This window comes from Nothobranchius furzeri, chromosome 2, assembly GCF_043380555.1.
Source record: "Nothobranchius furzeri strain GRZ-AD chromosome 2, NfurGRZ-RIMD1, whole genome shotgun sequence".
Taxonomy (NCBI): Eukaryota; Metazoa; Chordata; class Actinopteri; order Cyprinodontiformes; family Nothobranchiidae; genus Nothobranchius; species Nothobranchius furzeri.
Window position 1 is genome coordinate 55,075,842 of NC_091742.1, and position 288,358 is coordinate 55,364,199.

At 42.1% G+C, this 288,358-nt stretch overlaps 3 protein-coding genes across 5 annotated transcripts; 1 reads left to right on the forward strand and 2 right to left on the reverse strand.

Moving 5' to 3' along the window:
- Window positions 1–3,816: 3,816 nt before the first annotated feature.
- Window positions 3,817–50,886, forward strand: rell1 (RELT like 1). Its single transcript, XM_070546640.1, has 8 exons — window positions 3,817–3,959; window positions 16,937–17,122; window positions 27,149–27,220; window positions 30,931–30,985; window positions 35,653–35,901; window positions 40,066–40,189; window positions 50,306–50,349; window positions 50,437–50,886. The coding sequence occupies exons 1-7, from the start codon at window positions 3,935–3,937 to the stop codon at window positions 50,339–50,341; spliced, it is 747 nt and encodes a 248-aa protein (XP_070402741.1). The 5' UTR covers window positions 3,817–3,934; the 3' UTR covers window positions 50,342–50,349; window positions 50,437–50,886.
- A 26,551-nt stretch (window positions 50,887–77,437) lies between these two features.
- Window positions 77,438–120,701, reverse strand: zgc:194930 (uncharacterized). 2 transcript variants are annotated; one of them, XM_054747762.2, is made up of 5 exons: window positions 120,383–120,701; window positions 97,186–97,260; window positions 97,029–97,076; window positions 86,009–86,061; window positions 77,438–79,249 (listed from the first exon to the last, which is right to left on the reverse strand). In XM_054747762.2, the coding sequence occupies exons 3-5, from the start codon at window positions 97,029–97,031 to the stop codon at window positions 78,499–78,501; spliced, it is 807 nt and encodes a 268-aa protein (XP_054603737.2). In that variant the 5' UTR covers window positions 97,032–97,076; window positions 97,186–97,260; window positions 120,383–120,701; the 3' UTR covers window positions 77,438–78,498. The 2 variants fall into 2 exon arrangements, with proteins under 2 accessions (XP_054603737.2, XP_015802348.3); XM_015946862.3 differs by lacking the exons at window positions 97,029–97,076; window positions 97,186–97,260 and having other exon boundaries at window positions 77,439–79,249; window positions 120,383–120,700.
- Window positions 120,702–130,508: 9,807 nt separating this feature from the next.
- On the reverse strand, window positions 130,509–217,485 carry LOC107377333 (NACHT and WD repeat domain-containing protein 2). Of its 2 annotated transcripts, none has more exons than XM_015946860.3 (8): window positions 217,326–217,485; window positions 216,270–216,441; window positions 186,420–186,508; window positions 171,742–171,858; window positions 152,710–152,913; window positions 147,630–147,780; window positions 146,829–147,418; window positions 130,509–138,491 (listed from the first exon to the last, which is right to left on the reverse strand). In XM_015946860.3, exons 1-8 carry the CDS (start codon window positions 217,338–217,340, stop codon window positions 134,595–134,597), a joined length of 5,235 nt encoding a protein of 1,744 aa, XP_015802346.3. In that variant the 5' UTR covers window positions 217,341–217,485; the 3' UTR covers window positions 130,509–134,594. The 2 variants fall into 2 exon arrangements, with proteins under 2 accessions (XP_015802346.3, XP_015802347.3); XM_015946861.3 differs by lacking the exon at window positions 217,326–217,485 and adding an exon at window positions 217,030–217,249.
- Between the last annotated feature and the right edge of the window lie 70,873 nt (window positions 217,486–288,358).

Below are 288,358 nucleotides of genomic sequence, written 5' to 3' on the forward strand. Positions count from 1 at the left end.
TTGCCGCTGGCCACTGCTGCGGGTCGCCTCCCGTGTGTCGAGCCCTTACCCATGATTGCGGTTTTGAGTAATGAACCAGGGTGGGAGTTTGTAAAAGCCTCAGGAATCTTTTGCAGGTGTTTAGAGTTAATTAGTTGATTCAGATGTTTCAGTTAATAGCTCGTTTAGAAAACCTTTTCATGATATGCTATTTTTTTTAGATAGAAATTTTGGGTTTTCATGAGCTGTATGGCAAAATCATCAATATTAGAAACAATAAAAGGCTTGAACTACTTCAGTTGTGTGTAATGAATCTAATATATATATGAAAGTCTAATGTTTATCAGTACATTACAGACAATAATGAACTTTATTATCAGAAGGACCTGTATGTGCTGTAATCTAAAGGAGGTCCAGCGGAATATAAGAGTGTGTAACTTTTTTTGGGTAGTGTGTGCTCTGACTGACACGGCTGTAGGTTAAACGTACACATACTGTTGGAAGAGGAAGAATAACGGGAATCTTATAACTATGAAAAATTTTGAAGGGTTTTTGGGCCAATTTGAAGCGTTTATTGAGAAAAGTTATAAGTGATTAATATTACTGGTTTTAATGGTTTCAATTTGCAGAAGCAGTTTTACATCCTTTAAGACTGTTGGTTTTCAGTTTAATTTTTCACACTTATTTTTTGTGGCCATTTTAAAACAGTTTCAATCTCGAAAATGATTTGAAGTTGTAGACAAGTATTTAACCCTTTGATGCATAATGGCCACTATAGTGGACAGGTACTCAAAATTATTTATTTGTTTTTGCTATTAAGCACAGCTGTTGAAGACTTTATTGCATTTGAGCCTCTCCATTTGGACTTTGGTAAGCCAAGCCAACATTTTTCATGTTCAGATTGCACGCTGTCCACTGAGGTGGACATATAATTAATTATTTGTAAATTATGAAATTTTACAAAAAATCTTTGTTGAAATTTGTTTCATTCACACCTAAAGACGAATGAAAAAATTGTTTAAAAAACCATGGTTGAAGATTTCATAATTCATGCATCAAAGGGATAAGAAATAGCCTGGCAAGCCAGACTAAATAAATGTTTAAATAAATGTATTATTTAGTCTGGCCACGCTCCATTGACGGCTCTCGGTTGTGGGGCGGGTTCTACCGTTGTCTTTCAAATGATCTCCGCATTCTACTGGACAATGAATGTGACATACTCTTGTTTCACTCTGTTGCATCATCCCACCCACCAGGCATATAGAGTGCCCTGATTGGCCCACAAAGCGGATAAAGCTCTGTGATTTGTTCACTAAGCAGATAGGGCACTATGATTGGCCTACCATTATGGACCAATCACAGCTCTTTATGTGTTTGAAACCTCTCTAGAGAGCTGTGATTGGCTAGCCAGAGTCCTGGTAGGAGCTGCTGAGGTTCCAATGGAGCATGCCTAGACATTCTTTGCAAAGCAAGAATTTGGTCTAGTTCACTAGGCTAGATAAGAAATGTTTACACATCCAATAAAAATGTAGCGTGGTTGTTTCAGCAGCATAATGACAATTCTATTGGTCTTGACCCTGGATGTCCCAGAAGTGCTATATTTTGTTGCTGGTGGTGGTATTTATATTTGTGTAACTGATGACTGGGTGAAGATAAATGAAATAATCACAAGAAATGTTTACAAAACTTGAAGATTGTTGCTCTCCTAAGACAGCAGCAAAACACTTTGGTTTGGCTGTGTTCAGCCTAGCTGTTAGCCTGTCAGTCTTGTACTTCATCTCTATCTTCTCAAACAGAAGCTGTTAAGGAAAACAGAGAGTAGAAATTTGTTTACTTTTCACAAGGAGCAAGAACTGTGGATGTACCACAAACTGTCCAGTAGAGGGCGGTGTTACAAAGATTTAGAAAAACAGAAATTTCTTTCAATTATTATTTTTTTTTAAATCTGCAATCTCAAAGCAAATCATTTGTTGTGCTCTTAAAATTCAGCTGTTAGCTGGACAGACGAGAAGAAAAGTTTATGCAATGGTCATTTTCTCTTCAACATATCCCCAAATCTGTCCCAACAAGAATCTGCTGCCACCCCAGCAGCAGTTACTGTCGTCCCCTCTGTCTGAGAGACTCATGCTGCTTCATCGGCTCGCTGTTTGCTCCTCTGACTGAAATCAAACACCCACATGACTCAAGTTGTCATTTCCACATATATGTATTATATATTCTGCAGGAATGTGTGTGTTATGTGCACAGCAGCACAATTCAGGTGGAGTCCACCCTGCTGTTAGCATATAAAGGTCAAAGGTCATATTGATTAACCCCCTCAGGTGGAGAATCAATAATTGTGTAAGACAACGAGGAGGAACCAATGGAGAGGAGGCATAAGGAGGCACAGAAATCAAAGAATCTGCAGCACTGAGCTTCTGTAGGGCATTTGTAATGAAATGGGAGGTTAAAAAAGGTCAGCCAATCTTCTCATAGCCCTGCTTCAAAATAGAAATCTTGATATTTGTTTTAGCAAACCAAATGGGCATTTTGGGTCTGGAAAAATGCTGGTTGCAGGAGTAAACAAACCTCTGGAAAGGCGTAAACACAGCTTGGTGAAATTAAAATAAAAACAGGCAACAAAAAAAAGAAAAAAACTGGGGAGGGAGTCGGCAACTGAAGAACCTGATTTAACAGGAACTAGAAGGGAGCCAGACCAGAGTTGAGCTTCAGACAACAGGATTTGGAGCCTTATTTCCTGATATTTGGATGTCTCTGCTCTGACTGGCTAACAGCAACACGTCTATGCCGCTAACTCCGTTTGCTTTGCAACATTGATGCTTTATCTTCACAAAGCAAATAAGTCACGCCCATCTACTTCCTGACCATGGGTGCCAAGGAGAACTAAAAAATGAATGCAAGTCAATGGGGCTAAAAACACTATTTTCTTATTCCGTTTGTTATGTGCCACATAAGCAAAACTCATTAGTAAAAACTGGTCTGAGTCCAGATGGACCCTGTTCCAGAGTGATGGTGCATCAGGGTAAGAAGAGAGGTGGATGAAATGATGCACCCATCATGCCTAGTGCCTACTGTACAAGCCTGTGGGGGCAGTGCTATGATCTGGGCTTGCTGCAGATGGTCAGGTCTAGGTTCAGCAACAGGTTGTGCTCCTAGAATGAGGTTAGCTGACTACCTGAATATACTGAATGACCAGATTATTACATCTTCCCTGATGATACAGGCATATTCCAAGATGAAAACTCAGAATCCTGTCGTTTTCCACTCCCCACTGCTCCAGCTAACTTCCTGAACACCAGCTGTTTTCCCCTTTGTAAAAACTCATAAGGTGTTCTTTCATACTTGAGACCTCTGAAACTTTTTTCAAGATGAGTGAATGAGAACTTTTAAATTCAATTCCATTGTTTTGAAAGAGGGGGAAATTGCAGTAAGGAAACCAAATACTAACTGTGATAAATTGAAATATAAAAACAGCTGTGGAAAAAACCCATAGATCCTTGTCCAAAAGGGACCTGAACAATAATTTACTTGACTAGATGACAACATTTGCAGCATGCCAACGACTAGCACAGCTTCAAGCTAGTTTCTTAATCTATGTTGAAATTCCTCTAAAACAAATAAAACCATTCTTTAGTCGATTTGTATTTTTATTTTAACGATAACTCGCACAGTTCAACACTTTTCACCAAATAAAAAGCGAGCATTGAATACAAAGGAAGTCACGCGACGTTGAGCTCAGGGTTTCGGACAAAAACGGAAGTGGCTGTGCGGGACTTCTCTTGCTCCTCTTCGTGTGTGTGGTGGTCTTTGCTGGAGGCGGGACTGGTTTAAAAAGGGCGTTTACGCTGTTGTGCGTGAAGCAGGAAAGACGTGTCCGCCTTCGCATCTGGTACGTTTTTTGACCAGCACTGGCCGTTAGTCGGACTGACGTCGCCAGCAGCCTTCTTGTCCATCAATGGCCAATTCAACCTTAAATGCGCGTAAGTTTTGAAGCCTCTTTTTTATGCGTGGGCTGCTAATATTCTGCTTTTCTTGGTTTATATTTGGATTAACCGACCAGTTAGCATGTTAAACTGGCGTGTGTGCAGTTTAGCTAGGGAGGAGACGGACCGTAGCCTTTAACAGGAGATGCTACAGAAAGAGCGTCCAACTTTGACATTAAAGTTAACAGTGTTCACATACGTCAGCCTTAAGCACGTGCTTCCCTTATGAATAATGGCTAATTTCTAACCCACTGACTTTGTTCTATTTAATTATTAATATATTTAGAAACAAATTTGCCACTCGGAAACTTCCAATTAACTCTTAATTTGAAAATCATCTTACTGGGATTCACTTCCTGCTCGTAGGAAACACTTTTCTTATTAAACTTCCGGCCATAAATATCTTCCCCTGACAAAATTGTCCTGGTTTAGCTGCAGTTTTTAAAAAGTCACACCAAATGTGTTTAATTAACCTTTCTCTGTCTCGAATGGAGTTAGACAAGGCGGGATTATGTCGCCTGTCCTTTTTAACCTGTACCTTGACGAGCTGTCTGTTACTTTGAATGATAGTAAGACTGGATGCTTGGTGGGTGACCGCCTTGTAAATCATTTAATATATGCAGATTACCTAGTCCACATGTCTCCCTATAGCGCAGGCCTGCAGCAGTGAGCAGTTTGACATCCTGTTTAACCCTAAAAAGAGTGTGGTTATGATTGCTGCTACTAAAGGGGACCTGAAGCTTAATTTTCCATCTTTTAACTTAACAAATCAGGTCCTCGAAGTGGTAAGCAAAGTAAAATACTTGGGGCACATTTTAAGAAGTGACCTCTGTGATGACGAGGATATTAAGAGGCCCTCTTTCGTTCCTTTTGTACTCCTCTCTATACAGCCCACTTGTGGTGCAACTATAGTAAGGTAGTAATGAAGAAGCTTCAAGTGGCTTATCAGGATGCTTTTAGAATCCTCATGAAGCTCCCTAGATGGACCTCTGCAAGTCATATGTTTGTTGTGAGTAACATCCCTACTTTTCATGCGCTTCTGAGGCTCTTCATGTATAAATTCATCTGCCGACTGAGTTTGTCAGCTAACGCTGTTGTTAGAGCACTGTCTTCTTTATCTTACAGTGACACGAGGTACTCCTCAGTCCTTTTTAAACATTGGAACAACTGCCTATATGGTTTGTAATTAGAATGTGTTTTTACTTTTATTTTATTCTTGTTATGGACATATCCCATGTCTGAAATAACGTTTGAATGAATGAATGAATGAATAGTCCAAGGAAATAGGCTGATAAATAAAAGTAACATGACTGATAATAAGAGGGAAAAAAACAAAAATAATGACTCTGGTAATGAGAGATCAGTGATTTCCCTTCAACTCCGTCTTTAAAAGCTTAAAGCAGAGCTTTATTTGTTTAGAGCTGGTGTGTTTGTTCTCTTAGACCATGCTCCTACCCTGAATCTGTTTCAGCCCTCAGAAGTCTGTGGCTTTGTGAAAAGCCATGTCTGAATCACTGTCCAGTTAACCCAGTGATCCAGGGTGTGTACTTAGAAACAAAAAAAACCCTCTAATTCAATGTGAAGGTGCATTATGTCATCAGCAGTTCAAGTTAGAGGTTCAGTTGCAGCCTGAAGAATGAAAGAATAAAATAACTCATTTTATTTATCTGAAACTTTTGGATTCCTTCATTTTCTGGGATCAAGGAACACTTCTGCTCTAAGCCTACCAATCCAATTAGAGGAATCCTACATTTGATTAAACCCACAGATTATTTAACACATCTAATGTCACACAAATCCAGCCTTTTACCACTTAAGAAATGACGTTTTAATTAGTGGGTATTTTTAGTTTTCTACTTGCCGTTTGATATTGTCAAGACTGCATAAACATGAAACACACAACAATTAGCACATGAATTTAAATGAATTATAATTTTTTTAAAAACATTTAAGAGTAAGACTACAACAGGATTATAGAAGTGGAAAATGTGTTCTGTAGTTTCTATGTTTCGATATCAAAACTGAAGTAATGAGAAGAGATTGCAAAAGTTTTCGGAAGTTTAGACAACTCTGTCAGTTTGAGATTTGTAATCGGCAGCAGCTGGTTGCTTACTTTAAAGAAATGCAAATGATAAAAGCTGCTTTATCATATTACTCTTGATTTGTTTAAAGATTAAATGACGTTTATGTTAAACTGAGTCCAAGTGGTACACTATCAAACAGCATAAAGTTTTAAAGATCTCATCCACTGAGAAACCATGTTTTGTATATATATATATTTTAAATACGATTGGTCAAACTGAGTTGTTTAAAGCAGAAATCTGGAGTTTTATCTCTGTGGGCACCATCTAGCAGCAAAAACGCGTATTGCACCTTAAGCCCCTCTCCTTACTTCATTGACGGCTGGAAGCAACGCCTAATCCGCTTTGCCTTAGACCCTGGATCGCACATATGTTGTACTGCAATTTAAATGAAATCTAATAATGTGTGTTTTGACCACGCCAGCCACGTACTTTGAGATTTATCAGCTTGTAAAAGTTCGTAATTAGCATGACTACATTTTAGACCTCGGCACATCACCACAGAACCTCCTCTCCGGTATTGTAGCACATACTTACCACATGGCCAGATTCATGGTGGTACTTTCCTCCTGAAGGAAGGATTTGAAGTTTACTGAACTTGCAACCATTTTCCCTCTGTTTTTCACCGTGTCTGGTTTGATGACGTCACTTTTGTGATGAGCATTTGTAGTCCTGGAATTATTTTAACACAAAACTTAAAATAATGCCCCCCCCCCACATTTGAACGTAAGATGCAAAATGCATCTTTAAAATTCACGGACATCATATGTGAAATCCATAGAACATAACAAGCAGAGTTAGATAATAGCGTTTTTTGCCCCATTGACTTGCATTCTTTTTTTTTTATCTTCCGAGGACCCATGGTCCAGAAGTAGATGTAGACAACCCTGATTCATGCTTCTCCGTCAGCTCCAACAGGGAGAGACATGCACGCACGGACGGACATGTTTTGTCCTCCTACTTCTCCGTCTCCTGGGGAGTGCTGTAAAGCAATTCCCTGCCAGGACAGCAGATGGCGTAGTGCTGTTTTGTGGTATCCTGTCATGTATCCGGTCCAAGATAGTGTGTTGTGTTTTTTTGTATATAAGAGACTTATTACCACAGACACATTTGCCTCTCATTCTCCACCTCTTCATGCACTCGCCACCTCTAAACCCACGTTTCCTGTCATTTCCGTCCACAAATAAAACGCTTGCTGCACATCTTTTCACTCCTCCAGTCACGGGGGAATGAAATGTTCATATTTTTAGAGTTTTTTTTTTGCGAGATGTTCTTCAAGCTTCTCCGTGTCTGCCGCTAGTTATCCTTGGCTCTCTTTATGTTTTTGAGGGTGCAATGGCGGCGGTGTAGCCGACAGCGGTGCCTTCACCAATCACACGCTTGCGTTCTCCGTCTTGACGGACGGATGTTTAGAAAAGAGAGCTTGAATCTGTCCGTCCTTGCGAGGCTCTCTAGCAGGCCCGCAAGGACGGATAATGGCATTGCGTGTCTCCGCACTGACGCAGACACAGAAGATTTATGGAATTAGAATTTATGACATTGCATTTTTATTCTGCGAAGTTATGCATTTGATTTTTTAAACTTAAAATACACCAGCAAAAATCCCATCTGTAAAAATTCAACTGCAGAATTTCAGCTGCAGAAATTCAACTGAGGTGATCTCAAGCTAAAGTAAACATCGGTTGATGTCAGGTGGCTTTTAGCCAATCAAATTACGTCTCACTGATCACATGACACCAGAGAGATGTCGACCAGATTGAGTGACAATTACTTTAGTTTGTGGAGGGGGTGTTGTTTGTTCCGTCACCGTCCGTCGTCCTTAAAAGTATGTGTGTGCTGTGTGACTAGTCTACCGACTCCATTTGCTCCGCAACAATGCTTTCTCTCTACAAGTATCATATTATCGTTCCGCTACAATCCGTGACAGCGGAGGAGGGGCATGCGGTTCGTTTGGCTACCGTGCATTGTCCGTAACAGCAGGATGAGGGGTGGACACTTGTCCTGGGGGGGAAGGGGGCATCAGGCTTTATACAGTGCTGGGGGAACCCTGCTTGTGATATATGTAGAGATAAAAAATCATTGTCGCAGAGCAAACTGAGTCAGACGAGTCACATTGATGTTAACCAATTGGGTGCAAGATATTTTCATATCATGAAAATGAATGAGCAAGACTCCAAATCCTGTCATTTTCAGCTCCCTACTACTCAGACTAAAGCCTAATTAATACTTCTCCGTCAGCTTCGCAAAGGATAGATGCACACACATTGACAGATGTTTTGCTCTTGGACTTCTCCATCAGCTGGCGATTGTTGCAGAACAATTCCCTGCCAAGACAGCGGAGGGGGCGTAGCGCTATAAGGTATCGAGCCACCATTACAGTCACATATCCGGTATTCATAGTGTGTTTACCATTGTGTTTACATTGTTTTAAACTTGCGGTCTCCGTCACTTTCAACGAATAGTTACAAATGGGGGCAAGTCTCCATCACCCTCTGCGAGCCTGTCGGAGAGCCTGTGCGTTGACGGATAATGACGTTGCGTGTCTCTGTCCCGACACAGACGGGGAAGTATACATTGGGCTTAAATTCGACTTTATTAAACGTGAACGCCAAAGTAGATTTTCCTCAGATAACAACTCATAAGGCATCCCTTCATACCAGACCACAGAAACCTAATCGAAAGATGAGTGAATGAAACCGTTTAAATAGAGATTCAAAGAATCCCCTGTTGTACTCAGTGCAAGGTTTTAGTGGAGTTGGTCTGCAAATTACGTGGTCATGGTAACTCGATATACCAATGAAGTAATATACTTCTCGTGATCATCAATTTTGATTCAGTGAGGTTTGTGCACATCCATTTGGGTCACTATGAAATTGATGAAAGAATAAGATGGAATGAGATCTAGGTGGGGAGTATTTTTTTAATGCAATTTTTAAGGTGTGCATAAAATTCTATGGGTTCAGTTGGGTTCAGGGGCACACGGGGATCATGTCCTTCTGGCTTTAAATGCAATTTCCTGAGTTGCATCACAGAAAACCAAAGATGCAACACTTTTCAATTCCATTAACAATCACTTCTCAGCTGAATTGCCCTATTTCCTCAATAAGTACAAAGATGGTCACATTGTGCTCTTGTATTGTTTTGAACCAATGTGTTCTTCCTGTTATGTAATCGGTATCCTCGTTGAGTAAATGGTCAGATTGGACACGAGGAGATTGCTAGAAAAAGTGTTGTAGTTAAAAATTTATGAGAAAATGGTGGACAGTCACTCTGTTCAGAGCGAATGGACTCAAGAGTCAGACTTCTAAGAGTTTGTCATCTGTTATTTGGGAGGAGGATATTTTTAGCTTGTTTGTCATTGTGATTCTCAGCAGTGACATCTTGTAGATAATTTCCCATCTGTGCTGCATTCTCACACGAGATGTTCAAATAAAAGGAAAATATGTGGTGAGTGTTGTCAGCTATTCTCAAACACAAAACTGAAGCTATTAAAGGGACATAACTCTGGTATTCAAAAAGGAAAGCTGACTTGTCATTCCCTGTCAACTAAAAAAAAAGAAGCTAGTTTAACATGTCATAAACTTAGACACACACCCTAAATTTGCACGTCCCAACCCATTTCAATGTTGGCAATATAAAAATGATGGTATGGAAATGCTAACTGTAGAACAATGCTAGCCCAAGCTACTGCAAACATCCTTGTTGGACGAGTGGAAAAGAATGTTGGAGCATTCATATTTCAGGATGCACTGGAAATATTCAGATTTTGAATGAATAGATCCACAGCTTGTGGTCTAATTGGGTGTAACCCCACCTGCACCACACACACACACCCAGTTGTACGCAGGCCATGGTGAGACCTAACAAAGTGTCACAAGCTGTATAGAGACTGTTTTTACAGTTGTAAAAATAGTTTTAGATCATCTTACAAAAAAGGCCTGAAATATACGTGTTTAACAATGCGTACACGTGTTTAAAATGACTGCCACGTGTAACTTGCGTTCATTTGAAGCGTCATTTGTGTGCATCCCTCTAAATTAACGTAACACGTCCAAATGCTGCAATATACAGTGGGCAGAGTTGGCAAAACAATTGAGACATGTAAACCATGGTGACTTCATCTCTGGTTTAGTGGTCTTTCATACAGTCTAAGATACCGCTGCTGTCTTATTTAAAATTTTATTTTTTTAGCTGTTTAGTTGGATCTCTTCTATTTATTTGACGCAATGTTGTGTTTGGTTGTACCCCACAAACCCGGCTCTCTATCCAGTCTGAGTACTCTACTGTGCCCCCTAGTGGAACACTCCTATATTATGTGCAATGCCGTGCAGCAGCAAGAATGCGCAGCCTGCGCCAACACAAGGTTAGAAAACCGATATATTCTGGCCCTAAGAATGCAAAGGGATGATTCTATGACAATTGCCAAGATTTCTTGTAGCTGCAAGTCTTGTTTAAAAATTACTAAACAATTTCATTGAATTAGAGTTGGAATCAACAAACAATAGAGCTCTGGGAGTTGATGTCACTTCTCCCAGCATGCAACAGTTCAAATCGAAACGGCGCCATATTGGCTGGCAGAAGCCCGCAGCTGGACTATTTGTTATTGTCAGAAAAATCAAACGGGAAATATGGTAGATTCCTGTTGTGCCCCAGGATGCAGAACAGACACGGACGACATAAGGGATGAGCCATCTACAGGACTCCCCAAGATCCGGAGCGCCGCAAACGTTGGATCATTGTAATAAAACGCACTAGTGACCGGGCTAAAATGAAACTGTGGGATCCCGAGAGTAAAGGTTTTCGCTTATGCAGCGACCGCTTCATATCAGGTACTTAAACCAATGTTTCCTCAACTGTGTATGGTATTTATTTTAAATGCTTTTATTACGATACTTAGTGGGCTTCCTAAACTTATTTTGGCGTGACTTTTTCTTATTACTCATAGCAACAAGTAAACGTCACGTCAAATGTTGCCTCGTGAGTTCTGCGTGCTGCTGTTTACGTGTTTTATGATCACAGCAATTAACCTGCTAAGCTGTATTTAATTTTTAATCAATTGTCAGATCACACATAAAAAGCACTTTGGATTGCTATTATCTGTCTCACCAAGACAGATCTCAGACAGATCCTGAGACGATCCTGCCTGATATATTTATTTTATTCACGGAAAAAAATCAAACTGGTGATTTCTCTTGGCGTTCAGTTTATACATTCAAGCAGCACAGCCAGAGTCCGCAATAAAATTTTTTACTCACCGGCCAAGTTGGCTGGTAGATGATGAAAATCTACCGGCCAAGCATATTTTTTACCGGCCAAAATTCTAAATGATTTAGATCTACCTAAAGCATGTTATTCTATATTATGTTGATTCCAAACAGAGTGACAAAATAATTAAAACATCAATTAATGAGAAAAAAAAAACTCTTGTCATTTTTACTATTTATTTATTTTTTTATTTATTTATAGAGATGTTTTTATGAACTCTTTCATTGAAATCTAGTCAGACTCCTTGTTTTCTCTGTCCATGAAGTCTGGCCTCCTGCTTCTGACACCGTCTTTGTGCCAAAGCATTACAGCCTCATTTGGGTCATAGTCCTTGATCTCTGGAGAACACAGCTGGACCATGAGAATATGAAAGTGTGTCAGGGCTGGGGTTGTCACGGTAAACGGTGTAGCGGTAAACCCCAGTAAAAAAGTTGACAATAATAATAACCGTCTTGTTTTAAAAAAAAATTATCTCGGTAGATTACCGTGGCTGCGGTGTAGGCGCGGTGACCCTTACCAGCCACCATATCATTTGCTGAAGTTGCCGGCGGCACATTTGCACTTTGTTGTTTACGACCAAAACTTTCTTTAAGCTAAAGCTGAAATAATGGCAGGAGGAGGAGACTGCAGCGCTCGGGACATTTATTATCCCTCAAAGAAGACAAAGTGGGAAGTACGGGCAATTTTTTTGATATTTGAAGAATGCCGAGGGACATTTGATAGAAGACGGCTATCCTGTTTGCAGCACTTGCAGGAAAGTGTCTGTGATAGGCAGCAATGCTTCAAATCTCATGACACATCTACGTGGCCATCATAATGTAGCCATTGTCTTGCGACTCCTTCATCTCCAGTTCGCCACTTTTCACAAAATCTTCTGGTTGCCACTGGTCCTGGTGGTTTTTCTTCCAGTTCGACAAGTTTTTTCTTTTGGAAGGCTGGCTGACTCCAGTTAAAAACCGCCACATTTGACAGCTAATTTCAACACGAAGCTAACTGCTAACTTGATAAACGGATTGAATGGGATAGGCGGAAATGACGTTGGATGCGGTGCTCACGTTTCGCGTATGTTGCATGCAGGCGGGAGGAGTATCACAGAAATCCATGGAAGATGACTAATTGGTGCAAACATTTACTCGCTATGTGGCAGATAGAGCTCAAAAATTTACTCGCCAAATGGAGCAATTTGCTCGCATTTGGCGGGTGGCAAGTGTTAATTTCAGACCCTGAGCACAGCACTATTTAATAAACTACTTACATGTAAATCTGTTATTTGTCCATCCATTCATCTGTTTATCCGGAGTCGGGATGCGGGGGCAGTAGCGTCGAGAGGCCCAGACTTCCCTCTTCCCAACCACTTGGGCCAGCTCCTCCAGGGGAATCCCAAGGCGTTCCCCGGCCAGGTCCAGTAAGAAGTCCGCTCCGACAGCTTCTGGCATTTTTTAAAAAGTATCCCAGGGGCACAGTAAGGGTCGGAGATGTTTAGTCTATTTAATTTCAGACTATATAAAAGGATTTCTTCGGTTTTAAAGTGTGAAGTAAACTCCGAAGTAAAATCAAAGCCAATCCCGTTCATTTTGTTAACCTTTGTTGCCTGCCAACATGGCGTCCACTCTAATAGTCGCGTGACGTCCGGAGCTCTATACACAAAAAATTAAATGTAGTGAGAAGGTTACGAACAGAAGAGAAGCTACTGAGATGCAACACACTTTCTATTTTATACATTTTACCAGCACTTTCACTTCTCATTTTAACACCACCAACCAGCAGGAATGGCAGCAGCAAAAGAGTCCTACAGGAGACCATCCACAAATGTAATAGAGATGTGCGTGTTCTGGTTCTTTTGTCGCTCTGACCTGACTATAACAAATTGGCTGATTTCACTCTATCTCAAAGAAATGCAGTCAGCAGAATGCTGTTTTTTATTCAGGTAAATCTGAGTTATGATTCTGGGAATGTAAACATCCACATTGAAGATGTGTTGGTGTAAAAGAATTATCGCTAAACAATAATAGAATGGCAATGGTGCATTTAAAGATGCAACAAAAACAAGATCTGATTTGAGTTTGAGATTGGCTGATCAGCCATCAAGCTAATCTTGCTGAATATTGGTCGACTGTGATCATCAACCAACTTTTTAAAGATTGTTTGGGGTGCATCTCTAAACATAGCATCACTTTTTAACCCTTTCAGTTTAAAAAGTTTGTAGCCATGGTGCTGGTGTTTCCCCTCAAGTAGGGGAAACGGTTTCAAAGCAAAGCAGTCTCAGCATAGATAAAGTTGGTAATAATAGTGTCTGCGTCTAGACTATTTAAAGTTTATCACGTTTGCTGAAATCAAAAGCTTATCAACAGATGAGTGAAATGACCCTCAACTGTATTCTGATGTTATATAACCAAAGCAGGGAGTTGGGACACACCCTGTTTAAAGTCACACAGCTCCACACGTTGACTCAGCACATTCACAGTGGGAATCCACTCAACCACCTGGCTCCGTTTCAGGACTTCCACCTGCTGTGGCTTTCAACAGATCTCAGTCTTGGCTTTAAATCCCATTTTAAAACCTATCCTCAGCTTTTTCTCTCATGGTTATGAATGCTTTAAATAGTTTTCTAATTGGTCAGTTTCTACCGTGAATCAGTTTTAGTGCCAGGACTGTCTGCTAATCTTGTCCTCACTATTGTCATTTCTGCATATAATCACGTGAACACATTTGGTCACAAGACGGTCAGCGAGCAGACAATGTCCAGTGTGTTCAGTCAGATGCAGCAATTGAGTGGGACAATGGGGGATGACCGTATGGTCACATGGTGAAGGATTCAGATGGACTACGGGTCTTTCAGTGAGCTTGTTTTAGCATGAGTCATAAGTAATTTGAAGATTTAGATTTAGAGATGTAAGTATTCCATCTTAACTGTCCGTCTCTGTCCATCTTGGACCCCCCCCCCCCCATGTCATACACGCTGATGTAAACAGGGATACAGACAAAAGGCTTTTTGTGTTTTCTGCTGAATTAACTCGTGATGCATCAGCTGAAGAATCCATACGAGCTTTAACTAATCGCACACCTGCTTTTTTCATCCATGAGCAGATCGAAACTTGTCTAGATTTGTTTAGATGCCTAGAGATATTGTGCTCCTGCTATGATTTAACGCCTTCTAACCAATCAGATGTCTAACACTAGAACTCCGTGGGTTTTCTGACCCCTTCAGCACTACCAGAGCTAAGCCAATTGGAAGGTTGGTTTGAAAATAATAACTCTGTAAGTTTAGAGAATCAGGTTTAGTATTTAAGCAATTCAGAAAACCTGTAATGGCCACATTTACGAGAGACTACCATCCATAAGTGATTAGGATACTGAATAAAAGCAACCTAGTCAAGTGGCTGCCCTCTGATAGAGATAAGGGTACCGCCAAATGGCTCATGTCTGGAAGTTCTAGTGTGAATGAGCATATTTTTTGGGCATTTCTCTTAACATAGGGGCTGTTTTAGTTTAACCTTATTTCAGTTTTAATTGTATTGTGCCAGATCACCACAAAGGTCCAATAGCTTCAATTTAAAATTCAGTTTAAATGGAGCCAATTCACTACGAAGGTCGGTTTGAAGTATTTTATAAAAAACAAAGCTGTATTGTTATCAAAACGGGTCCAGATTAAAATTCATCCTTTTGTTTTCCTCTGCTATCTGGGTTGGGCCATGGGGGCAGCAGCTCTGTAGGAAAGTCGCAAACCATACTTTCTCCATCAACCTTTACCAGTTTGACCATTCTGACAAAATTCTCAAGCCACCTCAGCTGGCTTCTCTTGCCGTAGAGAAGCAGCGGCTCTATTCTGAGTCTCTCGCAAATGACTGAGGTCTTTAGTCCATCTCTAAGGCTGAGACAGTCAGCCCATGGAGGAATCTCATTTTGGCAACTTGTTATTACAATCTTGTTCATTCAGTGATTACCCAAAGTTTGTGACCTTAGGTGAGGATTGTGACAAAGATTGACCTGTAATATTGAGAGCTGGCTTTGCTTGTTTTTTACTACAACCAGCTAGTTCAACATTTGCATCGCTGCAGATGCTTTCCTGATCCACCTGTTGGCCCTACACTTGCGTGAGCAAGATCCCAAGGTGCCTAAACTTCACCACTTGAAGTAGGACCCCCCTCTCGATCGAGTTGGCAATGGAGAACCATGACCTAGGATTTGGAAGTAATGATTCTCTTGTTTAACAGGAAGAAACCTCCAGGAAAAAACCATGATCAGAATGGATAGCTTACTGCTTTGACTTGCTGGGGTTCAAAGAATTTAGAGTTCAATTCAAATCATTTCCATATTTGCTCATTCAGTCCTAATGACTTCAATTCAATGAAAATGAAATACTCAAACAGAGCAAACAATAAATACAAGACAGTCAGAAAACTGCATCAAGCTTTGACTTTGGTTCAGCCTTGAGCTGCTATAGGGTCAAAACTAAAACTTCACTTTTCAACAGAAACTGTCCTCGGGTAGAGTCAGAGTGACTTATTTTTGGTGAGAGTGAGGACAGAAAGACAAACAATACAAGGACCCCCAGCTCCAACTATAGACATTGGGATTTTCCTCCTTTAGGATCCCGGACAACCCCCCACTTAGGTTTTGACGGAACCTCTCTGCGACCCAACTCTTCTAGTGGTCAGACTGTCTAACAGTTACCTCTGAGAATAACAGAAGGTTTTACTCAATCAAAACTAAGCTGAGTCCCATTCTGTCCCACTCTGAACTTGACTGTTTTCCACACCTTCATGTCCTCACGCTTGGACTACTGCAACTCTCTTTTCACGTGTCTGAGTAAAACCTCCCTGAACCGTCTACAGGTGGTTCAGAATGCCTGTGCTCAGCTTCTGAACAAGTCATCCAAACACACCCACATCACCCCGCTTCTCCTCCAGCTTCACTGTCTGTCCGGTAAACTTCAGGGTTCATTTCAAGATCCTGGTTCTGGTCTATAGGGCCTTACATGGACAAGCACCATCTTACATTGGTGATCTTCTTAGTCCCTACACTCCCAGCAGGTCCCTGAGGTCCAGTGACCAAAGCCTACTGGTTGTGCAGCACCAGGCTAAAGACCAAAGGTGCTGCTGTGGCCCCCAGACTCTGGACCTCTCTCCCCCTCTTATTCATTTTATCTTTCCCTTTTTTTATATTCTTATGATCTTTCCTTCTCCTAAGGAGCCATCATTGTTGCTGCTTTGGTTCATTCTGTTACTTTTTAGCAGAAATGGAAAATCTGTGCAAATATTACCTTTTAAATAATTCTTGTAAATGAGGGAAAATGGAAGAATTTCAGATCTTATCTTAACGGTACTTAACTTCCTTGAATGTATGTGAATCATATCAGAGTTTTCCAGGACTTTTCTTCTGGAGCATTCTTGGGAAGCTGGACTTTAGTCCTCTTAGGTGTACAGGTACAAACAAAAGGGCTACAGCTAAAGTTTATGACCCTTTTTTGATTGTTTGTGATTAGATTATTAAGAACACACACGTGACCAGTATTTAGCGTGGGTCTGAGTGCTTTCTAAGACTCTAAAATGTTTAGATATGGATAGTTTTGAATGTTTGTTTTTCTGATGGGTTTATGTACCCGTTTTCTCCTCTCCTCTCCACCAGTGGACAACTCTGATACTGGGAAAACTCCAAGCTATATAGCCTATATACTTGTGCCGGCTTTCTTCTTGCTGGGCATCACCGGGGTGCTGATCTGCCAGGTGCTGAAGAAGAAGGGCTACAGGTGCACCACTGCCCAGGAGGATGAGCAGGTGTTTGAGGAACACATTGATCCTGAGCTGGGTGGAGGTAAGGTGATCCGTCCTCTCAAAAGATGGGAGACCTTTTAGTGTGTGCTGTGCTGTTCTTAGGGGTTTGTTTAGATACTTTGCAAGGTGCCTTGAAATATTTCCGAGGAGGGATTGTAGGGATCGTAAAGTCATCTGTAGGAATTATGGCAGAGAGATCGAAAAGGATGTTTAAAATTGGCTGAGAAAGGTTATTAAGACTAAAGGTTCTGACGGTTTTCTTTCAGGGTTGTTTTTTTTACTTGGGGGAAATGGCAGTTTTGTTGTTTTGTAACTTAAATTTAATGTAAAATTGGGATGATTGTGATTTTGCTCTAAAAGAAAAATATTTTTTTCACTTTAAAATTATTATTATTATTATTATTATTATTATTATTATTACCACCTTACATTAAATACCATTATTTACTCCTAAAATAAAAATATCTGAAAGGAATGTTTTAATTACGGGTTAAATTAACATTAAAATATCACTGTCTGCCTTGGCTTTAATTTAATGATGTATTATTCTGTTTATGTTTTGTTTTAATAAGAATAAAATAATGTTTATTTATAAACCTCCAAACAAAGCACTGCACAGATGAGCACTAAAACATCAATTAATACATAAAATGACAATGCAAGGCATAGAATGAGAATAAGCATGAGCGTCTTAAGAACAATTTAAAATCAACGACAGATACGATGAATAAATATATTAAGACACAGTAAAAAATAAAAAGCAAATCACTAGTGATGGTTAATCAGGGTAAGTAGCATGCCTAATGTCCAAAGGGAGTGCGTTCCAGAGCAGTGGAGCACGATATGCAAATGCACGACCTCCACTCGTCATGCGCTTTATTAGAACATTCCTTTTTGCTTTTTGTTTTTTTAGATATGTCAGACCAGTATTATCTTCCCAGTTCTTCCAGTAACTCCATGACAGATCTACTGATCAGTAGTTCTAGCAGCAGCAGGAAATCGGTGAATTCCCAGGAGCTACAACTTTGATATGATGTTGGGATTTTTAATAACATCTCCCACCAAAATATTACATCTTTCAGAGCCATTTTCTGTAAATGGCAGGCTTAATAAGGCCGCTTCAGTCCACTATCTGCTCTGCAGACACAATAACATGGTTCATAAAACGTAGTCTCTACATTTGTTTATTAATTTCCAAATGAGTCACGCATCTATGTAACGTTTTGTACTCTGCAGCCTTGCGGTGGTGAGAATCGGGGTCAGAAATGAGGCATCATGGTTTCTGACTGCTTTCACTCTGCTGCTCACAAACGCCAGCCACATTCCTGAGTCTGCTGAGATGAGTCCGCATGTGATGATGAAGTAGTTACACTAGTGAAGTCTTACTGAAATGTTTGGGTTATATTTGGCTGTTTTGCCCCTTTGTTGAGAGAAGGCGCCTGTCTCTTTAAGACGTGGATGCCTGCTTAAACCAGGAAGACATGTGGCGATCACACCACTCTTCCTCTGTGTTCTGACTTAACCAGGGGTGTGTTCAGCTCAGTTCAGCGAGGTTAAACAGAAAAAACAAATGTCCCAGGATGAAAGCTAGACTATAAACCTGCAACAATACAGCTGTGTTTCTTTAGAAAACCAAAAAATTCCTTTTTCCTTCTGCAACAATTTCTTTATCTAATAATCTTTCTTTCTCACCTTTTCTGAATACGCTCAGGCTTTTGTTTCCTTTTTTCCTTCCCATGAAGGAACTAAATGTCCCATAGCTGCCTGGCTCTGGTGCGTGTCAGACAGCAGAGTAGTGGCAAGGGTACACTTCTGACGCCATGCTGCTAAGATGAGCCGTTTCTCTCCAGTCTCATAGTGAACCTTTTAAAGGGATTGAGTTTTTCGGTGTGGAAAGGTCATGAGCAATCCTCCCACTGCAGTACACAACTCTTTTAATGACCTCAGCTTGCAGTAATAGTTTAATTCTAATAGAACTGGTAAGCTAACAGCTAGTCACAGTGGGTTCAAGACAGAAGTGGATCACTACTAGTGGTGGGTGATGCATCAAATTCTCCACGTATTATTTCTATTTATTAGTTGTGATCAAATATACATTTTAATGACTAAATTTCAGCCATTTGCATCGACTAGCACATTAATTTTAATCGTAGGGGCAGCATTAGCTCAGGAGGTAGAGCAGGTTGCCTACTGATCTGTAGGTTGTAGGCTCAATCCAGGCTCTTAGCACAGAATACTGCTGTTGTGTCCTTGGGCAAGACACCTAACCCACCTTGCCTGCTAGTGGTAGTTGGAGAGACCAGTGGGGCCTGTGCTCAATAGCCTTGCATCTCGGTGCGCCCCAGAGCAGCCGTGGCTACATTGTAGCTCATCCCCACCAGTGTGTGAATGTGTGTGTATGAATCATGCACTGTAGTGTAATGCGCTTTAGAGTCCTCTGACTCTGAAAGCCATTATACAAGTGTGGGCCATTTATCATTTAAAGGTGCAATATGTAAGAATGTTTCATCCTGTGGTCCAATTTTGTTATTGCAATCACTATCTCAATACCGTTCCGTGATTTTTCAGGGAGCACTTGCTACATTTATTACGGAAATGCTTATCTGACATTGGAGGAAGCACTTGTTTGGTGTCTTGCTGTTAGCTTGCTATTGTAGTTTTGAACGACTCATAAAAGTAAGTAAAACTCCACGATTGACTCATTATGCAGTGCACCTCACACTCACTTCTGTAATATTGAGTTGTTGGTAACTAGGGCTGGGGGTAAACGATTATTTTTAAAACGATTATTCTGACGATTATTTTATCGAATAGTCGACTATTCTAATGACTATTTAGACAATTAATCAAATGATTATTTTTCTATTGCACAGTTAATAAAAACCTAAAAATTTCTAATAAATTCCTCAAAAAATTGATAAATTGTTACTGTAATAGAGTAAACACAGGCCTTCCATTTTGTATAACACTGCTTTAATTGTGTTGGTTGGTTATGTTCTGGTGACGTGTAGAACTTGGGAGTGCAGGCTGCTGCCTGAGAAGTGGTTGAAGACGGAGTGTCTCCATGCTGCTTTGTTTTGGTCACTTATGTGCGTGAGGCGAGTGGTGTTACGACTCTTTCTGGGGAGTTTGGCTCGTGTGCAAAAAGGAAGGGACAATAACGTGTGATTTAAAAGTTAAAATGATGATCAGGTTTATTTACAACAAAAAATCAAATCTTTCCATCCACAGGTTGGAAATTAATAACACTAATTTTGCCTGTGGGGAATAAAAACAAAAGTACAAATGACTAGGGATGTCCCACTGGGCAAAGATTACAGGGTTCTGGACCAAAATAAGGATCTCCAAAGGTCCAAACTCTAAACTGGGTGGTTAAACCAAACTCAAGGTGATATTTTAAACTAAACCGAAAACCCACAACACTCTAAATGTAATAAAAGGGAGATCTACACCACAAAAAGATGAACTCTAAACCAAAACAAAACAGCTTATCCAAACGCAAGAAGCTGTTAGCAAAAACGCTAACAGTAGTTTTACCAACGTTAAGTTCAAGTTACCAAGTTTAAATAAACTAAAAACACCCAGCAAACAGACCAGCACGGAGGAGAGACTGCTACCACCAAAACAGCTCTCCTAATGTCTGAAAGTAGCTCCTTTATGAAGGGAGAAACGCTCCCGGTGATGTTCTACATCCGCGGTAGAGACGGAGCAGCGCATCTGACCCCGGAAGTTGTTGTCCGTTGCCGGGAGACGAAGGCGGGCAAAACAGAAAAGGAATCTAGTAGCGGACGGACGTTGTTTCGGGTCTTCGGTATTTGGTGGAGATGTTGGTGAAGGCGGAGAAGAGTGCGAACTAGAGGAAAAACGGGCAGATTCCTCCTCTATTTACAAACTCCTGGGGATGCAACAAGTGCGCGTGGTGCGTCGACTACCGGATCCGACGTCGACAAATTTTTAGAATCGAGCCGTCGACGTCATCGAGGCTTCGCTACAGCCCTATTGATAACTGAAGAAGTAGATTGAGATATTTTTCGGTTTGACTATTTGCTTCTAATTCAGTCAGCAATGCTAGCTCAACGTTAGCCTCTATTCTTCTTTATCTGATATTAGGGCTGGGTGATATGGCCTAAAATCAATATCACGATATATTGAGGATTTCACCTCTAACGATAAATGGACGATAACTACAGGTGTGCGCAGAAACAAAAGTTGTCCACTAGATGGGGCTGTCATGTGTATTACGTTGAGTCACATTTTTACGTGACTCAATGTGGTACAGCTTCTTAAAGGGACATGAACGTTGCCAACCTACACACATTTTCATTTTTTTATTATCAAATTTATTGACCTGGGGAAATTTCTCTTAAGAGTCGGAAATTTCAATAACGATAAATTTTCGATTTATTGCCCAGCCCTACCTGATATCAGAGTAAAACAAAAGGATGCCGTGGCTTCTTAGGGGTACAAGAAACAACTTCTGGGTCGTTCCTGTTCACTGGTTTCGGTTCTTTAAACAACTCTGGAGCTTTTTTGTCTGCCGGCGCCAAATTGCAGATGCCGGTGCACCAGTGTTAGCTTGCCGGAGACACCGCAACCTCACATACTCACTGATTGAACAGTAACTACACCCCTCTTTTGTTATTTTTAAGGAGAAAAAGTGACAATCCTCCATACAGCTGAGAATGAAATATGTTTCAGTATAGCCTTCCTTCCAACATGACTGAGACATCAGACTGTAGAATTCTTACAAATTGCTCCTTTAACTTTAATGTTTGGAGCGAGTTCTCCATCTTGCTTGCTAAACCAGAAGTTGTGTGGGTTTCCTCCCACAGACCAAAAACATGCATGTCAGGTTGATTGGAGACTAAATGGTTTCTAGGTGTGAGTGAATGAATGAGTGAGTGAGTGATTAATGTTTTTTGTTTCTGTCTCTGTGATGGCCTGAAGACCTAGCCATGGTGTCTCCCACTTCTCACTGTAGTGTCTGCTGGTGATAGACCCCATCTACTCTGCAACCCTCCCCCTACTGAGTATGAAGTGGTTTAGAGAACGGGTGGATGGATTACCTCCACAGAAGTTGGCAAGCATTCAGAGACTGAGATCAAATGACAAACAACTTGTGTCTGAGGAAGAACAGCATTGGATCTTGTTTCTTGGCGTGATTTTGTAAAGAACACTTTGAACAAACCTGTTTTTACTGAGTTTAGTTGATATTTTTTCTTACCGAGATGGCCAGAAACTCACTGGCAAGTAGTTTGGTTACTGTGCTAACTTATTTATTCTGGTATATGAACCATTGTCTGCAAACAGTGGTCATTGTACTATAAAATCAAGAATTTCATCATATTTCTGGTTAAAATGTCATTCACTTATCTTGACTTGCAATGAAAAATACTGCTGTTCCAACAACTTCTCAGAGTTCTGATGAATTGGGTCTTGGTACAGTGTCATATCTGAAAGCCAGTCTATTTGTGTTTCTGTCGTTTGGGTAGGGGTGTTATCTGAGTGTCACGGTGTGATCGTGAGTCAGAAGACGGGTTTTCCTCCAACACATGAACTGAAAGGCTCTTTAAACATTAGCCTTCCGTTTTTATTTTGTGCTTCTAGATAAGTTGTAGTGTTGGATTAAATGTTAAATGGTGGATTATATTTGGTTCTATATTGTTTATTGCAATAAAACCCCAGATTTTGGTATATTAACTAGGGCTGCACGATATTAGGAAAATCTGTGATGTTCGATAACAATGATTAATATTGCAATTACGATATTACTTGCGATAACTCGGGAGCAAAAATAATCAAAAACAAAGAAATTAACAAAATCATAAAAATGAGAAAAGCTAAATGTGAGGAAAGGGAAAAAGAAAATGGACAAAAGGAAATCAGTGGATCTGGGAAAAGCAGAATCAGCAGAAAGAGCTAAACAAAGCTAACTCAGGTGTTTGCTAACCATCAAAATTAAGTGCCGTCTGCCTCAGGGGCGGGCATCTAACCTATGAGAAGCCACCCAATTGGCCAGATGGGTGAAGAGCTCTATTTGATTTGTTAAAAAATCATAATGCTATTGTTTGATTGATAGAATGCATTTTGTGTAGCAAACATTTCCATTCATTGCAATATTTATCTGTTCTTTGCGATATGCATATTGTGCATGCTGATATCGCGATAACGATATATTAACGATATATTGTGCAGCCCTAATACTAACACTTCATAATCACTACTGAAATGACAAAATTAACATCATGGCTCATTTAGGCACAGCTGCGTCGATCTCTATACCAACATCAGTTTTACATCGCAGGAATTTTCTGAGCAGAAAAATATGAAATCACTGCATGTAGTGCCTCAGGCAGCACATGTCCTCGGGCAAGTTATAGCAATTTATGGCTAAAAATACCATTTTCATAACTACGTTAAAGTTTCTGTTCATTGAGAAACTTTAATACTTCACTCTGAGTTGTGTGTGCATGCTGAACGTGAAATTCTCAATCAACTCTCTTTTTCCGCATTGGCCGCAGAAAGGAAATAGATGGGAAATCAATCGGGTCAGAAAAGCTTTCTTTTCTAAGAGTGTAACAATGTTCATTTATCATATGGTCACCAATCCAAAATGCAAAAATTGATATAGTAACTATTTATCAAATGCACAATTATCTTGAAAATGGCTTTATTTTGAAGTCTTGCTGACATGCCGCGTTCCACCTGTTAATGCACATTATCAAACACGTTGAATGTAGGAGCTAGCTGCATCATGGCGAGCCGTGGGAAAACGGGCAGTGAAGAAATGGCGACTCCCCTGGGAAATTATTGGGTTCAATCACTTGTAATATTTCATATTGATCTGTGGACCCAAAATAGAACCAAATTGAAATGGTAATCTGAAGTAGTTAGAGATTTTGGCAAATATCAAAGTCTAATCAGCTGCATTAATTTGTAGTATTGTGACCAAACTAGGGATTTCTACCCCCCAGTCTCTTCTACATTACATGGGAAATTCGTGTTCATGCCCACCTTCACTTGCAGCCACAAAAGGTTTTTGATTTAACGTCCAGGAGAGAGCAGCGTACGTCTCAGCTTTTAGAAGCTAACCGTTAACGTTAGCAACCCCACAACATAGAAAAACACTTTTGGGCTTGTGTTTTTTGTGGAGATAAAACCTAAATCTTGTATTTTTACCTGAGAAACAAGGGTGAACAAAGGCAGCGAAAGAGTCATGCTGCTGCTAGCCAATCAGAAGTGAGATTTTAGAATTTTATGAATATTTAGGAAGACTCAAAATCCTGCTGTTTTTTGCTCAGTCCTCTGACAACCTTCTACTCCCAGAAACAGGAGTGTTCTTTTATTTTCAGACAGAAAACGAATCACTGGACATTCATTCATACTAGAGGCACCAGCAGAATTACTTAGAAGTTTTAAAACATTACAGCTGTTTATGGGTCTTATCTTCTATTCAGAATAAAACCCTCTATCCTTTTATTGTTCAATGTTAAGAATCATTTTGGAGTTTTGGGAAAAAGTTAAGCATAAAGAGTTGATCTCGAGTCATTGTGCCAGCAGGAAAATGGTGGTAAACCTGATTTTCTCTTATGTTGCTGTATTTAACGCACATGTGCGCACGGAGCAGGCATGGCTTTTGCCTCCTGATCTGACTCGTTTGGTTGCTCCTGTCCCACGGCCGTCGGCTTTAGTTTCCTCACCTTCCTCTCTACTGACGTGTCACAAACAATCCAGACTTGTGTCAGTGATCGTTCGCAGCATTCCAGAGAACTCCTCGGAACACTATCTCGTTTATCAGGAGTCAGGAAACTGAGGAGGAAGCATTCACAGAGGGAATCCAGGAAGTAATGACCCTGTAAAGGGTGAGCTGGGACGTTACGGTTCAGTGTTGAAATATTTTCACTTTTTATTTATTTTTTTGGCCGATAGTAGCCGTTGCAGACGATTGATTGCATCATAATGTTACTATTTACAACATTTGCACTTAGTTTGGGTGTCTGTGTGGGATTATCACAGGTCTCTCTGCTTTATTACTCTCTCCATAAACTGATAAAAATATGTTGCACCTTTCAGGAAGCAATGCATTTGAGTAAAAATGATTTAGATTTCAAATCAATTTTAGTTTGAATTTGTCTTTACAGTATTTACTTTTATTATACAATGAATGTGTAGTGAAAAAGATAAAAGAAGGAACAATTTGAGACGAAAACCAGAGGTACAGAGCTTTTAATGCTCATTCTGTTTCTATTTAAGAATTAACAACAACAAAAAGCTTCTCCTGTGGATAAATTGTCCATATTTGTATATATATTTATAAAATTCGTGTCGATGCTCCTGCCCCTACTTTGGCAAATGTGCTGTCACTAAGAAACCACGACAACCCTGAGCAAAAGCAAAGGAGCTGGAAAATTTTCAGAGCTTTTTCATTATTAATTTTTTTTTTCCTTAAGTAGTTATAGTAGCTGTACCTAAAACAAGAGCACTGTTATTACTTTTAAATTAAAAATGGTTTAAAATGCCTTAAAACGTTTTACATGACTGACTACAAACCTAAATCCAACAATTGTAAGCTAATGCTTAGAATTATTTCTGTAAGTTCAGTCCAACGTTGTTAATAGAAAAAAACTCTTTCAGCCCGCAGTGCATCTTCGATTGTGGTGAGCTGTGAAGGATACACGGGATTTGGGGAAAATGGCCAGATTCATGAGCCGCATTTGAAGGAGTCTTCCAACTTGACGCCGTGACATATCGGCCTTGAAATCCGGCCAAGAAGGAATTTGTACACCCTATACTCAAAGTTTCAAACACCATTGATAAGACATTAAATTACGCTTGGTGCATGCGCAAAATGACTGAAGATCTGAAAAACTAGCAAAGAATTCAATTAATGGATGGAATATTTACTAGAGTACTCGATTACTGAAGGACTTTTAAGTACAGCTGTAGACGTGCTTTGCATCCTGTGTGCTCAGTATTTATATGAAAAATCACCACATGTGATGATTATGCACAAAAACACTTCAAACGGCCTGTTGTGATTCATAATTTAATTCCTCTACGGTTGTTTTTCCCAGCAGTTAGACTGAGAAACATACCAGCTGTTGACCTTTTATATGATGGCAGCTGAGAACTCTGCTGACATTTTTCTTATTCCGTTAGCATCACATTAACATTCTAGCCTTCCCCCGTCTGCTGAAAGCATGTCCGTTTCATTTGATACCAGTCCTTCAGTAGCAACCTTTGAGTCTCTGTCATGTAAAATGTCCAAAAACCTGTTTAAAACCGAGCAGGAGGCTGTGGGTGATCACTTGTGTGTTGCTTTGTTCAGCCTTGGCTGTAAAAGAAAGGACTCTTCTGGTAAGAGGAATTTCTGGAATAATTCTGATCCTGTTTCTCCTCTGTACTTTTGTGATATTTAATGTCTTGAAGGTTTTGTGTGAGAGAGGTTAATTTCCTCCCTCCTCTGTGTGTTTACTAGCTTTCAGTTTGCCTATCATGCTTGTCTGGTTTCTGGATATTCCTCTGCTAGTTTGACTGCGTGTGTTCTTCTGGGGCCCCATGTCCAGAAGTAGATGGGTGTAATGTAGGCTCCCTATACATGTACTTGATTTTTGCTTCTTTGTCCCACGTAACTGTTTCAGGATGAGAAGAAAATTTCAAATAGCTCAAAACACAAAATCCAATTTTCAAATGATGGTTTCGTTGAGTAAGAGGAAAAAGGCTACCTAAACCAACTTGGTCCTCTATGGAAAAAGTCACTCCTCTTCATGGTTATATCATGAAATGATTGTGATGAACCACAATATTTGTGAAGCTGTGGTCAGTTTCATGAGCCACTACCAGACCAATAGAATTAATCATTTGAGTAGAACTTGTCTTGACAACACGAAGTCGGCTTAACGGTCTCAAAAAGCACACTTTGTCCCTTTCTGAAGACATTCAAAGACAAAGAACCCACATCATCCAAAGCACTGCAGGTCCCACTTGGTTTAAGGTCAGCGATTGTGATTCAGCAATTAAAATTATGATCCTAACACAACTTTGGGTACGTTTCATGTTCTTCCAGAGCTGAATGACACACTCAGTGAGAACAATGACACCGTCGGACACATCGTCCACTGCATCATGAAGAATGAAGGTAACTGCTCGTCCTTCCATTGTCTCATTTGATGCAACTTTCTTTGTGCAGATTGTTAAAAATGTTTAATGTGATAAGGTGGGATTGATTATTATTGCCACCTTTCCACCACCCCTTGTTGGATTTCCTGTTTCATTTTGTTTGGGAGGGTACATTTTCACACAACAGTCAGGAAGGAAGCCAGCATTGGACTTTCGGCTCTGTGTGAGTGTGACCCCTCTCAGGAAAACAGGAGGGGTTGTTGATGAAAGTTCACATTCAGGACAATTGTAGTGGAATTTATGGATGGAATTGGTTTTGACAGCATTTTATACAACACATTTTGCTATAACCCTGTATCTCATTGATGTTTCCTGAGTATCCTGATGGATACGAATGATTTCCTAGGGCTGGGACTAAATAAGGAATGACTTCAAAGGAGACCATGAGGAGTAATGCTTGCCTGAGTTGAGTTTATAAAACTATTCATGCAATGTTTCTGACGGTGTATAAGAGGCTGAAAGTTTAGTCAAAGTTTTTACTTGAATTATCTAAAACCTTGCTAGCAAGCTTCACTTAAACTAATCATAGTGGAATTCTAGACCGTATGATTTTTTTCGATAGCAGAACCACGTCACAAACACACCCCAAGATGTCAATCCAATTGCAATGAAAAGCCTTAGCTTTTAATTGTAAGAGAGGGAGTGGTGATGGCAGCAGCCCAAAAACTGTTAGTGAGGAGCCAATCAGGTTCTAGTCACCTGTGACACCTGTTTGACTCTTTTTGGGAGGGCGGTACCCACACGCTTAGCTGTGTTGCTCTCTCAGATGCACAATCCTTACACCTCATAGTAAAGATAACTAATCCCAGAATATCTAAAAAATAGGGTGGGAGGCAGATCTTTTGGCTATCAGGCTCCTCTTCTGTGGAACCAACCTGTGTGTAGGTGGGTGAGCTGGAGTTGGTGTTGGTGTGTGTGTTCCTGCTCTGTCTTCTCCATCCCCAGTGAGTTGTGAAGGATGGCTGCTGATACTGAGCCAGGATCCTCTGGAGGTTTCTTCCTGTTAAAAGGGAGTTTTCCTCTCCACTGTCGCTAAATGCTTGCTTAGTATGAGGATTGCTGTAAAGTGACTTGATAAAATTTGCTGGGTTCCTTATATTGGAAACATTTTTCTGATTGACTAACGGGCCATTCCCATCTGTACCGGGTCGGCCCGGGCCGGGCTAGCGTAGGTTGTTTACATATCTGGGTGGCCTGGTATTTTTCCGGGCCAACCAAGGCTCATTCTCAGCCCTCTTCTCGAGGAGGTCTGCTTCAGGCCGACCAGGGCCAACACACCCACTGCTGACATCAGATTCACACCTTCCATTAGAGCAAGCCTCTGATTGGTGGGTAGAATCAGCCCACATGGGCTTAAGGCAAGGATGTGTGGAATCAACCGGGCCAGGCTGGGGCCGACTGGGGCTACCCGGCCCGGGCCGACCCGGTACAGATGGGAATGGCCCATTAATGACCTGACCTGTATTGGAATGTTTACTATGTGAGGTGCCTTGAGACGACTCTTGTTGTGATTTGGCGCTTTATAAATAAACTTGAATTGATTCAGTAAACCTGGATGTGTAAAATAGTTGACCCAACAGATGATGGGACCAGGAGCGGTGATCACATGAGGACGTAGTTTTAAATCATAACTTCCATCAGAAAACAAAAGATGGTCCGGCCCTCCCCTAGATGATCACGGACGATTTAAAGCTGTTGTCTCAAATGTAGTCTTATTGGTGGCAACCCTAACAGTTTCCCCGAGGGGATGGGGGCAAACTCCTCTAGCAGAGGTTAGTTCCTACTGCTATATAATTAACTTTCCTAACTAGCCGTCTCTTCCAGATTTTCTGTAGGGTTCCGTTAGAACCGTCCCTATCAGACGGGCCTTATTTTTCACAGGCAGGTTGTCGTACCAATCAATACAACTAAACGTTAAAACCAAATCAATAAAAGATCTATAAATTTAACTTAAGGTTGTCAACACCTAAAAGATTGAACCTCCGTGAACAAACGGTTTCTGCACACCCCCACCCCCTACCCCAACGACCCGTTGTTTCACCCTTTGAGAAACTCTGGTTAGAAATAATCATAAAATAGTTGAACATTGTTATTCTTCCTCTTTGTTTTTGATGATTACCGGCATCTCCTTTAGTCTGAAGTGACATCTAGCACTGCTCAGATTTTCATTGAAACCCAGGCGCTTCAGTAGTTCCTGCCGTTGGCTAATCTGCTCCGACTGATCTCTGCGCATGAGAGCAGCTTGGCACGGGATACCTTCCTGGTGACAACCGCGCAGCACGACACACATGAAGGCAGTACCGTCTTATGACTCACTGTCATTGTCCCAAGTTTTATATAGTTCTATTTGTGTGTCAGGGTGTTTGCCATGAGCTTCCTCATTATGTTCATCATACTTGAACTGAGATTCAGTCTCACTTCTGCTTGCAGGAAATTATTAATTCAGCCCATGCCAATCTGAGTAGATGTGAGACAGATTCACCGTAAATAATAGATTACAGTAAAAGTACATTTGAAGATTGACATAATTGATATTCGCTATTAGTTATTATGTTAATTGCAGCAAAAAGTAAAAATAGAAGGAAAACTAACATTCTGTTGCCTCCTAGACAAGAGGAAGCTATGCCCTCTACTGGCGGTTCAGTGGTATCACTGCATTGTGTTAACCAATTCTTTATGTTCAATCAGAAAATAACATCCATCCATCTGTTGTCTATACGGGGGGCTGGTGCCTGTTGCTAGCTGTGTCCTGGCTAACAGGCATGATGCACTCTGGACAGATTGCCAGCCCATCACAGGGCAACACACACCACACACACCACACACACCACACACACACACACACACACACACACACACACACACACACACACACACACACACACACACACACACACACACACACACACACACACACACACACACCTCTCTAAGAACAATTTAGACAGACCAATCTATCAGACAGTCATGTTTTTGGACTGAGGGAGGAATCTGGAGTGCCTGGAGGAAACATGCGTGCATAGGGAGAACATGCAAAAAGACCCCAGGCTGGGATTTGAGCTCACTTTCTTGCTGCAAGGCAACAGCGCTAACCACTGCTCCACTGTGCAGCCCCCCAAAAATAACAGTAATCAAAATTTTTATTGTCTTTCAGTGGTCATAAATTTAGCAAATGTCTGACTGTTTTTGGTCCTTCTTGGTTATGTTAAACATTTCTAAATTTGTCAAATCAAAAGTAATTGTTTCACTTGTAAAAGTATGGCCAAAGGTCCCTTTAAAGTTCTGAAGATAACCATGAAATCAGAGACAAATAAAATGACTAAACCTTATCAAACATTCCAGATTTTTATTTATTTATTATCATTTTTTTCACTCGAAGCTATTTCCCGATGATGACAAAGGCAGAGCTTTGGGTCAGATGTCAGGAATTGCACCACACAACTCTTACATAAGTGGTCTAATTGCTCACAGGCCCTCCTAACAATGACTGCACTGATGGCGAAGTCGGTGAACACATCACAGCTGGGCGTGAGGGGAAAAGATGTAAATGTGCTGTGGTCATGTTGCTTTTCCTATCGGCAGAAACACTTTGTGTTGGAGACTATTGATCTGAAGAAGGTTCACCTGAAACATAAAGCCCACCCTTGACTGTTTTCTTTTTCCCCCCAGCAAACTCCGATGCCCTTAAAGCCATGATTCATGAGAACAGCATCGATTCAGAAGGGTGAGCGTCCTCTTCTTTTACTCTGCTAACCTGCTGTAATTGCTTCCCTCCACCAGAGGGCACTACAGGCTTCTTTGAGAACCAGCAGCACCAGAACGCTCAAAGCAACGAGGCCACATTTCTCCTCTGATTCACTTCCAGATTGGCAGGGATTGATTGAGGGCAGGCAGCTGGAGAGCGTTCCCCAAACGCTGCCGCAGCGCCTCACGTCAGTCCATTGTGGGATTATTAAATCACCCTGGCATATTTTCTTAGTGGGTTCTTAGCCAGATAGTGTACTGGAACTGTGAGTGTAAATAAATTAGAGGAAAAGTAAAACGTCTCTTCCAACTTCTGCAGCTTCCATCAGATCTGAAATATTTAGTTTAACTAGATTATTTATCATTTGATTTTCTTAAAACTTGGTGACGTGTACCTGAAATAGTGCCTAGTGATTATCATTAATTAATTAGACTCTAGAAGTTTAATGTTATGTTTAATTATGGGCTGGTTTGAGTTTGACTTTTGTATAATCAATAATTGCAGAAGACCGTTAACTCGGCATGATGCAAACGATGGCCATCTAAATGCTTTGTGGCATTTCCAAGTTTTTAATTAATTTGGGTCTTTAAAATAAGTCCATGTCTAATCAGTCAACACTTACCAATGTGGAGGATTTACAGCAAAAAAACAACTACCTCTGTTGAGTTCAGTAAAATCCTGAAGCTCTACACTAAATATTTAGTGTTTCTGAGCTACATTAATATTATTTCCCCTGGAAAATCGGTAGCTGGTTCAACTGAAATCCTAAAAGTAAACAAACAGCTGGTAACAAACGCCTCACTGAGGTCAAACTAATAAAAAGAACTGTCATTATGGATGTTTGGGACACATCCCAACCCAATCCAGGGAAAACCCACAAACCTACAACGAAAAACAAAAGTATTTGAACACCTGTGATTTTACCAGTTTTGGAAATCATGGAGGGCTCTAAAATTCACGTTGTATGATTTGTAAAGAATGTATTTGTACAGTATTGCACTGCTGCACACATTCGTATAATGTCTAAAGAACATAAGTTCAAATACTTAAGTTCCTCACTATAAATTAGATCCACAGTGGCCTCTTAAACGAGAGGAAACAGTCTTTAGTTTTTGTTTGTTAACTTATAACTCAGTTAATATTGCTATTTATTAATTTTCAGATTAGTCAGACATTCATATTTGTTAATTATGCTAAGGCCCATCTTTTTTGCTCTGGTGATGGACAGGCTGACAGATGATGTTAGACAGGAGTCTCCTTGGATTATGATGTTTGCAGATGACATTGGCATTTGCAGTGAGAGCAGGACACTGGTAGAAGAAGAGCTAGAAAGGTGGAGATGTGTCCTGGAAAAAAGAGAGGAATGAAGAATAGTCGCAGCAAGAGAGGAATGTGTAAACAAGAAGGACACAAGTGATGTCACAGGAAGTTGGGGGGGTATTAGCAAGAATCTGGCAATACGATATATGTATATCGCAATACAGTAGAGACGATACGACATATTGCAACACTAAAAGACTGATATTTGGAATTTTCAAGACTGAATTTAATTGGAAATCGTAAGGCCAGGTGCTTCCGAGATCTCGCAGTCCCTCAGAAGGAAGGTGGTACGAACCGCTGCCACCTAGCTGTCGGAGGTTGAGTTGCACCAAACAAAAATACAGTAAATGTTTGTGTTAATTCTGAATACAAAATCGATACACTGCTTTTAAACATCAATTCCATATTGAAACATGAAATGTCACAATATTCTACTGTTTTGATATTTTCTTGCATCCAAACAAGGAGCAGAAGTAAAGAAGGTAGAGGACTTTAAATACTTCGGTTCTGTAATCCTATGAGCAACGTTCTTAGTTACTTTTCTATCTGAATGTTAGCAGGTGTTGTTTTTTTCTCCCCTTCCTACCTAACCGCGTCGGGTAAAGTAACAAATAACTGGACGAGTGAATGGTTAAGCTAACTAGTGTTATATTTTGTTATATTTTAAAGCCCTTTTTACAAACGCACCGTGCCGAAAAATCTGCATATATAATGGTGTGTCTTATAAACGCACCATACCAGCATGACGATGCACAAACGTTTGCGGCATTCGTTCCACTTTGCTTGGTAGTAATTTTGCGGCAATTGTCTGTCTGACCACTTATAAACGACCCGAGGCTCCCTGATGCTGCTTCAGCGTTACGGCAATTCAACGGCGTTTTATAAAAACGGCTTAAGAAAGCATACTGACTTGAAGTCCGAACAAAACACTGACTTGTTATGAAAATGACCAACATTTTTAATTGTAAATCTACTAATTGGCGTAGTAAGCGTAACCAAGGCAACAAAGACCGCTCATTTGCATCATATCCTTTAATAGCTTTGATTCAGACCTGATTGGACCATTTTGATGCAAATAATGGCTAAATGAAAGCCATCTCTCCTCTTTGATAAGATAGGCCATGCCGGAAAATCGTTGTAATATTACTGCAGTGGTATGTCTATAAACGCGCCATGGCGTAGTGTGAATTTTGCGGCATTCGTTCCGCCTCGCTTGGTAGTAATATTGCGGTAATGGTCGTCGTATGCACCCTGGCGCAACAGAGGCAGATGTCATGATGACGTGGGGAGTTATTGCTGAGCTCTGGATGGTAAATTTACTGAAAATGAAAGTAAACACGGGCAATAAGGTTTGGTTTTTGAACAAAATCAGCTGAGATGGCAAACTGGAGCGCCGCAGCGCTCCACGAGCCTCTCTGTTAGAGCTGAAGCTCAGACCACCAGAGACTGCACAGGGACTGATGGGGACAGACACCTTTAGGAGCTGCTTGTTAAAAAAAACGTAACGATCACGGCTTCAATCGCAATAAAAAGCAAGTTATGTCCAAGATAAACGGAAGTCTGCGGCAGCGCAGAGACCGCCCCCATACCCCCTTTACGCCGCCATCACCTAATCTTTTATAAAATTGCCACGATTGCGCCCCATTACCGCCACGGTCTGATCTTCTAAACGACCTTTATCCTCCCCAGGGGGCCTCGGCAAATCCCGTTTGCAAACGCTCTGGTCCTGTAAAAACAGCTCTAGTTGGAATTAAGACCGCTCCTCTTACCAACTGATGGTGCGAGCTGACTCAGACTTTTCGTCTTCATGCTGCTGTTTTGTCTGAACATCTTAACAAGCTAAGAAAACAAGAAGCACACGGGAGGGGGAGCTCAGCAAACGGGCTCTTTGGAGGAGGAGACGCGAGTGACAGAGGAGTCCTAGTAAATCGAGTTAGCGAAGTGAGCTCCCTCCATCTTTCCCCCGCTGGTATCTTCATTTCCTCTCTACAGATTGTTGTGGAAGGAAACCAGTTAAAGAGACGGGCTGCTCTGGTTTATTGGATTACCACGAGTGAGCTGTGGGAGCCATACCTGTGCACAGGATGAAGCCCTAGTAGAAACATATCGACACAATCACCGCTACATTCATGTGTTTGTGTTTCTCCAGATGTCTTCCTCCACCGTTTTTTCACCCCCTCAGCTCAAACCACTCTACGGCGCTCCGTTTTCTCCAGCTGTAACAGTCCACATCTTTCTGTTTCTCTCAGCCAGCTTGGGCAGCCTGCCAGCTGATCACTTAGAGATGGTGGATAGGGGAGAAGAGGAGTATCGGTCGGCGTGATTTATGGGATCCATTGGGGTAGGGTGACAGACGGGCTTGGAGGAGGAGGAACGCCACAACCAGGAAAACAACTGTAGCTGTGGCTAGGCTTTTGTCCTCCACCATCGCTCTGATTCTCTACAGGAGGCGTTTATCTTTGCTACGTCTTAATTTTTATACCATCTCATGAACAGAACTCACATTTTAAATCTCATAATCACAAAAAGTTTTCAGCGGGGGGTAAACCAGGTTCTACTTTACCTGATTTTGAGCTCAGAAAGGCTTTATTTTCCACATGAAATGTATTTGAGCACCTTTAATCATCCAGAAAAGTATGCATAGATCTAAATCTAACCCTAATGGAGAAACTAGGAGTGACCATTTCTTCCATGACATAAAAAACGACTTGTTTTCATTTTGTAGAATATTTTTGACCCAGATGTGTTTCTGACCGTGTTTAGTTGCACCGTCCCCTTCTGTCTCTTTGCATGTATTCATGTTTCTGTGATGCCTGCTGAAGACGAGTCAACTCCGAATAATTCTGCCGTTTCCCCGGCACATGCACACACGTTTAAATTCAGCTGTGCATGTTTACATCAGCGTGTGGTAATGCGGTTTACTCTACCTTTGTGTGTAAACAAGGAGCTGCTCTCCAGGGCTGGAGAAGACAAACTGACACGGTCTCTAGCAAGTTGGCTCTAATTAGTTCCTTTTGACGCTCTTTAGAGAAAAATCTTGTCTCCCAGAGGAGAGAAATGATGTTTTGATATTTGCAATCGTTTTTTCTTTTAACTTCAAACAGACATAGTCATTTTCTTTGGTCCTCTGGCATCTTGTCAGTAAGTATGAATTATTACCATGTCGCTCTGCGATGATGGCCTGTAGTAAAAGATGAGCAGCAGAACTAAGTCGAGAGATTTTCTCATTCAAGTAAATCAAACTGAAGTTATTTGTTTACAAACTTTGCTTTTCCTAAACGTTTCCTATCTGATAACAGGGATAATGGTTTTGTTTTTGTCTCAAGGGCTCCGGTCACTCCCACCTCCGTAGGACCGTCCACCCCTCCCATGACCCCCGTGTCACCTGGAGCACCCGCTGGAGCTCCCAAACACACCTGCAGCCACTTGCACACCATTGGCGGCCTGTCGGGACACAAGAACATCTGCACCCGTTGCAGCCAGAAAAAATGGCCGCTGATGAGGAAACCGTCAGCCCGCAAACCCGAGCAGCGCCGCAGTCACCTGGGAGAGGTCACGGTCCTGTCTGTGGGCAGGTGGGTGTGACATGGTCAATAAAAACAAACAAAAGGAACAATTTATTGCGACTTTTCAGAGATTTTACAACCTCTGGTATTTCTGAGAAGGTTTTGACTTCTACAGTTTGTTGGATTTGAAGTCCACTCGGCTGTAACGATCAAACATTAACTCAGCAGTAAAAATTCCTCCTTTAAATATACTCTCAGGGGTTTAGTGACTCCAGACTGGTGACCTGGAAACTACACAGGTGGGCAGAGAGGAGGTGAAGACTGTTAAAGTTCCACCGAGCAGAAAGGATGGATAAAATGATAGTCGGTGTTTGAACTGTCCCTTCTAGGCTACTGTAGTGCTAGATTGGCTCTACATAACGAGTCTAGATTGGTAAACACAATAGTAAATGACTATCTTGGACCAGAGACATGACAGGATACCTCAGAAAAGCACTTCGCCCTCTGTTGTCCTGGTGAAGAATTGCTTTGCAACGCTCCCCAGCTGACGAAGAAGTCCAAAGGCAAAATGTCTACGTCGATGCGTGTGTGTGTGTCTCGTAGGGCTGCGACAAACGATTATTTGGATAATCGAATCGGATGGGGTCTCGACACGATTAATCGATTAATCGGATTACATGGGGAAATTTTTAAAAACTGCTAGGGAAATGTTTTTTCTCCTTCCTTCACTTTATTAAACACAACATCATTAGAAAATACTTAAATAGCAGAAGAACAACATGCCATCACCTAAAATGTCTTACAGCTGCTATTTGTGACGACTGCTGCTTGTTGAGGTGTGCATGATTTGCTTGACAATAATAAGCTGCTCAGTGTTTGTTGTTTTGCCCTGGAGATCAGAAAGAATAAAGTCAGCCTATTATGACACAACATGAACTTTTAGCATAGCAAGTAAGAAAGTGTTGACTCCACCCAGCCCCTTCCATGTGTACCATGCGGTTCGCCAGACAACACCTCTTTCTGCCTAATTTTTCAAAAAATGAAAAAACCAGAAATGAAGCCTTCAGAATACTTTGGAAGGGGATGAGCAAGGGAGGGGGGCTTTGGAAGAGTTGTGCAACACAACGAATCGATGACTCAATTCATTGCCAACGCTTTTAGTAATCGATTTTCAGCGATTTTATCGATTCGTTGTTGCAGCCTTAGTGTCTCGTGCTCATGGAGCTGACGGAGAGCATAAATCAAGTGTTGTTTAACTTTCATGAAATGTAGTGTGCAGCTTTTACCCGCCGTTGTAATGGATGGGTGCATTTCCACCGATGTGAACTGGATTCATCCTAAAACAGCAGGGATGTGTCACTTATGCTTCGAGTGTATTTTTTTTGCATCACACCTCCAGAATGGGTCGACCTTAGCAGTTCAGATCGGGCCAGACAGGAAGTCGTAAACGAAAGCAGTGTATAACATCTGGAAACTTTCAAAATAAATGTGCAGATTTCCAGTTGCTTAAAGATGCTTGAGCGAAGCTACAGAACAAGCTAGCTTTGGGACGCAAACGCAGTCACAGAACACTCACCCCTCCCCTCGGGTATCTTCTCTTTCGGAACTGGAAACCTGCGTTGTCAGAGGACACAAGATGGTGCTGAACACCTATAGTCATTTTCTATATCCAAACATCTTTTATTGTCCGTGACTTCAAATGGTGATTTTCTTTTTGGGACTCTGGTAGTTTGTCCTAAAGTTGAAGTGGTAGCAGCCGGCCGTTTCTCCTTCTCTTGTGTTATTAGAGAACATCTCATTCCAGTGGTGTTGCTAAATGCGTGAGTGTTTAATGAGTGGAGGATCCAGGGAAGTGCAAAAATAGGACAGTCAAGCGAGACCGACAATGGTATGGTTCAATAGTTGTTTTATTTTAAGTCTCCACAATATATGGGGGGCAGCAGTAGCTCAACAGGTTGAGCGGGTTGTCCAGTAATCGGAAGGTTGCAGGTTTGATCCCGGCTCCGGACAGAGAATTCTGCTGCTGTGTCCTTGGGCAAGACACCTAACCCACCTTGCCTGCTGGTGGTGGTAGGAGGGACTGGTGGCACCTGTGCTCGGCAGCCTCGCCTCTGTCAGTGTGCCCCAGGGCAGCTGTAGCTACATTGTAGCTCATCACCATCAGTGTGTGAATGGATGAATGATACACTGTAGTGTAAAGCGTTTTGGAGTCCTTACTCTGAGAGGCGTTATACAAGTGTGGGTCATTCATCATCATTTATCATATTTATAGTTCTACTAAGTTAGAATATTATTAAGAGGCATGAAAACAAACGTTTGAACCTAATTAATTTTCCAAACTTGCTAATGTAGCTTTATTATAAAAGTACGTTCTTTCCTGTGAAACTTTCTTCTGCCTGTCTGTGGTCCAGCTGCGTGAAACCCTTCCACTTAAAGTCTGAAACGCTCTTGGTGGGCAGAGAGTTCTCGGATAAAACGCAACTATTACGTTATGCGCTGCTTATGCGTCCAGTGGAAAGCTGGGGTTCGGCTGTTCTGTCCAGATCTGCTTTTTTCCTGCTTCCTCAAACGAGAAGCAATGCTTTAAAGAAAGAAGATGCTAAAAACGTCAGCTTGTCCTTTTCTGAGCCCACTAGGACAATTCCTTAATGTTTACGTGGATAAAGGTGAACCATCAACCTAGAACTAGACGAGATGTGAGTAGAGCTGAAAACAAACTGCCCCCTAGTGGCTGGTTCTAGTATACAATTCCCCACTTCCTAATAAATAAATCGGGAAACCTTTCATTCAAAGAAACATTATTTTATGTATTTTTGAGTCATGTTGATTCAGATTCAATGCAATTGCACCTTAATTGTGTGTAGGTCAAGGACCATGTGACAGACAAATGCACAAAAAGAAGATGGCTGCTTTTTTCAGCTGGATATTATGAATTCACTTTCCGATAATGGAAGTTAAACATCGTCCATTTCCCAACATTTAGCACAAACGTCATCAAAATGAGAAGAAACCATAACTGTTCTGTAAATGAGTGAATTACAAGCCTAAAACCATTAAGTTCCCCCATATGTTCATCAGCTCTTTGGGTTTTATGCCGACATCAAAAGTGTTTTAGTCTTGAGAATTGAGGCCCCTCTGTTTGTTCATAGATTAAATCACAAACAGGAGTCCTCCTCTAATCTGAGCTGAAATTACCCATCCGGCAGCTTGTGCGTTTCTGTAAACGAGCCAGATCAAACGGTCTCAGAGCAGCAGACCGGTTCGTTCAGCTGATTGAGGAAAACTGTTGGGGGGGTGGGGGGGGGGAAGGAATAAAACAAGAGTTGTAATAAAACTGGGAAAAAAATGGCGTCTGTCCCTTGGGAAATCGTTTTCATGGAGCCTCGTCCTCGGGTGTCCTGAAGAGAGCTGATAGAGAAGCAGAAGAGCTGCTTTTCATTTACTCACAGATTAGGATGACGGTGTGGTCGGAGATGCCCACACTCATCTGGAGTTTTGATTAAAGCTTTGTGGTGTGTGATTGGCTTTAGGGGAGAGAGAGCGAGAGAGAGAGAGCGAGAGAGAGAGAGCGAGAGAGAGAGAGCGAGAGAGAGAGAGCGAGACAGAGAGAGCGAGAGAGAGAGAGCGAGAGAGAGAGAGCGAGAGAGAGAGAGCGAGAGAGAGAGAGCGAGAGAGAGAGAGCGAGAGAGAGAGAGCGAGAGAGAGAGAGCGAGAGAGAGAGAGCGAGAGAGAGAGAGCGAGAGAGAGAGAGCGAGAGAGAGAGAGCGAGAGAGCGAGAGAGCGAGAGAGCGAGAGAGCGAGAGAGCGAGAGAGAGAGAGCGAGAGAGCGAGAGCGAGAGCGAGAGAGCGAGAGCGAGAGAGAGAGAGAGAGCGAGAGAGCGAGAGAGAGAGCGAGAGAGAGAGCGAGAGAGAGAGCGCGAGAGAGAGCGCGAGAGAGAGCGCGAGAGAGAGCGCGAGAGAGAGCGCGAGAGAGAGCGCGAGAGAGAGCGCGAGAGAGAGAGCGAGAGAGAGAGAGCGAGAGAGAGAGAGCGCGAGAGAGAGAGCGCGAGAGAGAGAGCGCGAGAGAGAGAGCGCGAGAGAGAGAGCGCGAGAGAGAGAGCGAGAGAGAGAGAGAGAGAGCGCGCGAGAGAGAGAGAGAGAGAGAGAGAGAGAATTTATGCAGTTATAAAAACATCTTCAGACTAAAGGATTTAGTCAGATCTCTGCTGTATGAAGGACTTTTTTCCTTTTCAGGTTCCGCGTGACAAAGACAGAAAAACCAGCCCGAGATCGGCGAGTAATGGACTCAAACGGGAGCATCCCTTCATCCTCCATAGAGATGGTACTCAACAGCCAAACTACATCAGAGTCCCAACAGGTTGGTCCACTCAACCAGGCTCGCGATCGTCTCTTATACTGAGGCTGTGTCCACATTCAGATTCTGCACACCTGGACTCGGTCTACCCGGGTTAGGGTCAGTGTTGGGAGTAACGACGTTTAAGTATGACCGCGTTCTTTTTTAGGTAACGGAATAATATAATTAATTACTTTTCCCACTGTTGCAACGCCGTTACCGTTACTGGGGACAGAAGGTTGTGCGTTACTATGTGCTTGTTAAACGTTGAGCAACAGTGTGAGGCTTCCTGACCGCCACACTTCAGCTGCAGCCAGGGAGAGAGAGGTGTCGGTAACACACTAACAAACACGATGATGATTGGCCGGGTGGGTGGAGACCCTCAGTGTTCTCACTGTCTCACACAACAGTGCAGTGATGAGAATAATGGCGTCTAAAATAACTGCGTCACTAAAAAAAATATTTTTTTTATTAATGAGCAAACAAATTAATTGTAGTCGTCTTTTATCAAAACGTCATTTCTGTTACTGATAAGAAAATGCTTAGGCTGACTCCTAAGCGTTTAGATCAGGAGTGGGGAACCCTGGTCCATCGAGGGCCGCTATCCAGCATATTTTAGTTTCAACCCTGCATCATCACACCTGATTTCATTCAGCCGGTGATTAACAAGCATCTGCAGAGCCTGATGAGCTGCAGAACAGGTGAACCAACCACTGAATCAGAAGTGTTGGAGCAAAGACATGCAGGATACCGGTCCTCGAGGACCAGGGTTCCCCACTCCTAATTTAAAGGCTCGGGAACCTTTACAGGGGTTTCTATTTGCAATTGTAAAATTTAGCTGATTGGGGTCTTGTTAAATATCACACAATGACCTTTTAATAGTCTAGATAAGTGTAATGTTCCTGTTAGTAGTTCCTCCTGTTAAGTGCTTTTTTTTTCAGGTTTATAAAAAACATTTTGACATACATTTTATTATGTTCCAGTCATTAGTCATTTATATTTCACCATTGTAGTCATTTATAGTAAATTAAATAAGTTTAATTAAGAGGGGAACCCATTTTTCTTGCATTCATTAATGAAAAAGTAACTAACTTGAAAAAAGTAACTAAGTAGTTATTTTTCATGGTAAATAGTTACTTTTATAATCTCGTAACTCTAAGTAACTAATTACTTTTTAAAAGTAACATTCCCAACACTGGTACGTCAGGTCCTTCGCTGACCGTGAAGACAAGAAGCTGTGAATTTAGGTCATGCTTATTCCTGCAGTTACTATGGTGTACAGGTCCTACTCAAAAAAATTAGCATATTGTGATAAAGTTCATTATTTTCTATAATGTACTGATAAGCATCAGATTTTCATATATATTAGATTCATTACACACAACTGAAGTAGTTCAAGCCTTTTATTGTTTCTAATATTGATGATTTTGGCATACAGCTCATGGAAACCCAAAATTCCTATCTCAAAAAAATTAGCATATAATGAAAAGGTTCTCTAAACGAGCTATTAACCTGATCATCTGAATCAGCTAATTAACTCACCTGCAAAAGATTCCTGAGGCTTTTAAAATCTCCCAGCCTGGTTCATTACTCAGAATCGCAATCATGGGTAAGACTGCCGACCTGACTGCTGTCCAGAAGGCCATCATTGACACCCTCAAGCAAGAGGGTAAGCCATAGAAAGAAATTTCTGAAGGAATAGGCTGTTCCCAGAGTGCTGTATCAAGGCACCTCAGTGGGAAGTCTGTGGGAAGGAAAACGTGTGGCAGAAAACGCTGCACATCGAGAAGAGGTGACCGGACCCTGAGGAAGATTGTGGAAAAGGACCGATTCCAGACCTTGGGGGACCTGCGGAAGCAGTGGACTGAGTCTGGAGCAGAAACATCCAGAGCCACCGTGTACAGGCGCGTGCAGGAAATGGGCTACAGGTGCCGCGTTCCCCAGGTAAAGCCACTTTTGAACCAGAAACAGCAGCAGAAGCGCCTGACCTGGAACTGCTACAGAGAAGCAGCACTGGACTGTTGCTCAGTGGTCCAAAGTACTTTTTTCGGATGAAAGCAAATTTTGCATGTCATTCGGAAATCAAGGTGCCAGAGTCTGGAGGAAGACTGGGCAGAGGGAAATGCCAAAATGCCTGAAGTCCAGTGTCAAGTACCCACAGTCAGTGATGGTCTGGGGTGCCATGTCAGCTGCTGGTGCTGGTCCACTGTGTTTTATCAAGGGCAGGGTCAATGCAGCTAGCTATCAGGAGATGTTGGAGCACTTCATGCTTCCATCTGCTGAAAAGCTTAATGGAGATGATTTCATTTTTCAGCATGACCTGGCACCTGCTCACAGTGCCAAAACCACTGGTAAATGGTTTACTGACCATGGTATTACTGTGCTCAATTGGCCTGCCAACTCTCCTGACCTGAACCCCGTAGAGAATCTGTGGGATATTGTGAAGAGAAAGTTGAGAGACGCAAGACCCAACACTCTGGGTGAGCTTAAGGCCGCTATCGAAGCATCCTGGGTCTCCATAACACCTCAGCAGTGCCACAGGCTGATTGCCTCCATGCCACGCCGCACTGAAGCAGTGATTCCTTCAAAATGATTCCCGACCAAGTATTGAGTGCATAATTGAACATAATTATTTTTAATACAAAAGAAGTCAGCCTTCAAATAATTTTCTTTTATTGGTCGGATGAAAAATGCTAATTTTTTTTAAGAGGAATTTTGGGTTTTCATGAGCTCTATGCCAAAATCATCAATATTAGAAACAATAAAAGGCTTGAACTACTTCAGTTGTGTGTAATGAATCTAATGTATATGAAAGTCTGATGTTTATCAGTACATTACAGACAATAATGAACTTTATCACAATATGCTAATTTTTTTTAGAAGGACCTGTATGTTCTGTTGCCAAACAACAATGATGGTGTTGATCAGAAGTTAAAATGGAACTTTGGCAACTACAGGACCTCCACAGGAGCTTTTTTGAGGATTCTTCTTTTGATTTTTTTAACAAGAAAATAAGGAAACTGCAAACACCTTGAGCTTTTAGTTGTTTAACTCCTGGTTTTAGTTTACTTGCATGTAATCCTGTCCCACTCAGTCTGCCATGGTTAGAAGTAGGGCTGCAACAACGAATCGATAAATTAGATGAAAATCGATTACTAAAAGCGTTGGCAACGAATTGCGTCATCGATTCGTTGTGTCGCACAACTCTTCCAAAAGCTTGGGAGCATTTTCAGTTAAATCAGGCGAAGACATGCGTTACCTGCAACGTTTAGGTCAGACTTAGCATGGCACGGGATGATGCAGCGTCTTAAACGCAAGCATGTCGGGATCATCAGCGAGGAAGGAGAGAACTCTGTGTCCGGGTAAATTAAAAAATTTTCAAAAGTGATTCATCCAAGTCCCGGATTATTACACAGGCTAGACATGCCCTAAGCTCGTAAAAAAAGAGTCTAAAGTCGTGAGCGCGACGCTTATTAGATGAGCGGGGGGACTCGCGCTGCTGCGAACCGGTTCCGCCCAAGGCCGGATTAACTGGGCAATTGCCCAGGGCCCACGAACTCTACAGGGCGCAGGGCACGAGCAAAATACTGTATCTATAATTTCCCGCTTTATGAGGACTATGGTGACTGTACGTTCCGTTTTCCCCGGCCGTGTCCACTTTTCACTCTCTGTCCGGCGCGTCCGGACTGCGGGTTCTTGTATTGATGAAAATGTCCGGCTGTATATCCTACACATCCAGGGGAACCGGAAAAAAGTTTTCTATATTATATCATTTTTGGAGTCTTTTGAGCAGAGAGCGGCACAGCGCATTGTTGCGCAGCGATCCAGGCAGCTGCTTCCAGCGCATGGTCCATTCTCAAAGTGGCGCAACCAAAAAACTATAATTAGCACACGATCGCTCATGTCTGCACATGTTCTCTATTTTCTGCCTTATTTGTGCCTGCAGCGCTCTGCTACTGCGGAGCTCATCACCTGTGCTGCGGTGATTTCACCTCACGCAGCATCGAAAACGCGCTCTGCGCTTTGCGGTCAGGAGATCTTTGATCTGCTCAGAAGTAACTGATGAGGTGAAAAAGTAAGAATCCAGGGAGCAGTTTTTCTGGAGAATTAAGAGGAGATGCAGGAAGATGAGAGACAGACAGGACAGGAAAATAGTTCAATAAAAACAACAAAACAAAACAAAGTGTTGAAAAGTAAAATGTAGATAGATTTATCTCCACTACACGTTTTTACCTGTATAAAACAATAAGTTACACACATGTAATATTTATAAATTTGATTCAGGTCACCTTCAACACTCAGTCACATACCCAGGGCTGTTTCAAGACATTTTGGGGGCCAAGGCAAAATGCCCCCCCCCCCCCCCCCCCATAACTGGGCTCCCCAGAAGCCTCTGTGTAATTCTTACCCTCTCCAGTAGTGTTAGTTATACGGTGTTTATAAAAGCCCCTCAGACATTACTGACATGTTCTAATATTATCAGATGAAAAACTAAATTATCAGACATGCTGTCTCATCTGCTTTTCTAAACTTGCAGAAAGTAATAAAACCATTTGAAAGCCACTATTTGTGGATTCTCTGAAAGTTTCCATGGAGTGTGTGACAACTTATTTTTTCAGTCATTTTTTGAAATAGTGATCAATTTTGATTAATTCACAGCCTATGTTTAATTACATTTAAAAATTAGTTGTTTGACATCCCCAGTTATAATAAATGTCAACAGATGAGATCAAACAAAACAGATGAGAATTGCCCTTAAGCTGTTTAATTGGACCAAGCATTTTAGGTCACAGATAGATGTAGCGTAGGGTCTCTGTCTATACACCTTATAAGACAATTTAGGTGATGGCATGTTGTTTTTCTGCTATTGAACTGTTTTCTAATAATGTTGTGTTAAATAAAGTGAAGGAAGGAGAGAAATAACGTTTCCCTAGCAGTTTTTAAAAAATTTCCCCATGTAATCCGATTAATCGATTAATCGTGTCGAGACCCCATCCGATTCATCGATTATCCAAATAATCGTTTGTTGCAGCCCTAGTTAGAAGAACTAATGTCGCTTGTTGAGCCTGCAACGATTCCTGGGATGGGGTGCGCCAACAAGGACACACAGACCCATTTGTGGGCTGCATTTAATGATAAATCCTAATAAAATGGATTGGATTTATAAAGCACTTTCCATTATTCACGTACTCACCTTCACACACCGCTGGTGATGAACTACCATGTAGCCACAGCTCCCCCTGGGGCAGTCTGACAGAGGCGAGGCTGCCATTTTGCATCCTCTGACCACCATCAACGCCAGCTCAGTGGCCTGGTGGTATAAGTGTCCACCCTGGCACTGGGATAACAGGGTTCAAATCCACAGCCGTGTCATACCAGACTTTAAGAATGGGACCCAATGCCTCCCTGCTTGACGCTCCGCATTAACGGGCTGGATTGGGGGGTTAAACCACCAAATAGTACCTGAGTGCACATGAGTCTGCAGCTCATCGCTCCCCACGGGGATGGGTCAAATGTGGAGAACTAATATCGCACACACATCAGTGTGTATGACGATTAATGAGACTTTACCTTTAACAAAGGAAAGTTGGGTCTTGCTCAAGGACACAACAGCAGAATCCCGCTGGTGGGAGCTGGGATCTCTCTCACAATCCTCTGATCATGAGGCAACCTGCTCTACCTCCTGAAAATCTGCCCCGATTTAGAGGAACCTTCAAGTTTGGACCGCCTTCATCGTGTCGTTGCGACGTAATCAAACTTTAAATTAGCCTTTGAAAGATGGAGCCCCTGAAATTGGACCCAGCAACCCGTGTCATAAAGTTGGTGCGTCTTAGATAAATGTATGAGAAGGATTTAACCAAGTAGAAAACTCTTGATTTCGATAAACCAAAGTGTTACAATCCCAGCTATAAAAGAGTCCGTGATGTCAAACAACTCGTTGACATTTTGCTGTAAAAACTTTCAGCTCTCAGAAGCTGTTTTGTGTATGAAATTATTAAATGTGAAATCTGGACAAATAAAAAAGGGAAGAGCGACTCTTCGTCTATGCTTAATACATCTAAAAGACAAAGCGGCGCCTGCGTCAACACGATTAGCTTCCTACCTCCTCAGCGCTTCGCTCTAATGGAATAAGTGAATGTAATTGTTGTAAAATGAATGAAACGATCATCTGAAGATTCTTGATTTTAAAAAAAAAAGCAGCTTGTTGCCTCCAGCTCAACCGTCGTGTGTTTCCATCACAGGAGGGCTGTTAAATACAGCGTGGCGCTGCAGGTGATCATCATCAGCAGCAGCAAACACGTCCGTCGTCTTCTAATTTATGGCTGAGAACAAACTGGATCGGCCTTTTATTCTCTCTGATGTGAAGCTGGAAAAACGCTGCGGTTCATTTCTTATCGTGATCTTTATGAAAGCCCAAACATATCACATCCAACGGAAAAGATCAATCATGCGCTCGCTTATCAGTCTTGGTCTGCTTTTGTTTCTTTTCCCTCATTTTTTATGTAGAAGAAATTATGTCATTCGTGCACATTTATTTGTAAAAGAAGCTTTGAAGTCTTATCATCAAGCCAAATTAAGGGTGTGCAGTTATTCAAAGTAGTATTTTATTTTTTAATTTTGGCTCAATAGACATGAATACGTAGATGTGCCATTGGGCGCTGGAGAGCGTAGTAACATTACCACCATATTAGATGGGCTCCTCAATCTCGAAACCTAGCTGGAGTCGGCGCACAATGAGCAACCATGCTTGTTTTATGTGCAGCCTACGGTTGCAACAACCGGCATGCCATAAAACGGGTCACGTGGGATTACTGTCGACTTTTCTAGACTACCTGTTGGGATTTTTAATTTAATTTTATTATATACTAGGGCTGCTCAATGAATCGAATTTTAATCCCAATTACGATTATAAAAACAAAACAAGCCGATTATTTGCTCCTCCCACTTGCGCTGCCCTGAGTTGCAAATGAAGCGCTCCTCCCACAGTGTTGCCAACTTGGCGATTTTGACGTTATTTCTGAAAGCTTCTCAGACCCCCTTCTTGACTTTTTAAATCTTAAAAGTACCTAGCGAACACCTCAGAAACATCTCTGGTAACCTGTAGCTCCTTTCTGGATAACTGTCGACATTTCCTGCAGGTTAGCTAAACACTCCGCCTGCGCTCCGGACCGTTCTTCAGGACATTAGGAAAGGGAATGATGTAGTGATGTGTCAGTCGCTATGAAATGGCTCTCAGAGCCGGCTCCTTGTTGGATTAACCAGAGTGAGTGAAACACATTGTACCTGCGGGCTCCTGAGCTGCTGGTTTATGCTTGACGCATTTACTTTCCGCTTGGTGATGCTGCTCGCGGATGGAACGTGCTTCACAACTTGCAGCGTTATCCCAAAATTCCACTATCTCCGCTCCGGCATGAACTCCACAGCAAAAACGGGCCCGTTGTAGTCAATCAGAGCTGTTCCACTACTGCGGCTGTGCGGCACAGTGCGACGCCCGCCGTTCCGCCATCTGGCAAAAATAGGATCGACTCTATTTTTGCTGGACGCCGGAGCACCTCCGCAGTCAATGGACAGACATCACAACCGCCCAACAGGAAAGGGAGCAAGCACAACTTCCGTTATTTCACAATAAATCGATAAACAAAAAGCGTTTTTTGTTTCATATGCACAGGTTTAACAACTTTTAACAATGGCGGTTGAACGTGAAATGCACAAAAATAAGCCATAAATACAGTTTCCACTATCAAAGTAGTCACACTTTGTTGATCCAAACACTGCTGATCCCTCAACACAAATGATGGTCAGATTAAACAGTTCATTTCGATGCTTCTCCCACACAACGGGTGTTTGGATCGAACTTCTGCGTTTATTCCTCGGACTGTATCGCAAGATCTAGAAAATCCAACGCATGCCTGTTTGCGCACCTCAGGTCTCCGCACCGGAGCGGAGCCGTTGTAGAGCGGGTATAGTGTAATTTGAGTTCGGAAGCGAGCGGTAGCAGAGGGCGGGGGCGGAGCGGAGATGGTGGAATTCTGGGGTCAATGGTTCATGCGGCTTGTCTCTGCGGTGAGCCAATATTCTCCCAAACTGTAGGGGGCAGCATGGAGCTCTACGGCATGCATCCAACACTACACATAGTAGAAGTAAAAATTACTGTTGTTTATAACAGCTGTTAATGAAAGTTGAGAGCCAACTCAGCTCTTTTAGAATTGGTGGAGCGTTCTTGTTTCCACCAGGATCACCGCTTTTCCGTTTGTTCCCCTTCCTTGCCTTCACATATCGGTCCCTCGTGTTTTTCCAGCATTTTTTAACAGCATCCTCGTCTTTTCTGACAGTACGAGCTATTTCTCTCCAAGAATTATTAACAACATGTTGATCACGGTGATCTCTGAGAGCTGAATCATACAAACGTCTGTATTTACGAACCTCTGCCATACTAGTTCTTGCCAGTCCGCCATGTTTTTCCACGTCCGACCGTCCTCGTGGTTAGAAAATTTCCTAGGTGCGTGGTGCCGTAAGTTTGGGCCGTGCGGAGGTGCGGTGGAGGGGCGTGGTTGTTAGAATGACGCAATTTTGCCACAAGGAGCCGTGCGAACCTCGCAGACGCGTCAAGCATAAACCAACCTAAATGTGCGTGTGCGGCGCGCTAAACACTCGTGCAGCTTGCCCTGATTGCTGTGAGACCAAGTTGGGGGTGGGATGCAGCTGTGGTTGGGACAATTATTACATTAACTGACAAATAGTTTATAAATAAGGTAGAATAAGTTCCTCACGCTGATAAATAATAACTAATCTCTTTGAGGACACGGTGCTAGTGCACTCTCCTACAGCACCTTGACACGACTAAATAAATGTTATGCAACATTTTGTGAACATCAGTTTTTTTGCGTTTATTTGTTATAAATGCTGCTGTATAATTCTTGCTGCCAGTATTTGCAAGATATTGGTATTTGGGTCTGTACTGTTTAGACTTAAATGAGTTAAACCAAGGTCTATAGCCCTTGGGTCAAAAACTATGAGCTATAAGTCTATTGGTCTTTTTATACTGGGAATCAGGAGTTATTTTAGTGATCATCTTGTTTCTTATTTATTTTTGTCCTGATTGTGCCCTGAGCAATTTTATGACTGAATTAAAAACAAATAAAATCAACATTAATTGAAAAATCTTCTTAAATAATCGAGATTTCAATTTCAGTCACAATAATCGTGATTATTATTTTTGCCATAATCGAGCAGCCCTAGTTTATACGTTAACTGTCATGTCATACCACATGTGGTTTTTAGCGCAGTGAACACCTTCCTCAGTAGAAATAAATGCACTGGGGGCAAATGGAGACCCATCCAAGGTGGCTTCCGGCTGCTACCCCAGCTCTCAATGGGCAGCGCCAATCCACCGGGCATCTACGTATGTGGTGTTTGTAGCACGCCCCACTACATGAGAAATACTGTCCTAAGCCAAAGAAATTGTTAGCCAAAATAATTTCAATAAACTTGTAAAAAGATAAATGTTGGTCTTTTTGCTGATTCATAGCAAAAACCGTGAGAAACACAAACACGTTTAGAACAGATACTTTAAGGTCACAGGAGTTTTGCACGTGTAAAAATGCCAAAATGTTTTATTTTATCTAAAGTGTTCCTGTTGGATTTAGGCCACACCTCCTGGGAACAGTTTTTATAGTTCTTTTAAGTTGGCGCCATGACTCCTGAATTCCATAGCTGTGGGTAGAACCATTAAGATGTGGGTGCTGTAGGGGGCGCTATACAGCCATTTGATAAATGTTCAGACCTGTTTGTGCGAAAAGAGCCATTTTACTCATCGTGTTTTTATTACAGTTCATTTAAATGGGATGTAAAACGGATCCGATCCCGATATTAAGTGTCTGTAATCCGAGAAACGACGGTCTTTGTCTAGGCTTTAGTACGAGTCCTTTAGGATTCACCAGGCTTGACTGAATCAACATCCAAACCAAGTTTGTTTTAGGGTGGAGGAGCATCGTCGACATCCGTGTTTGCTTCACGTCTTCCTGGTGCGTTTAGCTTCGTCATCCTGACTGTATGAAGAGGGAAAGCCATGATGGACAGGCTGCAGTGGGACAAACTTCATTTACTACATTAAAAACTGATTTGCATTTTCCTCATCAGGAACAAACAGAGAACCTGGATAAAGGGAAGCTATAGAAAGCCAGGTAACTCCTCTTCTCCTTGTGTGTGTGTGTGTGTGTGCATTTGTAAAAAGTGTTTGTGTTCAAACTTATCCTCCTGAATGGTTTCAGATTTCCAAACAGGATCTGGACGTCTTAAACCCAAACAAGAACATTTAAATATGGACGCTGGAGGGATCCAGGAAGTCATCCTTTCACCGCGTTGCTCCGTAAGGATGGTGGTTATCTACCAGCTTAGGGAAGGTGCTGGTGCCTTGCCCAGTGGCAATAAAGCAGGACCAGAGCCTGATTCCAGGATGAGAGCGGCTCTTTTTCTTTATATTTTAACTCTGCCTCCAAGTGACCCATCATGTGTAAACAAGTATTTTATAGATGTAAATATAAAGGAGTGGTTTTCTTTGAGAGGAAGTTAAAACTGGGTTCAGCAACAACATCACCAGGAAGTAGACAGAGCCTTTGGATGACATCATCTCCTGTATTGAGCTGGTTTTCACCTCAGAATTCTGTTTTTAATCTAATCGTGTCTGTTTTACCACAATAAAGAACTTTTGAGTACTCGCACTCCGAGTCGGCTCTGACACTCGGGATGTTGTGTGGAGACGGGAAAATGGAGCGGCGTTCATTTCAGGAATGTTCCTGGACTGCGCCTCCTTCTGAAGGGTCTGTTCGGGCACGATGAATCTACAGTTATAACAAGCTCGTGAGATTTATTTTAGAGAAACGTTATAAAATGGGTCTGAGTAGAAAGGAGCTACTTTTAGTGGAATAGCTCACCTTTAGGGGGGCGGTTTCTTATTAGTTCAGATGATTTACACCGATTCAGAGACGAGGATTTTACAGAAAAAAACACACACCAAAAAAAAAAAACCATCCAAAGAAACGGCTGATCTAACTTCAAATGTGACAGTCTCTCAAACTAATCAGACTTTGTCCAAAAAGTTGACTCTGCTTCTGTAAGTCGCTCCTGTTCAGTGTCGATACTGGTCTAAGTGTAAAGGTTTTACTTGAGTTGAGCATTCAGGAATCTCTTTGATGCTAGTGCAATAAGACCCATTTGTTTTTAACTTTAAAACGGCTGAAGGGGATTTTTCTGACACCTTGAAGTGTGTTTCTGTGTGAAAGATATGAGTCATTTCTCACCCACTCTGGCTGGCTACCTCATTCTCCACAGTTCAGAGAAATGGAGAAGTCGGATCAGACTGACGAGCTAACGGCTAGCCGGTCCCAAACTGGAATGTTTTTTTCATGCTTCGTTTCTGTATTTGAAATGGCCTGCATTTGATATAGCGCCTTCTAGAATCCTGGAACCCCCCAAGATGCTTTACAACACAATCAGCCATTCACACATTCACACCCTGGTGGTGATGAGCTACGATGCAGCTACAGCTGCCTGGGGCGCACTGACACAGGCGCCACCGATCCCTCCGACCACCACCAGCAGCCCAAGGACACAACGACAGTGACAGACTGAGCGGGGCTCGAACCTGCAACCTTCCGATTACGGGGGAGCACTTAACTCCTTTGCCACCGTCGCCCCTCGCCCGTTTCACCTCATCTTCAGCAAAATTGTATCAAGTTGATGCAGAAGTGAACCTCCTGGATGCACCAGCAACCACTGATATTCTGGATATTTGGCTAGCTCATAATTCTAACTCCTGTACAAGAATACACGAAGGGTCCCTCTTCTGTTGTAGTTTTTCTCATTAGTCTTTTGTATGTGTGGCTAATGCTAACTTTGCACATCGAGACCAGGATGCAAGGAATTGATAACTTTTGTGCAACATTGTTACACCCCCAATCAGCCAAGGCTGGAAGGAGAAATGTGTTATTCTGGATTTTCAATTAGCCCTTTCTAATGATTAGTTTCTTTTCTGCGTCCAGTCTGAAATAAGCTTTTAGATGGTTCAGTCCAGTAAAGATCTGCCTTTTACCAAACTTGTTTGTCTGTTCTGAAAATTTCAAACTGAATCTACGTGACTCACTAAGTCAGAGTCACTGGTCCTGTTGGGTAGTTTATGGCGTTTATGGCTTGGCATGGTGGGAACACAGTGGACAGTGAGAGATGAGAAAAATGACGAGAAAAGAAGGGAACAACTATGGGCGGAAGAGGAAATTATATGATTCTTATTATTGTGAATAAACTTCAGATAGTTTTGTTTACCCAGCAGTAAATTGTTTACACTGTGAGCATGGACACAAACATAACTATCTGAATACAGTTAGAAACTTTTAAGTAAGTTCTTTCACTACATGTTGCTAGTTACGTTATGACGAGGGAGAAAAGATAAAAGTCGGACATTTTTAACAAGTGTCTGTTCTTTATATTCATCTGTACAGCTGCCGGAATGCTAACTTAATTCCATCAAAGAAAAACGGAGCTGCGTAGACGACGTCTAACTAAATAAATCAGAACCCTCAAATTCCTTTAGTTTAATACATGAGTGTCTAGAGGACGACACACACACATACAGTCAGAACACACACACACACATGGTCAGAACGAACACACGCACACATGGTCAGAACACACACGAACACACACACACATGGTCAGAACACACACACATACAGTCAGAACACACACACACACTTACATGGTCAGAACGGACACGCACGCACACACACACACACATGGTCAGAACACACACACAGTCAGAACACACACACACACAGTCAGAACACACACATACACACATGGTCAGAACACACACATACACACATGGTCAGAACACACACATACACACATGGTCAGAACACAAATACACACACACAGAGTCAGAACACACACACAGTCAGAACACAAATACACACACATGGTCAGAACACACACACATACATGGTCAGAACGAACACACAAACACACACACGGTCAGAACACACACACACACACACATGGTCAGAACACAAATACACACACAGAGTCAGAACACACAACACACAGAGTCAGAACACAAATGCACACACAGAGTCAGAACACACACACATAACACACAAACACACACACATACATACATGGTCAGAACACACAACACACACACACATAACACACAGTCAGAACACAAATACACACACACACACACACACACACACACACACAATAAATAGAGCAGCAGAGCGGGTCGTTTTGATGCAGCAGTTGTGGGGGTGCACGCCCCTAACAAAGATCCTTTCGTGAGCTCCACTCTGAGACGTTTGCTGACTCCCGTCTGGACGTCGGAGGGTCGCGTTGATGTGTTTTGGACCAGAACAATGACCTGTCCAGTCTGGTCAGCAACAACCTGCCGTAGGGCTGGTCGGAGGTGTTCAGAAAACCATCCGAGTAGAGGGACACGTAGCTGGAGAGGCTCTACTTTCTTTGGTTTTCCCTGTAAACATGGAGGGGGGATTTGAAACGTTAAAGAACATTTCTAAACTAGAGCATTTGAAAACAAAAATACTAGGGATGCACGATCTATCAGCATCAATGTAGGTATCGGCCGTTGTTAGCCGTTTTATATCGGTATCGGTCCGATAAGCAAAACTGGGCCGATTTTAACAACAGATGTTTTTTCCGTTCTTTATTGCTGCAGCGTGATGGAAGTGGTTACTTTTACTGACTGATCAATAAGATGTGATATTCCATATAAATATCAATTATCAACCTTATCAGTCTTTGAATCTTTGGTTTGATGTGAACTTGGGGTCTTAGGACCGCCAGAGAAACACACACTTCAGAATAATTCAGACAGAGTCAGGAATAGAGCTGAATGCATATTTCCGAACTAGTAAATCTTATTAGTGAATATGTTAAACATTCATAATAATAATATTAGTGAGTGCATGTACTGATGGATCGACATTAAATTCAACAACTACTAATCTGGTGTCATTTAGGATCTGAACTAAATCACTTCAGGAATAACATTCATGTGAACCCATCACTCATTACTGTAGAGCAGTGGTTCCCAAACTTATTTAGCCGCGCACCCCCTTCTATGTCCCGACCATGTCGACGCACCCCCCAGCCCCACATCAGGGCATGGCTATATATATATATATATATATATATATATATATATATATATATTTATATATTTATATATTTATTTATATATATATATATATATATATCAGACGTCAAGCTAAACAGACAGGGTTAAAAAAATATGATCGACCTTTTTCCCCATCACTTTCATTTTTTAAAATAGTAATTAATAAACATTCGATACCATTACATTTTCCTTTGATTTAATTTTAAATAAATATTTAGAGTGCCCAGGTAGCACATAAACAATGCAATTTAACAGTTTTCTTAAAGTAGGAATGTTTAACCTTCTGCTCTGCGTAAACCTGAACTGGTCACCTACTTCTGCGTAATCAAATGTGTACAGGGGAAAAGATGGAAAAGCTACAGCCATGAGGTTCACTTTTGCCTCAGACTGACTTGTTGCTGTTTTATGGTGTGGCTGAATCTGCGATCCGCTGCCACGCAGACTGGAATAACAAATGCTGCAGTAACATGAGTTGTAGTCAGGTTCAGAGTCACCGGATGGAGCGGACCCGACTTGAATACGTCATCCCAAAATAGAAGCTAATATCTTAATTTGACCTTGAATGAAAAATGTTATAAAACCTCTTAAAAGATTTTATCACGGAGGAGGCAGCGCTCATTTCTGCCTTCAGTCTGACGGCGCGCCGGAGTTTGCGCAGCGTGCGCCCTTATTGAATGTGTGTGTGTGTGTGTGTGTGTGTGTGTGTGTGTGTGTGTGTGTGTGTGTGTGTGTGTGTGTGTGTGTGTGTGTGTGTGTGTGTGTGTGTGTGTGTGTGTGTGTGTGTGTGTGTGTGTGTGTGTGTGTGTGTGTGTGTGTGTGTGTGTGTGTGTGTGTGTGTGTGTGTGTGTGTGTGTGTGTGTGTGTGTGTGTGTGTGTGTGTGTGTGTGTGTGTGTGCGCGCGCGCGGCACAGCTCCATGAGCCGCTCAAGTCACCGTGTCTCGTTATTGGCGCTATTTAAACCAATGTTGTAAAATTACTTCTGCCCAGCCCAGATGTGCTCACTTGTGCACCCGAGAGCCGTGGTTCCGCTGGAACACGTCTGACCTCTGACAGACGCACTCTGAACTTCAGATCTTCAGCGCGCTGTTAATAGCCTGAATGGGAATCATTTCTTGATTTATTTAGTTACATCCACAATGTTCTGTGTGTGAGGTTTACAATGTCAGAACACCTGCATGAGACAGGGTGTTAATTACAATCTGCCAGAATGACTCACCACCTTCAGATTCCTCCAACATCGTTAAAAATGATCAAATACGGAACATATCGGCGTGCGCAGGCCAGAGTGCTGAAGCTCGGCGCATTGTTATTATGAAGCTAGGGCACATGTGGAGGACACGCGTAAAAATATACTTGTTTTTAATTACATTTATTGGGCCCACTTACTTTTTCTTTGGCCCACCCACAAATGAGTTTCTGGCTACGCTAATGGTGACATCTGACAGACTTCTCTGAGCTCCGCAGCCATTACACTTTTCACCTCGCGCACCCCCTAGCGGCAGCTCACGCACCCCCGGGGGTGCGCGCACCACACTTTGGGAATCCCTGCAGAGTATTGGACACTAGAGGCTGCATGACTTCAGTTTTTTAAAGTCGACCGTCAAGTAATGAAAATCGAGTCGACTGACTCGTCGCTGATGACATCACACACCTGAAGTGGGTTGGTTCGCTGGAGTTTTTGACAATTGAAATTGTGCCCACATCTAAGTTTAACACATTTCTTTTAACAACGGTAGTTTCTGCATCCTGCTTCACCCCCCGCGCGGCGGCCGCAACCTCACTGATGCACCTGCAGCCTCTGAGTTCCTGCTGCTCTAAACATTAAAATAATGATTTCATTTTCTGTTCCTCACTTCTGATTACCTTCAATGGTGTCTGTTTGTTGCAACCACCAGGTACAAAAACTAACTTGTTTTTATTTGACTATTTTTCTGTCCTGCCTGTTTATTATCTTCCTGCTTCTCCTCTCAATCCTAAAGAAAAACTGCTACCTGGCTTCATATATATTCACCTCATGAGTTATCTTTGAACAGCAGTTAAAAAAGATCTACCGACCGCTAAAACAGCGGAGTGCGCGCCGGCCGCACCAGTGAGGTGCGTCACCGGAGGACAAAACAGGTGATGCACTCCGCTCCACAGCAGCGAAACGCATCAGGCACAAAAGACAGAAAACATAAAAGGAAACGAGCCGACATGAACGATCACGTGTTAAATTGGTATTTGAGGTGGCGACACCTATTGTGATAATGTTACTGTGGTCGTGCTCAGGACACAGATGTCTGGAGCGCGTCAACGATCAGAACGTTGCATGCACAAGCTGGTTAAGGTTAGGATGGGGGTGAGGGGAAGGTCAAATTGCAAGAGGGTAAAGGTCACAATTCGGTCAAATGTCCGTTTTATGGCGGGTGTCAGTACCGACGCTCTGGCACAGCGCGTCGCCTCCTGACGTGCAGGGGCTCGACACCTGCTATCTTTTCCGAAGACTGCATCTTGTCGGCCATTATCACGTGACAGCGACTAGTCGATTATGGCGCGGTATGGGGGCGGACCATTAGCATGGATAGGCTGGCGTTAGCATCGGAGAGGCTAGCCATTAGCGTGTCTAGGCTGGCCACTAGCTGACTAGTGACTCTCCAAGACATGCTAATGGCTAGCCTCTCCGATGCTAATGCCAGCCTATCCATGCTTACAGTCTGTCAAGGGGGTAGGAAATCAAGCTAGTGGCCAGCCTAGGCACGCTAATGGCTTGCCTCTCCGATGCTAACGCCAGCCCGTCCAGGCTAACGCTAGCCTATCCATGCTAATAGACAGCAGAGGGAGTGTGTGAACCAGTCAATGACCAGCCGAGGGCTGCTAGTCCCTAGCGTATCTTGTAGTAATGCCAGTAAAGGGATTATTTCTCAGTAAGCAGCGCCAGCCTCTCAGTTACCGGCGCTAGCTTATCATTAATCAGGTCGGTAGTTCGCTTCAGAATATATATAGCCTCCTGCTGCTGGGCAGTAGTCTTAATTTTGGCCCCCATACTGCGCCATAGTCGATGACAGGCATAAAAAGTCACTACAGAGCAGTGAAGTCGACTAGTCGACCAGTTGATATGACCCCTATTAAACACTTTGGATTTAAACATATTGTCCATTCAGCAAAATATGATTGTATGTAACTTATAAACTTTTAAAGTAATTTTTGACCATGTATGTGTTTGTGTGTGTGTTCTGACAGTGCACAGAGTCTGTGCACTGTCAGAACACAGGAGGAGTCAGGCATGCCAGGCTAGGACTCAGCCTGAATGGCTAACTGAAGAGCGCACAAGTCTCCATCAAACAGGAAGGAGACACCGTGTCCCCACTGCTGTCCTGCAGAGGTCGGATCCCCGTCTACCAAATAATCAACAAGACTGGCCGTGGACAGCATCTCCTTTACGTGGAAGAGCCCGCTCTTCTCATCCACATAGAGGTCTAACCTTTAGGTGTTTGAATCGCGCTTAGTCCGACCGCCTTCCTGAGACCCTGCTGCCATGGAGACCCTAACAGGGACTGATGGCTCAGACAACAGAGCTTCCAAGAACATGGAGGTCCTCAAACCCTCCCACCACGGTAAGGTGGCGATTCTGCGGGAGGGATATTATTTTTTTGTGTTATTTTATTGTTTATTTTGTGTATTTTATAAATTTGTTTTTTTAATAAAATTTTTATTTACCATACCACACCTGTGCCGGCTTGTTCACACACACGAGAGACACGAACGTTCCTTTTACTGATGTTTAATGCGGTCTTGCATCTTCTTTATCTTTAAACCACATGAACAACGTAGAACTAATGAAAAAGCATAAATCATGTACAAATTAACAAGTTATTTGCCTTAAGTTTGCTAACATACAGAGTTTATAAATAAAGAATAAACATTTCACTTTGGCCTGCTAGTAAACAAACCGGTAGACTTGAAAACACTTAACCTTCTTTTCAAATGTTCTTAATTGGCACAAATTGTCCGTGCAGCGCTCTTAAACACAACTTATCAAAATAACCCAATTCAAAATTACTCAAATATCAAAACTGATTAATTCTGTGCACCTGCAAATGCTACAAAATGTATTGAAAACATGAAAAATAATACTTTAAATAAACATGTTAAATCAAAACACAATGAAATTGAACTTTGCCCGAGTGGTTATTCTTTTCTTAGCCAGCCCCAGGGTTCTGGTTGTGGTGGAGGCCTAGCTGTTGTTTTCAGAGACCATCTTCCATGTAGCTCTACAACCTCTGGTCACTTTGCTTCCTTTGAACTGCAGCTGATTTAAGTCGGGCATTAGAACCCGTTCTACTGTGCTGTGGTCTATCGTCCACCTGGTCCAAACAGTTCTTTCCTTCAGGAGTTTAGTGACCTTCTATCCTCCACTGTGAAGCTGTCCAGAGTGGTGATTGTTGGTGACTTTAACATCCACATTGATGATCCCTCTGATCACTTTGCCATGAATTTCTCCAGCCTTATGGACTCCTTCAGCTTTACCCAGCATGTTTCTGGCCCCACACACACACCAGGGGGCACACTCTAGACCTTGTTTTTACCCTGAGTCTAAATGCTGACAGTGTTTGTCCTGAGGACGTTTATATTTCAGATCACCATTGCATTTTCTTTAACTAGTCAGTTTCTGCGTCCCCACCTCCTGCTCGCCGTATGGTTAGTTCTCGTTTTCTTAATGAGAGCACAGGTAGCAATTTTTCTGCTGCTTTTGATCCACCCTGTTCTTCTGATAACGACCCAGATTCCTTAACTGCTCAGTTTAACAAGCACTGCCTCTCCATTCTGGACAACATGGAATACATACGTTTTATAAAGATTTTTTTGTTCTTCTATTTTTTCTACTTGCTAGTGAAATCTAAACAGCTTCTCGGTTCTAAGTCACCAAGTGAGCCTAAACCTAAAAAGAACATCAAGAACATGTGCTCTTCTACTTTTTTTGAGATTTTCTTTTCTTGACTTCCTATGTAAAAAAAAAAAACACTAAAATTTCTTCTTAAACATACCCCACCTCTTCTTCAGTCCCTTCAGGTATTTTCCAGATGTGACCGACGCTTTAGTCTCACTTACCTGTGAGGACTCTGGTTCAGTCTCTCTGCCAGGAACCAGAGACCTCCGAGCTTTGGCTCCTGTGATCGAGGTTCCACTTGTATTTACTCCTGAACTCTTTCCTGCACTCACTGATGATTTTTCTTTAACGTTGCATTTTTCTCTTCTCTGAGATGGTTTACCTTTCTTTGCAAAATCCCACAACATTTGAACTGCATTTGCATCTAATTCTAACCCATTGGCTAATCCTTCTTCAATATCTGACCAATTTATGTCCACATCATCCTCATCACTTGAGCTTGAAGATATTTCATCATCACTCTCACTCAGTTCATCATCTGAGCTTAAAGATCTTCCATCGTTTTTCTCGCCTGAACTAACTTTTTCAACGTTGCTTTCTTCTCTTCTCTGAGGTGTTATAAAGCTCTTTGAAAAATCCCACAACATTTGAACTGTATTTGTATCTAATCCTAACCTATCGGATAATCCTGACCAATTTATGTCCACATCATCCTCATCACTTGAGCTTGAAGATATTTCATCATCACTCTCACTCAGTTCATCATCTGAGCTTAAAGATCTTCCATCGTCTTTCTCGCCTGAACTAACTTTTTCAGCGTTTCTTTCTTCTCTTCTCTGAGGTGTTATAAAGCTCTTTGCAACATCCCACAACATTTGAACTGCATTTGTATCTAACCCTAACCTATTGGCTACTCCTTCTTTAATATCTGACCAATTCATGTCCTTATCATCCTCATCCAGTTCCTTTCCTGAGCTGGAGGACGAGCTACCAGAAGCCACGTTGTCACAGACCAGATCCTGTAGACCAAACGCCAACAAAAATTCATCTAATTCATTGAGCCCCTTTACCTCAGCCTGCCCAATTGTAAGGCCACTTGTGTCTTCAGACAATAAATCCACATCCTCTACATCAGAAGAGACAGACCAGGAATCACTGCTTGTTTGTGAAGCTAAAGGTGCTTCAGATCCATCCTCTAGGAAATCCAGTGACTCATTGTGAGAAGAGGACGAGCTACCAGAAGCCACGTTGTCACGGACCAGATGCTGTAGACCAAGCTCCAACAAAAGTTCATCAAATTCATTGAGCCTCTTTACCTCAGCCTGCCCACTTGTAAGACCACTTGTGTCTTCAGACAATAAATCCACATCGACCTCTAAAACGGAGCTAATTGTCTCACCTGCATCAAAATCATCAGGCTTGTGATTAAATCTGTCCTCCATAGCCAAACATGTTTCCTCTTCATCATCATCTAAAACATCTAGTGTTTCACCATCAGAGTTACAAGAGCTGGGCGACCAGCTAGAAGAATTACCGTCATCTAATTTCTGCTCTGAAACGAACGTTTCAGCCGCGGGGCTCACAGACGTCACGTTTTCAGCGTGACTTTCGTGTTCAGGCAGTGAATCTTCATCTTCTTGTTCGGAGCAGCTTGTTTCATCTTCATCAAGACTTTTAAAGCTGGCAGAGAGCAAATCATCGTTTTCCTCTGAATCTGACGATGTGTCGCCCTCACTCAGTTCTCCTTCTGAAAAAACGGACGTTTCACCGTCTATGTCCTCTAAACCTTCATCAGTAGGAGACATGTCCTCATTTTCTTCTAAGGAAAGTGATATTTCATCTCTTTCCTCAAAGTTCTCCTCTATAATTGTGGAAAGACCAGTCTGATCGTCATCCTGATTCTCCCAAATAATCTTAGTCCGAGATAGACCAACGTCCTCCCCCCATTCAGTATCAGCATAAGAACCGCTGAGAGGAGCTCCATTTTCACAATTTAGGTCCTTCACATCTGTTTCTAACCCGAGTTTGCAACCCATTCCTTCGTCCTTATGAGGCAAGTCGCTGTCATCGTAAGGCAATGAGTCAAGGTCGCTTTCTGGCTCAGACCAGGTCTCACCTGCACCATGAAGCATTTCAGAGCCGTCAGACACTTTATCGTAATCTTCTGTTGAAACCGGAGATGTTTTCGCTTCTCCTTCCATAAAAGCCCCTAATTCTGTAAAACTAAGCGACGTTTCCTGCTTTTGACCTAAAGAGAGCGAGTTTTCATCGTTCTCATCGAAAAGCTCCTCTGTAGTTGCAGAACAGTCGCCCTCACATAAATCCATTCCTGAAGACAAATCTTCTGACTGAATTTCTCCAAAATCTTCCTTTAAAGTGAAAAAGACGCCTGTATCTGGATTATCACAGGAGAGGTCATCTTCCGAGTGAAATAACGACAGATCATCTTCAGCAGGCGTTACAGAAGAGGAATAAGTCGTGTCTTCTGATGCTAAACAGTTTCCTGACGTAACTCCGTCGTCCTGAGAAGCCGACACATCTTCAAAAGAAGAGTGGAGAAAAGCAGCTTCAGGACTAAAGGAATATCCGTCATCTTCACCAGACGTCACAGACAAGTTGTCAAAGCGTTGTTCAGAAAAGTCCTGAGCAGAGATCGGTATTTCTGCTGCCTGGTCTCCGAACGCCGTCTCTAAAACTGCGGCTAACTGTTTTTCTCTGAAAACCACAAACTTTTCCTCATTTCCAGTGAAGTCTTCGCTGAGAGACTTCGAGCCAGATTCTCTAAATTCAAATGCATCCAGATCTGACGTAGTTACTTGATCTGATGTAAAATCTGAAAATGGTTTTTCAGTCAGTGGTTCATGGGCCACAGAGATGCTTGTCTGGTGACCAGAATCCTTCTCTTCATGGAAAACCGATGGTTCGACATCTCTGAGTAGACCGGTTGCTAATTCCAGCCCAAAACCACCGTTGCTTTCATATTCTTGTTTTTCTAAAGTGGATGAACCGTCTTTTGTTTCTCCGTAAGAATATTTAACATCAGTTATGTTCACTTTCAGAGAGAGAGAATTCACCCCTTCATCTTCTGTAATCAGTGGTTTGACATCTTTGAGCAGACAAGTTGAAATTTCGGGTCCAGGGCTATTAAAACCAGACTCCGGTTGTTCCATAGAGGATAAATCCTCTTTTTCTGCGTCTCCATAAAAATATTCATAAGCGATTCTAACACCTTTAGTAATTACAGCACCTGCTACAAACCCAGTAACAGCAAACATGGCTGTACGGGTCGTTAAGAGGTTACCGAAACCACGCATCCTTCCAGCTAGGCTCTGCTCGACTGACTGACGAAGTGCGTTCTAGCGCGCTATTTATAGGCTGGCAGGATGACGTCACAAAGGGACGTGTTCAAAGGGTGGAGAGGAGCATGCGCAGACGTGATCAAAGGGTGGAGAGGAGCATGCGCAGACGTGATCAAAGGGTGGAGAGGAGCATGCAGACACAGCAGCCAGCAAGCTAAAGAAGCTGTGTCACGTGCGTCTTCAGCGTTTGTGAGATCACGTGACTCCATTTCCTTTACAAGCTTTAAGGAGTCACGTGATTGTTTCATGGATTTTTTCCCCTTAAGCAACCGTAAATTATTAGAATAAACGAAATTAATTTTGCATTTTTATGGATCTTAGAACTTTCTCGTGAGCATAAAGTGGGTGTAAAATATTAAAAGCGGGTTGTTTATGTTAATAAAATAGAATTGAAGTGTTTTCAATGTGCATTTGTTTATTTAACACAAGCCTGATAAAGCAGGTACCTTCTGAAAAGGTAAATTATTCTGTTATTTTAATTATTCGGATTGTTCCCGCCGGGTCACGACCGTTGTGAACAAGTCAGTTTGTCAGACATTTATTGACTGAACATACCGTGTTTAACATGTTTATATAGATTTATGTGTAATAGTCGTCAGCCTTCATTTTTCTTGGTTCATTCTTCAACATAACAGCAGCTTATTACCACCAACGCTGGAAAACCCACACATGACAAGTCAAAACTTCCAGAATCCACCGAACATGGGGCTGATGCTCTGCAGCTGCAGACAGCAGATCTGACATCCGAGTGTTCATCCGCAGAAACAGAAACACCCTCCAGGAACATCTCCTCATGTGCACGTGCCACCACAGAAAAACAGTTTCAAACCAACATCAGCAAACATCGGTGCAGACCGTAACGGTTCACCGTTCACTAGTTTTAGTTCCGTTGTGCACGCTTTTTTTTTTTTATTATTTTTACTGCGCTTTGTGTTCTGCTCTGAAGGTTTGAACTTTGAGAAAGTCTAATCACGAGAGAAAAGTCAAAACGTGCATGCATATCTGAAAGAAGTGCATAAGGTGCGCAATGAGGTTTTTTTGCGGAGGTGCGACAAGCACGTGCGGGGAGAGGAGCGCGCGCTGCGCCACAGATGGAGCGCATCAGTGGCATAATCTGCGCTCCTGCGCAGGAGAAGACGCAAATCTGCTTAAATGCTGGAAACAAACGTTGAGAAACGGAGTCTGGTGTGTTTTCGTGTGTGACCCAAAAGTAGCTGCTTACGCTAATTCTGTAAAAACAACTTGGTGGATTTTGCGGGTTATTTTTAGAACGTAACTCACGCGCTTAAGGACCACTGCAACGAGCACAGATCTGATCAATCTTTCCCACAGAGTGAACAAAGAGCAATAGCCGGTCTTACTTTTATGATGTCTCTCCAAGTGTTCCTGCTCCGGAAATGCGCTGATGAATCGCTGCGTCATAATGTCTCACATCCAACTGTTCACATCATTTCCAAGCTGGAGCTCATGTCTGAGGTGTTACGTACCACCCATGTTCTACGTAAATAAATGTTGCGCCGGTTTACACCTAAGCGGCGGCCGCATGGACTCACGGAAAACAGACATGGAGCTCTTCCTTGAAAAGCAACTATTATAAGCAAAATAACAGAAAAACGTCTAAATACACGAACAAAAAGGAATATAGACAATCTAGTGGGTTTCTCATAACAAATCAACCGGTAAACAAACAACCAAGTGTCTATCTGTATCTCATGTCTGTCGCAACCAGGAGTAAATGGGACCCAAGAATTCAACCAACACCAGAATGAAGCAGTAACAGTTTTTTTATTGGTGAGGTCTAGATGTTCTGCCCCAGATGCAGGACAACAGTTTGCTGGGCTGCTGAGAATTCCCTGCCGAGCAGCACTGGAACAAAAACAAAGCAGCTGGTCAGCGATCTCTCACCATGGGGGCCAACACAGAAGGTGGTCCTAAGAGCAGTCTAGGATGGTACACCAAACAGGGGCTAGGTAAAACCCCTCAGGGTGCGACTCCTGGTGCTGACAAAAAGTCAGAAGGTGACAAACCACTAGTGCATTTTAGTTAAAATGTTAATTTTCTGCCTGAAACTGTCAGTGTTGTGCCATCTTGAATTAGGTTGACTCCTAAGCGTTTAGATCAGGAGTGGGGAACCCTGGTCCATCGAGGGCCGCTATCCAGCATATTTTAGTTTCAACCATGCATCATCACACCTGATTTCATTCAGCAGGTGATTAACAAGCTTCTGCAGAACAGGTGAACCAACCACTGAATCAGAAGTGTTGGAGCAAAGACATGCAGGATACCGGCCCTCGAGGACCAGGTTTCCCCACTCCTGGTTTAGATGAACATTCCATAATAACCTTAGAGTTTCAATAGCAATGTTCCATTGGTTCATCAGATGTTTTTCTGATGAACACATCAGTGCTGTAAAACACGGAGTTATTTCCAGTTTGGCCCATATTATAAGTAAGCTGGATTTTGATCAATGAGATGTGAATCAGCCAACATTTATTCTGTGATGTTCACTTTTAAAAGCATCCATTCAGCCTAATTTAAAAACAGTCTTTGTTTAACTTGCATGACAAACAGCTGACGACAAACCATGGCTATATTAGCCCGACTCCATGCTGAAGTACAGGAGGCTGTGTTTGCTCACCTGCAGGTTTCCTTCTCTCTCGTCTGACCAAATCATCCATCTTCCATTTCCATTCTGTCTCATTTCCCTCCAGCCTGCTTTGTTCTCTCTGTGGTGCTTCTCTCTCTTCTCCTGCTATAATGAAAAGATGATTTGTCTTACTCATCTCCAGACCTCCAGCTCTTCACCATGTTATTTCCACATAATAGAGAAGAGATGTGTTTTGAGCCCAAGACTGAGGATTAACAATCCTTGACTTTTGCCGTCTCTTTTAGTCTCTTTTGACCTTCTGAGTGTTAATGGGTTCAAATGTTTAGAAAATGACGACATTAGGAAAAGCTGCTCATTAGTTAACTGAATTATTGATTGGCAACCATGTATGGCAGGCCATTACATTATTTAATCATGCCACGTTCCATGCTTTAATTGCTTTTTTAAAATGTCACTAATAACATTTATAAAGATAGAAATGATGGGCTGCCATCTGTGTTCCAATGATCCTAGGAGCTATGTTGTCTGAAGCTTAATGCCTCTGGTAGGGTCACCCATGGTAAACAAGTCCTAGGTGAGGGGAGGGATCAGACAAAGTGCAGCCCATAGACCTCTAATGAAGTACAATACAACTGGAAACGGTGCTCCTTCAGCCTGGAAGTGGGTCACTTGGGGCCCCCCTCTGAAGCCAGGCTGGAGTTGCGGCTCGTAGACAAGCCCGAAGAGGGGACCTGGGTCCCCCTTTCCGTGAGCTTGCCACTTGTGGGAGGGGCCAAAGGGGTCGGGTGCATTGTGTGTTGGGTGGGAGCCAAAGGCAGGGACCTTGGCGGTCTGATCCTCGGCTACAAAAGCTAGCTCTTAGGTACGTGGAATGTCGCCCCTCTGGTGGGGAAAGAGCCGGAGTTGGTGTGTGAGGTTGAGAGGTTCCGGCTAGATATACAGGTCCTTCACAAAAATTAGCATATTGTGATAAAGTTCATTATTGTCTGTAATGTACTGATAAACATTAGACTTTCATATATATTAGATTCATTACACACAACTGAAGTAGTTCAAGCCTTTTATTGTTTCTAATATTGATGATTTTGGCATACAGCTCATGAAAACCCAAAATTCCTCTCAAAAAATTAACATATTTCATCCAACCAATAAAAGAAAAGTGTTTTTAATACAAAATAAGTTAGCCTTCCAATAATTATGTTCAGTTATGCACTCAATACTTGGTCGGGAATCCTTTTGCAGAAATGACTGCTTCAATGCGGCGTGGCATGGAGGCAATCAGCCTGTCTCACTGCTGAGGTGTTATGGAGACCCAGGATGCTTCGATAGCGGCCTTAAACTCACCCAGAGTGTTGGGTCTTGCATCTCTCAACTTTCTCTTCACAATATCCCACAGATTCTCTACGGGGTTCAGGTCAGGAGAGTTGGCAGGCCAATTGAGCACAGTAATACCATGGTCAGTAAACCATTTACCAGTGGTTTTGGCACTGTGAGCAGGTGCCAGGTCATGCTGAAAAATGAAATCATCTCCATAAAGCTTTTCAGCAGATGGAACCATGAAGTGCTCCAAAATCTCCTGATAGCTAGCTGCATTGACCCTGCCCTTGATAAAACACAGTGGACCAACACCAGCAGCTGACATGACACCCCAGACCATCACTGACTGTGGGTACTTGACACTGGACTTCAGGCATTTTGGCATTTCCCTCTGCCCAGTCTTCCTCCAGACTCTGACACATTGATTTCTGAATGACATGCAAAATTTGCTTTCATCTGAAAAAAGTACTTTGGACCACTGAGCAACAGTCCAGTGCTTCTTCTCTGTAGCCCAGGTCAGGCGCTTCTGCCGCTGTTTCTGGTTCAAAGGTGGCTTGACCTGGGGAATGCGGCACCTGTAGCCCATTTCCTGCACGCGCCTGTACACGGTGGCTCTGGATGTTTCTACTCCAGACTCAGTCCACTGCTTCCGCAGGTCCCCCAAGGTCTGGAATCGGTCCTTCTCCACAATCTTCCTCAGGGTCCGGTCACCTCTTCTCGTTGTGCAGCGTTTTCTGACACTTTTTCCTTCCCATAGACTTCCCACTGATGTGCCTTGATACAGCACTCTGGGAACAGCCTATTCCTTCAGAAATTTCTTTCTGTGTCTTACCCTCTTGCTTGAGGGTGTCAATGATGGCCTTCTGGACAGCAATTCAGGTCGGCAGTCTTACCCATGATTGCGGTTTTGAGTAATGAACCAGGCTGGGCGTTTTTAAAAGCCTCAGGAATATTTTGCGGGTGTTTAGAGTTAATTAGTTGATTCACATGATTAGGTTAATAGCTCGTTTAGAGAACCGTTTCATGATATGCTAATTTTTTTAAAGGAATTTTGGGTTTTCATGAGCTGTATGGCAAAATCATCAATATTAGAAACAATAAAAGGCTTGAACTACTTCAGTTGTGTGTAATGAATCTAATATATATGAAAGTCTGATGTTTATCAGTACATTATAGAAAATAATGAACTTCATCACAATATGCAAATTTTTTGAGAAGGACCTGTAGTTGTTAGACTCACCCCAATACATGGCCCTTGCTCCGGAACCAGTTTCCTTGAAAGAGGTTGGACTTTCTACCACTCTGGAGTTCCTCCTACTGAGAGGTGCCGAGCAGGGTAGGGCATATTTGTTGCCCCCATCTTGGTTCCTGTTTGTTGGGTTTTACCTCGGTGAGTGAGAGGGTAGCCTCTCTTCGTGTGAGGTAAGGGTTCTGACTGTGGTTTGTACCTATGCACCAAACTGCAGCTCAGACCCACCCTTATGAAGTCCTTGGAGGGGGTGCTGGAGAGCGCTCCTTCAAGTGACTCCCTCGTTCTGTTGGGGGACTTTAACGTTCATGTGGGCAATGCCAGTGAGACCTGGAGATGTGTGGTTGGGAGGAATGGTCCCCTTGATCTGAATCTGACTGGTATTTTGTTACTGGACCTTTGTGCATGTCATGGATTGCTCATAAATGTAAATCATGTTCAAGCATAAAGGTGTTCATATGTGCTCTTGGCACCAGGATACCTTAGGATGCAGATTGATGATTGACTTTGTAGTCATTTCATCTGATCTGCGGCCGCATGTCTTGTACACTCGGTTGAAGAGAGGGGCGGAGCTGTCAACTGACCACTACCTGCTGGTGAGTTGGCTCTGATGGTGGGGGTGGAAGCCGGTCAGACCTGGCAGGCCCAAACGTGTTGTGAGCGTCCGCTGGGAACGTCTGGCATAGTCTCCTGTCAGAAAAAGCTTCAATTCCCACCTCAGACAAAATTTCAAACACGCTCCGAAGGAAGCGTCAGAGTGGGCCTTGTTCAATGCTTCTATTGTCGAGGGGGCTGACCGGAGATGCAGCCACAGGGTTGTCGGTGCCTATCGTGGAGGCAACCCCCGAACCTGCTGGTGGACATCGGTGATTAGGGATGCTGTCAAGTTGAAGAAGGAGTTCTATCGGGTCTTTTTGGCCTGTGGTAATCCAGAGGAAGCTGATGGGTACCGGCAGTCCAAGCTGAACGCCGCAAAGACAAAAACCCCGGGTGTGGGAGGAGTTTGGTGAGTTCATGGAGCAAGACTTCAATATGGCTTCAAGGAGATCCTGGTCCACCATCCGGCATTTCAGTGGGTGAAAGTAGTGCGCTACCAACACCTTGCAGTGATGTGCTGCTGACCTGTACTCGGAACATTGTGGATTGGTGAGCGGAATACATCGAAGACCTCCTCAGTCCCACCGGCACATCTTCCAGTGAGGAAGCAATGATAAAGATAAAAAAACAAGTTACACCCAAGCTAAAAGAATGTCTGTGAAAGTGTGGCAAAAGCACCATTGTTTTATGAAAGAGGCTTTATATGAAGTTACGTTTAGGTTACGGGAAATAATGTTAGAAGCATGAATTATGTTCTACAATTGTCGCATGTTGATGATGTTTTTGGACAACAATGTGCCAGTGACCTGACAATAATATCTATTTGTCTGTTCTTAGCGGTGCAATACTTTTCCACAGTCCTTTGGGGTAAGTTTGGAACTAATGCAACGATTTCAAGAAGGTTAAAAAACATGAATCACTGTCAACAGCGCCACCGGCAGGATGCTTCTCTTGGAGTCCCTTCTATTTGAAAGCGTTGTGTTTGTTGCCATTTAATCAGAAGTGTGATGGATTTTTGAAGGAAATATGATGCCTTTTTCCTTCTGTGGTCTGATGTCTGATGACAAGTTTCTATTACAAAAGTCAGACAGCTTCATATGTGAGTTATAAAGAAAAAGGGCAAGTGTTTTCTACTGGGGGTGTGCTTTTGTAAAAGTTAATTTAACAATCAAAAGTAAATTAATGTAAACAAATCTTCATTCGCAAGGTTCAGTCCAAATTCAATATTTCATCTATGTCTTTTCTCCTATCAATTTAGCTTCAGGAACCAAATGTTTCTGAAAAAAAAAACTCTAAATATCCATAATCTATCAAAGGGAAGGTAGGACCTCACATTATCTGCAATTATTCATTTGTTTAAATAAATCAACCAATGAATATGGGATTTTTGTAACTTGTGTTTTTTTTTTGGCTTGCCGTAGTTGATCTGCAATTATCCGGGGAGCTTTTGGTTGACGATTCACTGTAGCAGGTGACACTTGACAGAGTTGGAGGGTGAATTGACTTTCAAGGTGGTGACAGGGACATCCAGGGCAGGAAAAGGTAACGCTGCCCCACCCACAGCTGCAGGCTCAAAGCTTTCAGAAAACACACACACCGAGACGACTGCAGGGTGTTAAACCTGTCTGAAAGCTGCTGGTTGACAGCAAAGGACGTGAGTAAGCATCAAATATTGACTCATGTTACACGTGTGTGTTTACTCTAACTCGCTTCGGGATGGAAACACGAAAAAATGGCTGTCGCCGCTTTGGGTTTGTCAAATCACAATGGAGGCAATGAAAATTTTCATTCATTAGGCATGCACATAAAAATGTGTGCAGGTGCGGCTCCTACATGACTTCACAAGCAGTAAAATTATCTCAGGCGCTGAATTCAGGCCTGCAGGCGACAGGGTTCCCAGTCAATGCCCGGCTAAGAGCCATACCTCTTATCTACGTCCGTCAGCCAGGAGACAGGGCCGAAACTCAACGTTTTGGAAGGATGGGGGTTGGTGTCAGTATTTGGGACCAGAGGGAGACAGCGGAGTTGATGTTTAACATCTCAGAAATGAGGCAGGGGCCTTCTAAAATAACTCACTCAGTGTGTGTGAGTCCACTTGTGTAAAAAGTTGCCATGCTGTTTCAGAGAACAAAGGCAGCAACAGGTGTTAACAGAAACTCTAGCTATGGTCTGAAAGTTTAAATAGCACACATTACTTAGAATCAGGTTTTGAGGAAACATCCTAATTCAGCTTCCAGGAGAAGATGCAATATTTAACTCTGGTGAAACATTAACAGGAATCTGTAGCTGTTGGATGGGAGGTTTATTTAGAGCCGAGTTTAAAAGGTTAACGATTAAATCAAGGTTGACACAAATTTGTGACCTATTAGCCTGATGAGTAAAAATAGAGGATAAAATAAAAAAATATATAGTTAGCCTTTAAAAGAATGGGTACAGCTGCAGAATAAGGAGATCCAAATAAAAGGAAGATTATTCCCCCAGTTGCTGGTTTCCAGCTTCAAGAAATGAGCAAAAAGCAAATTGTTCAAAATAGTTAAAAGGTCCTGAAAAGAAAATCTTAATTTAGTTTCCTAGGAAGTGCCAATCACAAACTTACAATTTAAAGAGACAAATAACTTTTGTTTCATGCTGCTACTTACATGTGCAGTTCCTCAGGGGTGTGTTTTTGGTCCCAATTATTTCACGTATAGTCATTGGCAGTAAAACCTTTAGTAGTTCAGCGTAATTTGTTTGTTTACTGATGCCAAAACACGAATGATACTTTTGTCTAAACCAGGTCCCCATATTTCTGGGGTGAAAATGAAGCCAACAAATAATTGGCAGAAATTTCAGTTCCACCCTCATCCGCTAGAGGCTGGTATCAGAAGAGAGCATTGACTCCCATGTTAAAAATGCTAATTTCACAGCAGAAAAAAAACATCTTTACAGCCTGGCTCAAACAACCATTTTAGGTTTAATAGATCTAGTTTACCCTCATGACAACTCCGAGGGGGGTGAATTTTGTTGTAACTCTTCTGTTTAAATGAAACTGTAATTAATGAGCATCAGAGCCACGTGACTTCAGAGCTAGCTCCAGGGAAAGGCCTCAGCCTCACGTTAATAGATGTTCGGCTGTTTCGACTCTCTGAACTTTAGTTTTGACTGTGTGTTCGTGTTTGGATGTTAATCATGGAATTATTTGGATGAAGAGGTTAAGCTGTGGTTATTGACTGCACTACCAGATCATCCAAGCAGTTTCTGCTTCTGTTTATCAGTAAGTAAAAGGCGGTCTGAGGCTTTGCTTGTAATTTAACAGTCCCGGTTCATATTGGATCTCCACAGGTGACCAGCATGACTACAACCTCGCACAAGAGCCAGTTGGCTGTGCGGGTGGGCTGCCCCAGTCCTGGGAGCCCTTCTTAACTTCTTGGGTAAGCTAATGGGCCATTCCCATCTGTACCGGGTCGGCCCGGGCCGGGTAGCGTAGGTTGTTTACATATCTGGGTGGCCTGGTATTTTTCCGGGCCAACCAAGGCTCATTCTCAGCCCTCTTCTCGAAGGGGTCTGCTTCAGGCCGACCAGGGCCAACACACCCACTGCTAACAGCAAATTCACACCTTCCATTAGAGCAAGCCTCTGATTGGTGGATAGAATCAGCCCACATGGACTTAAGGCAAGGATGTGTGGAATCAACCGGGCCAGGCTGGGGCAGACTGGGGCTACCCGGCCCGGGCCGACCCAGTACAGATGGGAATGGCCCATCTGTTAGCTAGTAGCTACACTGGTTCATTTGTTCCAACCCTGTTTCAACTGTAACAGCCCCACCCTCAGCTCTAACTCTTTTCCCATTTTTGGATTGTCTGAGCATGGTCAGATGTGTGACACAGTCAAAATGGCGGTGGTGGGAACCTCCCATTTGGAAACAAAACCTTGAGCCTATGGACACTAAATGTCCATTATCGATGGTCTAAACCCATTTGACTGTTGTGGTGTTACAAATAAACATGTCTTCTTGTCCTTAACATGCAGACCAGCAGAGGCATTCAGTCTGCAGAGAGACTCGATACAAAATATTTCTTGGCTGAAAGTCCCAAAAAATTTTAGCAGAACATAAATATGAACCTATTCCTATAAAAAATATGTATCATTTTTGATTGGCTAAAAAGTAATGGTACATAGCCTAGTATTGTTGATTTCCTTCTAAGCTTACTGGATTTTTACTTTATATTTCCTTTATGTGGACTATCTTACCTGCTCCTCTGAGATGGACAAGTGTGTTTACATGCCACAATTAAGAGTGACATCATTACCTCCAGCAAAGCGCTGAGAAAAACAAACACACACACACACACACACACACACACACACACACACACACACACACACACACACACACACACACACACACACACACACACACACACACACACACACACACACACACACACACACACACACCTCAGTACCTTGCAACCAACTGCCTAATGGACCCAACAAAGCCAACATGAAGGAATTTGACTCAAAGTGCACTCACACGATTCGTCCAAAGCAGGTCGGGCTCTAATGAGCTTGTTGCTGCTTTTTGATCTGCTATCTCAAGGCTGAGTTAAGTGAAGCCATTGTTGATAGATGTTGAATAAAGGCCTCCAAATTGAATCTTTAGCATTTCTTAGACATTTTTAAACCAGCAGAAAGTGTTTTCAAAAAAGCAAACATTTCAATGGATTTCCTCAGATTTATTCGGACACATGGAAACTAAACCGTAATCTCAACATCATCAGACAACTGAGGGTTTTGACTTCCTTATTCCCATATTCATTCACTTTTTTAGGGAAAGAAAGGGCAAAGGAAGAACCCTTTGATTCTTAAAGGATATGAGTGACATGCAGTCCACCTGAAATATTTAGTCTCCTGAAAGCTGGTGATATTTGTGTCTGAGGAGCAGAAACACAATAAAAAGGGAAATCTGCTGCATTATCTTCAAAATAGAGTGCAGGCATGTCAGGAAACCTTTAGTAATAATTTGTTCTCGTGATAAGTGGCCAATGTTGTTGCATCTACAAATGCGAAAAACGCATAAAACCTATTTGATAAAAATATCCAAACTTTATTGTGACTGATATCACCTTACAAAAGTATTACAGTTATCTCTTTTTGCAAATTAGCTCTTGAAATAATTAGTAAAAAACAAAATAACATCTATTTTCAGCTGTTTTACATTTAACCTTATGAATACAGCACATTACAAGAGAACCCCAAATAGTTATTTTTCAGCATGATCATGACGGTACATACAAATCTGACAGAAAATCAGATCTGACACAAAATGAGGAAAAATTGATGCTCTGTGCTGTGAATTCAATAAACAGAACGAAAAGTCGGCTAGAGGAAACAATGGAAATCAGGCCCTGCACATTATACAAAATCACTGTTGGAGGCTGAACCAACAACAGCAGTGTCATCTGCAAACAATGTGACGGCCTGGTCTTCCTGCAGAACAGTCTGATATATGTGAGAGGGAGCATCAGGAGGCTGAAGAGACATCCCTGTGGAGCCTCATCGTTGAGTACTATCATAGAGAGGAGGGTATTGTCATGGTCTACTCATGAGGAAGTCCGAAACCCAGTTCCATCCAAATAGTTTTGGTCCTAGCAACAGCTAGAACCAGTTTGAACATATTTAGGAGACAAAAATACATTGATGTCAGCTATGAGTTTGATGCCTAGAAACTATATTATCTCATCAGCATTTGTATCAAATGTGTGCTTTTTCTACCTCATTTACTGAAATGAGAGGATCAAAATGAGCCAACCAGGGAGTTTATTTTAGCTTATCGCTTTTGGAGCAATCATCACCCTTGATGTAAATTTCTTTCCATTTTTTGCAATAAAACAACAATCTGTTACCCAACTGAAGTCTGTTTTTCAGGTCGTCCTTGAGCTGATCCAAGCATCCAAGTATTTTTGGCTTATGAAAAAAAGCAAACTAAACTCGGCTGTCGCTCTGCAAAGTGGTGCATTGATGAAGAGATGAGTCACCTCTTTGATTAAAGCAGATGTGTTGTCATCGCTCCATGGATTTATGCTAATACTGTATTCATTTCTCATTTTGCAGGACAATTGCTCATGGATTGTTTTATGCAGGTGTTGGAGTTTTTACCACAGTCACCCTCCACCATCATGCAAAATAAAAACCAGAACGATTTTATTTTAAAAACAGAATCTGTTGAAGAAATGGCTACAAAGAGTCTAACTGATGAAGACAAATGAGATCGGACACGAATAGACGAAATGTCCTAAAAAAAAAAGAAGCTATTTCAGGATTTTAATATTAATTTTCTCCTGCTCTAAGTGGATCTCACTCTGCTGACATCCTCTCCTGCTGTGAACAAGTCACACTCAGCAGATCCAGGTTTTATTTCCATTCAGGGCTAGAAGTTACCAGGGTATGCTGTGCGTACACACATGATGTGTAAATCCCCAACGCCCAAAGGTGTTCATTAGCTCATCCCCCAGGTGCTGCATTAGCTGCCTGCTGAGACTCTAACTGCTGCGATGGCAAAGTTTAAGCACCCAAATCCCACAGAGATCGCTCTGATTTACGAAAAGGAGGAGATGGGAAAACAAACACACACCAAACTATTCAGGGGACGGGGAGATCGGCTGTGTGATGTAAAAAACAGCATTCAGTGACCAGAAGAAACTTTTTATAGCGCTCTGTAGGAGACGACAGATCAACGTAAATTACAATGTTGTGGAGAGATTTCCGCCATGTTTTTTGGCATTGGGAGGCTCGAAACAGCAACTTTAAAGCCGTGCCAACACTGCTTATTATCTTTTTCTTTCCAATCTGCTTCACCAGCAACTCGTCCAATTTTTACTAATGCTGCTTGTAGAGCTGAAACGATTCCTCGAGTACCTCGAATAATTCGAGTACAAAAAATCCTCGAGTCAAATTCTCTGCCTCGAGGATTTGTTTAATTCATATTTAATTAATTCGTGGCTTTGCAATCGCCCGGGGTCATGTTTCACCCGGACCGAAATAAGTGACGCACATGCCCACTGGACTGAATGCACACGCGAGTAGCGAATGTAACTTAACTTTCTCTTAAGCCATGGCGGACGACGTGGACCCCGGTGGAGTGCGAAAAAGACAGAAAATGTCAAAGTTGTGGGACCATTTTTCACGTCGTAAGGTGGAAAACGTACTCCAGTATAAATACTGTAAAATGGATTTAGCCTACCACAAGACCACATCCTCCATGCTGCAGCACCTGTAAATGTCACTTCTGCAAGCAGACTCGGAGCCTCTTCGAGATAATGCTTTTTAGCCTGTTTTTCTATATATTCTGCGGACACTGTGCGACTTTTTCGTTTGTAGCAGTCAGTTTCAGCTCACACCGTACATCTGGTAGCAACACGTCGGACTTAAAATGTGCTAAAAAATAGCAGTTTTTACACAATATGTCGGACTTTCTATTGTGTTACTGATGTCCGTTGTCCCTCGGGGTTTCTGCAGGAGGACACGGGTATTTATGAGTGGCGGAGGAAAACGAAAGAAAGTAAATAAATGTTTTGTGATCAGTATAATTTGACAAAACCACGGCAAACATGCTTTTGGCAATCCTTGTTAGTGTGAGAAAAAAAGTGTAGAAATTAAAACGGACGTGTGTTAATAGGGAAACAGCCGGCGAGCTGTTTGCGCCGTGAGCGGTTCTGGTTCTGTTTGGGCCGCAGCCGCTCGCAGCTATCCTCCTAGTTTTTGTCTGGCTTGCAGGCTAGCAGATTCTCGCACAAGGGGAAAATCGGCTCAGGTTGTTTACTTATTTTTTGCACAGGCATTGGTTTACTGTGAAGTAAAGTTGAAGTGCTGAAGTTATGCAAACTTATTTTGAATAAAACTTGAAGAATAACTGGCAATTGCTTGCTCATTTTAAGAGGTCTTTCATAATTATAACATGCTATTTGATATCAAATCACTTTTATTCTCACGTCACATGTGCAGGTACACTGGTACAGTACATGCGAGTGAAATTCTTGTGTGCGAGCTTCACAGCAACAGAGTTGTGCAAAAATACAGTAATGTAAAAACAAGTAAAATATAAAAATGGCTAATCTAAGTATACAAATGAATAAAGTAAACAATAAGATAAGAGATATAAAATGTACAGAGGTTGGTATGTGCAAAACAGTGGCATTAATGTACAGTATGGAGCGTGTAATGTTGGAACTTGGTGGAGCTCGCGACGAGGCAGCCATACTCGGCGCCATCTTGGCTCATCAATATATGATATAATGGTTTACAAACACAAAGGGGTAATTTATTAGAGTACTCGATTAATCAAAAAAAAGATTCGATAGAGTACTCGATTACAAAAATATTCGATAGCTGCAGCCCTAGCTGCTTGTTTGGGGATGTCCTTTGATATGATTACCTACCAAGTTACAACCAATCAGCATGAGCCAACCACAAGTTCTGCGGCTGCCCAGCAGCTTGACCCCAATACAAGTTCTCATTTGGTCCCTGAAATGTCCCGGGGATCGATCCTTTTGGGCCGCCCATTTAAAAGGAAGACACGAATGTGGAGGTTTGATAAAATTACCCGGAAGTTCCGATAGAAGAAATGGGCCTAATGAAAACAAATGGCTGCAAAACACTAAAACATACAGAACTTTAGGATTTAAAGGGATATGAAGACCTCCTCATACAAGGAGGAATGAATGCTGGAACAGGAAGCAGCTGGACTGATACATGAATGGATAGGATTGCAAGGTGCTGACTGGCTGGCAGCACAGAGACAAAAAAAGGGAAGAAAATCGCTAAAATAAGACACCAAAAATCCCAAACTCATCACGCCTCACACATGAAAAGTTGAGTGTGAGATTATATCTCGTAAAATAAAGCTAAGGTTGCTAAGGTGTTTAAATCCAGATAAAAGCATTGCTATGCTAAGTTGTTGTTAGCATTGTCAGAAAACACAACATGTGCAATCTTTATCTTCAACACAAAATAACCTAAAAAAGTTAAAACATTTAAAATAAAAAACTTGTACTTATTTTTTAAATATTATTTTTACTGCCTCGTTTTCCTTGGGGAGCTAATTCATTAGTGAGCTAATATATAGCTAGCTAACTAGCTAAGTGATATATATATACATATATATTTATAAACCAAACAGTCACACTTATTTTACTGTACTTTTATTTATTTTTTACAATACAAATACACGTAGAAATGATTTGGCAGGAATTTGATCATAAAGGGAAATCTTCATAAATCTGTTTAGTTTTCATATAGCAAACCATTTATTTAGCATGTTTCTCCAGCTCCCTCCAGCCTCAAATAGTTCATTACAAGGCACATGAGCTGAACTTATGTCACAGGCCAGACTAGAAATTCATAGTTTGACCTATAAAACTGAAAGATGAAAAAAAGCAGAGCAAGCGGGATGAATTGATGACTCCAGAGTGGTTTCTGTGTGCAGACGTTGACCTTTTCTTGGCTTCCTAAATGCATGCTGCAAAAACTCAGAAATGAAAGATGTATTTTTACCAAAAATGACTTAAAACAGTAAAATCATGAATTGTTTACATCAAATCATGATATGTACATAGTTGCATGTTACTTTCGTTGTCCAATTCTGAAATCAGAGACAAAGATAAATAAAACAAAATTAGCCAGCTTCTGAATCTAACCTTTTCAAGATCGCACAAATCCCAAGAAAACACAAGGTAGAAACAAACGGAGAGGTGGGTGGAAAAAAATAACTCGGTGACCTTTACTTGCTCCACCTGTTTGGTGTAATGAAGATATTCATAAAGAGAGGGGAAGCCTGGACTATGGAAACATTGACTTTTGTAATAAAAACCAATAAAATGCCATTATGAGCATGGCAAAAGCAGTAACGGGGCTGTTGGAGACTGGAGTGTTAAATACACTAACTACTGGCAAAAGCTGGAGCTTGTGGCCTTCACAGGACCAGCATGATGTTCCACCTCCGAAATGAAACAAAAACACGTGTCCACGAGTTTAAAAATAAACCTGCTCTTCACTGTAAACACAGCGTTCCTTCATTAGCTTCAGAGGCTTAGATAGAAAGTTCCTTGTTAAAACTTTGGCAAAGTTTCATGGCAGTCCTGAAGTCCATCTGATCTGTGGTTTTCTGTCACTCATAATCCTCTCCAGCGGTGGCAGCCTCTAAAGCAGCGAGGGCCTCTGCCACCATTGAGTCTGTGATGCTCTGGACCTCCTCCTCATCGCTCCTCACCGACACGTCCTCCTCACTCTTTGACACCGAGATCCCGCTCTCTTCTGTAGAAAAGTCTGGAGTCTTAGCCAGTGTCAGTTCGTCCCTCGTGCCACCTGAGGACAAGCTGGTGGTGCTGGTGTGGATGTCCACAGACAAGACGCTACCCTCGTCTCCCGTGTTGCACAGGTACTCCGGCGTCCCTCCCACGCCCTCGTCGGTTTCGTCCACCGATGGGCTCGCGCTCTTGGATGTGCTGTTGGAGCTGTCCCACCCATTCCTGGTAGCTCCGTGTTCCTGCTGGTTCTCATGTACGCTGGGATAGACGGGAACCTGGCTCTGACCTCTGTCCACCCACTGGGGACTTACGACCTCTGGCTGGATGATGTACGGCCCCCCCCCTGCAGGCAGTGCACTCGCCTGCTGGCGCTGCTCCTTTGCAAGTGTGGGCGCAGAGTGAAGCCTCTGGTTGACGTGGTTGTTGTCAAACTCCAGCTTGAGCGTGCTGTCGCTGTAGCCCAGGTTGTGGAAGCCCTGCTTCTGCTTGACGTGGCTGCCGTGTGGGTCTCGGCTGCGGGCTCCACCCGTACGGTGGTGGGGCCGGTGGAGGGAGCTGCCTGTAGAATGGCCTTTTCTGACATCCGCTGCCACAGAGGGGTCATAGATGCAGCTGTGAGACAGAGAAGCAGACCTGTAACTTCCAGAGATATTTTTATCAACTCATGGAAAAACAGATGAGCAAATACGTGTGAAGGCTGGTCTGATGTTTACACACAGATGAAGGTTTTAATATAAACCATGATCTCACGTTGTTGAAGGGTTTCCTAAAAAAACCTCAAAGTGTAGGATTACAGGTGGACGATAAGACAGTATTAGATTGTTAAAGGTCTCATTCACTCAGAAACCATGTAATACTTGTTATTTTTTTAAATATATGATCCAATATGCATGACATGCGTCTTCTACCCTCATTGCCGGCATTAGCTGCAGAAAGGAAATAGATGGGAAAATGGTTAGGTCAGAAGAAGCCAGTCCCTTCTACTTCACGGAGAAGATTGGTATTCATGGACTTGCTCACCTCGACTCGCAACCACAAAGGCTGCATTGGCTTTGCAGCCAGGAGATAGAGTGTGTCTTGGCTAGTAGAGGCTAACCATTAGCAATAGCAACTCTACAACATGGCAGGACACACTCAGGCTTGTGTTATTTGTAGATATAACACATCAACGTTGCATATTTTACTAAAGAAAAAAAAATGAATGGAGGCAGCGGAAGAGTCACATTTCTGTTAGCTAGTTATTTGCACAACATGAATGTTATATACTTTTAAACATGTCATTTAACCTCCTGAAAAAGGTGCAAGAGTGTTTTGTTCCACAGAAACCGACTAATGAGAAATCCATTCATACTAGAGACCTCAGCAAATTTATTGAAAACACATAAAAATAAACAGTTAATAAAAGTTTTAGGGACTTGAATGTGACAACATTCTACCAAAGCCAGGACAGCACAGAATCATCTGTTGGACACGTTTTTTCAGAAAAACTGAGAACAGGGCATGTTTAAGGACTGTTTCCACCAGGACCGTTTTAGATGTGACACACTCTGATCCTGATCACTGCTGTGTGTGCTTGAATGGAGGCAAGTAACACCAAAGATGTGTTTACTAGATGACTAGCTCATCTACTATCAGTAGGTGACACAGTGGGATACGAACGTTTGGGCAGCCCCATGATTAATAAGATGGCTTTCAGATGTATCGATTGACGCCGACGCAGGAAAATGAAACCCGCCCACACAGAATCACCCCCGACTTAAGCACCTCTCTCCAACCCTGCATCGTTCTTTCTGCCACTGTTTATTTATTTTTCACAGTGGAAAGCCGAGAAAATGAATGTTTTCCGCTTCTTTAGCTCATGGCAGCACCGCTGCTCGACGCCAAGGTGAAATCTGAAGCACGCGTTCAGAACAGCCAGAGATACACTTTGGATTTAGGTTAAAATAAGAAGCAATATTTCCCCAAAGGCTCGGTGAGAGGATGACGAGACTTGTAATGTCGTCAGCAACAGGAGGCCATCCTTTTCATCTCCAAGCAATTCTCAGAAGAGACAAACAAATAGGTGAGCCAATTTTCTGGTATTGTTTCCTGCTGGCGTCCATAAACAACAGGAAGGAGGAGAGAAAATATTCCAGTTCTCTGAACATATTTTAGTGCTTTAGGGTCAAAGCCACGTTTAAACGGAGATGCAGGCTGACAGGAAGTGGATAAGACTGGGTTCACCTCCAAACTGGCTGTTTAACAAAACATTGTTCAAAAGGGATTTAGATGCAGGAAAATATTAAACCCAATGTTTTTGCCTAGAAAGTAAATAGTAAATGCCCTGTATTTGTGTAGCACATTCTCAGGGTTCTACAACCCCCCCAAGGCGCTTCGCAACGCAATCAGTCATTCACACGCTGGCGATGATGAGCTACGATGTAGCAACAGCTGCCCTGGGGCGCACTGACAGAAGCGAGAGTCTTGCCCAAGGACACAACAGCAGCATTCTCTGGTGGAAGCCAAGCTCAAACCTACAACCTTCCAATTACTGAACAACCTGCCCTACCTCCTGAGCTACTGCTGCCCTTGGGCAAAGGTGGGCCTTTGGACGAATGCATCAAATCTGAGCCCTTCTGTTTGGATGAGCAATGGAAATCTTCTCACAGATGGGACAATCCAACCCATCCATCCATTGTCTGAACCCGCTTTGTCCATGTAGGGTCGCGGGGGGCGGTGCCTATCTCCAGCGGTCAGTGGGCAATCGGGGGGGGGGGGGGGGTACACCCTGGACAGAGAGCCAGTCCATCGCAGGACATGCCAACCTTCCGGGTCAAATCAGTGTCTTTTTGCATCACTCTTTCTTTGTATAGACCCCTTGACATAAGACGTCCCCCCCCCCCCCCCCCCGCCTTTGTCTGGAGGGCGAGAAGCCGGCACCTCCCTGTTGTGTTTATCTGTTAGTTGTCGATTAAAGAGCTGAATAGTGGTGAAATAAAATCTGTCAGCATGGTTGATTAGGGCTGTAGCGAAGCCTCGACGACGTCGACGGCTCGATTCTAAAAATTTGTCGACGTCAGATCCGGAAGTCGACGCACCGCGCCCACTTGTTGCATCCCCAGGAGTTTGTAAATAGAGGAGGAATCTGCCTGTTTTTCCTCTAGTTCGCCCTCTTCTCCGCCTTCACTAACATCTCCGCCAAATACCGAAGACCCGGAACAATGTCCGTCCACTACTAGGTTCCTTTCCTGTTTTGCCCGCCCTCGTCTCCCGGCAACGGACAACAACTTCCGGGGTCAGATGCGCTGCTTCGTGTCTATCGCAGATGTAGAACATCACCGGGAGCGTTTCTCCCTTCATTAAGGAGCTTCTTTCAGACATGAGGAGAGCTGTTTTGGTGGTAGCAGTCTCTCCTCCGTGCTGGTCTGTTTGCTGCTGGGTGTTTTTGGTTTATTTAAACTTGGTAACTTGAACTTAACGTTGGTAAAGCTACTGTTAGCATCTTCGCTAACAGCTTCTTGCGTTGGGATAAGCTGTTACGTTTTGGTTTAGAGTTCATCTTTTTTGTGGTGTAGATCTCCCTTTTATTACATTTAGAGTGTTGTGGGTTTTCGGTTTAGTGTAAAATATCACCTGAGTTTGGTTTAACACGTAACACCACTCGCCTCACGCACATAAGTGACCAAAACAAAGCAGCATGGAGACACTCCATCTTCTACCACCTCTCAGGCAGCAGCCTGCACTCCCAAGTTCTACACGTCACCAGAACATAAACAACCGCAACACAATAAAAGCAGTGTTATACAAAATGGAAGGCCTGTAGTGTTTATTCTCTTACAGTAAGAATTTATCAATTTTTTGAGGAATTTATTTGAGATTTTCTGGTTTTTGTTAATTGTGCAATAGAAAAATAATCATTAGATTAATTTTCTAAATAGTCATTAGAATAGTCGACTATTCGATAAAATAATCGTCAGAATAATCGTTTTAAAAATAATCGTTTACCCCCAGCCCTATGGTTGATACACGTAGAGCTGTAGGCTGCACAAGTAGACGAAAGGTTAAAAAACGTCAGTGCCTTTAACAATTTAATTCTAGTGGATAACCCACCCACGTTGTGGCTGACAAAGGCTCATGACAGAATAAAAAAAAATCAGCCCAACAGGTCCAGGAAAGTTAAGCCATCTAATGACTTATATATTTTTTTCATATAATTATGCACGGCTGCGGGGCACAAGGAGTCAGGGGAGGAGCACCGGCCAGCCGAGCAGAGGCAGCGAGACAAGGAGAGCTGTGCTGCTGATCAGTCCTGAGAAACAAACCTGTGAGAATGTGACAACGCCCGTGAGGTGTGTAGTTCTGTGTGACCCGTGGTAACGGTGTTGGTATAATTACCCTCATGGGCCGCTTTCCGTTTCCTTTCTGGCTCCATGATGTTTCAATGGAATAATTTAGCTTCAAAAGATGTACTTGTGGCACAAACCCATCACGCTGACAGATGGAGACGCTCCTCCACAGTTTGGTGCTTCAGGGACAGTTGAAGCAGCAGCCGTGTCGGTCACGCGACTGCTGCTTAAATGATACATGCACCGACACGGGGTCTCCCTCTATGAGCTAGACACACGCGCTGAACCATCAGTGTTGCTGGGCCATCACTAATATATGATAATCAAGGATACAACCATAGCTGAACACAGTAAAGGCTTTTGTCAATTCAAATATTGTCTAACTCACCGTTTGAAGGCTCATTCAGAAATCCAATGCACCTCTGAAAACAACTTTTAATTGAATATTCTCACTTTAATGAGTATAACAGCAAAAAATCTTTGCAATCATAAATTTGTGGGTTGGAAACGAAAAGGTTTGTGAAGCATACGGCTCATTTTAGATGGTGTTATTTTCCGTTTTAACCCTCTGGCAGGTCAACTATTTGGCAGAGCTCAACTTACTAACTTAACTTTACTGAAATAATGAACAACTGACTCAAAAACATTGGGATGATGTAGGCGTTGATGCCTGCTAGCAGCTAGCTCCACTACTTCTATAGAAAACTCCAACTTCCGTAACCCTCATTGCTGACAACAAATCCAAAGGTACACTCCTAACAGATCAGGAGTATCTCTGTAATCGTTCTGTTGTTTAAGCAGGGCTAAATATTTTCCATTTGGATAGGGTGTCGGGTTGTGAGTCTTAAGCCCTTTTTACAAGACACACCATGCCGGCAAATCGGCGTAATATTACTGCAGTGGTATGTCTATAAACGCGCCATGGCGTAGCGTGAATTTTGCGGCATTCGTTCCACCTCGCTTGGTAGTAATATTGCGGTAATGGTCTGTCGTATACGCGCCCTGGCGCTACAGAGGCAGATGTCATGATGACGTGGGGAGCTATTGCTGAGCTCCGGCTGGTAAATTTACTGAAAATGAAAGTAAGCACGGGCAATAACGTTTGGTTTTTGAACAAAATCAGCTGAGATGGCAAACTGGAGCGCCGCAGCGCTCCACGAGCCTCTCTGTTAGAGCTGAAGCTCAGACCACCAGAAACTGCACAGGGACTGATGGGGACAGACACCTTTAGGAGCTGCTTGTTAAAAAAAACGTAACGATCACGGCTTCAATCGCAATAAAACGCAAGTTATGTCCAAGATAAACGGAAGTCTGTGGCAGTGCAGAGACCGCCCCCATACCTCCTTTATGCCGCCATCACCTAATCTTTTATAAAATTGCCACGATTGCGCCACATTACCGCCATGGTCTGATCTTATAAACGACCTTCATCATCCCCAGGGGGCCGCGGCAAATCCCGTTTGCAAACGCTCTGGTCCCGTAAAAACAGCTTCTGTGTTGACCAAGTAACCCCACAGCCTCAAATGCTGCTAATCCCAGGAACTTGACACTCTAGACAATTAGTAAGGGATGTGCTTGTGTCCCAGCTGTTCTCATGTGTGTATTTGACATGAGTGTGAAGAGGGATTTCAACTGTGATATGCAAGTCACATTGAGCCCTTTCATTAATCTGCAATCAAAGTGTCGCTTCCTCGCCCCGGTTCATCGTCTGCCTCAAAAAGCACAGCCAAGTTGATCCCTGACAGCGATGTATTGTACACTTTTAATGAGTCGACAGTCCTGCAAAGAAATACAGTAACCAGGGGTGCTGGCTATTGGCATATTGACTCGCGGTGTGTACTAAAAACCCACGTGAGGCTCACAGCGCAGACTATTATAAATGAACCTCTCACTATCTGCATGAGACAAGACAAGAAATCATTACGTGGCCGAGCGAGACGTTTAAATTGGCGCCAAAGAGCTGAAGGATAGAAAACCAACAGTGAGAGGTTAGTGTTTAGTTGTGTGGTGTTCATCCTAACGCATGTTAAGGTGTGTAAAACATTTTTGTGGGACTTCCTTATTCAAATAAGTAAAGTATTTGTTACATTTCTATGTCATTAGACCAATAAAGCATTCATATAAAACAAATTCAGTTGTCAGTTTCCAGCAGCATCACTTAGATCCTCCACCAGAGGAGTGAGACTTCTGTGGCCTGTTCAAAAGGAAAGTACTAATCCTGTTGAAGATCAAATCATCTTACACCTAAAGTAGGATTCTTATTAAAGATTTCAGGGATGCACAATAAAACAGCACAAACATTCATATTGGTCCAGTAAGCAAAACTGGACCAATGTTAACTCATTCACTGCCATTGACGACTAAAGTCGTCATTTTAAATCCAACCATTCATTGCCAATGTCATTTGCATGTTTTTACTGTGTGGGCGTCGGACGAGCCCCCGCGCTGAGAGAACAAACATCTCAGCTCTAAAGCCGATCTTCATCCGCATACGTCACACGTCACGTGATCAGGAAGCAGAAAATTCATGTGTTAGGAGATCGTTTTGGGCCGCTGCTGTAAAAAAATTTGAGGCGCAAACCGGAAAAGCTTCTGCCGATCACAATTCAACAACGGATTATGAAAGAATGGATAACGCTCAAAACATGCGGATTCTTCCTGATGTAGTTTTGGTTGTTTCGGTGTCGACATCATCCATTCTGTGACTCTTAAAAAAACAGTAAAAACGTTGAGAAACGCTGGCAGCGAAGGGCTTTACCGATCAGGAAACGGTTGGCAGCGAATGAGTTAACAGTCGGTGTTTACTTCCATCTTGTTGCTGTTTAGATAGAAAAAAAAAGAAAGTGATGCACGACTGTGGAGGTATTTTCAATATTTACCAATATTATATTGGGAAATATTTGTTATCGACCAACGTATGACCGAGGATTTGGGTTATTAAGTTTATTGTCCCAATAACTTCGACAGAAAGGTGAGTAATACTGGTGGCAAAATACGAAGGAGGAATTTTGCACAACTGAACGAGAGGAGGGAAATAATATCTCACCTTTTTATCATCCGGCAGCATTGGCACCCCATTTGGCCAGATGTGTTGAGAGGCTGTGGAGACACATTACCACAGTAATTATTCTTTTTAAACTAACACAACTCAATCTATGCTGCTTTCATTTTCACTCATTTAGAGGCAGCACTTCATTTTCAGATCGCTGGACTGTTACTGATCAGAGGTCAGCACCTCCGACACGAGCACGGTCTCCTTCAGGCACTGCTCTGTGCGTCTGCGTGTGGAGGAAAGCGTATCTGTGTACGAGTGTGACCTTTTCTCTCCTGGTGGTGTGCTTCACTAGGCTTTGGCATTTCATTGCCCGGGTAAATAATTGATCAATGACTTTTGAATGAGATTGCCTCAAAGGAGAGCAGAAAAGAGACTGACACAGAAGGAGGACACTGTGCCTTCTAATACAAAAGAAAGGTGTCCAACTGACAAAAGTCCTTCTCATCCTTATCTTTTAGGAACTTATTAGAACTTGACTTTAGCTGTTGATCAGGACGATATGAAGCCTCAACAACTCTGCATTTGTAACAGCTGATCATAGCTCTCACAGAAAATGTGAGAAACTGGTCAACTTTGATGAAATTTTAAAATAATATTTGTTATGATCTATTTAGCCTTTGCTAATGATCAGTTCATCAGTCCACCCGTTCTTGCTCTGTGACCACTTCCCACTGTTTAAAGGTTGGTGTCAGATCCTTCAGTGTTCATGCCCTGGTCAGATATTTTTATTCTTCGCCTGCACCATTGGTCCCATCTCAGTTTTTATGACATTACCTAAAGGAAGGTGTTTGAAAACGAATGAGTTAGAAGCTGTTAAAGTCTATGGGTCAGTTTACATCAGACGCGTCGCGTCTCATAAGCGTGTCGCAGTGCTGTTAACAGGGTATCTGCAGGTTTAAGGGAGCCAAATGTAAGACTTTTTAAGACCTTTTTTAAGGCCACTTTGAACAAATTTAAGCTACTTTTAAAATTAAATTTAAGCTATAATTTCTAGCTATTGCCTGGAACCGCGCAAAAGTGGGATTAACGATCCAGTAACCATCAAACTTGCACTTCCCCATGGCGCAAGCTCCCACTAGCTTAACCAGCTAATGTGCTCATCTAAAAATAGCCCCCTTTCACAACCAACTGAATGTGTACGGTTCTGCTTACGCCAACATCATACAAAAAATGCTGAATACTAACTAGAAATTTACAAAATTTAATAGAAACAAAATGATTTTGTTTATTGGGTCTTTGGTAATTTAAGACCTTTGGAAACTGTATTTAAGGATTATTTGTCATTTTTAAGGATTTTTAAGGCCTTAAATTAGGAAAAGCAAATTTAAGACTTTTTAAGACTTTTTAAGGACCCACAGATACCCTGTGTTAAAGATGGCTTTGAATGGTATTTCTATAGGCCTGCTTCCAAAGCTCCACATTTAACATTGGGCTAAACAGGAAATCGCACATAGTATCTGTGTATAACATACACATAATTTCAAAATAAAAGACAAATGCAGATTTGCAATACCTTTAGGGCTGCAGCTGCTGAATATTTTAGTATTGGAATATCCTATCGAGTCCTCTGTCGATTAATCGAATATTCTATTTGACGACGTTTTAGGCTGAAACGAGACTGTGGTCTGATGCTAAAAATATGAAAATAAAACAGCAAAATTATAAAAAGGCTGAATAATATGCATTAAATTGGTGTTGACTAGTTCCTTCTCCAGCTGATGTCTGTAGTTAATAAATATATTATGGAAAAAATTTGACATGAATTTCATTAACACTTTAGTTTTATATTAATATCACTCATCCTAGTCACCTCGCCTGACACACCCTTGGTGGAGATCGATGCACTATAGAGGTCGAAACGGCGCTGCTGCCATAACGTACCCCCAATAAAATGGTGGCTAAGCCCCCAAAAATAAACTGCAATGTCTACTTTAAGATGCTAGTCCAAGTAAATACATATAATGATTAAAAAAAGGACAAAAGGCATAAATAAAAGCACAATACAAAACACTGAAAGTAAATATATGGCACATAGATTGTAAAGAAACCACTCAACACATTATATTATATTTTGTAGAATGAGAGAGTCGAAACTAATCAAATTGTGTGTACCATTATCATTAATCCCAAAAACAAAGCCGGATCTCCAGAGAATATATCACTGTCTTGAGAAACCTGCTTCAAGTGTTGTTTTTATTGTTCTGTGTACAGCACGTTGGTCCTGCTGGTGTTTTAAGGGCTTAACAAATAAAGTTGGTATGGTATGGTAATCACCATTGCAAAAAAATCACATCAGAATTATAAAAGGAATTATGGCCACTCTTGAATTCAGTTTACAAATATGATTAAAATCGTAAATTTGAAGAGAATAAAGCTTTAAATCGTTGTAGACTGGGGAACATTTCATATGTTATTTAACTTAAATGCAACAGAAATGTACTCCTTAACACAAAATATCAACAAAACGTGGACGATGAGGTGTTGGTGCTTTGGAGGTTCCAAGTAAGACGGGCTCAGACTACTGCAGATGTTTTCATCAGATTGGTTCAACACGGCCTTAACTGGGAAAAACACTAATTTATAGAAGTACAAGTGTGCCACAGAGGCAGCAGTGTACATCCATAATACTCCGGTGAATTTCAGAGCATCTGTAATACCACGCTGTTATGATGTAAGAGGTTTTATCTGCTATCGGACTTTATTGTCCTCCAGGGAGCGAGCTAAGAAATTCATATCGACTGCATGTTGGACCGGTGAATCCGCTCCATATGTTAGTATTGATCTGATCCAGGGAGGGACTGGTATTTATTTATCATTAAGACACTCCACAAGAAGCTTTACATACAAGCCTATTGCTCCACATATAATCTTTTTTCATGTATAGCTGTATTAAAAAGACTTGGCTCTCTCAAGATGTCTAATTATCCTCCTACAGGTCTGCCGCTGTGTGAAGAGACAGAGCCCAAAGCCAGAGGTGGGTGTCGCCACCGAGGATGCTGGGGAAAAATCTAGCTTATGCTCAGAACTCATGCTTCAATTTGATCCTCTTGTCTTTGAGTGCTTCAGAGATGGTCCATTGTGATCTGAGGTGAGCTTGACTTGGACACGGTTTCAACAAGCCCCACTAAACATTGTCCTACATGTTCACAAAGACCTCTGACACATCCACAGCTACTTATGGAGACAGCGTACCATGACAAGTGCAATCCACATGCGGCGATATGCCTGGTGCTTCGACAGGCTGCACTTGAAACTAAGTAACCCCGTTTCACACGTTGTTGCTCTGGAAAGTGTGCCCATCCAGCTGAAGTATCCCGTATCGTTCAGGAGGAGAGCAAAGAGGGGAGATTATTTCCCAGGGGGACTAGAGAACCATCACATTATTGGACCGTCGTTTCGGTCCAGGGAGAGTCCTAAAGTCACAATCATCTAAGTTTCACAATTACTATTTACATTCAGGCAGGTCAATAATCCTCTAAACTGCCTCAGCTCTTGGTTCTTTTGACTGCTCAGGCTTCTGGGTGTGCCGGTCCCTCCTGTTTTTCAGTGGCGTTTCTTCTCTTCTGCATTATGTATGTTCCATATCTCGGTGATATGTGTTTGCTGCTTTCTGCTTTGTACACCCTCAGGGGTGTGTTTAATGTGTTCACCTCCAAGTCTAGCAGGCTGCTTGGATTCTTCCTGGGAGTCTCCCTGCAATACAGCAAACATAACTGCTGCTAATCTGTTTGTTGCAGTAAAGGTCATAAATCCTAGATGGCTTTACTAGTGCGCAACAGTTGGGAATTAATTATGATTGTAAATAAATTTAATTCCTTTTTTTTCTTGGTGGTGACCGAACAAGATCTAACATGTGTTCCTTAGACTGGTGTTCACTTCCAGAAAACTATGTTTGACACAGATTATATCAATTTTAAGTTAAGGAATTGCAGAAAGAAAATTATTTCCCTGATATCGGGTTAACTTTGTTGTCTTAAGGCATTAAAAAACTATGCTGTATTAGGCCAGGGCGATATCACACAAAACCCAGATCTTTGTATTTTTAGCTGAATTCCATTTATGACATATGGGCTGCATGGTGGTTAGCACTGTTGCCTCGCAGCACAAAGGTTGCAGGTTCGAAACTCGGCTAGGCTGCGGCCTTTCTGCGTGGAGTTGCGTGTTCTCCCCATGCATGTGTGGGTTTCTTCCGGGTACTCCGGTTTCTCTAGGTAAAAAAAAAAATAATAATATATATATATATATATATATATATATATATATATATATATATATATATACCTTAGGGCCGTGACTCGATTAAAAAATTTCGTCGTCGTCGTCGTCTTCCTCCGCTTATCCGGGTCCGGGTCGCGGGGGCAGCATCCCAACTAGGGAGCTCCAGGCCGTCCTCTCCCCGGCCTTGTCCACCAGCTCCTCCGGCAGGACCCCAAGGCGTTCCTGGACCAGATTGGAGATGTAACCTCTCCAACGTGTCCTGGGTCGACCCGGGGGCCTTCTGCCGGCAGGACATGCCCGAAACACCTCCCCGGGGAGGCGTCCAGGAGGCATCCTGACCAGATGCCCAAACCACCTCAACTGGCTCCTTTCGATCCGGAGGAGCAGCGGTTCTACTCCGAGTCCCTCCCGAATGTCCGAGCTCCTCACCCTATCTCTAAGGCTGAGCCCGGCCACCCTACGGAGGAAACTCATTTCGGCCGCTTGTATCCGCGATCTCGTTCTTTCGGTCATTACCCAAAGCTCATGACCATAGGTGAGGATTGGGACGTAGATCGACCGGTAAATCGAGAGCCTGGCTTTCTGGCTCAGCTCCCTCTTCCCCACGACAGATCGGCTCAGCGTCCGCAACACTGCAGACGCCGAACCAATCCGCCTGTCGATCTCCCGATCCCTCCTACCCTCACTCGTGAACAAGACCCCGAGATACTTAAACTCCTCCACTTGAGGTAGGACCTCTCCCCCGACCCGGAGGTGGCAAGCCACCCTTTTCCGGTCGAGAACCATGGTCTCAGATTTGGAGGTGCTGATCCTCATCCCAGCCGCTTCACATTCGGCCGCGAACCTACCCAGCAAGAGCTGAAGGTCAGAGCTGGATGAAGCTAGGAGGACCACATCATCCGCAAAAAGCAGAGACGAGATTCTCCTGCCACCAAACTCGACACACTCCACACCACGGCTGCGTCTAGAAATTCTGTCCATAAAAGTGATGAACAGAACCGGTGACAAAGGGCAGCTCTGGCGGAGTCCAACCCTCACTGGGAACAGGTCCGACTTACTACCAGCTATGCGGACCAAACTCACGCTCCTCTGGTAAAGGGACTGAATGGCCCTTAACAGAAAGCCACCCACCCCATACTCCTGGAGCGTCCCCCACAGGGTGCCCCTGGGGACACGGTCATAAGCCTTCTCCAAATCCACAAAGCACATGTGGATTGGTTGGGCAAACTCCCATGCCCCCTCCATCACCCTTGCAAGGGTATAGAGCTGGTCCACAGTTCCACGGCCAGGACGAAAACCACATTGCTCCTCCTCTATCTGAGATTCAACTATCGATCGGACCCTCCTCTCCAGTACCTTGGAGTAGACCTTTCCAGGGAGGCTGAGGAGTGTGATCCCCCTATAGTTGGAACACACCCTCAGGTCACCCTTCTTAAAGATGGGGACCACCACCCCGGTCTGCCACTCCCTAGGAACTGCCCCCGATGACCACGCAATGTTGTGGAGACGTGTCAACCATGACAGCCCTACAACATCCATAGCCTTGAGATACCCAGGACGAACCTCATCCGCCCCCGGGGCTCCGCCGCTGTGTAGTTGTTTGACTACCTCAGCAACTTCTGCCCCCGAGATCGGACAGTCCATCCCCAGGCCTCCCAGCTCTGGTTCCTCCTCGGAATGTGCATTGGTGGGATTGAGGAGCTCCTCAAAGTATTCCTTCCACCGTCCGACTATAGCCTCAGTTGACGTCAGCAGCTCCCCATCCCCACTGTAAACAGTGTGAGCGAGTTGCTGCCTTCCTCTCCTGAGGCGCCGGACAGTTTGCCAGAACCTCTTTGGAGCCGATCGATAGTCTTTCTCCATGGCCTCACCAAACTCCTCCCACGCCCGAGATTTTGCCTCGGCAACTGCCACTGCTGCACTCCGCTTGGCTATCCGGTACCTGTCTGCTGCCTCCGGAGACCCACAGACCAGCCACGCCCTGTAGGCCTCCTTCTTCAGCCTGACGGCTCCCCGAACCTCTGGTGTCCACCAGCGGGTACGGGGTTGCCACCACGACTGGCACCGGCCACCTTACGACCACAGCTAGCAACAGCCGCCTCGACAATCGCAGAGTGGAACAAGGCCCACTCGGACTCAATGTCCCCCACTGCTCTCGGGACGTGGTCAAAGCTCTGCCGGAGGTGGGAGTTGAAGACCGTCTTGACAGGTTCTTCTGCCAGGCGTTACCAGCAGACCCTCACTATGCGTTTGGGTCTGCCAGGTCTACGCGGCATGTTCCCTTGCCATCTGATCCAACTCACCACCAGGTGGTGATCAGTTGACAGCTCCGCCCCTCTCTTCACTCGGGTGTCCAAAACATACGGCCGCAGGTCAGATGATACGACTACAAAATCTATCATCGACCTGTGACCTAGGCTGCCCTGGTACCAAGTGTACCGGTGGGCATCCTTATGTTCGAACATGGTGTTCGTTATGGCCAAACTGCGGCTTGCACAGAAGTCCACTAACAAAACACCGCTCGAGTTCAGATTAGGTGGGCCGTTCCTCCCAATCACACCCCTCCAGGTCAAGCTGTCATTGCCCACGTGAGCATTGAAGTCCCCCAGCAGGACAATGGAGTCCCCTGATGGAGCACTATCTAGCACTCGTCCCAGGGACTCCAAAAAGGGTGGGTACTCTGAACTGATATTTGGCCCATAAGCACAAACAACAGTCAGGACCCGTTCCCCGACCCGAAGGCGCAAGGAAGCTACCCTCTTGTCCCCCGGGGTAAACCCCAACACACAGGCAGAGAGTCTCGGGGCTAACAAAAAGCCAACCCCAGCCCTCCGCCTCTCACCCGGAGCAACTCCAGCAAAGTAGAGTGTCCAACCCCTCTCCAGGTCTCGGGTTCCAGAGCCAATGCAATGTGTCGAGGTGAGTCCGACTATATCTAGCCGGTACCGCTCAACCTCTGCCACAAGCTCCGGCTCCTTCCCCGCCAGCGAGGTGACGTTCCATGTCCCCAAAACTAGCTTTCTTGTCCGGGGATTGGACCGCCAAGTCTCCCGCCTTGGTCTGCCACCCGATTCGCATTGCACCGGACCCTTCATGTTCCTCCTGCGGGTGGTGGGTCCACAGTTGGACGAGCCCATGTATCCGGTTCGGGCTGGGCCTGGCCGGGCCCCATGGGCGACAGCCCGGCCACCAGGCGCTCGCTCACGGGCCCCAACCCCAGGCCTGGCTCCAGGGTGGGACCCCGGTAACCCTCCGGGCCGGGTACTCCGACTCTTCGTTTTAACCGCCATGAAAGATCCTTCGAACCGTTCTTTGTCTCACCCTTCACCTAAGACCAATTTGTCATGGGAGACCCTTAAAAATTTTAAACTAATTAATTAGAGGCGTTGTAATTAATTAATCTTAATTAATCGCATTTTTAGAGTGTTTCTGTTTTAACTTAAACTTCTGTTTTCAACTTTAAGACACATTGCTTGTGATTGTTTACAGAGTACTGAGAAAAGGGAGCGTTCTCCCAGCGGCAGCCAGTGGCCTCTCGTTTGTCTGACTACTTTCATAAACTACTATTAGGGCAAAGAATTATTCTGTCTGGTGCTTTCAGCGCTGCACAGATGTTACGTAAATGTTAAAAATATAGCTTACCGCAAAATATAGCTTCCGCAACTTTTGCAAAGTTTCCGGTGCCACCGGGCAGCTGCAGCAGAGACGATCTCTGAAAAATGTCCGCGATACGGATTTCGTTGTTGTCTAGAATTTCTTTTTCCAAGTTAAGAAAAGAGGCGGACGTGTTTCCTAAATCCTGCATCAGTTCAAGCAAGGCAACTTCTTTCTGTTTTTATTCTGTTTTAGTAGTCATTAGCACTGTGCATTGTTGTGTGCGTCAGTGATATTCGATCTACGAGGAAATCGTGCAATAACAAAGGTTCCGCCTTTCTCGAAATGCAAGCTGTGATTAAATGCGTTAATTTTTTTTAACGCGTCATCTTTTTCTAATTAATTAATCAAATTAACGCGTTAAAATCCCGGCCCTAATATATATAACTATCTATATCTATATATATATATAATTTTTAGCTTTAGAAATCAAGACTCATCAGATCAGGCAACATTTTTCCAATCTTCTATTGTCCAATTTTGGTGAGCCTGTGTGATTTGTAGCCTAAGTTTCCTGTTCTTGGCTGACAGGAGTGGCACTAGGTGTGGTCTTCTGCTGTAGCTATCTCCCTCGAGGTTTGACGTGTTGTGCGTTCAGAGATGTTCTTCTGCATACCTTGGTTGTAACGAGTGGTTAATTGAGTTACTGTTGCCTTTCTATCAGCTCGGACCAGTCTGGCCATTGTTCTCTGACCTCTGACGTCAACAAGTCATTTTCGCCCACAGAACTGCTGCTCACAGGATGTTTTCCCTTTTTCGGACCATTCTCCATAAACCCTAGAAATGGTTGTGTGTGACAATCCTAGAAGATCTGCAGTTTATGAAATACTCAGACTAGCTTGGCTGTCTGGCACCAACAACCATGCCATGTTCAAAGTCACAAATCACCTATCCTCCCCATTCTGAAGCTTGTTTGCCACCATGTGATTGGCTAATTAGTAGTTTGTGTTACAAGCAGTTGGACAGGTATACCCATAAAGTGACAAGTGAGCAGACATGTATGTGGTGTGTTGATAGAAACTTTACTGGATCAGCTTGTCTGGGCTGTCATAAACAACCACTTTAATAGTCGACTAATTGCCAGTTTTTTGACGATTGGTCAAATAACCATGTCATGCATAACAGTATAGCTTATTGCACCAAGATGCTCTAATATACCCGTCATTAACTTATATTGAAGTGTGATCAGTTATGTGCCATCTCATAATAAAGACAAGATGATAGCTTATCAAACAACTTTGTTAATGCAAGTCTACAATCAAATGGAGGTAGGCACCTAAAACCAAAATTAAATACTATACAAACATAATTTGTGGTCATTAATGTATCCAGATAAAATATTCAATTTAGGCTTTGTAACAAACTCGTCCATTGAAGAGGAGGAGCGCGTAACGTAGCGGGATAAAATAAGTCTTAGCATTTGTAACGTTAGAGCAAATACGTGACATACATACAGGTTCTAAAGGTAATAAAATCTCCATCACTACAGCTATTGCTACACCTATGAATACAAGTAACTCTCTGTTGATGTTAGCAGCGAACGAGAGCTTATTAGCTTACGGGGCGACTCTCTGTCCTCCGCCATGACGTGCTTCCCTTTAAGGTGCTTGTGCATTGCCAATGTGCTCCCGTGAAAGTAGAGTTTCACTTAGCAGATTTGGCACTCTACTTGCTTCTCTTTTGTCTTTGTAAAATACTCCAACTTTTGATGATGTCTTCTTTCTCTGGTGATTTAGATTCAAAGGCTGATTCAAATCAAAGGCCGCCTTTTGCGCATGTGCCTTGAGCAGAAAGCAGCCACCAAAGGTGCAACAGCAGACAAGATTTAAAAAAGGCTCATAGACTAGACGTTGATTATTAAATTTATAGTCAACTGTTTTGTCAACGTTGTCTTGGCGAATCAACTTATCGTGGCAGCACTAGTTTGAATCTCAATATTATCCAGCCCTATGTGTCGGATTTTAGTCAAAACAAAAACATCTGTACAATAGGTTTTTGGTGTTTAATAGGCCTTAGAAACTTGCTTAAATTTAATGATGAAAGAAAAACTTTATTAAAGGCTGTCAACCCGTAGACTTTTTAGATAAAATATATAAATTGTAAAAAAAGAGAAAATGGCAGACCAGACCTTTACAAACACTGAAAATCAGAATCTGTTTAGAAAACTGTTCAGCGCATCTCTAAAATAAATGCAGTCATTTTCTGTTTCAAAATGCAAAAAAATATATGTAATAGTATCGATAAATTTGTCATGGTTTACTCTATATTTTATTGCAATGTCATTTTCTAATTTTTAGTTAATCACTTTAGTGAAGTTCAGTGTTTTAACTGAATTCTCAACCTTTTTTAAATGTCTGCATGTATTCTCAGTTTTAACGGGAGCCTTTTTTCTACTTTATGTAAAATATTTGAAGAAATTTAAATTGGTACAAATCTGTGAAATAATAAAAAGATCATTGATAGTCAGATGAATATTTTATTTTGTGCATTTGGCTGAGATCTACCATGCAACAAGCACAGATGGGCTGATTAATGTTTGGCTGACTGGGTTGGAAAAAGCTGGTTTGCATTGGAGTGAAGCGGGGTTGCAAATTTGCAAAGCAAAAAGTGGCTCTGGGTTCTTTGAGTGCTGACAATGTGATTGTGGCATTTTCCTGCCTCGGGGTAACAATCCTGCTCCTGCTCAGCAGAAACGTCTCACTGCTGGAGGAGAACTGTTCCTTCAGGCACAAGATGACTGGGAAGCTAAAAATGTTTTTCCAAGCAGCAGCAAATGAGTGACTCAGAGTCTGTTACATCACTGTTCAGATAACAGGCTGACATTAGCATTAAAAGTCAAAGGGAACTCCCAAAAATGGTATGTTCTGTCTTCAGCGTGGACTCACAGCAGTCACTTAGCCACATTGTGTTTGCTAAGAATAAAACCAAAGAGCCACATGTAGAGATGAAATAATAGAAAACAAAAAGTATGCGTAGATGCTATTCACTAATTAGACTTTTATAATAATAAATGTAAGTACTAGCATGTTATTTCCAATTCCACATATGACCTGGATGCTGTTTCAAAGACTGACGTATTAATGGTCCAATGACAAGAGATGCCAGGAGCCATAAACCTAGTAGGGGTGTGCCAACTCACCATTTAATCAATGCATCATGATGTGACATGTGCTGACTCAAAACTGATCTGTAAATGTTAAAAAATGATTATAAATAAGTGCCAAAATAGCCACATATATAGAGAGCGAGCCAAGATCCTGTGGGACTTCCAAACAAAGTGGTGATGGCGAACCAACCAGACATTGTGATGGTGGACAAACAACAGAGGACAGCCGCTGGTAGAGGACCCGAGTTTGGAAGGATGAGACCGCCTGCGGAGGGTGAGATGGGAATTTTATAAACATATATATTCAAATCTTTGTATTTATACAGCACCAAATCACAACGAGTCGTTTCAAGACACCACAAAGTAAACATTCCAATTGAGTCCAGTTCCATAGGCCAAATATTTTAAAGTTTCCTATATAAGGAAAGTGAGTCACTAACTTGCTGTGTCAGTGACTTGACAGGAATCCTTATACTAAGAAAGTACGTAGTGACAGTGGAGAGGAAACCAACCCCTTGTGAATTTCCCCACTGTGGGATTAATAAAGTCAATTCTATTCTACTCTAATCTAGGGCTTGGCAATGTATCGGTATGTTTAAAATATTGATATAATTTTAAACAATAAACAAGATGACTTTATATCGATATAACTCAGCTTGCCGCTATGCTAGCGATTAGCCGCTATGCTAGCAACTAGCTTGCTCCGTCTCTAAGCGGTCATTACATGTATTCTCACAAGTCTGCTCAATAAGAAAACCTCTGGGTCAATGTTCTGCTCTAAACTTAGCATTTGGCTTCCTGTTTTTTAATTATTTGAGAATGTTCATTCATATTTCAGCAAGCCTTTTCACCGTGGCTGCCAATGGAGTTCTGATTATCCTACTTGTGCAGAAAGAAGGGCCAAACCCCTCCCCCGTGTAGTCAGGAAACATCTACAGAGAGCCGGAGAAGCCAGATGGCCTCAAACCTGTTGTAAAGGTTTGGATAGTTAACTCTATCTTGGTTTGGTTTTTGGCCGCTTTGTTATGCTAGTAAATGCTCCATTACGAGTGATTCTGTTGAAAAGGTAAAGAGTTTGTAAGGTGTGGATTACCTCCAACAATAGCCCAAAAATACTACTCATAAAACAAACAATATGATCGCTGATATGAGTCAGTACTGTTAGATTCCAGCCATGTTTGCCCTAATATCCAATAACTCCATAGTACAATTACCCACGTGAGTGTAACGCTCAGTAGATACAATTACATCATGAATTTAGCTTAACATGCGTGCAGGTCGGATCACAGCAGACCCGTTTCAACTTGGACACAGTCTCTTCGACTCGCTCCCATCTGATAGGAGGCTCAGATACATTCAGACCAGAACCTCTCGCCACAAAAACAGTTTCTTCCTCTAAGGTCGGACTCATAAACGACAATCGTAGAACTGCCCACTCAAGCTGCTTTGTTCCAGTCACATGACCCTAGTGTTGTGTTTACACCTGAACTGATCCACTCCGACCAGTGCCTACACTGACTTATATGAAGTAGCTGCTTCTCAAATAATGTTCTCCCTATATTATTATTATTATTATTATTATTATTATTATTTCATTGTGTTTATTTCTTAATTCTAATTTTTGCTTATCATTTATTTCTTCTTGCACCAAGTACCGCAGCAATTTCCTGATGTTGTGATTCTCGCACATATGGAAATAACACCCCTCTGATTCTGATAATAGATTTTTTTCCCCTGGACAAGAAATAATTGCTTGTAATATTGTGTATGATAGGATGTGAGCCACCACTAGATTGAATTAAAATTATTTTACATTCATTATAAATGTATATAATAAAAAGTGCCTGTGGGACATTTAGACATCTCTAGCTCTCAACTGAGATGAATGGATGGATAGACATACTGTATAAATAAGGTAAAACCAGAGGTGCCACAAAATGCAGTCAAAGTATTTTATTTTTGACATTTACTTCTCACGCAAACTGGATGGAATTTGGGTACTAGGGATGTGAATCTTAGAGCAACTCACGATTTGATTTGATTCTGATTCTCGGGGTCCCGATTTGATTCAGAATCGATTCTCAATTTAAACCGATTCACAATCAATATTAACAAAGGGTGTCAGTTCCACGATTAACTACTTTGTTGTACAAGTTAGTTAAAGCTATGGGACATTTTTATTTGACTTTAAACTGGTCATGCTCAAAAAAAAAGCTAATTTACAAAGTAAAATAAAGTGATTCTAAAACTGTAACCAGAAATAATCTTTTGACCAAAAGGCAACGTTTATTTTTGCTTACCTTGTAAAATATAACAAATCTTTAGTTACCTAACAGTAGCTTTTAAAGTAATACGGTCAAATACTTTTTAAGTATGTGTGGAAACAAGTTTAACGTTTGTGTCCTCAACCTGTTTAAAAAAAAGAGCCTCAGATTTCTTACAAAGGAAAATGTTTTCTCTCATTTATCAATAACTTCAAATAAACACATGAGTAATCCTGAGTACTCACTTATCAACTTAGAAAATAAATATGAGAACATCTCAAATTTCTGAGTATGGAAAAAAAATACATTCAAGTGCCCTCTTATCAGCAGATTCAAAAATACATCATCTCAATTTATGGGACCACAAAAGTAAACGGAGTACTAACTCTCCTAGCAAAGATAAAAAAAACAGACAAAAGTGCATCACAAACCTGTACCATGCCAAACATTTGAGTTCTTGGAATCGATTCTGAATCTTTATAAATAAGAATTCCGATTCAGACTTGAATCGATTTTTTTCAGCACCTCTATTGGGTACCCAACCCTAAACAGCTTCACTGGTTTCCTGGCCAAAGCAAAGTCCCTCTAGCATGTCTTGGGTAGATGGGGGACATGCCCTGAACACTTCCCCTGGGAGGTGTCCAGGAGGTATTCTGACCAAATGGTCCAACTCAGCTAGCGACTGTCAACATGGAGAAACTGAGTCTCTCTGAATGTCCAAGCTCCTCACCCCATCTCTAACTGGGCATGTCTTCATCACCCCAAATCCATACTGGAGTTATCAGTGGCACAGAATAGCAGCGGGATGGTTTACTCGCATGCTTCGTGGCGCACCAATCCACACCATCTAAGACGTGATGTGGTATCACTGCCATCCTTCTCACTGGACTCACAACATCACAAAATCTCTTGATACTTAAGAGTTCATGGTTTGTTTGTGCCATCCACTATTAAACCAAGAATAAGAGGGAGATCACGCTTGACATAACTGTTTGACGTTATATAAAATGTTGTTGTTCTCCACTGTCAGGATTAAAGACATGAAAAACACCAGATAAACAGATTAGGAAGTGACGCCACCATCAGCGTCAGCTCTGAAGATGTTTGCAGCTGCAAACGAAACCATCAGCAAGGTAAAGAGAAACCTTATCTGTGTTTAAAAAAGAACCAAAAATGGAACACCGTTACACTTCTCCAAAGATGCCGGGAGCAAATGAGCCGTTAGGTCACATGCATTGACATCATTTACAAAGATATGAAATAGCATCTCTGCAACTGTCTTCTTTTGAAAATTACCAGAATTTTACACTGATACCATGTCTGATTTCCTGTCTAGCCAAATGTTAAGTGAGGAAGTTGATGCGTTCCAGAAGCGGCTCGTGGCAAAAATAGAATCCATTCCAATCTTAAGCGGCGCAGTAAGCCGCTTCTTGGACGCACATAAAATTTTCTGTGTCTCGACCAGTTTGGATCAACTCTTTAGACTAAAATGGATTTGAAGCACCAACATTCCACTGTTGTTTCATGCTGCTGATGCCTCTGGTGTGGATTAGGGGTCACCCTATGTGGGCCTTCTGCAGAAGCCTTGCATCAACACATCATTATATTGCGTATCTCCATACCTATGCAGATGGAGAAGGGTAAATCAGATTTGAAGCTGAGGCCAGCCATCCTAAGATGGAAACTCATTTCAGTCGCTTTTATTCACGACCTTGTTCTTTAAGTCATTGCCCAAAGCTCATGACCAGAGAGGCGGACTGGAACAAAAATTTGAAAAGTATTTATAGAAAAAAATAACAGCTTTTTATAAAATTAAAGAAGAGATGCCAAATAAGGGTAAAGTTTAATAACAACACAGCTTCTACAACCTTCTATAGGTTTTACAGTAACTATAAGCAGCTGAGATGCATCTGACTATCCAAATACCCAATCATGTTGCCTTCCTGGAGACTTTTCAAACTCATAATGAGATCACAGATTCAATCTGTGCATCAAATCACTATCAGTCATTCAGATATTGGCCATTGTTGGATGGCAATAATAGTGCCTTATCTGCTCCCATTGCCATTCAATACATTATATATTGCTCCTGGTTTTTATGATGGGAAAGATTGTGGGACGATTACTGAAGGGGGAGAGATATTTCAGAGCTGGCAGCTTGGCTGGATTCCCATTTCTTCACTTTCTAAGTTTCCTTCAGAGGAAATTGAAACATTTCATCGTGGAGAAAAAGGTGCAATAAAATTGAGATTGCTGTAGAGTGTCCCTTGGATGTGGTATGGATTGAAATCTGGGGAATACCAGCAGAAATGGTACTCATGCCCCTTAGTGAAGAATAACTACTGGGGGGAAATCTAATCTGGACAGATGAGGCTTAAAATAATTCTTCCAGGAAATAAAGTGATTTTTTTTAACAGTTGTAAAATAGCCTTTTCTCTAAAGAACACCAAATGAAATGCTTTATTGGCACATGACATGGAATCTAAAAACTGATTACCCTCTGATCAAATAAATATTTCATGTGTAATTGACATGCTTTGTCAATTTTATACCTAATCAGAACCTCCACATTCTGCTTGTAAGTTTGTCTACAGCAAATCTATGAAACAAAGCTTGACTGAACAGTAATTATAGTTACAGATGCTCTCATTTAGACATTTTCCAGAAAAGGAAGGAAGGTTTAGAATAAGCCTTGAAGTCCATCCTGTCCAATATGTTTCTTTAATAAAAACTCTCCAAGGACTGATGGAAAACAAACAAACTACAGACTATCGAAGCACGTATGACAACAGCAACTGTGACGGCACCATTCCCAGTAAAGTTTGCTTAGGGAGGAGGTAGAGGTGGACGAATGAGTCAACAAAACTCGAGAGGCCGGTATTTGTTTCCAAGGTCATTTTTTAAGTCAGTGTCACTACTACTGTAATTAGGGCTGGGCAAGAAATCAAACATTTATCGTTATTGAAATTTCTGACTCTTATCGAGATAACTTTTCCCATGTCCAGTGTTTCCTTACATAGGCCTAGCAGTGGCGGCTGGAATCCCAGCGCCAGGCTTACAAGATCCCAAATTTGATTGATACATATAGAATTTTTTTTTGCGCTGTTTTCCGAAGAAGCAGCGGGAACTACTCTGTTGTTGCTTGTGATCTCAGCCGGCAGGCAGCAAGGAGGAGGCAGGGCAGGGTGGTTACTGCTAGGGATGAGCTGGATACTCATTTCAGACGAGTTTCCGGTACGGATAAAGCATTTTTGACGAATACGAGCATGAAACAAATAAAACTCGTAAATATCTGTAATCGTGCTGAAGGACAATCCTCAATGGGTAACTGACTGTCTTCACGCTCTGTGATTGGCCAGTTACATAGAGCGCCCGCCCCTTCTACACACACAACTCTGCAACCAGGAGCTCAGTCTGTCCGGTCCATCCACGCACACACACACTGGATCTCTCTGTGCTTGCTTCACTGTTGCTCACGTTTTCTTCAGCTCGCCTCTTTTTCGCTCGAATATTTAAAGTTACTTTTTTCGTAACGTACGTGGTGTATTTGACAAGACAGAGCTGAAAACGGCTCGTGCATGCGTCGGTCACTGCCTGTGCTCCGGTCCGTTTTTTTTTTTTTATTATTTTAATTCTCTCTCTCCCTCACACACACACACACCTTAATCAACACTGATTTGTTTAACTGTGTGTGGGAAAAATGCCAACAATGTTAGGAAAAAATCTGTTTAATCAAATTAAAATAAAAAAAATTAAAAAGTTGTGCCTGGTTCTAGTATTTCATATTTCCTAGTTCCTACTGCATGAGTTCAGATGTATTAATTCATGCGCTTAAATTTAATGTTCTGATTTTATTGAAAAACTTGTTCTGTAATAGTTCCTTTACTATTGTGATCAAACATATTTAATCTCAGTTCTGCGGCTGCTCTAAATAGTTTTCAAATAAACAATACACAGAGCAACTTCTGATCAATCCATATCAATTTCAGATTAAAAATAATGTATTGATGATGATGTATTGAGTTTATGTTAGTAATTTTATTTATTAGGTGCATCTGACCTGTTCTATTTTTCTCTGAAATGAGATCAAATCAGTGCTTCTATGGGTTGTCTCCTCTCTGCACTAGCAAAATGTACTTTATTATAATGTTCACTGTAATGCATCTTGATGTTCTTAACAAATAAATTAAATCAAAGATATTGGTCAATAATGCCAAATATGTAAATTTGTGTTTCAGCCATTTTTATACTGGCTTAAAAATACTTCATTAAGTCTACTAAGCAGGGATGTAGAACGTGTTTAACAGGGCCAGCCCAGTAACGATCTTGGACCAAAATAAAGGGGGCAGAAAGTCAAATAAAGGGGGGCAGAAGGAGATGTTTTTCCAGACGCCAAGAAAAATTTAATGCCAACCCCCCCTGCAAAGTGTGTCACTGAGAGTTTAAAACAAATTATTCTTGTGCAAATACTGGTGTATTCACCTTTAATACTAGTTATTAAAATGCAGCAGTTGCTGGATTGGTGCAGTTCAAAGTGGACTGCATCAAATAAAACAATATTAACATAAAGGTGAGACGTGTCATGATTTATTTATTGAGAAGTTCGGTTCTGGACATTCAAATGTTGAATAAAAGTTTAATAGTGTACTTGTATTATTATGATACATAAACATTACATAAGTGGTTATTTTGGTCTCGATAATATCTACAATAATATCATTTATCGTCCATAATTTGTTGGACAATATATCGTCCAGAAAAATTTGTTATCGTCCCAGTCCTGTGATATAGTATAGTACAACATTATACATGAATGTGTCTCAGCATGATGTAGGAAAAACTGGCTTCAGCAATTTGGTCTTTAGTTTTCATCATCACCTAAAAGCACAAAATATGACTCGCCCACCACCTTGAAATGATCTCCTTAGTTTTTAGTACATCTGATATCATCTGTTGTTGTTGCACCTTTGGAAGACTGAAATCCATACACAAACATTTCTATATAGCTGCCGGCCCAAACAGCCCACGTACCTGAATTAAAGACCTAAATACGGGTGGACAAAGCTTAAGAACAAAAACACACAGCTTTAAAGATGTGTAAGCTTTTCTAAAGGATGACTTAAGTTCTTGTTCTCTGCAGACAGTGATAGGGAGAACATTCACGAAGAACCTGCCTGGGGCGTAGATCTGAATATTAGTTAGGAGGGTCTCGAGTTAACAAAGAGACTTTTACAGACGAGCGTTCTCTTTATTCATAACACAGTCATCTGATAGAGCTGTTAAGTTGTACGAAAATGAAATCCAAAAAAGTGTATCTTTTGTGTGTATATATGTGTTGTTTGTGATGGGGGAGGTGATGTTCATGAGGGTGACATAGGAAGGGAGTGGTGGTTTGACTGGTCTGACACGGTCTTTATTATTTTGCCTGCCTCTCGGAGAAAGGTTGTAAACTTTAAACCATAAACACTCTGCTAAATTGGTGACTGGATCTACAGTATAGTACATTAGAACTAAAGAGAAAATATTTATGAAAACATTCAAAATCTTTCTGACTTTTTAGCAGCCTTTTTCTACGATTCAATTCAATTCAATTCAAAAATACTTTATTAATCCCAGAGGGAAATTGATTGCTGTAGTAGCTCAGAATAATAATCAAGTCATCAAAGAGTTGTTGTATGGCTGTTGGCAGGAAGGATTTCCAGTAGCGGTCAGTGTTGCAGTGAAACTGAAGAAGCCTCTGACTGAAGACACTCTTCTGTTGTCGGACAGTCTTGTGAAGAGAATGCTCAGGGTTGTCCATCATTTTCTTGATTCTCTGGAGAATCCTTCTTTGCATTATCTCCTCTAGCGGTTCCGAAACTGCCGAAACTCTAGCTGAGTCCTTGAAAGGGCTTTCCTCCATCTTGTTGGCCAGTGATCTCACATTGCCCTTTATGATCGATGGAAGAGATGGTTTGAATTTCCTCCTTCTCTGTCTCCGTTTTTCTCCCGCTCTGCACCCACGCTTCTTGCGTTTTAGCTCATTTGGGATTTGTGGATTCAGTTGAGGTATTATTTCAGCCTTTCCAATGTTAATCGGCTGTTCCCGATTGTAAACAGCTTGTTGCCATGGTTACGCATCATAACAAATGCTCGAAAAGTGAAAAAAGCTCAAAAATAGCAGTAAAAATCCTCCAAGCTTCACAGCACCAGAAAAAGAAAAGTAAAGTGTCCAAAAAAATACGTTTTTTTTGAGAAAGTAGAAGAAAAAATGCCCAAGAAAAGGCAAAACTTACATATAGTCAACAGAGCTACTCCAACATGCAGCCACCCAGAGCAGCACAGTTCCGAAAAAAAAAGATGCCCACGTTTCATAATGAGACATAAGTTAAGATGCTTCTAAGATGAGGTATACTGAAATAGCACACAATAACGTGCAATAATCAAGCAAGTCCAGGTTGGGATGAATACAGAAATGGGTAGATGGCAGAATGAGAGCTAAATAACAGTACTCTTAGTGTTTGAAATGTATTTCATCTAAGTGTATTTCTAAGATGATTTAAAAGCTGGCTGACTAGAATGCCAGAGAGCTAGTGAAATGATTTTAAACATATATATAAGACCTTACCAAAAACTAAATTCAGTGATAAAAGTAAACATTATGTGGAATACATAATACAAAGATTCCCCTTTGTAGAGTAATGCTAATAGTTGGAAAAGCTGATTTGAACTAGCTAATTTACTGCCTGCAGTTACTTAATTAGTAGACTTTTGTTTGTTTTAAAGCAATGAGACATTAAAAATCTGCCATCACATTCTGTTTTTTTAGCTGCCAGGAAAATGTCTAAAAAGTCAATTAAATGAATCATTTAGGGTGGAAATCAATTAATTTGTCATTCCTTCTGCCAACAAACAGCTCAGGCTGACATCTCTTCCACGTTTATGCTGTATTTCTTTTTGGTCTGTTGAATAATTAATGGTTATAATTAACAGAAAAATGGCTTTGATTTTTAAGCTGATTAAGGCTATTTTCATCAACTTCAATTGCTACATTCACTGAGGTGTATTTTTAATAATTATGAAAAATGTCTGGGTGTTTTATATTTTAGTTGAACAAATGTCGTTGGTATGAAGATGTACCCGTGACCCATGGGAATTCAGAAGGAACATTCCTGCTCCAGACCAAGCTTGCCTGAATTTACTCAGTTGTGTTAGGAGCTACGTGTGTGTTGTAATGCGTGAGGAGTATCCTCTGGTTTTAATGGTGGAGGGTTTCCTCCGTATGCCTGATAACATCCTCTGCAGAGACAGATGGTACGATGAACCCGCTATGCCATTAACGGGCACTTTGTCACACCCACCGTACCGGCAGCCATCTTTTTTTCCTTCACGGTCTTTCCTCACAAGCACACCAACATAAGATCTCAGTGGGATATGGAGGTGCGAGGAGCGCGGTGCTGCCTTGCTGTCAGGAGACGGACTGGCAGGGACAACTGTGACTGCAGTGTCATCGGCGGTTTGACAGTCGTAGCTGGCGTGTGACAGTGAGATAAAAATGGCCATTTTTACACCGTTTTCTCTCACGCTTCTCAAAGAAAATCACTCAACGGAAGGTGATTCTGGCTGATGCCAATGTGGCCATATGGTAATGTAGTTGGTGTAAAAGCAGAATTATCCGATTTAGAAAAACAATCAAACCGAAAGTTAACCAGAATGAATTGTTACCAATTTTAAAAAGATCAAAGTACAAGCTATAGTGTGGAAGAAAAGGAACTGATTAGTTATCTGTATCAGATGGGCCAATGCGATGCATTAAATACGGAATTTAAAAAATAAATATACTTAAACTGGTTTAGACAAAACCACGCCTATTTATGAAAATAAAACAAAATAAATTGCATTTTAGGGAAAAATTTGAAAAAGGATTAGTATGTGGCATTTCATTTCTAAGACCAAAAAAAAAACTTATTAGCTAATTGATAAAAACACATGTAAAAATAGGAATGACATTGACATCTGAACAATCCCTGTTTAAGTGATTTACAGATTTTAAGTGTTACTTATTGTCATTAGTAAATTAATGCTGATTTATAACCGTTATTTGTTTTCCTTTAGGCTTTAGGCACCATATTTAAAAAGGGCTAATACAGAAAAGAGATGTGATGCATTTTCTTCCTGGCTACAGATGTGACTTGGCTTTTGATAAAAACGTCCATTCTGAGTCTCTTATCAGCTCAGATTCTTTTATAAAACCTGCAGGAATGTCACTACACCATTTATGAAGTCTGAATCGAGGTGAAATAATAAATGATGCCGCTGGAGCTGTGATTTTGAACTGCTCTTCAAAACTTATCATATCCAGATGGTGTGATAACCCTCCTCACCTGATAACACCGCCAATAAAAGAGTTTAGGCTTTTCATCTGATCGGTTTTAGTGTGAAACTTTTTCAATTACAGTTTCCACAAAGAGCCCAGAGAAACTATTAAACACCTCGACTTTCTGAGAGAGGCTCTCTGACTTTGACGTGTGTGCTCAACCCGCTGGCCTGGACGTGGATGATTTGAATAGGCCTGGTGTGATTAGGTATCTGTGGTGAGTCGCTATGGCAACTAATTTATATCAAACCCGCCTTGGATCATAGAATCCTGACATTATTTAAAGCACTCTTCCTGTTTGAACAAGCTTACATTTACCACACGAACCAGGTGTGGGCAATCATGGCCCTCGATGGCCGCTATCCAGCAGGTTTTAGTTGTTGCTCTGCTTAAACCCACCTGGTTTGAATTTGCTGGTGATCAACAGGCTGCTACAAAGCCTGATGAGCTGCTGAACGTGTGATTTGTTCAGGAATCTGATGTGTTGGAGGGGATAAACAACTAAAACCTGCTGGATAGCCAGGATTGCCCACCCCTGACGTAATCAAGCAGTTTTATTGAGAATCATCATTTATTCTGATTCCACACATCTGGAACTTTAACACGTCTAATGTGCTTCTACAGACAGCTCTCTGCTGTAAACAGACCCAGACTTTTCTGTAGAACCAAGCTACCCACCCTTATCAGTTGCACCAATAGTCTCTCTCCTAGTCTGCAAACAGACGTGCTGCTTTTCATTCCCTTGATCCCTCTCACCCCGGAGCTCCGAGCTGCTATCCAGAGAGTAAACAAGTCCGCCAAACGCCGATGCACGTGGACGTTTTTAAATAATGTACACCCAGCGGTGAAAACGTAAACAAAAACCAACGTAATACATGTTTTATTTATACATATTTTTCTTTATTAACACTAGAGTAAAGTAGCAACTGTTCATTATTTTAAGGAGTATTTCTGTTGGAAGAGGCTAATTTTACCCCAAAAAATATGCAGAACTCCCAAATGATCAAAACTGCCACTATGTATAATACAGAAAAGCAGATTTACATCTAAAACTTTGGGACCAGATATTTCAGCCATACTTCAAAGTACAGTAATCAATGATGTTGAAGTAATTTGAGATTATTACTTAAATGATTTAAAAAGCAATGGTTAGTTAAGTTCCTGTATCTACTGCAGGATTTATAACAAAGTATTTAAAAAGTGGAGTTTTGTTTGAAGTCTTGCAGCTTATCCGTCGTACTTAGTGAGTTTTAAAGTTGTTCCGTTACTAACTTTACTCAACTAGAGGATCAAAATAATTTTCACAAATATTTTATCTGTAGATTTTTGTTTAAAGCAGCAAGATGTAAGAACTATACAGTGAAATAATCTTAATTTCTCAATGATGTTGGAAGGAAGGTTATACTGAAAATGATTTAATTCTCGGCCGGCTGTGGGGGTTGTCAGTCAATCTCCTTTCAAAATGGCCAAAGAGGGACGTAGTCACTGGGTGTTTCTCTATGCCAAGAAACCTTGCCTTGATGTCTTAGCCCCGCCCCGGTTGCCTAGGAGATATGTCATCGGGAGCCACCAAGACGTGTTCCAATGTTCATGTTCTACCGAGACGTGTTCTCCGTTTGTTAGCCGTTTAGCTGGCTTAGCGAGGATACATGGGAGGTGTCTTGTATCCTAGCCTTGGTCAAAAATTACCCAGAATACACCGCTGTATTTTCAAAAGGACGGCGGGTCAGAGGCCGGCAGCTACTTCAGGGACAATTTTCAAGTTTAAAAGTAGGTCAGCTAATTTAAAATGTTTTTTTTTAGATCCACACAGGTTATCTATTGTTGGTTAGTTGCTTAGTAGTTGTAGCTTCGGTGACTAGCGGGTAGTAACTCACTTATATTTTTAATTTAATAAACATATATCCATCCATCCATCCATCCATTTTCATCCGCTTATCCAGAGTCGGGTCGCGGGGGCAGTAGCCTAAGGCGAGAGGCCCAGACTTCCCTCTCCCCAGCCACTTGGGCCAGCTCCTCCGGAGGAATCCCAAGGTGTTCCCTGGCCAGGTGAGAGTAGGGATGAGTACCGAATTCGGTACTTTTTAAGGTACCGACCGAATTCCATAGTACCGACCGAACACCGATTCACGTCATTTCAAACGGTGCCTCGTTTCGGTACTGCCAAGACAGTTGCGCATGCGCAAGAGCGTTATGTCGCCGGTCCCTGCGAGCCCGTTGTAAACAGAGCAAGCATGGTAGAAAGAACGCACGCTAAAGCTTGGGTCCACTTCACTAAATGTGATGGGTAAATGGGTGATGAAACTAGCGACAGACAACGATCTAAGTGAGACATCCTCATCTTAATCTGCTCCAGTAGGTAAATAAAATGTTTAAGATACGTTACCTTGATTTGTTAGCTTCCGTTTCGCTAATGGTGCGTTCGCTTTCTCCTCGGAACTCCGAATTTCCGACTAGAAGAACATGAACGCGCTCTAAAGTTTGGCTTTACTTTCCTAAATGCGACGGGTGATTGATTGGGTGAAGGTAAAACCAGTGACAACGATCTAAGTTTGAGGCATCATCGTTTTAATCTGCTCCAGCAGCTAAATAAACTAAGATAACGTTAGCTTGATATGTTAGCTTCCATTGCCACCGTTGTTATCAGCTAATGGTGCGTTCGCTTTCTCCTCGGAAATTCTATCTTCCCAGTAGGAAAAATCAAATGAAAAAGGACGGCAAAAGGAATGAAGATGCACAGTAAATTTAGTTCACAGTAAAGATGTTTGCTTCAGTTTAATTATCAGCTTATAAAACTACAGGACGATGTTAAAATACAAACTTGTATGTTATTTATCGTGATATTTATCAAATATGGTTATATGTTGAGAAAAATATATATTTAATTATAAAAGAGAATTAAAATAATAAACACTCAAAAGTATCGAAAATTGGTACCGTTAAGTACCGGTATCGACTCGTAGGTACCGGGAATTAGTACCGGATCGATTCAAATGTCAAAGGTACCCATCCCTAGGTGAGAGACATAGTCCCTCCACCGTGTCCTGGGTCTACCTTTAGGTCTCCTCCCGGTTGGACGTGTCCGGAAAACCTCACCAGGGAGGCGTCCAGGAGGCATCCTGACCAGATGCCCGAGCAACCTCAACTGGCTCCTCTCGATGTGAAGGAGCAGCGGGTCTACTCCGAGCCCCTCCCAAATGACCGAGCTTCTCACCCTATCTCTAAGGGAGAGCCCAGCCATTCTTTGGAGAAAACTCATTTCGGTCGCTTGTATCCGCGATCTCGTTCTTTTGGTCACTACCCAAAGCTCGTGACCATAGGTGAGGGTAGGAACGTAGATCGACCGGTAAATCGAGAGCTTCGCCTTCTGACTCAGCTCTCTCTTCACCACAACAGACCGGTACAACGCCCGCATCACTGCAGATGCAGCACCAATCCGCCTATCGATCTCACGCTCCAGTTTTCCCTCACTCGTGAACAAGACCCCGAGATACTTAAAACTCCTCCACTTGGGGCAGGACCTCATCCCTGACCTGGAGAAGGCATTCTACCAGGGCTGCAGCTATCGAATATTTTTGTAATCGAGTACTCTATCAAATCTTTTATCGATTAATCGAGTACTCTAATAAATTACCCTTTTGCGTTTTTAAACCATTATATCAAATAGCATGTTATAAAATATGAAAGACCTCTTAAAATGAGCAAGCAATTGCCAGTTATTCAAGTTTTATTCAAAAGGAGTTTTCAAAACTTCAGCACTTCAACTTTACTTCGCAGTAAACAAATGCGAGCGGCTGCGGCCCAAACAGCACCAGAACCGCTCATGGCGCATGCGCAAACATGGCTCGCCAGCTGTTTTCCTATTAACACACGTTTGTTTTAATTTCTACACTTTTTTTTCTAACACAATAACAAGGATTGCTGAGAAAGCATGTTTGTCGTGGTGATGTCAAATTATACTGATCACAGAACATTTATTTACTTTATTTCGTTTTCCTCTCATAAATACCCGTGTCCTCCTGCAGCAATCCCGAGGGACAACAGACATCAATAACAACACAATAAAAAGTCAGACGTGTTGAGTAAAAACTGCTATTTTTAGCAATTTTTAGGTCCGACGTGTTGTTACCAGAAGCACAGTGTGAGCTGAAACTGAGTGCTACAAATGAAAAAAGTCGCACAGTGTCCACAGAATATATAGTGGACCTCCAAGTCTGCTTGCAGAAGTGACATTTACATGTGTAAACGCCTTACGAAGTGAAAAATGGTCCCACACCTTTGACATTTTCTGTCTTTTTTGCACTCCACCGGGGTCCACATTGTCCGCCATGGCTTAAAAGAAAGTTACATTCGCTACTCGCGTGTGCATTCAGTGCAGTGTGTGCGTCTGGTGCGTCACTTATTTTGGTCCGGGTGAAACATGACCCCGGGCGATTGCAAAGCCATGAATAAATTAAACATCAATTAAACTAAGCCTCAAGGAAGAGATTCTGACTCGAGGCTTATTTGTACTCAAATTATTCGAGGTACTCGAGGAATCGTTTCAGCCCTACATTCTACCCTTTTCCGAATCAAGACCATGGTCTCAGATTTAGAGGAGCTGATTCTCATCCCAGCTGCTTCACACTCGGTTGCGAACCGCTCAAGCGAAAGCTGAAGATCACGTTCTGATGAAGCCAACAGGACCACATCATCTGCAAAAGGCAGAGACCTGATCCTCAGGCCACCAAAACGGATGCCCTCCACACCTTGGCTTCACCTAGAAACCCTGTCCATAAAGGTTATGAACAGAATTGGTGACAAAGGGCAGCCTTGGTGGAGTCCAACTCTCACTGGGAACGAGCTCGACTTACTGCCGGCAATGCGGACCAAGCTCTGACACCGGTCATACAGGGACCTAACAGCCCGAATCAGAGGGCCTGGTACCCCATACAGGCACCAACGATCCTGCGACCACAGCTCCGGTCGGTTGCCTCAACAATGGAGGCAATGGAACAGGGTCCATTCAGACTCAATGTCCCCTGCCTCCCCCGGAACATTTTGGAAGTTCTGTTGGAGGTGGGAATTGAAGCTCCTTCTGACAGGAGATTCTGCCAGACGTTCCCAGCAGACCCTCGCGATACGTTTGGGCCTGCCTGGTCTGACCGGCATCCTCCCCCACCATCTGAGCCAACTCACCACCAGGCAGTGGTCAGTTGACAGCTCCGCCTGTAATGGTCTGCGTCTGCGTCTCCCCTCATGTGTCTCCTTATGTTCTCCATCCCTCTCTAGGTTCTCCTTTTGTGTCTCCTAGCGCCCTCATGTGTCATTGTCTGCGTCTTCCTCATGTGTCTCCTGGTGTTCTCCATTTTTCCCCAGATCTTCAGCCCTCTAGGTTTCCCTCCTCAGGTATCCCCCTCCCAGGTCCTGTGCTCCCGTGGCCCCCTTTAGTCACGCCCCTGTAGTTTTTCTTTCTGTAGTGTTTTTCCTCTAGTTTCAGCTCCCCCTTAGAATATTAGTTATGTTTGCTGCCCTTCTGGTCTTTAGGTTTTTCTCTCAGGTCATTTTCCTTTAGCTACAGCTGTTCATATTATTTAGTCTCTCTAGTGTGTTTTACCCATTGGTGTTTTAGGACCCCCCCCCCCCCCCCCCAGATTATTAGTTATGTTCCTGCTCTTCTTGTCTTTAGATTTTATTCTTAGTTCATGTTTGTTTCCTCCCTGATTAGTAATTGAGTTCACCTGGTGTCACTCTCCCCACACAACTGCAGCCCATCTCCCTCTCATCCTCCCCTGTGTATATAACCCTGTCTGTATCTCAGTGTTTTGTCGGTCCATTGTTCTTGTCAGTCTCATCTCGTTCCTGTTCCTAGCCTCTAGTGTTTTTCTAGTTTTTCTAGTGTTTCTAGTGTTTCCACTGTTTCTAGTTCTCTAGCGATTTTGATGACTCAGTTTAGATTTTTGGATTTTTGATTTTTGGTTTTTGGCTCCCTGCCTTTGGATTAACAACCTTAATAAAGGATTTTTACTTTATCCTCCACCTCTACCTTTTTCATCTGGTTCTCTGCATCTTGGGTCCTAAACATCCTCCTACACCAACTCGTGACACCGCCCCTTTCTTCACCTGAGTGTCCAAGACATGCGGCCGCAGGTCAGATGAAAGGACAACAAAGCCGATCATCAAGCTGCGGCCTGAGGTATCCTGGTGCCAAGAGCACATATGGACACCTTTATGTCTGAACATGGTGTTCATTATGGACAATCCATGACTGGCACAGAAGTCGAATAAAAAAACAATGAATGAAAAAACAATTCCTGAATGGAATGCTCCAGAACCTTCTTTAGGTGCTCCAGCTCCCCGGGGATTCTTTTAGCTGGAACAACTCCAGAAACACAAAGGAAACAGGTAAGTACAAACACTCATTTACCACTTTAAATCCTCCATATTCATACCAACTCTTCTTCTTACAGGTCCAAATGCTTCACCCTTTTTAAATAAACATTAAAACAATTGTGATTGAGCCTGGTTTCATTTATCCTACAACCACAGCAAAAACCTGTGTAATGGACTTGCTACATTACACATTCACTGCGGTAAACCCCAACGTACAAGCACCAAGATGGGGGGCAACTAGTATGCCCACCCCTGCTCGGCGCCTCTCAGTGGGAGCAACTCCAGAGTGGTAGAAAGTCCAACCCCTCTCAGGGAAACTGGTTCCAGAACCAGAGCCATGCAATGAGGTGAGTCTGGCTATATCTAGTCGGAACCTCTCAACCTCACACACCAACTCAGGCTCTTTCCCCACCAGAGAGGTGACATTCCATGTGCCAAGAGTTAGCTTCTGTAGCCGAGGATCAGACCGCCAAGGTCCCCGCCCTCGACTACCACCCATCACACACTGCACCCGACCCCTTTGGCCCCTCCCACAAGTGGTGAGTCCATGGGAAGGGGGACCCACGTTTCGTTTTCGGGCTGTGCCCGGCCGGGCTCCATGGGTGAAAGCCCGGCCACCAGGCGCTCACCAACGTGCCCCACCTCCAGGCCTGGCTCAAGGGGTGGGTGGGTGGTTGGGTGGGGGGCGGGGGGGGGGGGGGGGGGGGGGTGACCCACGTCCGGGCGAGATAGCACTGTTTCCATTTATATAATTCATCATAAGAGGTCTTCAGGCTGCTCTTTGTCTGATCCCTCACCTAGGACCTGTTTGCCATGGGTGACCCTACCAGAAGAAGAAAGCCTCAGACAACTAAGCTCCTAGGATCATTGAGACACTCAAACCCCTCCACCACGGTAAGGTGGCAGCCCAGGGAGAGGATAAACATATACACAATTTAAAAAGTAAAAGGCTCGTTATATATTTATATTGAAACTAATACGTTATCACACTAGTGTTTTCTTTGACCAATGAAGGACAGTGTCCTCGTAAGCAAGGCACCTGGCATTTGTAATTCAACACTGGCCGACAAAGCGTTGTTAAAATGGATGACTAGATCTAGCCTAGAACCAGGGCTTTAAGTTAGCAGGGCCTGTACACACCACTATGCAGTACTGGCACTTTTAAATTTGACCTCTCAGTGTACCGGGACTTTATTCTAGCATACCTGGGCATTTATCAGTCGAAAACTGAAAATACTGAAATAAATCAGTCTGGCTTTGGTAAACCACAGTTGTGCGTGCCAGAAAAGTTATGACGAAAACATCCATCCACCCATTTACTGACCAATTTAGACAGACCAATTAACCTAACAGTCACGTTTTTGGCCTGTGGGAGGAAGCCGGAGTACCCGGTGAGAACCCACGCATGCACAGGAACATGCAAACTCCATGCAGAAAGATCCCAGGCCGGGAAGCGAACCCAGGACCTTCTTGCTGCAAGGCAACAGCTCTAACCACTGTGCAGCCCACGACGAAAACATTTACATGAAAATTGCAACGTGTTTGAATTGACATCATGATCTCCAAGTGACCCAAATACATATAAAACTTGCAAATTTCAGTTGTGACAAGCAACTTCCAAAATTTGCAACTCCAAAATGACACTGCCTACATTAGTAAAGATATTACAATCAAATATGTCAGAAAAGATGTAAAGATGTTTCGATCTGTGTCCATAACAGTGTTTAACAGTGTGGGTGATGCGCACGGAACGTTTCGCTTCGGTGTGTCTCCCGAAAGGGGGGGTGGGGGGGTGGGGGGTTCATAGCAGTAGCGCTGGTATTTCAGCTGTGGTGCAGCGCCACGTCTGAGCCTATGTAGGGGAAACTGCATAAGGCAAGGTGTCATTAATGTAAAATTTCAAAGGATGATTTTTGGATTGTGTAAATTTAAATGTAGCGGTCATTTGGTGAGATGTGGGGATGCCCTGGACAGCGCCGCCAACTGCCAACCTCACTCACTCACACCTAGAGGCAATTTAGAGTCTCCATCTAACCTAGCATGCATGTTTTTGGTCTTTCTGAGAAAACCGGAGTACCGGGAGAAAACCCACGCATGTATGTAGAGAACATTCTAACTCTTAACAGAAAAAGGCCACAACTGGGATTCAAACATGCAACTGTTTTTCTACCACGCAGCCCTGTAACAAAAACGTGTTTGTTCAAATATAAAATCTAGAACAAACATGACTAAATGAAGCCTTTTAAACATCTATAGGTTATAACAGAAAATGACTCCATTGGGTGGAGACAACACTTGATAAAACAGACAGAAAATTTGATTAAATATGAAAATGACACAATTTTCCTTCCCTATCAACCATCTTCCTGTTGGACGCTGTGACCATTCAACCTCAGACGATTTACAAACGGTCACTTTCCTTTTCAAAATTTTATTTCTAGGGAAGACTGATGATTTTGTTGGTTCAAATGTTTATAATTACATGAAAGGCAAGCAGGAAATCAACTTGTCTGCAAAGATAACAAAGCTAACCTGTTATTTCTGCTTGATAATCAACAATTACAGTCATTATTCTGATTGGGAAAATTGCTGCTGATTGTTTTTCTGTTGCCCTTTTCTGTTTTCTAAAATGTAGCAGAACTTGCACATGAGCAAGTGATGTCCCAATATTGAGATTATAATTTCACATCATATAAATACAGATATAAATATGTTTTGATATTCAAAGAGTAATTCCAAAACTAGAATATTTGATTTTCAAAAAAAAAAATTCACATTTTTATTGTCACTTTTTTTTAATCACTTGGTAGTAACACACTAATGACCACTAGGTGGTGGCACCCAGCATTGCCCAAACCACAATTATTTAAATAGTTTTCGATTAACTTTGGGTAAAAGTTTGATTTTATTAGCACAAATTAAGACTCAGCAGTTGGTTAAGTTCCGTGTTTAAAAAATTATTCACGTTCAAAAATGTTGCGCATCCACTCCACTGACAAATTTGTCCCTCATTCTCGTCCACCTCTAAACCCACGTTTCCCCTCATTCACATCTACGAATAAAACCCTTGCTGCAGATCTTTTTACTCCTCCAGTCACGGGTGAATAAAATGTTCCTCTTTTTAGAGTTTTTCTGCGAGGTATTCTTCAAACTGCTCCGTGTCTGCCGCTAGAGGGCGCAATGACAGTGCTGTTGACGAAAGCGGCGTCCTGACCAATCACAAGCTTGCATTCTCCATCTCATTCAGCGGGTGGTTAGAAAAGTTGGCTCGACTCCGTCCGATTAAAGTGTGCCTTCATACCAACGCAGAAGCATAAACTAGTCCAAAATCATAAACCATTAGCTAAGATTAGTCCATCTCAAGACAAATGTTGTAAATTAATGGCATGAATGTGATCAATCTGAATTATGCTATAATGACGTTAATTGGTGGCCCATCATACCCTGGCAAGCCAGACTAAATAAATGTATTATTTAGTCTGGCCATGCTCCATTGATGGCTCTCGGTTGTGGGGCGGGTTCTACCGTTGTCTTTCAAATGATCTCTGCATTCCACTGGACAATGAATGTGACATACTCTTGTTTCACTCTGTTGCATCATCCCACCCACCAGGCATATAGAGTGCCCTGATTGGCCCACAAAGCGGATAAAGCTCTGTGATTTGTTCACCAAGCAGATAGAGCACTATGATTGGCCCACCATTATGGACCAATCACAGCTCTTTATGTGTTTGAAACCCCTCTAGAGAGCTGTGATTGGCTAGCCAGAGTCCTGGTAGGAGCTGCTGAGGTTCCAATGGAGCATGCCTAGACCAAACTTTGCAAAGCAAGAATTTGGTCTAGTTCACTAGGCTAACAGCCCATCAACCATAAACTCATAAATTAGATTTTTTTTTAAATCATTTAGATCCATGAACAGACCATTTCCAAGAATTAAAGGTGTTGAACACTTGTTTAATCAGTACATTTGCACTGGTCTCTAGTAGGAATGAATGCCTTGTAAGTTGTTCTCTGGGGTGAGGGCTGATGTGTCTGCATCAGGAAGTACAATTCAGCTGGAGGAGAAAGTATCTTCAGATGACAGGATTTGGAGTCTTATTTCCTGATATTCTGACATCTCACCTCTGATTGGCCCACAGCAACACAGCTCTACCACTGCTTCTGTTTGCTCTACAACGCTGATGTTTTATCTCCACAAATAACACAAGCCTGAAGGAGTTATGCTGTGTGGTGGAGTTGCTAATGCTAACAGTTAGCTTCTACTAGCCAAGACGTTCCCTGCTGTTTCCTGGACGCCAAAGAAACAACAGCTCTCCCCATTATGAGTCAAGATGGGTGAGTCCATGAATGTTGAGTGACAGTGTGACATAGATCTGTCAGGATTTTCACATCCTAGAGTTTCATCGTCTATTTTCTCTCAGAAGCTAATGCAGGAGATAGGTGTAGGAGACTATTTTCATGTTCAGCCTGCATGAAAAACTGACTGATTATAATACAGGGTATCTGCAGGTTTAAGGGAGCCAAATTTAAGACTTGTTAAGACCTTTTTTAAGGCCACTTTGACCAAATTTAAGCTATTTTTTTTATTAAATTTAAGTTATACTTTCCAGCTATTGCCTGGAACCGGTGCTAACCACGTCGTGAACGTGGGATTAGCCATCCAGTTACCATTAATGTTGCACTTCCCCATGGCGCAAGCTCCCACTAGCATGCTCCTCTAAAAGTAGCCCCCTTTCACAACCAACCGAATGTGTACGGTTCCGCTTACGCCAACATCGTACACAAAAAATGCTGAACACTAACTAGAAATTCACGAAAATTTAATAGAAATAAAAGAATCTTGTTTATTGGGTCTTTGGTAATTTAAGACCTCTGGAAACAGTTTTTAAGGATTATTAAGGCCTTAAATTTGGAAAAGCAAATTTAAGACTTTTTAAGAACCTGCGGATACCCTGTAATCAGAAATAATAGTTTAAAATGTTTTGTTTTTCAGTTACCCTCACTTTTGATGAAAAACCTGAACTGTTTCAAGGTCCATGGACTCATCATAACAAACTGACGACAACAGAGCTCCCATATGGAATTTTTGTATTCCAGAGTCAGATTTTAAAAACTCTATTATTTAAAATTCCAGATGACTGGCCCGTATAAGTATTTAAAATAATATTTGTGTCCCAAACCTTTTCTGCTCATGTCGGCAGAAGCCCTTTTCTATATGTGAGTTGTACTGTGGCGTTAATATTCAAATAATAATAAAATATCTGCTTGAACATTTGAATATTATTGTGGCTTGAAATGCCCACTCCTCCTAAAAATATAGATTTTTTTTTACAGTCTAATTGCTTATTAACCACCTGAGTGGACATATAAACACTCTGAAGAGTACTTTTTTTGTGCCCAAAATGTATAAAAACACAATGTTTTTATTTTTATACTTCCCACATTAAATGATGATGAAGTTACCTTTTATTTCACAGAACTATTACACAATATCTGGACTGTTTGTCCTCTAAACACAATGTAAACAAAAGCAAGGGGATCGTGTTTACATCCTGTTTCATATGCAGACGTGGGAGCATCAGCAGCAGTGTAGCCATAACACACACTGGGCAAAACACTATTTGCATCCACTTTTAATGGTTTGTTTTGTCTAATGAGCTGCTGGCGGGTGGAGTCTGCCACGAAACACAAGAAAAAATGATTCAGCAAACCACACGATTCTCATGATGTGTGGTAAATGTCACCTGCCTGGGGCTGAGAAAGCAGGTTTCACACACTCTCATGATGATCTGCTGTTACCATCAGGATGAAACCAACCAGGGGGAGGGGGATAGACAGCTTAGAGTCCAGGGTTCAGCAGATTAGACCAACATGTTAGATGAGCAAACACAACCCCAGTTCTGAATCAGAACCTCCTCTTCCTCCATCACCACCAACAGCCCTCATTAACCCCACATGCACGTGTGCTGAGGCTCTGGCTGTGGTGGGACACTTTTAACCTCGCTCCCAATATTAAAGGAGACAGCAGTATGTCCACTTTGTGTTTTACACTATAAATGTACAACATTTATGCTTCACATAGATCATTGCACGCAAAAGGGAGCAATAAATACATTTGAAAATGTATTTTTAAAACGATTAAAGGTATTTTTTTAATGTTGATTAACACATTTTTATTACATTCTAGTTATTTTTTTTTAAGTGTGCAACAGGTGCAAACCCCCCACTTTATCACTATAGCAACCAGAATGTAAGCTAACCAATAAAAGCTAGAGATGTAGTTTAAATGTAGCTAGCAGCCATATGGCTTACCTGCCGATGCTACGTGAGTAAACGTTTAATAACACAATAGCTTAACAGTAACACGCATAAGGACGGTCAGTATTTGGACCTACCTGTCGAGCTGAGCGAAGGTGTGGCACTTAGCCTCAGGTATCAAAAACACACGGATGTCATTTATCTTCTTTCGCTTCCGGTCCTTTTATTTAACATAAGAAAAACATACAGGTGTAAGAAGTAAACGCTGCTACAAGGACGTTCCCCCCGTGGCTCTGAGTTGTTGTTGAGTCGCTGAGAAGAGTTCCCCCCTCTCGGAGTCTCCGCGGTCCCATGTCTCCGGTGTGAACGGCGGTCTGATGATGGGTTGGTTAGTTAGTTAAGTTAGTTTGTACAACTAGTGGAGCTCGGTAAGCTGCCATTAGTGGGGAAACAACTGCTTCCGCTTTCATCCTTCACAATAAAATCCGCCCCCACCGAGCTACTTTTGTATTTTCACTTTCAAAATTATCACCTTCATGTTAAAAATTAGTTTGTTGTTTTTTTTCAAGCGCTTAGAAGTAAGGTTGTGTAGATGTTTGTTTCAGATATCCCAGTTTACCTTTATTTGAACAGCAACAACGCAAAAACAATTTTATTATTGGTTCAAATAGAGCTAGTTCATCAGTGATGCCCCCAGAAAATTAACAGGGGGGGGGGGGGGGTCTTTAGGGTGGCACACGGAATTGGTCCCTATGAGAGAGTTTAGCCTGCAACTGCATTGCTCATTCATTTTTTTAATTACAAAATAATTAGCCTTTGCATCCACTTTTAAATTTGAGAAACACAAACATTTCACAAAAAAGACAAGTGTTCAGCTATCAGTAAAAAAAATATTGTTTTATTGCTGCAGCTCTTTTACTGTTTCAACAAATAAGCATAAAATTATTGGGATTTATACCTTTATCTGAAATGGTGAGCCTCATTAAAACATAATTAAATAGTGATTTATTAACTAAACAATTTAAAAAACATTCATGAAAATCACGTTTTTAGCTCTAAATTTTATATCACAGTTAAAGACGATGAATCTGTGTTTTTTTTTAAATAATTGTGATTCATGAAGAGGGGTGTGGGGAGTGGTTTTCCTTGGGGGCTCAGTGGGGTGGCCAACAATTTTCAATGGGTAGCCATAGCCCTCTTTGGCACCGCTTGGGGACACCACTATAGCTCATCACTTTATCGTCTACCTCTAGAAGCAAGGCTGTTAACACATTTATCAAATTATTAAAATCAGTTATATATATATATATATATATATATATATATATATATATATATATATAATACTTTTTAATTAAAACATCTTATTTTTTTATTTTTTTTTATTGAAATGTGCAAAATAAAAAATCTATTAAACATCATAAAGATGAAAGTAATATTTTGAATGTCAGCCTTCTTTTCTTCAATGATTTATACAGCTTTTGTTAACCTCACTTTAACAATATTAGTCTTTTGTTATTATTTGGTCATTTTTATGGGTTAAATATACATATGAAGTAGAGCCCTGCACGGGCCTAAAATCTGAGCTCGTGTCCGGCTCGGCCCGGCCCGAGGGGGTGGAGCCCCAGCCCGACCCGGTCCGAAAAGGTTTTCAGGATTCTCTGGCCCGACCCGAGCCCGACTTTTTTTAACCAACTAAATGAAAACAAAGTGCGTCAATCCTGACCAATGTGTTAAAAGACGTGAAGGGTCCGATCAATTTGTTTTTCCCTCATTTACCGTCACGGAGATAACGGCGCACTGGCTCTGGTGGTAATCAAGTTAAATTTGATCTCTTTCCAACAATTTTCACAAGAAAACAAAACAGTTAAAAGCAGGGCTTGTGTTGTGTTGAGCGGATAGTTCCCGTATTTCACCGTTTATTTTGATGGAGAAAGAATAGAAAGAATTACCCCGACGCATGTAGACGAACTGACATTTTATTCATTACGCACATCGCAGATGTAGCTAAATCACCCAAGAAAAGATTCCCATCTGAACATCTGAGCTGGGCCCTGCTCAGCGCAGCTCGCTGTCAGCGCATATGTGCACAGTGAGCTGAAGTTGTGGAGATTGGCTTGGAGTGCATCGCAGAACCAGAGCGCATGCGGGAAGGTTCCTCCCACTGAAGCGAGAGTTTTCCAAACCCTGTCTCTCAGAGAGACTTGTCACTTAGAAAATGTTCCCTGATTATGAAACTTTGGCTGAATAGCGCTTGTTCCTGTCTCCAATGTGGCGACACATCCAGGAGCCGTCTGAGGAGAATCCCAGAATCTCACATCTTCAGCTCTGAAAGCGCCGATATGATTATGCACAAGCGTGACCCGTCAACCCAGTCTCACAGTAAGACCGGGTTGGACCTGTTCAGGTTTACGCAGACAATCTTTACATAGAACTTACTTACAGATATAAAATTAATTCAGTAAAATATAAAGCATTTTATTTAAATATCCATTCATTATTTTACAAGCACAGAGAGCCGCATCAGATTCAGATCAGCGGGAAGATTCTTCCAACTGAATTCAGTCGGAGGAATCTTCCTGCATGCGCTCTGGTTCTGCGACGTGCTCCAAGCCCCTCTCCTCATCTTCAGCTTGCTGTGTACCTTACGTACGCGCTGACAGCGAGCTGCGCTGAGCAGTGTCCAGCTCAGATGTTCAGAAGGGAATCATTTCTTGAGTGATTTAGCTACATCTGCGATGTGCGTAACGAATAAAATGTCAGTTCGTCTGCATGCGTCGGGGTAATTCTTTCTATTCTTTCTCCTTCAAAATAAACGGTCAAATACGGGAACTGTCCGGTTAACACAAGCCCTGCTTTTAACTGTTTTGTTTTCTTGTGAAAATAGATAAAATTTAACTTGATTAACACCAGAGCCAGGCGCACAGCGCCGTTATCTCCATCACCGTAAATGAGGGAAAAACAAAATGATCGGATCCTTTTCTGACCTTCCCCACCTACAAAGTTTAATTACAACAATCAAACGTGACAGAGCCTGGATTTGTATTCTGAACAGTCTAAACATGTTTTAAAAAGAAACGTATGACAAAAGTGGCACCTGCTCAGTAAAACCACCGACAGGGTGAAAAATATCAAAATATTGTAGGCAGAGACGGGCTACAACTTCTGGATCCACTTTATATAAATCGTTTTATTGATTATCTTCTTATGAAAGATAACTTTGATGTACACGAGCGACCGGTACCGGCTGCTGTCACCTGTTGCGAGCAGGCGTGGCGTTGTAGGCCCCGCCCACAACGCTGCGGCTGCTGTGGCTCCCAGTGTTTTCTTTACTGTGGGAAACGGATAATAATGGCTCTTTGATGGTAACAGGTTGCCGACCCCTAGTTTAAGTGTTTCAATTTTTTTTAATGAATTCGATTAAAAATAAAGGTGCCCGGCCCGTGTCCGAGGTAATTACACAGTCGCTGGCCCGAAGCCCGGCCCGACGGCCCTCGGGCCGGGCCGACCTGAGGGCCTAGGACTTCAGTGCAGGGCTCAAGCAATTTATAACTCGATGTGCATCTTCAGGCTGCAGTCCCCTGTTGTTTGGATCCTTTACCCAGCATGCCATTGTATATAATATATTCATACTTTAAGCCAGCCATCTAAAAATGAGCTGTTGCTTTCAAGCATGTAAACTGCAATGAGGTTTTTTTGCATTTGTGGTGAATACTTTGTATTTTGCTTTACAGTTATGCACACCAGCAACACTTTGGTCAACAAATGTTAGTTTTAAAATATTCTTGAAAACAAACTCCTAAAATCAAAATGAATTGAACAATACTTTGTTGATCCCAAAAGGAGTTTTTAAAAAAAGGGAAAGAAAAGAAAAACTACATAAAAGCATCCGTGATGGATCTTTTTCAGGCTTTTGCTAACTTATGACCACTTTTCCTGTTCACCACACCTTTTGAAATTAATCTTTAATTATTTGTGACTTCCTGTTCTGACCTGCCTGATCGAGTTCAGCTTGATGCAGCTGAGCCTGACGTGCCTTCTTACAGTTTCCAGGGTCGATCATATGACTCGGATGTGACCAGGGTGAAATAACTCTTCACCACTTAAAAGTTAACGTAAACGTGGTGCTGAAAAAGGGAAAAGGAAGTATACCACTCAAGCCAAACTAAACAATACAACAGAAACAACTTTTGAATATAAAATTGATTAACTTTACTTTAAATATTTGCAGAAATTCTTAACTGAAGCTCAAAAACTTGAAATGAAAGCTTTAAGAAGACAAAATTGTTTTTTTCACCATCTTAAGAAGTTATTGACTGTGTGGTTATCAGAGCATAGATGGGGTTGTTTCATGTGACACGAGGGATGAATTACTGCCCTCAGGATCACACACACATGAGAACCGGTTTGAGTGTTTACACATCTACAAAGTAAGTCCATCCTCAAACGGGTCAGCAACACAAATCCTATGGAAAATGATTAAAAAAAGACAGAAGTTCTCTGAATGTGTTTCACAAGAAAAGTGTGTGTTTCTCAGTATTTGTGCATTGTTTATGTACTGGTGCATTTTTTTCTATTTATAAACATTTGCAAAGACAAACTAAAAGTTTCAGATTCCCCATTCAAATGACAATTGAGTTGTTTTTCTGCATGGATGGAATCTGGAATTCCCAACACAAATAGAACCTTTCTGATGCTTTGGTGATCTTCTCACTTCACAGAGTACAATTATTAAAATTAGCTATGCATTTATCCTTGCAGCAGAAAATTAGGAACGAGTAAAACAAAGATATGGAGGAATGATAACTAAAAAGATTGGAAAATGTGTTTAAACTAGACTTCAGGGATGCTAAAGGTGTGGAACACTTTAAGTACATTTGCAGTGGTCTCTAGTAGGAACGAATGCCTTGTTAGTTGTACTCTGGGGGAGAAAAGCTCTGATGCGCCTGTTTCAGGATCTAGAAGTGAGCCACACCACAGCTGAGCTTCAGACGACAATTGGCAGTCTTATTTCCTGATATTTGGACACCTCGCCTCTGATTGGTTAACAGCAACACAACTCTGACGGTGACTGTTTACTTTGCAACACTGATGTTCTATCTCCTCAAATAACACAAGCCTAAAGGAGTTCTGCTGTGTGGTGGAGTTGCTAATGCTAACGGTTAGCTTCTGCTAGTCAAGATGTTCTCTGCTGTTTCCTGGACGCTAAACCAACAACAGCCTTCCTCGTCATTGTTAAGTGACAGCATGATGTTGATCTGCCAGGATTTTCTAGTCCTAGTTTCACCAACTATTATCTATAAGATGCTAATGCAGGAGATAAGTGTAGGAGACTTTTTTCTTGTTCAGCCTGCGTAAAAAATATAACATCTGAAAGATCATAATAATCATTAAAAAAGATTTTTTTTCAGTGATCCACGCCTTTAAAAGTGGGAAAAATGTATTAAAAAATTTGGTGGACAACGGTGGCACAGGAGTTAAGTGCTCGCCCCATAATCAGAAGGTTGCAGGTTCAAGTCCAGCTCAGTCTGTTGCTGTCGTTGTGTCCTTGGGCAAGACACTTAACCCACGTTGCCTGCTGGTGGTGGTCGGAGGGACCGGTGGCGCCAGTGCTCGGCAGCCTCGCCTCTGTCAGCTGTGGCTGCATCATAGCTCATTCCCACCAGTGTGTGAATGGGTGAATGACTGGTTGTGTTGTAAAGTGCCTTGGGGGGTCCCAGGATTCTAGAAGGCGCTATATCAAATACAGGCCATTTAAAAGGAAGGAGGAAGTATTATAGCTGTGAGACAAATGAACTGCGTTGTCAGGTTTAGGCGCTCCCTTGAATATCATCTAATGTGAATTTTGTAATGGGATTTTTTTCATCATCAGCTTTTTAAATCAACAATAACTGATAAATCTTAGCTTTATGTACTGACTCGGTTTGAGTATCATTTCAGCAGAAATGTACAAAGACTGTATTCCACATCATCTCGTACTCAACTCAACCTTTATTTCTAAAGCGCCTTTCAGGCACAGAGGTGACAACAAAGTGCTGCACAGACAAATATTAGTAAAGACAGGACAATTTAAAAGAGAAATAAAAACAACACACGAATTGCACAAGTAAAAGAACACAACAAGCAGACTAACAGCCATGGCTAACATAACTTAAATGTGCGTTAAATCAATTCTTCTCTTAAACATTTTAAAAGGAACTCTTTTGTACATTTCTTTAGCTCATCGTTTTTAAACTACCACAAACGATTTGTAACATTTCCAGCTGCTCAACTAGAATCAAAGCAGAGTGGGCTCTCCTCCTAGTGGCTTCAGAGAAAACAGGTCAGGACTGGGGGGGGGGTTATCTCTTCTTGTGATCTAGCCTCGATGCAGCGGGGAGAAGTGAGAAAAGACCAGATAACAGGGATAGAGCGGGTTGTGCTTATCACAACTCACCTCACTGATAAAATGTTCTTGTGAGTGATATCAAATTATGAGAAGTGACTTTTCTGTTTCAAGTGGCACCAACAAGGTGGGTTCAGGAGGGGCAAACGTCACCGGTAAAATGTGTTCCCCTATTAAAATGAATGAAAGAGATGAGAGGATGAGTTTCATAGTCTGGCAAGCCATTTTACAGTATGTCTGTACACACATAGACCCATGGAGAGCTCAGCTGAGGAGTGGAATCTATTGTTGTCTTTCAAATGGTCTCCTCGTGCTATTGGACAACGCTAGGACCAATTAAAGCAATGGCAAATGGCCTGTAATTGTATACTACTTTCTTAGGGTTGAGAATGGGTACCGTATTTGGTACATTCTAAGGCACCGACCGAATTCCATGGTACCAACCAAGGACCGATTCATGTGATATGAAACGATGCCTTGTTTCGGTACCTTTTGCCACAGAGCAAGCAACATGAGGAACATGAAGGACGGAACTTGCCAGCTCAAAAATAACCAATCAGAAAAAAGGGGGAAATACCGACTCGACCGCACAGCGCTGTAGTTTTTAACTGTAGTCAAAAATGATGTCTGGCGATGGCGCTAACATCTTTCTTTTTAGAAGAAAAGCTTTTAGCGCTTCTTGTTGTGGTTTTAAAGACATGTTCAAGTCATTTAGAACAGAGGAAAGAGCCGCAGCGAACTCCGCTTCAGATGCCATGTTTGTGAGAAACTCAGCGTCGCTGTGTGTGACGTACGCTGCTCATCGCTGATTGGCTCGGTTGGAATTCTCAGGGGGTGGGGTTATTTGAATAGGAGAGTTCCCAGACCCTTTGCTTCCCATAAGGAAGCATGGGCTGGCTGGTCAGGCTACTCATCACCACAGTTATTCCAGAGGGAATTTAAGAGGAATAGGAGTACACGGAGCTGGGTTTTAGTTTTTGTATCATTTTAAGGTTTTCATATTGAAGAATTTTGTACAACACTACGATGATAAAATACAGTTTGTATGTTATTTATCAAATATAATATGTTTTTATAAAAAATATTTAATTATAAAGAGAATTAATTAACTATCAAACACTCAAAAGTATCAAAAATTGGCACCTTTAAGTACCGGTAGATTCGTAGGTACCGGGAAGTGGCACCGAATCGATTCAAATGTGAAAGGGGTTCTACAACCCCCCAAGGTGCTTCACAAAAATCATTCACCCATTCACACACACATTCACAAGCTGTAATGAACAGCAATGAACGTGACAGACTCACCGCTACTGATATTAGTCAACGGGGCAGTCCACTGTACGCTGTCGAAGACTCAAATACATCTTTTTTCTAAATAAACCTAAGTGCCTCTCACAGCAAATTCAAGTGTTAATTTTCTGGTGTTGGTCCAGTTTAACACCAAGAATAGCTAATTTAACACTAAAACAAGTTAGATAGTTGAAATGTAACACTGAGTTAAAACCCAGTGTTAAAAAGGAGTGTTTCCTAATCAACTCTGTAGGAGTCACTTTGGACAAAAGAACTCCTGAAATTCTAACTCTGAACTCCCACAGCAGCTGAAACACCTGCAGAGTTTATATGTAGACTCCATCCTTTTATTCGAAAAGTTGGACTGGTAGCGACCGTTTGGCTGCAGAGAGTTGCAGGGGCTGCAGTGGGCAAGGTGCATTGTGGGTAGTCATGTTTTTAGTTAGTTTGTTCTATTTTGGGGTGTTTATGCATGTTTATTTTGGGGAGTTGTGTTGTTCTTAGTTAGTACTTTGTTCACTGTAGCAAATGTGGTTTCGCTTGTTTTGTCATGTTTGTACCGTAAGTGAGGAGGCCGGTCAAAAGAATGGGACCGCTGTGTGTTCCCCTATCCCAATAAAAATAAGGTCTGTGGTTCATCTGCTCTTGTCTCCAAGAAGAGCCCAAGTCTATGTCTACCAAGATTAATGTCAAAGTCGTTTGAATCGAGTGCCGTTTCTCCGTCTCAGCTCTGGTGATAAGCCCATCCAACATGGTGCCGAAAAATATAGTGCACTGTGATTGGCCCGACCTAAAAGGCCAATGAACTCCTTTAAAATAAATTAATAACAGGAAGTTTAGATCTAATTTCCTCATTACCATTTTGCTGCATTTATTTATGTATTTTAGTGGCTTACATACAAAAATACAAAACTCTAGAAACTCAGGGTTTTGGTTTTCCACTTTGAGATTATTAAAGGCTTCCATGTGATCCCCAAAGGCAAACGTTAAAGGTCTTTAGGTCAGCTAAACCTTTGATACATTTTATTTAACTTTTCCTATCAACCACTTTTTCCAAGTATCGATTGGATTAAACCAAATTTTCAGTTATTGGAGAATAGGTTAAGATTTGGAACATTGGTAAGTTGGGACCACAATAATTTTTTTAAATCAATTTACATCAAACAGTGGCTGTGTTGAAATTCAGGGGCTGCATCGTTCGAAGGACCCGGCCTTTGCAGTCCACTTTGTTGACCACTAAAACCAGAATGAGTGTGTGTGTGTGTGTGTGTGTGTGTGTAGATCCTGTTGCTTATCAATCATGATGGCCCAAACAGTGGTTAAAACTAAATTTAGCAGCAATGCAATCTGAATTTTGCGACTCGCCATACAAGGTTGTTTACAAGAGTTTATCTTTTTTTTGGACAAAAAGTATAAAGAACTATGCAAACAACAAAATCCTAACAAAACAACTGCTTTTACCTTTGTACCACTGGATATTAATGTATTAACATCTAGAACTACTCCTTTCCCACTTTATCCGCCATTGTTATAAGATCAAAATTCTCCTGTTCGGTCTACAAGAAATCTTGATGTAGGGTTGGCCGTGAAGTAGACATCAGACTTGTCCTTTAAGTTGGGGTAAATTAAGGAGGAGCCTTTGAATTTGGACAGCCTTCGTTGTATCTCAGTGAAAATGCTGCCTTTGAAGAATGCAGTCCCTGAACTTTGACAGTTTTCGATTTAGTAAACATTGAAGTCCAGATTTTTTTCTTTTTACTTCACAACTGTGCAGCAATTTAATTCAAACTTCAGTAGACTGTAAAGTGTTCAGTCACGCTTGGTTTTTATGATACGTGGAAAGCAGCGAGGGACGTATGGGTGACTAAAGCTTCTCCAGACAGAACATACAGTCATACACAGTGATGACAAAAGCTTCTCACTCACACAGTTAAAGCTGCGAACAAAAAACGTAGCTATTTTGAGCCTTGGTAAATGTCATATGGTAAACAGAGCTGTTGAGACCCAGTTCATCAAACATGGCGTGTAATTAAAAGCCTGCACGGTGCTGCAGGTGGAATGTGCTTGCGATAGTCGAGCCCTTGTCCTGAGGACGGGAAGGGGCACCGACAGACGTGAGCTCACCATTATTACAATAAGGCGTGGCCAAGCCTGCAAGTACTGCTGACCTGACGTTGCCGTGGAGACAGCACACACGTATTAGTTCAGAGTGACACCACAGGGAAATTAAAATGGTAACTCAAAGCAACAGGGTTTTTATTGGCCAATCACAGCTTGATCCTGGGTTGTGTTTGCTTTGCGGGTTTGTGTGTTTGGCACATGCATCACCTAATTATCATGACGCTGTCAGCCAGTGTTGAAGAAATATTCACCACGCTTGTCTGGCATTCAGAATCAAGCAATTACTGACCCATCAAATCAAATCAAATGTGTGTTTCAGGGTGTTGACTCTAAAAACTACGCAAATAACCTGCTTCACTGTACGTTCATGGAAAACAAGTGTTTGTTCAGGACTAGGTTGCTAATTAGAGGGTCATTAAAACTAACTGGAGACAAAAAAAGAACAATAAAAGCTGGAGAGAGTTACGTGGAGGCAAAAAGTGACCCATTTTATTACATTAAATTGTTTCATACAAACAATGCATACACACTAGGTTCATATTGCTTCAGACATAAGTTTCTTTTCTGTTTAATTTCCAGTTAAACAACTCTGTAACAAAATGTAAGTACAACATTTATGAAAATATAAATCTCTAAACAGGTAAGTCAGTCCTGACGATAGAAAGAATACCATAGAAACATTCATTACCAGTATGTCAACTAGAAGTTGCAAACATGTAAGTTGTTAAAAGTCATTCAAGTTACATAACATACAATAATACCATTTACTGGCTTCCATATGGACACATTCAAATATACTCTTGAACTGGCATTCCAATATATTTTCATAAGAGAATCTCTTTTTTTTTTTTTACTTTTTAGCAAAGATAGCACATTTTCTCTATCATAAACATAACCACGGTCCAACACTTCAACAATTTGGTAACAAGATAATTACAGTACAAGCCCTAAAAAACAAATGAGACGGTCAACAAGTTGAACTATATTTTGAACTTTGGCAATTACATAATAGAATATGTTATTTATATAGATTTCTTTAAATTTAGAAACTCTTGAGTCGGTGGGAAGCTTTAAAGCTTGGTGCTGCTACCAGGTTTGATATTTTCAAAGGGCTGTTGTCGAAACTGTTTAAAAGTAGTAAACTTCGAATATGATGTAATAGCCCTTAAAAAGTAAATGTCAGAGGAAAAGTGTTTTTTTAACTTCCATTTCATGCTTTTCAGAAGATCTCAAATTAAAACTGCTGAACAAATAGGTACTTTGCTGTATAGAAAGCCTCCACTGCATCTGCACGGTACAACCTCAAAATGACGATAATGCTTAGATTGTCAGCAGATCTTTATTTTCAACGTATACGATGTCTTCAGTTACACCTTGTGTCCAAAAGTCCATACTATTCACTAAATCCCTACTATGTGTGCTTTTACCTTATGTTTGTTTCGTTACTTTTATTTCAAGCTAAATTATGCTAAGCCAAAATAAGTTAAGCTAAATAAAGCAAAATTAAGTCAAACTAAGATATCCTTAGCCTAACTAAACAAAATAGGGCAGAGCCCAGCAAAATTTAGTTTGGTACAAATTCTCAGTCATACAGGACAAGCCCAATCAAAGCTATAATTTAAAAGCTTGAAACTCTCTACTTGTCTATTTAAATAAAATATTCTTTGGACAAAAAGCTACATTTCTTTAAATACACAAAAGTCAAGTTACCCTTAACCCTCCCACTGTCCCAATGGGAGTGACCCCATGAGGAAAGTTGACCATTGAGCAGGGTTGATGGTTTAGCACCACCTCACCCCTGCCACGTGGACCTCAAGGGATAAACCATCAGTCCTGCTCAATGGTCAACTCTCCTCGCGGGATCACCCATAAAGACAGTGGGAGAGTTAAGAAACCATCAAAACTCTTAGGATAAAATAGATTAAGCTAAGCTATGCCAAACAGAGCATGGCTAAATGAAGTAATACAAAATTAATCCAACCTAGTTGAGGCTAAGCTAATTAGCATTCCAGTGTCCCTGCCCATGGGACAAAACCCCACTACGTTCATTAAACCTGGAAATTTAAGGGGTGAACAGAAAAATAAAACAAAAAAGACCAAGCTTAAATAAAACATGGAAGGTAAAATTAAAATGGAGAATCTAAGCTAAGCTACATCTAGATAAAAACAATCAAGGCTAAACTAATACAGCAAATCCTATCTGGACCACGCCAAGCTAGGTGGCACCAAATAAACACTGACTGGGCCACACTCAGATTAGCTAAGTTTAAACCCAACAGGACTGAGCTAAGCTAAGCTTCTCTATATCATGGCTAAGCTAAGCTATAACATTCAGCTATAATCTGTTATACCATATTTGTTTAACACATGGAACATCGCTCTAATTCGTAAAGCCTAAATAATACAAACATAGCAAAAAAGGGCAAAACCTCTTAGGGCTGTGAAATGTACTTTATTTAACGATGCTAACGCATGTTTAAAATGGCTGCCAAGCATTACTTTCGTTGATTTGATGCGTTGTTTGTGCGCGTCCTCTGTAATGAATGCGACACATCTGAAGTCTGCAATATACGTGTAACCAGTAGATGGAGTTGACAAAACAAGCAAGACACACTCGCCATGGCGACTCCTCTGATTTAGAGGTATTTTGTACCACCTACGGTGCCACAGCTGTGTTTTTTTTCTGTCGTGAACTTAAAATAAACCAGTTACTGATCTCTTCTATTGCCACCATGTTTGTTTTGGTTGCACCCACAAACCCGGCTCTCTGTCTGGTCTGAGTAGTCTAATGTGCCCCCTAGTGGTACACTCCAGTACTACATGCAGTGCAGTGCAGTGTGGCAGTAAGTATGTGAACGCAGCCGACTGCCTGTGCCAACGCGAGGTTAAAGAGCAAGTATATCACAGTACTTAGCTAACTAACTCAAAGTAGTTTTTTTGCAAGCTTGACTACTTTGCATAAGTTATAAAAAATAAAAATCAAAGTGTCCAGTGCTTTCATGTATAGTGTGCATTAAGACTTTCACTGGTTTTGTACTAATGTGTTGGACACTATTATGACAATCTCATTTATCATTCTTAAAGACAAATACATAGCATATTGGTATGAACATTTGGACACTGGCACTGACCATGAAAACTTCAAAGGCTGTTGCATCTTTGGCAAAACTGTAAAACAAACATTAAAAAGGTTTTAAAATAAATGCAAAACCAACCACCCAACCCAAAAAAAAAAAAAAAAAAAAAAAAAAAACATCTGCTTTGAATCTGTGCTCAGATGTTTCCAAGATAATTTTTGCTATGGCTACATTTTCTCCCCTCACATTTGCATTCATGTTTTACCAAAGATAACAACCAAAATCTTTGAAATTCTTTCGTAGACATCATGTCCCTTGTTTTATCCTTGTTTAGTCCCAATTATTTCCAAATGGCTTCGTACTGCTCTGATGACAACTTTTTTTTCACTGTTCAAATCAGTTAAATTTTGGGAAAGCTTAGCATTTTATAAAATAGCTTGTGTGTTTTTGTCAGCAGACCAAATATTTATTTTACTTAAAGACAAATCTAAATATTTTCAACAATCTAAATATTTCATCTAAAAATTCTACTGATTTCTCACAAACCACCCATAAAGTGCTTCCATTGAGTGACAAAACTACTAATTACCCACTCTGTCCTTATTTATACAGGAACATTTGAACTCCACAGAACCTAAAGCAAGTACACAGGTTAAGGCGTCGATGTGTATGGTGCTATGCTACACTGTATGCTCAATAGTGTTGTTTCCCTTAAAACAACCCGCACACAAACTGATGGGTCTACAGATAAAGTCACATCTAATCTACGTAAACTGTTCAGAGAAATTATTTAGAGCAATGCCATGGATCTCTCCAGATGTTGACTGGATTTCAGTATCAATGGTGCGTATACTGTGTTTACAAAGTCCCTGCACTTTCATGATTTTTGTAATCTGCACATGAAGAACATTTTACATTTCAGGCACTCACTTTGATTGCATTAAGCACAACTTAACATCTTTAAGGAGTTGCACAAACTGCAGCAGCCAAAATGAGATAAGTACTGTACATGTATGTTTGTGGTTCTTTCTCTTTGTACAGTACCACCTGATGTTGATACAAACATGAATATATTCTGAAGAACAACATTATGGCTTCACATGTACAATGTAAATAACATAATGAAAGTGGCTAAGACCACTGGATTGGCTTTGAAAATGTTGGACTAAGACATTTCGATCATTTTGTTCTTCAAATGCAAAAGGACACAATGGCAAACTAAGAAGGTACATAATTGACCGATTCATTTTTTCAGTAACACTTTTTTGTCTAACAGTCTTTATGTGTAAATCTAACATAAAGTTGGAAGTAAGTAATACATCATTAGAGTGCAGCGTTAAAATCGTCGGCCCATTAACCCCCCACCCCCACAGGACAGACATCTGCAGCTGAATCACGTGGCTGTAAACAAGAATCAACTGCAAACCCAGAGATTCTAAATTTCCTCTTCTCATAACTCCACTTTTCCTCCATATTTCATGGCACTACCTCAGTCTTTTTTGTAGGCGTGGTCGACTCACCCTCTCCGGAGTCTGACACATTAATAGGGCTGTCTCTTGAGAAGACTTCTGTTGATTCCCTCCAGGTGCAGTCAGCAACAGTTTTAAAGGAATGGTTGCCACATTTAGGGCGTACCTTTTGCGAGGCATTGTTGACAATCTGTCGGCTGTTGGAGGTGGCTATCTTTATCTTGAGAGTAGCATCAACACGATCTACGACCGTGTATGTGCCAATGCTGCCGTCCTCAAAGCCTATGATGATGTTTAGCGCTCTCTGGGAAAGAGACAGGAAGGTGGGGGTCTTGTATAACGAACATGTGCCAATGCTCTTGCCATCTGCAAGACGCATCACAATGAGACTGGATACTACACCTGCATCATCATCCTCATCACAGTTTCTGAAGCAAACATATACAAGGTAGCGTCCATCTCTTGATAATTTTTGACGCCAGATTATACCTGCTGCATGGACAAGCCTCAGTTTCCCACTGTGAAGATCCAGAACGTTGATGTTCTCATCCCCTTTGGAGACTATCCCTAACTTCCCATTTGGTGAGATTTGGAAGTCCTCCAGATTTTTGAGAAAGTTGGTTGGCAGCTGGACTCGTCTGCATACTGACTCATCTGCTACACTCCAGATGAAGACAGTCTCAGTGGAAGTGATGAAGACTGCACAGTCAGGGCAGTCAGGAATGAGCTTGAAGTTGACAATGGTGATGCCATCATCACAGACAAATTTTTTGGACACACTTCCTGACCACAGGCTGACAGCAAGAAGTTTATTCTTGGATGTTCCCACTAGGAAAGTGTTTGCTGTGGTGATCAGTGCATTCTGGAGCGTGACTAAAATGTTGCAGACTTTGTGCCCAGTAGCAAGCCTCCAGACTCTGGAGGCATTCTGCTCACAGAGAGACACCACAAACTGGTCATTGTGGGTTATTAGCAGCTGGGATATTCTTTGTCCACTTATGCGGAAAATGTTTTCTCCAGTGTTGGTTTGCCAGATGTACTGACTAGACTTGTCATCTGAAGATACCATTAGATCCCCTGAGGAGGTAAGGACACAGTTCTCCACTATGCCCTCATGTTTGAAGACTGTCTCGATGAAGCCAGTGCTGAAGTTCCACTTGTGTACGGCTTCTGAGCCATCCATGGTAAACACATAGTCCTCTCGACTAGAAAGTTGTAAGGTCTGGATCTTTTTGCCAGTTTTGTCAATGTTAGACATGGCGGTGATTATGTCAATGTCCCAAACAGACAGAACTCCACTGCTGGCAACAGAAAGGAGTAGGTTGTGGTGGGCCGATTTGATGAGTTTAACAATAGCCCCTGAGACCTCAATCAGGCTAGCCATGCATTGCCCACTGTCTCTTCTCCAAACGAATATGGAAGAGGTGTTCTCCATGGAAGCCACAATGCTCTGACCATTTTTGGAGAGAACGGCAGCAACAAAGCGCTCACTACGCTTGGCTTTGAATTTCTCTACCATTTTCCATACTTTTGTGTCAAGAACCTCTATGCTCCACACCTTGCAAATGAGAATGGAGCGTTGGTCCTCTGATAACTCAATACCCACTACTTCACTCTCATCCCCCCTGCAATCATAGTCTTCCATCAGCTTCGGGTTGGTAATCTCTTTGGTGTTCCACACAGACAAACTACCTTCATTGTCAATCATTACCATTTGGCTGAGGGTATCTAGAACAAGAATGGACTTGACAAATCCCCCAGAAAACTCAGATGTCACAGTGGCCAACTTCTCTCCATTTCCTAGATGAAAGATGGATGTTGTGTTGAGGTACTGGCCACAGAAGGCGTACAGTCCATCTGGTGAACACTGGACACATGTCACCTCATACCAGCAATGAAACTGGTAGAGAGGCCAACCATAGACAAGATCAATAATGCTGACATCTTTACTAGCCTCAAGCCAGGCCAAAGCATGATGGGTAGAGAGAGTAAAACCATTGATGAAAGCAACTCCACCAGCAACACCACTGTGCTTTGACCCCTTTATTTCTACCTCTGATAAAAGGCAGGACTTGTGATTATCATAAATGAGCAGGGTATTTTTGGTTGTAGCAACAACCAGATATTTCTCATCAGTGGTTAGCCTGATCCCCAGCACAACAGACCTAGCTGTATCAATCTGTCGTAGGAGCTGCCTGCTCTCTACATCCCATGTACTGATAGATCCATCTTCTAATGCTACTAAGACTATGTTTGGGGCTAGAGTGGGCAAGATCTCCACAATCTGCATGTAGCTGGAGCAAAGAGGAAGCCTTTCTGGACTGTAGGTGACATCCATAGAGGAGTGGAGAGGCACTATAGAGCAGTATTTTGGCCCATCTTTGTCACACTCTAGAAGGAGGTGTCTAAGCTTAGGTAGGGAAGTGACTACTGGCAACAGCCTTTGCTGCAGTTCTGCAGACAGTGATGCGGGGTTTTTAAGTACTTTTACCTTAATGCAACGGAGAGTGGTGGCCAGAAACTTCAGCTCTTTTTCTTGGCTGCAGCTGTAAGCTAGGTCAATGTCCATTAAAGCCTTGTCAAACTGACTAATCTTAATCATTGTATAGAGCCAACTGAAGTTCATGATGACTCCAAACATGAGGTCATCCGTGCGGCCACTCCTGGTGAGGTGATACACCAGCTCTGCCATCTTTCTGTGATTGACAAAGAAAATGTCAGGCTCTAAGAGGTTGCACTGGAACACCCAAGGCTGTTCAGGCGTCTGTCTGTCATAAGAGTATTTGTCAGATGACGTTTTTTCATGGGACTGTTGATGATGAGGGTTTTTGTGATGAGAAATGTTCAGGGAAGTGAAATGGTTGTTATCATAAGTAAAGATTTTCTTCCTGCCTCCAGACCATGCTCCTAGGAAGTACTCAGCCAAGAGGCTGTGCATTTGATGCACATCTTCTTCATTGCTGAGATACAACTTCTGGGCGATAAGATGCAAATGCCGGTTGGCCCAGACCATCAATGTGACATTTCGCACTTGTCGCTCAACCAGATAGCCTTCTAACTCCTCCCTGAGTTTAGCAACTAAGTCATAGGAGATCCTCAGAGGGTTTTTGAGGTAACTTGCAACAATTACATCACCTAGAACTATGTTGTCAAGAGACAGGATGTCTTCCAGCTCAACCTCTGTAAGCCCAGCCTTGGCCATGGTGATATATCCTAATGCTCTGAAGACAAATCGCTGGCCCAGCTTGTTCTCTACAGAGTAGAAAATATGCTCTATGCTCTCATGCACAGTAGAGCAGAGCGATTTATCATCCACATCTTTGTGAGACCTCCAGTGGACTACCTCTCTATAGATGAGATTCACAAACATTGGCAATGTACACTTGGCAAGTGCCTCATTGACATAAATCTGCTGGCCTGAGGTTACCTTTCTCTTCACCCCAAGCAACTGCTGCTTTAACGTTTGGCTGCAAATTTTTCGATCTCTCTGGATTAGTTCCACATAATAGCTCTCATCATGGATGAGGTGGCGGAGCTTCTGCAAGATGCCATGCTTATTAGGCAGCGTTGATACAACAATGCGGACTGTGCGAGGAAGATGTATGGGAAGCCACCACAGCTTGCGAGCGTCGTCTGCATCAGAGAGCTGCTCTAAGGCATCCAGGACGATGACCAAAGGCCTATGGAATGAAGATTCTCCAAGAAGGTTTATTAGGAGTTCCTTCATCTCTTGAATCTTATTAGGCAAAAAGTGAATCAGGCAGCGGTAGTTTATTGCAATCTGTTCACAGATGCTCTGGAGTAGAGTTCGTAGGTCTGTGGAGGGTTGGCTGGAGCCAATGAACCTTACGATGACCACTGGATCAGTTTCAGGTCCCAACTCTTTCTGAAGCCAAGCATAGGCCTGAAAAATAAAGCAGCATTGATAAGTTATTGTCACAATCCAAATAATGCATTTAATTAACATTTTTCCTTAAATGATGAAATTGTATTCATATTTTTTATGTTGTTTATATCATAGTACTCTGAGAGTAGTTCGTTTCTGCACTGATGAGATGAATGCTATGGATGAAAACTACTTTTATATTAAGACTCATAATTTCATTCATGAATTCATTAAAAGACCAGCTGAGATTCTGAGAGGCAGTCTAATGCTATCTGACACTTTTAGGGCAACACTGATGACTCCTGTTCCACTTTAAGCTTTGAGTGTGTTTGAGGGAGGGGAAAAAAAAGAGTGAAATGCAAATTCTGTCTGTGGAGGATTCACAATTTAAATATGTTTCAGAAGTGATTTGGTCTTTGTGGCTCAGACAGGGTGTAAGGAAAGGACTGCAGTTACATTTAAAACACTGCTAACATGAAAGTGGATGTGTCTGGGGAAATAATATTTTGTTATTGCACATATCCGCCCAATATTATGACCACCAAAAGTTCAAGTAAATAAGAGGGCTCATCTTTTTCTGAACGTCATGTTTCCGTATGTGACATGAAAAACAAAAAAATCAAGGTTTTAATATTTTGTTACCAAATATATATAAATGGCTTTGATACTTTCATAAGAAAATGAATGAATTTGCATCTACAATTGATTAACTTTTGAGGTCAACCCAATTCAAGATGGTCACCACAACTCATGAACCTTAGCAAAAGCAAACACGATTCCAACTCAGTACATTTTACAAATACTAACTAAACTATTGTATTTTAACGGCTCGGATTAATTCCCTTAAAAACTCCAAATGGTAATTGGTCATAGGTCTTATTGGAGTCAACACTGTGTCTGTTAGCAACTGACTGGATAATTTAAATTAATCATGGCCAGTACATGAACAACTTTTGGAGCCAACCATGATGGATACCGCAAATAATCTTAAACCTAACAAATTTAATAAAAGTTGTGAATATTGGGGTAAATGTAAATTGTTTTATTGCTGTAAAGTGTCCTTGTGTTTGTCACGAGCGTGTGGCGAGGTGAGCTGAGGTGAGGCAAGGATCCACACGCGGGGAGGAAAACAGGCAGGCAGGTGAGAACTTCTAACATTGATTTATTAGAGTCACACGCTGGAACACTGAAACAATGACACGACAGGGAACACAGAACAGAAGGGGTTTAAATACAAGAGGAGCGGGAGCTATGGTGATTGGGAAACAAGAGGCAGGTGGGGGCAATTAACGGAGAACAGACCAAACCTAAGAGTAGACAGGACAGGGCGTGACAGTACCCCCCCCTCAAAGGGCGGATCCCAGACGCCCACAGGAACAAGGAGCAGGGCGGGAGGAGGGGGACCCGGAGGGAGGGCCCAGAGGAACCGAGGGACCACAGGAGAGGCGGCAGGGATCAGCAGAGTCAGGAGGCCTGCGCCTGCTGCAGATGAGGAGGCGACGGGCCCTTGGAGGTCGGCGCCTGCTGCAGATGAGGCGACGGGCCCTCGGAGGCCGGCGCCTGGGGCAGACGAGGAGGCGACGGGCCCTTGGAGGCCGGCGCCTGGGGCAGACGAGGAGGCGACGGGCCCTTGGAGGCCGGCACCTGGGGCAGACGAGGACGCAAGGACAGGCCCTTGGGGGCCTGTGCCTGGGGCAGATGAGGAGATGGGGACGGACCCTTGGGAGCCTGCGCCTGGGGCAGAAGAAGAGGCGACGGGCCCTGGGAGGGCGGCGCCTGCGGTAGAGGAGCCCTGCAGGCTGGGCCAGGGACACAGGCAGGACCGGCGACAAAGTCCCTGCAGGCTGGACCAGAGCGACCTTCAGAGTCACCATCAGAACCGGACACGGGGGAGACGTCAGACCAGACGCGACGTCATCGGACGAGCCGACTTCAGGAGTGGAGGCGGCGACGTCATCGGACGAGCCGACTTCAGGAGTGGAGGCGGCGACGTCATCGGACGAGCCGACTTCAGGAGTGGAGGCGGCGACGTCATCGGACGAGCCGACTTCAGGAGTGGAGGCGGCGACGTCATCGGACGAGCCGACTTCAGCAGTGGAGGCGGCAACGTCATCAGACGAGCCGACTTCAGCAGTGGAGGCGGCGACGTCATCAGACGAGCCAACTTCAGCAGTGGAGGCGGCGACGTCATCAGACGAGCCGACTTCAGGAGTGGAGGCGGCGACGCCATCAGACGAGCCGACTTCAGGAGTGGAGGCGTCGACGTCATCAGACGAGCCGACTTCAGGAATGGAGGCGTCGACCCTTGGAGTGGAGGCGTCGACCCTTGGAGTGGAGGCGTCGACCCTTGGAATGGAGGCGTCGACCGTTGGAATGGAGGCGTCGACCCTTGGAATGGAGGCGTCGACCCTTGGAATGGAGGCGTCGACCCTTGGAATGGAGGCGGTGTTGACTTTCATCCGCTTCTGGTCCTCCGGCTTCTGGACCGCCGGTCCCCGAACCGCCGACCTCTGGGCTGGTAACGTCTGCTTCTGGGCCTGCACCAGACCCATCTACTTCTGGGCTGGTACCGTCTGCTTCTGGGCCCGCATTGTCTGCTTCTGGGCTGGAACCGGAACCGTCTGCTTCTGGGCCTGCACCGTCTGCTTCTGGACCCCCCCTGGAACAGGCCTTGAGTGAACGAGCAGTGCTAGTGCTGAAGACAGGGAGCGCAGAGCGTCGAGTCGGAGCTGATTAGAATGGGCGCACTGTTGAAGCCGGACCAGCTCAGCCCGTTGACTGGCCAGTTCAGTTGGCTGGACTGTGGGTGTGGCTCCACCTCCCACAGATGACAGAGGAGCCGAGTGGACCGGAGGCGGGACAGCTGGTTCAGCCGGAGCCGCGAACAGTTCGTCCAGCTGGAGCTCAGCGAGCAGGTGGTCCAGCTGGAGCTCAGCGCGCAGATCGTCCAGCTGGAGCCCGCGGAGTTCAGCGAGCAGATCATCTAGCTGGAGGACTTGGAGTTCGATGGTCTGACGAACCTGGGCTGTTTCAACCTGTAGACTGGCGTGCTCCGCCCACAGGGCTGCGAGCGCAGCTCCTCCTCCTGCAGACACCGATTCGGCCGGAGACGGGACAGCTGGTCTGACCGGGGGCGTGTCCGAACTGGCTCGCCGAGCACGGCCAGCGGTGGGCTCGCAGCTCCGTCCTGAAGCGCAGGGCTGCGGTGGATTCCGGCGTCTCTCCCCACGCCGTGGACCAACCCCGGGGGAGCAGAAAGCCAGCCTCGTGCCCTCGAAGCTGGAGCGATCCCGGAGCATCTCTCCCTCCAACCTCCCGTCCGGTTCCGGAAGGGCGGCGAGGAACGCCGAGGCAGAAGGTCGGGGACGCCGTCTGCGGCGAGGCGGAGCTGGAGCTGGGGAAGGAGAAGCCGGTCGATAGTCGGCGGAGAAGAACTGGAATAAATACTTCCATGGGAGGATCTCCCCGCTGGACCCTTCAGGGGGTCGTGTCATTCTGTCACGAGCGTGTGGCGAGGTGAGCTGAGGTGAGGCAAGGATCCACACGCGGGGAGGAAAACAGGCAGGCAGGTGAGAACTTCTAACATTGATTTATTAGAGTCACACGCTGGAACACTGAAACAATGACACGACAGGGAACACAGAACAGAAGGGGTTTAAATACAAGAGGAGCGGGAGCTATGGTGATTGGGAAACAAGAGGCAGGTGGGGGCAATTAACGGAGAACAGACCAAACCTAAGAGTAGACAGGACAGGGCGTGACAGTGTTCTTTTAAAAGGTGCTTTTAAATAAAATGCATTATTATTTTTATTGTCAATAATAATAATCCAAAACTGTGAATGACTAAAATGAATGGTTCAATTTCTGGCATAAAAGTCTGTCATGTCCCCTCACCACTTCTTAGCATACAGAGGTGTTATATTACATTTCTGTCAGAGCCTTCAGTCATTTATATAAACGTTATTCTTTTAGATTTGTTGATTGTAACCATAGACGTGTGCAGATACTCCACATTTCTATATGACAATAGCTTAGAAAACGCAGAAAATTTGAAGGTGCTACTGTAATGGAGCTGTCACAGTAGTCTGACTGATAAAACCCTCCCAGATGTAGCGTACAGTAGTTTGACCTGGATTCGTCTTTCCCCAGTGGAACAGCTTATAGATGATTTATAAGTCAGACACATAGTAAATACTCAGCGAGCAAATCTTAGGCATGACCTACATTTTTTATATGTATTTATTTTATTTAACAAACCAGAAAGACCAGTCATGTGCAAACTCGTTGTACCACCACAGACACTTTCAATTCCCCTATAATTTCTATGCTGTTGGTTATTTTCTAGCACCGGTTTATACAGATTTAGACCACTGGGAGGAAGACAGACTTTCTTATGTGCGGTTTAGACACTTCAGACACTCTGATGAAGCTAACCAAAAAGGCTAAGTGTGAATCACGCCCAGAGGATTTGAGTGTAAGCACAGTAATCCCAGAGCACTTTGGTCTTTATTCATCACCTCGTCTATTCTGCCTTTAATCAAATAATATTCCCTTCTCCTTCAAACATCAAAGCAACAAAGGGCTTTTATTTTAACACGCCATAAGTACTTAATGGCTGTAGATTAGCAGACGGGACAAGATGATATTAAGAAATTAGGCAAGCGATGAAGCAGGGCAGGACAATTAATCAAATTTGCACAAATGTTTCAGATTTGGTTCCAAAAGATCACAAAAAGAAAATTATTATTAAAATAATTGTGTGATGTTATACTTGGCAATAATGATGTTATTCTTTGAAATGGGTCAACTTTCCTAAGTGTAAATGCGTGTATGTCTTGTGGTGAGTTACAAAAATAAAATAGGCAAAACAATGGCAATACACACATGAAGTGTATGTCTAATGTCAAACATTATTACTTTCAAGTCTGACCTCCACAATGCTCTGTAGCGCAGCATCCCAGAATATTTTTCTATTTGGTGTTTAGATATCTGAGTGCTTCCTTGCTATGCCCCCAACATTGGTAACACATTAGTTAATAGCCTGTATTTGTATAGCGCTTTCTTAGGGTTCTGAACCCCCCCCCCCAAGGCTCTTCACAACCTCTTCACAACACAATCAGTCATCCACCCATTCACACGCTGGTGATGAAGAGCTACAACGTAGCCCCACCTGCCCTGGGGAGCACTGGCGGATACAAGACTGATGAACACCGACACCACCGGCGCTGCTGACCACCACCAGCAGGCAAGGTGGGTTAAGTGGCATTTTTCAAGGACACAACAGCAGCAGTCTCTGGTGGGAGCTGGGATTGAACCTGCAACCTTCCGATTCTTGTTCTACCTCCTGAGCTACTGCTGCCCCATTGGTAGTAGCGGTCAGCTGATATTGGTCTTTCTATTGCTGATACTGATATGTAGGAGACATGGTCAGCTGATGGCCGATATGTATTGCCAATTTTCATGGCCGATATCTATACATTTTCACCTTTTCATGCAAAAATGTCACGAATATGATCAGTTGATGTGCAAAATGTCAGAAGCTGAATCAGTTTTTAAACTCTGAATTTAACTGAATTCTTAACTTTGTGCACTGCTCAGCATTAAAGTTGGACACCTAAATAAAGTTAATTTAGAGCATTTATTATGGAAATGTTATTAGTGAATGTAAGGATACATTTAAATTAGATTCTGCCAATCCTTCGGGCTGCCTGAGGATGTGCCTGACTTTAAATCGGCTTTACTAAGGACAAATATCGGCTTATGCTGATGTATAAAAAAAACTGTAAATGTCGGCCCAATATATCGGCCGACTGATAAATCGGTCTACCCCCAAATGTAGTCTACATTGATGTATGGCATACAGTCGGCTTATGTATATGCATGAGATCCACAAGGCACCTTGCATTGACAATTTATGGCAGTAAGTGGGCGTGGTGAGGGCGGGATGTGACTAAAAAGCAGCTGAGAAACATTCTCGTAAGTCTCTGATTTATGAAGCGGAGATCGCGTGCAGCTGTGCGTACAAACCTACTTGGCATAAGTACTTTTTTTTTGCTGAGCTTAAGTACGGTTTTAGTAAGGATTCTACGCTATGTTTGATAAATGTGACCCCCGCACTTGTATAGCGCCTCTCAGAGTAAGGACTCCAAAGCGCTTTACACTACAGTGTATCATTCATTCATTCACACACTGGTGGGGATGAGCTACGATGTAGCCACAGTTGCCCTGGGGCGCACTGACAGAGGCGTAAAGGTAGTCATTCAAACTATTCAACTTCCTATGTGTGGAAAACTTTGTAAAACTGAACACGAATCATAACATATGATCTAGTGCACCCAGCAGAATGAAGCTTTCTGTTTTCACTTCATGCTCTTATTTTGGTGAGCTTAACCTGAGGGTCACTGGTGTGCTTTTAGTTTAAGAGGTTAAATTATTGTGATTAAAAAAAATCAGTTGTATTACATAACAGTGGTTATGAGTATTTATTTATTTATTTTTCCCCCGTGTCCTGTCTGGCTGTGAAGCAAACAGAATTGATGTCTGAATGCTGGTGACAAGCCTTACAGATTTATTCTCAGGTGGAGCATCAAAGCGTCTGCTTTTAATGTCACGCCTGATACTTAAAACTTTATTGTTATTGTTTTTGAGTGCTTTGTAATTCCGACCAGACACAGAGACAGAGGTGAAAGAGAAAGGAAAAGACAAAAGGTGGGGAGAGAGGGGGGAAGGGTGTGTGTGTGAGTGTGTGTGTGTGTGTGTGGGGGGGGGGGGGGTCCACAAAAATTAACAATAATGAACAAGAGCCTGCTTCTAGACCTGCAGAAAGAGACAAGAAAAAGCAAAAAAAACAAACAAAAAAATGGGACACAACAACAATACAACAAGATCAAGCTCTCACTGCGTCAACTTGATGAAGAAATATATAATCAACATTGTTTAACTGAATAGTCACCCGATAATAAATCACAGTGCATTAAGTGCCCACCATAGTCTTAAGACCTGTGTTGAACGTGCCCAAGTCCATACTTTTGAGAGCACCATGTGAGCACCTGTGTGTGTACACGCGCTTGTTTATGTAAGGTTTCTCTATAGGAGCGTCCAACAGAGGGTGTGAGGGACCACAGATCCGCCCCCCAAAGATGTGCAGGAGACGGGGGGAGCTCCAAGTCCCAGAGATCCAGGCGCTGCCCCAGAACACAGGAAACCCAAGGAGACTACAACCAGAAAGGCATTCCCCCCCGAGAGGCGCAGAGGATCGCACCGAGGGGCCACAACCAGCAGCCGGCAGAGTCCCGGGAGATATCAGCGGCAAGCCCACAGGCCCGTCCGCCCGCAGCCTCTCACCCCCTAGCCGGCCGAGCCCGGGGCCCAGCGACCCGGGACCCAGGGGCGACCACCCCCGCTGGGGACCCAGCAGAGCCCAGGGACCCAGACCCCACCAAGCAGCCACCGGGATTGATCAAGCAGACGCCAAAAATCTTAAACCCCCTGACCCGGGAGCCACGAACACTCAGGCAGACCAAGGCGCCGCACCCCACACCAGGTGTGGCAGGGGGAGGGGAGATGAAGATCTATTATTATGAGTATTTTCCAACAATTAAGCAGCCCTATAATAAAAGTAGATATTGCTATGGTAGCTGAAACCCACATCTGTGTGATGTACACCACTGGAGCTTTATCAGTACTGAAAATAAAAGTATGACTCTTGTGATTTTAAATTAGCAAAACAAAGACGCTTCATTTTAATTAGTTCATTTGGGATATCAATGTTAACCTCCCCAAAAATAAAATTCAACTTTTATAAATAAAATAACTTCTTTAAAAATGTGTTCCTGCTAGCCTTAAATGCTGATGTGAAGGTGCTGATGAACTCATACAATGTGTGATTTAAGGCAAAGGTTAAACAGGAGGAGATATGAGGGCGTCTGCAGAGTGACCTTAATGTTGTTGGGCATCCAGATGGTACATAAACACATAGAAATAGTCTAGACAAGCTAAAAATGACACAAAACCATCCTGTAAAACAAACAAACAAAAAAAAAACAAGCAACTATACACATAATACTGTAAATCCTAGCACACACATGTCTTAAAATAAAGTCTTGTCCAGATGTGTAGCGTCTTGCACACACTTGCTTGGCTTTAAGGAGAATTAAAGACAGATGCGTGGTGATGGGCTGCCTCCTGGCAGGCACGCAGATGGTCATGCAAGAGATGAACAGTTGCACGCCCCCTCAGACACGGCTGTGCAAAGATCAACGCGTGCTGACACCAGACAGACACGGAGCGGACCAACTGTGAAAGAAGGGAGAAGGAAGGATGGAGATGACAGAAAAGGACAAATGTCAGTCTCACCTGTTTGGCCGCCTCAGAGAGCAGCAAGGTCTTTCCTGTGCAAGGTCCTCCGTAGACCACTAGAGGGCTCATCCTACTCCCCTTAGATGGCATGAGGTACTCCTGCACGAAGTCCAGAGTCTCTGACTTGTACTTATAGAGGGCGGCGTAGTTCTTACAGAGGGACAGGTGCTGTAGGACCTCATCGTACAGCGGGTCGGTCTCTGTGTCGAAGTTCTGCTGAACTGTCGCTTGGATGATATCCACCATGTCCTCGTAGAACTGCTTACAGAGACCTTCCACGTAGTGGCTCTCCACTTCCTGCGAGTAGCCAAGCTTCATGTCACAGTGGGTGACTGAGGAGTAGACGCGCAGGTTGGAGGCAGCCACGATGGTGGGGATGAACTCGTCCCGTACCTTCAGCAGCCGCTCGTAGGCTTCCTGGTTGCGCATGACGCGGTCGCCGCTCTCCACGATGTCCATGTAGCGGGCCATCTCGGGGAGCTTGGCGAAGCGGTCAAAGTTAGAGATCTTGCGAATGTAGCAAACACATTTCCTGAGAAAGGCGGGGGTTTGTTTCCCGAGGGCGAAGTCTAACTCGTCTTCCAAAGCTGAAATGACAAGAAAACCCCTCCCTCGTTAACACTTCTAGAGCCACAATGACAAGATCTGATCATTCAAATCATGTCGCTTGGACCTGATGATGAATTTGTTTCTATCGTTGATTAATTTTGTATGATTATTGCTTCTGGAAAATATCAGAAAAAAATGCAGTTTAGAAAGTAAAACGAAACATAGTAATAAGCTATAACAGTATCCAACCAGAGCAAAGGAATTTGTTGGCCTCTGTGTTCTTCATGGTCCCCTTCTCCTGGAGGTGCAGCACGGCTGTTCGGAAGGTCCTCTTGATCTCCTCCGACACGTTCCTCCAGGCCTTGTCATTCTTGGTTTTTGCTGCGCTGCTTGACTCCATCTAAAATGGACAGAGAGGACAGACTCACTGTAACGTTCCTGTCTGCTAGGAAGAGTCAGTTAGTGGGAAGGGGAAATATTCATGACTTATTCAAATGAAATTGTACTGATTGATTTCTGAGTCATTTCATAGTTGAATTAAAGAAAATTCCTCAAACTTTTCTTCTTCTTTTCTTTAGCCTTTTTAGGGAGTTGTTTATTCGTTCCATCGTCAAATGCCAACACTTCAAATGAACCTCAGCTAAATATTTAACTTAAAGCTGACAGTTTGGGCTACACCAGTTTTCTTCAGGATACGCATCTGTGTTAGGTGGATCTTAAAGGTCCGGTTGCTCTAAAACTTGGACAAACATTAGAGCATGAGACTTCAAAAGGGTTTGAAAAACCACCACAACTGTGATCACAACCTCAATGCAAATCCTCTTTTCTGTACGTGCATACGAGAGCTGAGCCGGAGTCCTTCACAACAAAGGGCACGGACGCAAACCCGCCATTAATGTTCTTAAAAAGCCCAACGTACCCTCGTTTACGGTATCCTTGGGTTTTCTGTTTTGGAAGTTTACAAAAAAAGGGTTGGATAAAAAGTTAAATGTCCTACATTTAGACACTGATTGGACTCCCGGGGTTTGCTGATGTTGTATCTACATCACATATGTCAGACTCAAGGCCCGCGGGCCAGATGCGGCCCGCAGAGCATTTTTATGTGGCCCGCGAGATAAATATCAAAAATATATTACAACTGACCCGCTGGCCAATTTTACAGCAAAGACTACAACTCCCATGATGCTTTGCGCCGTTAGCACGGAGCTGATGCACCCCCTCCTTTGTGTTTTTTCCAGCATCTGCTGCCGGTGTGTGCAGCTCCGCTGTCTTGAACAAACTAAACACTCCTCTCACTCAGCGCCGAGTTCACTCAGCTATTTTCTGACGTTGAAGCCCAGAAACGGAGATTCTAGCCGCTCAGTAATGTGTTCACGACTGAAAGAGAAAGTTTTCCAACTAACGCCCAGACAGAGCTGATATAACTCCAGCGAGCAGCGACACGCTCAAACCAGCACGGCTCTGTGGTTGTGTTTCCTCCACGACACACAACAACGTGGTCAAGCTGCTCAGACATGTTCAGCAGCACAAACCTATGTGAGCAGCTGTTGTCATCTAATGTCGTTATTATGATGAAGAAGAACAAAACAACAGGAGTCTCCTCCTCAGCTCAGATCAACCCCATGATGCAGGTATCTGGCTGGAACAGGTGAGCATCACAGTAAACCAGTGGAAGAAAACTGAGCTTTAAATATGTTGGTTTTATGCTCTTTTTCTGCTCCAAAACATGAAAGTTAACAGGTGAGATGTTGCATTTTCATTTAAGATAAAATGATATTTTTATTTTGTTGTTGGCCCGTGAGAAAAGATTTAACCTACAGTAAACAGGAAGTGGAAAGTCTGCAGATAGATGAATAGAATAGAAACTCCCTTTATTGTTCCTCAGTGGGGAAAGCTAGACGTCACAGCAGCGATGACACTTATTACAGGAGAAAAAAAGGAGAATAAAAAATAAGAAAAATGAATAAACAAGAAAACATAAATCCTGAATAGATTTTAAAAATGCTGATTATACCACAAGTAATGAATACCACTGATGCCTTTTATTTAAAACTGACTTGCTCGTGTGTAATTTGGTTATTCCTCATTCAGTGTTAATGCAGAAATAAGTTTGTTTCCAAATTTAAAGGTTCAAAATTGCATACATGTTGATAAAGAAAATGTGCAAATTTGCCGTCACTTTTTCAAAAAATTTTAAGTTTGGCCCTCGACTCCGTCCCAGTTTCATTTCGGCCCTGTGTGAGTTTGAGTTTGACACCCCTGATCTATGTGACAGAGACATGCTGTACTGTACTTTTAATTACTGTTGTACTGACCAGAGTACAGTTGGGTTTTACCAAACAAACCATCGCACAAGACGCTGGTGATGGATGAGATTGAGGCCCTGTCGACACGTAGCCGGGGATCTGCCAAAACGTAGATATTTTTTTACGTTTTGGCCTGTCATCCACATGAAAATGGAGTTTTTTCACACGAAAACGGATCTTTTTAAAAACTCCGGCCAAAGTGAAGATCTGCGTTTTCTCCGTTTTGGGTGTCTGCGTGTGGACAGACAAAACCGGAGTTTTAAGGTCCGCAACTTCACTTTCCGCGACAAAAATATGCTGACATCACGTGTGCGACCTGTGTTTACACTAGCCGACAGCATGGATGCCCTCAGAGCTGCGCTCGCTTTATCAATTGTCCAAGTGCTTTTTGCTTGTTTGTTTTTGCAAGCGGAATTACTGCTCCTTGTGGAAGACCACAGACGAAGGACGAGGTTAAGAACAGGGGAAGTACTGCCGCCTACAGGTCTGGCATGTCCTTAACAACTTATTTATCCGGGTACGTGTGGACAGTTTATTTTTTAAACGGGGTGGTGTGGATGCAAGTTTTTGGAGGGGCGGATATTCGTTAAAAAAAAACCCAGCTACGTGTGGACTAGACCTAAGAACTCCCTTCTTTAATCCCTTTTACAGGTGCTGTTTTATATTTTTGAAACCACAATCTGCGGCATCAGGGTATCAGGTTGAAATTTCCAAGGGTTTGAATAACGGAGGAGCTAGGGGGAGCCCGGCTCCCCGGAAAGGGTGATGGGCTCACATGAAAGCCCTCAACTGACACACCCAGCAGCAGCCCGAAAAAGGATCCAGCTACAAAATAACTTCTCTTACAGATAAAAAGGCATCAGAAAAACATTGAATGTGCATATTGACCTGAATATGACAAGGTTTTTTTCATTGAAAATAATTTTAAAATGTGGAGTCGTCTTATAATCAGGGACCAGCCATTACACACCTGCAACAGCAGAGGGCGCCACGCTGTGTGTTCTCAATAGGAGAAAAAGATGGAGCTGAGTGGACCGACGAGCTATAAGGCAGTTATGCAAATTTTAAGATGACGAGGGTCAATTCAGCAGAGGCGTCAAACACTGCATGCATGGATGCATTAGATGGCAGCGAGGATGACGTTCTGGGAGGAGTCGGCAGGTGTAGCGATCTCACACAGCAGCAGAGCGCGTCTGAATAAAAGCCTCATTTGACTTTTGATTTCACGTGTCAGCAAAGTTCTGATAGTTTGCATTAAAATAGTATTTTTGCTCAGTATTTGTTCTCAAATAATAATAAAAAAAAGTTTATTTAAAAAGTGATTTTTTTTTGTCTTTTCCTGAAGATTAGTCTTGGTAAGGAAGGGTCGTCTTATAATCGGGGTGGTCCTATATTCGGGTCAATACGGTAATTGCACAAACTTTAATGAAATCTTAAATGTTTTAGACTGAGAAAAGGGTGTGTCCTTTGGTAAGACTTTGAATCTGAGGCAATGTACACATCAATGAATGAGAGAGGGTGTAGCATAAAGTGCTTTGGATGGTCATTGAGGCTAGAAAAGTCCTACAATAAACCTGTTAACCAAATCTGAGTGTAGCGATGTTGTTTCTCTTGTCTTTGCTTGAAACATTGGTCATATTGATCTGGTGGCTTTTTTCAGTAAAACCTTAGAAAAGGTTTACATAATAAATTATGAACGGAATGGAATCGTGAGATCTTGCTTCTTTCATCTACGCCTTATAGCGAAAATTAAGCCATTTCTGTCATGTAGTCATTTGGAAACTGATCCATGCCTTTGTTACCTGTAGTCTGGATTATTGCAACTCGCTATATGCAGGGCTTAGGTGAGCTCCAGTAGCACACCTCCAGGCGGTTCAGAACTCGGCTGCTCGGTTGTTAACATGTACCAGGAGGTCTGAACATATTACACCAGTCCTACGTGCCTTACATTGGCTCCCTGTCTCCTATCGCATCAGGTTTACAGTAATCCTGTTTGTGTTTAAGGCGTTAAACTCAGGGGCACCTAAATACCTTTCTGACACCATCCACCGACATGTCCCGATGCGTTCCCTTAGGTCAGCTGACCAGAGACTATTAACTGTGCCCAGGTACAACCTGAAGTCTCGTGGGAGTCGTGTCTTTTCGGTGCTCGGACCAAGTCTTTGGAATGAGCTGCCAGCCGACGTAAAGCAGGCCAAATCACTGGAGACCGACTAAAAACACATCTGTTCTCGTTGGCGTTTGGACATTGAAGTTGGGATTGCGTGGGCAGCATCGCTTTGAATGTGTCTGGATCTGATTCTGGAAACAGGACTGATATGGATTGCAAACTTGTACTCGGGATTTCTTGTTTCATTTTAAATGGTAAAATGTCTGTTTTATTGTTGTGCTTGTTATTGGTGTACAGCACTTTGTCCGTTTTGGGCATATGAAAGCGCTTTATAAATAAAGTTGATTTGATTAAATAGATAATTAGGTAATTTCAGAATGCTGATCTGGGTTCCTTCACTTGGCCAGCAGCCTTCGATCAGGTCACGGGGACAACCTGTTCCTTTTGTAATCAGGCTGAAGCTGTTTTTTTAATTCGCGGTCAGATTCGGCGCATTGAACCTAAATGACATTCACATCTTTTCCACGTAGGACAGGACTGTGACGTACATCCACATCCTTACACATTTCCTCGTACTGATCCAGTAAAAACGAACCATGTCGCCAAGTGTTTGGGGACGAGCGTAGAGAAGATTTGGGGCCCCTTTTTAACAGACAGGGGGTTGATTTGTTATTTGTACCATTTTCTATGCTTTATCTTCATTAACCAAGACAAACTAAAACCGCCACTACTATGTGTTTGTTTTTGGGAGTGTATCAGGAACAGAGTTAGAGTGTGATAAACCTGGAAAACAGGGTTCACTAGCTGGAGGTGACTTGACATGAAGGGAGCTGTCGGCGGACTTAAATAACAGACATCGTTTCGTGTTTTCTGTGGCTGATGCACTATACCACATGGGGAGATTTAGACTCACGGAGTTCTGGTAGTTCTTGAGCATTTGGGCTTTGGGTTTGAGGTAGTAAGCGGGTGGCACAGAGTTTTCATCCCTGCAGTACCACTCCTCCAAGATGTGTGTGTCCAGGCCCGCCTCCACGGCAGCATCGAGGATCATCTCAAACTCTGCTGATTCCACCTCCCCTGGCACTCGGATGCTGCCGTATTTCTCTCCCACCAGAGCCTGAGGATGGAGGACAGGAAATAGAGACAAAAGACAGGCGGCGTGAGACCCAGAGACAGAAGGCGTGACTCAACATAAGCTTTTTTAAAGCTCTGTTATGTAGATCGATGTCTCCAGGTGAAAGGTGGCGTCAGTGATGCACACAGTACCACGTAATTAGAGTAGTTCCAGAGCTCTGGTTGAGCTGGGACCCCAGGAACGCCCACTGTGGTTCTGACACTTCAAACCTCCCGGATCTGTTTCGTACCACGTTGTCAACACATCAGCTTAAAAACAACCACAGTACCTTTTTACCAAATAAAAAAAAAGTTTGCCCTTGTACATGTTCTTGTATTTCAGCATTTGTCACATAAATACAGCATCAAATCAGACAGAAGAACTTCTCACAGATTTAGCTTTAAAACTCTTGGTTCTACCTGACATTTAAATGACTTTTTAAGGTCTTATTGAACAAAAAGGCTAAAATAAAGTGTCAGAAACATCATATATCTTTATTATCTTATAACGCTTGCTTAATTTCCATAATCTACCAATCTTTCCAGGCTGTAAACTGATCTCTGAAGTTCTGCTGATTCTTGATTTTTATCTGGAGCTGTTGAGGTCCCTTTAGCATCATATAAAAATCCTTATAGGCTTCAAACAACCTGTCAGAGCATGGCTGAATTCAGCTAATTAACCAAAACTACCCATTACAATTTTGCCTATAGTGGCTCATTTAAAAGTTCCTCTCAAGATAAAATTCGCAAGGTGCTTCACAAGAACAAAAACTAAAAATATTAACACTAGGAATGCACAATATATTGACATCAATATCGGTATCGTCCGGTGTCAATACTTTATTTCACATATCGGTATCCGGTATCTGTCCGATGAGTAAAACTGGGCTGATATTAGCAGCAGATATTTTTTCTATCTTGTTTCTGTTTGTGTATCTGTTTCAGAGAGTGTGGGGGTGATGATGTGCAAGTCATGGGACAGTAATGGTTATCATCTCAGATGTAAAAATGTGTGGTGTGTGATTATAATAAAGTAGTTATGTACACATGTACACACACACACACACACACACACACATTGTCTGCGGTCTATAGAAATAAAGCAAGACATTCAAAAATTCAGCTTGCATAATTAAGTCTATACAAGGATTTGATTTCAGAAGCATACATGTCAGCGTGTATTTTTATATCTGTATCAGCAAATATTGGTTAGGGTTAGGGTCGGCCATGACGACTGTATTAATGTCAGATGTTGGTATCGGCCCAAAGATTTCATATCTAATAAAAATGATTTAAAATAATCATCAAAATGAAAAAATATATATATAAAAAATTGTGAATAAAAATAATGTCAGGAAAGAACAAGAGAAAATGAAGGGGATCCTGGGAAAGGCACAATTAGTAGGAAGAGCTAAATAAAGAGAGGGTGGTAATAAAGGTCATGCAAAAGTCAGCCTGAACAGGTGAGTTCTCTGCGGCTTTTTAAAGGAGACCACTGAGTCCACTGATCTCAGGGGAGGGAGTCTTATTGAGGAGTGGCATGGTGGTAGTTTTAGGGCTTTCACATCAGCCCTGGTAAGTTAATTGTGTTCACATTTGGGTAATCAATGTGTCGTCTGTGCACAGCTGACTGTTTCACTGGACCAGCTCTCACTCTAGACCAGGTGTGAGGAAACCTGGTTCTCGAGGGCTGCAATACTGCATGTTTTAGTGGTTTCCCTGCTCCAACACTCCTGAATCAGTGGTTGAATCACATTTTCAGCAGCTCATTGAGCTCTGCAGAAGCCTATTAGTCACCTGTTGATTAAAATCAGGTGTGTTAATACAGGGAAACAAATAAAACATGCAGAACAGCAACCCTTGATGGGCCAGGATTCCCCACCTTCATAAGTGGTTGGACTTTTAGAGCAAAACAAAGCGTGAGTCCACTGTTCTTACTACCTGAAGATCTTGACAAGAAAGCCAAATCCAAGACCTGACTTATTACATAAAAGCAATAGGCTGTAATGGTCTGCGTCTGCATCTCCCCTCATGTGTCTCCTTGTGTTCTCCATCCCTCTCTAGGTTCTCCTTTTGTGTCTCCTAGCGCCCTCATGTGTCCTTGCCTGCATCTTCCTCATGTGTCTCCTGGTGTTCCCCATTTGCTCCCACATCTTCAGCCCTCTAGGTTTCCCTCCTCAGGCATCCCCCTTCCAGGCCCTGTGCTCCCTTGGCCCCTTTAGTCACGTCCCTGTAGTTTTTCTTTCTGTAGGGTTTTCCTGTAGTTTCAGCTCCCCCTTAGAATATTAGTTATGTTTGCTGCCCTTCTGGTCTTTAGGTTTTTCTCTCAGGTCATTTTCCTTTAGCTACAGCCGTTCATGTTATTAGTCTCTTTAGTGTGTTTTTCCCACCGGTGTTTGTGGTTTCCCCCTTAGATTATTAGTTATGTTTCCTGCTCTTCTTGTCTTTGGGTTTTATTCTTAGGTCATGTTAGTTTCCTTCCTGATTAGTAATTGAGTTCACCTGGTCTCTCTCTCCCCACACACCTGCAGCCCATCTCCCTCTCATCCTCCCCAGTGCATATAACCCTGTCTGTGTCTCAAAGTTTTGTCGGTCCATTGTTCTTGTTAGTCTCGTCCCTGTTCCTAGCCTCTAGTGTTCTAGTGTTTCTAGTTCTCTAGCGTTTTTGATGACTCAGTTTAGATTTTTGGATTTTTGATTTTTTTGGTTTTTGGCTCCCTGCCTTCGGATTAACGACCTTAATAAAGGATTTTTACTTTATCCTCCACCTCTGCCTCGTTCATCTGGTATCTGTATCTTGGGTCCTAAACATCCTCCTACACCAAATCGTGACATAGGCCATAAAAATAGCAAAGAATAAAACCAACGGCTTCTTCCACTCATGGAAATCTATTGATAAAAGGCACTGCCATGTTGTATTTTTATAACCTTAAGAGAGACTAGAGACGTTGGACCTAAAGTCTCACTTACACACAATCACAATGTTTCTTAGGTCAAACATATGCAGAAATACATATCTGAACACGCTGCACCAATGTAAGAACAGGAGTCGAGCTTCAAAGAGTCCCGTGTTTCTAAATCTAAACGTAGAGCTCGGCCTGTTGTTCCAAGAAACAGTAAGCTCTGATCTTCATAAGGTAATTTAAGGCTAAAACTTAACTAAAAGCTAAACCTGTCTTATCTCACAGGATTTTTTGGGCCATCTTCATCCAGCGCACAGATTTGTCAAGTTTAGAGTCTTTTTTTAAATCTCTTCCTCATCTACTCTCTATTTTTGTGAAAGGAGCAGATTGGTTCTGCTACTCCATGGCAAAATGAGTGACACACTGTTCTGTAAAACCCAGTCTTGGCCACATTTCTCAGTAATCATTGGCATTAAGAAAAAGCAGCAGAATTTATATGTTTATGTTTATTTATTTGGCAGACGCTTTTATCCAAAGTGACTTACAATTTACAACCTATAGGGCATGTTGTGATCTGTGGGGAAAACCGGAGTAACCGGAGGAAACCCACGCATGCATGGGGAGAACACGCAACTCCACGCAGAAAGGCTGCAGCCGAGTTTCGAACCTGCAACCTTCTTGCTGCGAGGCAACAGTGCTAACCACTGTGCCACCATGCAGCCCATGGTTATATAGAGCAGATGGGATGTTTAAGGGAAAAAAAGAGCAAATGAGACGTATGAGGGATGTGGATTTGCAGGACGAGCGTGAAAAACGGTTTATGTGGGCTTTTATGTGATAAGTTAAGGTTGTTTTCATAACAGGGGCAGCAGCAGCTCAACAGGTTGAGGGGGTTGTCCAGTAATTGGAAGGTTGCAGGTTAGATCCCAGCTCCGGACAGAGAATTCTGCTGTTGTGTCTTTGGGCAAGGCACTTAACCCACCTTGCCTGCTGGTGGTGGTCGGAGGGACCGGTGGCGCCAGTGCTCGGCAGCCTCGCCTCTGTCAGTGCGCCCCAGGGCAGCTGTGGCTACACCGTAGCTCATCCCCATCAGTGTGTGTATGTGTGAATGGATGAATGATACACTGTAGTGTAAAGCGCTTTGGAGTCCTTAGAGGCGCTATACAAGTGCGGGTCATAACCTTTACTGCTGCCAGACGTGTTTTAAACAACAAATCAACCCCCTCTGACTCTCTGGAGCATTTGCTTTTCTATCCATGTGTTTCTAAGAGACGCTAAACTCAGTATCGTTGGTAAAAATCAGGCCCATTTTCTGTTTGATGTTCTTCGTCTGTCATTACTGTGGACAATAGGAGGAAGAAAACCCTGACTCTCACTGCATGCGTCATAACTCATGTCCACCTGAAGCCTTGCTTGTGGGAAGAGATGTGGAGCAAACGAAGGACAAGCCAAGTGACAGCGAGCTCCGATGAGCAGGAAAACGACTTGCACGCTTGCGGCAATGACGCTTCAAAGCCACTCCACGCTGGAGTCCTTATTCCGTTGGCATTCGCAGCGGGAACAGATGCAGAGAAGGAGCTCATTCAGAAGATGGCATGTTGCTAGGTCTGTGTGGGACGGCCGGACTTTAAAAGCCCACAAATGCTTCCAGTACATTTATTCCCATTTGAAAGGTTTACAGTCCAAAATGTACAAATTAAAAAAATAAGAAGGTTGGTTTGGTGTCCAAAATCAGCTGACTTGGAGGAGGAAGTTTCACTCGCGCACTCATGATCCAAAACAGCTTTTAAATATTTATTTAAACTAGGGCTGTGCAATATATCGCAAATATATCGTTATCGCGATATCAGCATGCACAATATGCATATCACAAAGAACAGATAGATATGGTAATGAATGGTCAGCTCAAGTGTTTGCTACACATAATGCATTCTGTCAATCAAACGGAAGCATCACGATGTTTTTTAACAAAACAAATAGAGCTCTTCACCCATTTGGCCAATTGGGTGGGTTCTCATAGGTTAGATGCCCGACCCTGGCACTTAATTTTGACGGTTGGCAAACATCTGAGTTAGCTTTGTTCTGCTCTTTCTGCTGATTCTGCTTTTCCCGGGATCCACTGATTGCCTTTTCTTGTTCATTTTCTTTTTCCCCTTTCCTCACATCATTTGCTTTTCTCATTTTTATGATTTTTTAGTCATTTTTTTATTTCTTTGTTGTGATTATTTTTGTTCTTGAGTAAAGTTTTTATTTATCGCAAGTAAAATCGTCGTCGCAATATTAATCATTGTTATCGCACATCGCAGGTTTTCCTAATGTGGTGCAGCCCTAATTTAAACATAACGGAACATAACGGAAAACATAACGTGCAGAATTTATAAGCTCACCTGCCAATAAATTATTCAACTATGTCCCTTTAAAACAGTGCTTCTCAATTATTTTCTGTGATGCCCACCACCTAAGATGCATATAACTTTCTGCACAGCCCACCTGCCCTGCAGGAAAATGTGCGAGCGACATCGGCACATATTATCTGTTGGAATATCTAACGGGAGATGGGAGGTGGTTGGTGATAATGTTGTCAGGATATCCCAGAGCAGGGGTGGGAGTGTGGAGTAAGTTGTATCTGGCATGGTATGTATTCTCTCCCGGGAGGGCGCTCCCCACTAATTGAGAGACACTGCATTAAAGAAAGAACCCTACTAAGATGAGAAAGCTAATTTCAAAACACAAGAGTTGGGCATGTTAAAAAAAAAACAACACATGCAAGTATGCTATTGACAATGAAGGGTGAGAACGTCCATGTGTCTGGGTAACTCTACCAAAATAAAGAGAAGGAGCTAAGTAGGTCAGGCTGCTTAAAAACGACTGGTGTGATTGACAGAAAACGTCCTAAGATGGTACAAAAGATGAATTTTAAAGACAGGCTACCTCTGGAGAAATCCTTTTTAGAAGTTCTATTATATTTATTTTAATGTGTAAGCAATAAAATATATCCAAAACGTCAACGTAAAACATGTTTACTTGTTTTTTAAATTACTTAACTTGATCAGTCACTCTGAGTTTTTCATGCCGGATGAACATGAAAATGGTCTCCTACCCATATCTTCGGCATTAGCGTGCAGATCGTTCCACCTCCGCCTGTTTGCTGTGAAAGCACGTGTGTCAGATATTGGTGGTATGGCGAGCGCGTGTGTAGAGGGTGAAACAGGGCTGGTAACAGGATAGAATGAAGTCATTCCTGTCATAGTTGTAAACATGTTGTGAAAAATGTGCTGCAGCTGAACCGAATGCTCAACAAGTTGAGCGGGTTGTCCAGTAATCGGAAGGTTGCAGGTTCGATCCCGGCTCCGGACAGAGAATTTTGCTGTTGCGTCCTTGGCAAGACACTTAACCCACCTTGCCTGCTGGTGGTGGTCGGAGGGACCGACGGTGCCTGTGCTCGGCAGCCTCGCCTCTGTCAGTGCGCCCCAGGGCAGCTGTGGCTACACCGTAGCTCATCACCATCAGTGTGTGAATGTGTGTGTGAATGGATGAATGATACACTGCAGACTGTAGTATAAAGCACTTTGGAGTCCTTACTCTGAGAGGCGCCATACAAGTGCGAGTCATTTATCATTTAAAATCATGAATTGAACTGGAGCTGCGCAGTGGTTAGAGCTGTTGCCTTGCAGCAAGAAGGTCCTGGGATCTTTCTGCATGGAGTTTGCATGTTCTCCCTGTGCATGCGTGAGTTCTCTCCGGCTTCCTCCCGCAGTCCAAAAACATGACTGTTAGGTTAACTGGTCTGTCATAATTGTCCTTAGGTGTGTGTGTGTGTGTGTGTGTGTGTGAGAGTGTGTGTGTGTGTGTGTGTGTGTGTGTGTGTGTGTGTGTGTGTGTGTGTGTGTGTGTGTGATTGTTTGTCCTGTGTGTCTCTGTGTTGCCCTGCGATGGACTGGCTCTCTGTCCAGGGTCCGCCTGATTGCCCGTTGACCGCTGGAGATAGGCACCAGCACCACCCCAACCCCCCCTGCCCCCACCCCAACCCCCTCACCGGCGACTCTACCTGGACAAGTGGTTTCAGAAAATGGATGGATGGATGAATTGAACTGAAACCCCAATTTCTGCTAGATCAAATCTAACGCAATTCAATCTTTTCCTGAAATTGTTGAGTCCAAGTAAAACAAAGGCGTTAAATGTTGAATTTAATTCAATTCTTGACTATTTTTATTGAAAGTAGTTAATTAAGGAATAGCTTAAAATTAGGGATGCACGATATATCGGCATCAATATCGGTATCGACAGATGTTGGTGATTTTTTTTAACAAATTGGTATTGGCCCGATAAATAAAACTGGGCCGATATTAACAACCGATATTTTTTCCATCTTTTGGATGGGGGGTGGGGGGGTGATGTGTATTTGTTTAGTCATGCGACAGTAATTGTATTTATCTCAGTTTGTGGTGTGTGTACATAAAAACATAAATTCAGCTTTAATTATTAATATTCTATACAAAATCTGCTGATTTTAGAAGCATTAATGTCAAAATATCGATATTGGCAAATATCGATAATCGGCCTTAACAGTGAGATTAATATCGGATATCGGTATCAGCCCAAATATTTCATATCGGTGCATCACTACATAAAATACTGAATACTTTCAGATCCCATCAAAGTACAGCTACTCATTAGAAGACCACCCTTCTAAAGAGTGATGACATAAGCCTTTTTACAAAACAATGCCGTCAATTTGCCGCAACAACGTGGTGGCATCAGGGACCCTTAGGTCGTTTACAAGATCAGACCGTGGCGGTAATGTGGTGCAATCGTGGCAATGTTATAAAAGTTTAGGTGATGGCGGCATAAAGGGGGTGTGGGGGCGGTCTCTGCGCTGCCGCAGACTTCCGTTTATCTTGGACATAACTTGCTTTTTATTGCAATTGAAGCCGTGATCGTTAAGTTTTTCTTAACAAGCAGCTCCTAAAGGTGTCTGTCCCCATCAGTCCCTGTGCAGTCTCTGGTGATCTGAGCTTCAGCTCTAACAGAGAGGCTCGTGGAGCTCTGCGGCGCTCCAGTTTGCCATCTCAGCTGATTTTGTTCAAAAGCGAACCTTATTGCCCGTGTTTACTTTCACTTTCAATACGTTTACCAGCCGTAGCTCAGCAATAACTCCTCACGTCATCATGACATCTGCCTCTGTTGCGCCAGGGCGCATACGACAGACCATTACCGCAATATTACTACCAAGCCTTGCAGCCTTGTATCTGCAGCCTCGGAGTTGTGTGCAAAAAACCCCACGATGGAAGGAATGCAGACAAATGCTGTGATAACCCTACCTAACCCCCCCCCCCACCCCCCCCCCCCACCCCACCCCACCCCGGCCTTCAGATTGTCGTCTCCACATCGAGGTCATCAAGATGGAGGCACTCACTGTGCTCTGTGCTTTCCCATGACCTCCCACCCACCTGTGGATCCAGTTGGCCGAGCCCCACACAGGCTGCTCCCGCTGAGGAAATCAGGGTCCCAGCCCCCCCACCCCCACCCACCCCTACCGGGTCTCATGTTGTGAACTGTGACGTTCGTGCTTATATGTTGGGTGTTTTTTTGCATAGTAGAGCTACACCCTGCCAGTGTAACTCTGCTAATGCCTTTTTCTCCCTCCCCGAACTCTCCTCATGTAATCCCCTCTTCATCTATTGAAATGAGCGCCGTTATGGCTGCTCTCGCGGTCTGCCTGTATCTGTCCTGTCTATATGTGTGTGTGTAATCTTGCTCAGACTGTTCTGTGGAGTCAAGTTCCTATGCTCTGGTTTGTTGGAGAGCTGGCAATAAAATTCTCTCTGATTCTGATTCTCTGATTCTGAAGCGAGGCGGAACGAATGCCGCAAAATTCCCGCAACTCCATGCTGGCATTGCGGCAATATTACACAGATTTGCCGGTTTGGTGTGTCTTGTAAAAAGGGCTACAGTCTTTTTAGACAGGAAGACGCAGGTAGTCCCACTTCAGATTTGTGAACACCACATGCTTCAATTCAGTTCAATTTTATTTATAAAGCGCCAAATCACGACAAGAGTCGTCTCAAGGCACTTCACATAATAAACATTCCAATTCAGGTCAGTTCATTAAGCCAATCAGAAATAATGTTTCCTATATAAGGAACCCAGCAAACTGCATCAAGTCACTGACTAGTGTCAGTGGCAATGCTTGTGTGTGCAGGCCCCACCTCATAAACACGATGAACTCCTGCTCCACCCAAGACCTCAAACAGAACAGAAGCTTCTCCTCTATAACATATCACGGGGGGTCCCATTTACACGACCTAACTAAAACCTCGCAGTGACCATCCTTCTTAAGACTATTGAATGAAAGATACCCTTTCAACAGATTCTGCATTTCAAAAAGTTATTGAGAAATAAATCCATCCTGTTTTAATTCACTGAATATCTTCTACGCTGTGCCATATGTACAGCGTTAGCATATGGAGAGCTCAACAGAGTTCATCCATTTTCCACATGGATGATCTTGTGGTGGTGAACGTCTTGATCCTGGCATGTTTTACGGTTATATAATATCGACTTTCTTTGATTAACATCCCACAAACAAGTTACGCATGACTGGGAACTCTGTAAACTGTCGTAGTGTTGTGAAGTCAACTGTAATGCTGAAAAGGAGATGTAGCGCAGTGAAAACTCAGAGAACAGCCGCTCTCCTTGTTGCTGACAAGGCTTCTGTCAGCTTGTCTTATAATGATACGGCAGGATGAATGGAGCGGGTGACTGTGTGAGGAAGCGTTTACGGAAACACTGAAAGGATAAACGCTAAGACTCGAGCTTCGTTTCCAAATGTTGAAATCAGCCAGTGTGTTCCCACCTGTCAGGCTGCGTTATCAATAATCATCTTCTTGGCTAACGAAAGGCAAAATGTAAAAGGTGTCCAGGTTGTTGACTGATGGTTTTAACACCCTGTCTAAGCTGGAGACTTTTCCAGGAATAAGGCCGCATTAAGTGGATCACCACACGGCAGCTGACATGTTAAAGCTTCAATCTTTGTATTTCAGCCCATGTGTATGGTCATGTCTCACATTTGAGGAGGATTTGTGAAGTTCTTATGACTCCTCGGCAGGCGAAGGTGCGAAAAACCCAGGAGGCTAAAGCAAAGATAACCCAGTGGCCAAATGCAATTTCAGTGTTAGCTGCTCTCCTCTGCCTCCCTCCTTCCTCCTCAGGCTTTTCATCCTTGGAGTGAGTTTTATACTCTGACTAAGTGCACTTTATCTGATGAACCCGTTGGGAGAGGCAGCTGAGATGTTGTGCACGGCTACAGTATGAATTAACAAATCAATCACTCATGTGGTCAATTAATCCTCAAAACACAAAGTCAGCTGTGCAGACATTTGCTGCATAGCAGATGCAAACACCACATTTCTAAAATCTGTGATAAAAGGGAAAGTATTAGGGATGCACCAAAGGTTTTCGGCCGAAAACACCCGAATCACCAAAATAACATGACCGGAACAAGCTGTCAGCTGAACCCAGTTGAACCCCGTTTTCATTTCATCTCTTCGTCCCAGAGATCCAGGAGCTGCCCCAGAGCGCAGGGACCCCAGGGAGACTGCGACCAGAAAAGCCCCCGCCCCCCTCGAGAGGCGCAGAGGATTGCCCTGGGGGGTCACAACCAGCGGCCGGCAGAGTCCCGGGAAATATCAGCAGCAAGCCCACAGGCCCGCCCGCAGCCTCCCAGGTAGGACGTTTTCTGAATCATGAGAGCTCATAGACAAATAAGGATTCAAATTGGACCTAACGATCATACCATTGTGCTTGTGACAACAACTTTAACATGTTTTGCTTGCACATGTTTCAGCTTTCTTCTGGTTTGTAATTCTTTCTAAATATGTTTTCAGGCAGGGGCGCCTCCAGAAATTTTTGATAGGGGTGGCCAGATGGGGCCAAAGAAATTTTTGGGGTGGCACACCAAATTGGTCCTTGTGGTAACTCTGGGAGAGTTTACCTGTGGCGATGCGCCTTTATTCGTTTTGACTAAATTAACAGTACGTATCCAAAACATTTAACTTAAATGTTACAAACACAAACATTTCAGAAAATTTACATGTCAGTTATTTAAAATGTTATCATAATTAAATAAAAAAAAAATTTGGGGGGGGGGGGGGGGGGGGTTAATTCACCTGTTGCTGTGTTAAAAAAACTATGGAGATAAACACTTTTTTTAAATGGTAAGCAGCAGAAACATATGTATTTCTTTTACTCTGATTATTTTTTTACTCATTAATTGTAATATTTTTATTTTTGTTTTACAATTATGTCTTGAATAAACAAGATCAATATATAGTTTGACTGAACATTAATATGATTTGTTAACACTGGCTTTTCCTTGGGGGGCCAGCAATTTTCTAGGGGTGGCCATGGCCACCCATAGCCACCCCTTGGGGGCGCCCTTGTTGTCAGGCGGTAGTGATCACATCCCGTTCCATCACCCCAAGGCCCACATAAGCTCTCTTCCTACATGTTCAGTCATTGATGCCTTTTCGTCTCTATCTTTGTATCCTCACGCACCATCGACACCAACGACTCATCACGCTGTGCAGACCCTGGCTGCCGCTGAGCAGCTCTGCCAGCAAGCTGGTGCCGCCAGCCAGCAGCCCCAGCCGCAGTCCTGTCGGTTAGCCGCTCGTATCTTGTAGAGTAACTTCCCTGCCTGTGACCAATGAACACTTTGAATCCATGTTTGGGTTTGCCGACACGCTACAACCTTTTCCTGTGGCCACATGATTCCTCCTCTGTGAATCTTGGTCATATTATTTACCAGGAACTCTTAGTCAATAGTAAAGTAGCTAGCCGACATGCTAGCGCTGGAGTCTGCTTCCAGCACATTTCCTGCTATTTTTAGATCATGAGCCCAGCAGATCTTGTTTTTAGTTAGTGATTAACTGCTCCTGTAGAAACCAATGAAGTATGAGGAGACATTTCAGCAGTTAGATTGACAGCGGATTAAAACAGAATCTAGGGGGTGCTAAAACTGCAGTGTTCTTTTAAAATCAGATTAACTGACCAAAAATAGTTTATTTTTCTCTAGTTTGTCAAAAAGAAGCATCTGAATCCCCATCTAATTCTCCGGATTTCTGTCTAACCCTGGTTCTCTGACACTGTGAACAGGTAAAATAGCCAACGCTAAAAAGTCAACAAGCCTTCAAATATTGACTCATTTAAACTTTTATCATTTGGCTCCAGATGGATAGAAAAAGCCAGGTACTTAGCAAGAAACCAACTGGATAGCTAGCTTGTTTTTCCCAGCAGGTGATCAACTCAGAATTTTGAACACTGCCTTTGATGCTGTAATTATCCACAGTTAAAAGTACTTCCTAAGATTTATTTTCACTGAACGTGCTTGAACATTCTACATTTTTAGTTATGAATGCATCAAATAGGAAAAAAGATGAAGAAGTATGTTTTACATCAGAAGAACATATCTGTGCTCTTCTTTCATCAAAAATCTAGCTTTGCAATGTTCTACGTGACCTTGTTGCAGAGTTATGCAAACACAAACCTCACAATTTAGAGATTTTCCACTGCTGCTCGTGCATGTTGGCACGACTCATCGTACTTGGTCTGTTAAGTAGCTAATCTGTGCCGCCACATAAGTACTTACATCATGAAAATGGCACGGAGAATAAACGAGGGAAGAAAGATTATCTACGGTATCTCTGATGCTCCTCTTCAAGCCAGAGCAGAATTTGAAAAGCTCTGTTTTGTTTACTGGTGTGCATCCTTGAGGCACCAAGGTTTTTTGTTGTTGTTGTTGTCAACAAAGAAATTGGAGACTTCTGGAAAGCGGAAGAGAAAAACGAGTCATGGCTTGTAGTCATGCTTAATCTTTGGGTCAATGACACTATCACCATGCCAACCCTTGGTATCACCATGGAAACCAGCTTTATTGAACTTGCAGTATGAAGGCGAAATCCCTACTGCTAAGGTGTGGCTTGTATGTGTTTGAAGCTTCGACAACTTTGTGCTCAAGGGACTGAAATATGTTAAAAAACACATCACAGATAAATTTGCCCTTGTGAAGTACACTCACTATGGAACTACAAGTCTTCTGGGTGGTATTATTTTGATACTGGATGAGTTTTTCCAAGCTGATCATTAAAGCACAACAAGAAGTTCTTGAGAAAGAAACCTTTTGCAGATTAAAGCTTTGATGCGCGTGCTGGAGAGATTAAAATGGTCTCTAGTTTCCAGCAAGGATCCCTCATCGCCTACAGCATACCGTCTCAGTTCTCCCTGAAGTATTTCTACAGGATCAATAACTAGCACAGAAAAAAATGACTTTCCAGAGAGCTCCCTGTCTTCGTCTTTCCTTCCACTGATGGATCTTTGATCGGTGTGACAGAGGATATGGTCTGCACACATTTTTCCTTATGTCTGTTGAAGTGACACATGGAAACCTCCATGGGTGAAGGTGATGGTGATAGTGTGAAAAAGACAACGAGCTGCTGATTTGTGTCTGAATCAGGCAAAGAACAAGAAGGAAATTGAGGGGAAATGAAAGGAAAGGAGGCCAATTGAGGAGAGACTGAGAATTGTAGGCCAACAACGCCCCATGCACACCCACACATTTATCCCCCAAAATGAAGGCTTTTATGATTTTTTTTGATGGTTTCTCTCATATTTACTTGTTTATCTGGAGATATCGCCTAGTAAAAACCAACAACCATCCTCCAGAGAAGGCCCGCACAACCTAAAACTGTCACAAACTAGAATCTTAGACTCTTTTTAGAGAATCGGACACCACTGCTCTGAGCTCCCTTGTTATGCAAGTGAGGGTGGGGGGTGGGGTGCAGGCTCCAAGCCTACAGGAAAAGCTGCCACTGACTTTGTCATCTCTGAATGGGACTGTGCCACAATCCTTGGATCTTCAGTATAAAATCCTGCACTTATTAAAGATGTTGGATTACTAGAATATTCCATGAAAGATTTACCAACCAGATGGGAGGGATGAATGACTAACTTATGGGCACTAAGCTGAGTCTCAGTATCAAGAAATAGAAGGACGGAGGAAAACGTGTGACCGACAAAGAAGTAAGGGAGTGTGTACATTCGATCTGTGTTCTATGTGGTGGCGTTTGGGACCAGCAAGGGTAAAGAAGGTGAAACTGCATCAACAACGTAAGACCAAGAGACTGAGAGGAATAAAGGAAATAATGCTAATGTACTACTTTACAGATGTCGGGATCGCAAGTGGGAACACAAGGTCAAGAAATACAGAGTAAAGTTGTATTAAGTCAGGTTCTTTTCATTTATCAGTTGAAAAACAAAATTTTATTTTTGTTTCTGAATAGGAAACAGAAAACACATAACAGGTCTTGGTTTTCCCAGACGGTATTTGTATGCCCTACTGTACGTCGGGAGTCCGCACGGGGCAGGAAACGCAGATTCAGACAATTTGGCCTCGATTCCAACAAGCGTGGAGTGATGCTTTACGTTAGTGAAAAGAAATGAAAGAAGAGTTTCGTTACTTTATTATTCCGCTTTGGGTGAAAACCAAAAATTATACATTTATTGTTCTCACGCGGTATCACATGTGATTATTTCAACAAGCCGAGAACATTTCTCTTATAAACATGAAATGTCCGGTAATTACATAGCGCCTTCTAGAGAATCATTACGTCTGCATTCAACTCTAAATTTTAAAGCAGACTTGAGCAGTTCTGTGTTCATTTCCAGACATCCTATAAGACACCATTAGCTCTGACTGTTGCTCATCGCCATAAAGTTCTGTCTGCTGAGGAAAAAACAAACCTTCCTGGCATGGCTTGTTTTTCCAGTTCGTATTTAAATCTGAGACTATGTGCAAAACCAGATATTTTCTTTTATTTTGTATCTAATTATAATTTCCTGTTTTTATTGACAATGGAAAGAACAAATGTTACCCAGACTTCAAGGCCTTAGTGGTGCCAGTGGTCATTGGGGCACCTGGGGGCTGTGACCCCCAAAAAGGAAATTTGGAAAAAACCTTGTCCAGAAGAATGAAGTCCTAGGAACACTCATGACAGCGCAGAACCCTCAAGCATCCACATCTGTGGTAGGGGACCAGAGCTATAGGTGAAAGTATAAAAAAGCACTAAAGTTTTCCTCTCCACTGTCGCTAAATGCTTGCTTAGTATGAGGATTGTTGTCAGTGACTCCCTGCGATCTGCTGGGTTCCTTATATAGGAAACTTTTTACTGATTGGCTTAATGAATTGACCTGTATTGGAATGTTTGAATGAAATAGAAAAGTTTAGTCCTAATATTTTTTGACTATATTACTTTTGTCCCATTGATTGGTCTGTGACGCATTAGTCCTGATGCATTGTATTGCCCTGCTAAAGGGGAGTGTTAGGGCAAGGGGCACCTCCAGAAATTTTTGATAGGGGTGGCCAGATGGGGCCAAAGACATTTTTGAGGTGGCACACAGAGGTACTGAAAAAAATCAATTCAAGTCTGAATCGGGATTCTTATTTATAAAGATTCAGAATCGATTCACAAAGGTTCAGAATCAATTCCAGGAACTGAAATGTTTGGCATGTTACAGGTTTGAGATGCACTTTTGTCTGTTTTTTTGGTCTTTGCTAGGAGAGTTAGTACCCCGTTTACTTTTGTGGTCCCATCAATTGGGATGATTTATTTTTGAATCTGCTGATAAGAGGGGACTAGAATGTAATTTTTTCCATACTCAGAAATTTGAGATATTCTCATATTTATTTTCTAAGTTGATAAGTGAGTACTCAGGATTACTCATTGTTTATTTTAAATTATTGATAAATGAGAGAAAACATTTTCCTTTGTAAGAAATCTGAGGCACTATTTTAAAACAGGTTGAGGACTCAAACGTTAAACTTGTTTCCACACATACTTAAAAAGTATTTGACCGTATTACTTTCAAAGCTACTGTTAGGTAACTAAAGATTTGTTATATTTTACATGGTAAGCAAAAATGAACGTTGCCTTTTGGTCAAAAGATTGTTTCTGGTTACAGTTTTAGAATCATTTTATTTTACTTTGTAAATTAGCTTTTTTTTTTTAGCATGACCAGTTTAAAGTAAAATAAAAAAATTCCCATAGCTTTAACTAACTTGTACAACAAAGTAGTTAATCCTGGAACTGACACCCTTTGTTAAATTTGATTGTGAATCGGTTTAAATTGAGAATCGATTCTGAATCGAATCGGCACCTCGAGAATCGGAATTGAATCAAATCGTGAGTTGCTCTGAGATTCACATCCCTAGTGGCACACCAAATTGGTCCATGTGGTAACTTTGGGAGAGTTTAGCCTGAGGCGATGTATTGCATTGCTCCTTTTTTCGTTTTTATTTAAAAAGAAAAAAACAAAACAAATAAAAAAAAGAAAATATCAGTACGTATCCAAAACTTAAATTTTACAAACCCAAATCGTATCAGAAAAATTAATTTTTGCTATTTAAAATGTTATATAAATTTTAATTTGAAAAGGTACTTTTTCAGGTTAAACCTGTTGCTTTGTTCACCAAAAAAAACAATGGAGATAAAAACTTTTTTTAAATGGTGAGCAGCAGAAACATATTTCTTTACTCATTAATTGTATTATTTTTATTTTGTTTTACAATTGTGTCTTGAATAAACAAGATCATTATGTACTTAGACTGAACATTAATATGATTTATTAACACTGGCTTTTCCTGAGGGGGGCATGGCCACCCCTTGGGGGCGCCCTTGGTTAGGGCGGACGGAAATGTGTTAAACTGAAAGTAGTGAGTGCAGTTTGGGATCAGAGAAAATAAGTCTGGCCTGAGGAGGTGGATTGTATGTGCCCTGCAGGCTGAGCTCCTGTCGTATACCCATAATGCATTACCGGTGATCTCTCACCTGAACCCTCCTTTCCACCGGAGCCGTCAGCAGCACGTTACTGCAGCAGCACGTCTTGCTCGCGTAAGCTGCTGCTTGGCCCTTCCCACGAGACGCGAAGCAGCAGGGGAGCAGCTGTCACCGACAGAGCACGAAGTCACACGACATTAGCAAAATCATGCGCCACTTTGTCAGTAAACACAACAACAAGCAGGGGAAAACTAAGAAATCACGTTAATAATTATCATAAACTCACCATGTTGCCCCAAAACTGCAGATACGTCACTCCATGCGTTATCCTTCTTGACGCTGTCTTTATAAAAACTGTGACTGGGATCAAACAGGATTGGGTACTTCTCCACTCCAGTAATCAACCTTTCGTCGTCCATTATGGAAAAACAAAGGAGGCCGCTAGCTATGTGATAACTTTTTTTTTTTAAGTAAAGCAACCGTAAAGCAGTACGTTTCATTATTCTGAAAATCTCGGGAAGCTTCGCTCCGTTTCCGCGTCCGATTTCCTGTCTTTCCTTCCCCAAAAATGTCGAACTTGACCCGTTTCAGAGGCGTCGCACGTAGAAAATAGAACCGGCGCGTAAGGGCCGCGACATGCTGCTCCTGAGACGCGGCCGACTCGTGCTGCTGACAGCTCCGTCACGGCTCCGGTGGAAAGGAGGGGTCAGGTTCAACCACTGAACTCCAGCTGTTCCATCTGAATAATTCAAAATCAATTCCTTTTATGTCCTTCTCCTCTTTACACTGTTACTGAGTTGCAAGAACACACATTGCTCAAAACAGCCACACACTGAGTGGATTATTTGAAATAGGAGCCACATTTTTAATATATTCTTCATATTAACACATTTCTTATCAATGTATTTCCTGAATGAATGATGTTTTGTGGCACATAAACGAAGGGAATTACATAAACAAAAAAATAAAGAAAAGCACAAACGACAGAAAAAAATACTTATATAACAACTCGGGCGTGTTTTCCTTTTTTATTCTTATTGAATGCTTTTCGGAAGTATCGGATAGGCACCCGGTATCTGTAGATACTCAAAATCAAATGACTTGGACTTCAATCGGGAGCAGACCAGAATATCCCTGTTGTATACCTATGATCTGTGCTCTTGTCAGATGAAGCACCATAAAGCCGTCCTTAAATCCCCTTTAAATTTGCTCTTTTGGAACAGCACATAATTATATTTGATAGTTTTCAGATAAATTTACATTATAGTTAGTTTATGTAGTTAAAAAATAAAAAAGCCTTGAAAAACATGGGACCCTTTAAAAATTCTTAAACATTGGCCCGTCTGGGGGCAAAATTTCCACACATCTGGTTTAAGACTTCAGCAAGGTGCTGGATTGACGAGAGAACTTGGACGACGGAATAAAACAAGAAATGTTAGATAAAAACTAATATTATCATTATTGAATTAATATTAAGTGTCTTGACTGTTAAACATCTGGTGTCTTATTAAACGCAGCTTCACAGCATCACAAGATCACAACATGCCCTACGGGTTATAAATTGTAAGTCGCTTTGGATAAAAGCGTCTGCCAAATAAATAAACAAATAAAACGTAGCTTCATCCTTTTCATCCTGTTGATAGATACCAGGCTCCAGTAGGTCTTACAGGGAGGAGTAGGAGGACGACCTTGCCATGGCACCGACCTTTATCAGTAAAACTCCCTGGAGAAAGTCTAGCAATAGCTTTGTTTGATTTAGGGTGCACCTGGAGGAAGTTTAGACTCCCTTTTACAGCTTTCCACCTGAGAGTCTAAGGAATGTCAAAATGTGTGTGCGTTAATCCTCGTGTGTGCTTAATAAATGCTGTCGGAAGGCGTCAGCCTGATGAGAGTGAACTGAGACCCTTGTTTGGTGTGTATTCTTATCCTCTCCACTTTGCAAAGTCTAAATTGATTGTTTATGATTGGTACTGGTGTTGATTGATTGAGTACTATAACCTCCTGTGCTTTAAACTTTCCCTAAGGTAATCTTGGATTGATACCCAACAAGAAATTAAAATTTTCTGTCACAATTTTTTAAAAGAAAGCGATACTCACAACGAAGCATGGTCCAGCTGACGTCTTCAGACACTCCTCCAGAAGTTTCATCCGGAGTCTGTGCAGCTCTGGACTGTCCCACTCCTCAGGATCCACTCCCCAGTACAGGTCCACCACCTCGACACACACAAACCATGTCAGCAAACGGGCCAATCTTTTCTAGGATCTTCAATAGAAAGGACGGTTTCTCCTCTCCCAGAAAATACTCTTAATAACTGAAATATTACGACACTTAGAGCAGCTTCTGAATAGGGTTCAGCAGGTTTAGAAAGCAGAATAAAGTCAAACTATTTTAACCTAAACACACACACACACACACACACTCTCCCTCAACACATTCATCACAAGTTCTGGCAGTTTAGACAATTCCAACTGTAAACACGCCACAGGGGGAATCTCCCACCAGAGAGAATCGTGAGGAAATGCCTGTGTGTGTGTGTGTGTGTGTGTGTGTGTGTGTGTGTGTGTGTGTGTGTGTGTGTGTGTTTGTGTGTGTGTGTGTGTGTGTGTGTGTGTGTGTGTGTGTGTGTGTGTGTGTGTGTGTGTGTGTGTGAGAGAGAGAATTCAACGCAGCGGTAGTAGCACCTCTAACAGTACAACAAGCCCTCCCGCTGCAGCTTCCTGGCTTCCAGACAGCTTTTCTCTCTGAGGTTTGGACACGTGTCTCATAATGATGCGCATCATCCCATCCAGGAAAAGCAGTTGAAGTAAAGATGGAGTCTGATGCAGAATCCCCTTTCTGCTCCTAGTTGTGGTTTGTTGTTCAAGGACTGTTTCCAGTATAGTTTCAAATAGCCAGGAAAAGAAAAGCTGACACATCCATAGATCGTAAAGGAGGTGAAGTCAATAAAGGGGGTGAGATGTGGTGTGAAAGTGGGCAGGGTGACCCTCTCCTCTGACATCACTGGTAGGAGCTGCTTCACTGCTGTTGTGCACCGCCGAGTAGCCGTATTACTGCAAAAGTAGACAGGTGTCTGTCATTATCTGATACGAGTCGAGAACTCACAGAATGGTGCTGTGCCATCCTCCCTGCCCACCCTGTGTAGGTATAGAAAACTGTGAAATGCAGGTTAGGCAGGACAGTTTTTCTCTGCTTCTCTACGATGATTGGCTTAAACTTCTTCACCACGCCGCTGAGTCGTGTTGTCAGACAAGAGTACCACACGTGCATATTTGCCACAAAACTCAACTCGCGTATCCGCAGCTTTTTGCCTAGTTTAGAGGGGTGAGTCGTACCAGCGTAATTAGATGCCAAATTGAGTACCGGCTACGCAAAACGCGTACAGGTTGGCAAGTCTGGAAATGTCTGAAATGAGTGAACAGCTTCTTCTACAAAGCTGTCATGTAGTTTGAATGGCTGGTCTGAGGTCAGGAGAGTCAGTAGTCTATCTAAAATGTGGAAAGTTTAGTTGAAACAGTTAATTTATGACTGGATTGATAAGCTTACAGCTAGGCTGATTGGGCCTCACACAATAATAGATTGCTGCCATCCTTCTGAATCCTTCTAGCTCGGCGTCCTGCGCCTGCTGATGACGTCACACTAGAAGACTGGCAGGACGTACGACTTACGAAGGTTAAGTTACCACGTTCAAAAGCATTTAGGTAGTAAATAAATGTACTAACAAAACTGCTAAACTCTTTCCAAACATATGTGAAAGAAACAAATCGAAAAAGGGATGCAATATATTTTGGCTGAGTGGTATCGCCGTAGAATGATGATGTCATCGGCAGGCACAGGACCCCAAACTGCAACGCCAGAAAACTGGCATTGCATTCTCTCGTTGCAATTAACTGAAGGACCGACAAAGTGTGAGAAGTCACGCCGAGGTCGCATGCTTTCTGCTCCACAGGTAATAAACCGTAATGTTTGTTAAACAAGCGACAGTCACGGCGATATGCAGCAAAACTACCCTGAAATGTATGCATGTACTGCCCCCTGCCGCCAGGAAACCGCCATTTTAAATAAATTCAACTGAAAACTGATGACAGAAGAGGTCCTGACACACTTGTCGCTGAAAACAACAACAACAACAACAAAGCCAACTAACAGATTTACAGAAGACTCACACTTGACTGAGCTAGTTGAACACTTTCCAAACCTGAAACTAGACAATGTTTTGCTTTCCACCTTCAGAAGATGACTAAACAGTTAGTGGGTAACTTTCTGGTGAAGGACAAATTGTTTTGACACCAGCAGCAGAAAGATGAGTAGTGAAAGTGTGGGATCAAAACGACACTTTGACTGATTAAATTAAGCCGCGTGTCTAATCCTCCCCCCACCAGATGACTCTAACTATTAAAAAAGGGGGGAAAGTCTCCCACTTAGTGGTGTGCTCTCTCGATAAACATCCCTCATGCTGGCTTGTTGTGAAAACCTCATTGCTCAACACATCCGTCAAACTTTATCAGTGTCACTCATCTACTCCTAACGTGTGTGTGTGTGGGTGGGTGTGTGGGTGTATAAGGGGGGTGATGGGCCTTGTGTTGACAAGTACCGGAGAGAAGACGAATGACGTGAGATGAGAGCCCCCGATTGCGGAAGGTTGCAGCAGGTGATTGGGAGGATGCACAATAATTAAAAGCTAAATGAAGACATTAGTCATTCCTTTTCGCAGCGTGCATGTGGAGGGGATTTTCTGATTACATTTGCCCTCTCACCTGCTGTGCTTCACCCAAGTACGAAGGGATGAAGGAGAAATGGGAGAAAGGACACAGATTTGGTTAAGGGACGTTGATGTTAGCAGGGGTGTGTAGATGAAGCTACGAGAGAAAGTTCGAAGACTCCTGGGGGACTGGATGTGTCTCTTGGATCTTATTTTGTCCCTCACGTCAGCCTACTTTGCCGCTCTTCTCCACTACAGTAGTGGGGGGGTGCCATTGCTTGCATAAGAGTTGAAGCAGCTTCCACTAAGCTGCTTTTCAACGCCCTTGCAAAGTGTTTGCTTATGGCAGGTGAAGTGTAGGAGAAGCTTTCAAATATACATGAATCACCTCTAATTTACTGAATGTTAAGACTGTTAGACGAAGGGATTGGGTCAAAGGTGCAGTGGGAGAGAGGGCATGAATTCAGTCGGGAGGAAAGTGGCGGGAAAAACTCTCCACAGCATAAAAAAACAAGGATTAAAAAATAACATTAATGCCTTAAGCTCACCGCTGCGGGTAGATTTATTAGGAACATGTGGTAAGTATTTAGGAATAGATTAGATTTTTAGAGTGACTTGACATGCAGAATCTCTTAAGGGAGTAAATAACAAATCTCTCCTGCTCTGGTCGTCCTTGGCGTGGATTTAATTAGTTTAGGTTCATCCATCTGATGTGGCTCTCTTTCTTTACATTTTTAAATCACAATTATCTATTTTTGCTCATTTCAAATATATTTTTAATCATTTTCTAAATTCTTTTTTATATTTAACCTTTTTTGTTTTTGTGAAGCGCCTCGTGATTTTTATCTCGAGAGGCGCTATAGAAATGATCTTTCTTCTTCTTCACTACACTGGACTGCATAAACAACACCACTAAGCTTCTGTCTGAGTGTGTTGTGCTTAAAGTTCACCAAAATGTTGTGTTTGTAGAAAAATCTTCTTAGTATCTCTGAGACTTTTGGAACGAGGGTGCTTTTGCGCCTGTTGTCCTTTCTTTGCTATTTTCTGCCGATACCGGTGTCGGTACAGGATCTGCTCGGGTGCAAGATCGTCTCGGGGTCCTTCGACTGCTGATGATGTCGAAGTACGGCAAACCCACTTGGACAAAATACACTATACATCTATACTGTTGGAAATAATTTAGCAGTTTCGTTATTAAAATAATGTTTCTTAAGACGTAAGTTTGTGTTTATAATGGTATTTGTAAAATAAAACACTATATTTTATTCATAATGTTGAACTCCTCTTTGAGCACATCCCTTGAAGGATCATAGGTATTAGCAACACCTGTGAAATTGTATTTGCAGGAAAGAAGTGTGTCCCGTTTATTGAAGTATTTTGTGTTTAGAGTTTTTGACGTCTTGTCCATGTGTAGTTCAGTTACGCTCATAGCTGCTAGCCAAAACTCTGGAGTTAAACGATTTCTGGCTTTACTAAAATACCTGTCTGTACTTATTTGATTGATGGTAGTTTTACTTTCTATTAGACTCCAAATGCAATCATTTGGCACGTTTCTAATTCATAATTTGTAAGAATGTAATCAGTGATATTAGCATCAGCATTTCTATGGGTTTTTCCATGTATATTAGCATTGCGCTAACCACTCGCTGCCAAATTGCAGCCTTTGCGATTAGAAAATCTCCTTTTGTCACATTGCAATGTAATTGCACATGCAGTTAATCGTTCAGCCCTAATATACATGCAGCTCTATGCTAAAAGTGTATTTTCAAAGAGGTAATGATGGATTTCTTTGTAAAAGTTGTCCATCTTTCCAATAGAAAAATTTGCCTGGACCAACGAAACGTGATAACAACGTAACGTGATTACGTAACTTCCGTAAGGTTCATGTTCAGCCAATCAACTACTCTGACGTCATCGGCAGTCGAAGGACCCCGAGCCGATCTTGCCCCCGAGCAGATCCTGTACCGACACCGGCACTGCTGCCATGTGATTGGCTGACTGATTAGCTATTTGTGTTAACAAGCAATTTAACATGTTTAAAAATATACACTGCTCATAAATCACTCACCATCAAACAGGAAATGACTTTAAATGCCACAAGTAAAGTCCAACCAGACCAACATGCCTCATACTAGAAGAACATTTCTTGTTATGCTTAGATGTGTGAAAAATTGAACTCTGTTCAAAAGCAGAGTACCTACGTTTTATAAAGCAAGCTGCGTTTTGGTGGTGCTTTGGCGTTCACACCAGATGGAGGCATGCGAGAAGCTAAAAGAGAGAACGCACAGCTTGGGAACTCCTCAAAGCAAAGATCAAGCTCTGATGCAAGAGTCCAATTCATCGACAACATAAACAAAAAGATTAATTCAAGCGAGCCGATTAAATGAGCACTGCGGTAAATTTAAATAATGCAGCAACTGGAAGGCTGAAAACGACAAATCACATAAGTTTCTGCATCTCGTTAGAGTAATGTCCACTGCTGCTACAGCGCAGTTAGCTGAGGCTCGGATGGCAACCCTAAACTATAATAAAGAACATTTAGTTAAATTGCTCTTCCTGCAGCCGATCATGATGTACAGCAGTTCTACAATGAATCAGCTCGAGCAATAAGAAACATTTTCACCTTCAAGCCACCCATTCAATGTGAAAATATCTCTAGACACCAGTGGGATATCTTGATAATAAAAATGCTCTAGAAGCTGTCCATCCTGAGGCAAACAGGACCTGGCATGTTAACCAAACACAAACTGACAGCCTCCCGCCATTATTTTCTACCTGGAGAAACGTTGAGAGCAAAAATATCATTTGGTTAAAATCACTACTTCTGAGTGACTTAAGTGCAGGCTGCAGAGCAGGAAGGAGTCTCTTAGTCAGATTGGCCGCCGGGTGGAAGGAGGCTGAGCTGATCTGAAAACACTTGAGGGCAAGAAGTGTAGGAGCGTTTGTGTAGGTGTTACCTGAAGGCAAATGCAAAACAAACACAATTTATGTTTAAACTTATCGAGATTTCTGAGAAAATCAACTTCATTCTGCCCCAAAACAAAGATTTCTGCTCATTGTGTTCTGCTTTAATAACAATTTACACAAATATGCCTTCCTGTTAAAGCTGGCTACTGATAAATCCACTGATGTCTGTGTAATGAGACATCGTCTTCACCAAATGAATGGTTCTCTGTCGGGTCATCAATAAAGACGGTGCAACGGAAGCCTCGGATGTGTTTCTTATTTGACTTTCGATTATCTCGGTTGATTGTCAGCGCCATTCTTGGTGGAAGCAGATGGTATTTTTATTATAAAGAGCAAAAACAGAAAATATCAGTGAATGGAGATGGTGGCCTGCTGCCAATGAGTGAAAGCAACAGACGGGGAGAAAAATGAGACAGAAATATGAAATGCAGGTAAACAGATGGTGGAGTGACAAATGATATTTATGTGTTAGTTTGAGTTTATTTGAAGAGTAGAATAAAACATGCTTTAAGTAACAACTCATAAAGGAAAAAAAACTACTTTTGATTTTAAGTGGGTGGAATCAAGCCTAAGTGACAGCCTTTAGAGTGCATCAAGGAGGCTTTGTTTAAATTGAAGTGGCACGTAAAAGCCATGTGACTGGCAGCTGCTGAATGGGCTTGCACAGCTGTGGTCCGAATATGTTGCACCAGGTGTGAGTTAGCAAGCAAAACAGAGAACTGACAGTACTGTTGAGCTCCTGTCCGCTGAAGGGAGTGATTGTATTCTATGATGATTTACAGGTTTAAAACCTTGGTTTTACCTTTGGTACCATCAGGAAGAGAAATGACATTTCCATGGTAAAAACTGAACGTATTCTAGGTCAGTAATACTGCAGAGAAGTCTTGCCCTCACAAGAAATCAATAAAGTGAGTTTTTCTGCTGTTGGCAAATATCAGCTCATACAATGTGAAACTTGACTGTAAGATTAGGATTAATACTTTAGACAAAAACATCCCAAAGAAACCTAAAACTTGGTCCTAATTGTTAGATTTTTGGTGGACCGGAAAATTCTTTTGATATCGCAGTCCTCACTGGAAGGAGCACAACGAAAGCTATGATCAAAGGAGAAGTCCACATTAAATCTAAATCAAGGGCTTCCCCAAATCAGACTCAATCAACTCTGCAACTTTTCTAAAAGCTGTTATCCAACTTGCTCTGATGCTGGATTAGATTGGATTTGCTTCAAGCCAAGAACTCAGGAAAATGTCTTCGAGCCGATTGCTAAAGTTGAACTGACTGAAATCTTCTCGGGTGCCATTTCTAACCCAATCACCTAAGGCCGGGTTCGCACAGACGGATCATGCTGATTTCAAAACACATCAATAACTAAGTTATCGTGTGTTTTGTCCCCAAAGGCTTTTGCATATCCGTAATGCTTCCTCCCGTGATGAAATATCTACTTTGCAATATTGCAAGTTGTCATGCTTTCTTGTAAAATGTAGCAAAATTTGCGAGCGTCTGTGCCGCTTAGACGCCATGTTTCCTGTTTGCATAAGATATGCAACGTGCGCGGTTTCGTCATTCACGCCGACTAGAATTGATAAGGGAAATCGTTTGCAAAACTTCTCAACAATAACCGGTTTTCGATTCCCAACCCTAGCGTTAATAAATACCCCAAAATGCCATTGTTAAAAGCCAATTGCTAAGACAACAAATAAACCTGAACGGTCACCAACCAACAAGCGGTCATGGTGGAAACAGACAGTAATCAGTGTAATTTGACACTGCAAATAACAGCTCACAATGTCTGTGTTGTGTCAATAAAACACTGTTTTCTCCTGAAATTTGAACTCAGCATGTGTCTCACTATTAACTCGACTGGTGGTAATTTGATCAGACTCTAATAAGCGAGGATTTTAACACATATTCTCACGATGCCAATTTATGACTGAATGCATGTGAAAAGATGATTGGTTTGATAGGCTGAAGACTGGACCACAGCCATGAAATCCACTAACTAGTGTCCTGCTAGGGAAAGCAGATGGTTGGAGATTACTAATAGCCAAAGTAATGATAAACCAACCAACACAACATGTTTGATTTTTAACACAGCTGTTCATCATTTAGTTATCTCTGATGTATGTTTAAACAATGAGAAGGCTTCCGAACTGATTCAACAGAAAAAAGGGCAAGGATACACAGGAGTAAAAATGGTTAAAAAGGGATCGGGAAGCCTCATCCCCTGGTGAGCTGTGTGCTGACTGAATGAGGACGCAGTCCTCAGCCCCTGGGCTGGATTTCCGTCCAGTTCCCCCTTCTGTGCTCCATCTCCCACGATCCTTCTCCATCCTGTTAAGGGAATGCTCCAAATGGAAACTGAGTCAAATTATGAGAGACCAGGGAGAATAGAGCTTCGGCTACTTGGCATATGTGTATCAGTGTCTGTCAGCCTATGTGTGTGTGTGCGTGTGTTAAGTGTGTGAGACACAAAGGCTGGACTGTGTGTAAATAACGAATTAGAGACAAAAATTTGGTTCAGCTGGGTGAAAGAGTCGGCACAACGTGGACATCATATTGGATTTCACGGTGGAAACGATGCATGGGCCAAAGAAAGGTGATTCCAGATGAGTCTCCAATCGAGAGGGTGAAGATGAGGCGTAGAGGAGGAGAATGAAGAGCAATCCAAGTGAGTCATAGCATTAACTTCCCGGTCTCATGCATAATCATTTCAGCTCACGCTTCATCACAGCGAGCTGAATCACCAGACGGACACGTGGCCAGAGAGACCTCTGTTTTCCTCTTAATCACACAGTCACATTCAGCTGTGTGTGGCTGTGCCGCTGGTGAACGCAGAAGGAACATTAGCAGGCGACTGTGGGATTTTACGCTCCCAAACAAAATGACGTCAAAGGAACCCCTTAAATGGATAGGTGGTGTTTTAGGGTAGAGTTAGAGTTCCATGGGGTAGTTTACAGTCAGAGTGAATAGAGAATAAGAGGGAAATTTCCATGAAGAAGTCTAATTGGGTGGTAAAACAAAGTTATTTTCTCTGAAAGCCAAAGATGTTCATGAAGACGCTTTATTCTTCTTGTGAGGAGCAGGGCTGACTGTGCATGCATCAATCTGTGTTTGATCTTTTCTGTCTCTCATCTGAAGATTCTCCTCTACTACTCTGCACTGCAGCCATGCCTAAACTGTCCCATTCTGACTTTTGTCGTTTCCTTTTGGTTTACGTTAGGGTTGTCACGGTAACCGGTGTAGCAGTAAACCTCGGTAAAAAAAGTTGACAATAATAATAACCGTCTTGTTTTTAAAAAAAAAATTATCTCAGTGGATTACCGTGGCTGCAGTGTAGGCGCGGTGACCCTTACCAGCCACCGTATCATCTGCTGAAGTTGCCGGAGGCACATGCGAGCTTTGTTGTTTACAACCAAAATGTTCTTGAAGCTAAAGCTGATGGCCAAAGGAGGAGACGGCAGCGCTCAGGACATTTATCATCCCTCAAAGAAGACAAAGTGGGAAGTATGGGCATCTTTTGGATATTTGAAGAATGCCGAGGGACAGTTGATAGAAGACGGCTATCCTGTTTGCAGCACGTGCAGAAAAAGTGTCTGTGAACGGCAGCAACGCTTCAAATCTCATGACACATCTGCGTGACCATCACCCACAACTCTACAGTCAACGCAAGGCAAGCTAGCGTTAGCGCTTTAGCTAAAATGTGTGATGCGAGGATTTGGGTTGAGGGAGAATGCAACGAGTCGCTATATAAAGCAGCCGCAGCGCAGCTACCTGCATATAAACCGTGTCGCGGACACCCCCATGTTGAAATGACGCCATGCATTACGGGGCTCCCAGGGGCAGATAAGAGTTGGTCTCTCTCCGAGAATAATTATGAATTTAACAATGATTACTGCCTGATGACATTTTCCCACATCTGCAAAGCTCACTGGAAGGACACAAACCGAGGACAATATTTTCCTGATATAGGGTTTATTACTCAAGTAAGGGTAAAAAAAAAATCTGATTAGAAGGCTACTTGAGTACTGAGTATCATCTGATCTAATATTTTTAAAATGATGACATCAAACAGACAAAAAATAAGAAGTTATGGGCAAATATTGGTATTTTAAAGACTAAAGGGTATATGTTAACAAATAAACAACATAATTATAAAATAACACATTTTAGGCAAAATTTAGACACAAACTGAGGACAATATTTTCCTGATATACAGGGTTTATTTAGTTGTCTGAAAATGTAACACGTTTAAAAAAAATACCGCGATAATACCGAAAACCGTGGTAGTTTTGGTCACAATAACCGTGAGGTTACATTTTCACACCGTGACAACCCTAGTTTATGTATATAATGAATAATAATTCTAGAGATAATCAATCTATCCTTAGTAAATGGATATATACCACAGGATTTTAAGGTTGCTGTAATCAAACCTTCACTTAAGAAGCCTTCTCTGGATCCAGATGACCCAATGAATTATAGACCAATATCTAACCTTCCATTTTTTATCCAAAGTCCTGGAGAAAATAGTGGCCATCCAAGTATGTGAGCATTTAAACACTAATGATCTGTTTGAGGAATTTCAGTCTGGTTTTAGATAGTATCACAGCACTGAAACTGCATTAGTGAGAGTTACAAATGATATTCTCATGGCCTCAGATAAGAATCTTGTGTCTGTTCTAGTCTTGTTAGATCTCAGTGCTGCCTTTGACACAGTTGATCACAATGTTCTTTTAGAAAGTCTTGAACATGTTGTAGGGATCAAAGGAACAGCACTAGGCTGGTTTAAATCCTACCTGTCTGACAGATTTCATTTTGTAAACGTACCTGACAAATCTTCTTCATACTCCAGGGTTACTTGTGGAGAACCACAGGGTTCAGTGCTTGGAACAATTATTTTTACTATATATATGCTCCCAATTGGTAAAATCATTAGACAGCATGGGATAAACTTTCACTGTTATGCTGACGACACTCAGTTATATTTATCCATTAACCCTGATGAACCTAATCGGTTGGGTAGATTACAGGCTTGTCTTGAGGACATAAAAAATTGGATGACTAAACTTTTTGCTTTTAAATCAAGACAAGACGGAAGTTCTCATCGTTGGACCAGAAATCCAGAAAAGGAAATTGCTTAGTCAATCACCTGACCTGAATGGCATTAAATTGGTATTCGTGAACAAAGTAAGGAACGCTGGTGTTATTTTAAACCAGGACATGTCATTCAAATCCCAGGTTAATCAGGTTTGTAGGATTTCCTTTTTCCACCTTCAGAATATTGCTAAGATGCTGAAAAACTAGTTCATGCATTTATTACATCAAGACTGGATTACTGTGATTCATTACTCTCAGGAAGCCCACAGAATGTAGTTAAAAGTCTTCAACTTGTCCAAAATGCTGCAGCTAGAGTTCTGATGAGAATTAAAAAGAGAGATCATATCTCTCCGGTCTTAGCTTCCCTACATTGTCTACCTGTTTAATTCAGAATAGATTTTAAGATCCTTCTTCTCGCACATAAAGCTCTTAATAATCAAGCTCCATCATACATCAGTGATTTGATGTATATTGTTCCATACGTTCCTAACCGAGCACTTCGCTCCCAGACTGCAGGTTTACTGGTGGTTCCCAGAATATCTAAAATTAGGATGGGAGGCAGATCTTTTAGTTATCAGGCTCCTCTCCTGTGGAACCAGCTCTCAGTCTTAGTCCGTGAGGCAGACACCTTGTCTACTTTTAAGAATAGGCTCAAAACATTTTTATTTGATAGGGCTTATGGTTAAAATCTGATGTTAGCCTAAATCTGGACAAGTGGGGGAGTACAGGGAGATGGAGTGTACAGTCGGTAAAGACGGCTCTCCCTTGCCCTGCCTCCAACATGCCTCCATCTAAAAAGGCTAGGTTATCCAGAGTTATCTCTGTAGTTATGCTGCTATAGGCTTAGACTGCTGGAGGATACACTGACCACTTTTCACACTCTACTACTTTCTTCTACAACCTGCTCTTTAACTGTATTATTTCCTGCAATTTCAGCTATTAACTTTATTTTTTCTCTAAGTGTTTTTCTCCCCAGAAGAAGCTATGGTGATGTTCTGCTGAGCTGTGGTGGCCTCATGGAGGGGGCCATCATCTAGCACACTGCTGCTAACCACTTAAACCTTCTCCCTCTCCTGATAATAACTTTTGCTTTCCTTGACGTTGGAAGTGCTACTGCTAGTTTACCCGTTTAACAATAGATTCACTAGGATAAATACAATAAAGTTTATCTCTCGCCAAATAGAATATTTACTAAGCAATCACAATGTAACCACAGATGTATTGCTTGGTGTGTGTGTGTGTGTGTGTGTGTGTGTGTGTGTGTGTGTGTGTGTGTGTGCTCTGTCTTCTCGATCCCCAGTGAGTCGTGGAGGATGGCTGCTTATACTGAGCCAGGATTCTCTGGAGGTTTCTTCCTGTTAAAAGGGAGTTTTCGTCTCCACTGTCGCTATATGCTTGCTTAGTATGAGGATTGCTGTAAAGTCACTGACACTAGTGACCTGATGCAATTTGCTGGGTTCCTTATATAGGAAACATTATTTCTGATTGGCTTAATGAACTGACCTGTATTGGAATGTTTATTATGTGACGTGCCTTGAGATGACTTTTGTCGTGATTTGGCGCTGTATAAATAACATTGAATTGATTTGAATTAATTCTGATATTTTCAGTTTCGAGTTCACATCCAATGCAAGATTGGGAGTTATTTTTGACATTCTGGTGATTAGTGATCTTATTTGGGTGTTTTTGTTTCCCAAGCCCAGTGGTGTCTTACCCTGATCCTCGAGAGCCACAATTCAATATGTTGTAGTTACATAGGGAGGCTAAGTCACGCCCATCTACTTCCAGACCACGGGTCCCTGGAAGAATGAAAAAATGAATGCAAGTCCGTGGGGCTAAAAACACTATTTTCTAAGTCTGCTTGTTTTGTACAATGGATTTCACACATGATGTGTGTGAATTTTAAAGAAGTATTTTATTACCAAGAAACTGTTTATTTTTGAACAGGAGGAATTGTTATTTTAGGTTTCGTGTGAAAATGAGTCCAGGACTACAAATGCGCTACACGAAAGTGAGGTCGTCAAACCAGACATGGAAAAAACGGAGGGAAAATGGATGTAAGTTCAGCAAACTTCAAATCCTTCTCACAGGAGGAAAGAACCACCATAAATCTGGTTATGTGGTAAGTAGCAGCTATGCTAGGGGAGAGGAGATTATGTGGTGATGTCATATATGCGACGTGCCAATTTCTGGTGTGTAGTCATGCAAATTATGAGCTTTGGCAAGCTGATTAATCTTAAAGTACATGACAGGAATGGTCGGAACACCCATCATTACTTTTCATTTAAATTGCAGTACAACATATGTGCGATCCAGCCAAAGCGGATTAGAAAATAGCCCCGTTGATATGCATTAATTTTTTCATTTTACCCCATGAGACGACCGGAAAGGGAGGGGACTTAGGCTCCTTGTTCCCTCCAAAACATCTCATTCAATGGTTCAATTATTGGTTCAGCAAGTCATCAAGCTCTGCAGATGCCTGTAAATCACCCAGGTGTGTAGATCAAAGGACTCTAAAATGCTTGCTCTGTCCCTGCTGAGTTTTGGTCACTCTTGTTTTTTTTTATCATACCTGCCTGCTGCAGCCTTGGGTTAAACTCCTACTGCGCTAATATATTATTTAGTGGAGTAAAATAAATGCTAACGTTGTTTTTGGAAAGAAACACCTTGAATAGAAAAAGTTGGATTTGATCTTTGAAAAAAATAAATAAATAAATAAAAGAACCACTAAAAACTGATGAAATAGGAACAGGAATGAGTGCCTTGTAATTTGTACTCTGTGGAAAAAAAGCTCTGGTGCGCCTTTCTGCAGACGTAGAAGTCAACTGGAGGAGAAAGTGACATGAGATGGCAGGATTTGGAGTCTTGTTTCCTGATATTTGGACATCTTGCCTCTGATTGGCTTAAAGCAATGTGCTGGAGTAAATAATAATAAAAATAACGTGTTTGTGATATTTTGTCTCTTTTTATCAGTTTTGTTGTTGAGCTAGAGATGTGACACAGTTCAGACCACTGAATCATAGCCATAAATAATCCATATGTTTGATCATTTTACATAAAAATAGAAACTGATAAGAACAACAACAACATGGTAGGATTTTGTGCATCAGTTTTAAGTCATAACCAGCTAACGACTTTTTTTTTATACCCATTTCTGTCTCCTAGTTCACCACTTCCTTGCTTTCTTCCAGCTTGCTGTCGAGCTCCTTCTTCTCTAATTCTGGTAATTGTTGCTCCAGATTTCTTGCAACAAATTTCAACATTTCCTTATGGATCGAATTAAAATACACTATTGTCAGTTCTTGACACTCATTTATGATTTAAATAGGTCACCATTCATCTTCATGAAATGAAATTTTCATTATCAGCATCTCCTTTATGTAAAGTAACGTAATATATTTAGAATGAAAATCACAAAAACAGGAACCGTGCTTGTGCATTTAGGCCGACATTTTCACTGAACACTGAGTGTTTAGCTGCGGTGTGCTCGGAGCCGTTTATGATCCAGAAGTTCTTGGTGTGAACAGACAATTATCCACCGTCGCCCTGCCGATTAGCACGTCACAGAACAATTCAGAGGTTTCCTTCGTCAAAGGCGAAGCTCCTTGAAGCATTCCAGGAACAATCTATGGTGGAGATCTCCCCCTGACTCCAGGGCTCTCCTGGATTTGTTAAATAATCAAACCTCCGATAGCAATCTTTCCGTGTGCGCCCATTTGCAATGCAAATGGCGGTGATCAGTGGACGCCAAAGGGAGGACGCAGCTGTCCTCTAACAACAGCAACGGGAAAGCCCTTGCATGGTGCAGCTTTTTCCATCGCCAGCCTTCACTGATGGGAGTTTTATCTCTGTTAACCTTCTGTGGACCTCTGCATGCAGCTCTAAAGGCCCCTCCCATAATGAAAAAGCTGTTTATAGACTGATGTACACATTGGATTGGAGCTCTGAAAGCAAATGTCTCTGAAGACAACAGATACGACACTGAAAAAAGATCTGACGGTTTCTTTATACCTGGAATTCAATCCCATAGTTCTCCCTGCAGAAGTCTCTCAGTTTGGGGTAGACGTGCTCTTTCAGTGCGTTCCTCTCAGCTTCTGTGTCTGAAACAAAAATTAGAGGAATTTAAGAAGCCTAAATTTTTTTTAACATTTTAGTACAATTATTAACACATGTCAAGCAAAAAAAAGTGAATTTAATTAAATACAGGTGGACGATTGTGATGTATGGTCCACTTTATTCAATCTGATTAAAATCTAACAGCTTTTTTGTTTGGATGTTTTGTTTATACCCTTAGTGAAACATTCTCTTAAAAGTGAGCGTAAAGGATGTATGATATGTTGGTACAGACGTTAAGCGATATGGGGTTTTCTATTGCCGATACCAATGCATTACATAAAGGTCATTGTCAGCTTGAAGTCATTGTGTGCTGTCAATATTTTTAGATGATTTTATGGCTAATCTAGATGTATTTTTAGCCTTAGTTGTTAGCTACATTTTATTAGCTACATTAGATTAATAGTTACATAACTACATTTTGTTGGCTACATTAGCTTATTTGTTTGCTACATTTTGTTAGCTATATTAGCTTATTTGTTGGCTACATTAGCTTGTTTGTTAGTTACATTTTGTTATCTACATTTGTTTATTTGCTAGCTACTTTTTGTTAGCTACAATAGCTAATTAGGTAGCTACATGTTGTTAGCTACATCAGCTTATTTGTTTGCTACATTTTGTTGGCTACATTAGCGTATTTGTTAGCTACATTTTGTTAGCTACATTCGCTTATATGTTAGCTAAATTTGGTTGGCTACATTTGCATATACGTTAGCTACATTTAGTTGGCTACATTTGCTTATATGTTAGCTACATTTGGTTAGCAACATTTGCTTATATGTTGGCTACATTTTGTTAGCTACATTTGCTTATATGTTAACTACATTAGATTATTATATAGCTACATTTTGTTAGCTACAATAGCTTATTTGTTAGCTACATTTAGTTAGCCACATTAACTTATTTGTTAGCTACATTAGCTTATTTGTTAGCTACATTTTCCCACCAATACCAGCTGTGGAGTGTACTGCAGAGTATTAAAATCAAGCATTTAACCAAAGTTAATCAAACAAGTCAATAAGCTGACCAGGCATTAAATATACAATACAGTTTAAAAAAAAGAAATGTCAGCTGACAATAATTTTTTAAAGAATTTACTAAGCAGATGATTTTCAGAAATATAAATATGCATTTACATTTAATTGGGCAGCAGTGCCAGGCTGCCCACATATGTGTCCAACTTTATATATGCTCTACTAAGCAGTTTTTACAAAACAATGCCGTCAATTTACCACAACGCTGTAGGGGCATCAGGGAGCCTTAGGTTGTTTATAAGTGGTCAGACCGTGGCGGTAATGTGGTACAATCGTGGTCTTTTCATAAAAGATTAGGAGATGGTGGCATAGAGGGGGTATGGGGTCAGTCTCTGTGCTGTCGCAGACTTCCGGTTATTTTGGATATTACTTGATTTTCATTAAAATTGAAGCCACGATTGTTACGTGTTTTTAACAAGCTGCTCCTAAAGCGTCTGTCCCTGTGCAGTCTCTGGTGATCTGAGCTTCAAGTCTAACAGAGAGACGCCAAAGGAGCGCTGTGGCGCTCCTATTTGCCATTTCAGCTGATTTTTTTTCAAAAAGCAAAACTTATTGCCCGTGTTTACTTTCATTTTAAATATATCTGCCGGCCGGAGCTAGGCATTAACTCCCCATATCACCATGACACCTCCCTCTGTTGTGCCATGACGCAATAGCCGTTTAGAAGGCAGACCGTTACCGCAATATTACTACCAAGCGAGGCGGAACGAATGCTGCAAAATTCGCGCAACGGCATGTCGACGTGGCGCGTTTATAAGACATACTGTTGCGGTAATATTACGCCGATTTGCCGGCACAGTGTGTCTTGTAAAAAGGGCTCTAGAAAGGTCAGTTGATGCCAACATGTTACAAATGGTAAATATCAGCCCGATATATTGGTTTATCCATATATTGGTATCAATGTCAATGTTGTCCAACATTAGCCATTTTTTAACACATTGATATCAGGCTGATAAGTAAAAGTGGGCTGATATTAGAAACCAATGTTTACAAAGGCAGAACAGTTTGAATGTTACAGATTGGGAACCCACAGCTTGTTGCTGTTGTGTTCCACTTTTCCTTTTGCCTCCTCTTCCTCCCCTTCTCACCGATCTTACTGTAATGTATTTGGACAGGCCTAGTCTCTGTCACTGCCTGTCGCTAACAGGGGGTTGTTTAAAACAGAATATGCCCCACATGGCTGAGAAACCCACACATATGTGCGTGCGAGCAGCATGCCACACGCAGCATGAGCAGAGGGGCCTAGAGACCCACTCTGACGTATCCATCTCCCGTCTATCTTTAGTAAGGCTTTGGGCCGTGACTGAGCACATATCTGCCCGCGGCCATCCCGGCAAAATGTCAAAGCAAAACCAAACGTATGTAATTGTATGCAAATTAAATAACTAGCAGTTGCTGCATCAGCGGCGCTCTCATCTCGTTACATCAGTTTAATAAATGTAGGAGATCTAACCGTGACATGGAGGACAACAGAAATAGCAGCGTTTGTGGGATTTACATGAAACTGGTTTAGGAAGCGCAGAGGGACGAGTTGCACTCTCTCTCTTGCAACATGACCTGACAGACTCAACTGTGTTGTTATTTGTGTTGCGCTGATAACAGTGATATGCCTGTTTCTTCTTTTTATTGTGGGAGGATGATGAGTTATGGCAGCCTGTCATTTGTGTGTGTGTGTGTACACATACCAACATGAAGAAGAACAAAGACCAGATCCCACATTCGCCTGCTTTCTCTGCGTGGCCCTCCTTTCAATTTTTCTGTTTATTTCAAAGTTGTGAAACAATCCATCTTTCAGATTCTTCATGTCGGTTCTCTTTATTCTCCCTCTCAGTTTTAACATTCCTCTCAGCTTCCCTATGCATTTTTGGGCAGTACTGTACAAATAACCATTCACAATCGTCCTTCTTTGCTTTCCTGATTGCAAGTTTTGGTATGTGTCCAAACTTTAAAAACATCTAAAAGTCAGAAAATGACTTATTTTGTTAAAACAGTGTTCCCAAGTCCAACTGGATGTCTTCTGCATCTGCTACCTGTATGTTTGTGAGCCCAGTCGGCTAAAAATATGACTTTCTTTCTGCATCTGTTAGGTTTTGTAGCCTAGAAACCTAGTTAGACAGTTAGACAGTAGCTGAAGCAAAATGATTTTGCTCATCACATCAGTCTAGCCACGCTCCATAGGAATCTCAGCAGTCTTGACCAGTCTGGCGGTGTGCCAATCACAGCACTCTATCGGTTTGGTGGGCGGGATGATGCAACAGAGTGGAACAGCATCAACTTTGGACTATTTAGACCAGAGGTGGACCGATATGTTTTTTTAAGGCCGATGCCGATTTTGAAAGATTTTTGTTGATGATGGCCAATATCTGAAGTTGATTATTAAGGCCGATATATAAACGTTTTAGTAGCACATTGATTGTGAAAGACAACTGAACACTGACTGTGTGCAATATAAATGAAATTAGTCATTAAGTCTCTTAATATTTATTGAACTTCAAATATGAAACAAAGTCAAAATATTTTCAGTGTGCAAACTGTTTCAGAACAATAGAAAAGAAAACAGATTCTAGTTTTTTTTATGTGTTTAAAATAAAGAAAATCACACTTTATCTTCAAGTAAAAAAACAAAATCACAAAGTAAAGCACACTACACAAAGTAAAGCAAACTACCACACTGTAGTAAAATAAAATCTAAACTATACATAAAAAATTGTGCAAACATGAAACACCAAGCTTAAAGGCATATTCCACCCCTAAGTAAAATTTTGTCTGACAAAATTTTACTTAGGGGTGGAATATTCCCTTAGGTGTAAACAATGAAAAAGGCACCTGATTTTACATTTTTTAATCGGCTTTTAAAAATAATTTTGGCTGATAGTTGATATTGAAAAAATTTAATATATCGGACGGTCGGCGTCTAATTTGGATTTTGGATTTTCATTGAGCCAAGAGCAGATAGAGGTACCTAAGTCCTTCATTTAGAAAAAAGATCTATTTGTGTCTTCTTAGACATTGTATGGCAGACTGCCCAGTTGACTGACATCCGTATTCGTGAGTACATCATGCTGTTTGCCAGGTTTAGTTGAGTGAGCAGCAAAAACTGAACTTTGCAAGAAAACAATGGCATTAACCTGAAAAAAGTCAGATAGTTATCTGAAATGTTTGTGATCATTCAGTCTGGGAGAATTTCTGTTTGCTTTTTAGGTGAACTTTTTTCATTTATTTAGTTAGTGAATGGTTGTTTCCTCGAAACTTTTTACCCAGTAGAATACATCATTTAAATTCTTGTATTTATGAGCAGGGAATACATTGCTCTGCCTGCTTTGTCTCCTCTGTGGGTTTTTGGTGACCTCTGCAACCTTTTCAGACATGAATTTATTGGATCTTATTTTTACCAGCATTGGGGAAAAGAGGCATGTTGAGACAGGCAGCTTATAAAATTAGTCAACTTTGTGTGGACAACTCCAGGCTTTTCTGTCTTCCTCACCTTTTATATGAACAGTGTATGAATTATTTGGCAAAATAGTTTTTTTTCCACTATTGAATAACAAGAAATCCTCAATTAGTTTGGAGCATTACCTGGCTTTTTCTATTAAGATAAAGTAACAGGAAAGTAGCTACTTAAACCTGGTTCACACAGCAGGATTTTTAAATAGTCGTGACAATTTGCACGAACCATGATAGTTGGGACAAGGTCGCACAGAAATAATAAATCTTTAACAGCATTTTCATTTTAATTGTCTTAGTTTGAACAATGTGTATTTAGAAAAATGACCAGATTCTCTGTTACACTCGTCAAGACCATTGCCTTTTTATAATAATGGACGAAACATCCGCACCATTACCCGAAGGTTTTTAAGAGCTGAACTGAAGCCCAGTGGGTATTTTTCACCACCACCATCTTGGCTGGGTCACACACCTCGACACTCCCGGAAAATACAAAAATGGAGCTGAGGGCGGAGCTCTGAGGGTGAGGTAAGATTATGCAGCTACAAGCTAAATGTGCTAACCGAAGCTAACATAGGTTAGTGGGCGTTGTTATCCAGAAAACCATGGCTGAGTGACTCTGCTACCCTCTGCCTTTTAAACTGCAACACTTTCTACGTGAGGCTGAGACTTTCCTTGGAGCTAACGGGGAAAAGTTGCTAGTGCTAGCTCTGACTGCTCATCTGGTACCGGTCAATCAAACAGACAAACCCCTAATTATTCCTGATTTCAAGCTTTAATTACATCTAAACAGACAAGTTTCGAAAAAATTCACACCTCTTAGAGTTGTCATGTCAATAAACTTGACCTATTAAACCTAAAATGTTTTAGTACCAAGCTGTCAAGACACTTGTCTCGGTCACATGATGCATTACCCTAACCCTAAAAATAAACCCACACGCTAGCAAAATGAGCCCTACACAGAAATGATTCAGCAATTTGGAGAATTGCATTTTTCATCCACTTTATATTTGTTTTCATAGCATATCGTATTGTTTAAACATTCCTATAGCGACCATGGGGCATTATGTAACAGGGAAGATGCTACTTAATGGGGCGATGTTATGAGGACGCTATAAATAAAGTTGCGAGTACACATTGGATGTACATTTACTATCAAATTTACAAAAACACTCTTGTTTTATATGCCACTCATATCATTTTATTTTGTTGTATATTTTTACATTCTTTAAAGGCTGCTTCGTGAAAATATTTTAAAGGAGTCTGTGCCTCTAAAAAGGCTGGGGACTGCTGCTGAATGGGATGTCATCATGTCACAACTACAAAACCAATGCAATCATCACCATTTATACATATTTCAGTGTGAATGTGTGGATGAATGATACACTGTATTGTAAAGCGCTTTGGAGTCCTTACTCTGAGAGGTGCTATACAAGTGTGGGTCTTTTATCGTTTATCATATTTCCCCTAACATATTTAATATATTGACCACCAGTTATAACCTATTGTTTTCTCCTATTAGTTAAAACAGCACTGTGTCCTATAACATCTTAACAATTTTTGTTTTACACATTTAAAGCACACAGATCTGAAATGTTTATTAACGTTACAAAGATGTGAAACTAAAGCAGGAACTCTATAGTAGAGATTTAAACCAAATCAAAAAGATTCAGGTAAAATATGTAAACTATATTTCTTTAAAACAAGCAAACTGATGATTGAATCATTTTCCAGCCTTTTTCTATTTGCTTTTATGATTGGATTGTGGCATGCCGGCGGCCCCTTGCCTCACATGCAGGTACCAAACTCCTGTCCATGTCTGCATTCAAATGTAACATTTGAACACACCACTGAACTGGGGAGCTTTTGATTTAGAAGCACAGAAGGAAAAACAAAAAGCTAATTTTGCTCTTACATCAAATAAAAATCAAGATGAACGGACAAGCATTTGTGTGCTTACAGAAATAAAAAAACTTCTTTTTTTAAAAACTTGTGACCTGTAACCTTGGTAACAAAATAAATGTTTACAACAAACAAGCTAGTTAAATTTAACAAAGATTAAATATGTTTTGGAGTAACTGTACTGTTAGTGTCAGCCATCGTTTAAGCACTTCCTGAATTAGATTTTTTGGTACTAATATTAATCACGTATTAGTTTTTCGACTGAAAATCGAGGGCAAGATATAATAATAACTAACAGAATACTGTATTTTTAAAGCACACAACAAACTTTGTTGAGTACATAGTGGATACGAACACTGGACTACAGAACATTGTGTTTTTAATTCAAATGCAAAAATAATGCAGAGTTTATAAGATTTATAGCCCCAGATTTGACAATACTTTCCAAAAATGTTCTTTAAGATATATATATATATATATATATATATATATATATATATTTTTTTTTTTTTTGTTTGATGTCCCTTAGTCATGTTTTTTTTTTCCATCTAATCACAAATACACAACAACAGTCCACTAAATGCCCTAAAGTATTAAAAAGAATTATGGTGCACAGTTTAATTTCTCCAGCTGTACCAAACTCTCCTGAACTACAAAGGTCCAAACATACAATGGCATGTAAAAGTTTGGGCAGCCTTGTTAATCTTCGTGATTTTCCTGTGTAAAACCTGGGGCACACAGAAGACAGATGTGCTGCGCCTCGTCATGCCCATGCCATCATTTTAAAAAGAAGCCATTATAGTTACTGACAGTGGCTAAACGGGGAGCGCAACACCAGGTCAGCACCATGGCGCTGAAGATAGGCGCCCATTCCATTTCAAGTGCCGTGTCGCGGCTGATTACAACACTGTGGAGTAGTTTACAACAGACATTAAGACGCGGAACAGCTCTACGGCACAAACCCAACCGCCAAAACATGGATTCTAATAAATTGCATACTTACCTATTTTTATTGAACTAGAGTCTCACAAAATATGACAGCAAGTCTGATCACGTATAAACAAAATAGTTACTTTCTTCTTCCTGTTCTCAAGTCCTGCGTTGTGCCTATCGCATGATTTTCCAAGAAGTGTTCAGCGGCACAGCGAGTCCTGTGCTACCATTTGACTTTGCAAAACTGCGGCGCTTCCGTAGCACAGCGCATCTGTCTTCTGTGGGCCCCAGGCTTCAGTCGCTGATTATGATAAAAACTTTCAGGTAAATATATCATATAGGAAACACACACAGTGATATTTGAGAAGTGAAATAAAGTTTATAGGACTTACAAAAAGTGTGCAATAACTGTTTAAACAAAATTAGGGAGGTCCATAAATGTGAAAGATATTACCTCAATATTAAGTAGATGCAGTAGATGTATTAGGGCCAAACAAATGAGTTACAAGTGTGAAGCGCTTTGGAATATTCTGACTCTGAAAGGTATAAAAGCCTGGGTCATTTATCATTGGCTCCACTTTTGGCAGATGGAGGTTACCCCTTGGGATTTGGGCCAAATCAGCATTTGGATTGACTTTGATAGAAAGTGATTGTTGTTTGGTTGCTAACTTGCACTAAAAAAGTTATGTTTCCTTGTTCATTGCAAAATCTTCATTGGAGCTTTTCCCAACGTAAATCTTAGGGTCTCCATCTCTTTAAAAGCTTAGTTTCATATCTAATTTTCATGAGTGTTACATTTATGTTGTATTTTCATTTACCAGACATCCTGCCTGTGTAGAACCAATGTTTTCTCTTTTTTATTGCAAGTTTTTATTAAAATACTTATTAGATTCTTATCATTAGCCTGTAGGGATGTGAGAAAATATTGATATGGCAATATGTCGTAATTTTTTCCCAGCAATATTCTATTGATATTCAAAAGCCGCGTATCGGAAATATCGATGTCGTGATATATCATGATATTTTTTCTTGCAATATTATATTGATATTCAAAAGTCGTGTATCTAATTTTTGAAAGATTTACATGCAAACGTGTGAATTTTCTTTTCTTTTAGTGCAATTCAAACACCGACCACTACTTGGCAGCAGTGTGCAATGGGTTTTGTTTCCACCATTGAGATGTAAATCCCTCTATTATGGTTCAGATACCTCATGTTATACAAGTTTGTTGAATTTTTCTATAATAAATTAAGTCTGAAAATCGCTATCATCTGGCTGAATGTATCATAATATATCGTGATATATTGTATTGTCTCCCCTGTACAGCGATTCGTATCGTATCGCCATAGTTTCACCAATACACATTCCTGCTAGACTGTCTCAAGTCTACATCTGATTTTTTGGGTCAAAATAGCCAATTTGATCTAATCAAAAATCTGAAAATTTACCTTTCCAGTCATTTATTCAATATGTTTTATTAGAATTTCAACCAGAGAAGAATACACCATATTGAACAAATGTTTTCCTTATAAAAGGCTTTTAAAATAGCATGCCTGTGCGCCTAAATCACCAAGCAAAAGTGTGTTTCATGAAAAGGTTTAAACACTCAGGGAGATGGAAGAAATCACCAAGGCCAAAGCTGAATCTGTCAGTGTAACATGCTGAGAGGTTTTAATTGCTCCACTGTGCTCCAAAAACTCTGAAAGAGGTCAGTAAAAGCTGCTGTCAGAGAGCCTCCTCTGTTCCCTTGGGGGGGTGGGGGGTGGGGGGGTGGGGGTAGAGGCAAAACAGCAGAGAAAGTCACAAGGAAGAAAGAATGAGCCAGCAAGCATCAAACTTTGCACGTCGCAGAACGAGGTAGAGCAAATCCAGACACCCAACTTTTCGACGACCCAAGAGAAGCAATTTATTAAAGAGAGGCTGTAAACGGTTGACGTACTCACCCACCTGCCATCCCTCCTACTCTACCCATTGTTCCTTTTCACCAGACTCAATTCAAAGAAGTGGATAATTAAGGAGGCTGAGAATATTTAAAGAAATCTGAGCAAAGAACATGAGCTGAAAAGGAAAAATGTAAATGAGAACACAGGAAACAATTTTGCAGTAAAATGTAAAGTGATTATTGGCCTCTATGGCGACTGCCCCGATGCCGCCTTGACGATGGTACATTGGAGAGTTGAATTCATGCGTCGCGTCTCTGAGGCCTATGTCTTTTATCAGCCTTAAACAGCTTATGTGATGGCCTGCTGTTTGAAAGCAGGCAATCCCTTTAACACCAGATTCTCCCTGAGGTGAATTTTACTAGGTAATTCGGTCACCTTAATGTCTTTATATGAACACACGCATTTGTATCGACCAATAAGACGAGCTGCACAATTCACTGATATGCTCAAAAACAAATCATATTGGGCTTTCTACTAGTTTTGTGCTGGTGTACAAGAAAGAAAATCTAGTGGGAAGGGGGTTGGTCATTCATCCTTGGCCACATACCAACACACTATCCACCTAAACTAAGAAATGTCTCGTGACTCATTAAAAATCTTGAGGGAAGAACATAAATGATTTTCAGATACATTACTTGGCTCAGACTTGGCAAAACTCTTTCATAGCTTAAACAGACTTGAGCATTTTAAATTATAGGAGTAGAGGTGGGCAAACATTTTACAAAAATACTAATTTTGTTTTAGCACTTTTATTTTAGGACCACCAAGATCTGGTACTAACATTTTGCTAACGTGACCACTAGGAGGTACTAATGCTCCAAGTAGTTTTCTAACAATTACGTTGTTTTTGAAGGACAGGAAACAATTTGGGACTCATGGAGACTGGGCTGGGCTGAACAGTGGTTAGAGCTGCTGCCTTGCAGCAAGAAGGTCCTGGGTTTGCTTCCCAGCCTGGGATCTTTCTGCATGGAGTTTGCATGTTCTCCCTGTGCATGCGTGGTTTCTCTCTGGGTACTCCGGCTTCCTCCCATTCCTCTGTCCAGGGTGTACCCCGCCTGATTGCTCATTGACCGCTGGAGATAGGCACTAGCCTCCCCCCGCGACCCTTCATGGACAAAGCGGGTTCAGACAGTGGACGAGTGGATGGATGGAGACCGGTCTTTTTCATTTCTAGCACCGTCACTCTGGAACCAGCTTCCACAGTCAATTAGGCAGTCTACTTCTTTGCCGGTCTTTAAGAGTTGCCTGAAAACCCCAGTTATTTTGTTTAGCATTTCCTGAACATGCTTGAAGTTGGCTTACTATTATGTAGTTTTGATTTTTGCTTTTAATTCTGTTGTTTCATGTTCAATGTTTTAGTTTCTCTTATCATGATTGTATTTTGTTCTTCAGTGCCTTGGCCTCGCATAATGGGTGAGGAAGGTGCTATATAAATAACGCTTTGATTGATTGATTGATTGGTTGATTTGTCAGTGCATCACCTGCCAGAAAGCCTTGATGTGATCTCACATGTCTGTCACCTCAGATTTATTTAGACAGGATTAAAATTTTGGACCTAAATCAATAGATGAGTTATCTATCCCCAGCTAGAAAAATTAACAAAATGTCCATGCGACTTTTCTTCCATTTAAGGGTGCTGTCAGAGCCAAGGACTTTGGTGAGTGAACTATACTCATGCAAAAAGACCAACCAAATGTTGGCATGAAGGCATTTGTTCAGAATCAAGACTGACAAAATAAGTTGCTCCAGTATTTGCTTAACAAATGGCATTAAAAAACTAAAAAGTACAAAGTAGTTTGTAAGTAAAGGGGGATAGCAGAAAGATTCAGTTGAGATTAGTGTCACGATCTGCCCCTGCCCGCCTGACTGTGTTCCTCTCCTGCCATGATTACCCTTATTGTTCTCACCTGTCCCTCGTTAACCTGCCCATGTTTCCCTAATTAGCCCTCTGTATTTATACCACCTGTTTTGCCCCTGTCCTTTGTCAGATCATTGTTGTTGTTTGTTGTCACCGTTGTGTTTGTTCCTGCCGTTCCCGTTCAGTAATTAAATTCGTTTTTACGTTATCCGTGCCTGCTCTTCTGCCTCCGGAACCCACCACCACACATGGTCCACCATCTCCAGCCACACACCATGACAATTAGAGCATTTTAAATCTACAAAACTGTAATTAAGAATTACAAGCAAAATAAACCCTTTCCCAAAGCACACAAGAACACGATAGGAAGCCAATGACAATTAATCATGTTATCGTACGACACAGTATGATATAGTTTCACATGGGCTGCACCACATCAGAAAAATGTTCAATTTTAGTATTAACACTGAATATTGCAATACTGCCATAAATTAATATTTTCTTCTCTCTTTGCTTTCGTTTTTTTTTTATCTCAGTGTTCACCATTTGTTCACTAGATTGGCTCCTATAAGTTATTTGGATCATAATGTTTGAATGCGCAGCAAATGAGATATATGTCCTAATTAATGAAGCTTTTCAAGAATATTGATACTCTGTAAATTGACATTGCAATAATGATGATAAGTTTCCAATATATTGTGTCTTTACTGTCCCTATGGGGGAATTGGTTTCGTACTAAGTACTGTCCCAATAGGTACAGTACCTTCACAAACAATCAATAACTTAATAGACTATTCAAACAATCTTCTCTATACATTTATTTTTTAAACATGGTTGATCCTGTTAAGGGTTGTGAGGAGTCGGTTCCTATCTCCAGATCTGTTGGGGTCACTTAGCCTGAAGTGGACCACATTCTGGACTTCTCACCAGTCCATTACAGGGTTAAATAGCAACACACTACCCTCCACACTCACACCTAAGGCTGATGTGAAATCACTATTTAACCTAACATGGTTGTTTATAGATTGTGGGAGGAAACTGGAATAACTGGAAAAGAAAGGACCTTTTTTCACCCACTCATACACTGAGTCAATTGTGTTCAATGTGGGCTTTAAAGTCTTGCCCAAATGCTTCAGTCACAGGTTGAATTTAGACAACTTAAGCAATATCTATCACAGTAGACTGGTAGAAGGACCCCCCCCCCCCCCCCCCCAATTTTGAACCACAATAAATGAAGCATATGTTTGTTTTTAATTGTCTTTAATAGTTAACCAGCCTTGGTTAACTGGGTAAGCCAGGTCTTTCAAAGGATCTAGCCCTTGAATTTGGACACAGCCCCTTTTGTTACTGGCTAATGTGTGCTACTCAGTTACACATTGATGTGGGAACTTGGTATGCGTCAGTGCCGGACCGAACGTTCTGTACCAAAACTTCTGAACACTACTACATGTACTATTACACCTAGGGCTGGGCAATATGGCCTAAAATCAATATCAGGATATATTGAGGATTTCACCTCGATAACAATAAATGGACGATAACTACAGGTGTATGCAGAAACAACAGTTGTCCATTAGATGGGGCTGTCACATGTTTTACGTTGGGTCACGTTTTTACGTAACTCAAGGAGGGACAGCTTCTTAAAGGGAGATGAATGCTGCCAACCTACACACATCTTTTCATTTTTGTTTTAATCAAATTTATTGACATGGGAAAAATTATTACGATAAGCATCACAAATTTCCATAACGATACATTTTCTATTTATTGCCCAGCCCTGGTTACACCCCTAATGTATATGTCTATATATGTATGTGCGTGTGACCGATACAGTCTAACTCTTGATTTCGAACAATAAATGTTTTCTGTAGTTCATTGTACCAACTTTTACTGCCTTAGTTTTAGTCACCCTAAACCAATGAACCTCAATGGTGGCCCACGGGCCACATTTGACCAGCAAAACCTTTCCACCTGGCCCCCCAACCCTTTGGGCCCTAACACCCCACAATTGGGGGACTTTTTAGCAGCAAAATTCATGTCCTAAATATCAATAATTAAGTTATCCAAACAGAGCTAAAACTACATGAAAACAGTTTAGATGGAAAACAAAGCCACTTTAAATATAACAGAGACTATGTGTAGTTTTTACCATTATTTCTGGAAATATCCATCAAAATGTTGTTGAAAATGAATGAAATGATGCCCGGTTGTTGAAAAATATTAGCGGCTTTGTAACATAACCATAAAAATCAGGTCTAAAACACATGGGAGCGGGTCTAAATCTCTGGGCGACATCATATTAGACGCTGTGTTTCCTTCTACGGGAGCCCATGAAGACAAAATGCATTTACTGATTTGTAAGAAACGGTTACAAAACTTTCATCATTCTTAAATGTTTTTGTTTTACACATTTACCTCTTCACTTGTTGCCAGTGATGAAAGGGAGTCTGATGTGCTCGTTATTTTGCTGAAGTTTGCACTCCCCAGAGCTTTTTGACCCTAATGGGCATCCATTAGTAAGGTCTTACTAATCGCTGTGAGACAGGGGTTGGGGGTGCAGCTGTGGTTGGGACAATTATTACATTAACTGATGGACCTGTAAATAAATAGTTTATAAATAAGGTAGAAACAGATACAAATAAGTTCCTCATGCTGATAAATAATAACTAACCTCTCAGAGGACACCGTGCTAGTGCACTCTCCTGCAGCACATTGACATGACTAAATAAATGTTACGCAACATTTTGTGAACATCAATTTATTTGCATTTATTTGTTATAAATGCCACAGTATAATTCTTGCTGTCAGTATTTGCAAGATATTGGTATTTGGGTCTGTACTAGGGATTGTATGACCTAGTCGACTAGTCGACTTCACTGCTCTGTAGTGACTTTTTATGCCTGTCATCGACTAGTCGCCGTCACGTGATAATAAAATGCAGTCCTCGGAAAAGACAGCAGGTGAGCCCCTGCATGTCGGGAGGCGGAGGCGACGCGCTGTGCCAGAGCATCGGTACTGACACCCGCCGTAAAACGGACATTTAACCAAATTGTGACCTTTTCCCTCTTGCAATTTAACCTTCCCCTCACCCCCATCCTAACCTTAACCAGCTTGCGCATGCAAAGCTCTGATCGTTGAGGCGCTCCAGACATCTGCGTCCTGAGCACGGCCACAGTAACATTATCAAATTAGGTGTCATCACCACCTCAAAAACAAATTTAACACACGATCGTTCATGCCGGCTAATTTCCTTTTATGTTTTCTGTCTTTTATTTGTGCCTGATGCGTTTTGCTGCTGTGGAGCCAGGCGCATCACCTGTTTTGTCCTCCAGTGATGCACCTCACTTACCCCAAAATTCCACTATCTCTGCTCCGCTCCGCCCCCGCTTTACGCTGCCGCTCGCTTCGCGGCCGGCGAGCAGCACGCACTCTGCTGTTTTTGCGGTCGGTAGATCTTTTAGAACTGCAGTTCAAAGGCAACTCATAAGGTGAATATATATGAATCTATGTAGCAGTTTTTCTTTAAGATTGAGAGGAGATGTAGGAAGATAATAAACAGACAGGACAGAAAAATAGTCAAATTAAAACAAGTTAGTTTTTGTACCCGGTGGCTGCAACAAACAGACACCATTGAAGGTAATCAGAAGTGAGGAACAGAAAATGAAATAATTATTTTAATGTTTAAAGCAGCAGGAACTCAAATTCCACTATCTCCGCTCCGGTTCGCTCCGCCCCCGCCCTCCGCTGCCGCTCGCTTCCGAACTCAGATTATACTGTACCCGCTTCTACAATGGCTCTGCTCTGGTGAGGAGACCTGAGGTGCTCAAACAGGCATGCCCGGGATTTTCAAGATCTTGCGATACAGTCCGAGCAATAAACGCGAAAGTTAGATCCAAACACCCGTTTTGTGGGAGAAGCATTGAAATGAACTGTTTAATCTGCCCATCATTTGTGTTGAGAGATCAGCAGTGTTTAGATCAACAAAGTGTGACTACTTTGATAGTGGAAACTGTATTTATGCCTTATTTTTGTGCATTTAAAGTTCAACCGCCATTGAAAGTTGTTAAAGGTTGTTAAACCTGTGCTTATGAAACAAAAACGCTTTTTGTTTATCGATTTATTGTGAAATAACAGAAGTTGTGTTTGCTCCCATTCCTGTTGGGCGGTTGTGATGTCTGTCCATTGGCTGCGGAGGTGCTCCGGCGTCCGGCAAAAATAGAATCAATCCTATTTTTGCCGGATGGCGGAACCGGCCGCAGTAATGGAACAGCTCTGATTGAGTACAATGGGCCCTTTTTTGCTGCGGAGTTCGTGCCGGAGCGGAGATAGTGGAATTTTGGGGTGAGAGGCTGCAGGCGCATCAGTAAGTTTGTGGCTGCTGCGCAGAGGGAGGGGGGAGAGGGCTGAAGCAGAAACTACCGTTGTTAAAAGAAATGTGTTTAACTTTGAAAATGTGGGCGCAATTTTAATTGTCAAAAACTCCAGCGAACCAAGTGACATTTCATTAACCGTGTAAAGTGTCATTTTATCACATTATGGCTCATGAAAATGATTTAAAAATATGCAAAAGTTGCAAAGTATTCCTTTAGAGCTCCGGACCCCACGTGACTCTCAGTTAGTAGACGCCATATTGGCAGGTAAAAGAAGCTAAACAAACACGGATCTAACCATGAACGTGAACGGGATCGGCTCGGATTTTACTTCGTCGGAGTTTACTTCACACTTTAAAACCGAAGAAATCGTTTTATATAGTCAGAAATTAAATAGACTAAACATCTCCGACCCTTACCGTGCCCCTGGGATACTTTTTAAAAACGCCAGAAGCTGTCGGAGCGTACTTATTACTGGACCTGGCCGGGGAACCCCTTGGGATTCCCCTGGAGGAGCTGGCTCAGGAGGCTGGGCTCCCGCAACCCGACTCCGGATACGCGGATGAAAATGGATGGATGGACAAATAACAGATTTACACGTAAGTAGTTTAAATAGAGTGCTGTGCTGTTTGAATGTACAAACTGAACGCCAAGAGAAATCACTAGTCTGATTTTTTCCGTGAATAAAATAAATATGTCAGGCAGGAGCGTCTCAGGATCTGTCTGAGAACTGTCTCGGTGAGACAGATAATAGCAATCCAGAGTGCTTTTTATGTGTGATCTGACAATTGATCAACCATTGCTTAAAAATGAAATACAGCTTAGCCGGTTAATTGCTGTGATCATAAAACACGTAAACGGCAGCACGCAGAAATCACGAGGCAACGTTTTACGTGATGTTTACTTGTTGCTGTGAGTAATAAGACAGAAAAAGCCACGCCAAAATAAGTTTAGGAAGCCCACTAAGAATCGTAATAAAAGCATTTAAAATAAATACCATACACAGTTGAGGAAACGTCGGTTTAAGTACCTGATATGAAGTGGTCGCTGCATAAGCGAAAACCTTTACTCTCGGGATCCCACAGTTTCATTTTAGCCCGGTCACTAGCACGTTTTATTACAATGATCCAACGTTTGCGGCGCTCCGGATCTTGGGGAATCCTGTAGATGGCTCATTCCTTATGTCGTCCGTGTCTGTTCTGCATCCTGGGGCACAACAGGAATCTACCATATTTCCTGTCTGATCGAGTTTTCTGACAATAACAAATAGTCCAGCTGCCGGCTTCTACCTGCCAATATGGCGCCGTTTCGATTTGAACTGTTGCATGCCGGGAGAAGTGACGTCAACTCCTGGAGCTCTATAAGGAATGTCACTTGATCAATCCTTTCACGTGAAATAGGTAAAAGTATGTATGATTCGAGCTGATATCGTATCGAACTGATATCGGTATCGGCCGATACTGAAGGCTGCAATATCGGTATCGCATCGGAAGTGAAAAAAGTTGTATCGGGACATCTGTACTTCATATCTGACTTTTAGATGTCTAGAGTGAAAGAAGTAAAATATGTGCATGGTAAGTAAAGGTTGTGTCATTAAAAGAGTAAATCCTTACTGATCGTACATTTTAATGCCATTACTGGCTGATAATGATGGTAGTCCAATAATATTAGATGTCCCTAAAACTAAGATATGAAAAATAAACAAAAAAGTAAATGAGTTTTATGTACAAAACATATGTTTATGATGAGAGGACTTAGGTCTGACTTAATTAGTGCACTACTGACATCAACCTTCATCATTAAAACACTTTAATTGTCCTTTTTTGCTGTTAAATATACCGTATTTTCCGGACTATAAGCCACTACTTTTTCCCACGCTTTGAACCATGTGGCTTATAATGAGGTGCGGCTTTAGTCAACCAGAAAGGATGGATGCTGGAAAGTCAAATGAAGGAATGGTTAAAGGAGTGCTACGGAAGGCGCCCAGGAGGATTTTTTTCACAGTAAAACGGCGCTGCTTGATTTCCCAGCTTCATCCGGGATGATGACAGCAACATGGAGAGCGACACTGACATCGCCACAGAAAAGGTATGTGACAAAGCTCTTCTGAGAGAGGGTAGTTTATGAACAAATTCAGAGTTATTTCTTGGTGAAAGGGTTAAATACAATATATCAACATGCAAATAAAAGGGAGCACTCTACCACCACAGCATTAACTCAGATAACAGATGATTAATTGCAAGAAATTGACAATAAAAACCTTGTTGGAAATGCGCTGCTTGATTTAAGGGCAGCTTTTGATGTTTTAGACCATAACATGCTTCTTAAAAAGTTGAGGTGTTATGGATTGGAACCTTCTTCTGTAAAATTGATTGACCGTTATCTCTGTGATCGAGAGTATACAGTTTATTTTAATGGCAGCTACTCTGAGACTGAAAGGATGTGTTGTGGAGTGCCCCAAGGTAGTTGTTTAGGACCTTTGTTGTTTTCCATTTTTATGAATGACTTGCCTATGGTGTTGGATCGTGCCACAATGGCAATTTATGCAGATGATATTACATTATACGCACCAGCGAAAACAGCATTACAACTTAATACTGTTCTAAATAACAAACTAGAATCTGTTAATAGATGGATCACAGCAAACAACTTGATAATAAACACAAATAAGACTAAATGTATGGTAATAGGATCTAGAAACTCTTTAAAAATGAATCCACTCTTAAGCTTGACCTTAGATGGTACTATTATTGAACAGGTTGATGAGTTTAAGTTATTGGGTGTTATTGTTGATAATAACTATCCTGGGTGAATCAGATTAACTACCTGTTGAGAAAAAAAATGGGAAGAAGTATGGCTATTATTTGACGTTGTAGGAAATTCATTCCATTTCACTTAATTAAGAAATTAGTTCCATCAATGGTGCTTTCACACTTAGATTATACCTCTGTGGTTTGGTCCAACACCAATGAAAATTGTCTAGACAAGTTACTAATTGCACAAAACAAGGCAGCGTGCATGGTATTGGGGAGTCCGTACAGAACCAGTGTAAATCTGTTACACAATAAGTTGTCCTGGCTAAAAGTAAGAGAGAGAGTGGAGTTTTCATTAACAATGTTTATTAGAAATATCATTACGACAAAAACTCCAAAAGTCATTTATTCCACCTCGTCTTTTTTCACGGATAAACATGATTATTCCACAAGACAAAGTATGCATGGGCGATGTGTGTTACCTACGTGCAGAACAAATCAAATGCAGAAAACTGCGGTCTATCGTGCAATGGTGCTAAGGAATGCACTACCAGGATTTCTGTTGAGGGAAATTGATAAAAATGTTTTCAGAAAAAACTCCAAATATTTTTATTTTCCCAAAGATAATGTCAAGCTAAACATCTTCTGAAGTGAGCTGTATTTCAAATTTTAAGAATAAATTTTGTTATGTTGGGCATTTGAGAATTGAACTGTGATTTTTCTACACTGCAATATTATGTTGAAATTAGCTGGGTGTGTGTGTGTGTGTGTGTGTGACTGTGTGTGTATGTGTATGGTCATGTATGAATGATGTGCACAATATGTGTATATATATAAAATGTAATGACTGTAATAGATGTCCCCAGGAAGAATAGCAGCTGTATGTCAGCAGCTAATGGGGATCTTAATAAACAAACAAACAAACAAACTCAGACACTGAAGAAGATGACTTCAGTGGTTTCAGTGCGCAGGAGGGCGACGAATAAACTAATCAATAACTTTTCTGTTTTGTGTGATACTGATCAGTTCAGTTACGTTCAGTTAAACTACGTTTTCAATTCAGTAGATATCTGCGGCTTATAGCCCAGCGCGGCTTATACTGAGGTGTGCTCTATAGTCTGGAAATTACGGTACTTTTGAAATTTATGAATGCTTGTACTTTTAGACACAACAGACTGTTAACTATGTTGAATATGGAAAATACAGTCCATGTGTGGATTTAAAATAGGAAAAGATGCAGGCAATAACTATACCTCTGGGATTGTTTGCTATCAAAATGTGGATTATTTAGTGTGTTTGGTGTAATGACATGTGAAGGAGTGAGTTAAATAAGTGCAATGACAGCCCCCTCTAGTGAACACAGCAAAACTGGCTCTGCAGATCCAGGGCTGGATTCATGTAGAGTCTGGTAACGTTTCAGAATATTATGTAATTAGGAATGTAGAAATAAAGAAAACTAGGAAATTCTTTCTCAAAAGACACAAAACTGCATCCATATTGCACCTTCAGCTATTGGAAACAGCTGCTCACGTAGGGACCTTTGTGTTTTTAGCTGAGATGTGCTTTATTTTAGTTTGTCTTGATGTAGTAAAGAGAATTCCCCATATGCCCCACCCAAGTAATTTTTCCATCCACACGTAGATGAAATTCGCCCGATAAAACGAAAGACTCATCAGGACCGATTGAGATGCGTTGATGAAAGGAACTGTTCTGTTCTAGCCCTCCTCCTGCCTGCCCTCTACTCCTTCACAGCCTACTCTACTTCTGCCTTGTTTACTCCAGTTTTACTCAACCTATTTTTACCCCCTCCCTCCCTTCTTCTTTTACCCAGAGGGTGAATTCAAATCCAGAGCTGCAACCGCGTGTCTCCGCTGAGACTCAGCTGTCTTTACACTCTGCTCACACCACGCACAGAGTGTTGATAGCAATCTGTTGTGTCACCTGCTTTATTGGGATAAGAACACAATGATTTGTTTACGTCGAGCACAAAGCGAGCAGCTCGCCGCCCTATGAATCCACTCCAACCCAAAAAGAGCCTAATCAATGTAAGTCCTAAAGATTGTAAACTTGGAAATGACTTTTAATTGTTCTCCACATACTTTCTGTCCGTTTTCACACTGTGCAGCTTTGGAAAGGCGTGCAAATAGATGTAGACGAACACTGCAGAGACCCAAACATTCACACGTGAGCACCAGAGCCTTCTGATGAACACAGCTCAAGAATCATCAAATAAGTCCTTTTTAGAGGACACCATGCTGTCAAATCAGTGTAATACTGCTGCAACGTTGTGTCCAATGAACGCGCCATGGTGGCATGGCGTTGCAGGAATTTTGCGGTATTCTTGCCGCCACGCTTGGTAGTAGTATTGCTGCAACGCCGGACTTGTGAATGCAAATTGGCGCAACAGAGGGAGGTGTCATGATTACGTGGGGAGTTATTGAGCTCCGGCTGGAAAGTATATTGAAAATGAAAGTGACCACGGGCCGTAAGTATCACTTTTGTTAACAGAACCAGCTGAGATGATAAACTGGAGCAATGCAGAGCTCCAGGAACCCCTCTCTGTTAGAGCTGGAGCTCAGATCACCAGAGGATGCTGGGGCCGTGGAGGACAGAGACCTTTAGGAGCGGCTTGTTAAAAAACTTAATGAGCACAACGGAAGTCCGTGGCAGAGCTGAGACCCCCCTCATACCCCCTTTAAGTTTGGTTTATGCTTGACGCGTCCGCGAGGTCCGCACGGCTCCGCGCGGAAAAGTTGCGTCATTTTGCGTCATTTTAACAACCACGCCCCTCCACCCGCCTCCGCACGGCCCAAGATTTCCGCAACGTGCACCTCGGAAAATTTCTAACCACGCGGACGGACGGATGCGGAAAAACATGGCGGACCAGCAAGAACTAGTATGGCAGAGGTTCGTAAATACAGACATTTGTATGATTCAGCTCTCAGAGATCACCGTGATCAACATGTAGTTAATAATTCTTGGAGAGAAATAGCTCGCACTGTCGGAAAAGATGAGGACGCTGTTAAAAATGCTGAAATGTCATGTTGTAAACAGTAATTTCTATTTCTACTATGGTGTAGTGTTGGATGCATGCTGTAGAGCTCCATGCTGCCCCCTACAGTTTGGGACAATATTGGCTCACCGCAGAGACGAGCCGCACGAACCATAAACGCTGCGAGTTGTGAAGCGCGTTCCATCCGCGAGCCGCATCACCGCGCGGAAAGTAAATGCGTCAAGCATAAACCAAGCTTTACACCGCCATTGCATAATATTTTGTAAAAAGGACACGATTGCACAACACTGCCACCATGGTCTGACCACTTATAAATGACATAAACCTCCCAGATGCTGCCATGGTGATATTCTTTTCTAAAAGAGACTATAGTTTTTAAGAAATCTTGAGGTTTTTTTTTAGCTGTGCTCATCACTTCCATATTTAAAGCCAAAAGCAGTGCCTCTTGTTTGTGAATGTGCCCCTTTAGGCACCCAGCAGAGCTAACACACATTGTTTTAGTAGTCTCACATTGTGCTGTTGATTTAGGTCTCTGTCGGGTATGGCACCTCCATACATTTAGTGACTGGTGTCTAAATACACTCCAGCCAGAACCCTGCCAGAGGCATTCTCCGTGTTTGCATCCAAACTTTGGAACCAACTAGAGGCCGATGCTGATTTTTAAAGAAATTTGGTGCTGATGTTCGATATCTAAAGTTGATTATTAAGACCAATATATAAACATTTCAGCAGCACATTGATTGTGAAAGACATCTGAACACTCACTCATGTTTTTGGAAATAGGCTCAAGACCCATCTTTTTAGCTTAGCTTTTAACTGATTACTATCAGTTTTTTAATTAATTAATTAATTAATTAGGTTATTTATTTATCTATTCATTTATTTTATGTATTTTTTTAAACAGAGTTTAAATATATACCATAGATTTATAATCAACATTATTTTAATATCTATATAACTTTTTATATTACAATTTTCATTTTAGCCCTTATTATTTTGTATTTTAACCTTAATTTAACTTTTTTCCAGTGTTTCCTCTGTGGGAGCCCTCTGCCCCGGGGGCGGTGGTCGGCTGTGGCGACCTGGGTGCTTTCCAGACCCTCTTGTGGATCCGGAGATCAGCAGGATGTGTTCAACCAAGATGACACTCAGTCTGGTAACGAAGACGCAAGCGCCTGATCGTCTGGTCCAGAGTTGTCCCGGGTACACGGTTTGGCAAGCGTTTGGCAGATGGACGTTCTCGTCTTAACTTAACTTCAGAAATCAATGACTCTGGGAGAGTCCCCATTGGCTGGTTACAGTTGGTTTATTCTTGGGCTATTCTAGTCAGCGTGACTAGAACAGCAGGTGGAGGTTTCAGGTCGGCCGTACCCTTTTCCTCCGTTGCTGGTTCAAGAACTCCTCTGAAGCTGGAGATGGATAGTTTTACCAAGCTCCAGGACACTCCCACTCTCTCGGGAAGAAAGCTTTGGTCATGCGTCAAAACATGTGTGAAGTTATGTTTATCTGGACTCTGTGTTAGCTGGATAAGGTGAACTTGACCTGCTTAGACTGCTGTAACTCTCTTTTCACGTGTCTGAGCAGAGCCTCCCTGAACCATCTACAGGTGGTTCAGAATGCCTGTGCTCGGCTTCTGACCAAGTCCTCCAAACACACCTACATCACCCCGCTTCTCCTCCAGCTTCATTGGCTGCCAGTCAACTTCAGGGTTCATTTCAAGATCCTGGTTCTGGTCTACAGGGCCTTACATGGACAAGCACCATCTCACATTGGTGATCTTCTCAGTCCCTACACCCCCAAGGTCCCTGAGGTCCAGTGATCAAAGCCTACTGGTTGTGCAGCACCAGGCTAAAGACCAAAGGTGACAGATCATTTGCTGCTGTGGTCCCCAGACTCTGGACCTCTCTCCCCCTGAGTCTGAGATCAGCAAACTCAGTGGTCTCCTTCAAAAAGCAGCTGAAGACTCACTTGTTCAAGCTGGCTTTTGTATGACCTTCTTCAACCCCTCTCTCTTTATTCTGCTCTCCCCACCTATTCCACCTTCCTCAGGATCCACTGACTTCCCTCTTTCCTATTATCTCTCTCTTTCTTAACATTTTGTTTTAATCACAATTGCCTATTTTTGCACATTTTAAATATACTTTTTAACATTTTCTGAATGTTTTTTTATATTTTTACTAGGGCCGGGACTTTAACGCGTTAATTACGATTAATTAATTAGAAAAAAATAACACGTTAAAAAAAATTAACGCATTTAATCGCAGCTTGCATTTCAAGTACGGCGGAACCTTTGTCATTGCACGATTTCCTCGTAGACTGAATATCACTGATGCACACAACAATGCACAGTGCTAATGGCTACTAAAACAGACTAAAAACAGAAAGAAGTTGCCTTGCTTGGACTGATGCAGGATTTAGGAAACACGTCCGCCTCTTTTCTTAACTTGGAAAAAAAAACTTCCAGACAACAACGGAGTCCGTGTCGCGGACATTTTTCAGAGATCGTCTCTGCTGCGGCTGCCCGGTGGCACCGGAAACTTTACAGAAGTTGTGGTAAGCTATATTTTTAACATTTACGTAACATCTGTGCAGCGCTGAAAGCACCAGACAGAATAATTCTTTGCCCTAACAGTAGTTTATGAAGGTAGTCAGACAAACGAGAGGCGCCTGGCTGCCACTGGGAGAATGCTCCGTGTTCTCACTACTCTGTAAACAATCACAAACAACGTGTCTTAAAGCTGAAAACAGAAGTTTAAGTTAAAACTGCAGCATCCCCTTCTTAACGTGACATCAGGACTTCCCATGTAAGGAAGGTCCGCTCACCTGTTCGTCAGATCATTATTTCCTCGCCATGATCTTTTATCATCCCATCATCCTCCAGTCATCCAACTGGAACCAGTTAGTGTTCCTGATCATTCTCAGAATGTGTCACGCCTGCTCTGGTGTTAAAAGTTAGTACATTTAAGTCCTAGATCATATTTGTGCCTGTTCTACTGTCATTTTGAAGGATTATTATTTATGTGTTTTTACTACATTATGAGTAGAAATGCTAATAAAAACTCCCAATTATACAAACAAGTGAAACTGGAAAAATTAGAATCTGGTGCAAAGTCAAATTTATTTCAGTAATTCAACTAGACAGAGACTATTTAAAGGCTCAGGAACCCTTTGCAGGTGTTTTCTATTTGTAATTATAAATTTTAGTTGATTTGGGTTTTGTTTCAAATCACACAGTGACATTTGAATAATTAAAATGCATTTTTTTAATTAAAAGCTTTAGTTTACAGTAATAACCATGTCTAATGTTTGATTCTCTGTCTCATAATTTTAATTAAAAGTTTTACTTTGAGAGCACATTCTCTTGAACGATTAAAATGCGATTAATTTAGATTAATTAATTACAAAGCCTGTAATTAATTAGATTAAAATTTTTAATAAAGTCCCAGCCCTAATTTTTACATTTTTTGTTTTTGTGACGCACCTCGTGATTTTTTTCTTGAGAGGCGCTATAGAAATGATATTTTCTTCTTCTTCTTCTTCTTCTTCTTCTTCTGATATGCTGAACACATATTTTACTGTCATCATAATCATTATTATAATTAATCATTATTATACCCAAAGCATAAATTCAGTTCATGTAATTAAAATACCTTTATAGAGAACCAAGTGATCACTTATGAGATTGTGTTAAACAGTAATAAAATCAATGAGTTTTATTAATTACTATCTAATTATTATCATTGTGACTTGAAGTGTCCTCTTCCTGGGATGGAACAGCAGCAGATAGGTGATATGATCTTTTTTTTTTTTGGGGGGGGGGGGGGGGGTGTATGCCGGAGGATGAGTGTTGTGAAGGGGTTTTTATTGTCAGACTGTTTTTAAATTCTGGGGATGAGAGGGACTGTGGGTAGATGGGGCCTTTTTAATTTGTTAAGCACTTTGAGTCATGCATTGTATGATTGAGTGCTACATAAATAAAGTTTGATTTTAAATAAAATAAAGTTTTCATTTGATCTGTGTGCAATATAAATGAAATAAGTCAATAAGTCTCTAATATTTATTGAACTTGAAATTTAAAACAAACTCAAAACATTAAAGAAAACGGTGTGCTGGGGTCCTTCAGGCCCTTTCTTCAGTCTAGTAGTGGTGGCAGTCGGCCACACAGGTGCCAGATTTATTTATTCAATTCAATTCAATTCAAAAATACTTTATTAATCCCAGGGGGAAATGGATTGCTGTAGCTCAGACAAATAATAATAATCAAGTCATCAAAGAGTTATTGTATATTACAATATTATTTTTAACTGATGTAGCAATTAATATGTTTTAATTGCTACATCGGCTTTTGAAGTGACAGTGTGTAAATTTTCTGGCGATAGGGGTCAGTAGAAACCTAAATCATTGCAAGCAAGCCGTATTTTGGTGTTGGAGTAAGACCTTACCAACGGATGTCCATTAGGGTCAAAAAGCCTTGGGGAGTACAAACTTTAGCTAAATAACAAGCACATCAGACTCCCTTTCATGACTGGAAATAAGTGAAGAGGTAAATGTGTAAAACAACATTTAAGAATGACAAAAGTTTTGTAACTGTTTGGGCTCCTGTAGAAGAAAACATGGCAACTAATATGGCATCGCCCAGAGACTTAGAGTGACTCCCAAGTATTTTAGACATGATTTTTATGGTTATATGTTACAAAGTTGCCAATATTTTTCAACAACCGGGCATCATTTCATTCATTTTCAACAACATTTTGATGGTGTTGCGAGTCCCCACATGCCAAAGACAGTGGCAAGTACGGGGTCAAAAGGTGAGCCACACTGGACTGGCTTGTGCGAGCAAAATCAGCCAGAAGACAGGAGCTGGGCTGCAGGTCAAAAAAAAAACTGTGGTCAGAAACAAGGGTCACACAAGGGTCACAGGGACAAGAGGACAGAACTAGGCAAAAGGTCAGGCTGGCTGGCCCCACCCCTGGATCCACCCCTGGCTTGGAAAGATGGGATTGGAGGAGAACAGAATGAAGACAAGCCCATCAGATCCAGAAGCCCTCTCAGACACATTGGAGAGAAACTGAAGAATGCTGCGAAAGATGATGTAATGACCTGTGTTAAGAAGAATGCTGCATGTAGTGAAAATGACACCAAATGTTTTGTGTTGAGCTACAAAGTGTGTATCTGGTAAATGACCCCATGACCTTAAGCTGGCCCAGGAGGGGTATATAAGAACAGCTCTGAACAGCAGAGGAGATTTGAGGGAGAGAGCTGGGGCAGGCGACAAGAAGAGACAGAGCAGATTTGGAGGGGTCATCCCCCGTCCAAACCTGGATGGGGGATGACAGACTTTGGAGATTTCCAAGGGAGAGAGACTCTTGGGGGATTCCAAGGAGAGAGTTTTTGGGGAGATTCTGAGAAGACAGGAGCTAGTGTAAACTAACTCTTATTTAATCATTTTGAACTAATTCCTCCTTGGGGGATAGCAGTTGTTTTTTATTTACCCATTTTTGTATTTTTTGATTTTGTAATAAACCTTTTTTGAGAAAGAAACATAATCCTGATTCTTTCAGGTTTTCTCTAAAGCTTCACGTTTGGGGCCCTGGCCATAAATTGCACAGAGGTAAGCATGTCGATCACAGGTCTCTGAATTATCAGGACTTACTTTGCAGTTTATAATAAAATAATATAAAGAAACCTTATGATAAGGGGAGTTTTAACTCCCCCCTCCTTGCGAGTAACGAGTTGTCTCAAGGGCGATAAAAACAGAATATTAGAGGTTATTTTTGGCTCTGATTGCAGGTTGAAAAAGTCTCTAACAGCTGGAGTGGTTGGATTAATAAATAAATTGATAAACTTATGATAGCCTGATCAACTAGCATAAATCATTTTATAGTTACCAACCTCCCACATAAGCTGTTAGAGGCGCAATTAATCCAGATAATCCAAACAATTGCTGAGAGGCTTGGCTTGCCTCCAGACTTCTCTCTAGTATCTTAACCAAAAGGTAACGAGTTTAAAAGAAGTGGACTACTCTGGGGATTGCTATTCGTGCAAGTCATTTCACCTTTAAAATAAAAGACACGGTTCTAATTAGGTGGTCCAAACCCGGGTCTAGTACGATTAAACTCGCCGACACCCCCACTCGAACCCTGATGGATGCACCGTCTCATAAGTTCTAACGGAACCGGTAAATGGGACGGGCACGCGACATGGCTTCCCAACGTGGGGCACTACAAATGCCACGTTTGCGACAATGGATGTTTCCAAAAATGAAAGGCACAAACCACATTGTCTCTTTAAAAATAATTTTGGTTGATGGTCGATATACTGTAGAAAAAAATGTATATATCGGTCGGCCTCTACCAATTCCCACCCGACATTAGGTGGTCTACTCTGATGAAGAGCTTTAAATCAAAGCTGGTTCTTCACTACCGCTCTCTGTCATCAGGTTGATTCCGGCTGTTGTTTCTGTGAATCTTCTCTTGTCTGTTTTTTATTGCCTTTGAACATTTCTGAAACACCCTGTCCTGTCGTTTAATCTATTTTACTATATGTCTATATCTGCTTTAACTTGGTTGTTTTCCTGGTTTGTGTGTAAAACACCTTTTTACCACCTTGATTGGTGGTAAAAAGGTGTTTTACAAATAAATAACTGGTGATAATATTTTTAAGACTTACTTGTCCACAAGGAAGGTCATCCACTTTGCATCTAAGTAGTTCCTCAAATATTCGCGCATGCTCTGTGATTGTCATCTATACGTAACTGGATCTCTAACTCTATTGGCTAATAATGAATGGCGGTCAGTTCAAATTCCACGAGGTTCTATGGGACGAGAGACGGGAGAAATCCTGAAGGAGAGAAAACTCAGAATTGTAGCTTTACGTCCACTGTCAGGGAGTGAGACAGAGTTGTGTGGTTACTATAGAGACCTTAATGAATCACTGGCAGCAGCAATAACATTTCTTTTTGACATTAGTTTTCTTTGCACATCACAATTTCCCTCTGAACTAATAAAAGTATTTCTCATTCTGATTTCACATTTCCACACGTTGTTACTGGAAACTGATGAAAGGCGCTGATATGCCAAGTGCAGCATATTTAATTTTTTAAAAGACCACATTGTAAAGTGTTTTTCAAACAAAAACAACCGTGTTGTTATTTCAATCATCTCCGGTGGACAACGGGACTAGGCTGTAGGTGGATACTGGCAATATGACGGAAAGAAGGAGAACTTATCCCTGGAGACTGTGTTGGAGCTTTAAACTGAAGCACGGTAGTTTGCCTGAAAAAGTTAACCGTTTTTGTCAAGACTTTCTGTCTGGAATGGTTTTAAAATCAGTTCTGTTCATTTCTAAATAAATTATGAAGTACAGGTAAATTCCGAGCAAGTGGACAAGCTAATAGCTAGTTCTGGGTTGCTGCCAGTTCAGAACAACTCCCAGGGTTTCCCCCGGCGCTTTATAAGCCTGGCAAGCCGCCAGACTTTGCTTGGTCCCCCGCCAGGCCAAGCGTCCAACCTTCCATCCCCCATCCCCCGCTGTCACAGACGACACAAGGTAGCGCAATGAACCGCGCACCTCTCCTTCGCTGTCACGAACGGGGAACAGTAGCAGAACTATCCGTGCACACGCCCCCACCGCTCTCACGGTCCGGTCCGCCGGGCTTATCAAGTTTTCTGGGGGGAAACCCTGAACTCTTATCTCAAAAATTGCTTATTAGTTCATATAAATGTTATTAAATTAACCCGTACACCACCATTCATTTTATGATCCACTGGCAATCCAGCAGAAATGTTGTGATATTTAGAGGCGCTGCGCACTGATAGGCAAACCAGGCAATCACTCTGCCCCCCCCAGCCACAAGAGGGCCCCAGGGGGCCGACACACTCTGAAGAAGTGAGACACAGAAGAGCTGTCATGTATGAGCAGAGAAACAGCAGCATGCTTCCTGCTTCCATGCATCGACACAGATCACTTTGCTTGTGGCCCCGAGGCAACTTTGCAGCACCACTGGTGATAATCCTACAGAAAAGGTCACAGGCTGCACCAAAGACCACTGCTGCCATTTGTGCTGCAAATGACTCAGTGAAAACTTGAAAATGACCAAATAATAATGCAAAAGTCAAAGTTTTGAGAAAGGTGTTAAGAGTAAAAATCACATTATTATTCTTGTTTATCATAGCAGAAACCAGAGCTTTCTGCTTTTGTAATAAATAAATAAAGGGTTGTTACAAAATGTATGTTTGAATTTCTGGTAATAGCAGCACTAGCACCCCTGACATTTTCTTCAGATATGTTCTAGTCACTCACAAAGGATATTTCTGCAGATAAAAAGAAAAATGCAAAGACGTGAAAGCAGCGTGTGGTGCAACGTTCGGGAGAGATGGGGTCACAGCAGGTGTGTGTGTGTGTGTGTGTGTGTGTGTGTGTGTGTGTGTGTGTGTGTGTGTGTGTGTGTGTGTGTGTGTGTGTGTGTGTGTGTGTGTGTGTGTGTGTGTGAAACTGACCGTCGGGATTGGCGCAGATGAAGACTCGGACGCTGCGGCCGCTGGGAACGTGGTGCGGTGGCAGCGCACTGATGTTTCCGCTGACGGCCGCCCTGCGCAGCGCCGACTCCCGTGGGCAGGGCTGCCTGTTCCCCACTCCCGACGGCCACATAGGAGGCGACTTCCAGCGCGGCTGCACACACACACACACACACACACACACACACACGCACACGCACACGCACACACACACACACACACACACACACACACAGAAAGAGAGAGAGTATAGGGTCACATTAATGCACCCAGGTGTGCAGACGCAATGTTATTTTTTTGCGCGCAGATTCATCTGATCCATCCACTCACACACAAACTGGGTTTTAAACATAAAACATGACGGAAAATGCTTTAGATGTTATAACTTTTTACATAGATCAATTAAAAACGATCAAAATGGTACATAAATATGTATCCATGTTTGATCCAAACAGCAAGAGCCCAATAAAAACCAGTTTAACACCCGGCAAAAACCAAGTTAGGATGAATCTGACGAGTCTTTTCAAAACAAAAGCATGAGACAGAGCATTCATGTGGATATGATAATAGGATCTTACGCACAGCCTACTACCGTCACGGTGCATGCGTAATTTGTATACATGTCCTTGGACGCATTCATGAATTTTCATGCCACTGTGGGACAAACAGACAAAACAGAACGAGACGAGACAGAAATCGGATGAGATGAGCAAAAGGAGGCAAGCATCAGTCGTGTTCCCACCCCGGAGAAGATGCTTGTAAAGGCGAATAACCGCTAAGTTATTCCGCCGGGAGCAGATGTCAAGTCGCTGGTTTTCCGGAGTTGGGTCTAGATCTTGAAAGCTTTGTTTCACAGACGGAAAACCTCGAAAAAGACAACAAAAAGCGGGGGGAAAGTTGGGTAGTCCACTACTCAGCCCTACACCAAATCCTTAAAGCAGACAACTAGTGTAAAAAAATAACATCACAGAGGCGCCGCATCCACTGAGTCTACTAGTGATGCTGGAGACAGACAACAGGATACTTCTTGTTGCTCACATTCATTCGCTTCATTTCGCGTCTTTCGAAAATATCCAAGCTCGGAGGACGGGAAAAGGTGTTTGAAAACGCCCATTAGAGTGGCCGCGACCGAGGCACGGCGGCGAGAGACGGGAAGAGGGTCGCCGTGAGTCCGTGTGCTCCCCGCGGCATCCTGCTGCTTTCTGCCAGCAGACTGAGCAGCTCAGAGAGCGCGAGATTATCAAGCGCGCGCTTACACGCGCGCAACTACCTGTGTGGCTTTTCAGAGTACAAGACCATTTTGAAATATCATTGGTCGAAGCTTTAATTTTTAGAAATTTATATAAATATTTATGTATAAAACAAACTACTTGTTAAACTTAGAGAGTTTTATGTTAGTGCCGTTCAGCTTTAAACTCGTTCAGGCTTCACACACTGAGGTAAAAACTTTACGTTGAAAATACCAAATTTCCGGCGGTCGGTCGAAGTGGAGCACTGGCGTGAGATGCTGAGGATGTTCGTTCTCTCGCCCGTCGGGGAGGGGGCTCACCCAACCACTATTAAATTGCAATGGACCGCAAAGTCAGCACGGTGTTGCCCAAAATGACGCTACAACCGTTTCCCCTCATGCGCCTAACTGGACATTAGCATCGTAAAGTGTTGGTTGGTCTGACTTCTTACTCAGCAGACGTCGAATTAAGTTTGAAACAACATACATTTGCACTAGCTGACTATTCAGTTGACCTATAAGTGGTCTTGACTAAAATTTAACAAGTTTCTGACCAAAATAGTCTAAATCAGCAGAAAAGCTACGCCAAGGGTTCATTGACTGAATATCAGCTTATTACATTTTTATTTTATTATCCCAGACTCTAAGTAAGTATCGTGGTTGCAACTACATTTGAAAGCCAACAAATGGCTGGCAGAAACGACATTTAGGAGAAAAAAATGGCCCATGCTCCTAATGAAATACATATTTTATGGTTCACATATTCACTTAATAAGGTTTAGTTTAGGAAAAACAATGCTTACACTCGCACTCAGTCGTTTTCTTTACCCCCATCATAGTCCAGGGATCCCGGACTTATTACCATAATAGCGAAAAAACTAGACACATAGCCATTTATTACTCAAAAACAAGATATCTTTCTTGTTCATAGTGATGCAACTGTGGCTCTTTGAAGGGAACTGTTCATTAGTCGGTCGCTTACCTCCTAGAGCTGTTCAAATGAGCCAGTCTTTTGAACGAAGTAGGGTGGGGGGTTGGTTCGGCAAAATGTCCCGCTGATATTTGTCAGAGCGCTCGGCGTGGGGGGCTTATAGAAGACAAATGAACGGTTCTCTACAAGGACTCTGCTCTCATTGTTCACTTCGAAAACCCCTTCAAAAGATTTGATTCATTCGTCATCACTAGTCCGTACAAAAGTGAAGACGTGCGGCATCCAAAACAATTCTTTCAAAAACCTCTTACCAAGGTGGAGATTTGAGAGTTCTCCATTGTCAGCATTTGCGTGTGAACGTAAATAACTGGGGTTTTAGATTTGGCAACATCACTGCCCGCGACAAAACTGCTCTGACTTCACACGTGCGACAGTTACACTCGCTTATTTTTACAAGATCAATTACCGTACTATGTAAAACACCACCTAGTTATTCTACATCCAAGATGCCAAAGACGCAGAAGATTTGGGGAACTACCGCCACAGGCTTGGCATGTCTATGAATGTGTTTCACAATGATGCAAAGAGTTCAAATGAAGGCAAGTGAACTTCTTCGGTTTCTTGAAGACGTTTCGCTTCTCATCCGAGGAGCTTTCTTAGTTCTGGATGAGAAGTGAAATGTCTTCAAGAAACAGAAGAAGTCCACTTGCCTTCATTTGAACCCTTTGGATTACCATGACACCGCTGGAGATAGGCACCAGCAACCCCCCCCAACCAGGACCCCCACCCCCACCCCCAAGGCTGTCATCTCGGTGGATAAGCTTTATGTGGACAATAAACTTTACAAGGAGCGAGGAGTGACAGACTGGCTGTATTAGCCCAACATCAGGTCAGACATGTATTATTCTTATCAGGATTCACTGGGTTTGAGCACGTCAGGATTAAACAGCTGCTAAATCCGTATTCTAGATGATATCACCTGTTCATACCCCTATCACCTTTTCTTTTTAGCTCTTTGTTCTTCTTTAACCTGTATAATTCTGTCATGTATGACCCTACATGGACAAGCGGGTTCAGAAAATGGATGGATGGATGGATGGATGGATTACCATGACCTGGATGACTGAAAATCTTCACCAGCACGTGTTTCACTGATATTTTTAGCTGAAAACAAGGGGATGTGCACCAAAGTTTTTTCTCTAGTTGGGCGGGAGACTATATTTGGTTACACAAAACCTAGCTACATGTGTACATCAGGGTTTGAATTAAAGAGGAGGTATGGGGAGCCTGGCTCCCCCAGAAGCCCTCAACTGACATACCCAGAAGGGTGGACCAAAAATGATCCCGTATCCCCTCTGAATAAAGTTTTAACAGAAGTGTAATTCTTGTCAAAATTGGTAATATATGGTCAAAGGAATCTACATTGCAAAGAAGATATATCACGAAATCTCATGATGCAACCACAAAAGCACTTTCAAAAATCTAAGTTTTTAGTAAGAGGGACTTGTGTCCCTGTCCGTTGACAGGTCGGCAGTGAAAAAGGAGGAGAAAGGGGGGTTTGGATTCATTGCTTTATCGATAAATGTACCTCTGCTCTGCAGCCTCTGGTTATTCGCACTAGACGTTTAAGTGCATTGGACTTGTACTAAATGGAATTGATTACTGTGCTGCTCTTGTGAGTGGAGGAAATGCTGAACCATATATTTTTCTCCCCTCACTCTCAGCATTCAAATATTTCCTTGAATCTGAAAAGCCGCCTGTGTCACTTGAACACAAACTTTAGAATTTTTTTTACACTGTGTAAACAAACAATACACAATAAACATGTAAATGTCTTGAGCAAGCTGCTAGTGTGATTGCATTTTCACAGACAAATTGTCCAAAATCCATACTGTAAACAAGAAAAGCAATGGGTGGATCACAATATCTTAAACAACCAAACAGTTGCTGTTAGACATGAACTGTACAAATCTACAGTAATATACAGGTTTAACTTGTCTGTCTTGGTAAACTATAATGCATAAATAAACAATATTTGTCCAAAGTAAGTAGATTTATCATTGGATGACTTATTATCGCAGGTCTTGAGGATTATTTGGCCTTGCAGGCTCACACCGACTCATTTAAATCAGCCTGCAGGGCTCACGTCAGAACAAAATCGAGGCTCCGGAAAGCTCAACCGAAACACCAGGGACCGGATTGTTGTTCCCAACGGTGTTATGACCTTTCCTTACTTGATTGTTCCGCTCCCTCTCACCATTCTCAGCCAGCTAATCATGGGAGCAGAGCTACTCTGCAGTCTTTTCTAAGGATGTGCTTTTACAGTGCTGGGTGGGGTGATGATAAGACACTCAAAGAGTATGCTTAAGAAAAAGTAAAATTTGCCACAAAAATGTGTGTGTGTGTGTGTGTGTGTGTGTGGGGGGGGGGGGGGGGGGTAGAATTTTTGAAATGTTGTGCAGCTGTGCCGTTTTTGCCTATATAAGAGAAATAAATGGGAGTTCATTTTTTCACCATGCTATTCATACATTTATAAATGTTACCAACCAAATATATTCAATTATAGTAAAATATTTCCTTTACAAATAAAATATTTAGGTCAGACCAACATTTTTTTTATATTTAGCTGGAAGCTAAATATTAAATAGTTAATTTTGGAAACCAAATACTTAATTTTGGAGCAAAATATTTTGTTTGTAAACAAATCTTTTGCTCCAAGTTCAATGTTTAGTTTTTAAATCCAATATTTATTTGACAAACTAAATATTTGTGTCAGACCTAAATATTTAGTTAGTAAAATATTCAGCTGGGATCTAAATATTTCTTGTAAAATAAACATTTAATTTAGAGCTAAATATTTAGTTTTTAAACTAAATGTTTAGCTTCTAATTAAATATTTAGTTAGTAAATAAAATTCTTTTTTTACTAACTAAATATTTAAGTCTGACCTAAATATTTAGTTAGTAAAATAAATATTTAATTCTAAATAAAATATTCACCTTGCTAACTAATTAGTTGGGATCTTTAACATTTATAAATGTATAAATATGGTGAATATATGACTTTGTTTTATGATAGGTTAAATAACCCAAAACACTGCTGTTAAGTTATGACTCTTTGACTTTACATACAGCTGCTGTCCAAAATTACTTTAAGCGAATGTGAGTCACTGCAATGACGAGATGTGATGTGTCACCTGGTGGACACACAGAAACAAAGTACAGACTGACTGTTCACTTGGCATCCACACACACATGAAAAGACAAAGAGAGAAACATGCTGGTGAAGGACGGCTGTTTCCTTCAAAACAGCTGGAAAGATGCCGAGTGGGAGGAAAGGAAGACAATCTGAAGGCTCTATTCCTGTGTGTTACCACTTGGTAACAGGAAATTAACTCTTCAGATAAAATGCTTCCTGAACTAGTTTTCTGACTCAGAGAGACAGAACTACCACTGATTTGGTTTTAACGGGATAGTTCAGATCATTTGAAGTGAGTTTCAACTGAAAGGTTATGAAAACTTAATGTCTTAACAATCCTAGGTTTCTGTTTGAACAACTTCAGTTTGGAGATGTTCTCCAAGAGGACTAGTGAACTAAAAGTTCAGTGAACAGACAAAAGTGTATTGCTGATATCAAATCTCCAGTGATAAATAGCAGCCAGTGTGTGCTTTTATCCTCTTAAACCTACTTATGGACATTAAAGTTTATTGTTACATATAAACATAAACATCAGGAGTGACATATAGCTCTTCCAGTGCATCCTGGCTTCAGGTTGTCCAACGTTTCTGCCAAAACATCCATCCATTGTCTGAACCCACTGTGTCCACGCAGGGTCGCGGGGGGGCTGGTGCCTATCTCCAGCGGTCAATGGGCAATCAGGCGGGGTACACCCTGGACAGAGAGCCAGTCCATCGCAGGGCAACACAGAGACACACAGGACAAACAATCATGCACACACACACTCACCTAAGGACAATTTAGACCGACCAGTTAACCTAACAGTCATGTTTTTGGACTGTGACTAAAGTCATCATTAGCATTTTTTTACTGTGTGGGCGTCGGAACGAGCCCCCGCACTGTGAGAACAAATTCCTCAGCTCTAAAGCCGATCTTCATCCGCCACACATCACGTGATCAGGAAGCAGAAATCCATGTGTTAGGAGATCGTTTAGGGCCGCTGCTGTAAAAAAAGTGAGGCGCGAACCGGAAAAGCTTCTGCTGATCACAATTCAACAACGAATTTTGTAAAAACGGATAAAGCTCGAAACGTGCGGATTCTTCCTGATGTTGGAGGTGAGTCTCCGCTTTTGAACAGACGTGGATGTGGGACCATGAACAGGGACGACGGAGTTTACACGCTGGACCACGCATGGGACTGCATCGTCGGAGAGGGGAGAGCGGGCAGTAGAGGGCGACAACGTCCTCTGCTGCCCGCAGATAAACGGAGAAGGAAGTGACGCGCCACCATCAGCGTCAGCCTGAAGAAGCCGGCAGCTGTCGGCGAAACCGTAGCTACAAACAGGTAAACAAAACTGTTTCTGTGTTTAAAAAAGAACGAAAGCATGGATTTACAAAGACACAGCAAGAACACACCTAAGATTGTTTTGGTTGTTTTGGCGTTGACATCATCCTAGCACGCAACATTCTGTGACTCTTAAAAAAACAGTAAAAACTGTGAGAAATGCTGGCAGCGAAGGCCTTTAGCGATCAGAAAACGGCTGGCAGTGAATGAGTTAAGAAAATGTAGCGATTAAATCAAATTAAATACAACTTTATGTTATTCTTGTCTGAATTCAGGCTAGCTGTTAGCTCACCAGTCTAGTTCTCCAACTTGAGGCTGTTCAGGAAGAATGGGGTATTATTGATTTATTATGTTTAAAACAGAAAAAGCTCTTTAAAAAGGCAAAAGTATGCAATGAGATGCAAAAAATGTGTAATATTTGAGTTTTTAAAAAAACTCTAAAGGTGTGGGACACTGGTTTAATCAGCCTGGCCTTCCCCGTTGTGAGTCAAGATTGGTGGGTCTATGAATGTTAAGTGACAGTGTGACGTAGATCTGTCAGGCTTTTCTGATCCTAGAGTTTCACCATCAATTTTCTATCAGATGCTAGTGCAGCAGATAGGTGTAGGAGACTATTTTCATGTTCAGCCTGCATGAAAAACTCAGAGTGACTGATTATAATCAGAAATAATCATTAAAAATGGATTTTCAGTTACAGCCTGAAGGTCTAGTTTTTCAAACTGACATTTTATTAGATTTTGTTAATCAGTTTTCTTTTATGATGTCATTATATACCAGTATAACAGTGGTAAAGAAATTAAATTGACCCTTACCACTGATAGATTGTCAACCAGAAGGCAGTAGACATGGGTCTGGATACATTCGGTTTTTGGTGAAGGTACTAATACTAATATTCCTTCTAATGGATTAGGGCCAGAAATGGTTCGCTGTGAATTTGGAGACATGCCAACTTCAAAATTACACTACATTTGTCATCAGCAAATAAAAAAAATAACACTTCAAGACACATAAGCACCAAAAAAGCTTTTCTAAGTCAGGCTTTATACAGTAAATACAAATACACATAATAGCTTAAAACATAACGACTACAGACCGGTTGTCCTGACATCCCACATCATGAAGGTCCTGGAGAGACTCCTGTTCGTCCACCTGAATAAGCAAACTAGAACATATCAGGACCTGCTGCAGTTTGCTTATGGCCATGGAGATGGAGTTGAAGATGCCGTCATCCAGCTGCTTCAACCAACCCACTGTCATCTGGACAAAGAAGGCAGCACTGTCAGGGCCAGTAATCATGTTCTTTGATTTCTCCAGAGCATTTAACACAATCCAGCCTGATGTACTTTGCCAGAAACTCCAGAAGACACAGGTGGGGGCCTCAGCTATCGCCTGGATTAAAGACTACCTGACAAACAGACCACAGTTTGTGAGGCTGAAGAACTGCACATCAAACCTGGTGATCAGTAACATTGGAGCACCACAGGGGACTGTACTCTCACCATTCTTTTCACCCTGTACACCTCAGGCTTCCAGTACAAATCAGAGACCTGTCATCTACAGAAATACCCAGATGACTGCAGTTGTCGGGTGTATCAGAGATAGACAGGAAGCTGAGTAAAGAGAGCTGGTGGAGCACTTTGTGGCATGGTGTGGAAACAATCATCTGACCTTGAACGTGAACAAAACAAAGGGGATGATTTTAGACTTCAGAAGAAACAGGGTGGAGTCAAACACTGTTTCCATCATGGGAGAAGAAGTGGAGATGGTTGAGGAATACAAATACCTTGGAGTTCACCTGGACAACAGACTGGACTGGAGAAAGAACAGCAAAGCCATTTACAAGAAGGGACACAGCAGACTGCACTTCTTGAGGACGTTTAGGTCCTTCAATGTCTGTAGCAAGATGCTGCAGATCTTCTACAAGTCTGTTGTTGAAAGTGTAATCTCTTCAGCCATCGTCTGTTGGGGTAGCAGCATCAGAAGCAGGGACCTGAAAAGGCTCAACAGCCTAATAAAAAAGGCTGGTTCTGTTCTGGGGACGACTGTGGAACCACTGGAGGAGATCATGCAAAGAAGAATTCTCCAGAGAATCAAGAAAATGATGGACAACCCTGAGCATTCTCTTCACAAGACTGTCCGACAACGGAAGAGTGTCTTCAGTCAGAGGCTTCTTCAGTTTCACTGCAACACTGACCACTACTGGAGATCCTTCCTGCCAACAGCCTTTGTAATATACAACAACTCTTTGATGACTTGATTATTATTATTATTATTTTGAGCTACTACAGCAATCAATTTCCCTCTGGGATTAATAAAGTATTTTTGAATTGAATTGAATAAAACGTGAAATGAATATACAGCTTGTTCTTTTATTTTAAAATCCAACCATAAGCTTCCACAGCACTCTCCTATTGTCCTGTTGTTTTTAATTCCAATTAAAATTGAGTTAACTGATTTTCTTGATGTACAATTAAAGCTCTTCTTCATTTCTGACAATATTTGCCTAAAGAGTGAGGGCCTTTTCTAACTTTCATGTATGCATGACTAGGGAAAAAGTTCAGATTTCCTGTCTTGAAACTCAAAAATCCTAAAGGAGACAACATTGCTTTTCCTGCTTAACAATTTATTTATGCAAAGCAGATTACCTTTGGCACTTCGAAAATCATTGGTTTTATTCATGAGTGGGAGAATAATCTTTTCCATCGATAAATTAGGGCTGCTCCTACTGCTTCGGTTTTGATATTTGGGAATGATCTGACCACTTGTAGGATGAGGGGCTTTCATATACCCATCTATTCTTTTGTCCTTTTCTTCGGGCAGTGTTTACACCAACACATTCTTTAACAATACTTTATTGTAAAACCCAGAGATTTCCAGAAAACATGAATGAAATACGTCTCCACTGGCTTATGGCTTCAAACTAAATCCTGCAATGAGTCTAAACCTAATTCCAATTAAAAATCTCCCTGAATATTGCCCTATTTTAGGAAGAAACACAATTTTTAAAGTGGTGTAAGTGAATGACTATTTATTTGATGGATGACAAATAACTCATGTTAATAGTGGATGCATGTCTTGCACCAGTTAGTTAGTCATGGGGTTCCTCAGGGTTCAGTGCTTGGTCCCTATAAAACTGCTGAAATTAGAGACATTTTTACCCAAAGTGATGTAGGAAAACTAATCCATGTATTTCTAGGTTTTATAGTCAGAAAATCAAAAACATCTCTTAAAAGTCTCCAGCTTTTCTAGAATGCTGTTTCCAAAGTTCTAATGCCAGTTAGGAGGAGGGATTGTGTTTCTCTAATTTTAGCATCAGATCCTTGGATCTATTTAAAAAAAATAAAAAATAAAATCCTCCTGACTATCAAATCTCAAAAGAATCAAGTACCTTCCCATATTACACATTTGTTTCAGGTTTCTCCAACAGACCACACAGGCTTGGGTCTTAGTTTCTGAAAGTGAAATGGGAGACAGCTTTCAGTTCTCAGGCTCCACTATTGCATCTCATCTCGGTTTGTTTCTCAGGCTTTCCCCCTAACGGTTATAGTTGTCGGGCTGCACAGTGGCACAGTGGTGAGCTCTGCTGCCTTGCAGCAAGTAGGTCTTGATTTCACATCCCAGCCTGGGGTCATTCTGCATGGAGGTTGCATGTTCTCCCTGTGTATGTGTGGGTTCTCTCCGGCAACTCCGGCTTCCTCCCGCAGTCCAAAAAACATGACTGTCCAGTTATTTGTTCTTTCTAAATTGTCCTTAGGTGAGTGTGTGTGCTTGATTGTTTGTCCTGTGTGTCTCTGTGTTGCCCTGCGATGGACTGGCTCTCTGTCTAGGGTGTACCCACCTGCATGTCCGGCGGAGACAGCTGGAGATAGGCATGCAGATAACTTCACACTACTCTGCAAAATCCGAAGGTAACCCACTAGAGTTCTTTCACTGTTGTAATGGAAAACCAACTGGACTTGGTAGACACAAGATGAGTTGAGCTGCAGTGGGTGCTAGCGAGAAAGGGTCATTAGCTATAATGGTAGGCTTATCCCTTCTGTGTGTGATCCTCACAGGCCCCCTTCAGTCAAAGCAGAAGGCCCATCCTCAGCCTGGTTCTAGTTCTGCTAGGGCCGATTGTTCTGTCACAACACAGATTTCTTTTCCACTGGCGTGAGGTGAAGATTTGATCCAATTTGCGGTTCTTTTTATGTCAGGGAAATTTTACCTAGTGGCATTTTATAATTCAGTGAATCAGATTCGTATTGAACGCAACTATCTGCAATCGGCCTGATTACGGATCAGATTATAACTGGATTGGATGCTTTTGTATTATGCAACATAAAACGTGACTTTTGTTGGGAACTGGTGCAATGTAAGAGAAATTTAAGCTACTCCACTAAAAAACCACAGTTTCAAGTCAGTACACTGAGTCAGTGGAGCCATATCTTGCTTTTCTCACCTTTTTGGTGTGATGAAGGTGATGTCAACTGTGGGCTCTACAACCTGGTCTCGTCATGTTGGGTTGAAGTCTTTTGACCCACGACATGCAGAATCACACACAGGCAGAAGGTAAGTAAAATTATTTATTAAAGTTGGATGAGTGATGCAGATGTTGAATGGGGTTCGGGAGGTTCTGATGAAGTTCTGCAGCAGAAAACCAGAGTGAGAATTTGCAGGACAACGGGCATAAAGGTAATGAGATTTTGTCTTACGGTTTCCAGGTAGTTAGTGAGAGTTTGAGAGGAGGGCACGTCCAGGCTGGCTGAGTTGGTCGGGTGAGAGGCAAAGGAAATGGCTGGGAGCTGAGCACCGGAGTCCAGGTTGTACTGATGGCAGGTGGGGGTTGGAGAGCAGGCGGTCAGGGGCGAGTGACGGGCTGGTGAGCAGGATGATCCGGTGAGTCTCTTGCTTGGTGGTGGAAGTTGGCAGATGAATGGAAGGTACCTGAGGAGGTCGGAGGTAACAGGGCAGATTAACTTGATCGAAGCGAGGTAAACAGGAAATACACAAGACAGGCAAGGTTCTGGCGAGAATACTACCCAATACTGAGTAATCATCCAGCGCTGATGTGTTGTCCCGACACTCCTTAAATCCCCTGACCACTGATGAGGAGATCAACAACAGCTGCTCTCCGGACACACCCACCTGCACACAGAGAAACGCAACACAAACAGGTGTTAGCTTAGCACAGACCATGACAGGTCTTCGTTCTACATGCAGTCACACTGAGAACATTATCAACTACTTTCTAAAGCCTCACTGTTGAATATTAAGGAATTGAAGCCAAACTCATACAGACTTTTATACAACATGCACAAACCTCCTCCCACTCCTGCTGCTAACGACCCACAGAGTGTGAATCCTCATCACAACAACCATCGGCCAAGACACTGTAGTTAGTTATATTTGGTCAAATGGAGGTCCGGTCCAGCTATATTTCTTTCTCGACACCAAACTAAAACCAAGTTGAGAACCCTGATGTTATATATAGCTTTTGCCAACAGATTCAACAGGATGAGTTTTTATAGCCTGGATATTTTGGTGTTCTTTTTTGACCTTTTGTTAAACAGATTTGAACGGCTGTTAGTTTTTAGAAGGACTTTAAAAAAAATAGTTTTAGGCATGCGGACATGAGAAGCAGGATCACTCCAGAGCTCAAGAGCCTCATCCTCAGAGAAGAAGCTGCTCCTTAGCCTTGTCTTGACTTTGAGGCTGTTCTCTATGAAGGAAAGATGGTGAATAGTTCATGTTTGAGCTGGTTGGGTAAGGGTGTTGATGAAAATACACATACATAACTAAAGTTTCTGATTGGCCAATCGCTGATTCAAAAAGTCATGGTGACTATTGGCTGATTCCATTCATCAGCTGATTTTTCTGCTGCAGCTTTTGTAATCACAGAAAAAACAACCTGAATATTTGCCTTCAGTGTGCTACAGCTTCATCTTTAAGGTAAGAAGGCTGCTAAATTCCTCGCAACTCTCATCTGGACGAAATAAACCAGGCTTGTTTCAATATAGCATGTTTAATTCATGTGAATTATAAGTTATTTGATACTTGACTGAAACATTTGGGAAATCTGGGCCCATTAACTTGGGTTTTCTGTCACCCACAAGCACAGATGATTCACTAAGCAGTGGTTTAAAGTTAACAAAATGCTTGCTGGTCTGTGTGAAGTCGTGATGGACGGGAAACCTGTCCTCTCATCCAGTGACTCTAGGTTATTTCATCAGCTACCCCAGTAAATGAACGGGTTGATTCAGACTTTTCCCTCTCTACATTCTCTTCCTTGCAGATTTTTTTCCATAAAATGTCCCATAAATTTCAGTTCTTAACCACACACCCCTTCAGTCATAACCAAGAACCTCTTTTCGTATTAAAACTTGATGTGTCTTTGTCACCCCGCTGCAGCACCGACCACGGCTGCAGGTTCCGGATACAAGGGGGAAACAAGCTACTCAGGTGGGTCCAGAGAACAGGCAGGGGAACCACTGAAGACTAAAACAGATATTTTATTGGGAGGAGCAAGGACAACGCTAAAAGTTCCTTGCGTCAAAGGCTGAAGGAGTAAAAACATAAAAGCAGTCCTAAAACAGTCTAAAACATCCTGTGCATCACCAGGGTCCAGGACAAGGAGCCACCTCTTGGCTCCAGCTGACTGTGTTGACCCACGTAGCTGGGACCCAGTCTGCTCCACCTTGTCCTTTGGCAGTCAGGCACAACGTTGACCTCCTGCAGCAACCCGTCTGTGCTGCTACCATGGCTCCAGTGTCGTTCCCTCACCCGCTGGCTGCTGCGCGCACTGCCAGTCTCTCCGCAGCCCCCGGCACAGTTCCTCTCCTTGGACACGTCACGCCCTCCTCAGCCCAAGGCCCTAACAAGATACAGAGGCACCAGCACCAAAATTGCGCCACTCACATGGGCGAGGAGAGGGCAACCCACAATCCTCCACACTTGGCCGCCTGTCCACATCCCGGGACGGTGCTCCAGATGCCGATCTACATTCCGGGGGTCGGGCACCCGTGTCCATGCCAGAGACGTCACCGTCCAGGGTGAGTCTCTTGCTCTCAATCAGGCCTTACGCGTGTCTGCTGCTCTCCTGGACTCTTTCATCGGTTCCTTTTATACCTTGTTTTATGAGTCCATTGCACATGTGGGCATTCCACACCTGTTCCCATTTGTTCAAATTAGTGTCTCTGGGAGGTACCACAAAGGGAAAGACCAGTCAAAACACAAAATAAGCATGTCAACAATAAAACCACAACTCATGCAACTTCACCTAAATACCAAATTGGAAAATACAAACATAAATCATGCAACTTAAACTAAATCCAAAACTTTTCCACTGTGTGACATCCATACGAGTTTCTGGAAAACAGCTGATTTGCCTGCAGAATTGCGGTTTTGAAAAGAAGCAGTGGGTGAAAGCTATCAATCGTGCACTTATACATACCGAGACACTTTTGGCTCTGAAAACTGCATTCGGTCCTGTGGTGGAGATGCCAAAACAAGTCCTTGGCATTCACGCTGCTGAACATGATATTTCTGAGATTTAGGAGTTTGTGTGCTGCTCTGATGTACTCGCACTGAATAGATGCCTGAGTTGCACGGGAGCCGTAATAGCATTGCTTTTTGATTATTGGGGTTTATATTTCTTATACGCTGGATCTTGCCCAATCTCCTCATTAGAAGACAATTTTCCACACTCTTTTCTGCACCCTCATCTTTGTGACCGTTTCATTTCTGATTTCTGCAAGTAAATGTATGATTTTTCAAAGATCTGAAGGGGAAAACAGCTTAGTCAAAGTGTTTTAAAGAACGTGTCTGGGGAAAACAAATGAAGCAGAAATAATATAAAAAGTAGTTGCTGTCTATACTTTCAAATGTCAGGTTGCCAAGCATGGAGAGGACAGTAATGGCCAAATGCCGACAGGACACTCTGCTTTGTAATTAAACATTTGTTTTCATTATCAGTCAATGGAAAGCTGGATAAATAGATGCCAAATAAAATAAAAATCCACAGCTGATTTTAGACATGTTTCATAACATGTGTAAAAATGGTATCATGCCACTTTAATGTTCCAAAGGGTTCGGACTTTGCTCGAGGGATTGCAGTAACACACAGAAGCTTTGTTTAAAATGGCGACAGCCTCAAGTGGTGGAACAGCAGAGAGGTTAAGTTGTACAAATGGAAGAAAAGACAGCAAATGAAAATGATTGGAATAAAAAGAAAGAATAACTAATGTTATGAGAAAAAGCATTGGTTATCGGTAAGGGTTCAACCAATTATTAATATCCTATTGTCATCATTGATGGTGAAATGGTAAAGACCTGTATATAGGGCACCTTTTAGTTCTGCAACCCCCAAGGCTTTTTACAACACACACACACAGTGTCTAGCATTCGTTGTGAGGACCGTCACTGACCTCCATTCATTTTAGTGACTGGATTGTATCTAACCCTAACCCTAACTCTAACCATAACCAGTCTACTCCTAACTCTAACCTTAACTAAAACTTAATTCACACCATAAAGCTAACCAGTAGAGCTCTATATCATTGTCCCAAAGTGAGGACCAGCAAAATGTACTCACTGTAGTACTAATGTCCTCAGTTTGCAGGTAGAAAACTTGTTTTACAGTACATTGTAAAGAATGAGTAGTTTACATCTTATTTATGTAGCATGATGAATTGTCCATTTCTGACCTAAAAGGCCCTGCTCTGTTTTGCTCCGCTCAAAGCAATACCAGAAGTTTATGACACAAACCTAATCTGCATGAGATATTGCTCAAGGTCTCATGCATTTGCTTTTAAACAGTTTCTTCCTTTCCAGCTCAAGAGAAGAATGAAGACAAAGGACTAGAACTCTATATTTAATAAAGCTAATCAAACAAAGTGTTAGTCCAATAATAAAATGTGAACCAATCTGTGAAATGACAATGTTTATTATCAGTAGTTATAATAAGTAATATAACTTTAAACGTTTCCACTAGAGACTGATCACACGTAATGTAAAGAATCACATGACACATTTCCTTTTTCTGATCCAATCAGAATCTTCCAGATATGACGCGAGGCGTGGTTTTGTTGGTGCTTGGTAAATCTGTCCCTTTTTGATTCGACCGTAAATCAAAACATCCAAATTATAAAACTATGCCCACGTCACCTTAACTTCAGTTCAAGCCTTCTAGAGAAGTTGTCAGAGTTGCCAATCCTTAAACTTTCCTCTTCAGCCGAAAGAACCCAAAGACAAGCTGGATTAAATCTGTTGCATGTTCCACCTGCTGCAACGGTTCCTTCAGAATAAAAAGCTGAACCATCAACCCATTTCAGGGTCCTGCTAGAGGCCAATAAAACTGTCGTGACCTGGCAGTATCTCAAGACTGGTCTGGTCGGTAACCGCTGCTTTTCCTACCGGCTTCGGTGCCAGAAGAGGTCAAGCTGGACCTCGACATTCCTGATCTAACGAAAGGGTACGTAGGCCGGCAGAATGGCATCTCAATGTGTTTTATAAATCTCCAAACCAAGCTTAGCGCAAAACATAATCTTCACTCCCATCAGAACTAATCATGTCTCTGTATCTACTGGTTCTGAACATATTCACACATACACCATTCTCAGTCTTACTTCATCTTAGTTACACCATACACCTAGTGTTTAAAGTTAGTCTTGTTTAATTTGTTTAGTAATACATCTTTAAACTTTTAAACCTGACTCTCTTTTCTTGAAGTTAATACGAAGCGTCGCTCAATCCCTGCAATAAAAAGATCCGATCCTCTGATTAAATTTACTTAAAGATCCATTAAGGTGATATTTCATACTTTGTGATATTTCACATTTTATAGTTTCTAATTAAATGTACGAACATCTTCTCTACATTTATGAACCATAAAATGTGAGATTCCATAGAAATATGAAATCTCAATCTGATGGATCTTTGACTATTTTAACCAGAAGATCAGAACTTTTTATTGCAGGGATTAAGTGACACTTCGTATTAACTCCAAGGAAAGAGAGAGAGTCAGGTTTAAAATAGTTGAGAAATTTATTCCTACACAATTTAAACAAGACTAACTTTAAACACTCTGTGTACTGATGGAACTAAGGTAGAGTGAGACGTGAAATGAACGATGGTGTTTGTGTGTGGAATGTTATCATCAGGACCAGCGGATCCAGTGAAGCATTTAGTTTTGAGTGGGAGTGAATGTTTCGCTCTAAACTTTAGTAGATTTATAACACACATGAAACGCCATCTGTCGGTCTACGTACCCCAGGGGAAGCCTCCGATCAGATCCAGAATGCCAAGGTCCTCGTGGACCCTCTTTGGTACTGAAGCCGGTAGAAAAGCAGCGGTGCTGACCAAACTAGTCTTGGGATGCTTCCAGGTCATGACAGGTTATCACTGGCGTCTCTGAGACCCTGAAGGGGTCGTGAGGTTCAGCTTTTATTCTGAAGGAACCGTTGCAGTCAGTTGTAACGTGCAACAGATTTTATCCAGTTTGTCGAGGTTCTTTTGGCTGAAGAGGAATCCGGATGGCCTGTCCGAGACTTCTCTAGAACGCTTGAACTAAAGAAAAGGTGGCGTGGGATAGTTTTTATATTTGTCATATTTTGGTTTACTGGCAAATCAGAATTTGACATGCAAAAGAGGGTTCATACAAACACCACAGAAAACTATGCCTAGCCCCAGAAACGAAAGTTCTGATTAAGTGAGACAAAAGGACATGTGTTGTGTGACTTTAAACATTACGTGTCTAGTGCAAATGTCCAAGATTATAATGACTTGTAAAATACTACTGATGACAGGATTATAATATCAAGTGATAACATTGTCATTTCACAGATTGATTGAACATTGGGCTCACATTATTATTGGTAATTAACAAAGTTGTTGATTATGTCGTCGTCGTCGTCTTCCTCAGCTTATCCGGGTCTGGGTCGCGGGGGCAGAATCCGAACTACGGAGCTCCAGACAGTCCTCTCCCCGGCCACCTCCACCAGCTCCTCCAGCAGGACCCCAAGGCGTTCCCGGACCAGATTGGATATGTAACCTCTCCAATGTGCCCTGGGTCAACCCGGGGGCCTCCTGCCAGCAGGATATGCCTGAAACACCTCCCCAGGGAGGCGTCCAGGAGGCATCCTGACCAGATGCCCAAACCACCTCAACTGACTCCTTTCGATACGGAGAAGCAGTGGTTCTACTCCGAGTCCCTCCCGAATGTCCAAGCTCCTCACGCTATCTCTAACCCCGGGTTTCCACGGGAGCCGTCAGCAGCACGTTACTGCAGCAGCACGTCTTGCTCGCGTAAGCTGCTGCTTGGCCCTTCCCACGAGACGCGAAGCAGCAGGGGAGCAGCTGTCACCGACAGAGCACGAAGTCACACGAGTGACTTCGTCAGTAAACACAACAACAAGCAGGAGAAAACTACAACATGGTTTGTGTTTTATGTTCTGTCCGTTTTATAATCGCCAATACGGACCTGAAAAACAAAGGAGACCGCTAGCTAGGTGATAACTTCTCACGGGGACGCACAGTTAGTAACATTTTTTAAAAGTAAAGCAACCGGAAAGCAGCACGTTCTTTATTCTGAAAATCTCTGTAGCTTCTCTCCGTTTCCGCGTCCGATTTCCTGTCTTTCCTTCCCCAAAAATGTCGAACTTGACCCGTTTCAGAGGCGTCGCGCGTAGAAAATAGAACCGGCGCGTAAAGGCCGCGACATGCTGCTCCTGAGACGCGGCCGACTCGCGCTGCTGACGGCTCCAGTGGAAAAGGTTCTGTTGACCACAGCGGTTCCTATCAGAAGCTATGACGTGCTGCTGCAGTAACGTGCTGCTGACGGCTCCCGTGGAAAGCCGGGGTAAGGCTGAGCCCAGCCACCCTACGGAGGAATCTCATTCCAGTCGCTTGTATCCGCGATCTCGTTCTTTCGGTCATTACCCAAAACTCATGACCATAGGTGAGGATTGGGACGTCGATCGAGCGATAAATCGAGAGCCTGGCTTTCTGGCTCAGCTCTCTCTTCACCACGACAGATCGGCTCAGTGTCCGCATCACTGCAGACGCTAAACCAATCCACCTGTTGATCTCCCGATCCCTCCTACCCTCACTCGTGAACAAGACCCAAAAGATACTTAAACTCCTCCACTTGAGGTAGGACCTCTCTCCCGACCCGGAGTTGGCAAGCCACCCTTTTCCGGTCTAGAACCATGGTCTCAGATTTGGAGGTGCTGATCCTCATCCTAGCCGCTTCACACTCGGCCGCGAACCTACCCAGCAAGAGCTGAAGGTTAGAGCTGGATGAAGCTAGGAGGACTACATCATCCGCAAAAAGCAGAGACGAGATTCTCCTGCCACCAAACTCGACACACTCCACACCACAGCTGCGTCTAGAAATTCTGTCCATAAAAGTGATGAACAGAACCAGTGACAAAGGGCAGCCCCTGGCGGAGTCCAACCCTCACCGGGAACAGGTCCGACTTACTACCGGCTATGCGGACCAAACTCATGCTCCTCTTGTAAAGGGACTGAATGGCCCTTAACAGAAAGCCACCCACCCCATACTCTGGAGCATCCCCCACAGGGTGCCCCTGGGGACACGGTCATAAGCCTTCTCCAAATCCACAAAACACAGGTGGATTGATTGGGCAAACTCCCAAGCCCCCTCCATCACCCTTGCAAGGGTATAGAGCTGGTCCACAGTTCCACGGCCAGGACGAAAACCACATTGCTCCTCCTCAGTCTGAGATTCAACTATCGACCGTACCCTCCTCTCCAGTACCTTGGAGTAGACCTTTCCAGGGAGGCTGAGGAGTGTGATCCCCCTATAGTTGGAACACATTCTCAGGTCACCCTTCTTAAAGGTGGGGACCACCACCCCGGTCTGCCACTCCACAGGAACTGCCCCCAATGACCATTCAATGTTGCAGAGACGTGTCAACCACGGCAACCCTACAACATCCATAGCCTTTAGATACCCAGGACGAATCTCATCCGCCCCCGGGGCTCCGCCGCTGTGCAGTTTGACTACCTCAGCAACTTCTGCCCCCAAGATTGGACAGTCCATCCCCAGGTCTCCCGGCTCTGGTTCCTCCTCAGAATGCGCGTAGGTGGGATTGAGGTGCTCCTCAAAGTATTCCTTCCACCGTCCGACTACAGCCCCAGTTGACGTAAGCAGCTCCCCATCCCCACTGTAAACAATGTGAGCGAGTTGCTGCCTTCCTCTCCTGAGGCGCCAGACAGTTTGCCAGAACCTCTTTGGAGCAGATCGATAGTCTTTCTCCATGGCCTCACCAAACTCCCACGCCCGAGATTTTGCCTCGGCAACTGCCACTGCTGCACCCCGCTTGGCTATCCGGTACCTGTCTGCTGCCTCCGGAGACCCACAGACCAGCCACGCCCTATAGGCCTCCTTCTTCAGCCTGACGGCTCCCCGAACCTCTGGTGTCCACCAGCGGGTACGAGGGTTGCCACCACGACCGGCACTGGCCACCTTGTGACCACAGCTAACAACAGCCACCTCAACAATCTCAGAGTGGAACAAGGCCCACTCGGAGTCAATGTCCCCCACTGCTCTCGGGACGTGGTCAAAGCTCTGCCGGAGGTGGGAGTTGAAGACCGTCTTAACAATTCTTCAGCCAGGTGTTCCCAGCAGACCCTCACTATGTGTTTGGGTCTGCCAGGTCTACGTGGCATCTTCCCCTGCCATCTGATCCAACTCACCACCAGGTGGTGATCAGTTGTCAGCTCCGCTCCTCTCTTCACTCAGGTGTCCAAAACATACGGCCGCAGGTCAGATGATACGACTACAAAATCTATCATCGACCTGCAACCTAGGCTGCCCTGGTACCAGGTGAACCAATAGGCATCCTTATGTTCGAACATGGTGTTCGTTAAGGCCAAACTGCGGCTTACACAGAAGTCCAGTAACGAAACACCACTCGAGTTCAGATCAGACGGGCCATTCCTCCAAATCACACCCTATAAAAGCCACAGTAATGCTGTCATTGACCACTTGAGCATTGAAGTCCCCCAGCAGGACAATGGAGTCCCCCGATGGAGCACTATCTAGCACTCGTCCCAGGGACTCCAAAAAGGGTGGGTACTCTGAACTGATATTTGGCCCATAAGCGCAAACAACAGTCAGGACCCGTTCCCTGACCCGAAGGCACAGGGAAGTTACCCTCTCGCCCCCCGGGGTAAACCCCAATGCACAGGCAGAGAGTCTTGGGGCTAACAAAAAGCCAACCCCAGCCCTCCGCCTCTCACCCAGAGCAACTCCAGCAAAGGAGAGTGTCCAACCCCTCTCAAGGACTTGGGTTCCAGAGCCAATGCTATGTGTCGAGGTGAGTCCGACTACATCTAGCTGGTACTGCTCAACCTCTGCCACAAGCTCCTGCTCCATCCCCACCAGCGAGGTGACGTTCCATGTCCCAAAAACCCGTTTCCTTGTCCGGGGATCGGATCGCCAAGGCTCCCTGCCTCGGTCTGCTACCCAATCCACACTGCACCGGGCCCTTCATGTTCCTCCTGCAGGTGGTGGGTCCACAGTTGGATGAGCCATGTATCCGGTTCGGGCTGGGCCCCATGAGCGAAAGCCCAGCCACCAGGCGCTCACTCACGGGCCCCAACCCCAAGCCTGGCTCCAGGGTGGGACCCAGGTAACCCTCCGGGCCTGGTAATCTGACTCTTTGATTGCACATCCATGAAAGATCCTCTGAACCGTTCTTTGTCTCACCCTTCACCTAAGACCAATTTGTCACGCGATACCCTACCAGGGGCACAAAGTGCCCCAGACAACATAGCTCCTAGGATCATTAGGGCACTCAGACTCCTCTACCACGATAAGGTGACGGTTCAAGGAGGAGATTGGTTATGATTATGTATTTATCAAAATACTAAACTGTAACAAAGGTGAAGCAGTTCAGATGAGCAGAGTGCATGAAAGACCTTGGCCACTATCTCATGCAGATTAGCCTGTCAGAGACTTCATATCTATGCTCGAGCAGACACAGCAGATCATGACCTTTAAGTCATAAACAGGACATTCATGACGCTACAACATACAATACATCATAACGTCCCCCTCCTATTTTGATGTATATCGTATCATCTCCCCTGTATTGCGCTGTACGCGGTGTCGTATGTTTTCCTCTGTACTATGGCACATATCGTATTGTCTCCATAGTATTGTGATATATTGTATATACAACATCTATATACAGCATCTCATATCTATCTATCTATCTATCTATCTATCTATCTATCTATCTATCTATCTATCTATCTATCTATCTATCTATCTATCTATCTATCTATCTATCTATCTATCTATCTATCATCTATCTATCTATCTGTCTGTCTGTCTGTCTGTCTGTCTGTCTGTCTGTCTGTCATCTATACACACACACGCACGCACGCACGCATGCACACATGCACACAAAAAACCCCACAATTGTATATTTGAAAAGTAGGACACTATAAAAGCCACAGTAATATTAGTGGCCCTTTGTGAGTCCTTGGTTTCCTTTTCCTTTGTTCACCGCCAGATTCTTGTTGTCATTTCCTCCCTGAAATGTTTATGAGTCTTAGCCTTTGGGGTTCATTCTGATCTGTTTTTGGATCATCAGCTTTTGCAATGTTTTCAGTTTTGGTTGACTTAATTGTAATGGGTTGCTTTGAAGTCTGTATTCGCATCTCATTCGAGTGCCTGATTCAAGTCAGGGTAGCATCTACCCTCCCACTGTCAGCTTTAAGGTTTCATATGCAGAATGGGGACTTGTTAAAACTATCCAGTCCTCCTTGTGTCTTTAAAATGTATATCTCTTCTGTTTATGGGCCTTGCTGTCAGTTTGCATTTGTAGAGTTGTCATTAAAACACTCTCACTGTCAGTAAGTGCAAGCTAGCACATTAATTATCTGTCTAATTGTCAACAAAGATCCCCTGTGCTGAGAACATGACAAGCTGAACTAATGGCATGAGATTCCTCTTACTTTTGGTTTCCTTGGTGGTCAAGGTTGAAGACTGTTGAGTGGATTGATGCTGAGGAATGTCATTGTGAATCTGTAGAAGTAAAACTATTTATTTGAAAATGATCACAATTTACAATAATACTACCATTTAAGTTAATTAGTTGTACAATAGCGCAATCAATCCTGAATAGTTTTAAAACCAAACTAAAACCAATCTCTGATGTAAAATTATGTCTATTTAACAAAAACACACCTTACCGTCCATTTGATTGTTTTATACTGGCTTGGGTCAGGGTCATGGGAAAGTTGGCACCAGTAGAGGTTGGGTGTACCTTGACAAAGTTCTAGTCCATCACAAGGACAGTCAAAAAAAAAAAAAACACTTAGACACACTAGCAGTGTCAATGGAATATTCAGAGAAACCCCACACACAAGTACAGGAAGAGTGCAAACTTCCTAGCTGGGAGTCAAACCAAAGACCCTTTTTCAATGAGAGCAACAAACTGACTCAAATGCTCCACCGGACAGCTGATACTGAACCAAGGAAGTTTTCAAACTCTCTTGAAATATTCACAAAGTTTCTCATTTTCTTTTTCTGGGTCAAAAGGCCTCTATCAAAGATTACACTGAAAATAAATAAATAAATAAATAAATAAATAAATAAATAAATAAATAAATAAATAAATAAATAAATAAATAAATAAATAAAATGTTGATCCAATTTAAATTACTTCAATGTATAACAAGTAATTCAATTAAGCTCATCCATTATAATATTTTGATGTTCTTGACCTTGTCAAACTTGAATTTATTCAGTAAGTCTGACTTAAAATTGTAAAGTTCAACAAACATAATGAATTAAATTGGACAAACTTAATTGAATTTCTTGTGAAAACTGGAAGTCATTTGTTTAAGTTGAACCAACTATTCTCTTTTTCCAGCGTACAATTTATTTACAGTATTAGGATATGCAAGTGATGTAAAAAACTAATTTAGTGTGATTTCAGACAGAAAATGTGCATTTGTATCTCTAAAGTGTTGCCAAAAGTCACAATAGCCAAAGTTTAAATTAGAAGAAAGAACATCTATGGGTTGAAAGGTAACAGAAAAAAGCAATTTTCTCACTGACCACACAGAGTTTGGCAATACTCCTGGTTAGACCTAAAAATGACTGTCACAACAAAACATACTGAAATATTATAGAGGATACTTGACCAATGTCCAAGTATTCTTTGCATGTACTATAAAACCAAATGTGGACAGGTTGTTATTTTTCTAATACACAAAGGAAGAAAAAAAACAAAACAACGGAGAACATTGTGTTAAAAAATTGGACATTAACTACATATTTTGTATCCATTTTTAAAACCATCATCACAGTTAATGTAATTGATCCCAAATAGATACATGAGGTTTGTTTCAAGATGGCTGTGAAAGGCAATCAAGCTATACGAATTCAGGGCACAGATAGGTGTGCTAGCTGTGTGTGTGCGCGTGTGCGTGCGCGCGGGCGCGCGCGCGTGTGTGTGTGTGTGTGTGTGTTCACGCACTGCTCTTTGTTATTTTTTACTCTCTTCTTCCACCTTCTCTAAACATCTCTGTTCACATCTCTCCTCCACTGTCTTTCAAAGAGAATCATATGTAATCTGCACAAATTCAAATGAGAGTTAAAGGTCATGATAACAGAAATCAGACTGTCTTGTTTCCTGCTGTTAACATGCAAAGAGCTTCATACCATATCATTTAAAATTCCAAGTTTAGAAATGGGAGGAAAAAAAGGGATAATGAACAGGATTGATTCATCTGACGATTTAATGAACCTATAACATTTGGCCCTAACCCACTCACTCCAGCAGGAAATATGTAAATTATATTATCTCATTAAAACCTGATGTGGTTCCAAAATGTAAATTTATTTCATGTTTTTTTTACTTAGTACAATCTACACACAAACTCTAAAAAACAAGTTTGAGTCACACAATATTTTTCTAATGACCAATTATCACATTTGCAACTGCCAAGTGCTCAGTATATTTTCAGAGCTGTGTACATAATTAGATTTTTAAAAGTTATAGCAAAAATTTTATAGGGTTTTAAATGGCCCAAAAGTCTGAAGTCAACCATGAAAGAACGGATGCACGAACTATTATCCAAATCATATTTGAGCCTTTCCAAGTGTCGTAGCTTCTGCAAAGCGCAATGCACAGCAAGTCACCACCGTGATGGTGCATGGGTGTATTTCCACCAGCTGTGAAGCGCCACGTTATGGATGCATCCCAGAACTGCTAAATTTATGCTTTTCGTCCATTTTTTGTGCATCATGCTTGCAGAACTTAGAGTTCAGTAGATCCGATCAAGCCAGACAGGAAGTCGAACACTAAAAAAAGTGTAAAACATCTGGAAACTTCAAAATTAAAGTCACATGTAGATTTCCAGTTGCTTAAGTAGTAAAAAAAAGAATAAAAAAAGATGCCATTATCTGTGACACCTCCGAAGCCCAGGTAAACTGAACAGAAAATAAACCAGACATTTTTGGAATCAAGCTTGGTCTTGAAATTATCCGTTCATTTTGTGACCATGCGGACTCCCTGTGGTGAACGTTTTGGCCCTGTGGACTGGTGCTGCCTATTAGAGCAGCCGTAGTGGCCGGCCACCATCTTGGATGGGTTTCCATTTGCCCCCAGTGCATTTCTACTGAGGAATATGTTTATCCAACTAAAATAACACATTCATTGTGTTTTTTCATGAAGTCAGACACATGGTGTGTCATCATAGCTAGAATGTAACTATAATAAAATAAAATAAATTAAAATATAAAGTCCTAACAGGTAGGCTAGAAGAGTCAATAGTAATCCTGTTATCTTTTTTTTTCATCACAGTACGCGGATTGTTGTTGTAGGCTGCACAAAAAATGGGCTTTGTCCCACCATGTGCTCATTCCAGTTGTGTGAGAAACCCCTCCAATACGGCAACAATGCTGTTACGCTCTCCAGCGGCCAATGGAGCATCTAAGTATTCATGTCTATGGTTGTTTCACAAACACCCCCATTAAGAAAGTAATTCACGAGTAAAATAGTCACTATGTCACACACCACCTATGCATCCAGTGGAAAATGGGGGCTACGGTATTAAAATGAAGCCAGATTAAAACTGTATCAACACTGTGAGTCATAGGTGCGGTGTACATTTTGAGGACATCCTCAAGTCTCACACATCAGATCATGGAGGAAAACAGCATCAGATCTGAGACAAATTTGTCAGACTTTATTTAGTCAGAGGTCTGATGGGTTATTAATTAAACCTGATATTTTTATATCTATGGTTCGATGTGTGACACCTGAGACATAAGGGTGTCCTAAAATGTGCATTGTACTCACAGGGCCAGCCCAAGCCTTTGTGAGGCCCTAAACAGGTTTCCCTTGGGGGCCCCAATATCAACAAGTCGTTATTGTGTATATTGATTTAAACCAACAAAACACTGTAATTAAGTTGCACTTAAAAATGAAGAGTGTTATTTAAGTGTGGTTTATTAATTAGCTATTTGAGAGAAACATCAGCAGACAAACACTGAAATTACAAATAAAAAATTAGGTTTACTATCTTTTGTAAAATTCGAAACGTGTAAAGTGTGCTGCACTACAAAAAAATAAAACCCAAATGACACTACAGAAAATAACACAGATACATTGTTATGTTCATGTGAAATTTAATCTAGTTGGTGTTATTTAAATGTATTAAAACTTTTTTTTACTCATGTCATCTTGATGTTCTCTGGGGCCCCCTAGTGCAGGGGCCCAAAGCAGTCACATAGTTTGCACATCCCTTGGGCCGGCTCTGTGTACTCATGACTATTTTAAGTAACTACAACTAAAAATATCTGAAAAATGTATATTTAAAAAACCAGTGCAAAGTAAGGAGGGGGCGGGACATAAAAAGTACGCAACCAGCCACTAGTGGGCAGCGATTTCTGTTTTAATCTTTACCTTCTATGTTATGTTTCAGTGTCCAGGTGATCATATAATTAAATACAGTATTTGGTCAATATCTCTGCATTTGTAAATGTAGATGTTGACATTCCTCGCCACCCAACATTGGTACATTTTTTGAACAATACATTTCTATGTGAGACTTCCAACTCTCGATGTTCTCCCTGTATAATACACGTTTTAAATAAAGGTTACTTTTCCAGTAAGATCGACATTCTTAAGTTCATCTCAACCTGCAGACTGCAGTGTGAGCACCCCCAGCTTCAGGCTTGTAATGTTCCAGTCACCCCAGAAGACCAAGGCCCTGAGTGTACGCTAGTCACTTCATTCAGTGAGCAAGAGCAGTAAACAGACAGGATGATAACTGGAGGGCGACGGACAGAGATTAAAGTTGAGGATGAAGGACAGAGTGATTTGATGCTGCTGCACTTCAAAGATATTCTCACCTCTGAGGTGACCGTCCCCTCGACTCTATCGACTCGTGCTCAAATGACGGGAAGTTTGTCCCTATTTTGTTTTTACTTTTTACCCCATAACTGTTTTTTTAAATCGTTTGCTGTGTCTTTACTCATGCTAAGTTTTGACATATATTCCTCATGCCTGCTCCTGAGTGTGTGTCAGCTTCAACGGTGTGTGTGTGTGTGTGTGTGTGTGTGTGAGTGTGTGTGTGAAGGATGATGAGAGAGAGCTGGGCTCTGATCTCTGACTCTCCCCTGCTGATCCGGGGCAGATTCTCGATTGCTTTCCTCCGGTAATCCCGTGCAATTCATACACTCCAGTTTTACTTCAACCCTTAGAGATGAAGGAGTTTTAAATAAATGTTGGTGTGGCCATATTATTATGTGTGTGACATCTCATTTTAGCATATTTCCTGAAGGTCAAAATGACATGAAATGGGAAATTTGATCTATAATTGATCAACCCTCTGTGCTGTAGAAATGTAATAGTGTGTTTTTGTGGAGCAGAATAATACACGACATCCTGTGATAGCAAATGATCAAAAGCATTTCCATGATGTGAGAAGCGCAGTGAGAAGTTTCCTTCCTGAAATGATAAAAATTCCCAACAGTGGAGGCGTGAGGGCTTTGATCGGGTGTTCTGTTCTCTATGATCTACTGAATAATTGAGTTGTACGTTTACAGAACTCCTGAAAACAATAACTAATCATGCCGTTCTTTAGCTTTTCTTTGTCCATCCTGTACTCAAGAGGTATTGCTTTGCAATGATTTACCAGCTGTCTTTGTTTGAAAACATGTTAATGTTTTAATTGAAAATAAACTATAGAAATCTTGACCTGTGTCAATAGCAACAGCCTGAAAGTGCTCATGATTTAATGTGTAACCTCTGTGAAAAATATGAGAACAACAGAAATGTTAAGACTGCTGCCAGTGGCACATTAGGTTCACCATGGTAGGAATTGGGGGGGCAAGATGGCGGACTAAGCAGTCGCATCCGTCTGAACTCCTCACTGAAGTCCCGATGTTTTAATCTTGAAGTTATAAAATCCACTCCTTTGAGCTATATTGACGACGTTTCAGCCCGAACATGAAGAAAACCAACAACACGAAACCTCCGGCAGTGAAAAACCTCCCTTTTACAACCCAGAGAAACAGCGAGCATGACTACCCAGCTCCGATGGAAACAGCTGATTCCAGCAGCAACAAGAGGGACAGACTATTAACAACCCCTGATAATACTCCTGAGAAACCACATATGGAGAAAAAAGCAAAAGGTACGGCTAGTGATAATGACTCCAACACATCCACTGACACTATACTGAAAGCTATTGAGAGTCTTGGAAAACGTGTTGATGACCGCATGGACGAAGTTAGCAAACAAATCCAACAACATAGCGCCATGCTAGCTTCCATCGCTAAATCAGTGCAGTTTAATTCAGAGGAGCTGCAAGAATGCAAAAAGAAAATAAAACACCTGGAAAAAGAGATGGAATCAATCAAAAAAGATAATGACGATATTACGGATCGTGTATTGAGCCAGGAAAGATACAAAAGAAGATGGTGTCTTCGTATCAAAGGGAAAAAGGAGAAAACAAATGAAAATATCAGAGAAGAAGTGGTGGAACTTCTAGGAAGGATTGCTCCGGACCTAAAGATGAAGATGGAAGAAGCAGTTGATGTTGTCCACAGAGTGGGAAGAGCGGTGGAGAATAAGCATCGACAAATCATCATTCTGTTTGTGAGACGTGCCGTGAGAGATGATATCTGGAGGCGAACAAAGGCTTCTCCCGTGTGCAAAGAAGAAGGCATCCGCTTTGCTGAAGACCTGACCCCAGAGGACTGGAGAGCCAGACAAGCGTTGTGGCCAAAAATCGACCAGGCTCGGAAGGAAGGCAAGGCTGCAAGCTTCAGGGGCCCTTTTGGTTTCATAGAAGGCAAACGTATCAGGGTAGAGACTCCAGGTACGGGCTGACATCTGACTACGAAAGGAATATACAGTGGAACATTTCGGATGATGGGACTTTTACCTCAAGATTTTCCTACTCCATCTCCTAAACTTCCTCTTTAAAGCTGTTCATGTGTTCCGTGTTCCAACTAAAAACTAATATTTCTTTTTTTTCCTTTAACACAAGGGGACTTAAAGACTCAATTAAGCGCAAAGCTGTTTTTCTGTTCTGCAAGGGGCAACAGACAAATTGTTTTTTTCTCCAGGAAACTCATTCTGAGGAATCTGATGTGAAATTTTGGTCACAACAATGGGGAGATAAAATTTATTTTAGTCATGGTACAAACAGGTCAGCTGGGGTTGCTATTTGTTTCAACAGATGTCCTGGAAGATTTTTGTGCAACATGACAGACAAAAATGGACATTGGGTTGCCTGTGTGTTAAATACTGATAATACTCTGATTATTTTGGTTAATGTTTATGGATACAACAATGATCAAGAGAATAAGAACCTGCTGCATCAAATTTCTACAGTTATAAAGGAACTTTATACCAAATTCCCTACTGATTATATAGTAGTGGGAGGTGATTTCAATGTGACTCCTGATGAATGGTTGGATAGATGGCCTTCAAAGTTTTCAAGAGAACGTATAAACCCAATATTTGAAAAACTCGTTAATGATACTAAATTAATAGATGTATGGAGAGTGTTAAACAAAGATGTAAAACAATTCACCTGGCACAAACCTAATGGTCAAAGCAGGTCACGTATTGATTATTGGTTGGTATCCAATTCAATTTTACAATATGTTAAGGAAACAGTCATCTCTAACAGTCCCTTAAGTGACCATTGCGCCATTATTCTGAGACTACAAAGCAAAGACCAAAACAACACATTTAAGGATTATTGGAAATTTAATTGTCAGTTGCTGAGAAATGAGGAGTATTGTAATTCTATTAAAAAATTAATTTTAGATATCCAGAATGATGAAGCCATCAATACACCGATACTCAAATGGGAATATCTTAAATTTAGAATCAGAAAAACCTCAATTGCATTCGGTAAAAAGTTAAACAGACAAAGAAAAGAAGAGGAATCAAATGTAGTAAAAGAACTTATGAATCTGTATGGCAAATTGAATTGGACTGAGGAAGAAAAAGGGAAAATTAATAATTTACAATCTAAGTTGGACAAAATGTACCTTTATAGAGCCAAGGCTGCTTATTTGCCATCCAAAGCCAAGTGGATAGAAGAGGGTGAAAAGAACACTGCCTATTTTTGCAATCTAGAAAAACGTAGACAAGAATATAACTCAATATGTAACCTAATAATCGACGGAGGGGAATGTACAGACCCTAAACGCATTTCAAATGAAGTATTTACTTTTTACAGTAACCTTTATAAGTCTTCATACTCAGAACAAAATGTCACCTCCTTCTTTGACAAAATCAGTAATTGGATTCCGGTAATTGATGATAATTTTAGAAAAATTTGTGATGAAGACCTGACTATAGAAGAATTTGATTTTGCTATTAAGAGCATGGCATCTGATCGTTCACCGGGACCAGATGGTATAACAACTAATTTCTATAAGCACTTTTGGGAAGACCTAAAATTACTATTATTCAGTGCAATAAATGAATGTATAAATCAAAAGGAGCTTATGACAACAATGAAACAGGGAGTTATAAAATTAATTCCAAAACCGGGGAAAGATAAGACAAAACTAAGTAATCTAAGACCTATAACACTTTTAAATACAGACTACAAAGTTTTTACAAAAGTTTTAGCAACAAGACTAAAAACAGGTATTTCTGAAATAATTAGCCCGACACAATCAGGATTTCTCAAAGGACGGTTGATCCAAAATAATATCCGCTTGGTTTACGACCTCATCGATTACAATTACCTAATTAAGGATGATGGTTTTATGTTGTTCTTGGACTTCCATAAAGCATTTGATTCTATTGAACACACTTTTATTATTAAGACATTTAAACATTTTGGGTTTGGTGATGCATTTCTGGATATGATCACTATGTTGTATACAGATATTAATAGTTGTGTTTCTCTTTTAGAAGGCACATGTCCCAGGTTCAGGGTGGAGAGAGGTATCAGGCAGGGCTGCAGCATCTCACCTCTTTTATTTATTGTAGCCACGGAATTACTTGCTATTACTGTCATAAACTCAAACATCAAAGGATTAGACATAAGTAATCACAAATTAATAATAAGTCAGCTTGCCGATGATACAACAGTCTTTCTAAAAAATAAAGAACAAATTCCATTGGCCTTAGATAAAATAAAGATCTTTTCTGATGCTTCTGGACTACGCCTGAACCTGAACAAATGTGAACTCATGAGTATCCACAATTGTTCTCACTCTTCTTTGTATGATATACCTGTCAAAATGAAATCAAATATCTTGGAATCTGGATAACAAAATGCATGGCTGATAGTGAAGAAAAGAATATTCAGAATACAATTGATAAATGCAAAAAAACTCTGAACCATTGGCTACAGAGAGATTTAACGTTGTTCGGCAGGATAATGTTGACCAACGTTGAATCTTTGTCCAGATTTATCTATCCAGCTTATTCCCTAGCCATCCCACCAAGAATTATAAAAGACATCAATAAGGTGAATTTTAATTTCATATGGAAAAATAAACATCATTATGTTAGTAACAGGGACTTGATAAAAGATTATGAAGAGGGGGGTTTAAAAGCAATCGATTTTGAAATAATGAATGGCATTTTAAAGATTAATTGGCTACAATCTTTCTTGAAAAATGATAATGACATCTGGTTCTTGATACCATCTCTTATTTTCAACAAAGTTGGGGGGATCCAACTCCTTTTAGTATGTCGTCGTCGTCTTCCTCCGCTTATCCGGGTCCGGGTCGCGGGGGCAGCATCCCAACTAGGGAGCTCCAGGCCGTCCTCTCCCCGGCCTTGTCCACCAGCTCCTCCGGCAGGACCCCAAGGCGTTCCCGGACCAGATTGGAGATGTAACCTCTCCAACGTGTCCTGGGTCGACCCGGGGGCCTTCTGCCGGCAGGACATGCCCGAAACACCTCCCCGGGGAGGCGTCCAGGAGGCATCCTCACCAGATGCCCAAACCACCTCAACTGGCTCCTTTCGATCCGGAGGAGCAGCGGTTCTACTCCGAGTCCCTCCCGAATGTCCGAGCTCCTCACCCTATCTCTAAGGCTGAGCCCGGCCACCCTACGGAGGAAACTCATTTCGGCCGCTTGTATCCGCGATCTCGTTCTTTCGGTCATTACCCAAAGCTCATGACCATAGGTGAGGATTGGGACGTAGATCGACCGATAAATCGAGAGCCTGGCTTTCTGGCTCAGCTCCCTCTTCCCCACGACAGATCGGCTCAGCGTCAGCACCACTGCAGACGCCGAACCAATCCGCCTGTCGATCTCCCGATCCTTCCTACCCTCACTCGTGAACAAGACCCCGAGATACTTAAACTCCTCCACTTGAGGTAGGACCTCTCCCCCGACCCGGAGGTGGCAAGCCACCCTTTTCCGGTCAAGAACCATGGTCTCAGATTTGGAGGTGCTGATCCTCATCCCAGCCGCTTCACATTCGGCCGCGAACCTACCCAGCAAGAGCTGAAGGTCAGAGCTGGATGAAGCTAGGAGGACCACATCATCCGCAAAAAGCAGAGACGAGATTCTCCTGCCACCAAACTCGACACACTCCACACCACGGCTGCGTCTAGAAATTCTGTCCATAAAAGTGATGAACAGAACCGGTGACAAAGGGCAGCCCTGGCGGCGTCCAACCCTCACTGGGAACAGGTCTGACTTACTACCGGCTATGCGGACCAAACTCACGCTCCTCTGGTAAAGGGACTGAATGGCCCTTAACAGAAAGCCACCCACCCCATACTCCTGGAGCGTCCCCCACAGGGTGCCCCTGGGGACACGGTCATAAGCCTTCTCCAAATCCACAAAGCACATGTGGATTGGTTGGGCAAACTCCCATGCCCCCTCCATCACCCTTGCAAGGGTATAGAGCTGGTCCACAGTTCCACGACCAGGACGAAAACCACATTGCTCCTCCTCTATCTGAGATTCAACTATCGATCGGACCCTCCTCTCCAGTACCTTGGAGTAGACCTTTCCCGGGAGGCTGAGGAGTGTGATCCCCCTATAGTTGGAACACACCCTCAGGTCACCCTTCTTAAAGATGGGGACCACCACCCCGGTCTGCCACTCCCTAGGAACTGCCCCCGATGACCACGCAATGTTGTAGAGACGTGTCAACCATGACAGCCCTACAACATCCATAGCCTTGAGATACCCAGGACGAACCTCATCCGCCCCCGGGGCTCCGCCGCTGTGCAGTTGTTTGACTACCTCAGCAACTTCTGCCCCCGAGATCGGACAGTCCATCCCCAGGCCTCCCAGCTCTGGTTCCTCCTCGGAATGTGCATTGGTGGGATTGAGGAGCTCCTCAAAATATTCCTTCCACCGTCCGACTATAGCCTCAGTTGACGTCAGCAGCTCCCCATCCCCACTGTAAACAGTGTGAGCGAGTTGCTGCCTTCCTCTCCTGAGGCGCCGGACAGTTTGCCAGAACCTCTTTGGAGCCGATCGATAGTCTTTCTCCATGGCCTCACCAAACTCCTCACACGCCCGAGATTTTGCCTCGGCAACTGCCACTGCTGCACCCCGCTTGGCTATCCGGTACCTGTCTGCTGCCTCCGGAGACCCACTGACCAGCCACGCCCTGTAGGCCTCCTTCTTCAGCCTGACGGCTCCCCGAACCTCTGGTGTCCACCAGCGGGTACGGGGGTTGCCACCACGACTGGCACCGGCCACCTTACGACCACAGCTAGCAACAGCCGCCTCGACAATCGCAGAGTGGAACAAGGCCCACTCGGACTCAATGTCCCCCACTGTTCTCGGGACGTGGTCAAAGCTCTGCCGGAGGTGGGAGTTGAAGACCGTCTTGACAGGTTCTTCTGCCAGGCGTTACCAGCAGACCCTCACTATGCGTTTGGGTCTGCCAGGTCTACGCAGCATGTTCCCTTGCCATCTGATCCAACTCACCACCAGGTGGTGATCAGTTGACAGCTCCGCCCCTCTCTTCACTCGGGTGTCCAAAACATACGGCCGCAGGTCAGATGATACGACTACAAAATCTATCATCGACCTGTGACCTAGGCTGCCCTTTTAGTATGTGATTTTGAAATTTCTAAACTACCCATAAAACTTTCCAAATTTCATCAACAAGTTTTGTTAAATTGGAAATTAATGTTTAAACATAACTTCAGTCCCCACAATGTTCCATTGTGGAATAATAGGGTGATATTGAATCGGGGGAAATCTATGTTTGTGGAAGAATGGATGACAAAACAAATTTGGTCTGTGACACATATAATAGATGAAAATAGAGATATACTGGAATTAAACAGGCTTAATGAGAAATATAACATGAGTTGCTCGCTCGAGCTTTATAAAAAGGTTTCACAGAATATCCCAACAGTCCTTGTAAATACGGTAAAGAACAATTTTTCAAATATGCAGACTCCAAATTTACATAAAATTAAACTAGATGGTCTTGACTTGGTTGATGGAAAATGCAATAATCAGTTTTTAAGGAAGTATTTGATTAACACTTTATATCCAGGAAGGACAAAACATTCACTCGTTTTTAGAGATTATAACAAATCTGAGATTTCGTTGATCAGAACCAAATATTTAACATTTCCAATTCCCCCCAAATTTAAAGAAGTCCATTTTAGAACTACAAAAAATATTTACCCCTCCAATGAATTTATGAGAGACAGATTAAAATTTGTGTTAGACAACTGTTATATTTGTAAAACAACTTTGGAAACAACAGAGCACATGTTCTATGGATGTGTGACAATCCAGAATTTATGGAAATCTCTCCATGTCCTAATATTGTCCCAGTATGGATATATTGATTTTTGGTCTTTTCAAAATATTCAAATTGGAGTAATCCTTATGGACAAAAATAGTGAGTTTTTAGTTAACAATCTCATTATTATAACAAAGTATTACATACATAAATGCCGATATGCTAAATCCCCCCCTTCATGGCCTGCTCTTAAAAACGAACTCTCCCTGTTCCGTAAATCTCTTAAGCTAATAAATAATCCCCAAGCAATCAAATTGCATAGTTTTTTAGAAGAGTTTGATTTTTCTTAGCCCCTTATTTAAGTTATGTGTCTTGTCTATGGAACCTCACTTTTAGAGATTTTTGATCCCCCTTGTCTTTTTTTATTTCTGTTCCTTGTTTTTCTTTTTTCATCTTTCATTCTTTTTTTATTCTTATTTATTTTTGTATTGGTTATTCATCTTTTTATATTATTTTATATAGATGTGTGAATATGGTTGTGTATGTACACATGTGTATATGCAAATATATGTATATATGTGTGCGTGTATGTATGTTTACTTTTAGTTATTGTCGATCTCACTGTGATGTATAGGAGATGTGACTCTGTTCTGTTTGTTTTAATATGTCGCTTTTCTCCTTGAGATTGTCATTGTTACTGTTCTAAATAAAGTTCATTTAAAAAAAAAAAGGTTCACCATGGTAGCCAAGCAGCAGTGTCATCTACTGGTTACAATTTTCATCAGATGTGGAGGAAATAAACATGAAGGGTGGGCATAAAGAGTTTAACAGGTGGTGGGTCAGTGATGGTCTGGGGAGGCATATCCATGGAGGGATGGACAGACCTCTACTGCCTATGAAATGGTGCTCTGACTGCCATAAGGTATCGAGATGAAATCCTTGAACCCTTTGTCAGACCCTACTCTGATGCAGTAGGTCCTGGTTTTCTCCTAATGCACGACAATGCGGCATTAGGCAAGAGTATGCAGGCAGTACCTGGAGGAAGAAGGAATTGAAACAATTGAATGGCCTTCACGATTCCCTGACTTAAACCCAATAGAACATCTGTGGGACATTATGTTTCGGTCCATTAGGTGGCGCCAGGTTGCTCCTGAGGCTGTACAAGAGCTCAGGGATGCCCTCACACAGATCTGGGAGGAAATACCACAAGACACAGCATCCGTTGTCTCATTGTGAGCATGCCCCAATGTTGTCAAGGATGCACACAAGCTCGTGGGGCCACGGAAAGCAATTTGAGTTGCAGAAATTAAGTTTTTGAAATAATGGACTAGCCTGCCACATCTTCATGTCACTCTGATTTTAGGGTGTCTACACAATTGAGCCCTCTGTAGGCTGATAACTTTTATTTCCTTTGAAAGACTTGGCATCCTTTTGTTCCTAAGACATTGCCCTGTCATTATTTGTATAGATATCCAACTTCATATTGAGATCTGATGTATCTAATGCGTTTCTTTAAAGTGTTCCTTTAATTTTTGTGAGCAGTGTATATATATATGTATATATATATACCGTAAATCCTCTAATATTAGCCTGTATTCAATTAACGGCCGGGTATCACATTTTGGCCGGTGTCGGAGTCGTCGGAGGTCAATAATGGCCGTTTTTTTATTGTGGCCGGGTGGAATGTGGTAACAAGCAAGTACGGGGGGCGGTTGTGTCATCCGTCTCACTTTTGATTTGCCAGTGATAGACCGCGAGGGTAACTTTAACCGTGCGGAGACGAAGAGGAGGCGAAAATTTTATATCAAGTTTAAAGAGAACATGCTGATTATGCTGCAGAACACTCTGGGGAGCAGTAGCAGGGGCTGTATGAACTAGTCACTAGTCGACTTCACCACTCTATAGTGACTTTTTATGCCTGTCATATATACATATGTATATATATATATATATATATATATATATATATATATATTGCTTTTATATATATATATATATATATGTATTTATGTGTATGTATATATATATATATATATATATGTATGTATGTGTATATATATGTATTTATGTGTATGTATATATATATATATATATATATATCTATATGTGTGTGTATATATATATGTATTTATGTTTATGTATATATATATATGTATATGTATATATTTATATATTGCTTTTATGTATATGAATATATATATATATATATATATATATATATTGCTTTTATATATATATATATATATATGTATTTATGTGTATGTATATATATATATATATATATATGTATGTATGTGTATATATATGTATTTATGTGTATGTATATATATATATATATATATATATCTATATGTGTGTGTATATATATATGTATTTATGTTTATGTATATATATATATGTATATGTATATATTTATATATTGCTTTTATGTATATGAATATATATATATATATATATATATATATATATATATATATATATATATATATATACATAAATACATATATAAATATATATATAAATATATATATATGTATATACATAAATACATATATATATATATATATATATATATATATATATATATATATATATACATATATATATATGTATATACATATATATATATATATATATATATATATATATATATATATATATATATATACGTACCCAGCTGCAGTTTTTACCCTACAATATATTTTCATTAACATGAGGAAAACATTGTTTGAACAGTTTTTTATTATGGGAAGTGATTAGACAATATTAGGACGCAGGCTGAGGTAGCAAACTCAGAGTGCAATATTAAAAATGCAAAACATTAAAAAAATATATAATTGATGGGCCCTCTTAAAAAAATTGATGGCATTGCCATGGGTGCTACCAAACCTGCAGGAAGAGGGAAACAAAAATAATGGCTGAACAGTAAAAAGGGTGTTTCAGTGCTTTTGGACTGATCCCTTAAACTGCAGCACATCTTTTAAGTGTGCTGTAAGACAAGAGTGAGGTTTGAGTTCCACTGGGGCTAGCTTCGCAAGACAACTTTCTCATCCAAATAATGTGCCACACATGGCTACATATCCGCTAAAAAGACTTGCAATTTAGGTCCGTATATCGGGATTCACAGGTGAGTGTGATCCAACGCTGTCAAAGAGCAACACCAGCTCAAGGCAGAGGATGATTTTCAGCGAGACGTTGATGCTCACCCCTACACATCTTTTACCTGAGCTGTTGAGTTTTGTAACTAGAGAGGAAACGTGTAGCACCACTGCTTTTCTGCTGATATGTCTTTCTGGCTGTCACAGTAACAGGCTAATTGTGAAGGAGAAGCAGATGGTGCACAAAAGCTTCAACAGAAATGAGGAAATTGTTATAACAGAGAGGAGGGTTCATTCCTCTGCCAGGGGAAGGAAAAAGAAAGTCGAGTGAAGCTGCTTCTGAACCACAGATAGTGTCTCTTTAACGGGGAGCCAGGTTTTCTGAAAAGGCTTTTCAGGCTCACTGATGGGCACTTGTGGGCTGACTTTCAAACGATGGACGCGAAAGTAAACCCTGGGGTAGTTTGTTGAAGAGACGCGGTAAACAGGAAAGTATGAGAAAGATATAAAAAGGACCGGAAGGGAGAAAATGATCAGTGGGAGGCAGCATAACAAGTGCTTATTTTTGTCTTTGTGCTCCCATTCATTCAAGGCGGGGCCACCAAGGCAAAATTCTAGGCTAATGAGCTCCCACAGGATATCTCTGGTTTGGCATACTGACAGATTATCAACTCTCTTGTTACCAGCTGGCTCAGGGAACTCCGATCTAGCTTTAGCTTAGCTCAGCTAGCTAAACAGGTTTCAGAACCTTTACCCCACCTAGATGTTTAACCTCCCCATGAATACATGATCACTCCAGCCTATTAACACATTGAGTATTGTAAAACGTCATCACGGGCCTTAAAGTGTTTACATTACATTTCTAATGCATGTTTATTTCCTCCTTTTATTGTGGGAATGAGCACAGGTACGGATCGGCTAAACGTAATTGTCCTTCTAACTGAATTCCTTTCCCCGGCCTCGCTGTCAGCCAACGTATTAATCACACTCAGAACTGCACTCGGACTCGGGCAAACACTGAGACATACCTGCCTTTGCTTCACAACGACAAGCTTTTAAATGACTGACTGAGGGTTTATTTAGACTGAGAAGAATTTACATAGGTAGCTCTTTGAAGGAAGATTGCAAACATCATAAAGTTTTTTTTCTATCACATTTTTTTATTGGCTTCTAGTAGGGCTTAAATAAATAGAAAATGTATCAATACACACATTTCTGACTCTTTTTTTCCATGTTAATAAATTCAATAATAAAAAAATTGAAAGATGTGCGTAGGTTGGTGAAGTTCTCTTTAATAAACTGCACCACCTGGAGTCACATGACATCATGGCTCAACGTAATACGTGTGACAGCCCCATCTAGTGGACAACGTTTGTTTCTGCACATACATCTAGTTATCGTCCATTTATTGTTATCGTGGTGAAATCCTTAATATGCCGTGATATTGATTTTAGTCCATATCACCCAGCCACATCTTCTATGAATGAATGTCTTGTGAGTTGTTGTCTGTGGAGACAAAAAGCTCTTGCACTCCTGTTTCAAGAGTAGATCTTTGTCAGCGAAGTGTTGGGTGGAAGAAGGCGGGATTTCAGAAACAAGACCCCAATCAACTAAAATGAATATCTGCATGTAGAAAAAAACTGAAAAGAGGTTTGAGCCTTTAAATGGTCTCTTGGTCTAATTGAATTACTGAAATATATGGAATTGTGCACGCTATTCAAATTTTTACAAGTTTCCCTTGTATGTATAATTGGGTGTTTTTATTAGCATTTTTATTACTCGTAATCTAGTAACAGCATATCTATAAATAAAAATGCTTTTAAAAATGGTCCCAGAACAGGCACACATCTGATTGAGGGCTTAAAGCTGCAATGGCAAATTTGGAAATTCAAATTAGCTTACATTTTTTTCACGCCTGTTAACAACATTCTGACATTGTATAGCTATACATTTATTGTGGAGATAAAAAAAGAACAAAAACAAAAAATAAAGCGGTTCTCCCGCATTTGTCTAAAAACCTCCACCAATAACACATTTTGAACCAAAAGCGACCATCGGACCATCTGAACCACTGCCCTTCCCTGGGTCCTCCATTCATTATGCACTCACACATTTATCAACAGAACACCACTGGTGTGAGAGGTTCTCCGCTCAGTAATACCAGAAAAGAAGAAACAGCCGACTGCAACCACTTCAACTTTAGGACAAACAACCAGAGTCCCAAAAAGAAAAACACCATTTGAAGTCACGGACAACAACAGTATGGATCTAGAAAACAGGGCCTGGTATTTAGTGCTATCTTGCTTCCTCCAGCATTGTGGGTTTCTGATTCTGTTAGAAGCGTATCAGGAAAGATACCCAAGGGGAGGGGTGAGTGTTCGTGATCGTGTTTGTGTTCAAAAACTAGCTTGTTTGCAGATTCGCCATAACAGCTTTAAATTTTCTTACTTTGGTCAAATTTGGAAGTGTTGAAGCTAGGTGGTGAAGACAAAGGGTGTTTCTCAATGCCAAGGAATCTCGCCTTGATGTCTTGGCCCCGCCCCGGTTGCCTAGGAGATACGTCATCAGGAGCCGCCAAGCCGTGTTCCAATGTTCATGTTCTACCAAGGTGTGTGTTCTCCGTTTGTTAGCCGTTTAGCTAGCCGAGCAAGAATACATGGGAGGTTTCTTGTAACCTAGCCTTGGTCAACAATTACCCAGAATACACTGCTGTATTTTCAAATGGATGGTGGATCAGAAGCCGGCAGCTACTTCAGGGACAAATTTCTAAGTTTAAAAGTAAGTCAGCTAATTTAAAATGTTTTTTTTTAGATCCAAAGAAGTTATCTATGGTTGGTTAGTTGCTTAGTAGTTGCAGCTTCGGTGGCTAGCAGGTAGTAACTCGCTTATATATTTAATTTAATAAACATATACACAATTTAAAAAGTAAAAGGCTCATTATATATTTATATTGAAACTAATACATATAAAATATAACGTTATCTCCAGTGTCACGTGACGTTACGTGACCGCCGTGGAAGCCACGATCACGCGATGCAAGTCTGTTCCATTTAACCGTTTTCTTTGACAAATGAAGGACAGTGTCCTCGTAAGCAAGGTGCCTGGTTTCACAAGACATCGCCTCGCAAGGCCAGGCACCTTGACATTGAGAAACACCGAAATGGTTTTAGTAACACCTGAGCGCCCATAACGTTTTCTGAGACTGATGCTGAGAGTACATGTCCTCGTTGCTCATTGGCCCTGATGGGCTTGGATCTTAGACAGCTTCAACACACCTCGCTGCAGAATCATAGTAACATGTATTTTTCAATTGCTAACGTAAATGTTGTTATGATGAACGAAGACAGCGATGAATTAGATTACAGGTTACTGAAAAAACTAACTTCCGTTAGTAACACCATTGTTTTAAACGCCGTTATTCCCATCACCGCATTTGAGACACATAATTCAGAGATAAATGTAAAACATATTTATTTTTGACACACTGAAGGTGATAGTAATGTGTAAAATAATTCAGTGTGAAACTCTTACACATTGTGTCTCCGTAGCTAAGTGTTTTCTTTAGTCAATCGCTTGTAGGAGGTAAAGTGGTTTTTCTTTCATACTTTATTGAGACTTGTTTTTTTCTATTGTGAAGAAATTTAGAAAACAGACCGTGTTCTTATCCTCATTTTGTAGTCCTGTTCCTGTTTTGTTAGGAAAAATGAAAATATGAAGAAAAGAAAAGAAAAGAAAAGAGGAGCATCTGAGACAAAAAATGATGCGTTATGGAGGATCTCAGGGTTGCTCTCAAACACAGTTAATGAAGATGGATTCCATAGAGACACAGAGGTGTGTGTGTGTGTGTGTGTGTGTGTGTGTATTTAAGACACTGTTTGTGTAAATCTGAGGGACTCCAGGTGAACAAACGAGCAGCGCCTGCTGCTACCAACATACGACGTCAGAATGAGGAGACACTCTGCCCGAGTGTCCTTTCGATTGAATTGATAAGAAGGCCATTAACCGTTGCTTTAGCATGTTGCCATGACAACATGTCTTATGTAGAGAAAGGCATGGCTGCATTCGATAACTCTCCTGTGAGAATCCACTGTGTGAGCACGTGTTTCGATCTTATTTATTTATATCAAGCCGTTGGCACATTTTTCAATTCTCAAGCTGGTAAGCTAATAGGATGTTTCCCAACATCTGGAACTGCCAGTCGAGGGCCTCTCCTGAGCATTGACTGCAGCTTTCCATGTGATCAACAACCCCGGGCTCGATGGCGCTGAGAGGAGAGGTTGTGGCATGCACTTCTCTTTAAATGGCCACAGTGGAAACTTAAGGGTCAGTGCTGTTTGTGACTGGAACGTTCCTCGCTCTGCCACTTGAGAACGCTTGTGGGAACTTGTGTGGGAGGAAATGAATACCCAACAACTTTAAATGTGCCCTTGAGCCAAGGGAACACAACAGCTTTTACGTCATTAGTTAGCCTGCGTCTGAAGAAAGAACTATTGAATTCATACATATCTAATGTTGAAATGTTAGTTAGTTCGTTTAGTTTTGACATTGAAAGCTTATGTAAGGTCAGACTTCTTTAGATCTTTGCTTTCAGTGCAACAATCTGAATTCAAAAAAAGCAAAGGAGAGACTCGTGCTTAATCTAGACTCGTTGCACTTTGAGCTTTCTCCATCATGAGGTGGCTCCGTAAACCTCAAACCAGAAGGAATATCGTTTGGATTTAATTATGTCATTGTTCTACCAGACTGGTCACCTTTAAGATGAGAAACAATGTGAGAGGACTGTTCCTCTGTGGAACAAGCAACATGGCTGTGAGGGTAGTGCTACCAAAAATGTGCTGAAACATGCTGGTTAGAGTTGTTCCAGGACCAGCATTGGTCACCAAGGTCAGGGGAGTTCCTGTTCACTCTTGGCTGCATTCAAGTGAAGTTGGTCGAATTCAGCTCAGTTTTATTTATATAGCACCAAATCACGACAAGAGTCGTCTCAAGGCACTTCACATAATAAACATTCCAATACAGGTCAGTTCATTAAGCCAATCAGAAATAATGTTTCCTATATAAGGAACCCAGCAGGTTGCATCAAGTCACTGAATAGTGTCAGTGACTTTACAGCAATCCTCATACCAAGCAAGCATAAAGCGACAGTGGAGAGGAAAACTCCCTTTTAACAGGAAGAAACCTCCAGAGAATCCTGGCTCAGTATAAGCAGCCATCCTCCATGACTCACTGGGGATCGAGAAGACAGAGCAGACACACACACACACACACACACACACACACACACACACACACACACACACACACACACACACACACACACACACACACACACACAAAGGTAAGCTCATCTCCAAAGTTTGATCTTAAGCAAACTTTTACCACAATCTTAGACCAAAATTAGGTTATTAGGACATCTTGTTCACAATCTTCCTCAGGAAAGGCCAGGTTGTGCAAATTTCAAAGCTTTAGAAATGTTCTGGCTCCCCAAAGTGTGCTCCAGTAATTAACAAGTGATGGCTTCCCCACAAAGTGGCCTATCCCTGTAAATCATAAAAAGGAAATGGCTGTAAGAGCACTGACAAGTTTTTGCAATCCTTACCTTGTAGAACAGTGGTTCCCAAACTTATTTAGCCGTGCACCCCCTTCTATGTCCCGACCATGTCGATGCAACCCCCCCCCCCCCCCCCGCCTCCACATCGGGGCATGGCTTTCTCTCTCTCTCTCTCTCTCTCTGTATATATATATATATATATATATATAAAATTCCCCATCACTTTCATTTTTTAAATAGTAATTAATAAACATTCGATACCATTACAATTTCCTTTGATTTCATTTTAAATAAATATTTAGAGTGCCCAGGTAGCACATAAACAATGCAATTTAACGGTTTTCTTAAAGTAGGAACGTTTAACCTGTGCGACCAGAGCGCTCTCCTTCCTTCTGCTCTGCATAAGCCTGAGCTGATCACCTACTTGTGCGTAATCAAATGTCAATAGGGGACAAGATATAGCCATGATGTTCACTTTTACCTCAGACCGACTTATTACTGTTTTATGGTGTGGCTGAATCTGTGATCCGCTGCCACGCTGACTGGAACAACAAATGCTGCAGTAACATGAGATGTGGTCAGGTTCATGAGGAGTCACTGGCTGGAGCGGACCCGACTCATCCCAGAAGCTAATATCTTAATTTGACCTTGAATGAAAAATAACCTCTTAAAAGTTTTTATCACGGTGGAGGCAGCGTTCATTTCTGCCTTCAGTCTGATGGCGCGCCGGAGTTAAAGCAGCGTGTGCGCTTATTGAATCTGTGTGTGTGTGTGTGTGTGTGTGTGTGTGTGTGTGTGTGCGCGCGCGTACGCCGCGCGCGGCACAGCCGCTCAGGTCACCGTGTCTCGCGCTATTTAAACCAATGTTGTAAAATTACTTCTGCCCAGCCCAGATGTGCTCACTTGTGCACCCGTGAGCCGTGGTTCCGCTGGAACGCGTCTGACCTCTGACAGACGCACTCTGAACTTCAGATCGTCAGCGCGCTGTTAATAGCCTGAATGGGAATCATTTCTTGTTATTTTGTTACATCCACAATGTTCTGTGTGCGAGGTTTACAATGTCAGAACACCTGCATGAGACAGGGTGTTAATTACAATCCACCAGAATGACTCGCCACCTTCAGATCCCTCCAACAGCATTAAAAATGATCAAATACGGAACATATCGGCGTGCGCAGGCCAGAGTGCTGAAGCTCGGCGCATTGTTATTATGAAGCTAGGGCACATGTGGAGGACACGCGCGTGCGTGCAAAAATATACTTGTTTTCAATTACATTTATTGTGCCCACTTACTTTTTCTTAGGCCCGCCCACAAATGAGTTTCTACGCTAATGGTGACATAGGACAGACTTCTCTGAGCTCCGCAGCCATTACACTTTTCACCTCGTGCACCCCCTAGCGGCAGCTCGCGCACCCCTGGGGGTGCGCGCACCACACTTTGGGAATCCCTGTTGTAGAATAATAACAAAAAACAAGTCACTTTTTAGTTTATGGGGTCAATAAAACCTAAGAAACCAGATTATTCCTACGAATCAATCTCTTTTTTACCATCATAACACCAACTAGGATTTGTTGAATGTTTTGAGTGATGACACTTTTTCTACTCACACCAAATAATAATTGATCTTGATATAGAGAAACAATCCAGGTTTCAATGGAAACGTATGCATCGTGGGAACTTAAGGACAGGAACTAAGGGCGTGTTTTCACTATTGGAACTTTAGGGCAGGTTTACCAGAACTTCCCGGCGGTGGTCGTGGTACTGACTGTTTACCGGGCCATTTTCAAAAACCAACGAAATACCTGAACAGGGGTAGATACGCGGAAAGGTCTGAAGAAGCCAGTTAGCGGAACTTTTGGTTAACCCACCTTGACTGGTTGTAACTCAGTAGGAAATTACATCAACAGACGCCGTGTAAAACAACTGGCTGTAGTAAAATGAGAAGAGTTACTTGTGAAGCAGAATGGAAACACAAGCAAATAAGCACAGCTTACAATGCTTTAAAATCGCTGCTATTAAACTCCCAACACCCAAAAAGTTGCTGAAATTCCCCACAACGATGAATATTTCACAGGACTCTATTGTCTCACAGAGCATTGTTAAAAACCAGCACTTCTTCTGGTCCTTGAGTGGTACACTTTACATCACACAGCCACCCTCCCAGTCCTCTGAATGTATTAAATTGCCGTACTTCGACAGGAGAAAACTTTTGATTGTACTGTGGACGCTTTTTGGTGCTGCTGAAGCATTTACAATGTACTGGCATCTGTGCAGAGTGGCTGAATTTGTATGGAGACACAACAGCTGAAAGGATCAGGTCATCGTGTCTAAAAGTCAAGTTCCCTCTCCCAGACATTACCCCGAGGTTCCGATAACGGAATAACACCATAGTATTTAAACAACTCAACATGAACTACCAGAAAATATGTAGATAATTTCCTCCAGGTTTGGAACTAGGGAGCTGCTGGCTTTGCTCCCAACATGGAAGTGTCAAAAATTGCAGTTCCACCTTCATCTGCTAGGGGCTGGATCCAAAACAGAGCAAGCTCCCACTGACTCCCCTGTTAAAATTGCCAATTTTACCACAGTTTCTCTGGGGGACTCCCAAGGCGTTCCCTGGCCAGCCGAGAGACATAGTCCCTCCAGCGTGTCCTGGGTCTTCCTTTAGGTTTTCTCCCAGTTGAACATGCTCAGAAAACCTCACCAGAGAGGTGTCGAGGAGGCATCCTAGATGCCCGAGCCACCTCAACTGGCTCCTCTTGATGTGGAGCAGCAGCGGGTCTACTCCGAACCCCTCCCGCATGATCGAGCTTCTCATCCAATCTCTAAAGCCGGGCGGACACTGTGCGACTTTTTCACTCGCAGCACTCGGCTTCAGCTCAAACTGTACGACTTCCTCGCAGGGCAGATCTCACGAGTCATGCGCTCACACTGTACGACCCAGTTCTCGGATGCGACCTGACTGCTCACACTGTACGTCTGGTAGCAACACGTCAGACCTAAAAATACGCTAAAAATAGCAGTTTTTACACAACACGTCAGAGTTTTTTGTCTTGTTTTGCCTGTTGTCCTTCGGGAGTGCTGCAGGAGGACACACGGGGATTTATGGGGGTTGGATGAGGAAAATGAAATAAAGAAAGTAAATCTGTGTTTTGTGATCAGTTTAATTTGACATGAACATGACAAACACGCTTTCTTGACAATCTTTGTGAGTAAAAAAAACGTGTAAATAAAAATGAACAACGTGTGTTATTAGGAAAATAGCGAGCGGTGTTGATGCAGGATTGCGCATGCGCCGTGAGCAGTTCTGATACTTTTTGGGTTGCAGCTGCTCGCAGCGCCGCTTCAACAGTGCGATACCCTCACGAGGGACGAGCAAAATATTAAACACGCCAGAAGTTTGTGCGAGCTCACGATTGCTGATCGGTAGCTGGTCACGTGGTGTTAATCACCTCTCGCAACCCCCTGTACACTACATGACGCTCAGCGCAACACTCGCCCTGATCTTGTGGATTTTCGCACGAGTGGAAAATCGGCTCAAAAACTGAAAAAGTCGCACGGTGCACGCCCGGCTTAAGGGAGGGCCCAGACATCCTGCGGAGAAAACTCATTTTTGTTGCTTGCATCCGTGATCTCATTCTTTTGGTCACTACCCAAAGCCTGTGAGGTGAGGGCTGGAATGTAGATTGATCGGTAAATCGAGAGCTTCGCCTTCTGGCTCAGCTCTCTCTTCACCACAACAGACTGGTACAACATCCGCATCACTGCAGACGCAGCACCAATCTGCCTATCGATCTCACGCTCCATCTTTCCCTCACTCGTGAACAAGACCCCGAGATACTTAAACTCCTCCACATGGGGCAGGGCCTCATCCCTGACCTGGAGACAGAGGCGGAGCTGGCCTAAATGGCGCCCTGTGCGAGATCCCCCTGTGTTCATTAGCACATCAAGTTCTATTCAGTTTACCGGTAAACATATCACGAATGTACAACAGGTCAATTATTAATCATCTTGGCTACGTAGCTCAATCTATGCATTCCAGTAGCGTTTGCTACAAACAAATATAAAAACAACAATAAAGGAAAACAACTGTCTGACAGACAGCATAGCCGAATTCAAGGCAACACATAACAATCATCATTTGATTGCTCTTGGTTTCAAATTAAGCCCACTAAAGTGCTTAAGTAAAATAAAAGTTTTTCAAAAACAGCGTTTTTGAACCGGAGTTCTGCTCGCGGTGGGAACTCCGCCGAACAAGGTCATTTTTTATAGCGAAAACGATCGACTGGTCACTGACAAGTAAAAGGGTGTTATTGGTAGATGTTAAGAACACTTACCGCTGAGGTAAAATGAGAGTATAAATGAACTGAGGGGAGAAAAACGCTTTGTTTTCCAACGCCGTTCTACAAGCAACAAGCTTACAGCCACGGCACGAGCAGCTTTCATGGTTGCCGCGACGTGGAAGGAGCCAATCAGGAGAGAGACCTCACATCAGCTGACGTGGGTCATGTGACAGGGAGTAGTTGATATGGGTTACACTTTGTTGTGCTTTTATTACAGAAATATTAGTATTATCATCATTATTATTATTAAGAACATGCGATTTCTATGTTTTGTTTATGTATTGGTTGATGCTAAAAAAAATTTTTTTTTTTTGAAAAAAAAAAAAAAAGGAAAAATGCCGCCCCCTGCAGACTGCCGCCCTGTTCGGCCGCACATGTTGCACATATCAAGCTCCGCCACTGCCTGGAGAAGGTATTCTACCTTTTTCCGACTCTAGACCATGGTCTCAGATTTTCTTAAATCCTAAGGCCTAAAAACACAAGAAGTGGGGAGTGATTACTTCCAAGTATTTCTACGTGGCAGCTGGAGAAAAAAAAGGAAATCCATCTTCCACCATCATCAGCTCCATATATGCTGCCTGGAAATGAAAAGTTAGCAGAGCATTTCAGCATCAGCAGACAAGCTGCAGTTCAAGAGGAAAGCAATTACTGCTTCATCTTAAATAGTTAGCAGTCAGAAATGAGAGTGACTACATTTAAATACAGAGGGAGCTGTGGCTCACAAAGCAGTGTAGTCTTCCGCTAAATAGAAGCTCTTTCTGGTAAAGTGTCCATGGGTTACAGACCCTATTGCTGGTAAACATGTAAGAGTTGGTCAGTCTGCCCTATCAGCGTGTATGGACAAAAAGGGGTCATTGAGATTTAAAGTTTTCTTTTTGATTATGTGTGTCCATCCAACACATCCACACGCTCCCGCTCCTCCTCACTTCCCCCTCTTCATTTTGTCTTCATGCTCCAGCAACTTCTGGATTGTCCTCAAATTAATTAGAGTTTTAATTGAAGCTACAATCAAATTCTACAGTAATTTGCTTAAACTCATCCATAGCTTACGTCTGATCTTGGCTCAAAGCACAGCCATCTGCCAGAACGCACATACATTTAAGATTCAGATGCAAATATGAGTTATAGCCTACTAGATTTGTTTATCGCACCTATACAAATGTACCAATATTGTACTGTCAACATGGATTGGGATACTAAAGGGGAAAAAAAACCCTTTTACTGATGTGTGTCGTGGTCCGTGGTGAGCTGCCTGGCAGGAATCATGTTTATCCTCTGAGTCCTGTCTGCAGGTGGGCGTGTCTGAGAGCAACCGGCTGCAGCTGATCCTGTCATCAAGGCCCAGGGGATTTAAGGAGCAGTGTGACACAACACCACGCCGGATGATTACTCTGTTTGGGTAGCGCTAGCCACTCGACCTGCCTCAAGTTTGTTCATCTTGTTAGAAAGCCGGTCGCCTGAAAGTTCAGACAATTCTCCCCAGTTCTCCTCCAGGTTTCCCACTCCATCTCCATCTCCACTCGTCTACATAACCAGCTTGGATTCCTGCTCTACAGCTCACACCGCTGTTCCCATGGCCGTCTGCTCTCAGCCGCTCACCTGCCTTCACCAACATCCACACCCGCCTCACCCTTTTGGACAAACTGGACTTCGCTTTCTGGACCTGACCAAGCCCCCTCCTTGCCGCCTACCTCTACCGGAAACCGTAAGCTCCAATCTCAGCCAGTATCTCCATAATCCTTCTGGAAACTCACTCTGTCTCCTCTCTCAGAACCCCACCTTGGAATCCTGCTACCAGTACGCAGCCTCTTCAGTGCCGATTGCTACTCCTTTAGATCCTCATTTATAATAAATCCTTTTTTACACTTACCTGTTCTCCGTGTGTGATTCTGCATGTCGTGGGTCTAGAACCTGCCTCCCAGCACGGCAATGTGATTGTATATCTTGTTCACATAAAAATGCTGTTCTTTGTAGATAACAAAACATTAAAAATCCCAGTAACGCTTCCTTTTACAGTTCCCTAATTACTAAGTACTTACATGGTAATTACATGGTAAGCAAAAGTGTATTATTGTTTCTGAGTTCTTAAACAGTTATTACCATGTAACTCAGGTTCAATTCTAGTTTTTTATTAATCTATCCAAGTAAATACAACTTTATACAATAATTACACATTATTACAATTATACACTTTAATTACACAATGATACACTTTAACTTGCTGTGTAATTACCAGGTAACTACTTAGTAATTAGGGGACTGTAAAAGGAAGCATTACCAAAACCCCGGACTTCTCTGTCTCCTGGGGAGTGTCGTGAAGCAATCCCCCGCCAGAACAACAGAGTGCGTAGCACTATTCTGGGCTATCCTACCACCATTACAGTCATGTACCCAGTCCAAGATAGTGTTTACATTGTTTTAATATGTCAGAGACTTTTTAACATGGGCAAAATTGTCCCTCTTTGTCCTCCACCTCTTCATGCAGTTGCCACCTCTAAACCCACGTTTCTCATAATTTCTGATCACGAACAAAAACACTTGCTACATATTTTCTGTAGTCCTTCAGTCACGGGTGACTAAACGTTCATATTTTCAGACATTTTCCGCGAGGTGTTTTTCAGTCTGTTCTGTGTCTGCAGCTAAATAACTTTTTGAAGGGGCAATGATGGAGCTGCTGACAAATTTATAGGACGTCCTGACCAATCACAAGCTTGCGGTATCTGTCACTTTCGATGGATAGTTAAAAAGTTGGGCTTGTCTCCATCAGCCTCTGTGAGCCCGTCAGAGCCCTTGCATCTCTTCTGTCAGCAACACAACCACCATCCCCCTCCCAATGCATTTACTCCTTTGTTTTCTTCATAGAGTGGTCAGTTCTGACTGTCCCTGGATTAAAGAAAACATTCTATCGATCCTTTTATGCAATGTGGTAAAAGTCACATTTCTATAAATAACAGTCGTCGTTGTCTTCCTCCGCTTATCCGGGTCCGGGTCGTGGGGGCAGCATCCCAACTAGGGAGCTCCAGGCCGTCCTCTCCCTGGCCTTCTCCACCAGCTCCTCCGGCAGGACCCCAAGGCGTTCCCGGACCAGATTGGAGATGTAACCTCTCCAACGTGTCCTGGGTCGACCCGGGGGCCTGGACATGCCCGAAACACCTCCCCAGGGAGGCATACAGGAGGCATCCTGACCAGATGCCCAAACCACCTCAACTGACTCCTTTCGATCCGGAGGAGCAGCGGTTCTACTCCGAGTCCCTCCCGATCGTCTGAGCTCCTCACCCTATCTCTAAGGCTGAGCCCGGCCACCCTATGGAGGAAACTCATTTCGGCCGGTGTCAATAACAGAACAAACCAAATTAACTTAGAACTTCTTGCACAAACAGCAACATGTATATCACTGCTTAAGGGCTCAGCTGGTCTGCCGCTGCTTGAAATGATGCCGGTGATGGCGTCACCGCTGACTTGTTGTTCAGCTGTTGCAGCCATCATTCCCTGCTCTCAGTCACCGGGCAGGGTTGTGAGCGGGGGCGCTTGTCAAATAAACCATGACCACTGCAACCTGTCAGGAGCCCTCCTCACTTTTTCCCATTAAACCTTGTGCTGTGTTGAGAACCCTGTCAGTCTGAGACGGCTCAACACTCTGTGAAAAACACCCCCACAGTGGAATGAAAGTACAGCCTCAGCTAGCGGCAGTCTGTCCCTTTTATAAATGATGAAACACTGTGATGAAAAGTTTCCATGGATGTGCTTAACCAGTTTCCCTTTTTAATATCAGAGTGAGGACATTTTTTCCCCAAATTTCCAAACAGAAACTGGCATCAATTCTATTAACAGATGCAGCTGCACAGTTTTTTGTGGAAACGGTGTAGTAAATAAGCAAAAATTATTTGAGACTGATCCTCCTGATGTTGCTAGATGGATGCATCATAATTATTCATAAATCATCTTGGTGAAAAAAAGCCCCTCCTTCAGATTTGTGTGAGCTCATGGCTGATACTGGGTTGAATGAAAATCTGCTGGTCCCTATAAATAGCTTTGTGATAAATCCAAAGAACATATCTGACACACACACATTTGCCCTAAGCTCAACACCTGCTAAGAGAAAATGAGCAATAGCTTTTACATTTGTCATTTACAGTTTTGAACCTGCTGAAGGGGTTAATGACACACACACACACACACACGCACACACGCACACACACACACACACACACACACACACACACACACACACACACACACACACACACACACACACAGAGCTATATTTATTTATTTAACTTTTGGATCATGCAGGATAATCAGCAGGGAGACTAAACACATTTTCATTGTATTTTTTCATATTTTGGACCATGTAGTGTTCCCAGTAAGAGCTGGAGTGGTGCCCAAGCTCTCAAAGGTCACAGACATCTGGTGCAATTCGCAGTACAGAATTAATTTTAGAATACGTTTCAGGAACATATCTTCAATTTAAATGGCCGTAGATGTTGGCCATTAGATTAAAAAACAACATCAGCTTCTCAGATGAAAAGGCATCAGGTATCAAAAAACTTATGTGAGGGTAAAAACATTAGTTATGAAGAACAAAAAGAAACAAGGTTTAGGGGTGGAAAGATGTCGGGCAAAAATGCTTCAGGTATTGGAGAAAGGTTGTATGAAAAAAGCACCAGGTATCAGGGAAAACAGTGACAGGTGAAGATACTAAATCTACCAAGAAAGTGCTAGGTCTCAGCTAAAAAGCTGACGAAACACGGGTTCAGACAAATGCTCTTAGAGGTCGAATGCGTCAGGTACCAGTAACAAAGCCATCAAACGAAAAAGCATCTGGGTATTGGAATCACAGGAGTCAGAGTGAAAGGTATCAAGTATTGGGAATAAAGAAGTCACAAGGAAAGGCATCAAGTATTGGGAACAAAGAAGTCACAAGGAAAGGCTTCAAGTATTGGGAACAAAGGAGTCAGGGGGTAAGGCATCAGGTATTCGAAGCAAAGGACTCAAAGGGAAAGGCATCAGGTAATGGGAAAAATAAGTCACAAGGAAAGGCATCACGTATTGGAAACAAAGAAGTCACAAGGAAAGGCATCAGGTAATGGGAAAAATAAGTCACAAGGAAAGGCATCACGTATTGGAAACAAAGAAGTCACAAGGAAAGGCATCAGGTTTTGGGAACAAAGAAGTCACAAGGTAAGGCATTAGGTGTTAGGAACAAAGAAGTCACAAGGAAAGGCATCTAGTATTGGGAACAAAGGCGTCAGAGGGTAAGGCATCAGGTATTCGAAGCAAATGAGTCAAAGGGAAAGGCATCAGGTACTGGGAACAAAGAAGTCACAAGGAAAGGCATCATGTATTGGGAGAAAAGAAGTCACAAGGAAAGGCATCACGTATTGGGAACAAAGAAGTCACAAGGAAAGGCATCAAGTATTGGGAACAAAGGAGACAGAGGGTAAGGCATCAGGTATTGGGAACAAAGAAGTCATAAGGAAAGGCATCAGGTATTGGGAACAAAGAAGTCACAAGGAATGGCATCAAGTATTGGGAACAAAGAAGTCACAAGGAAAGGCACCAGGTATTGGGAACAAAGAAGTCACAAGGAATGGCATCAGGTATTGGGAACAAAGAAGTCACAAGGAATGGCATCAAGTATTGGGAGCAAAGAAGTCACAAGGAAAGGATCAGGTATTGGGAACAAAGAAGTCACAAGGAATGGCATCAGGTATTGGGAACAAAGAAGTCACAAGGAATGGCATCAAGTATTGGGAGCAAAGAAGTCACAAGGAAAGGCATCAGGTATTGGGAACAAAGAAGTCACAAGGAATGGCATCAGGTATTGGGAACAAAGAAGTTACAAGGAAAGGCATCATGTATTGGGAACAAAGAAGTTACAATGAAAGGCATCAGGCATTGGGAACAAAGGAGTCAGAGGGTAAGGCATCAGGTATTCGAAGCAAAGGAGTCAATGGGAAAGGCATCAGGTATTGGGAACAAAGGAGTCAATGGGAAAGGCATCAGGTATTGGGAACAAAGAAGCCAGAGGCAAAGAAATCGGGTATCAGGGATGGGGTGTGGGGAGTAATACACATTTCAGAAAAAAGTTATGCTGAAGCTTATTTCAACTTTTGGTATTTTGCAAAGACGTATTTTATTTCTTAACCATCATGACCATATTTGATCAGCTCAAGTTCAAAATGTAGAAGAAGAAAACAAAAATAATAATCACTCCTCAAGATAAAAATCATAAGGCACTTTACAAGAACTAATTAAATGAAAAATAGAAGTTATTAAAACAAATATACAATAATTATCTTTATCACCGAGTTTGTGATTTGTTAAACCTTTATTTCCCATGTTAAAGTTTCTCTCCCAGGTTTTGCTTAGAATGTATTTCTAGACTTAACTCTTGTTGTCTCTTAGCCTCAGAGTCTGCAACCTGGGTGTGTTTCACTCTGCACATGTGACATGTGTAGAACATAGGAGTAGGGCTGAAAAATAAGTGTACAAACAATTGTTTTGACTAATTTTAGAGACTGAAACGCTTTGGTTAGGCTGAAAAAAGCTTGTTAGCTGAAAGAAATTCTTCCATATTGTTATTGTGTCTGGTAAAAACTGAGCAAGCACACACAAACATCCACAAAAGCATCTATGGTTTCTTCTCACCTGATGGATAACATTTGTCTCCTCTGCTTCCCAGAGGTGTTTCTTTGGTAGTCTGTCACCATGACCGACACACCCAAAGCAATTAAAGCGTTCTCCCCAATGCCGTTAGAAAAGAATGCCCATACGATTTGCCCTTGTCAGCCCTAGGTGGAAACCATTAGTGGAAGTGAAAAAGCCAGCATCAGGGTGACCGAGTTGTACCATGGGACTGTGTTTTAAAAAAAATTGAAAAGGAGGTGATGGTTTGACCCGAAAAGCTGTCCTCGAGGGTTGTTTCCTACTATATTAGACTTCTTATCTGAGTTTCAACATCTGTTCTGCCAAATGTACATTTTCTATTGTTAAAGGATAGTAAATGATCAGGCGTGTAACTTTCTCCAGTGTATAAAAAATTACATCATTAGAAACTTCTCCAAAAATGAAGATTTTTCACATTATTGCCATTGACCTTTCTCTTTATTAAAAACCCCTTTGTTTGATCCAGTAAGGAGGATTGCATTGTTTATTAATGATGACCAAATCTACTACTAATTGAACCAAGCGGGCCTTTCTTTTATTCAATCTATTAGCTTCTGGAGGCATAGATTTTTTTTTTTCATGAAGCAGATTGCACCTAGCCATTGTCCTTGTGGCTTGAAGGGATTCTTTGTACAGTTGGTTGCCTCTATGTTAAGAAAAACTTGTATCATCGCTATAAAATAATCCAGAATTGCAGCAAAAATGCTGAAAGACACAAACATTCAGAAATAACAATCAGAGTTCAAAATAATAGGAAGCAATCACATTCAGCTATGGTCCTTACAACTAGCCTGGCCTGCCAGACTCCTCCTCTGTTTAATTCTGCACAGAGAAAGAGTCTGGGAACTCTACTATTCAAATAACCCCACCCCCTGAGAATTCTAACCGAGCCAATCAGCACTGAGTATCGTACGTCACCCACCATAACGCCGAGTTTGTCATAAACATGGCGACTGAAGTGGAGTTTGCTGCGGCTCTTTCCTTTGTTCTAAATTATTTGGATGTCTTTAAAACCACAACAAGTAGAAGCGCTAAAAGCATTTCTTCTAAACAAAGATGTTTGCGCCGTCGCCAGACTCCATTTTTACTACAGCTAAAAAACTACAGCGTCGCGGACGTCACACACGGCGACGCTCAGTTTCTAATAAACAACAAAGACAGCGGCGGAGTTCGCTGCGACTCTTTCCTCTGTTCCAAATGACTCAAATGTATTTAAAACCACAAGTAGAAGCGCTAAAAACATTTCTACTAAAAAAATAAAAGATGTTTGCGCCGTTGCTAGATGCTATTTTTTTTTACTACAACTAGAAAACTACCACGTCGTGCGGTACAGTCGGGATTTCCGTCTTTTTTTTGATTGGTCATTTTTGAGCTGCCTAGTCCCGCCCCTCAAGTGCCTCTCTGCCTGCATGAGTTACCAGACTCTCTCTCTGTGCAGAATTAAACAGAGGAGGAGTCTGGCAGGCCAAGCTACCTTATAACCTCCATGACAGGAAAAATCCTAATAATCCAGTCTCTCAGGTTTCATTATGTAATTACACAATATTACATCTCACAACATGGGGGTTTGTGTCCGTTTCATTCTCAATTTGTCGAACAAATGGAGACAGCATTGCAGTAAACAGCAGTACATGTGTCTCACTCAAGACAGCATAATTCTCAGACTCATAAAATGAAACCAGGGCTGTGTTAAGACTTTTTACACCATTCTTAGATCTAATGTCAGTGGATTTTTCCAGGCTGCTGTAGCTCAAAGTCATTCTGAGTAGCTTAATGCTGACAGCCATGGCCTATGCAGGGCAGGAAATATTCCACTTGTGGTAGCCACAGTTACTCTTGAGTGCTATACCTTTTTCTGAAATGTCACCCATTTTCTTCTTTTGCTTCCACTTCTATTTGATACCAAATACAAAACAAACTATTGCAAACTACAGACTATTTCTCTGTCCTGGATATTTTGCAAAAACACAATCACCTCATGATTTGTAGAGCCAATAATCTCGGTTAGCAAAATCTCCCATAAACCACTGACAAGATGGCTGGAGTTTTTGACAATAAAAATTGCGCCCACATTTTCTAAGTTAAACATCTCTTTTAACAACGGTAGTTTCTGCATCTTTACTGCTCCGCTTCAGCCCTCTCCCCCCTCCCACTGCGCAGCGGCCGCAAACTCACTGATGCGCCTGCAGCCTCTCAGAGTTTCTGCTGCTCTAAACTTTAAAATAATAATTTCATTTTCTGTTCCCTACTTCTGATTAGAGCTCTGCACGGGCCTAAAATCTGAGCCCGTGTCCGGCCCGGCCCGAGGGGGTGGAGCCCCAGCCCGACCCAGCCCGAAAAGGTTTTCAGGATTCTCTGGCCCGACCCGAGCCCGACTTTTTTTTAACCAACTAAATGAAAACAAAGTGCGTCAATCCTGACCAATGTGTTAAAAGACGTGAAGGGTCCGATCAATTTGTTTTTCCCTCATTTACCGTCACGGTGATAACAGCGCAGGCTCTGGTGGTAATCAAGTTAAATTTTGTCTCTTTCCAACAATTTTCACAAGTAAACAGAACAGTTAAAAGCAGGGCTTGTGTTGTGTTGACTGGACAGTTCCCGTATTTGGCCGTTTATTTTGACGGAGAAAGAATAGAAAGAATTACCCCGACGCATGCAGACAAACTGACATTTTATTCTACGCACATCGCAGATGTAGCTAAATCACTCAAGAAAAGATTCCCATCTGAACATCTGAGCTGGACACTGCTCAGCGCAGCTCGCTGTCAGCGCATATGTGCACAGTGAGCTGAAGATGTGGAGATTGGCTTGGAGCGCGTCGCAGAACCAGAGCGCATGCGGGAAGATTCCTCCGACTGAAGCGAGTGTTTTCCAAACCCTGTCTCTCAGAGAGACTTGTCACTTAGAAAATGTTCCCTGATTATGAAACTTTGGCTGAATAGCGCTTGTTCCTGTCTCCAATGTGGCGACACATCCAGGAGCCGTCTGAGGAGAAGCCCAGACACCTCACATCCTCTTCAGCTCAGGAAGCGCATATGATTACACACAAGCATGACCCGTCAACCCGGTCTCACAGTAAGACTGGAATGGACCTGTTCAGGTTTACGCAGACAATCTTTACATAGAATTGACTTACAGATATAAAATTAATTCAGTAAAATATAAAGCATTTTATTTAAATATCCATTCGTTATTTTACAAGCACAGAGAGCACCATCATATTCAGATCAGCAGGAAGATTCCTCCGACTGAATTCAGTCGGAGGAATCTTCTTGCATGCGCTCTGGTTCTGCAACGCGCTCCAAGCCCCTCTCCACATCTTCAGCTCGCTGTGTACCTTATGTAGTACACGCTGACATCGAGCTGCGCTGAGCAGTGTCCAGCTCAGATGTTCAGATAGGAATCTTTTCTTGAGCGATTTAGCTACATCTGCTGTCAAAGATCTACCGACCGCTAAAACAGCGGAGTGCGCGCCGGCCGCTTCGGTAAAGTGCGTCACCGGAGGACAAAACAGGTGATGCGCTCCACTCCACAGCAGCGAAATGCATCAGGCACAAATAAAAGACAGAAAACATAAAAGGAAATGAGCCGACATGAACAATCGCGTGTTAAATTTGTGTTTGAGGTGGTGATAGTTGAAGATAATGTTACTGTGGCCGTGCTCAGGACGCAGATGTCTGGAGCACGTCATCGATAAGAGCTTTGCATGCGCAAGCTGGTTAAGATTAGGATAGGGGTGAGGGGAAGGTTACATTGCAAGAGGGTAAAGGTCACAATTGTTCAGGCTGGCTTTTGTATGACCTTTTTCACCACTCTTTATTCTGCTCTCCCCACCTATTCCACCTTCCTCAGGATCCACTGATTTCCCTCTTTCCTATTCTCTCTCTCTCTTTCTTTACATTTTTTAATCACAGTTGTCTATTTTTTGCTCATTTTAAAAATATTTTTAACCATTTTCTAAATTATTTTTTTATTTTTATATTTTTTGTTTTTGTGAAGCGCCTCTTGATTTTTATCTTGAGAGGCACTATAGAAACTATATTTTCTTCTTGTTCTTCTTCTTCTGGCACAGCACATCGCCTCCCGACGCACAGGGGCTCGTCAACTACTGTATTTTATGAGGACTGCATTTTGTCGGTCATTATCACGTGACAGCGACTAGTCAATGAAAGGCGTAAAAGTCACTACAGATCAGTGAAGTCGACTAGTCGATACAACCCCTATTATCTACTGATTACCATATAAATGTTTTAACAAAACCTTTCCAATGGTTCGTGGGATATTTTGCAAAAACACAATTTGTAGAGCCAATCATCTCGGTTAGCAAAATCTCCCATAAACAATCGACAAGAATATTTTTACAAAACTCCCAGAAAATACACGTCTACAACTTTACCAACGGAACCAATCTGATTCAAGATGGCCACCAAATCAACTTTACAGATGTCAAGCTGAATACTTGTATTTGAGTCATTCACAATACACTTTGAGGGCTAGATTGAGATTATGTATAATAATATTTTCATGATTAGATTAAAATGGATTTTAATACATAATTCCTCCACACAAAATAAATCCTATTAAAATTTTGTCATGAAAGGTGGTGGCCATATGCATTTCATTAGCAAAACCAAAAGAGAACATGCTCAAAATATATCCATGTGTGCAAATTTGGCCCCTGCAGATATCTGAGTTGACCTCTTATTTCTCCCCAAATAGAATTTAAAATTTTTTGGACACATTCAGACCAAAGCACAAGTTGATGTAAAATCACATGAATGCACACACTCATTCTTAGCCACACATAATTTTTCTCAGCGACACATTTGCACTCTGTCAGCAATGGGCACGAGTCCAGCTGCAAGGCACCCTGCAAATTGCCAGTGATTACAGCGGTTTTAGAAAAGTCAGTGAAAGAGAGAGTGGAAAGGGGGTGGGGGGGTGGGGGTGGGGGGGGGGGGGGAGACAAGGCAAGACAGAAAAGGGAAGGCAATCAATGAATTCTGAGCCGAGCATCAATGAAACCGACTTTTTGACCCATTTCTGTTCTCACTGAATGAAGTTAGTGTTTTTGATTAGGCTGGGCTGTTCTGTGCATGGGCAGAATCAAAAGCATTTGTTGATGGATGAAATTTATGTGATGCCTTTTCATGCTTTTCTGTCCTGAGAATATTCTGGACATGGAGGGTAAAGGGAGATGAAATTGATTATCTCTTTAGCACCAATGTTTCCCAACAAGTTTATGGAGCCTCAACAGAGTAGCTTTAATGGTTGAGGCAAAGTTCCACATTTCTGTGCCTCAAATATTCCGACAGGTTTAGAAATGCTCTTTTGTCTGAAATAATTAATAGGTCGATGTCATTGGTGTATGAATGGGATTCGTAAATTCAGTTTGTGTATAGTAGGCCAAATCACGACCAGTCGTCTCACAACATGTCCCAAAGTATAATTTTTAGCACAGTTCTGTTCTTTATGCCAATTAATTAAATGTTTCCTATGTAAAGAAAACAACAGATTGCCTCAAGTCACTGACTTGTAACTTGTGTCAGAGACTTCACAGCAATCTCTATGCTAAGCAAGCATGTAGCGACAGTGGAGTGGAAGTCTTCCTTTTAACAGGAAGAAACCTCCAACAGAAACAGGCTCAGTATAAATGGTAAATGGCCTGTATTTGACATAGCGCCTTCTAGAGTCCTGGAACCCTCCAAGGTGCTTTACAACACAATCAGTCATTCACCCATTCACGCACACATTCACACCCTGACATGGATGAGCTACGATGTAGCCACAGCTGCCCTGGGGTGCACTGACAGAGGCGAGGCTGCCAAGAACTGGTGCCACCGGTCCCTCCAACCACCACCAGCAGGCAAGGTGGGTTAAGTGTCTTGCCCAAGGACACAATGACAGCGACAGATTGAGCGGGGCTCGAACTTGCAACCTTCCGATTACGGGCGAACACTTAACTCCTGTGCCACCATCGCAAAAGCAGCCGTCCGCCGCGAGTCACTGGGGGTTTGAGAAGAGAACACCACACACACACACACACACACACACACACACACACACACACACACACACACACACACACACACACACACACACACTTGCAGACGAGGAACAAAGATGGGACAAATAGCAGTAATGAGCTTTTTATTTAAAGAAATCATTAGGTATATAAAAATATTTATGCAATGAAATATCACAATTTTTGTGTTATTATACTGAGTCAATATTTGAAAGCAGAGAATTGTTATTTTAATTGACAATGTACGTGCAAACATCAACAGTACTTCTTTTTTGGGTGCAATTTCAACTTCGACTGCAAGGTGGCAGCAGCTTTTACAGCCTTCATTCTGATGGAACAACGACTTCTGGTGACAACACTTTATGTGTTGTGTTATCATCTGGCCTGAAATAGACACAGAAGGAGAAACAGGCAGCTGCTACCACTTCCAAATAGATTCAGTCCTAAAATATGTAAAATCACCTGACTTGTAGTATCACAATATGTTGCATTGTCTCCCTCTATTGCGAAATATATTGGATTGGGCATCGATTGGAGCCGGTGTCGGTACAGGATCTGCTCGGGCGCAGGATCGGCTCGGGGTCCTTCGACTGCCGATGATGTCAAAGTAGTTGATTGGCTAAACATGAAGCTTATGGAAGTGACGTTATCACGTTATGATTTTGATTGGTCAGAACATCAGTGAGGAGGTCACCGATGCGATACACATGACCCGTTACCCCTTCTGAGTCCAACACACCTAAGACCTTGAAGGGACCCCTCCAATCGAGAGCCAGTTTCTTCCTATCCTCCCAAGGGTTATGAAGCCGCACGAGATCCCCCGTTGAGTATGACTGATGGCGAGTACTGGTGTCGTGAAAAAGTTTTTGTTTCTCATGAGCCACTGCTGCATTTTGCCTCGTGTCGGCAAAGGCCACCTCCAACCGATCCCTCATAGCCGACACAAAGTCCGCATGTGACAGGGGAAGATCAGAGGGCACTGCCTGCTTCGGAACCAGTACATCCACTGGAACACGAGCCTCCCTGCCGTGGATCAGATAGTAAGGAGTGTACTCCATGCTTGCATACACGGTCGTGTTGTATGCAAAAGCTACTTGCTTCAAATAATCGTCCCACTCACCCCCACAGGACAACAATGACTTGGCCAGCTGTTCAATGAGCGTACGGTTAAACCGTTCTACCATACCATCTGACTTGGGATTGTATGGCGCAGTACGCGTTTTATCAATGTCCAATAATATACACAGTTGTTGTATAATCTCTGCTTCAAACAGTCTACCCTGGTCGCTGTGAACAGTTTCAGGGATGCCACACAACAGTATTTAGTCTTCAAACAAACACCGAGCCACGGAGTGAGCAGTTTGGTCCAACAGAGCATTCAGGTTGACAAATTTAGAGAAATAATCCTCTATCACCAGCACGTATCTGCTCCCCTTCAATGTCACTGGGAGTTCCAGAATGTCCATAGCAACCCTCTGAAAAGGGCGAACAGACTCCAAACCTCCCTTCGGGGCATGATGTTTCGGCACAGGACTCCTGCGAGTCTGACATGGAACACACCGCTCGCACCACTGGCGAATGTCCTTGAGCATAGATGGCCAGTAACAGAGGCCTCGAGCCCGCTCCCACACTTTTTCAGCAGAAAAATGTGCCGCTACTGGACCGCCGTGCAACTGATACAAAATGTCAGGGACCAGGAATGCAGGTACGACCACCTGATACAGTGCTTTCCCTACCGGAGGAGAGTTCACAGATTGGCACAACAATCCATTCACCAATGTCAACCGAGCATTCCAGAAAGAGACGGGAGAAGATATAGGATTGCGGTTGATCAAGAAAAGGTTGATAATCGTGAACTCTCAGGGTCGTTTTATTTAACTGCACCATTAACAACTACGCTCCAACTTCTTTTTTTTTCTCTTTTCAAACATCACATCCTGTCAGCAGCACCTTCAAAATAAAAGTCCCACAAAAGTGGGTTACAATCACACACAAAGTTGTGAACATTTTAATTTCCTTTCTGAACTATTTCTGTTAAGAGTTTTAGTGTTTAAAATCTGCCCTTTTCAGATAGACATTCTGGAACATTTGTGGACAATTCAGTCCGGTTTTTAACCGGAACTGTGTTTTAAGACACACCACTTTTGTACCGGAACTTGTCCTTTCGGCTGCGTTCACACAGCAGGGAAAAGTTCCAGATGTCTGACGGCGGCGGGGGTGGGGTGGGGGTGGGGAATCGGACTCATGTTAAGAAGAAGAAGAAAATGTCATTTCTATAGCGCCTCTCAAGATAAAAATCACGAGGCACTTAAGCATAATTCTGCGCACACAAAGACGCATAAGAGACCTGGATGATGAAGCTCAATGGTTAAAGGAATCACTGAAGCGGTGTGAAGCGCTCCGTCGCGCATCTAGGCGGTACCGTAGGAGGCGAGCTGCCGTGGTTCGCCGCATGCTACAGCAGCGGGCTATCTAGGTGCGCACAGCGTCCCCCGGTCCCCTCCTCCTCCTCCTCCTCCTCCTCCTCCCCCTTGTCCGGAACTTTACCTCACCAGTCTGAAGCAGCCACCCTGTCCGTAACATGTCCGGACCTGTTACTAGGGGCTTTGTCCAGATAAATTCCGGAACACGTTATCCGGATGATTGTATTCAGACACAAAGGTCTTACGGACAGAGTCCAGAACATTTCCGTTTTTCATGGCCCGTCTGAAGGGGCTTTGGAGACATTTAGGCCCTTTTCAGATAGACATTCTGGAACATTTGCAGACAATTCAATCCGGTTTTTAACCGGAACTGTGTTTTCAGACACACCACGAAGAATCGGACCTATGTTAATGTGGCAAGGTGGAGAAACGAGGGCCCGGGCGGGAATCGATCCCCAGACTCCTGGGTGAGAGTCATACGCTCTAACCAGTCAGCCAAAGTGTCATCCCCTTGGCCAAGTAGCCAGGGCGCATGATCAATCGGGACACTGTGACAGGACACTCACACTGTCACATTAAGAAGAAGAAGAAGAAGAAAATATAATTTCTATAGCGCCTCTCAAGATAAAAATCATGAGGCGCTTAAGCATAATTCTGCGCACACGAAGACGCATAAAGAGACCTGGATGATGAAGCTCAATGGTTAAAGGAATCACTGAAGAGGAGTGAAGCGCTCTGTCGCGCGTCTAGGCGGTACCGTAGGAGGCGAGCTGCCGTGGTTCGCCACATGCTACAGCAGCGAGCTATCTAGGTGCGCACAGCGTCCCCCGGTCCCCTCCTCCTCCCTGTCCGGAACTCAACCTCACCAGTCTGAAGCAGCCACCCTGTCCGTAACAAGTCCGGACCTGTTACTAGGGGCTTCGTCCGGTTAAATTCCGGAACACGTTATCCGGATGTTTGTATTCAGACACAAAGGTCTTACGGACAGAGTCCGGAACATTTCCGTTTTTCATGGCCTGTCTGAAGGGGGCTTTAGCCTCTCATCCCAGAGGCTTCTTCCAGACTTTGGTTGTGGTCAGAAACAAACACACTGGTTGAGCTGCAAGTCTGTTTATTTTTTTCTCCAAAACATGTTTTTGTCTAAATGAATGTGATGTTGTTGTTCATAGAATTAAAATTCCTGTTGAAGTTAAGATTATTTCATCAAGTAGGAGCTGTGGTCAGCTAGCTCTTGTAAAGCATGTCATGTCTTGAAAGAATCGGAATCGGGAATTGATAGGAACCGGCATCGAAACGAGGAATCGAAATCGTTCAAAATCAAAAGATGCCCAACCCTAGAAATATATCGTATCGTCTTCCCTGCATATGATACATATTGTCAGATTCTTGCCAATACACAATCTTGTTTATTATATACGTTTGTTAATAATATGTTTCCTGTCTCTTTTCTACATGTAATACCCAGCAAAGTGATGACAGCTACAGGTTGTTACATGACCAAGTTTACCACTAAGCCCTATTTACTGATCAAATAAAGGTAAAATAATGCTAGAATTGACTTGTGGTCAAAAAAGCTCAATTGGATAAAAAATCAACCTTATTGGGACTCTCTAATATTAGCACTGGCATAACAGAAAAAATTAAGAACTTAATAATAATAGCTCTATTAAACAAGAATTTGATGTTAGATGTTAATTTGAGTTTTTTAAGATAGCTACTTAAAATGATTAAAAGTGTTTTTAAAAACATTGTCTAAACATGATAATCATTACTTCCACAGTATATGAGGATAAAGGGTTATTTCTGCATTTTACTAAAACCAGAAGTTTAACCCTTTGATGCATGAATTATGAAATCTTAAACCATGAATTTTTAAACATTTTTTTCATTCATTTTTAGGTGTGAATGAAACAAATTTCAACAAATATTTTTGTAATATTTTGTTAATTTACAAATAAGTTATTACATGTCCACCTCAGTGGACAGCGTGCATTCTGAACAGGAAATATGTTGGCTAGACTTACTGAAGTCCAAATGGAGGGGCTCAAATGCAATAAAGTCTTCAACAGCTGTGCTTTCTGGCAAAAAATAAATAACAATTTTGAATACCTGTCCACTGTAGTGACCATTATGCATCAAAGGGTTAATATTTAAGATTTTACATTTTAACACACTCCTGTTAAAGTTTATATCCATGCCGCATAAGATGCACAGCTTTTTTACAGCTATATTGATCACACTAGGAAATATTCAGCTACATCATATTAACTTTTATTATCACAAATAAAGCCTTGCTTGTCACGATCGGAGGTGAGTGAACACACCTAACACGCTTTCTGCGTGATTACAGATGGGTGGATCCGGAGAGGGGCCGGTGTTACGTCGATATGTGTTCCCCCCTCGAGATCTGTTTCTTTTGAACCCAGCTGCGAGTTTGAAGCATCCACTCGCAAAAAATGTGTGTTACCCCAATCCTTACCCTAATCATAACCCTGAAGCAAACAGAAAAATTGTGCTATACATAATATTTTCAAAAATACCAGAAAAGAAATAGATCTCGAGGGGGGAATACATATCGCCCTAACACCGGCTTATTAAGGAACTGGGGGTGTTTCTCAGTGCCAAGGTGCCTGGCCTTGCGACGCGATGTCTTGTGAGGCCAGGCGCCTTGCTTACGAGGACACTGTCCTTCCTTGGTCAAAGAAAATGGTTAAATGGAACAGATTTGCATCACGTGACCGCGGCTTCCACGGCGGTCATGTAACATCAAGTGACACGGGAGATAACGTTATATTTTATACAGTATGTATTAGTTTCAATATAAATATATAATGAGCCTTTTACTTTTTAAATTGTGTATATGTTTATTAAATTAAATATATAAGCGAGTTACTACCCGCTAGCCACCGAAGCGGCAACTACTAAGAAACTAATCAACCATAGATAACTTCTTTGGATCTAAAAAAACATTTTAAATTAGCGGACTTACTTTTAAACTTAGAAATTTGTCCCCGAAGTAGCTGCCGGCTTCTGATCCGCCGTCCTTTTGAAAATACTGAGGTGTATTGTGGGTAATTTTTAACCAAGGCTAGGCTACAAGACACCTCCCATGTGTCCTTGCTCAGCTAGCTAAACGGCTAACAAATGGAGAACACATGCCTCGGTAGAACATGAACATTGGAGCACGCCTCGGCGGCTCCCGATGACGTATCTCCTAGGCAACCGGGGCGGGGCCAAGACATCAAGGCAAGGTTCCTTGTCATTGAGAAACACCCACGGAGATGCACCTCAGCGCTGGATGATTACTCTACCTTGGTAGTGTTACCTGAGTGTCACGAGCCTGCATTCTCGAGTACGACCAGATTGCCTTCCGAGCCTCCTTCCGAGTAACCTCGCGTGCCTTCTCCCTCTCCTTACACATCCCAGCCTGCACCTACAGAACCTACCGTAACTCTGGACTCACGCCTGTCTCTCAGCTCCCCAGCCAAGCCTGACCAACCCACTCTCCTCTGCCCTCTGCATCCTCCCGGACTCCATGGATCTCCCGAGTTTCACTCTGCCCCGCTCTGCTCCTGCCACTCACCTACCGACCTGACGTTCCTCCTTCCCGAGTCACGAACCTCGCTCCTAAGAAGGATTGTACTAAAGAGACTGGACAGTTTCCAGATACTCACCTCACTTTTTTGATGGTGCTCTTTTAGTTTTCCTTAGGTATAATAAATTATTGTTTACTCACCATAACCCCTGTGTTCTGAGTTGATTCTGAATGTCCTGGGTCAGACAGCTAAAACCCAGCATGACATTGCTAGCTACTTCCAGTTCTTATACCAAAGTCAAAAATTCCTCAATAATTGGAAACTTATGAAAATGAAGCAAGAAGCAAAACATTAATCAAAAAAGGCTTACCGGATATGAAACCACTGTCTATTTATACTTTCCTCTTAAGGGCAAGGTTAAGGACATTGTAAAATAATGAAATGTTCAAGCCTTAAATCGAAGTCAGCACACATTTTCATTTCAATTACACCTTTCCAAGATGAGTAGAGTACAGCTGATGTCTGAAGGATTCTGTTTCCCTCTCCTGATGTCTTTTGAGTTCACATTTTCAGAGGATAATAAAACAGACTCAAGAAATGCACTGAAGTGCCGCGAGCTCCAGGTAGCTCCTACAACACGCCAAGGCTGTCCTCGTCTTGGTTCAGCTGGTAGAGACGTAATTCTCCTGCCTGGAGGTTGGTAATATGATCTCCAATCCCACCCCCCAACATGCCTCTGACATGCCCATTGATCTGTGGTTATAGGGGATAAGCGCAGCTTGTATAATGTGCAAAATCAAATATAAAAAGCCGGGAGTGTGTGGGTGCTTTAGGTTCTAGGAAATGCTCTGCATTGCATTTTTCTTAGGATGTAAAAACACTGTTAGTGGATAATTTACCTGTTTTCTGTGATTATATGACATTAGCTGTCATTCAAGCTAAGGTAGAGCATGAAAAATTAATCAGGGCCAAAAATGTACAAATATTAAGTTTTATTTGATATCACCTTTGTCTCATACAGTTCCTTTTTCTAAGTCATTTTTCAATCTGCTTCCTCTCCCTTTTCCCTAGGTCATCAGGAAGTGGCAGTCTCCTGTAAGGAAACGTGTTTTGATCAGTTCTCTCCACTTTCTTTACACATTGAGGTTTAAAATAGAAACACACTCTGAATATCATTATGATCTCATTCTGATTACGGGTCAAGATTAACCTCTCTAATGGTGACTCACTCATGCTGAAGGGATGTGTCATTTTCTGGTGAAATGATCTGCAAGAGATATTAAAAATGTCAGCGTTATTGGTGCTATTTTCACTCTTCTTAAAGCTGCCATTGCAAATTTGGAAAACAAGCTAGCTTAAAAAATATTTCCCATCCCTCAACAATGTTCTAACATACAGGGACGAAATTTTGATTTCAGACGTGGGGGGGACACAGCAGGCTTGTGCGGATTTGGGGTGGGGGGTGTTATGTAAAGACCCCTTGACACGTCACGTGCCCATCTCAATAATTTTTCCATCCTCAATATATATATATATATATATATATATATATATATATATATATATATATATATATATATATATATATATATCAAAGTTAAAAATGTACAACTCTATTATTATTTTTATTTATTATCATTATTGAAGTGCAGTTTTGGCTGTTGACAATGGATAGGCCATTGTATTTATTGTTTTGGGTCTTTTTTTATTGTTTTTGGTGCAACATTTTCTAACAGGGAGTGAGATTCCTTTTTTATTTAATTTTTGTTTGTTATTTTTATTCATTTAGAAGTTCTGGTTCTGGACATTTCAATGTTAAATGAAGGTTTCTTTGTTGCATTTTAAAGGGTGTACTTGCATTATTATGATATATTAACATTATATTAGTGGTTATTTTGGTCTAGATAATGTTGACAATGTTGTTTATCATCAACAATTTGTTGGACAAAATATCGTCCAGCAAAATGTGTTACTTTCCCAGGCCTAGTCAAAAGTATGAAAATTATTTAAACGGTCCTCCTGAGATCTGGCTGTTTGTTCATTTGTTGTGTTAGAGGACATGCTGAACTAATGTTTTACACATGATCATCACCCTAACATTTGAGTGTATAAAAACATATTAAATATGTTTTTCCCCTTAAAAGTGTTTAAACAGTTGTTGCATTTCAACACACAAAAAATAAATGGAAAAAATAAGATAAATCTAATGAAAAGTGTACATCTTTGACATTAAGCTTAAAAAAATCTGTTGACGATGATGATACTGTTCATTTTTCAGAGCTTTTTAATGTGAAAATATACATTGCAATAGATAAGTTTACAATAAAGTTAAATGATAAAAGTTTTGAAGTTACACTTCTACTACTACTACTACTAGTAATAATAATTATGATGATAATAGTAATAATAAAAAAATAATAATTATAATAATACGAATAAATTGTGTCTGAGGAGTCAGTTATGTGGAGGAGATGAGTTTGTAAAAGTTAGTTTTGAGTATGTTTGTGAAGGAGGAGGTGAGTCTGAGCTTAATGCAGGTCTGTCACATGACATGTTCCAACTTACGTTATGACTTTGAAAGAAGTCTCTTATATCCACTTTTCGTTTTCTTGACATGCTGCCGCCTGGCTGTGCCTAACTACCAAAGACTCACAAATGAACACTTATTCAAATGTTATGTAATGGAAGCTGAGCTGAGCTCTGATATTAGACAGCGTCTAGTTGACGATGTGACTCAGTACCGGTGTTCCCTAGCGGCTCCAAACTAGCAAAACAACGTGAGCACGTTCTGACTGTTTACAACTTGAGTGACAGCAGCAACAGCCAATAATACGTTAGCAAGTATCAGCAGAGCCAATAGATTAGCTTTTGGGCGGGTCTAATAGTAAACCGGTTTCCGTTTCGGTCCTAGTGCTCAACTAAATCCATTTAATGGAGCGTAACATTGTTTTTGGACGGAAAAAAGTGCATGGGGACCAAAACTGCCTTTTGAAAAAGTGGGGGGGACATGTCCCACCCGTCCCCCCCCAAAATTACGTCCCAGCTAACATAGCATAGCTAGAAATATATTGTTGGGATTAAAAAAGATAAAAAATAGAAAAAAACCAAAGTGGTTCTCACACAATTGTCTAAAATCCTCCTCCAATATCACAGCTTGAACCTAAAACAACTTTTAGATTTTGGTTGTCGGTCTCGCCGAACCACCGCACTTCCCTGGGTCCTCCACTCATTGCACTTGTGCATTTAGCAACAGAACACCACTGGTGTGGTTCTTCACTCAATAATATCAGAGAAGGAGAAACAGTCGGCTGCTACCACTTCGACTTTAGGACAAACTACCCAAGTCCCAAAAAGAAAAACACCATTTGAAGTTACAGACAACAAAAGACGTTTGGATCTATGAAATGGCGACTCGCATTTGGCACTACCTCGTTTCCTCTGGCTACTACTTTCTTCTACAATCTGCTCTTTAACTGTATTATTTCCTGCAATTTCAGCTATTAACTTTATTTTTTCTCTAAGTGTTTTTCTCCCCAGAAGAAGCTACAATCATGTTTCTGCTGAGCTGTGGTGGCCTCATGGAGGGGGCCAGCGTCTAGCACACTGCTGCTAACCACTTAAACATTCTCCCTCTCCTGATAATAACTTTTTGCTTTCCTTGACGTTGAATGTGCTACTGCTAGTTTATCAGTTTAATTATAGATTCACTAGGATAAATACAATAAAGTTTATCTCTCACCAAATAGAATATTTACTAAGAAATCACAATGTAACCATAAACATATTGCTTGGTGTGTGTGTGTGTGTGTGTGTGTGTGTGTGTGTGTGTGTGTGTGTGTGTGTGTGTGTGTGTGTGTGTGTGTGTGTGTGTGCGTGCGTGCGTGTGTGTGTGTGTGTGTGTGTGTGTGTGTGTGTGTGTGCGTGTGTGCGTGTGTGTGTGTGTGTGCTCGGTCTTCTCCATCCCCAGTGAGTCGTGGTGGATGGCTGCTTATACTGATCCAGGATCCTCTGGAGGTTTCTTCCTGTTAAAAGGGAGTTTTCCTCTCCACTGTCGCTAAAAGCTTGCTTAGTATGAGGATTGCTGTAAAGACACTGACACTAGTCACTGACTTGATGCAATTTGCTGGGTTCCTTATATAGGAAACTTTTTACTGATTGGCTTAATGAACTGACCTGTACTGGAATGTTTATTATGTAAAGTGCCTCAAGACGACTCTCGTCATGATTTGGCGCTACATAAATAAACTTGAATTGAAATGAATAGAATTATTTGCATTTGCTCTTGTAGCTTTATATAAACTACAGAATTGATTTCAAAGGACTTCAACTAGTTTATAAATCACTCAATGGCATGGGGCCAGAATACATGTTGGATCTTCTTGCAGTACATACATCTAGCAGGTCTCTGAGGTCCTTAGGAACCAGTCAGCTTATAGAATCCCGGCTCAGAACCAAACAGGGTGTAGCCGCTTTTAGCCAGGGGTGGGAATTGATGAGTTTTTATCAATATCAATGGCGGTGTCGATTCTTTCTGTCGATCCAATTCCTTATCAGTTCCAGAGTAGTTAAACAGGTGGTAAAAAAACCTAATTGCGCATGGCTCCTGCAATATAACTGTCAGTATATTTATGATTTGTACTTATATTGGTTGTAAAGATCTTTCTAAATGTTCTCCTTTATGCTTCCTGTGAAAGCAGAGTCCTCTTCATGTTCGGTGCAGTGTTGCTGTTCCAGAGTGGGAAAAATCTCACCACAGATCAGACTTTAGTCGATGGAGTCTGCTAGTGTGGAGGTGGGTAAGACTAATGATGCTAACTTGATAGGCAGTGTTAGGTAATTAGTTACCTGCAGTGTTAACAGGAGAGGACATGCGAACATCACCGCTGCTGCTGCGTTGAAATTCACCAGTCTGTAGTGGGTCAAAACACGCCATTAACTCAGAGTTATTGTATATTTTGTGCCCAAATCCTTTCTTGTAAAGCATAACCAAACTTTGAGACGTTTGTGCCAATTAGACGCCATTTTTCCTGCTTCCATAAGTTAGGCAACATGCGTGGTGACATCGTTCGCACCGACTAGAACTGATGAGGGGAATCATTTGCAAAAGTGGTGAACGGTTCCTAGGAATTGAAACAATGGGAGCCGGTTCAGGACAAGAACTGGTTTTCCATTCCCAAACCTACTTTTAGCCACTATGCAGCACACAGATGGACTCAGCTTCCTCATGACCTCAGATGTGTCCCAACTCTAGTAACATTTTAATCAAAATTGAAAACTTTCATGTACTCTTCAGCCTTTGAATTATTGTTTCCAATGCCTCACCATCTGCACTGTAACTGCTCAGTCTTTAACTTTGCCTTTTCATCTTATTCTCATAACCAATTTTTTTGTGTATTTAAATTCTGACTTTAAAATCTGCTGTTTTATGCCGTCACATTGATTTCAGTGTTGTTGCTGTGAACCATTTAGTATTAAGACAAGAAAACAATATGCAATTGCATCATGTGGCTCATATCACCCAACCATAAGTGCACTTTGTTTTGGTACGTGGTGGAAA

Excerpts from the sequence above, each read along its gene's own strand:
- rell1 (XM_070546640.1), top strand. The coding sequence starts at position 3,935 with ATGGCCAATTCAACCTTAAATGCGC. Across the intron at positions 17,123-27,148 it reads TGATCCTGAGCTGGGTGGAG|AGCTGAATGACACACTCAGT; the intron begins GTAAGGTGATCC and ends ATGTTCTTCCAG. Across the intron at positions 40,190-50,305 it reads CTACATCAGAGTCCCAACAG|GAACAAACAGAGAACCTGGA; the intron begins GTTGGTCCACTC and ends TTTCCTCATCAG.
- zgc:194930 (XM_054747762.2), bottom strand. Across the intron at positions 79,250-86,008 it reads TGCTGCCGGATGATAAAAAG|CTGCATCTATGACCCCTCTG; the intron begins GTGAGATATTAT and ends TCTGTCTCACAG.
- LOC107377333 (XM_015946860.3), bottom strand. Across the intron at positions 152,914-171,741 it reads CAGCTGGACCATGCTTCGTT|GCTCTGGTGGGAGAGAAATA; the intron begins GTGAGTATCGCT and ends CTCCATCCTCAG. Across the intron at positions 147,781-152,709 it reads TCAAGAACTACCAGAACTCC|ATGGAGTCAAGCAGCGCAGC; the intron begins GTGAGTCTAAAT and ends TGTCCATTTTAG.